Raw genomic sequence first — 240,864 nt, 5'->3', positions numbered from 1 at the left:
AACCTCTTGAATGCAGAGAGGATTCAGTCCGGGACTCTGAGAGGACCCTGGAACAAAGATTGGTAAACTAAGACCCATGGGTCAAATCTAGCCCACAACATAGTTGTTTTTTTGTTTTTGTTTTAATTTTTATTTTATTTATTCACTTCAGAGAGGAGAGACAGAGAGAGAGAGAGAGAGAGAGAGAGAGAGAGAGAAGGTGAGAGGAGCAGGAAGCATCAACTTCCATATGTGTATTGACGAGGCAAGCCTGGGGTTTCAAACTGGCGACCTCAGCATTCCAGGTCGAAGCTTTATCCACTGTGACACCACAGGTCAGGCCACCGTTTAGTTTTGTAAAAAAGTTTATTGGAACACAACTATGCGCATTCATTTACATATTGTCTATGGCTGCTTTCAAGTCACAATGGCAGCACTGAGTAGCTGTGACAGTATGTCCCGCAAAGCCTAAAGTATTTGCTATCTGTCCCTTTACAAAAAATGTTTGTAGATCCCTGCCCAAAAAGATGGTGGCACCACAAAGGTGATAGGATACAGAATTCTTGAATCAAAATACAAAAGGCTGGCCTTGGGTGGATGACTTGGTTGCTTAGAGTATTGTCCCAATGCACAGAGGTTGCTAGAGTTCAATCTCTGGTCAGAGTATATACACAACAGACTGATGTTTCTGTCCCTCTTTCTTTCTCCCTTCCTTTCTCTAAAATCAATCAATAATTTTTTTTTTTTTAATGAAAGAATGGCCTGACCAGATGGTGGCACGGTGGGTAGACCGTCGGCCTAGGATGTAGAGGACTCAGGTTCAAAATCTGAGGTTGCTGGCTTGAGTGCAGAGGGTCACTGTCTTGAGCATGGGATCACAGACATGACCCAAAGGTCGCTGGCTTAAAGCCCAAGGTCAATGACTTGAGCAAGGGGTCCCTTGTTCTCTTGGAGCTCCACTACCCCCTAGTCAAGGCACATATGAGAAAGCAATCAATGAACAACTAAGGTGCTGCAATGAAGAACTGAAGCTTCTCATCTCTCTCCCTTCCTATCTGTCTATGTCTCTCTGTCTCTCTTGCAAAAAAAAATTTTCCATTTTTTCCCAAGCACATGTTTATTACTTACCAAAACTGACCACATGCGTGGCCTTTAAGCAAGTCTCAACAAATTGCAAAGCCCTGAAATCATATGGAGTATGTTCTCTAGCTACAGTGAGATTAAACTGGACATTAATAACAAAAGGACATAGACAATTTGCATAAATTTTGGAATTAAGGTGTAAACTTTTTTTTTTTTTTGCGAGAGACAGAGAGAGGGACAGATAGGGACATACAGAGAGGAAGGTAGAGAGATGAGAAGCATCAATTATTTGTTGTGGCTTTCTCATATGTTCTTTGGTGGGGGTAGGGGGTGGGGGGTAGCTACATCCTGAATCTGTGATGCCTTGCTCAAGCCAACGACCTTGGGCTTCAAGCCAGCGAGCGACCTTTGGGCTCGAAGCAAGCTACCATGGGATCATGTCTATGATCCCACATGATTCCGCACTTAAGTTGGTGATCTTATGCTCAAGTCCGGGGCCTGAGGGTTTTGAACCTTGGTTCTTTGTGACACTCTATCCACTGCATCACTGCTTGGTCAGGCAAGGTATAACCCATGAATTAAGGAATAAATTGCTATGAACATTAAAAAATATTAATTTATTTTAGAGAGAGAGAGAGTGAGAGAAACATCAATTTGTTATTCCACTCAGTTATGCATTCATTGATGAGTCTTTTTAAAAAATTGATTTTAGAGAGACAGAGAGAGGAAGGGAGAGAGAAAGAGAGAGAAGCATTCATTTGCTCCACGTGGTTGTGCATTCATTGGTCGCTTTCTGTCTGTGCTCTGACCAGGGAGTGAACCTGTGACCTCAGTGTTCCCATACCATGGGCTAACTGAACCAACAGTTGCTTTTTTTTTTTTTTAATTGACTTTAGAGAGACAAAGAGAAAGAGAGATAGAAACATCAATCTGTTCCTGTATGTGCCCTGTCTGGGGATCAAACCAGCAACCTCTCCATATTGGGATGATGCTCTAACTAACTGAACTATTGAGCCAGGGATTTGTTAAGTCTTGCATGTACCTTGACTGGGTATTGAACCGAAAACCTTGCTGCATCTGGATGATGTTCTTGGAGCTACCTGCCAGGGCTAAAAAATATTTCAAATTAAATAATAATGAAGCCTGACCTGTGGAGGTGCAGTGGATAAAGCGTCGACCTGGAAATGCTGAGGTTGCCGGTTCAAAACCCTGGGCTTGCCTGGTCAAGGCACATATGGGAGTTGATGCTTCCTGCTCCTCCTCCCTTCTTTCTCTCTCTCTCTCTCTTCCCTCTCTATAATGAATAAATAAATTCTTTAAAAAAATGATATATAATAGCCCTGGCTGGTTGGCTCAGCGGTAGAGCGTCGGCCTAGCGTGCAGAGGACCCGGGTTTGATTCCCGGCCAGGGCACACAGGAGAAGCGCCCATTTGCTTCTCCACCCCTCCACCGTGCTTTCCTCTCTGTCTCTCTCTTCCCCTCCCGCAGCCAAGGCTCCATTGGAGCAAAGATGGCCCGGGCGCTGGGGATGGCTCTGTGGCCTCTGCCCCAGGCGCTAGAGTGGCTCTGGTCGCAACATGGCGACGCCCAGGATGGGCAGAGCATCGCCCCCTGGTGGGCAGAGCGTTGCCCCTGGTGGGCGTGCCGGGTGGATCCCGGTCGGGCGCATGCAGGAGTCTGACTGTCTCTCCCCGTTTCCAGCTTCACAAAAAATGAAAAAAAAAAAGATATATAATAATAATGAAAAATTTAGTGGGATGAAGCTGAAGCTGTGCTTCAAGTGAAATATTTCACTATAAAAATAGTATATAAATTAGAGCCTGACCACGCGGTGGCGCAGTGGATAGAGCGTCGGACTGGGATGCAGAGGACCCAGGTTCAAAACCCCGAGGTTGCCAGCTTAAGCACTGGCTCATCTGGTTTGAGCAAAAGCTCACCAGCTTGGACCCAAGGTCACTGGCTCAAGCAAGGGGTTACTCAGTCTTTTGAAGGCCCGTGGTCAAAGCACATATGAGAAAGCAATCAATGAACAACTAAGGTCTCGCAAAGAAAAACTGATGATTGATGCTTCTCATTTCTCCTTTCCTGTCTGTCTGTCCCTGTCTATTCCTCTCTCTGACTCTCTGTCCCTGTAAAACAAACAAACAAACAAAAAAATATATAAATTAGAAAAGAAGAAAGGTTAAAAATCAATTATCTCAGTATTAATCTCAATAAACTAGGGAGAATAGCAAATTAAACCCAAAGAAAGCAGAAGGAAGGAAACAGGATAAATGCATAAATAAAATAGCAATTAAACCTACAATGTAGAGAATCAAGAAATCCAAAAGTTGTCTTTTGAAATGATGAATAAAATTAATAGACTTCCAGGCCCTGGCGGTTGGCTCAGCGGTAGAGCGTCGGCCTGGCATGCAGGGGACCCGGGTTCGATTCCCGGCCAGGGCACATAGGAGAGGTGCCCATTTGCTTCTCCACCCCCCCTCTCTCTTCCCCTCCTGCAGCTGAGGCCCCATTGGAGCAAAGATGGCCCGGGCGCTGGGGATGGCTCCTTGGCCTCTGCCCCAGGCGCTAGAGTGGCTCTGGTCGCAACAGAGCGACGCCCGGGAGGGGCAGAGCATGCCCCCTGGTGGGCAGAGCTTCGCCCCTGGTGGGCGTGCCAGGTGGATCCCGGTTGGGCGCATGCGGGAGTCTGTCTGTCTCTCCCCGTTTCCAGCTTCAGAAAAAAAATAATAATAGACTTCCAAAGGGACTGTTCAAAAAAAGGTAGAGAAGGTACAAACAAGCAATAGCAGAAATTAAAAAAGGGGCCTTCTATTGATTCCACAGAAGTAAGAGATAAAATACATATTTATATGCTTTAATCTATACTTGATATGTAATAGTTTCAGACTAACAATACTAGTATTATTAATACTAAACTCATTTAAAATTTGCCTTTTGTTCTGATAATATACCTCTAATGCAGTGGTTCTCAAACTTTTTGAAGTTGGGGCGCATTTAAAATCCTACAAATAATTGTAGGTGCACTATATACAAATTTCTGAGAAATATGTTATAATAATTAAGTCAAATATTAAAGAAAAAAATATAAAGTCCAAGCATGCTCTTATGGTAATTAAATGAAATAAATACAACAAAATTAAATTTATTCTGACATTAAAAATATTTTTATGTTACATTTTTTGAGTTACGCTTTTTAGAATTCATAAGAAAGAGTGGTTAAAAAATTTAAAAAATGACAAAAAAGTTATCTTTTTATATATATAGATATATTCTTAGTAAGATTTAGTAAATTCGGCAGGTCCCAGTACAAATGTGTTAAGTTTTTTCATTCTTGTGTTTATGAGAAACATAAGCCTAATGTGTTCTAGCGATTTCTTCAATGTTTGGGCATATATTTGAAAGGCAAACTCTCCTTTCCTCATCAATATATTGAAGAATTTCTTTCTTTTTACTCTTAATTGTGTTGAGGGTAGAAAATCCTAATTCACATAAGTAGGATGTTGAAAATTGTAGTAAAATGTTCAAAGCTTTTTTAGATATTTCCACATATTCTTCTTTTATAGAAATCCAAAAGGCTTCAAGAGACAATTCCTTATGTTTAATCATCAATCCAAAACCCCCACCATACATATCATCTTAACTTTACACCAAACAAAGGATAGAAGAAATTTGTCTCCAGTCTTTACACCAAACAAAGGATAGAAGAAACTTGCCTCCAGTCTCTCCGGGAAACATGGGGGGTAGTGTAAACAATCCAGCACCACAGCTTAACAGCCTTTTGCAACCTAATCAGGCAAGTGAGATGGGGGGTTGGGCAAACTGTCAGTTTACAGCCAATTCCCCACACCTCTGTCCCTCCAAAATCTAAACTCCAAAAATCCTGTTGGTTTTTTGGTCCCCAACAGGCACATATTTCTCTGGAATACCATAGGGCACACCTGGAAATCTTCTAGGGTGCACACTTTGAGAACCACTGCTCTAATGAGTAGAGAGGGCGGAATAAATTCTAATTACTGCAATCTCTAACTACTGTACTGTTCTTGACATAATTCTTCACTGATGGATAGATCATTGGTTTCCTATACTGTTTGGGTTGAACTGTTTATTTTTTTTAAGAGGAAAATTAAGATATATTACTCTCACTATGTTTCAACTTTGTAGAGTGAATTTATGAAATATAGTGGCTTAGATGAAATATTTTGTTTAATAATAACTTCTATTTAATAAATACTTGATAAATTCATCTCTTGTTTTCATCTGAATGGGCTAGTTTCCTTTTGATTTCCTGAAAAAACTTACTTTGAGTTCAGTCAATATTTCAACAAAGTTTTTTAAAGGGATTTATTAAAGTAAATACAATATATTTATAATTTGCAAATCAGCAACAGAAAATCAGTTGGGTTCGAAAATCCTTATTCCAAAGAGCATCTACGTTATAGATGTGATCTGTGGACTACTGGAGGACCTGGGTCCTTTTCAGGAGATCTTCAAAATCAAAATGAATTTAATTGTATTAAGACATTATTTGCTTTTTTTACTGTGAGAGAGAAACATTGATTTGGCACCTTGGTATACTGGAACGATGCTCAACTTACCTATCCTGCCAGGGCCATGGAACATTACTTTTATATGATAGAACAAATGACAGGTCAATAATGGTTATCCAGACTTGAAATATAGCAGACAGTTTCTCAAGAACATGAATAAATAAAACTAACAAATAGTAAACAACTGAAAAAGTTTGTTGTCAATGACAAAATTTGACCTTTTACCAAAAATTAACATTTTGGAAAACTTGTATTCATCACTGTGAGTTTGACAGTTTCTCGACACTTAAAGACTTTCTCTGATGAGTCTGTGAAAACAACGAATATGATTTTTAGATATTGTATAATGGAATATGCCAACACTAGGAAATCTGTATAACTCAGTAACCAATGATTTTTAAGTGATCGATTCACGATGTTACAAAATTATGTGTGAGTAAAATGTCTATCTAAAAATGCAAGATAGATTAATGGATTTTTAATGTAACACAGCACCCACATTTCAATTAAGAAACTACTACTTGTCAAGTTTGGGTGTGTTGTCAAAGAAAATATTCACAATTATCTGAAAAAGCTATTAAAACAGTCCTTCCTCCTCCCCAATTGTATATCTGTATGAGGCTTGATTCTTGATTTTCTTTACATAAACAAATTATAACAAATATGAAAATAATTGAATGAAATAGATATGACTACCCTGCTGTCTTCTATCAAGCCAGGCGTTTAAAAAATTAAGGATAGTTGCAAAAACAAAGAATACTGCCATTCTTTTCACTAGTTTTATTTTTTTGTATTTGGAAAATGTGGTAATTTTTCATACAAATATGTTATTTATCCACATCAAGGGCTTATTATTTCTTTTTTTTTTTTTTTTTTTTTTTTTTTTTGTATTTTTCCGAAGCTGGAAACGGGGAGAGACAGACAGACTCCCGCATGCGCCAACCGGGATCCACCCGGCACGCCCACCAGGGGCGACGCTCTGCCCACCAGGGGATGATGCTCTGCCCATCCTGGGCGTCGCCATGTTGCGACCAGAGCCACTCTAGCGCCTGAGGCAGAGGCCACAGAGCCATCCCCAGCGCCCGGGCCATCTTTGCTCCAATGGAGCCTTGGCTGCGGGAGGGGAAGAGAGAGACAGAGAGGAAGGAGAGGGGGAGGGTGGGAGAAGCAGATGGGCGCTTCTCCTGTGTGCCCTGGCCGGGAATCGAACCCGGGACTTCTGCACACCAGGCCGACGCTCTACCACTGAGCCAAACGGCCAGGGCAAGGGCTTATTATTTCTTAACAAATTAATACATATTTAACACTTTTCTCAGTTCTAATTTCTAATATGTTAAATATCAATAGAAATAACACAAAAACAAAAACTCTCTGTGGTCTTCAATAATCTATACAAGTTTAAAGGAATCTTGGGACCAAAATGTTTAAGAACTGTGGCTCTAGCCAATTTCAACATACTCTTTGGATTTCAATTTCAATTTTATTTTTTTGGAAGCTTTTCATGGCCATCCTGATTGGATATGAGTGTCCTACATGCTCCATTAATAATACCTTATTATTAACGGCTCTTCTCAGGGCCATTATATTTTATTTTTTTATGTAACAGTTTTATTAAGATATAATTAACATATATAGTTCACCTACTTAAAACGTACAATTTTAATTTTTTTTTTTTTTATAAATTTAAAAAAAAATTTTTTTTAAATTCATTTTAGAGAGCAGAGAGAGAGGAGAGACAGAAGGGGGGAGGAGCTGGAAGCATCAACTCCCATATGTGCCTTGACCAGGCAAGCCCAGGGTTTCGAACCGGCGACCTCAGCATTTCCAGGTCGATGCTTTATCCACTGCGCCACCACAGGTCAATCCAATTTTAATTTTTTTTAGTATATTCACAGAGCTGTGCAACCATCATCACAATCTTTTTTAGAGTATTTCGATCACCCCTAAAAGAAAACCTGTGCCTCTTAGTGGTCACTCTCCATTTCCCTCCTAATCTCCCAGCCCTAGTAGAAAGCTGGAGCAGTGGCCTACTAATCTCTTTTCTGTCTCTTATAGATTTGCCTATTCTGGACATGTTATATAAACAGAATGATACTTTATGACTGCCTCCTTTCACTTAGCATGTTTTCTAGTTTTATCCACATCATATGAGTACTTGATTACTTTCCATGGCATAATGATATTCCATTGTCTTGATATACCACTTTTGTTTTTCTGTTAGTCAATTGATGGACATCTGGGTCATTTCCACTCTTGCTACTATGAGTAATGCTGCTGTGAATATTTGAGTACATTTTTTTTGTTTGTTTGTTTTTAAAACTGTGGTATATTTTTTAAAGTCTTTATTTTTATTTATTTATTTTTATTTATTCATTTTTTAGAGAAGATAAACAGAGAGAGAGAGAGAGAGAGAGAGAAAGGGGGTAGGAGCAGGAAGCATCAACTCCCATATGTGTCTTGACTGGGCAAGCCTAGGGTTTCAAACCAGTGACCTCAGCGTTCCAGGTCGACGCTTGATCCACTGCGCCACCACAGGTCAGACCTGAGTATATGTTTCTGTGTGGATATTTTTATCAATTATTTTGGGGATATATATAATTTCTAGGTGTAGAATTGCTGGGTCATGCTAACTTTATGTTTAACGGTTTGAGAAACTGCCAAAATGTTTTCCAAAGCATTTTATATTCCTACTAAGGAGTATTTGAGAGTTCCATTTTTCCATGCCTTTGTCAACACTTCTATCATTTGTCTTTTTAATGATAGATATCCCAGTGGGTTTGAAATGGTATCTCACTGTTTTTTTGTGTATGTGTGTGTTTTAGCGAGACAGAGAGAGAGAGAGAGAGAGAGAAAACATTGTTTCTCTATTTCTCTCTGTGCCCTGATGTTGTAGTAATATAATGTTATAGTAATTAAATATATAGAAATATAGAAAAAGATGGAAGATATATAAAAGTAATTAAGATATAATATTAAAAATAATTAAGGAAATTAAATAAAATTATTCCTTCTGGATAGGAATTAATATAGTGGGTGCAAATGTGATAAACAGACTCTGACTTTCGAGCAGGGCCTAGTTAGTGTGTGTGTGAAGTTATACATAGATAAGCAGTGGCTTGGTGTCATAACTTTGTATGTTAATGTAAAGAAGAACATCTTAAAAAGTGGTATGATGTAAACATTTCAGTAGATTAACATAAAAGGGGTTCCCTGCGAGTAACTCCCAAAAAGGTGGTTTGATAATCCTGTAGACTGACACCTTTTAGAAGGCGATGGCCAGAAAAGGTACTAAAGCTGACGGGCCCCCTGCTGCAGTAGTCACCCCGACTCCAATGTTGATGTTGATGTGAACTGTCTTCACGGCACTCTGACCAAAGATAGCCGAGAGGAGCACCCCGACCTGGCCTCTTTAAGCTGTACCCAGGCACGCCAAAAGGATTTGTGAGTAATAAACTGCCTGTGTGATTCTTGCAACTAACTTGTGTGTTGGTCGTGTCTTTCCTCCGGTGTCAGCACTGATAAGTAGAATCCTCATAGTTGCCGCAAGAGTAGTTTTGAAGAGGCTGCCAGCCCTGCTGATAAGCAGGAGTGTCCCACTGCACGGGGAAGTGGAATCAGGGATGCCTGATCAACGTAGAGCTTGGGCTCTCCTGGGACACCTGACTGGGGATCCAACTGGCAACCGGTGATGGAATCCGCAAACTTCGCCTATTCTGATGACATTCCAACCACCCGAGGTAGCCGAGTTATCCGGCCGGGGTTACAGCAGCCTCTTTTAAATCAGTAGTCACCAAGATTGTGTCCAATGGGATCGTTGTTTTGTTTTGTTTTTTCAAATCAAGGGCAGGGTGGGGTGGGGAGCTCGTTAACCAAAAATGTTAGTTTTAGGGTAAGAAGCGCTGATACCCAAACCAATTTATTCCGGGAGGTTGACGAGGAAGGCCAGGGGACAATAGAAGCATCTCCGCTCAGCCTTCAGAAAGGCGCAAGGTGTCGGAGAGGGAGGAGTCTGAGCTGTCAGTGCGGTCCCAAACACCGGCTGGAGAGGGGGACCTTTTCCCCTGGGGGGTGGGCTGGAGGTCGAAGCGCACGGCCTGGCCTTGGGTGGAGCACACGAGACTGTTGTTACGGTAATTCACTCCCCCGACCACCGTAAAGCAGCTCCGGAGCTCTTGCGGCGGCGGGTTTCGCCTCTCCTCTCCTCCCCAACCCCGCTCCCAGCGTGTAGCGGAAGTGACGCGAGACATAGCGGAAGTCCCTTCAGACGCGGTGTTGTGCTGTGGGGAAGAGAGGATTTGTAAACCTCGGAGCGAGGTTCTGCCGACCCGAGGCCGCTGCTGTGGGGAGACCCCGGGTGAAGCCACCATCACCATGTCTGACCAGGTACTGCGCTGGGAGCCGTCTGATGACGGTGGCCGGGGCCTTGCTGGGCAGGTCCGCCTGCCGCTAGGCTAGGGCCGGGGAGGGTTGGGGGGAGGGGAGCGCAACCTGGGGGAGGGGGCGGCCGATGGGGACTCGGCGGGCGGAGGGAGTGGACTAGGGCCCGAGGCGGCGGGGCTTTCGGGAGCGGTCCTGTCCTTCTCCGGGCTCGTTCGTCACCTTCAGTGCCCCAGCGCTTTTAGTCGCGGCCTCGCTGAAGCCGTCCCCCCCTGCGGAGCCCAGCTTCTACCTCCCTGGGAGGGGGTGTCTCTGGGGAACCCGTGTGCCTCTCTCTTTAGAGAACCGATTGCAGAAACAGGGCCCCAGGCCCCGGTTATGTAACAGGAGAGAATCTCTGCCCGGGAGGCTCCGTGGCCCTGAAAAGCGGGTAGACTTGCACTTTTTGGTTCTCCGTCTTGAGGTAGTCCCGGAGTGGGTAAGTGGGGGCGGGGAGGGAGACATTGTCGGCTGTTGCTGGGAACCTGGAAAGCTCTGCTTTCCCGTTCGGATTGCCCCTAGGGCCTGGCCGCCGCCGCTCTTTTCTGAGGCTTTTTCCATGTGGGGGTGCAGAGCTGTAGCCTCTTTTCTTGTGCTTTTCCATTTTTTACTCGTGATTGGTTGAGCAATTCTGTTGTAAGAGAGCACTCAAAATAATCAAGAAACAAAGTAGAACAAAACCGCTCCAGCACCAGAAAACGTTTCCTCTGGGCATAAACCTGAAGATGATCGATAATTTTGAGGAAAAGATAGGAAAGCTTCGTGTATATAGAACACTTGCAGAACTTTCGCAGAAAGCTGCCTGTTATGGCAAAGGGCTCCATCTCAATGTTAATATCAAGAATTTTTGGGGGGTTTACACTCAGGAGAGTCCGATTTTCCCTAGTAAGCTTTTCTTCATCTTTTCTAGTTAATAACGCTTATGGCTAGGTGTTTAATAAGTAAGGTGTTTTCTTTTTTTTGTCTTTCCGTTTTTGCTAAGACGACTTTGACATTTTAAAATTTTTTGGACCTTTTGCTGTTTAGTGATCGTTATCTAGAAAGCTCTTTTTAACTCTATAATGTACTTGAACTTGTAATTCTAACACACGTACTCCCTTTTTTTAAATGTTTTATTTTTTTAATATTTTATTCATTATAGGGGGGGAGAGAGAGAGAGAGAGAGAGAGAGAAGGGCGGAGGAGAAGAAAGCATCAACCCCCATATGTGCCTTAACCAGGCAAGCCCAGGGTTTTGAACCGGCAACCTCAGTGTTACCAGGTTGACGCTTTTTTTTTTTTTTTTTTTGGTATTTTTCTGAACCTAGAAACGGGGAGAGACGGTCAGACTCCCGCATGCGCCTGACCGGGATCCACCCGGCACGCCCACCAGGGGGCGACGCTCTGCCCACCAGGGGGCGACGCTCTGCTCCTCTGGGACACCGCTCTGCCCCAGAGCCACTCTAGCGCCTGGGGCAGAGGCCAGGGAGCCATCCCCAGCGCCCAGGCCATCTTTGCTCCAATGGAGCCTCGGCTGCGGAAGGGGAAGAGAGAGACAGAGAGGAAGGAGGGGAGGGGGTGGAGAAGCAGATGGGTGCCTCCCCTATGTGCCCTGGCCGGGAATCGAACCCGGGGGTCCCTCACGCCAGGCCAACGCTCTACCGCAGAGCCAGCCGGCCAGGGCCAGGTTGACGCTTTATCCACTGTGCCACCATAGGTCAGGCTTCCCTTGACTTTTAACCCATTTTAGTTTTGTACCTCTTGGCCATAGCAAGTGAGGCTTTTGTGGATTTGTACTGTTGTGTAAAACGTACATGTGCACTTTTTAAAACTGATTTTAGAAAGAGAGGAAGGTAGAAAGAGAGAAAGAAACATTGATTTGTTGTTCTACATACTTATGCATTCATTGGTTGATTCTTGTCAACCAATTGATTGTTGGTTCAATCCCTTGTCTGACCAGGGATTGAACCTGGCAACCTTGGTATATCTGGACTACACCCTAACCTACTGAGCTAATAGGCTAGGGCAGGGGTCAGGAACCTTTTTGGCTAAAAGAGCCATGAACGCCACATATTTTAAAATGTAATTTTGTGAGAGCCATACAACGGCCCGTGTATGTTATGCATTATCCAATAAAAATTTGGTGTTGTCTCGGAGGACAGCTGTGATTGGCTCCAGCCACCTGCAACCATGAACATGAGCGGTAGGAAATGAATGAATTGTAATACATGAGAATGTTTTATATTTTTAACGTTTTTATTATTATTATTATTATTATTATTATTAAAGATTTGTTTGTGAGCCAGATGCAGCCATCAAAAGAGCCACATCTGGCTCATGAGCCATAGGTTCCTGACCCCTGGGCTAGGGTCTATATTTACATTTTTAAAGCTTAGCTATAAGCTAGGTTAGTTTTGTGTGGATCTTATTACTAACAGTCTAGATTAATTCCCAGGTCGGTATGGGAATGGCATTATAACTCTCCTTAGACAGTTGTTTACTTGGTTGCCAGGGAGGAGACAACAGGTGTATATATTCAATTTCATCAGCTTTTTATTTTGATGCTCAGAAGTGACTAGGAGGCACATTGAAATTTACTAGTTGGGTGAAAGCAATGTAGAGAGTGAAGTATAAAGTATATTGTAGAATTTATTGCTCCAGTTTTAATTCTGGTCATTTAGGAAAAACATGAAGGAAGAGATAAAGGACCTAGGACAGGAAAGGTGGATTTAGACCAGATGGTCTTTAGATTCTTTGCCAGGGATCCTCAAGGCCAAAATCATTTTCTTTTTTATTATTTAATCATTTATTTTACAGAGGAGAGAGAGAGAGAAAGTGGGAGGATCAGGAAGCATCAACTCCCATATGTGCTTGACCAGGCAAGCCCAGGGTTCCGAACCGGTGACCTCAGTGTTCCAGGTCGACACTTTAACCACTGCGCCACCATAGGTCAGGCAAGGCCAAAATCATTTTCATAATACTAGGACATTATTTGTCTTTTTCACTCTTGATTCTTTTATGAGTGTTCAGTGGAGTTTGTTCATTGGAGCTTGCTTTTTTTGAGAGAGAGAGAATTATCAGTTTGTTGTTCCACTTATTCACTTATTTATGCATTCATTGGTTGATTCTTACACCTTCACAGGGGAATTGAACCCACAACCTTGTCATATGGGAAGGACACCCTAACCCAGGGGTCCCCAAACTTTTTACACAGGGGGCCATTTCACTGTCTCTCAAACCATTGGAGGGCCAGACTATAAAAAAGCTATGAACAAATCCCTATGCACACTGCACAGATCTTATTTTAAAGTAAAAAAAAACAAAACGGGAACAAATACAATATTTAAAATAAAGAACAAGTAAATTTAAATCAACCAACTGACCAGTATTTCAAACTATAGAAATGATCCCTGAAAGTATAGTCTTCTGACAAGTATTTCAATGGGAACTATGCTCCTCTCACTGACCACCAATGAAAGAGGTGCCCCTTCCGGAAGTGCGGCAGGGGCCGGATAAATGACCTCAGGGGGTCGCACGTGGCCCGCAGGCTGTAGTTTGGGGACTCCTGCCCTAACCCAACTCAGTTACCTGGCCAAGGTTCCAAAAGACAATATTTATTTAAAGGAAGTTCTATTTGAAAGATGTATTTTCTGAGGCAGTTCTTGGGAAGTTATTGTCTGGTGCTAAAGTATTGAAATTGAGTAATTTCAGGTTAAATTAGGTAGACATTAAAATTCACAAAGGACTTAAAATGCTGGATTCTCCACTGATTAATGAAATATCGTTATTTTTGAAATTTGAGTGAAACACTTTGTTATAATTCTAACAATTCACACATTCTCCAGTGGATTTTTGGACCATCGTTATTGAATAATCCTCTAAAACAGGTTCTAAACCCAGGGTTCATTGACCCTAAAGGTGGAAAATCCAATGAAATTGTATGGAGTTTTTTGTGAGTATTTGTGCATGTGTTCTTTTTAGGGAGAAAGGACCCAAAGCTTTCATAAGGAGTATGTGATCCCTCAAAAGGTTTAAGAACTAGCCTGAAACAACAGAAATCCAATTGGGTCCTCTCCTTTACCCTAATCTCACTTTACAGCAGTACTAATAGGCACTTACATGGAAAAGAGTTTATTATCAAACCAGTGATAGGGGTAATTTGTACAAATATTTTCCTTTTGTTCAGCTTTGTAGTGTTTCTTTTCTATACTAAAATCATCAATGGCAGTGTGGACTTCAGCTCTTCAGTTCAGGTCTGTTAATTTGTAATAATTGGATGACTGATTTGCTTCAAATCCTCATTGAATCTGTTACAACAAGATCCACTCTCCCCATCCCCACCTCAGACAAAGAGATTGATTAGGTGATTTCCTTTTATTGTTTGTCAAAGATTTGAAAGCGGTATGTAATTCTAGTTACCTGTTGGTACCTAACAAACTACAGTACCTTGAAACATAATGCCTTAAAACAACAGCCTTCTGTTTTGCTTATAAATCTGCAATTTGGTCAGAACTCTGTGAGTTGGACTCGTCATTGCTCTGAGTGTGTGGGTCCTATGCCGGGATCACAGTACTCGATTGGCTGGGTGCTGTGGTATGGCTGGGCTCTTCATGGAGTCTCAAGATCTGAGTGGTCTCATCATGTGTTTTTTTCAGCATGGAGACCCCTGGATATTCAGACTTATACCATCTCAGGGCCCACAGAGAGAGTGAGTATTCCCAGAGGACCCTGGGTAGAAACCTCAAGCCTCCCAGGACCTATCCTTGGAAGTCAGGCACATCACTAAGGCCAGCCCAAATTCAAGGGAAAGGCATCTATTTACTTATATACTGACTTTATTATTTCTTATTGGGATATAATTGACTTATATTAGTTTCAGTGGTACAATATAATGATTCAGTATGTGTGTATATTATGAAATAATTGCCATAATCTGATTAACATCCATCATCACACAATCACAAATTTTTTTCATGTGATAACTTTTAAGATCTACTTTCTTAGCAACACTTAAATACACATAATAATTCAGTGTTAGTAACTAGTCACCCAAGGAAAGACATTGAGATTTCATTTCTCAGTGGGAAAAGTGAAAAAGAATTGTAGTTCTCTGTAATCTGCCACTTGAATTGTATTTCCTCAGTTAGGCTAGCATTATTCCCTTCAGTGTTCTTTAGATCTCCCTGTTGATGTTTATTGATCTTTTTTTTTTTTGAAGGATTGTCCTTTTTATTTATTTATTTTTTATTTATTTATTTTTTTTACAGAGACAGAGAGTCAGAGAGAGGGATAGACAAGGACAGACAGACAGGAATGGAGAGATGAGAAGCATCAATCATTAGTTTTTTGTTGCGCATTGCAACACCTTAATTGTTCATTGATTGCCTTCTCATACGTGCCTTGACCACGAGCCTTTAGCAGACTGAGTAAACCCCTTGCTCGAGCCAGCGACCTTGGGGTTTTGAACCTAGGTCTTCTGCATCCCAGTCTGACGCTCTATTCACTGCGCCACTGCCCCGGTCAGGTAATGTTTATTGATCTTACTGAATGTTTGTGACAGCAGGATAATGTGATGAGCTGGGTGGTTTTTTGTTTGTTTGTTTGTTTTTTGTATTCTTCCGAAGCTGGAAACGGGGAGAGACAGTCAGACAGACTCCTGCATGCGCCCGACCGGGATCCACCCAGCACGCCCACCAGGGGGCGATGCTCTGCCCCTCCGGGGCGTCGCTCCTTACGACCAGAGCCACTCTAGCGCCTGGGGCAGAGGCCAAGGAGCCATTCCCAGCACCCGGACCATCTTTGCTCCAATGGAGCCTCACTGTGGGAAGGGGAGAGAGAGACAGAGAGGAAGGAGAGAGGGAGGGGTGGGGAAGCAGATGGGCGCTTCTCCTGTGTGCCCTGGCCGGGAATCGAACCCGGGACCCCTTGCACGCCAGGCCGACGCTCTACCATTGAGCCAAACGGCCAGGGCCGAGCTGGGTGTATTTTAAAATTTATAATTATTTATACTATTATGTCAGAATAAATATATTAAACTGGAGCTATGGCTTGAGCATGTAGTGATAATTAAACATTTCATGCTCTTAATAGGTATGATATGTTTTTTCTCTGATAGATACATGAGGTGCTGCTACTAGATGGTATAAATATAGAAGTGTAATAAATTTCAAAGAAAATGTGACCTAAACAATATTTCATAATATTTTGAAAAGGGAATATGATTGTTACATAGAGTACTCATGAAAGTTGGTTGAATAGTTCAAATTTCAATACTATAAAGCAGTCATAAACTATGTCTTGACACCCCTAGAAGTTAGCATGTTGCTATTACAGCTTTTATATGTAGTGTTAATAATTATTTACTTAATTAGTTTTTTTTTTCATTAGACTGTTCACTTTTGAGGGTCAGGAATCAGGCTTTATTTGACTTTTATTTCTGAAGTGTCCAGTACAGTGACTGGATACTTAGTAAAAGTTCTTGGAGTCATCAGATTCATTCATTTAACAAGTTTTTTTGTTTTTGTTTTGTGAGAGAGAGTTAGAGAGGGGGACAGATAGGACAGATAGACGGGAAAGGAGAGAGATGAGAAGCATCAGTTCTTCATTGCAGCACCGTAGTTGTTCATTGATTGCTTTCTCATATGTGCCTTGGCTGGGGGACTACAGCAGAGCGAATGACCCCTTGCTCAAGCCAGTGACCTTGGGCTCAAATCAGTGACCATGGGGTCATGTCTGTGATCCCATGCTCAGCTGGCAACCCCGTGCTCAAGCTGGTGAGCCTGTGCTCAAGCCAGATGAGCTTGCTCTCAAGTTAGCGACCTCGGGTTTTGAACCTGGGTCCTCTGCGTCCCAATCCGATGCTCTGTCCACTGCGCCACTGCCTAGTCTGGCATTATATAATTTTCTGATACTCTTTTGCTTTGAAAAAGTCATGTGGGCCCTGGCTGGTTATCTCAGTGGATAGAGCATTGGCCTGGCAGTGAGTGGATGTCCTGGGTTCGATACCCAATATGGGCACACATGAGAAGCGATCATCTGCTTTTCGTCCTCTCCCTCTCCTCCTTTTCTCTCCTTTCCCCTTCTCTTTCTTTTTCCCGTCTCTCTTTCTTTTCTCTTCTCACAACCAGTGGCTTGATTGGTTTGCATGTTGGTCCTGGATGCTGAGGATAGATCTGTTGATCTGGGAATTGGCCCCAGATCAGGGTTACCAGGTGGATCCTGGTCAACGTGCGTGCGGGAGTCTATTTCCCCTCTTCTCAATTAAAAAAAAATCTATATATCTGTATATACACACACATAATAAAAAAAGTCAGGTAGGTAAGTTCACACAGATCCCATTATTGGATACGTTAGTTTTACAGTTTACCATATTTCTCCATGTATAAGACTCACACTTTTTCAAAAAATTTGGGGTCTAAGAACTGGGTGCATCTTATACAATAGTTGTAGATTTTTTTACTTGCATTTTCCTCTTTTTTGTACTTATTTTTGTGCTTATTGTTGCAGACAGTGATTCGTCATCACACACAGATGAGGACAAGCTAATGGATGGGAGTTTTGACAGTGATGAGGAGTTGCATGAATTTTATGATGAATAAAACTTGAGTACAATAATTTTATGTAATACATTTCTTTTTTTCAAATTTCGGGCCCCAAAATTAAGGTGCGTCTTATACATGGGGAAACGGTACATTTTGGATAATTCTGCAACTTGACTTAGGTTTATTTAAAGATATGTTGTATTTGTTATACTTTTTAATTTTGACCATTCTTTTTGCTTTCAGTTGCCTTTACTGAGTTAGTGATAATCTGAAGGAAAAGACCTGAAGGAAGGAAGGGTGGAGTTTTGTTTGTTGAAGTTATTTTTAATTTCTAAGGCCAGTAATTTTTAAAGGTTTTACTGAAGACTAATGAGCAAAATAATACACGCATAAATGTACAGTTTACTGAATTTTCACAAAGTGATTGTCTGTGCACCTAGCACCCAGATGAAGAACCGCTGTCCTTACTACTGATACACAGATTAGTTATGCCTGTTTTTATGCATTATAGCATTAAACAAGTATGTAGAGTTATATAGTATATACTTCTGTGTCTGGCTTCCTTTGCTCAGAGTTTGGCGATTACTATGTTGTTAAATTGTATTGCTGTATTGCATTCCATTGTGTGACTACCACAGTTTACTTATCATTCTGCTTTTTTTACACATGTGAGGTAGTTTTTTAGGACCTGTTTTTTTTTTTCCTCTTTTTTTTTGTGTGGCAGAGACAGAGTCAGAGAGAGGAACAGATAGGGACAGACAGACAGGAAGGGGGAGAGATGAGAAACATCAATTCTTCCTTGCGGCTCCTTAGTTGTTCATTGATTGATTTCTCATATGTACCTTGACTGGGGGGGCTACAGCAGACTGAGTGAGCCTTGCTCAAACCAGATGAGCCTATGCTTAAGCTGGCGAGCTCAGGGTCTCGAACCTGGGTCCTCCACATCTCAGTCCAACACTCTGTCCACTGCGCCACCACCTGGTCAGGCAGGACCTGTTTTTAACATAAGCCAAATGATAACCTGTTTACAGCACCTTCTATGTCAGTTCAAATTGCTTCTGTACTAAAAACAGAAAGTCTGATATATTAGGTTAAACATGCAGCTTATTTTTCTAATGAAACAAGTCTAGACATAAGTAGTTCAGGGATGGTAAAGCAGTTCCACAATGCCTTCATACTATTTTTTTTTTTGTATTTTTCTGAAATGAGAAGCGGGGAGGCAGAGACAGACTCCCGCATGCCCTGACCAGGATCCACCCAGCAAGCCCACTAGGGGGCGATGCTCTGCCCATCTGGGGCATTGCTTTGTTGCAACCAGAGCCATTCTAGCATCTAAGGCAGAGGCCATGGAGCCATCCTCAGCACCCGGGCCAACTTTGCTCCAGTGGAGCCTTGACTGCAGGAGGGGAAAAGAGAGAGAGAGAGAAAGGATAGGGGAAAGTGTGGAGAAGCAGATGGGCGCTTCTCCTGTGTGCCTTGGCTGGGAATCAAAGCCAGACTGGCCGATGCTCTACCATTGAGCCAACCGGTCAGGGCCTCCTTTTTACTTTATCTTTCATTGATGTCTTCACTCTTATGCTTGTCTCCTTGTAGTCATACAAAAAAGTGCTTTGTTCCAGGCAAGAGAAAGGGATAGGGAAAGGGAAGGAGCAGGGAAAAGTATGCCAAAGAGTATGTACCAGCAAAAAGTATGTTATCTTATATCTCATTGGCCAGCACTGTGTCATGTGGCCATAAGAGAAACTGAGAAATACGTTTTTAGAAGGCCAAATTTAGGGTTCCCTTTGTAAGGAAGGAGAAAATGGATATTGGATAGGTAATTAACAACGTCTACCATACCTCTAAATTTGTTTGCTAGTACTCCTGGATACAGTCCAATCAATTTGTTCCAGGTTTTGCATAGGTCCATAGTCTAGGCTCCAAGAGGAGGTTTTACAAAACCAGTATGATTTTCAGTTGTAATTTTTAGTTCCTGAGAAATTGCCTCTGCATATCTAGTGTTTAAACACAATTCTAGGGTTGCATGTAAATTTCCACAAGATCCAGTATCTTGACAGCTTGACTTAAACCTTGAAGGTATAGAGCTAAATCTGGTCAGTTCCATTCTAAATCTTTATTACTCTTATTAAGTTTGAACATATCCACCACAAAAATGAAAATGCATATATATATTTTTGTGGTTTTTAGAATTGTGGTATATCTACTGAAGTGTGAAGGAGATGACTTGAAATTTTGGGGAGTATATTTTTTTAATAATGGATATAAATATTAGAATTATCCAACTTAACCTTTGTTGAGCTTTCTTCACTTTAGGAAATAAATGAAAAAAAAAACTGATGTATTATAATCAGACCTATGTATTATAATCAGACCTAGGTATTATAATGAGATCTATGTATTATAATAAGACCTATGCTTAACAGAATTTTTAGAAACTTTTTTTTTTTTTACAGAGAGAGTCAGAGACAGGGACAGACAGGAAAGGAGAGATGAGAAGCATCAATCATTAGTTTTTCTTTGCGCAGTGACACCTTAGTTGTTCATTGATTGCTTTCTCATATGTGCCTTGACTGCGGGCCTTCAGCAGACTGAGTAACCCCTTGCTCGAGCCAGCGACCTTGGGTGGTCCAAGTTGGTGAGCTTTTTGCTCAAACCAGATGAGCCTTTGCTCAAGCTGGCGCCCTCGGGGTCTCGAACCTGGGTTCTCAGCATCCCAGTCTGACACACGATCCACTGCGCCACCGCCTGGTCAGGCATTTTTTAGAAACTTTGAATGCATTTTTTAATGAAATGTCTTATGGAAAATTTTAATGTATGTATAATTAATTGTACCCATAGACCCACATCTTGCTCTATCTTACTTTGTCTACACTGCCTCATTCCACTACCTCATATTATTTTGAAACCAGTCTAAGACATCACATCATTTTATCTGTAAATATTTTAATATGTGTCTCTAAAAGAGGACTTTAAAAAAAAAACCAGGATACTGTTACCACACCTTGAAAAATGAACAGATTTGTTAATGTCATCAAAGAGTATTCTTTGTTTTCAGGTTTCTCTGAACCCTTTCTCTTTCAGAAGAATGCATACTTTTACACAGCTGGAAGGAGCAATGACAAATTGGGGGTAGTTAAATGTGATGCTCTCTCCATTTGGTTGAATTAAAAACATACTGATTGCTGGAGTGCTTTTAAGCAGAGTTCTTGTCCTTTTGACTTTGAAATTAAACTACACTTTGACATTGCACAATAAAATCCTCATGAATTTTGAACATTTGTAAATGAGGATTATTGAATCTTCTGTCCTTTCTAGGACTGTTCTCTTTTCAGATCCTTAGCTGTCTTCTCTTTCCAAGCGGTTCCATCTGTCTCAGAGAGAAGAGTGGATAGTGCTTGGTGTCTGGTAGTTTCTTTATCATTCCTGTTACCATGATTCAGTCTGTGGATGACACATATCTGAAAATGTGGAGGTTTCCAGTTCCTCTCTTTGATCTTGCGTATACATTTACTTTCCATTACCAGTTTCTTCTGCTCTGGGGCTGTGTATCCTTTCCAGCCAAACTAACTCTCCTTCTCTGGGATTCTCTTTTCTCTGATGACCTAGTGTATCAGACCCAGTGCTGAATGCTTTCACTGTTTTATAACTAGTGTGCCATACTATTCTGTATTGGCTGCTTTTTTACAGGGTAGAGAAGGAAAGGCAGCATACAAAAGACACTGAGATCACTGGCGACATACTTTGGCGTTTATTTCCCCCCCAAGACCACCTCATTTTTCATACTAGTTTGACAAGGGAAAAAAAGACAGCTTAGGAAAAGTTTGATGACTGTGTTAGGCACACAGGGCTATTAAACAAGTGGTACAGATGGCATTGCTATAGTGCTTCAGAGTTGGGATGACATCACCAAAATGGAGTGAATAGGGAAATTGGCAGCTATTTTTGGAAATTTCAAATCATAGTGTTTACATGTCCTTATGAGATTGATATGAATTATCTCTTAACCAACTGTGAATGTAAAAAATAAAAAAATGAAAGGATTTTCGTTTGGATTAGTATACAGTAGACATATGATTATTAGTAAGATTTTTGTGGTATGATACAGAAAACAGTGCTGTCAACTTAATTCGACAACATTAAACAATTGCCTAGTATTTGCCTGACACTGAAGACTATAAAGATGAAAAAACTTGGATCCTCTCTTTGTAAAGCTGTAGGAAAGACAAGACATACAAAGGGGCCACAGAAAACATTAATTTATTCAGCAAGCATATTAAATATCTTCAAAGTACCAGATACTGTGCTTAATTAGAAATACAAAGAAGAGTAAGGCATAACAATAGGAACTCCTGCTGGGAGATACAGATATATAAACGTGGTTATAAAAGGTAAAAGTAAGCAATATGGGGACATTTAGAAGAGTGACCAGGGACATAATTTTGCAGGAAAATATGCCTGAGTGGTCTTGAAAGGGGAATAGTGTAAGAAAGCATTCCAACCAGAGGGGATTAATATGTACACAGATAGTGGAGATAAGGTAGCGGGTGCCGTGTTCAAAGAATTGTGGGTAGTTCAGCATGGCTGGATCAAAGGATAGTGTTAGCAAAAGAGATAGAACCTTGGTCGGCAAACCACGGCTCTTGAGCCACATGCCGAGAGCCACATGCGGCTCTTTGGCCCCTTGAGTGTTTAGCAAAGGCCGGCTTAGGAGTACCCTAATTAAGTTAATAACAATGTACCTACCTATATAGTTCAAGTTTAAAAAATTTGGCTCTCAAAAGAAATTTCAATCATTGTACTGTTCGTATTTGGCTCTGTTGACTAATGAGTTTGCCGATCACTGAGATAGAAAGAATAAGGCTGATTGCTAGATAGGGACCAGCACATGAAGACCAATATATGTCAGTTAAGGAGTTTGAATTTAACCCTGAGGTTTCTGGGCAGACTTGGGTTGCATTTTAGAGCAGTGGGTTTGGTAGTATTTTGGAGAATTGAAGAGAGCAAGACAGTTATGTCTGCTATGCTATTGTAAATCCTATTGGAAAGCTGAGGGGTGCTGTGGTTCCTAGAAGAGTTTTTTAAATACTGGACTTCAGGCCCTGGCTGGGTAGCTCAGTTGGTTGTCCTCCCTGTACACAAGGTTTGCTCAGGGCTATTTAAGAATCAACCAATGAAAGCATGAATGGGTAAAGCAACAAATCAATCTTTCCTTCTGTATCTCTGTCCCCCTCCCTCCTTTCTCTGCTTCTCTCCCTCTCTCCTCTCACCCTCTCATCTCTCTCCCCTCCCTTTCTCTCTCTAGAAATAAATCAGTAAAATACTGGACTTTACCTAGATGATCAGTGGGGTGGATTTCTGTGATACGATTTTAAGAGAGTCTGAGGGAGGATGTATATTCCTGGTAAAGGAAACAGACCACAAAGGGCTGAAGGTGGAAAAATGCTGATGGGCATATTTGGGGAGCAGTAAATAAAAAACCCCCAAATCCTTGGGTTTGTAAAATGGTAAGAGAAAAATGAGAATTGAGTATGGTAATGGAGTAACTCAATATGGTTGCTGTGGGACTGGAAGCTATTGATACTTTTTTAATGGGGGTGGGGTAGATATTCAATAAGAGAAGCTGTACTTTAGAAAGAGAGCCCTGAAGCAGTGTGGATGATGGAGGGGAAAGAACTCTTGTCCTGAGCAGCCTCTATAGCTATCTTATATGGGAAATACTGGAGCAAAATCACCCCTATTGTGCTGATGTATTGCGCTGGGGTTGGGGGTTGGGTTCTTTGTGTTAATGCAGACAAAGCTTCTTTACTAACACTCCTTCTTCCCAGTTAAAATAGAACTCGGGGCTTTGTTGGTCTTTGTTGCTATTTGTTGCCCTTCACTGCATGGAATAAGTTGTCCTTACCCTCTGTAAATACTTAAAGAAGCAGCTGTTTACTATGAATACAAATTCATAGAAATGTGGCGTGAGACTATTTGAAGACAGTCTTCTAGTTTTCAGGTGAAATACTGTCTCACTAAAGGAGGTTATTTTGCCTGCTGCCATAATATGCAGTAGTCAGCAAATGTTGAAAGTTCTGCAGAATGAAAAACAGGCAAGGATTCACACTAATGAAGTCAATTCTGTTATGTAAGCATTTTCCTAGACTCTCTAGCCTATACTACTTCTAGTTTAATAGGATCTGTTAAATTTTGAATGTTAAAGAGCCTATTGGTGTTAAGTTACTGGCATGAGATACACAGGTAATTGCCCTGTGATTTTACTTGTAAAATACAATATCATTGGTTACCGGTATATTCTTATCAAGTATAGGTTGACAGTTTAAAGTTATTACAAATAAGAGAGTGTATATTTAAATAAGTTGGAAATTGGAGGCTAAGTGAAAATTGCCAAGCTATCTCCTTTACTAAAAATGGCTTACTTCATGGTGTAGTTGTTTGAACTAATTTGTTCTATTAACTTCATTTTCTTTTCAGTACCCCTTCATTTGAAATTACTTTATAACCTCTTCTGTCTTCCAATTCTGTTTCCTTATTTTTTTTCCTTCTTACCCTGTGTGTGCTTTTTTCTTATTCCAGTTCAATTCCCGATTTTTTTTTCAGCCAAGCCTAATCTAAAATTGGATATAAGGTTTCATATTGTCTAAAATAATAGATGATATACGTAATACTGATTTGGTTTGACTTTGGGGCCAATACTTTGCTGTTTGATTTTCCTTCCTAAATCCTTTCTAAATAGACTTTGCTTATGCTAATATTAATTTACATTTCTTAGTACAGTTTTGTAATTGGAGTAGTTAATTTCTCCTGATAGGCTGTAATTATCTTGCTGCAGGGTCTGGTTAAGAATTCATAGAGAATGAGGTTTTTTTGTCTTATTAGGACTTGACTGTAGGCTAATGATTTCCTGCTAGTTCCTCTGTCCAGCAGCCTTAGCACCACCTGGTAACTTGTTGGAAATGCAAATTATATAGCCCAACCCAAACCTGCAGAATAAACTGGTGCAGGGCCTAGCCGTCTTGACAGGTCCTTTAGGAGATTCTGATGCACAGTGAAGTTTTACAACCATTACTGTAGGATATTATAATAAAAGAGACCTCTTGATTTCTAGTGAACTGGTGTTTGGGCCAGTTTGACTTAGGACGTTTTTGCTTAATTGACTGGGCAAGAATATAAATGTTCTTTGTAGTCTCAGGTGCAGATTTTATATCTTGAGCTAAAGTAATGGGTACTCATAAATGAGTAATGAAAATAGCATATAGGAACTTCTATCTTTAAAAGTACTTTTCTTTCAGGAGGCAAAACCTTCAACCGAGGACTTGGGGGATAAGAAGGAAGGAGAATACATTAAACTCAAAGTCATTGGACAAGTGAGTTTTATTATTTTTCTTTTTTGACTCTCCTTGAATATGTGAATAATTTCTGACACAGAAAAAATGATTTAAGTAAGGCAAGTAATAAAAATGGCATTTTCATTTACTATAAATGTTGGATGTAGAAGATAATTGTTTTTTAACTGTTCTTTGAGGCAAATTTAGGTTATTTTAATTTCTCCAAATAAAATCTTTTTCTTAGTGTGCTTCAATGGCAAATACAGTGAATACTATTGAGTAATAAGACTAGGGCTCACCTTAAACAAAAGGCCTCGGCTTTTTTTGTCACCGATTCCCCTTTCCTGGCAACTCATTTCTCCAGACCTTGGCCTATATCTTTTTTTTTTTTTTTTTTTTTTTGTATTTTTTCTGAAGCTGGAAAAGGGGAGAGACAGTCAGACAGACTCCCGCATGCGCCCGACCAGGATCCACCTGGCATGCCCACCAGGGGCGATGCTCTGCTGCCTGGGGCAGAGGCCAAGGAGCCATCCCCAGCGCCTGGGCCATCTTTGCTCCAATGGAGCCTCGGCTGCGAGAGAGGAAGGAGGGGGGAGTGGAGAAGCAAATGGGCGCTTCTCCTATGTGCCCTGGCCGGGAATCGAACCCGGGTCCCCCGCATGCCAGGCCGACGCTCTACCGCTGAGCCAACCAGCCAGGGCCCCTGGCCTATATCTTATTGACCGTTTTTGAGATGTTAACTGATAATTAAGGTTAGCTGAAAATTGTCAGAAGAATGCATCTTCATAGTAGTTCTTTTTTTTTAATGTTTATTTTTAGAGAGAAAGGGGGAGAGAGAAAGAAAGGGACAGGAATATTGATATATTCCTGTATAGGCACTGACTGGGGATCGAACCAGCAACCTCTGTGCTTCTGGATGGTGCTCTAACAAACTGAGCTATCCGGTCAGGGTGATGGATGTTTTTTTAAAGGGCAAAAGGCAGAATTGGTGGGTTCTCATCATCCAAGTGTGAGAGTTCCATTCTCTCAATCATGGAATATTACTAGTCCTTCAATTTTGTGCTAGTCTGATCGGTAAAACTATTTTGTTTATTTTACATTTCTCTGATTACCAATGAGGTATAATTTTTGGTCTATGTTTATATTTTTCTATGGATTATACATTCACATTATTTTCTGTGGTTATCTTATTTTGAAAAATATTTATTCACATACATAAAATCCATTTCAAAGTGTATAATTCAGTGACTTTAGTATTTTTACAAGGCTGTTCACCCATTACCACTGTTTAAGTCCAGAACATACTCATCACCCAAAATAAAAACGCTGTACTTAGCAGTAACTCCCCACCCTCTGCTCCCCCAGCCTCTAGCAACCACTAATACACTTTGTCTTCATGTTTTTATTAAATCAAATTTATCAGTCTCTTTTTTAAAAATGGCTTTTAGGTTAAAGTCTTGCTTTATTTATTTATTTATTTTTGCATTTTTCTGAAGCTGGAAACGGGGAGAGACAGTCAGACAGACTCCCGCATGCGCGCCCGACCAGGATCCACCCGGCACGCCCACCAGGGGTGATGCTCTGCCCATCCTGGGCGTTGTCATCTTGTGACCAGAGCCGCTCTAGCGCCTGAGGCAGAGGCAACAGAGCCATCCCCAGCGCACGGGCCATCTTTGCTCCAATGGAGCCTTGGCTGCGGGAGGGGAAGAGAGAGACAGAGAGGAAGGCGCGGCGGAGGGGTGGAGAAGCAAATGGGCGCTTCTCCTGTGTGCCCTGGCCGGGAATCGAACCCGGGTCCTCTGCACGCTAGGCTGACGCTCTACCGCTGAGCCAACTGGCCAGGGCCAAAGTCTTGCTTTAGAACAAGGATTTTTCAATGTCAAGATTAGGGGGAAATTTCTCAAGAAAATTTAAATACCATCTTTTTTAATGTTAGCTCTAATTCATCTGGATGTGATTTTTTTTTTTAGTGTATGGCATTGAGGCTGTGCTATAGAAATTTTGCCTGTTCATGAAATTATCCATAGGAAGAGAATTTGTTTTTCTTTAAAATTATAGACACAAAATATTGTAAACATTCAACTTCCACTAATATGATTTGTGAATGTGATATGCAATCGTAAGGATTAGCTTTGAAATTTTACAGTATTTGTTTCTGGTTTGCCCGATAGTTTCCTTGACATTTTGGGTAAAAGAAAAGAATCTGTAGTCTTACAAATCCATTTGACTGATTCGTGTTCTTATTTATCATGTGGAGAAACCAAACTCTGGGGGTGACTTTCTGGGGCAGGTTTCAGTTTCGCAGTCTGTTGTTATCTTACCATTTGTATCTCTCTTGTAGTTTGACCACCTTCAATGACACTTCAGTTGTGGGGGATGACACTTTTTGTTTTGAGTTGCTTTGGGGGAGTTGTATAATTTTACTTCTTTTATTTTAAATATAGAATGGGCATGCAATTATGAAGGAATGCATTCCTTTAAAAATTTTTTTTTAATTTACTGTTTTTGGGTTTTTTTGACTGAGAGAAAGGAAGGGGAGAGAGAGTGAGAGCGAGGAACACTGATTTGTTGTTCCACTTATTTGTGCATTCGTTGATTGATTCTTGTATGTGTCCTGATGGGGAACCAAACCCACAACCTTGGTTTATTGGGACGATGCTCTAACCAACTGAGCTGAGCACCCATCTAGGGCAATGAAGGAATGCATTCTTTGACATATATGCTTTTACCTGCACCACCAATTTTAAAACCCAAGACAGATTGTGTTTATGTTTGTTTTATTAAATTTCTTTCAAAATGGGTATAAAGCAACCTCTTATGCATACTAAAGTATTTGATGAGAAAATACAGGTAACATGGTTTGTTTCTATTTGTGTAATTAAATAATTTGTTTCAAGTAGATCAGATAATTTACACAAAGAGGGATAATGTTTTTCTTTTATCTCCTTAGGATAGCAGTGAGATTCACTTCAAAGTGAAAATGACAACACATCTCAAGAAACTCAAAGAATCATACTGTCAAAGACAGGTTTGTATGTTATTATATTAAATAAAGTGCTTTATATGTGATTAGTTTTTCTTTATCGTTTACCAGTGTATGTGATAAAGGCAAGTAAATTTTGTTGATCACTGTGAAATTTCCATGTTTGTAACCATGAATGTTCAGCTATATGTTAGATTTACGTACTAATATTATCTCTAAGTACTAATTTTATTATCTTTATACATATTACCATAGATTACTTCTAATTGCATTATATGCTTTTATTTTTATTTTATTTTTTTTGTGTGTGTGTGTTTTACCTATGTTTCTCTTTTATTCTGTAAATTTTAGGGGGAAAATGATCTGAGTGATGTTTTGACTTAGGCATTTAACACATTTTTAGTGAATATACAAATAAATAGAAAGATCATTTCACCTAATTAGCCCAACATTTGGTAACCAGTTGACACTATGTGAATCTTTCTAGATTTTCTTTTTTTTTTTTTTTTTTTTGTATTTTTCTGAAGTTGGAAACGAGGAGGCAGACAGACTCCTGCATGTGCCCGACTGGGATCCACCTGGCATGCCCTCCAGGGAGCAATGCCCTGCCCATCTGGGGCGTCGCTCTGTTGCAACCAGAGCCATTCTAGTGCCTGAGGCAGAGGCCATAGAGCCATCCTTAGCGCCCGGGCCAACTTTGCTCCAGTGGAGCCTTGGCCGCAGGAGGGGAAGAGAGAGACAGAGAGGAAGGAGAGGGGGAGGGGTGGAGAAGCAGATGGGCGCTTCTTCTGTGTGCCCTGGCCGGGAATTGAACCCGGGACTCCTGCACACCAGGCCGACGCTCTACCACTGAACCAACCGGCCAGGGCTGTGTATGCTTTTAATATTAAGAGATTTTTCTCTTTAAAAAAATTGTAGAGAAGTCTTATTTATTAATACCAAATTCTCACAGATTCTGGCTTTAGGAGCTAGATTATTAGATCAATAACTAATTCCTTTAACCTGTTTTAGATTCAGGTTTGGATTCTATCACTGTTTGATTGTGGGACCAAGAACATGCTATTTGCTTCTTTTTCCTCATAGAATTATTACAATGCCTACTCCATGAAGATGAAATAAGATAACCTACATAAAGCTGTTAACATGACACCTAAAAATGCTCAATAAATGTCCACTAGTATTAATAAAATACATATTTAAAATAAATATAATTTGAACTAGTATACAGATGCTCTTTGACTTATGATGGGGGTTGTACCCCAATAAACTCATCATAAGTTGGAAATATCGTGTCAAAAATATATTTATTAGTACACCTAATCTCAATATTCAAAGTCATAGCTTATCCTAGCCTACCTTAAATGGGCCTAGAACACAATATTCAAAAATGCTGGCAATTGGTGAACATGCAATGCAATGTACAGATGACATATTGTAGAATTGTACAGCTGAACCGTGTAAAATTTTATTAACTAATGTTGCCCCAATAAATTCAATAAATTTTTTTTTAAATGCTGTCAACACAGTATCTTGTAGAGTAGTGGTAGTTTACCCTCCATGATCATGTTGCTGACTGGAGTTTCAGCTTGTTGCCGCGTCTCAGCATCACGAGAGAGGATTGTGCTGCACATCGCTAGCTTGGATAAAGATCACAATTCAGAATCTGAAGTACAACTCACCCTTGAAGAACACCGGTTATTTTGTATGTGACATGTATTACAGCTGTATTCTTACAATAAAGTAAGCTAGAGAAAAAATGTTATTAAGAAAATTATGAGGAAAATACATTTATAATACTGTACACATTTATTGAAAAAAATCCAGGTTCAAAACCCTGGGCTTGCCTGGTCAAGGCACATATGAAAAGCAACTACTACTCTGAGTTGATGCTTCCTGCTCCCTCTACTCTCTCTCTCCTCTCTAAAATCAATAATAAAGTATAAAATAAATAATTATTGAATCATTTATTTAATTTGAGTTTGATTAGTTTTTATATAAACCTTGTTAACCTTAACATGATATAACGTTTCCTTTTTAAAAGACCCTATAATTAAATTAAAATCAAAACATATTCTGCCATATTTCTTTTATTTAATATATCCCTGGAAATAATTTAAAATGAAATAAAGGGTAGGTCTATAGTCTTATACTTGTGTGTAGTACATATTGAAAGATAGTTTTAGTTTTTTTGGATGTTTTTGGGATGGTGTTTAAGCAGTCAGTGAAAATCTTAATACATTAGTCATTGAGCAAAACTTACACAATACCTTTGGACTAAATAAATTATTGCATTTTTTTTTCTTCTTTTCCAAGCGAAAGGATGGGAGATAGACTCCTGCATGCGCCCTAACTGGGACCCACCCAGCAACCCCTGTCTGGGGCCGATGCTGTGCCCATCCCAGGCCATGCTTGCAACCAAGCTATTTTAGCATCTGAGGTGGAGGCTCCCCGGACCCATCCTCAGCACCTGGGGTGATGTGCTCCAATCAGTTGAGCTATGGCTGCGGGAGGGGAAGAGAGAGAGTGAGAAAGAGTGTGTGTGTGTGTGTGTGCGCGCGCGGGGAGAGGAAGTGGTAGTGAAGCAGATGGTCACTTCTCCTGTGTGCTAATGCTCTACCACTGAGCCAGCTGGCCAGGACCTGTGTGGTTTGTTTGTTTTTTAAATTTTTATGCACTTTATTGGTGTACAGTACAGTTCTATAATGCATCATCTGTGTATTGCATTGTGTGTTCACCACCTCAGGTCAAGTCTCCCTCAGATGATTCCTTTTTTTTAGATGATTCTTGATTTGTACTTATTAGTGAACTTATTTCTCTTTAAACGAGTCACCTCTTCTCTTTTAGCTATTTTGTTGTATAAGTGATTAGAAAAGTATATATTTAATATCTTTTGTGATATTTACATTGCTATCTATGCCATCACAGGTTTATTATAGTTTATCTGGATAGCTCCTGTGCTTTATGAAATTTCTGTGATTTAATCTTTTTTAAAACCAGTTTGGTTTGTACACTTGGAAGGTAGTGAAGGTACACATCCAGTTTCTGATTGTAATTTTTATGTTAGCTTATAGATTTTAGAGGAAACTGTAAAATAGTTGTCAAGAGGACAGGCTTAGATCAGTTTTGGCCTTAAATTCTTGGCTAGCTGTGTGCTTTCTCCATCCCTTTGATTTCCTAGATGTAAAATAAAGATAAGGTATTGAACATTTATGATTATGTATGTAAAATACGTGGAACAAGGAAGGCTTAGTAAATAGTTGGTGCTCAATAAATTGTAATTATGATTTTAGAATTAGCTGTTTAATGGTCTGTGTATTCTGTTGAATCTTTCATGTTTGCTTTTTGTGCATCAAGGTTCTTATATTCTCTAAGATTTGTATGTGTGCGTTTATATATATATATATATATATATATATATTTATTTATTTATTTATTTGCCTTTTTTTAGGGAGTTCCAATGAATTCACTCAGGTTTCTCTTTGAAGGTCAGAGAATTGCTGATAATCACACTCCAAAAGAAGTGAGTAAAATTTCTTTTTTGAGTCAAGAAAAATTTTAAATTCTTCATTGAATGATTGGGTTCATTGATATTAAACTGCCCATTTCTTGAATATTCTCTGATTTAAGCAGTATATCATTTGTCAGAGAGAATACAATATTTTGAGTTGAACTTCCCATATATTGCCTTCAAAGGTGCCCATTAAAAGAGAGGTTGACAGTGGAATGGGTACTGAGATTGTCATAAGGTACATACTCTGCCTTTTTGAAGATGGACAGATGTTCCTCAAATTTAACAGATTTCTGGTATACTTTCATGGTGAGGGTGACCTTTATGCTTTGATTTTTACTTATGACCCATTTTGAGAACATAATACAAAAGCTTAGTATTTGGCCTGACCAGGCAGTGGCGCAGTGGATAGAGCATCAGACTGGGATGTGGTGGACCCAGGTTCGAGACCCCGAGGTCGCCAGCTTGAGCGCCAGGCTCATCTGGTTTGAGCAAAGCTCACTAGCTTGGACCCAAGGTCGCTGGCTTGAGCAAGGGGTCACTTGGTCTGCTGAAGGCCCACAGTCAGGGCACATATGAGAAAGCAGTCAATGAACAACTAAGGTGTCGCAACGAAAAACTGATAATTGGTGCTTCTCATCTCTCTACATTCCTATCTGTCCCTATCTGTCCCTCTTTCTGACTCTCTCTCTGTCTCTGTAAAAAAAAAAAAGCTTAGTATTTGGTTCTCATCTTGATTTATGTGTTTTTTTTTAAAGTTTTTAAATTTATTTTTTATTTACAGGGACAGAAAGAGAGAGTCAGAGAGAGGGATAGATAGGGACAGACAGACAGGAATGGAGAGAGATGAGAAGCATCAATCATCAGTTTTTCGTTGCAACACCTTAGTAGTTCATTGATTGCTTTCTCATATGTGCCTTGACCGCGGGCCTTCAGCAGACCGAGTAACCCCTTGCTTGAGCCAGCAACCTTGGGTCTAAGCTGGTGAGCATTTTTTATTTTGCTCAAGCCAGATGAGCCCGCGCTCAAGCTGGCGACCTCAGGGTCTTGAACCTGGGTCCTCGGCATCCTAGTCCAACGCTCTATCCACTGCACCACCACCTGGTCAGGCTTGATATATGTTTTTTAATGCTTCTGTGTCTCTGTTTTATTATGTGGATTGTTTTCTTTATGTATTGCTTTAGTTTGGTTTTATCTGACATTGTTTCATGATTAGATTCAGTTTTGCATTTTTGGTATGAGTGGCACAGGGAAGCTGTGTACTTGCGAATGTATCACACTGGGAGGTCCATAATGGACATTTGTCTTGTTATGGGTGATACTAACTTTAGTTACTGGTGGTAACTGCCAGATTTACCCATTGTAAAGTCACCATTTTTCTTTTCTTTTTTTTTCCAGAGTCAGAGAGAGGGATAGATAGGGACAGACAGGAACGGAGAGATGAGAAGCATCAATCATTAGTTTTTCGTTGCGCATTGCTACACCTTAGTTGTTCAGTGATTGCTTTCTCATATGTGCCTTCACCGTGGGCCTTCAGCAGACTGAGTAACCCCTTGCTTGAGCCAGCTACCTTGGGTCAAGCTGGTGAGCTTTTGCTCAAACCAGATGAGCCCGTGCTCAAGCTGGTGACCTCGGGGTCTCAAACCTGGGTCCTCAGCACCCCAGTCCGACGCTCTATCCACTGCGCCACCGCCTGGTCAGGCACCATTTTTCTTTGTAATTAATAATTTGTGGGGAGATACTTTGAAGCTTTGAATATTCTTCTTGAGATACTGGCCAATAATGGCCCCTTCAGGTTGGCATCTGTGTTCTTTTTGACATGTCTCTGTCTTTTTAAAAATGTTTTTATTTTGAAATAATTTTCAACTTACAGAAAAGTTGCAAGAATAGTACAAAAAATCTATCTCTTCCACCTAGATTCACTTACTAGCATTTTGCTACCTTTTATTTCCCTACCCCCATGAACACGTATGTATGTTTGTATGTATGTATACTTATCCCACGAGCCAGTTGGGAGTAGGTTGCATGTGCTATGGCCATTTACTACTTAATATTTTAGTATGTGTTTTTTAAGGACAAGTATATTTTATGTAACCACAGTACTATTGATCAAATTCAGGACACTTAATATTGTTAGAATGCTTTAATCTACAACCTAATTTTGTCATTTTTCTCAATTATGTTTTTCATAATACATATTTTCCCATCACAGGATCCAGTTCAGTATGAACATATTTTATTCAAGTGCCTCTGTAACCATCTTTATTCTTTTCTTTTTTCTTTTTTTTTTTTTTTTTTTTGTATTTTTCTGAAGCTGGAAACGGGGAGAGACAGTCAGACAGACTCCCGCATGCGCCCGACCGGGATCCACCCAGCACGCCCACCTGGGGCGATGCTCTGTCCCTCCGGGGCATCACTCTGCCGTGACCAGAGCCACTCTAGTGCCTGGGGCAGAGGCCAAGGAGCCATCCCCAGCGCCCGGGCCATCTTTGCTCCAATGGAGCCTTGGCTGCGGGAGGGGAAGAGAGAGACAGAGAGGAAGGAGGGGCTGGGGGTGGAGAAGCAAATGGGCACTTCTCTTGTGTGCCCTGGCCGGGAATCGAACCCAGGTCCCCCGCATGCCAGGCCGACGCTCTACTGCTGAGCCAACCGGCCAGGGCCATCATCTTTAATTTGGAACATTTCCTTGGCCTTCTTTGTCTTCTGTGACATTTACATTTTTGAAGAATTCAAATAAGTTATTTTCTAGAAAGTCCTAGATTTGGGTTATGTGTTTTTGGCTGGAATACTATGTAAATGGTGATGTGTTTTTCTCACAGTGTAATATCTGGAGCACATGAAGCCTTTTATGGATGATGTTAATTTTTATCACTCAATTCAACTTTCCTTTTTTTCTTTACTATGTAGTTACTTTTCTTCTTTTGACTGAATAATTTGTGGGGACATACTTTTGAATATTTTCTTTCACATCAAACTTTTCCCCCGAGGTTTTGTGTCTACCCATTTTCTTGAGTATTTCTTTACTTTATGGCACAGTAATATACGTTCCACACTCATCTTGTATTTTCCCTGTCCTAGCTTGGAATAATCGCTTAATACAGACTAGATACTAAATGCATTTTAGTGACACCTTGAAATTATCTTTTTAGAAGAACAATAGGGCAGTGGGAAAGAGTAGATTAGATATTTAGGGAGTGATTTCCTTATCATGTTGGTAAGGAATGTACATAGTTTGAGGACATGTGCTACCTTCCTTATTTACAGGTTCTCTTGTAATGTTTGGAGTGTTACTCCTTACAGTATTTAACAGGCTATCTGTGTAATTAAAATAAGTTTTAATAGCATCTTTAATAATTTAATATTCATATATGTACCATAACCACAAGATAACCATAACACTAGAGCCAATCTAATCACTTAAAAATTCTAAATCGAAGCCCTAGCCAGTTGGCTCAGCGGTAGAGCATCGGCCTAGTGTGCGGAGGACCCGGGTTCGATTCCCGGCCAGGGCACACAGGAGAAGCGCCCATTTGCTTCTCCACCCCTCTGCCGCGCCTTCCTCTCTGTCTCTCTCTTCCCCTCCCGCAGCCCAGGCTCCATTGGAGCAAAGATGGCCCGGGCGCTGGGGATGGCTCTGTGGCCTCTGCCTCAGGCGCTAGAGTGGCTCTGGTCACAACATGGCGACGCCCAGGATGGGCAGAGCATCGCCCCCTGGTGGGCAGAGCGTCGCTCCGTGGTGGGTGTGCCGGGTGGATCCCGGTCGGGCGCATGCGGGAGTCTGTCTGACTGTCTCTCCCTGTTTCCAGCTTCAGAAAAATGCAAAAAAAAAAAAATCTAAAGCTACAGAAGCCTGTGGTTTTTCTGTTTGTTTGTTTTTGTATTTTTCTTAAGTGAGAAGCAGGGAGGCAGAGAGAAAGACTCCTACATGTGCCCAACCTGGATCCACCTAGCAAGCCCACCAGGGGGCGATGCTCTGCCCATCTGGGGCATTGCTCCTTTGCAACCAGAGCCATTCTAGCACTTGAGGTGCAGGCCATGGAGCCATCCTCAGTGCCTGGACCAACTTTTGCTCCAGTGGAGCCTTGGGTGTGGGAGGGGATGAGAGAGAGAGAAAGAATGGAGAGGGGAAGGGTAGAGAAGTAGATGGGCGCTTCTCCTGTGTGCCCTGGCTGGGAATAAAACCCAGGATGTCCATATGCCAGGCCGACGCTCTACCACTGAGCCAGCCTGCCAGGGCACTTGTGTTTTATTTTTAGTTTTCTTAGCATAGTATACTTTTTTAATATTTTGTAATTCTGCAGAAAAATATCACCTATGAAATATAAAACTTTTCTTATTAGAGGAAGTTCTTGGTGTTAGACTTTAAATTTTTTATTTATTTTTATTTATTTTTTTTATGATTTTTTTTTTTTTTTTTTTTTGTATTTTTCTGAAGCTGGAAACGGGGAGAGACAGTCAGACAGACTCTCGCATGCGCCCGACTGGGATCCACCCGGCATGCCCACCAGGGGGCGATGCTCCGTCCACCAGGGGGGCAATGTTCTGCCCCTCCGGGGCGTCGCTCTGTCGCGACCAGAGCCACTCTAGTGCCTGGGGCAGAGGCCAAGGAGCCATCCCCAGCGCCCGGGCCGTCCTTGCTCCAATGGAGCCTTGGCTGCGGGAGGGGAAGAGAGAGACTGAGAGGAAGGAAGGGGTGGGGGTGGAGAAGCAAATGGGTGCTTCCCCTATGTGCCCTGGCCGGGAATCGAACCCGGGTCCCCCGCACGCCAGGCCAACGCTCTACCGCTGAGCCAACCGGCCAGGGACTCTTTATTTTTTTTAAAGTGAGAGGCAGATAGTCAGACTCCCACATGCACCCTGACTAGGATCCACCTGCAAGCAAGCCCCCTACTGGCAGTGTTCTACCCATGTGGGGCTGCTGCTTTGTTGCTTGGCAACCGAGTTATTTTAGTGCCTGAGGTGAGACCATGGAGCTATCCTCAGCACTGGGGGCCATCTTGCTCGAACCATTTGAGCCATGGCTGCAGAAGGTGGGGTGGGAGGAAAAGAACAGATTGTTGCTTCTCCTGTGTGTCCTGACTGGGAATCGAACCCAGGACTTCCTCATGCTGGGCTTTACTGCTGAGCTAACTGACCAGGGTAAAATTTTTATTTTTCATTTGCTTTTGTAGTTCAGTGGGCACAGTGCTAGTGTTTTATTTCAGTCTGCCTATTACATTGCTTCTCAATCCTGGCTGCACACAAGAATCAACATATTCATAGTTCTTGATCCTCACTGAGGATAACACCTGGGTGACTTTGTGACACCATGCCTCTTTACATACTCTTTTCTGTTTTATATAAAGAATTCTCATAGTTAGCCTGACTAATGGTGGTGCAGTGGGTAGAGTGTTGACCAGGGATGCTGATGTCTCTGGTTGGAAAGCCTGGGGTTGCTGACTTGAGTGTGGACTCATCCGGTGTGAGCATGGGCTCATAGACATGATCCCATGGTCACTGGCTTGAGCAGGGAGTGACTGGCTTGGCTGAAGTACCCTGGTAAAGGCACATATGAGAAACAATCAATGAACAACTGCAACTATGAATTGATACTTCTCTTCTCTCTCCTTTCCAGTTTCTCCATTGCTTAAAAAAAATAATTCTCATAGTTAAGAATGAAAGTAATAAAAATCAAACTACCAAAGTATACAAAATAGAAGATAAATTCTGACTTTATCTGCATTCCCATATTCAGAGCCAACTGTCATTAACATAATAGTCTTTCTTATCAGCAGTTTTGCTTTTGAGGTCAGTTACCATAGTTCCCAAATAGTAAGTGGAAAATTCCAGAAAAAATTCATAGATTTAAAATTGTGCACCATCCGATGTGAATCATCCCTTAGTCCAGTGTATACATACTATATACACCACCTGCTCGTTAGTCACTTGGTGACTGTCTCAGGTACCAGATTGCTTGGTATCCCAGTGCTTGTGTTTAAATAACCCTATTCTACTTAATAATAGTTCCAAAGCACAAGAGTAATGATACTGGCAATTCAGATATGCCAAAGAAATAAAAACAGTATGTATGTATATATATAGGAAAAAATAGTATTGTTGCAATGATAATGAACTACTCAGAGTAGCAAACCTGTCTTTTGGTTCTGTTCTTCACACGGGGCACTACTTGTCGCAGTGACAATGAACTACTTGGAAACCAGATGATATGACCTGAGGGGCCAAAGGGAGGCAGTGGCTCCAGTCAGCAGACTGAAGGACTGAAGCCCTGTCCCCAGCCTTACTCAGATATTTATTAGCCAGTACAAATAACTCAAGGAAGCAGACAGAAGTTTTCAGGGGGTGAATAAAGGACAGGGAACATTCTGACTCCTAATCTCTGTTTTGAGAGCCTAAACATTTCTCTTACTGAATCCTGCTCGTTTTTTTTTTTTTTTACAGGGACAGAGTCAGAGAGAGGGATAGACAGGGACAGACAGACAGGAACGGAGAGAGATGAGAAGCATCAATCATCAGTTTTTCATTGCAAGACCTTAGTTGTTCATTGATTGCTTTCTCATATGTGCCTTGACCACGGGCCTTCAGCAGACCAAGTGACCCCTTGCTCGAGCTGGCGACCTTGGGTCCAAGCTGGTGAGCTTTTGCTCAAACCAGATGAGCCCATACTCAAGCTGGCGACCTTGAGGTCTTGAACTTGGGTCCTCTGCATCCCAGTTCGATGCTCTATCCACTGCGCCACACCTGGTCAGGCGAATCCTGCTGTTTTGTTGTTTCCAGTACGTACTGTTTCCAGTACGGGGTCAGAGAGGCTCCTGGACTTGTCTGCTCAGGGTTTTCACCTTAGGGTGCCTTGCTGTCTCTAATTGTTTTCTTAACTCTGCATATTTTCATAGCATATTCCTACACAATATATAGAGTTTGGTACTGTTTGTGGCTTCAGGCCTCCTTGGGAGTCTTGGAACATATGCCCCCCACAGATAAGTGGTGTCTACTGTTGTGTCTGTAAGAAAAAATTCCAGAATATTTCAACGCATAGAAAGCACAATAGAAAAAAGATAATTGTGTATATACTTCAGTTAATGTTCTATAAAAGGCAGTTTAAAGGTCCAGGGATGTACTGAGAAATAATTTATCTTATAAACCTGGAGGAATCAAGAAAGAGTAGATGTACAGATAATTTTTCTGCACTGAGTGGTCACTATCAAAGTAATAGTTATATGGCAGAATTATAGATGTCAAGCAAATCACGTAGAAATGAATCCTTAGGCAATTTTCTAACTAAAGCCACATATATTTCAAAGTGATCAGGTTTTCTGAAAAAGGAGATTTTATCAAGTAACTACATCTAGAAATAAAATGCTTTTTAGAAAATGTGCCATCAAACTATTATTTAAACTATTAAATACATGTTTCATTAAATTTAAAACTTCTTTTTAAGCCCTGGCCAGGTAATTTAGTTGGCTAGAGCATCATTCCCATATCCCATTATTGTGGGTTCAGTCCCTGGTCAGGGCACATAGAAGAATCAACCAATGAATGCATAAATAAGTGGAACAAAAAATCAGTGTTTCTCTTTCTCTCACAAATCAAATAAATTTTAAAAAACTCCTTACGGTTTTTTTCAATAAACACATAAGTTTTATATAATGAATAAGTTGGGAAGTGAAATTGATTCAGCAAATAAATTACTTTATATGACAGTAAGAAGGAAAGACATTGCCTGACCAGGCAGTGGCATATTTGGATAGAGCATCGGACTGGGATGTAGAGCAGTGGTCCCCAACCCCCAGGCCATGGACTGGTACCGGTCCATGGGCCATTTGGTACTGGTCCGCAGAGAAAGAATAAATAACTTACATTATTTCCGTTTTATTTATATTTAAGTCTGAACGATGTTTTATTTTTTAAAAATGACCAGATTGTTTTATTTTTTAAAAATGACCTCTGTTACATCTGTCTAAGACTCACTCTTGACACTTGTCTCAGGCACGTGATACATTTATCCGTCCCACCCTAAAGGCCAGTCTGTGAAAATATTTTCTGACATTAAACCGGTCCATGGCCCAAAAAAGGTTGGGGACCACTGATGTAGAGGACCCAGGTTCAAAACCCCGAGGTTGTCAGCTTGAGCACAGGCTCATCAGGCTTGAGCATGGGGTCTCTGGCTAGAGCGTGGGATCATTGACATGACCCCATTGTCAGTGGCTTGAGCCCAGAGGTCACTGGGTTGAAGCCCAGGGTTGCTGGTTTGAGCCCAGAGGTCATTGGCTTGAGCAAGCATTCACTTGCTCTGCTGGAGCCCCTTGGTCAAGGCACATACATACGAGAAAGCAATCAAACAACCAAGGTGCCACAACGAAGAATTGATTCTTCTCATCTCTCTCCCTTCCTATCTGTCCCTCTTGCTTTAAAAAAAAAGAAAAAGGAAAAACATCTATATGTCTTTAGATTAAAGGAACCAGGATTCTTAATTTTAGAGCAGAGTAACTATGGATTCCTTTTCTATCCTTTTGTACTTTAAAACAGTGGCTACATATTTGCAGCCAATTTAAAAACAGTGCTTTTAATATTCTACTAAAATAGTTTTCTTTCCTCTTACAGCTGGGAATGGAAGAAGAAGATGTGATTGAAGTTTATCAGGAACAAACAGGGGGTCATTCAACGGTTTAGATATTCTTCTTTTTTTCTTCTCCCGCAATTCTTTTTTATTTTTAAAATATAGTTCTTTTGTAATGTGGTGTTCAAAGTGGAATTGAAAACTGACCCCTCATCTCTTTAAAACATCTGGTAATTTGAATTCTAGTGCCCATTATTCATTATTGTTTGTTTTCATTGTGCTGATTTTTGGTGATCAAACCTCAGACCCCTTCATATTGCCCTCTCCTTTTTACATATTATATGTGTGCACAGGGAGGCCACCTTTTTCAGGACTGTGCATTTTCAGGTTTGTGATAAATAAGGTCGACCAGTGCAAGTGTTCATAATGACTTTCAAATTGACCCTGAAGTTCTAGTGTGTGACTGCTTCGCTCCTGGACTGTGACTTTCAGTGGGAGATGGAAGTGTTGTTTAGAGAACTGAACTGTGGAAAAATGACCTTTCCTTAACTTGAAGCTACTTTTAAACTCTGAAGGTCTGGACCAAAAGAAGAGGAATACCAGGTTGGAGTCAAGGTGACAGATAAGGTGAGAGTCAAGACTAACTCCAAAGAGGCTTCACTGAAGAGAAATCATTTTAAGAGTAGAGGAAAATCTTGTCAGAAGATCCCAGAAAAGTTCTAATTTTAATTAGCAGTTAATAAAGTTATTCATGCAGAAGTGTGTGCAACAGAACACTGTTCTTTTTGATTTTATTTGTACTTTTTGGCCTGGGATATGGGTTTTAAATGGACATTGTCTGTACTAGCTTCATTAAAATAAAATATTTGTAAAAATCGTACTAATGTTCCATTTTATTTTTAATTGTATAGAAAGAGAAAAAATGGCTGAAACAAGATTTTTTGCATAATGCTGCAAATTATTTTTTGTATATAGTACAAATAAATTTTTTCTTCATTACTGTACAGTGATGATGATCATGACTTTGAAGCACTGAAAGTTACTGAAGTGCCTTTCGAATTCAGGATTTAATTAAGGCCACAGCACCTTCTTAAGTTCTCAATGTTCTGTTTTTTTTAACTTGTTATTTCTGTATGATGCATATATGATATAGTTACCTAATCACGTTGAATAAATGGGCACGCCAAAAATTCTTAGTTGATTTATATTGATAATTTCAGTTTTCCTTTAACAAAATGTTCTCTGCTTACTTAAGGTCTGGTATATTTTGTTTATATTTTCCTTTTATTTCTTCATATCTTACATATTTAAACTTGCTTAAATTAAAATATCAAATTAGTTTCTAGTAGAAACTAGAATTAACTTTTTAACTTTTTAATGAAGCATAGAACTTAGTATATCTATACATATATATAACCCAGTTTCATGTTATCACAAATATAATGTCATCTGAGCATTTGAGAAGAGCAAATAAAAACTATCTCTAATGCATTTTATTTTTTTTTAATTATTTATTTTTTACAGAGATAGTGAGTCAGAGAGAGGGATAGACAGGGACAGACAGACAGGAACAGAGAGAGATGAGAAGCATCAATCATTAGTTTTTCATTGCGCGTTGCAAACCTTAGTTGTTCATTGATTGCTTTCTCATATGTGCCTTGACCCGTGGGCCTTCAGCAGACTGAGTAACCCCTTGCTGGAGCCAGCGACCTTGGGTTCAAGCTGGTGGGATTTTGCTCAAACCAGATGAGCCTGCACTCAGGCTGGCGACCCCGGGGTCTCGAACCTGGGTACTCCGCATCCCAGTCCGATGCTCTATCCACTGCGCCACTGCCTGGTCAGGCTCTAATGCATTTTATAAACTTACAAATCCCCTAACCAGGCCAGCTGTTTTTTGTTTTTATGTTGTTTTTTTTTATGGTCAATTGATTTTTTTTTTTTTTTTTTTTCCATTTTTCATTTTTCTGAAGCTGGAAACGGGGAGAGACAGTCAGACAGACTCCCGCATGCGCCCGACCGGGATCCACCCGGCACGCCCACCAGGGGTGACGCTCTGCCCACCAGGAGGCGATGCTCTGCCCATCCTGGGCGTCGCCATGTTGCGACCAGAGCCACTCTAGCGCCTGAGGCAGAGGCCACAGAGCTATCCCCAGCGCCCGGGCCATCTTTGCTCCAATGGAGCCTTGGCTGCGGGAGGGGAAGAGAGAGACAGAGAGGAAAGCGCAGCGGAGGGGTGGAGAAGCAAATGGGCGCTTCTCCTGTGTGCCCTGGCCGGGAATCGAACCCGGGTCCTCCACACGCTAGGCCGACGCTCTACCGCTGAGCCAACCGGCCAGGGCAATGGTCAATTGATTTTAAAAAATGTTATAGTGCTTGATTTTAGAGAGAAAGGGAAAGACAGAGAGAGACATTGATTTGTTCCACTTTTTTGCATACATGGGTTGATTCTTGTCTGTGCCTTCCCTGAGAATCAAACCTGCAACCTGGGCATATCGGGATGATGCTCTGACCAACTGAGTTACCTGTTCAGGACTAACCAAGTCACCTGTTGAAAAATAATTGGCTTGCCTTATTAAATTCCTATATATTACCCATCTGAAAAACTATTTGTGTTATACATATATAGTCTAGGTAAATTAAAGGCTTTAGACCGTTGCCAGGCATTTTATTACATTATATTAAACAGTAACCAGAAATTAGGCCCATTTGTAGAAAATCCCCATTAAATTACATATTTCTAGCAGACTGAGTAGCAAACTTGATAAGCTATTTGAGCTATCCAGAATGTGTGAATATGTAGTTTGGTATTTTTGTTTGCATCTCTGAAGACTTAGCATTTAAGTGGTGGAGCTTAGCTACTGGGGAAAGAATTTTCTTTTGTTTTTAGTTCGATTCTTCCAGATGCAATGCATTCTGCTATGGTTAAATTAAAAATGTGTTTATCTGGTGTAGTAGTGATGATAAAATAGGCCTTTCACAGCAACAGTTTAATAGACTATCAGATTTGGAAGGGACCTTGAATATCAGTGTAGCCACTTGAAATGGTGCTTGACTGCAACATCCTAGATTTGTAAAAGAAGGGAGAAAATAAAGTCAGTAATGGTGATTTCTCCACAGGGATATTTGTTCCTTGAGTGTTCTTTTGTTCTTGGTTGAATTATTTGAGGTGTTCCTTTCTCATCTGATAAAGTAATATTGAAGGAATGAATGAATGAATAAATGAATGTGTATAAGTAGGGTCAACAAGTTTGAGAAAAAGTGTGACATTCAAATTTATTATGACTGATAGTGTTTAGGTCACTTTCTATTTTACATAAAACAAGCATCAAATCTAAGTTCAATAATGGAAATACAGAATCAAAATTAAGCTTGACATCTGGATTGTAGAATGCAGTTCTTGCAGAAAGCAATACCTTACAGGCATTAGTGGGAAAACTGAGGGAATCATCAGCAAATACAGTACTGAGTTTTTCAGCTGTGGTCAGTGAACTATAATGTGGGGCAAAGGAAATTTGTGGAAAAGTTCAGGTACAGATAGTGCTTTAATATTGTTTTATAAATCTTTTCTGGGGCTCTTTGATCTCCTTTAATGATCATTCTGTGATAATGTCGATACTTATTTTTTTTTTAGGTTTTATTGATTTTACAAAGAGGGGGATGAGAAGTAGTTGCTTCACTTTAGCTGTTTATTGATTGATTGTTGTATATGCTTTGACCAGGCAAGCTCAGGGTTTCGAACTGGCAATCTTAGTGTTTAGGTAGGTGCTCTATCCACTGCCCCACCACAGGCCAGATTAGATATTTATTAATATTAAATAGGTATTAAAGACAAATTATCTAATCAAGACTCTTCCTTGATAGAGGCAATGTGATTTTAAAAGTGGGGCAATTATGTGAGCAGTTCTTCAGATTATAGTTGGGAACAAAACCTTAAGATGGTTAAGCCTGACCAGGTGGTGGCACAGTGGGGTGGAGTGTCGGACTGGGACACGGAGGACCCAGGTTCAAAACCCCAAGGTTGCCAGTGCTGCAGACCAGGTTCTTAGTGAGAATAGTGCAGAATGAAGAAATTCAGAGAAAAGAAGTATGGGATCAGGAGGTCTCTGCAAACTGATAGCAAGCCAGAGCAAAGCAAAGGCCCCAGTCTGCTTTATTGTATAGTGCAGAGCCGTATGCAAATAAATCTCCAATACAAAGTCACACATCTGAGGCCTAAACAGGAGTTCCCCCACCATACATAACTGAAATCAACCAACCTCAGAACAAACAAAGGGTGAGAGGAAGGGCATGTAAATTGCCTCTAGCAATTTAAGCAAGTGAGGTGGGCAGATGGGGTGAGTAGAAACATTCAGCTTCACAGCTGAATGTTTTCCCCACATGGAGGTGTGGGGAAAGAGCTTAGCCTTTAGCTTAAGCTTTAAACTGCAAGGACTTGGTCAGGGTGCAGTCTCCCACACGCCTGCCTGAGCGCAAGCTCATCTGGTTTGAGCAAGGCTCACCAGCTTGAGCCCAAGGTCACTGGCTTGAGCATGGTGTCACTTGGTCTGCTGTAGCCCCCTGGTCAAGGCATATATGAGAAAGCAATCAATGAACAACTAAGGTGCCACAACAAAGAATTGTTGCTTCTCATCTCTCCCTTTCTGTCTGTCCCTCTCTCTGTCTCTGTCTCCAAAAAAAAAAGTTAATTTTTAGGGCTCTAGGACAGTGCTGTCTGAAAGAATTTTCTGTGATGCAACTGTTCTATATCTACTGTCCAATATGGTAGCTAGTAGCCGCATGTGGTTATTAGCTAGTGTGACTGAAGAATTGACTGTTTTAAATAGCTACATGTGGCTTTTTTTTTTTTGTATTTTTTCTGAAGTTAGAAGCAGGTTGGCAGTCAGACAGACTCCCACACGGGCCCTACTGGGATCCTCCCGGCATGCCCACCAGGGAGCATTGCTCCACTGTAATCGGAGCCATTCTAGTGCCAGAGGCAAAAGCCATGGAGCCGTCCCCAGTGCCCGAGGCCAACCTTGCTCCAGTGGAGCCTTGACTGCGGGAGGGGAAGAGACAGAGAAAGGAGAGGGTGAAGGGTGGAGAAGCAGATGGATGCTTCTCCTGTGTGCCTTGACTGGGAATCGAACCTGGGACTTCCACATGCTGGGCTGACGCTGTACCGCTGAGCCAGCCGGTCAGGGCTGATTACTTTTTTTTTTTTTTTTTTGTATTTTTCTGAAGCTGGAAGCGGGGAGAGACAGTCAGACAGACTCCCGCATGCGCCCGACCGGGATCCACCTGGCACGCCCACCAGGGGCAACGCTCTGCCCACCAGGGGGCGATGCTCTGCCCCTCCTGGGCGTCGCTCTGCCGTGACCAGAGCCACTCTAGCGCCTGGGGCAGAGGCCAAGGAGCCATCCCCAGCGCCTGGGCCATCTTTGCTCCAATGGAGCCTTGGCTGCGGGAGGGGAAGAGAGAGACAGAGAGGAAGGAGGGGGGTGGAGAAGCAAATGGGCGCTTCTCCTATGTGCCCTGGCCGGGAATCGAACCTGGGTCCCCCACACGCCAGGCCGACGCTCTACCGCTGAGCCAACCGGCCAGGGCCTGATTACCTTGTTTTAAATAGACATTAGGCCCTGATTAGTTGGCTCTGGTAGAGCCTCAGCCTGATGTGTGGATATCCTGGGTTGATTACTGATCAGGACACACAGGAGAAGTGCCCTTCTGCTTCTTTACCCTTCTTCTCCCCCTTCCCTCTCTCTCTCATATCCCCTCCTGCAGCCATGCTTGATTGGTTCCAGCTCAATGGCCTGGATGCTGAGGCTGGCTGGCTCCATGGAGTCTCCACCTCAGGTGCTAAAAATAGCTTTGTTGTGAGTGGGCAGAGCATAGGCTCCAGATGGGATTGCTGGGTGGATCCCAGTTGAGGTACATACAGGAATCTGTCTCTCTACTTCCCCTCTTCTCACTTGGAAAAAACAAACAAAAAAAAGACAAGACATTAGATTTTAGATTTCTAGGATGAAACGTGATTTTTCTTTTTAAAGGTAATATAATAAAATGCTTAGTATTGTGAATTATCTCCTCTTTGCTAATTCAGAATTATTTCTATTGCAGAATTTCCATTTTCCTGTAACTCCTTCAGACACTTTGGTTAGAATGAAATACTTGGACTAGCCTTAGACTGTGTTAAAGTGTCTTACTAACTGAAATTAAACTGAAATTCAAACAAATTTTGAAATATTGGGTCAGTTTTGGGCACCAAAGCTGGATTTATATGGTGCTAGAGAACCAAAAGGATTTAGGTGAGTGAAGAGTTTAATTGGCTTGAGTAAAGTCTTACTTTGGGGGGGGGCAGGGTTGGTGGGAGTGGAGTGAACTTCCCAGAGTGAAGTTAGGTGTGGGTTAAAATGAATCATATGAGATGGAACTAATTGGGCTCAGTATGGAACTTCATTATAGAAGGAAACTTCTTTTTCTGTCACCACTTACCAACTAACTTTTTAGTTTTCTTCTATCCTTAAGGTCTGGGTATTTGTAGGAACTGGAAGTAAGAGTAGACCCATGGTCTGGAAATACTGTGTGCCCACTGCAGGCCTCCGGCTTCCTTGTGGAGTTCTTGATGGAAATGAAGATGTTTCTTCAAAGCAGACTTTTGCCTAAGGAGATAAACCCACCCCAACCCCAATACTGATTAACCCTTTGAGTAGTTCGAACGTTTATGTATATCCTCAAGCCTCCTGACCATAGTACGATCGTACACATGTAAGGCAACATTAAAAAAAGGCAAATAAATGTATGTTCTTGTTTCCATATATTGGTTATCAAACAAACATGGTTTTAAGTTAATAAAACTGTAATTGGAACTCATTTCATTTTTTGAAAAAACAACAAAAACTCCCGGGGTCAGAGAGCATAAAAAAAACCTCACTACTTGAAGGGTTAAGCATCCTAGAAATGGTCCTTACAAGCTAGTAGAAGAATTTTGGATTTGAGTAATCATCAGACTTGGGGCTACTATCTTGCAGTTTAGTGTGCATCTTGCATCATACTCTGTTCACTTAGTGATGTATGAAGTTTAGAGTATCATGAACTTCCTGCTGAGAAAGTAAAAGGAAGGGCATAACTCAGTTCTTAAACTTATACTGCTGGAAGAGACTCCCTTATATTTAGAGGAAAGAACAGACCAGAGGAGTTAAAGTACCTGGGCCAGGGTCACAGAGGGAAGATGAAATACAGCCAGTTGGCATTAAGTTCTAAGCCTTGGAGTGAAGCTCTATCCCTCACACATCCCTTTATTACTTGGTTTTCTGCTTTGAGCTACTTGTCTTATAACATTGCTCAACTTCCCTTCATATAACTTGACAGTTTTCTTTTTGTGAAAAATTGGAACTCCAGTAGTTCGCTTCTGTTATAAATCCAGCCTTAGTGCTATGATAAGTAGAATATATAATTCTGAAATCGAATCAAGATATCACGAAGGATCCATTTTGTACTTCACATAACAGATGAGGAAAGTCCAGGAGAGGAACAACTCAAGGTTAGGTGGAAAACCTTGAAATTGGGTTCTGGCTGCATTCTTTTTCTGGTCCTCTGGAGTAATAGTTTACATTCAGTGTTTAAAGAGTCAATTAAAATCATTACTCAAGAGATTCTACTATCAGAAAGATGCAATGATTATTACTATTGTAGGAGAATAAAGGGGGGAAATGCTGTTGGCCCCTGATGACTGATTCTGTGTCTTTTCTCCTAACAAATCCCTCACTAGATCTGATTTTAGTTTACCTCTCTGACCTCTCAAAGTATTCTTTGTGCCTTGTTCACTTCATTCCAGCCATGCTGAGTTTCTTTTATTCTTCCAACATGTGGGTCTCATTCCTCTCTTTGGATCTTTGCACTTACTGTTTACCTGCTGGAATATTTTTCTCCCAAATGTTTATGTGGCTGACTCCTTGTCATTCATATTTCACCTTATATATCACCTCGTTTGAGAGGTCTTGCCCTGGTCACCCAATCTAAACTAAGCCTTTTGCAATCCTATCACAGGTTTAAAAATTTTCTGTATAGTATTTATTGCCAGCTAAATTACAAAAACATTTGTTTAGAGTCTGTTGCCATGCCCCCACCCCTAGAATGTAAATGGCATGGTAGATGAGGCATCTCTCTTGCTTACTCCTGAACTCCCAGTGTCCAGAACAATGTTTAGCACATAATAGATATCCAATAAATACTTCTTGAAAAAGGCACTGGTTTAGAATCAGGGGGTCTTAAGATTTGGTCCTGGCATTGCCTCTTAACTGACCATCTGGCCCTTAGCAAGATCCTGTTTGGGGACTCATTTTTCCCCCCATCTATAAACCAGAGGACTGAGATAATCACTAAACTCCCTTTCAGCTTCAGTACAAATTCTATAAGCCATTAAGAAATTCTGTGACATTGCAGCAAAAGAATATTTGTTTTTTAGTTCTTCCAAACTATGGTCAGGGAACTGGGTAAACTTCACGTGTCCAAGGCAGTGCAGGCACTAGCACCAGGCTGGGAAGCCCTCAACAATCCCCCTATGGTAACTTGTCCAAATACCCGGTACCTGGCTAGTTCCTGGGATTGTTCCATGGCTTCCTCCAGAACCAGGCTTGCTGCTGCTGCTTTCTTTTGCTTTCTCTCCTCTGCTTCCAGCCGAGCCTTTTCTTCTGCTTCCTGTTTCTGCCGTTGGTACTCTAGCCGTTCTTCAGCCACTTCGATCAGGTGTCTGTGTTCTTCTGCTAACTTCATTTCCAATTCTTTCTGCCTTTGCTTCTCTGCCTCTGTAGAACAGAAAAGAGGGTGCTCTCATCAGGAGTCTCTATTGGAGAAAACAGTTTTCTGATCCACCTCTCCACCTCACCAGTCTGATTCCCAGGGATTTCCCATGAGAAATGCTACAGTTTACCTGTTAGCAGGTTGCCAAATCTTTGGGGGTTACCTTGGGGTTGATTGACTTAGAGTCCAGTATCAAGCACCTACTATGTGCAGTGCCCTGTGCAATTAACACAAAACCTGTTGTGTCTGGGATTTTCCAGAGCCTAAAGTGCTCATGGGGTGGTGGTATAGATTGGTTGAGAAGGGTGGAGGGATCAGATCAGGGTCTGGAGAAACTCGGTGCTTACTCAGGTGGACTGTCCAGGCTAAAGAGTATCATCTGCTGAAGTTTCTTCCTCTTCCTCAAAAGTGAGGCTGTAGAGATTCCCAACATTGGCACCTGAAAGGCTGCCCTGATGCTATCCAGATGTTTGATTGTTTCAATCTGCTAGGGATGGAAGCTAGGAGCAGGGGCTCTGTCTCTAATTTCAGCAGCTGCCGAGCAACTTGGAAAGGGCGATGGGAGGGGCAGGGTCCCTGTTCAGGGGATTACTGAATTCCGAGCAGGAGCCAAGAGTCATTTCCACAAGTGAGCCTTATTTTGATCTATCTCAACTCACTATCGTCACATATTAATTAATTGCCTTGGGAAAAAAATAGCTTATATATTTAGAGGGTTTCACACACTAAGGGCTAGGATAGAAATAACTCCTGGGAGATTCAAATGAACACACACAGTGGGAGAAAGGTATTTCTGCCCCAGATAGAAAGGAGAGGCAGAGAGTTCCGGAATCCCCCTCACCAGCTCTCTCGGCTTCCTCCTGCTGCTTTTTTCTCTGCAGTTTCCTCTGGAACTGTTGCTGCCTGGCTGTCTCCTGGGCCGCTTGCAACTGTAGCCACTGCTTTCTCTCCCCCTCCTCCTCCTGCTGCCGTTCCTCCTCTTGTCTCTGTTTCCTTGAGCTGAGAAAACATAAGATGGTCAGGAAATGGCAGAAAAACTGGGGCATCCTTGTGAGATAAGTCAAAGGGCAATGCCCCTGATAGAGGCTTTGCAGGCCACAGGCCTGTGGAGCATCTCGCTCAGAGGAGACAAGGCCAGCTGAAAGGCAGAGGCAAGAATACAATGGGCCCGGAACTAGGAGCCTGGCTGTCTCAGCCCAGCTCTGTGCTCTGATGTAAGGCCTTAAGTTCCCAGAGCTTCCTTTTCCACTTCCCTAAAGTGGATTTTAAAACTCTCATCATGGCCCTGGCTGGTTGGCTCAGTGGTACAGCGTCGGCCAGGCATGTGGATGTCCTGGATTCAATTCTGGGTCAGGGCATGCAGGGGAAATGCCCATCTGCTTTTCTACCCTTCCCCCTCTCCTTTCTCTCTTATCTCTCCCCCTCCCACAGCCAAGGCTCCAATTGGAGCAAAGTTGGCCTGGGCACTGAGGATGGCTTCATGGCCTCCACCTCAGGCACTAGAATGGTTCCAGTATCAAGGAAGCAATGCCCCAGTTGGGCAGGACATTGCTCCCTAGTAGGCTTACCTGGTGGATCCTGGTTGGGCGCATGTGGGAGTCTATCTCTCTGCCTCCCTGCTTCTCACTTCAGGACCCCCCCCCCCACACACACAAAACTCCCGTCTCAAAAGGTTGTTATGAAGAGTAAATGGAATGAGTCAAGGCCCGTGAAAAGACCCAGTGTAGGCCCTGGCCGGTTGGTTCAGTGGTAGAGCGTCGGCCTGGCGTGCAAAAGTCCCGGGTTCGATTCCCAGCCAGGGCACACAGGAGAAGCGCCCATCTGCTTCTCCACCCCTCCCCCTCTCCTTCCTCTCTGTCTCTCTCTTCCCCTCCCGCAGCCGAGGCTCCATTGGAGCAAAGATGGCCCGGGCGCTGGGGATGGCTCCTTGGCCTCTGCCCCAGGCGCTAGAGTGGCTCTGGTCGCGGCAGAGCAACGCCCCGGAGGGGCAGAGCATCGCCCCCTGGTGGGCAGAGCATTGCCCCCTGGTGGGCGTGCCGGTGGATCCCGGTCGGGCGCATGCGGGAGTCTGTCTGACTGTCTCTCCCCGTTTCCAGCTTCAGAAAAATACAAAAAAAAAAAAAAAAAAAAATACCCAGTGTAAAGAAGACAGGGGCTCAACAAATGTTTTCTGGACTGAATCGCAGAGACCTTCCAGGAAGGACCCAATGAACATCTACCTACATGTAATGCCGGTGGCCACAGCCAGGCAGGTTCACATAGGACTCGGGCAGACCATAGAGAAACTGCAGAGCCCGAAAGCGTCCGGCCATAACTGCTTATTGGAGGCTCCCAAAGACAAGTGAGCAGATAAACAACAAAAGGGAAAGAGCTAATGAACAAAGGAAAAGCTGCTATTTGCAGTAAGGGCAAGGGAACAAGGAAAACCGCACCTCACAGTGGCGGGAAAGCAAGCTGAGAAAATGGCCGCCCAGGGGCAGCACCCATTGTCTTATATAGGCTGTGCCCACGTGCTCAAGCGAAGTGCTTGCAGCCGGTAAACTGCGAGCAAGTCTAATAGGGCTGCTCCACACTGCAGTAATCCTAATGGTCAAGACACTCTTTTTTCTTTGGCCGAGGTTATATGTAGGGTAGCCGAGGATAGAGAACAAGACATGTTGTTTTACTTCAGGGCATGAGCCTCAGAACCAAGCTTTGCCCCTACTGGGTCAACCGCTGCATTTTTCTTTTTTATTGAATTTATTGGGGTGACATTGGTTAATAAAGTTATATGGGTTCCAGGTGAACCTTGCCTTTTTCTTCTGCTTCTTGACATAACCGTGGCCTCTGTGGCTTTTCGCTGGACCCACCGGGTCTCCTCTGCGCGGCCCTGCTGCCCCTGCTCCAGCTCCGCTGCCATCTTCTGTGCCCTCTCCAGCTGCTCCTGCTGGAGCCGCCACTGCTCGTCCTGCACCCTCCGCTTCCTCTCCACCGCCAGCCGTCTGGTCTGGGCCTTCTCTGCTCGCAGTCTATCCTGGAGAGCTTGCTCCCGTTCCCTCTTAACAAGGAGGGCCTAAGGAACCAGAGAGTTCTTAGTGCAGCGGCAGCCTGGTGACCAGAGGCGAGCCCTCCTCCACCCCAGACACTGAGCCCCCCTCCACCCCGGGCACTGAGCCCTCCTCCACCCCAGACACTGAGCCCTCCCCCACCCCAGGCACTGAGCCCTCCTCCACCCCAGGCACTGAGCCCTCCTCCACCCCAGACACTGAGCCCTCCTTGCCCTCAGACGAGGTGGTCTCTAACCAGAGATGGAATCAGTGAGTGATTTCTGCACTCTGACCACAACTGCATAAACTGCTGCCACCGGCTTGGGCTTTGGGTCTGACTGACCTGGCTCCAAGTCTCTCTTACTTGCTTCAGGATTTGGAGGTCACAGCTTAATTTCTCTGATACTGCCTTTCTCTTGGGGCTATTACCAGGATTAACTGGAATAGTGAAAGTGCCAACATAATGTTTGGTACAGTATGTCTCAAGTTTTCACCCCTAGCTGCACTACAGAATCACCCAAGGAGCTTTTAAGTTATTTGAGGCCAAGCCCCTACCCAGACCAATTAAATGAAAATATTTAGGTGGGAGGCATCCGTGGTTTTAAAAAGCTTCTCTTGCCCTGACCAGGTAGCTCAACTGGTTAAGAGTGTTGTCCCAATATGCCAAGGTTGCAGGTTCGATCCCCCATCAGGGCACATACAAGAATGAACCAATGCATGTATAAGTAAGTGAAACAACCAATCAATCAGTGTCTTCCTTTCTCTCCTCTGTAAAATCAATCAGTAAAAATTAAAATAGAAACCCTTTTCTAAGACATCCATACTAAAAAATAATAATAAAACACTGTTCTAGCAAAGCAGGGCTAGGGACCACGGGTTCTAGAAAAAGGCTGTTTTACCAGGGGCAGTCAGATATGGATGTGTCAGACTCACATTTAATTCTGAACCGACCCACTTTTTCCATGAAAGTTTCTCTCAGTGTATGTGGAGGGTGTCTAGCTTTCTTTTTCTCCCTGGTGCCTCCACATCAGTCAGAAATATGCCCATGAGGGGAACCTGGGAAGGCAACTCTTCCACGTGTATCCAACTTGGGGTGAAACTTTTTCTTTGCTTTTTAATCTTTGTAGAGGCAGCATAGTACTACGGGTTGACAATAAACCTAAGAAATTCTGATAATCTATCAGGGTCAGAAAAGTTCTGCACACAGTTTGAAATCTTCATCTGCTGTGTAGAGCAGAATTCCATAATCTAGGCAGCTGGGAGGATTGAGAACTAACTATAAAGGAAATGTCCTTCTGAAATCCTTTTTGGAAGAGCATGGGCTATAAAATAAATGCATAATAATTTAAAACAATGACAAGAGTTCTGATTTTGGAGCCAAGGGACCTGGGTTTAAGTCTTGGCTCCACCACTTGATGGTTGTATAACTCTGGCAACAGACTTTTAGCTCCTTCAAGCCTCAGTTTCTAGGTCTATAAAATGGGACTAATTATATCTACGAGTGTGGTTGGAGAGATTAAATGAGATTCAGCAGGGCTGTACCATATGCAAGTTTAACCATAGTGTTTTAACTATAGGTGTTTCTGTGATGTTTAAAGATATATTTTGCATAGGCAGCATAGTACTACAGGTTGACAATAAACCTAAGAAATTCTAATAATCTAGCAGATTATCTATTTTTTTGTGGTACAAGATCTCTAAATGCAATTCAGCACCTTCATCTCAGCGGAAGAAATGGTGATCTATTCTTTTTTTTTTCTTTTTTTCTTTATTCATTTTTAGAGAGGAGAGAGAGAGAGAGAGAGAAGGGGGGAGGAGCTGGAAGCATCAACTCCCATATGTGCCTTGACCAGGCAAGCCCAGGGTTTCGAACCGGCGACCTCAGCATTTCCAGGTTGATGCGTTATCCACTGCGCCACCACAGGTCAGGCGAAATGGTGATCTATTCTAACAGCAGAGGAAAAATTGGCTGTGTTGGTCTTACTGAGAAATGTAGCTGTAAAGTATTAATTTTAGTTAATTACAGGGATTTTCAAAGGCAATTTTCCTTACACTGACTTTGTTTTTTCTCTTAAATACTTGTCATTGGAACACAGTGACTCCTACATGCCTGTAAAGGAGATGTGTGTGTAAACTGCCTGTGGCCATGGAAAAGCAGATTAGGAAGGGAGGTATTTCCACAGCCTGTGGAGGCAAGCAAGCTATGAGCTCAGGCCAAATCAAGGATATGTGCTGGACTCTGATGGCCCGAGTCCACCTTTCTCTGTAACTACGAGGCCTGTATCCCTCACAGATGGCTGCTGTGCCAACTTCCTGCTCTTTAAGGGGAGGATATATGCCCTGGAAGTTTGGAAGCCTCAGAATGCATCATTTCAGAGGGTCTTTGCCCCACCCTATGACTTTGATGAGGTCTGGCTCCTTCAAAGTCAGTAGGTACCAAAGTAGAATAAATAAAACCATTCTGTAGTAGAGCTGTTTCCGTAATGGCAGTATAATTTGGGAAGTTTTTCCTACCTCTGCACTTGCACCAGTGAGAGCAGAAATCCCTCTGGTCAAAGGGAGAACATTAGATCCTACCTCGGGAGGATCCTCATGGCTTCTCTCTTGTTCAGATTCCACGTTTCCTGTGACAGTTACAGCCTGGGTGGGTGATGATCTTCCATCTATTGAGACTTGGCTCTTCCGAACCTCGTGGCTGGGAGAAAGCCAGGGGTCCTCTCCCAGAGGAAAGCCTGAAGGAAAGAAACCTCTACCCGAGGTGTCTTCTTTTCCCTTAGAGTTAATGACATCAGGCCCACGGAGCTCTGCTGCCGTTTCCAGATTCCTTTCTTTCTGAGTCCTTTTCCTTTTGGCTCCTGTTCGTTTCCCTTTGGGAATTAGCTCTGATTTCTTTTCAGCCTTTGATTCCTCTGACTTTTCTGGGTGAAAATAATCAGGGACAGAAGTACAGCTAAGTAAACGTGATCTCTGGGCATCGTTTTCAGTAGCTTTTTAACTCCAGTGTGCAGTGGAATCACATGGGATGCAGATTTATGAGCCCCACACCTAGCGTCTGATTTGATAGGAATCTGCATTTTTTTTTTTTTTTTGTATTTTTCTGAAGCTGGAAACGGGGAGAGACAAGTCAGACAGACTCCCGCATGCGCCCGACCGGGATCCACCCAGCACGCCCACCAGGGGCGACGCTCTGCCCACCAGGGGGTGATGCTCTGCCCCTCCGGGGCGTCGCTCTGCTGCATCCGGAGCCACTCTAGCGCCTGGGGCAGAGGCCACAGAGCCATCCCCAGCGCCCGGGCCATCTTTGCTCCAATGGAGCCTTGGCTGCGGGAGGGGAAGAGAGAGACAGAGAGGAAGGAGGGGGGGGGGTGGAGAAGCAAATGGGTGCTTCTCCTATGTGCCCTGGCCGGGAATCGAACCCGGGTCCCCCGCACGCCAGGCCGACGCTCTACCGCTGAGCCAACCAGCCAGGGCCAGGAATCTGCATTTTAACAACCACTCTAAGTGTTTTCAGAAGGGTATTCCACAGACTACCCTTTGAGAAGCTCCCTTATTCTATTTGGATCAACTGTAATTCAGCAATCTTTATTTAATTTTATTTTAATTTTATTTTTTTTAGTTGAGAGGAAGGGAAATAGTGAGGCAGACTCCTGCATGCATCCCAACTGGGATCCACTCAGCAACCCCATCACGGGCTGATGCTCGAGTACCAAGCTATCTTTAGTACCTGAGGCAGATGCGCTCCAACAGAGCTATCCTCAGCACCAGAGGCCATGCTTGAACCAATTGAGCCACTGGCTGCAGGAGGGGAAAAGGGAGAAAAGCAGATGGGCGCTTCTCCTGTGTGCCCTGGCCGGGAATTGAAATTGGGATGTCCATACATCAGGCTGACACTCTATCCATTGAGCCACCATCAAGGGCCTGTAATTCAGTAATCTTGCTACTAAAAAAAGGTTCTGTTTCACACTGATCTATGATAGGACAAGATTTTCTGGAGGGGAGACCTGTGGGCACAGCTGGATGGTCTTGCCCCAGGTCTGGCTTGAGGTTGCAGTTTTATAATCTGGCAAAGTTTAAGCCTTCCTTTCCCTAAGGACTCTTCCTCAGTTCATCTCTGGGGGCCACAAGTATCATATTTCCTTCTCCCAGTCCTGCCAATGCTATCTAAGTCACTAGTTACAACAACGTGAACTTAGCAAGTGTAAAAAGCAAACCTTGAAACTAGATCTGGCCCAGAAAACTAATGTCACCCTTTCTTATATCTTTTGATCTGCTTGGAGGGTATTCTGAATCATGTGGCTAGGAAAGAACAGACATAGGTTTTATGCTAAAAAAAAAAAAAAAAAAGTCGTCTGTGGATCAGGAGTAGAGTGTCGGCCCAGCGTGTGGAAGTCCTGGGTTTGATCCCCAGTCAGGGCACACAGGAGAAGTACCTATCTGTTTCTCCACCCTTCCCCCTCTCCTTCCTCTCTATCTCTCTCTTCCCCTACAGCAGCCAAAGCTCCATTGGAGCAAAGTTGGCCCGGGCACTGAGGATGTCTCCATAGCTTCCACCTCAGGTGCTAGAATGGCTCCAGCTGCAGTGGAACAATTCCTCAAATGGGCAAAGCATCGCCCCCTAGTGGGCATGCCAGGTGGATCCCGGTCGGGCACATGCGGGAGTCTGTCTTTCTGCCTCCCTGCTTCTAACTTTGAGGGGGAAGGTCTGAAGTACAGGAATGTGAATTCTTTGAAAGGTGCAACACAGGCAATCAGGAAGAAAAATGGTATCTGGGGCAATCATTCAGAGCTGGTTGCATCCTTTCCCTTCCCACATGCTCTTCCTGCCTACGTCTCAGATTCTGATATAGTTATTAGCTCATAGAGGCAGTGGTAATAGCATGTGTTTGGAATCAAATGGAGGGTCAGGCCCTGGTTCCACCACTTTTCTGTTTGACTTGTTTGATTTTATGCAACCTTCCTCAGCTTCAACTACTACATGATACAATAATAATGCTTTAAGAAGATGTGGGGATGCATGATCTCATGTAGGCAGAGCTCCTGATAGAGTGGGTATTCAGTACATAGGTGCTAATATTATTATCATTTTCTCTCTTGGTGATCACGGGTCTCTAGGCATGTTGGTCTCCTCTGTCCCTGGTTCCTAAGATACTGACATGAAGTAAGGCTGCAACACTGTTTTAGCTGTGGTGGTCGAGGAGACTCAAAACATAGTTTGTCCCATTGGATCCACCATTAGGTGGATCCGCATTAGGTGTCTTCTGGGTTGTTCCTCCTGAGCACACTCACTCACCGACAGCAGCCTTTGTTTCCTTGTGGACTTTTCCTTGTCTCTCCGCCTTGGGCAACTTAGACTTGTCTGTCTTGGTTCTTTTCTTTCTCTTGGCATTGTCAATCAACTCCATCTCCTCCTAAAGGTGAACATTTAAGGAAAGGGACCATGATACATGTAGGAAATGGAAAAAGAAAACATCAAAGTAAGATTATGTTGAACAAGACAGAATGGCTGTGAATGGAAGCCGTGTGGGTTCCAGATGAAGCGGAGGAGGAAGTCTTAGAGAGTGTGAAGCCGGTGGGCAAAGCCGAAGATGCAGCCTTTGATTCTCAACTGCTAGGTATAATTTCATAGGAGAAGAGGAATAGAATACATTTTATGACCCGTCCCCTTTTTGATGCTAAATCATGGTCTACAGAGCTGGATCAAAGTGAAGCAGTTTTCACTTTTGATAGATTGCTGTTGCCCGATTAATGGTCAAGCAGTTTAAATCAAAGCCAGCTTTATTCACTGCTGCACCGTTTGCTAACTTTCAGGAAATCTTAAGCAGATGACTGCAGCCATGTTAGTCCTCACCTTTCTCTGTGGGTTGGGACAACATGGAGGTTCCTTCTAAGAAAGGATGGCAGAACAGGGTCATGGCTACTCACTCAGTACCTGTGATATTGTGACATAATGAGTATCCATTTGGTTTTCCATCCTCAGTCCCTGACACAAAGCTCCTAAAACCTTTATAATTTCTGGGAGCACCAAGGGACTATGTTTTGTTATTCATAATAGGCTCCTTTCAACAACATCTGAGATTACGTTAATAAGGTGACTTTTAGAAAGCCTTGAAGAAGGGGAACTTGTTGCTAGGGGAACTGACCAGGTGATTAAAAGGTTAGACCTTTCAACCCCACACCTCCAACCTCAGAGAGGGAGATGGACTATAGTTTGAGTTAATGGCCATTTGCTGATGCTGTAATCAGCTGTGCTTGTGTAATGAGCCTCCATAAAAACCCAAACCAAAGGAGTTCAGAGAGCTGGGTTGGTGCCACATCCACATGCTGGGAGGGTGGCACAGCCCAGACTCCCGGGGGATAGAGGCTCCTGCGGTGGGACCATTCTGGACTGTGCCCGATGTATATCTTCACCTGACTGTTCTTTGGTGCCCTTTATGAGAAACTCTGTAATGAATCAGTGATAGTTTTGTGAGCCATTCTAGCAAATTATCAAACTTGATCGGGAGTGAGGGTAGGAATCCCCTATTTAAAGCTTGTTGGTCAGAAGTATAGGGAATAACCTGAGACTTGTGACAGCATCTGAAGTGGGGCAGTCTGTGGGACTGAGCCCCTAACCTGGAGGGCTGTGCTAACTCTGGGTAGTTCGTGTCGAAAGTGAATTGTAGGACACCCGGTTGGTGTCCACAGAGAGGGAGAATGTCATTGTGGGAAAAACCGCCACATATTTGGTGTCAGAGGTGGTATAAGTGTAGGAAAACTGGTTTCTTTTTAGTACCTTTATAGGAATTAGAAATGGGCACCTCATCCTTCAGAAGGCTGTAGCCCAACGCTGGGGTACAGGACATAGTGAGCAGGCTCCAATTTTCTCAATTTTTTTGGGTGCCTCTGTATAGTAAGCAATCTATACACCTGTACCTGGTAGCCCTGATGGGGGCATGGCCCAGGTAGGGCCTTTGACAAAGTTTCTAGGTGTTTACACTCACATGACTGATGTTGGCTGATGTTTGCTGCTTAGACAATCTTGGTTCAGTCTTCCCTTCTCTTTCTTTTGGAAGAAGAAATGGGTCTAAAGGACCCAACCTCTCTGGGGACTTAGTTCCATGTTCGGGGAGTTGTCCGTGCAGATGGTATACATCATAATCATTGCTCCTTTCAAAAAAACCAACAGGACCAAATTAGAGAGCAAATTCTGGTGGACAAGGAAGAGGTTAAAGTGAATATTGAAAGCGTTCTCGGCCCTGGCCGGTTGGCTCAGCGGTAGAGCGTTGGCCTAGCGTGCGGAGGACCCGGGTTCGATTCCCGGCCAGGGCACACAGGAGAAGCGCCCATTTGCTTCTCCACCCCTCCGCCGCGCTTTCCTCTCTGTCTCTCTCTTCCCCTCCCGCAGCCAAGGCTCCATTGGAGCAAAGATGGCCCGGGCGCTGGGGATGGCTCTGTGGCCTCTGCCCCAGGCGCTAGAGTGGCTCTGGTCGCAACATGGCAACGCCCAGGATGGGCAGAGCATCGCCCCCTGGTGGGCAGAGCATCGCCCCTGGTGGGCGTGCCGGGTGGATCCCGGTCGGGCGCATGCAGGAGTCTGTCTTGACTGTCTCTCCCTGTTTCCAGCTTCAGAAAAATGAAAAAAAAAAAAAAAAAGAAAGCGTTCTCTGCCATGTACATACTTGGTCATTTCACACACTTGGTCAAACCTCTTTTTCTGAATAAGAAAGATTAGAAAGCTTGGTCTTCACTTTGGAGTTATCTCAGACTAAATTCTAAAATCTAGGTAGCAGGAAAAATAGTTTGCCTCTTTGGGATTGCATATTTAGGTCTTCAGTTGAATGACATAGGATTGTCTAACTGAAAATTCTTCTATCAAAGGCATAGCTGGAAAAGAAGGTGCCCTTTAAGAATGATTGTCTAAGAAGATGCAATTACCCATCCATTCCCTTTTTCCCTCTGAATTCTCTTCTTGATCAAATTCAGCTTTGAAAGGTCGTGTGCTGTGTTAATTTGATCCCTTGTAGAATTGCTGTCACTGACTTAAGGATGACTGACTTATTTTCTTTGGGTAACAAGGTCACTAGGAAATAGCCATATGGATTCAGTAACAGCAGCAGCTACACAGCTACTGTGTGCCAGACTTGGTGCTGGCATTTTATTTTATTTTAATTCATTTTAAAGAGGAGGGAGGGAGGGAGGGAGATGGAGAGAGAGAGAGAGAGAGAGAGAGAGAGAGAGTAGAGAGGAGGAAGCATCAACTCCCATATGTGCCTTGACCAGACAAGCCCAGGGTTTCAAACTGGCGACCTCGGCATTCCAGGTCAACGCTTTATCTACTGCGCCACCACAGGCCAGGAAGCGTTTTATTTTTTAGCTCCATCAGTATTGTATTTATGGTGCTGTGCTAGCACAGGGCCTTACTATGGAAGCTTGAGAAATATTTGTCAAATGAGGTAAATGGAATTTCCTGTAAATATATGAGTCTTTAAATTATTCAGTATAACTCTATAAAAACCCACAGAAGTATCCTTTGGAATTTAGCTCTAGGAAAACATTTATTTCCCCTGAGGAACAGGTATGCTTGTAAAGGAGAACCGCAAACCTGCTCATGTTGCTTTTTTTTTTCTTTCACATTCAGGAATCTCTGTATCAAGTCTTTAATCACAATGTCTATAACAACTTTTGTGGAGTGTTCGTGTTCTTTTTTTGCTTTTCCTCCTGATTAAAAATTTTTTTGATCTCTCTCTTTTTTGGTGACGGTTTGTTGTTGTAAGTGGTTTAAGTAGGAAAAGGATGAGGTAGAAAAGTTAGAAAATGGAGTTCTTCAGGTAGCTGCCTCACCATCCAAGCGCCCTCTCTCTCTTTGTTGCCTTTCTGATTCGGGAGAGATTCCCTGTACCACAAGAAAGGTGAGGGCAGGTTCTCAAGTCACTGAGGCTCATGGGAGGTCACAGTAGGTTATGGTTCCAGATGGAGGTGGAAACAAAGGAAGCACTTAATACATGTTAGCAATGAGTATTAGTATTATTAGTGTTATTTACTTTACCCAGAGCTGAGTGAATGCTGAGAGAAGAAACCTACGTTGAACTGACAGACCTCAGCTTTGTGAACATACCTGTAGATCTCAGTTAAGTGGACAAATGAGAAAGCTGCTTCCACACTGTTAGAGTTAAACTTCACTCTTTCTCTACCTACCCGAAGAGTATGGTTTACATAGGAAACACATTCCCCTACACTCCTCCCCAAGAATCTGTGTGTTTTAGGCAGTTTAATTCTGGCTCTCAGAATATGTGATCAGCTAAGACTTTTGAGGAAAACAAAAACAAAACAGAAACGAAGTGAATTAAAAACAAAGAGAGGCCCTGGCCGGTTGGCTCAGTGGTAGAGCGTCGGCCTGGCGTGCGGGGGACCCGGGTTCGATTCCCGGCCAGGGCACATAGGAGAAGCACCCATTTGCTTCTCCACCCCCCCTTCCTCTCTGTCTCTCTCTTCCCCTCCCGTAGCCAAGGCTCCATTGGAGCAAAGATGGCCCGGGCGCTGGGGATGGCTCCTTGGCCTCTGCCCCAGGTGCTAGAGTGGCTCTGGTCGCGGCAGAGCGACTCCATGGAGGGGCAGAGCATCGCCCCCTGGTGGGCAGAGCCTCGCCCCTGGTGGGCGTGCCGGGTGGATCCCAGTCGGGCGCATGTGGGAGTCTGTCTGACTGTCTCTCCCCGTTTCCAGCTTCAGAAAAATACAAACAACAACAACAACAAAAAAAAAAACAAAACAAAGAGAAACAAAATTAAAGCAGAGAAGTTCATGTCATTACAACTTGGAACACTTACACCTTTTCGATTGTGTCTGCCTCACGCCTCTGGATGTGCTCAGCCTGGGGAGTGCTAAGAGGGCCCGGGGTCACACTGCTTGGCTCTGGGTCTGTGAAAACAGAGCATCCTTCATCAGCAAAGGACACAGCCCTTTGATCCCAAATGTGGGAAAATGTCTACCTGGTAAGTAGTCAACAACATACAAATTAGAACAGTAAGGTAGTTATATCTAGGAAGTTAGCAAATACTGCAGAAAGCAGTGCTGTCACATGGCAAATGACATTAAAATTAGTAAGACCCTTTGGGAAAGTGATTGACAGTAAGTATCAAGAACTAGAAAACTGGGGCCCAAATCCTTCTGACTGAGCCTCCTTATCCCCCCAAGAAAGAACCAGAAAACTGTTTGGTCTTTGATTAGGAATCTCATTCCTGGGTATTATTATCATAAGAAAATCATTCGAAGGAAGAAATAGCTTTTTGTACCAATTTATTACACTATTATTAATAGCAAAAGATTTAAAAATAGCCCAACAATGTTAGATTGGGAGGTTTATGTATGTTTATATTCTTCTTAAACAATTTTTTAAAATTAAAAAAAATTTTTTCTAAAGTTGGAAACGGGGAGGCAGTCAGACAGACTCCCGCATGCGCCCGACCAGGATCCACCCGGCACGCCCACCAGGGGGCAATGCTCTGCCCATCTGGGGCATCGCTCTGTTGCAACCAGAGCCATTCTAGTGCCTGAGGCAGAGGCCACAGAGCCATCCTCAGCGCCTGGGCCAACTTTGCTCCAATGGAGCCTTGGCTGCGGGAGGGGAAGAGAGAGACAGAGAGGAAGGAGAGGGGGAGGGGTGGAGAAGCAGATGGGTGCTTCTCCTGTGTGCCCTGGCTGGGAATCAAACCTAGGACTCCTGCACACCAGGCTGACGCTCTACCACTGAGCCAACCAGCCAGGGCTTCTTAAACAATTTTTAAATTATGGGAGATATATTTCATTGCAGAAAAACTGGAAAACACAGAAAAACAAAAAGACCACCCTGCCCACCAACACATAATTACTACTAGAATGACTAAAATTAAAACGACTGACTATACAAGAGTTGACAAGGACATGGAGGAACGGGAACTCCCCGGCGCTGCTGGTTGGAATGTACAACCACTTAGGAAAATAGCTTGACAGTTTCTTAAAAATTAAATATTATATCATATATAACACATCATCCACCTGTTATACTCCTAGGTATTTTATCCAAGAGAAACGAAAGCATATGTTCATATAAAGACTTGTACACAAGTGTGCATAGCAGCTTTATTTGTAATAGTTGAAAACTTGAAACAGCCCATATGCCCAGCAACAGGTGAATGGAAGAACAAACGTGTATACATGCAATGCTTTACTACTTAGCAGTAAGAAGGAATGACGTATCGATACACTTAACAACATGGATGAATCTCAAAAGATTTATGTGGTGAAAGAAATAAAACAAAAAGGAGTACATATGATACCATTCACATAAAATTCTAGAAAATGTAAATTAATGTATTGTGACAGAAAGCAGATCAGAGATTGCAGATGAGGGAGGTGGGAGGGGGAGGGCATGAGGAGACATCTGGAAGTGATAAATGTTTTATCTTGTGATGGTTTTATGGGTGTGTACATATATCACAACTTATCTAATCAATCATAAAAGTTCTCACAAGAAAAATATTTTGTTTACTATGTGAGCTGATGTATGTTAAACTTATTGTGGTAATCATTTTGCAATATATACATATATCAAATCATTATGTTATATACCTTAAACTAATACAATGTTATATGTCAATTATATCTTAATAAAACTGGAAAAAACTAAAAAATATAACAATTTTAATGATTCCATGAAAGACAATTAATGGCTGAATAATTTTATGTCCTACAAAGTAATTATATAAAATTAAATAAAATCTAAGGAAAAGTAAAGTTGATTGCATTAAAATCTTTGCAGAAAAAATAAATCTCAGTATTTAACACAAAAAATGTATCTAATTGTGCAGTTTAAATAGGTACCATTTGGTATGTCAATTATCCCTTGATAAAGCTGCAAAAAGGCTAACAAAATAAATATTAATATAAATAAAGTGCCTATAGCAGTGCTGGGATCTTGTAGAAACAACAACAAAAAATACCTCATCCATGGTCACTCTATTCTCATATAAGTATTGCAGATATTTTGGCATATTTACTTTCATGCACATATATGAACTATACATTCATATTTTAATAGAATTGATAAAATAGGGTACATATAATTTTAATGTACTTTTATGTTATTAGAATTTCCTGTATCACAAATATTCTTAAAAATAATTTTTCCCTGGCTGATTGGCTCAGCTGTAGAACATCAGCCTGGTGTGTGTAAGTCCTAGGTTTGATTCCCAGTCAGGGCTCAGGAGAAGTGACCATCTGTTTCTCCACCCTTCTACCTCCCCCTTTTTTCTCTTTTTCTTCTCTCTCTCTCCTCCCTTCCTACAGTCATGACTCAAATGGTTTGAGCAATGTTGGCCCTGGGTGCTGAGGATGGCTCCATGCCTCACTTCAGGCACTGAAATAGCTTGGTTGCCGAGCAATGGAGCAGTGGCCCTAGTTGGGCAAAGCATCACCCTGTAGGGGGCTTTCCAGGTAGATTCCAGTTGGGGCACATACACGAGTCTATCTTTCTGCCTCCCTGCCTCTCAATAAAAAAAATTTTTTTTTAGGCCTGGCCTGTGGTGGCGCAGTGGATAGAGCGTTGACCTGGAAATGCTGAGGTCGCCGGTTAGAAACCCTGGGCTTGCCTGGTCAGGGCACATATGGGGGTTGATGCTTCCAGCTCCTCCCCCCTTCTCTCTCTCTGTCTCTCCCTCTCTCTCTCCTCTCTAAAAACGAATAAAGAAAAAAAAAGATTGCTTTTAAAAAAAAAAAAAATTTTTTTAATAATAGCAGCATAGGCCCTGGCTGGTTGGCTCAGTGGTAGAGTGTTGGCCTGGCGTGCTGGAGACCTGGGTTCGATTCCTGGCCAGGGCACACAGGAGGGGCACCCATCTGCTTCTCCACCCCTCCCCCTCTCCTTCCTCTCTGTCTCTCTCTTCCCCTCCCACAGCCAAGGCTCCATTGGAGCAAAGTTGGCCCAGGCGCTGAAGATGGCTCTGTGGCCTCTGCCTTAGGCGCTAGAATGGCTCTGGTTGCAACGGAGCAATGCCCTGGATGGGCAGAGCATTGCCCCCTGGTGGGCGTGCCTGGTGGATCTTGGTCAGGCGCATTCGGGAGTCTGTCTGACTGCTTCCTGGTTTCCAACTTCAGAAAAAGCCAAAAATAATAATAATAATAATAATAATAATAATAGCAGCGTAGGATTTCATCAAATGGATGTACTATAATTGACTAAAACTAAGCATGTAACTTTTGGAATTTAGTGTTTCAAATTTTTTAAAACTGTAAAGAACTTTGCATAGCATATCCTTGAAAGGAGTTGCTCTGATTATTAAAAGACTTACTTTTTGTCCACATATATGAATATTAAAGGATCTACATACAGTCTTTAAGGAACAATGTCTTCTGCCAAATTGTTCCCTGGAAAATTTGTACCAATTTACAGTCCAAGGAAATGGTCGTTCATTTCTTCATTTATCACTTGTTTATGAAATATTTATTACGTGCTGCATTGTGTTAGGTGCTAGGAATATAATGGTGAGCAGGATGGACTCACCCTGTGGTCTCAAGGAGCTTAAGGTCTAGTAGGGAAGATGAATGTTTACAACAAATAAAACAAAGCTTAAAACTAAAAAATAATAAACTTTTTGAAAGCCAGACTCCAATATTCAATCTTTGTTTTTCTCTTAGTCTCTTTGAGCAATAGATTCTTGCACAACTTAATTTATTTCTCCTCAGTTTTATTTACAGATATAATTTAAAGAAAGATTTGAAAAGAAAAAGTTTACTTATCCTACCATCATGATTGTCTTAATAATAAGTGAATCCATTCTTCTGTGTTCAAGTGTTGTCCTGGTGCCCCCACTTCCTGCCCCGCCCATACCCAAGAGCCTCTTTTCCTTTTAAAACTTTTTTATTTTTTTAAATTTTATTTAGACAATTAACTTTAACAGGGTGATATTGATCACTAAGAGTACAGGCCCTGGCCGGTTGGCTCAGCGGTAGAGCGTCGGCCTAGCGTGCGGAGGACCCGGGTTCGATTCCCGGCCAGGGCACACAGGAGAAGCGCCCATTTGCTTCTCCACCCCTCCGCCGCGCTTTCCTCTCTGTCTCTCTCTTCCCCTCCCGCAGCCAAGGCTCCATTGGAGCAGAGATGGCCCGGGCGCTGGGCATGGCTGTGTGGAGGCGCTAGAGTGGCTCTGGTCGCAATATGGCGACGCCCAGGATGGGCAGAGCATCGCCCCCTGGTGGGCAGAGCACCGCCCCTGGTGGGCGTGCCGGGTGGATCCCAGTCGGGCGCATGCGGGAGTCTGTCTGACTGTCTCTCCCTGTTTCCAGCTTCAGAAAAATGAAAAATAAATAAATAAAAAAAAAAAAAAAAAAAAAGAGTACATAGGTTTCAGGTGAACGTTTCTACAGTGCAGAGCCTCTTTTCAATTTGGGCTCCCTTCTGCCATTCCCAAACATTAGGGTGGCGTGTACTGTCTCACACGCCAACCTCCAGACTGGATTGGGGACAAACTGTTCATGCACAAGGTAGCTGAGAAAATTGAGAAGTTGATTGAGGTGATATCTTGCCATTTATTTTGTCTTGAATAATATGTAATACTAACAGAGCGTGGGAGCTCTGTTTTAAGGGGAATTCTGGGAGGGTTTCTTTCTTTAACATGGCTGGCTCAGGAAAAGCAGCCTCATTAGACATTCACTGGTCTTCACAGCTATTTTGAACTTGCGGACAGGGCCTGACAGGACCAGCAGAGGGCGCATTTGTATTGACCAAAAGCTGAGGTTCTACACTGGTGTAATTTCACCATTTTGATTAGAATTGAAACCCTATTAGTTTTGGGATGGGAACTATAGAAGGGTGATTTTTTTTTCCTCTCAAGTAAAATAACCTGATATTTAGAAAGTACTAAAATAAATCAAGATAGCATTTTGAATAATACCTACAACGTTTAACTGTTTTTAAAAAAATCTGTAAAAAATTATAAGAATGCAGAGTATAGAAATAAGACTGCATATTGATTACCCATGTAGTTACCAACTAGTTTTGTGAAATCTTAACATTTTGCTGTATTTGATTCACATTTTTCCAAAAAAATAAACATTTCTGAAATAGTCCAAGACTTCACTCTATCACATACAATACCATTTCCCTCATTCTCTTCCCTATAGATAACCATTCTCTTAGACTTGGTATTTAGCAGTTGACAGGGTTTAGGCCATGCTACTCCAAAATATGGTACCTCGGCATATGGAATATTTTAAGCTGAAGGAGCTTGAGAAACGGCAGGTGCAGAAAGGACTCTCTCACCTCCCTGTTCTTCCCTGAAGCAGGTCAGAAAACCCTCATGTGAGAGGTGCTCCCCTTTAGGAAAGGTGCATCCTTGTCTCTGAAGCCAGCTCATGCTTTCTCTGCTGTTTTATAATGGCACTTTGCCACGTCTGAGTGCATTTTTTCCTGGATTCTCTATTCTCTTCTGGTGTCCCTACGCAATATAATTTAGTTTTAAATTTTTTAAAAAATATTTTGCTGGGCAAACTCTTCTACTTTGTTTTTCTTCAAAATTGTATTGGCATATTTGGCCCCTCTGCATGAGTTTTGGGATCAACTTACCATATTCCATCAAAAATCCTACTTGGACATTTTAGAAATTGGAATTGCATTGAATTTATGGATTAATTTAGGGAGAATTGCCATCTTTATGACAGTGAATCTTCCTATGTATGAACATTTATACACCATTATATAGAAAATTATATTTGTTCAGGTCTATTTTTATTTAACTTAATATAATTTTATAATTTCTTTGTGAAACTGACATGTCCTTTTTTAGATTTATTGCTAATATATATATATATATATATATATATACTGTTACATTTAAAAATTACATTTATCCTGCCTTCCTACATAAACTGTACCACTGGGTGACTAAATAATAGAGGAGAAAAAGTTTCTTTTGGTAAAAATTTCCCCAGGAATAAGTGAAGAAAGAATGATAGAATTTCACCACCACTACTCTGCAACCTCTCATGAATTAATGGATATGTAACTTCTGGCATCATGAAGAGACAAGCAAATATTTTGTCTCCTGGTGGAGGAACACAATGTCCTCCAGGAAGTGGACTTGCCAAAAGGAAAAACCAAACCTGAATCTGATCAAGTCTCTACATCTAAATACTAACTTGAAGGAAATATAGAAGACAGAGAAACGTGAAACTACGCCTTGAGGATGCAATCAGCAAAATCTAGATTGTGGGAAACTCTACAGGCAAGTGATCCAATTTCCTAAAAATAAACTAGAAGGAAGGGGGTGAATAAATAGAGGGGAACCTATAAATTAAATGAGACTTAAAGGTCATATCAACCCTTTGCAAACAAATTCTAAAACAATTGTAACAATTATAAAACAATTAGAACGTTGAAAAAAAACTGAATATTCAATTATATTCAAGAATAGTTCTGATTCTTAGTGCAACAGTGATATTGCTACGGCTATGTCAAAAAGGCTTTTCTTGGCCCTGGCTGGTTGGCTCAGTGGAAGAGCATCGGCCCGGAGTATGGAAGTCCTGGTTCGATTCTCGACCAGGGCACACAGGAGAAGCACCCATCTGCTTCTCCACTCTACTCCCTCTCCTTTTTCTCTATCTCTCTCTCTTCGCCTCCCATAACCAAGACTCCATGGGAGCAAAGTTGGCTCAGGCGCTGGAATGGCTCCGGTTGCAGAGGAGCAATGCCCCAGGTGGGCCGATTATCGCCCCCTGGTGGGCATGCCAGGTGGAACCCGGCTGGGTGCATGCAGGAGTGTCTGTCTGCCTCCTGCCTCCCCCCTGCCGCCCCACTTCTCACTTTGGAAAAATACAAAAAAATAAAAAGGCTTTTTTTTTTTTTTACAGAGACAGCGAGAGAATCATAGAGAGGGATAGACAGGGACAGGCAGACAGGAATGGAGAGATGAGAAACATCAATCATTAGTTTTTCGTTGCGCATTGCGACACCTTACTTGTTCATTGATTGCTTTCTCATATGTGCCTTGACTGCAGGCCTTCAGCAGACCAAGTAACCCCTTGCTCGAGCCAGCACCCTGGGTCCAAGCTAGTGAGCTTTTTGCTCAAACCAGATGAGCCCGCACTCAAGCGGTCGACCTTGGGGTCTCAAACCTGGGTCCTTGGCATCCCAGTCCGATGCTCTATCCACTGCACCACCACCTGGTCGGGCAAAAGGCTTTTTTAAAATCTTTTATACTCAAATATCTATGGGTAAAATGATGAGCCTGCAATTTGTTTCAAAATAATATAGAAAGAAGGAAGGAGTTGGGGATGTAGGGGAACAACACTGGCCAGGAGATGGGAACATGGGATTCATGGTCCCATTCTGTCTACCTTTGTGTATGTTTGGGGTTTTCTATAATAACAATTATTTCAAAATTGCATTATAAGTCATGCTTTATGGTTTTCTTTGTTTTTGTTTTTTTTTGGTTTTTTTGTTGACAGAGAGAGACAGACAGAGGGAGGGATAGATAAGGACAGACAGGAAGGGAGAGAGATGAGAAGCATCAATTCTTTGTGGATTCTTAGTTATTTGATTGCTTTCTCATATGTGCCTTAACTGGGGGGCTACAGCAGAGCGAGTGACCCCTTGCCAGTGACCTTGGACTCAAGCCAGTGACCTTGGGCTTCAAGCCAGTGACCATAGGGTCATGTCTATAATCCTATGTTCAAACCAGCTACCTCGCAGTCAAGCTGGTGAGCCCGCACTCAAGCCAGATGATCCCACACTCAAGCTGGTGACCTCAGGATTTCGAATCTGGGTCTGCATCCCAGTCCAACACTCTATCCACTGCACCACTTCCTGGTCAGGTCATACTTAAAACATGTTTAAAACACTGTTTTTCCCACAATTTATTTTTTATTTATTCATGTATATATAGTAATCTTGCTGATTATTTTTGGTCTTTTAATGGTTTGTCTTTTAATAGCTCATCTGTGGAGACCTTCAGATTTTTCCATGTAAGTAATACTACTCTCTGGGAATAATGAAAATATACACATTATTTCCTCCTTTATATCCTTCTCCTCTTCCTTTCTTTTGCTTTCCCTACTATGCTGGTACAATGCTGAGACAGAAACAATGAGAGAAGACATTCTTATCCAGGTCCTGTTTCTAAAGAGAATGTTTCCAAAGCTCTGCTACTGAAGTGTGATGTTTACTGCTGGTGTTGGTCGATACTCTTTATCAAAATCAGGAAGTCCTCTTCTAGTCCTAGTTCAATAATAGGTGAGTTTTATAAATTCATTTTTATTTTTGCATCTAATGAAATGGCCCTAAGAATTTCCCCCTTTAACCTTTTGATGTGAATTACATAAACAGATTTTCAAATGTTAGAGCATCCTTTTTGGATTCTTGGGACAAACTGAATTCAATCATAAGATATCTATCTATGTATATTTATGCTTAAGGACTTATTATATAAGCTTAAGGATTTAATTGGGTAGTATTGTATCAGGAGTTTTACATCTTTGATCGTGAGATTGGTCTATAAATTTCCTTTCTTATGTTGTCCTTGTCTCTAGTTTCAACTGCTTTTTGGGTTTGATGAATTTGATCTCAAGTTAGAAATGGAAGGTTGTGGGAGACTGCAAGTGGCAAAGCCCTTTGTAGTTTGAGGCTTAGCAAAAGGCTAAGTTCTCCCACCCCACCACCTCCATATTGGCTAAGAAACTGAGTATTTGCACTCATCCCATCCCCCCACTTCACTTGCTTGCTTAAGTTGCTAGAAGCAATTTATATGCCCTTCCTCTCACCCTTTGTTTGTTCTGATGTTGGTTGATTTCACTTATGCAGGGTGGAGGGTTTCTGCACTTGGAAGAATTCTTGGGTTGTCTTAGAGATGTGTGACTTTGTATCTGAGACTTCCTTATTTGCATATAGCTATATAATAAAGCAAACTGGGGGCTGTTTTGCTCTGTTCTTGCCATCGGCCTGTAGAGGCCTCCTGATCCCATCCTATTTCTCTTTAAGTCTATTTTCTTCATTCTGCATAGTTCACACTCAGGACCTGGAATTACTAGCTGTGCTGGTTCGTGGCAGTGGCACCCAAACAAGGACCTGGGTACAAGAAAACTAAACTAAAGGCAGGCGACAGAACTCCCCAAGTGTGCACAGTGATTAAAGTTTTTGGGGAGAGTATAGTCGGGAGTAATAAATTATAGGACAGTTAGGGTAAAAAGTTAGGGAGCTTTTTGTAAGAATAGTTATGCAGCTAGAATGCTTTTTGCGATATGTTCAAGATGTGTGCCCCTGGTTCCCAGAGGAGGGAATGGTTAGTTCTGCTACAGGGGAGCAAGTAGGTAAGGTTCTAGAAAGGCAGTGGTGTGAGGAGACTATGGCAGGAGGGATGAAAGTGGCAGTTTCTCTGGCAGTTGGTGCTGTACTTTGCATCTTGGGGGCCAAGGAACTTGGGACAGTGAGGCTGCTTCTAGTTCTCTCTGGCTGCGTGGTCTGCCACTCAGCTGAAGTTGAGGTAGGGGAGAAATCTCAGCATAGTCAACCTGAACTGCCAGTTGTAGCAGCTATGGAATTTGAGAAAAGATTAGGAAAATTACAACTTTTCCTGATATTGTCTGGTTTGTCTGATTCTAGTTTCTGTTCAGTTTTTGTCTGATGTTGCCTAAAATGTGTCTGTGTTTAAGGCCTGAATTAAGTTCTTGCATGGAAAAATTGGAAATGCTGGCTTTTATATTGAAAAATAAAAGTTTCATCCCTACGTTTTTGCTTTAAAATTGGAACTTGTAAGGAGTGCTCATTTAAATTTAAATAGAATGCAATGTGGATCCTAAAGACTTGCTAATTTGGTTGGTGCTTTGAAAGGTGTGTTCAACTCAGGTATTAGGATTAATCAGAGTTATGTATTATACTTGTGTCTCTGTACTGGAATTGTCTTGTTTGTGTGTAAAGCTGTACTCAGATAGGTGAAACAAAGGAATTAAGCAAAATTAAGCAGGGCCCTGATAAGTCATTTCAATAATCTGTCTCAAGCTGCTTCAGGCAGTTGGCTACTTGTCAGGCCACATCCTGCAAAAGGGACCCTGAGGAAAGCGGGAATTTGGCTCCTTTAATGCCCTGAAATGGAACTAACAATACAAAAGCGTAAATTCAGAAGCAACATTGGCCTTCTTCTTGGCCTACTTACACAGCGGTCATTGAGCGGCAAGGCATAGGGCAAGGTAAGTCCCCCCAACAAAGCTCTAAGTTTTTTACAATAGGAAGAGAAAGGTCATACTGGACTTTTTCAGCCTTATGTGCTCCCTGGATTGCCTATTAATCTATGGGCTAAAATTTTTTTGAAAAGTATGGGAGCATTACTTGTAAAAGCATTTACTATATTTTGTCAGACTTTTAGAATTAACCTGAGGTCAGGTATTTCTTTGCAGTCCTCAGGGTCAAGGCACTGTAGAGTGTGCCCAGCAAATGCTTAAAGGTCAATTATAAAAAATAAAAAAGGGGAGTCATGCTCTCGAACTCCTGCAAATCTTCTTTATCATGCTTTTTACATTAAAAAAAGTTTTTGAATGCTTATATACAGGGCCATTCAGCGGCCCAGAAACTCTGAAATCCAATAAGGAAAGCCTTCCCTGAAGTACGATGGAGGGACCTGCTCACAGAAATCTGGCAAGGGCCAGACCCTGTTCTCTTGTGGGCTGAGGATATGTTTGTGTTTTTTCTAGGTCACTAAGGCTTCTCAGTGGATTCCTGAAAGTTTGGCAAGATGCCATGAGTCTGGAGGAGAGACTCACCCGTAAGAGCAATTATATAATGCTTATTTTACTTCTAAAATTTTTTGAACATTTTCTCCTCAAGACTTGCTGCAGCTAAGAGGCATTTTATACCAACCGAGCAATGGCTTAAGTCTCTCATGTTATACTGGGATATATTAACTGGCCCTAAGTCGCAAAATTCAATTAAATTACTAACTTGAGGGCGAGGGTATGTTCCAATTTTATCATCAACAGGTCCTCTTTGAATGCCAGCAAGGAACAAGGAACATGAAGCCTCATTATAGATGGACATCAACCCCTAGAGACCAACCTGGTTCTAGAGATCCAGAATGCCCATTAAGCTTAAGGCAAAAGCTTAATGCACTGGAAGCAGTGGTCATGGAACTTGGAAACCAGCTACAGAGTGAGAATGTGACAACAGTTCCATTGCCATGTGGACTTTCCCTGAGTGTGACTCCTGCTCCTTGTGACAGTTCTCAATGGGACTGAAGTGGGGTTGGGTTGCATCTACAGGGAATGCGGAATGGTGATGGTGTCAGCATGGACTTGCATCAACATATTTGCTGTTTTGAAAGACATTCAAAACAGCAAAGACTAAAATTATAGATCCTGCTGTATTGGCTAAAAATTTGCTTGATAATCTAAAAGGCTTTAATCCCTTTAATGTATTAGGATATTATTTGGATATCTGTTGGCATTGGCTATACTAATTTTGTGTTTATTCTGTATTTTTTCAGTCTGCCTCCGAATTAGAATCTGGGAAACTTGGAAATCAGATGAGTACAAATCTCAGCACACAAATTAAAAATTTTAAAAAGGGAGGATATGTGGGAGACTGCAAGTGGCAAAGCCCTTTGTAGTTTGAGGCTTAGCAAAAGGCTAAGTTCTCCCACCCTACCACCTCCATATTGGCTAAGAAGCTGAGTATTTGCACTCATCCCATCCCCCCACTTCACTTGCTTGCTTAAGTTGCTAGAAGCAATTTACATGCCCTTTCTCTCACCCCTTGTTTGTTCTGATGTTGGTTGATTTCACTTATGCAGGGTGGAGGGTTTCTGCACTTGGAAGAATTCTTGGGTTGCCTTGGAGATGTGTGACTTTGTATCTGAGACTTCCTTATTTGCATATGGCTATATAATAAAGCAAACCGGGGGCTGTTTTGCTCTGTTCTTGCCATCAGCCTGTAGAGGCCTCCCGATCCCATCCTATTTCTCTTTAAGTCTATTTTCTTCATTCTGCATAGTTCTCACTGAGGACCTGGAATTACTAGCTGCACTGGTTTGTGGCAGAAGGTGAAGAGAATTTTCAGGATCAAGGGGCAATGGCTGTGTTCTGGGATTCTGGGGACTTTCCTAGGGTTTCAATCTTGGGCTGAGTGGAGTGAGCCAGAAACATTCTTAAGGAGGTGCCACTTCCCACTCTGGAGGAGAATTCTGAAATACTTTCCAGGAGGAAAAATAAAGCAGTAACAGAGGTATAGGTCATCTAGGGTGCTAAGGACTAGCAGGCTATTCTGAACCCAGTACTGTGGCTCCAGACAGCAGAGTGGGGTGGTGTTCAGTGACTGAAGGCTTCACATGTAGCAATTCAGGAAGCAAGAAGCCCTGACCTACATCACCAGGAGACACATTGCAAAGGTTCCACCTTCTAGGCTGTCGACTCTGGGGCGGTGGCGCCGCCTCTACTGCTGTGCACACACTTCTGGTCTCCCTATTTTCTTCACAACTCTAAGACACTTTTTTGCACAGTTTGGGCAGTCATTGTACTTGTTTCTTTGGGACCTGTTTACTCCTGGAGCCAGGAACTGCCCCTGAGGAAAGGCCTTGAAAATGAAACTAAATTGAACTAAACACCGAGTAGAATCTTGGATAACCTTGGTTTTAATAAATAGCTGCAATTTGGTGTAATTGTCTTTACTTTTAGACCTCTGCTTCCTTTATCTTCATTTATATAAATAAAAATGTAAATGTTCGTTTGTTTGAAATCTTAAATCTCTGAAAGTTCTTCACCGATTGCTTTGAAATTTTGACACAACGTTGCATTCAAATACGCGTGTTTTTATATACCTATATACCTACTATTATATAGATGTCACACCTGTGACAGGTAAAAAACATGCTTTTTTTGAAAATCAGCGCCATCTGTTGGACGTAAAAGCAACACACGCTATACTAAATATTTTGCGATTCCATTTCAATGTTTCCGATTGCATTGTTAAATTGAATTTTCATAGATTTCTATTTATTTTCATTTTGATTTAATTATTTCATGTGACATTGCGTTGGAATTGAGCTGTGTCATTTACCATAGTGTTCATTTCATGAGTATAGTTTATTTTTTTTCTTTTTTCATTGTAAACATATTAGAAACATGTGCTTTCTCTTTTCTTTCTTTTCCATTTAACCAGACTGAGCCACAGCAACGTGTGGCCAGGTACAGCTAGTCTATAATGTATATAATAGAACTTCTAGATATTGGTATGTAATTTCCCAGATTCATGTTGGCTTAAAAAACTGCTGCCATAATTTTGTGATATTTCTGACTTTGTACCTATTTTCTAATCAGAAACACGTGGATGAAGTCATAATTTTAAAAAGCCAGCAGCTTGGAGTCATAGAAACCTGGGTTCATAGCTCAGCTGCTCCATTCACTGGCTGTTACCTTGGGCAGGTTACCCAATAATCTCTCTGAGCCTCACTTTCCTCATCTGTGAGACAGAGATAATGTACTTTACCTCATAAGGTTGCAGAGAGGATGAAATGAGATAAACTAGTATAGAACCGTGCACAGAATGCAGAGGTTGGTGAGGCTGCTTCGTTCAGATGCGGCCTACTGCCCACACCTGGATTTAGGCAAAAAAGGACATACCCAGAGGATTTACTCAGTCCTTCAAGAGCAAGCCCCATCCCATTGAGACTGATTTGGAAAGTAAAGAAATCATCATGTTACCAACTTAGAACAAGTTCCTCCTGACAAATTGCAATTTATGGCTACTAAAGTTAAAATTTTAAAGAAATAGACAAATAGCTAACCTTTTGTGAGTACTTACTCTGTATCATGCACTCTTAGAAGCACATTACACGTATTAATTCTTTTATGCCATAACCTCTCCATAAGTACTGTTAGTATCCCCATTTTACAGATGATGAAAAAAAATGCCCGGAGAAGTTCAGGAACTCACACAAGGCCACACAGAATATGGTGGAGCCAGGATTCGAACCTAGGGAATCAGACTTGATAATCATTGCTCTTGATAACTGTAAAGCTCCCTAAACAGTGCCCTCCAACCCTCCCACACTCATTATTTTCATAAGATTTTAGATCCTTTTAAACATTAGCATTCATCATTTAGGACAGGCAAATGCCTTCTTTAATTGCAGTGATATTTCGCTGCATTAGAGACTGTGTGAATGACCTTTATGGAACTCAGCTGTAGCCTGTTCCTCTGTCATGAGGCAGGTAATCTTGTTTTGACTGATTTGGTCATTGCTTAGATCTGGCCATATTCTGTGCTGCCTAAGACCCCTATTGTATTGTAGTAGGTCAAACCTTGGCGCCTTGCCAGTGTTCACATTCTGCTCATGTGATGTATGAGACGGAAGATCTGAGGACTGGAGTGCGTTTTCTCTGGCTATTGTCATTTAGTTTTGAAAGTGGAGGTGGCAGGTTACTTACGTTAGCGGAAAACTTGCTTAAAGGCTTGCCCAAACCCAGGGATTGGACTGCCATAATATTGTATTGTCTGATATCCAGGAGAAGTGAAATCTTTTAAAATGAGTATAAAAAAAATCATTTTTATCTAGAAGTCAAGTGAAAGTAATAGTAAAACATGTAAATAGAAAAAGATCAAGTTTATGGTGAAATCCCAAACCCATGACTTTGCACGTTTATCTGCAGTCAGCCCTTACGGTCTCTCTCACCCACGGGGGTCCAGATGCCATAAGGGGAGTTGTGGTGTCATTTCAGATGGGTAATTACTGTGATATCCAACTTGAGATTAATACTCATTAAAGGACTACTGTACATTAATTACTTCATTTATCCCCTCAGGCAAACTCATGAGGGCAGTACTGTTTTTAACCTCAGTTGAGGACACTGAAGCACAGCTTGGTTAAGGTGATGGTAGATCACCTCCAGAGCCCACACTCTTCCACTCAGCTGCTCAGATCACTGCTGCTAGCCTAAACAGAGCAGCTTATGTGAATTAGAGAAAGGTGCCCCAGTAGAAGGGCCAGGTGGGAAAAGGAGCCCCTTCTGAGTGCACGCACCCAGGGTTGGGTGCGTGGTTTAGGGCACAGAGCAGGATTTCAGCCTGTACTTGCTCCCTCTGCTGGACGCCTTTGTACAGCAAACTACAAGCACAATTGTGGCAGGCCTGGCTGGCATTCACTCCTTGAGAAATTCAAGTCTCTCATGTATGTTTCTACTCCTGCAAGAAGCAACAAAGATAAAGAACAGCTCTGCTACCTGGGCCTAGCCAACTGCAGCGCCACACAGTAGCACACTCAGGTATCCCCAGGGAAGAGCTTAGTGTCTCGTTCATGGTCTGGGAATATGAACTACACTAAAAAGCCCAGTTATAAACAGAATATACCCTAGAACCATCATCATTATCAAATGGAGCATCATTTTTGGAGGAAGCCACACTCAAGCAGCTCTGGCCACCTAGACCTGTGGATGGGTCTCTAAAGATGCTGTTCCTCCATCTGCTCCCCTCGAGGCGGGGAACCTCAGCTCCATCACCTACATACCCCAGCGCCTGTGCAAGCGGGAAAAACAGAGAGGTGGAACTAACAGCCTGTAGCGCCTTTTGTAATGCCCCAAAGTCTCCACTCTCTTCTGTCCATCTGCACCCAGTGGCAGGAAAGAAATTGCTCAGTAAGTTCAAGGACATAAAAGCATGTTATTATCAGTTGACTTGCGATGCACTAAGAACACATCAGAGTCAGAAGTCAACCCTTCGGTCTGTTCGGACTTCCAACCTATGACCTGACAGGAAGAGGAAGCGTCCTTCCCCATGAACATCTTTGAGCAGGGAAAACTTCATCTGACGATTATCGCAATGAGATTATAGAACCCAACCCTTGTCCTACCTTGGCTGTCTCTACCTTGGTTGTCTTGCTGATTTCCTCTGAGGGGTCCTCCTAGTTCTTCATGATAGTCCAGTTCATCTCTACTTTCCTATTCAGTTAACACACAACAAAAGTACATAAGACAACATAAGTGCAAATACTCCTGTGGTCCATGCCCTTTGGGAAAGGGGAATCTGATTTTCTTGGTTGTTTCTTCTCCTTCCTTGTCAGTATATTTTAACTTAGTTACCCAAGATGTCTGCCACCAGTGTGAACAGCCCTAAAAAGCTAGGTGTTTTAGCCACAGCATTGAGCACTGTTAGGTCCTTAGTTGTCATCTTATGGGAGGCTTGCCCCATTGCTCTGTGCAGGGCTCAATGCCTGGCATTCATAGGTGTTAACAGGAGTGGGGGTAGAGTGAGGGGGGTGACAGCAAGAAGAATGTCACCGGCAAAGGTCAAATGATGGAAGGAAGCAGGGTACCTCCAAGGACGTGAGGAAGGACCAGCGTAATGAGAGAAGAGGTTCAGAGAAGGGTGGGGAGCAGTCAGACCTCCTAGGCCTTGAAGGTAGGGACTTCGGTCTTTACTTGGGAACAAATGGAAGGCACCAAGGGTTTAAAGTAGGGGAGCAAAAGGGGGAGGTTGGCCTTTAGTGGCGTTTCCAGGATTATCACAGATTGTATTTCTCATCACATTTAATCCCTTCTTCCTTCTTTCTCTGAGTCACCCAAGCTGCTTGCAATCCTACTGGCCAGAAATCTCCGTAACAGTGGTTCTCAATCCTGGCTGCATATTAGAATTCTTCACGGAGCTTTAAAATATATGCTTCCCAGGACCTAACCCCAAACATTAAAATCAGACTTTCTGGAGCTCATTTTTAAAGCTCTTGAGTGATTCCAATATGTAGCTAGGATTGAGAATCACAAATCTTCTCCAAAGTGTTGGAAGAGCAGCTCTTTAGTAGCCAAAGAGATGTGGCAGGTAGAGTCAATGACCCAAGTAAAGCCCATGGTGTCTGATGAAGCCAGCTCTTGGCCTTTGTCACCTGGATCTCGGATTAACCCACAGCTTCATTTCAGCTATAGAGAAGGAATCTGATGCGGAAGGCCCTGGAAATCTCCTCCTGGAAGTCCCTTTAGTGACAATCAGTTTCTTACTTTATTATCAAACACCCAAGCTGCTTTGGGAAGAGACAATTAACTATGTGCTAATTTGTTTGACATTCTTTTTTCATTCAATGACTTTTAACCCTGTGTATGTCTCTCACTTGTTAACTTAGTGAGTTTGCAGCTCATGCAATACTCTGACATAAAAAAGCTAGAGCCGTTAAGTAATTTTCTTTTTGCACTTTTCATTTTGGAGACAAAGCAAATTTGGCCTAATGCAGTAAAATATTCATCCCTGCATAATTGGAAAGGTTTTAAAGAAAAATTATTATAGGAAAAACTGCCTCAGTCATATTAAACTGCTAAGTTAGAAGACTGGCATGAAGATAAATTTTTAAAAATTCCTGTTTATAAATCCTTTTGATCTAACAGGAAATTGGATTAAAAGGGAGAAATAAGCTTTCCCTTTTGATAGAATTTCGAAGTCAAGAAGGATAAAGCTTGAATCTTAACAACATGCATCTCTGAGCCTCCAGGAGCGAGAAGTAGTCTCCTCATTTCACAGATGGGAAGATGGAGGAAGTGAGTCACAGATTTGGAAAGAATCTTTGGTGAGTTCCTGTTAGAAAAAGTAATATGCTTATTTAAAAATTCTGTCTATTGCTTAGAAAAGTGTGAAAAACGCCTAACCTGTGGTGGCGCAGTGGATAAAGCGTCGACCTGGAACGCTGAGGTTCCTGGTTTGAAACCTTGGGCCTGCCTGGTCAAGGCACGTATGGGAGTTGATGCTTCCTGCTTCTCCCACCCTTCTCTCTCCCCTCTCTCTAAAGTGAATAAAGTCTTAAAAAGTAAAAAAAGAAAAGTGTAAAAAAGCTATCATTTTTACATATATGAACACACATGTGAAATAACTCATACCTAAAGTCATTCATTTCAACAGATTGGAAACAACCTAAAGGTCTCATTGATTGGGAACTTGTCAAATAAATTATAGTAATTCATACAATGGAATACTATGCAACTGTTAAAAAGCATCTCTTTATGAAGTAACAAAGAAAAAACTCCCAAGAACCCTGGCTGGGTAGGTCAGTTTGTTAGAGCATCTTCTGGATACACCAAGGTTGCAGGCTTGACCTGCAGTGAGGTTACATACAAGAATCAACCAATGAACACATAAATAAGTGGAACAACAAATTGATGTTTGCTTCTCTCTCTCTTTCCTTTCCTCTCTCTAAAATCAACCAATCAATAAAAAAGAACTCCAAGTTATATTAAGTAAAAAAAAGTAAGACTGTGAACAATGTGTGTAATTATGTTAAAATGTATATAAAGTTATCTATCTATTTGTGCATTTATCTATCTGTATTGGCTTATACATATATGCATATGACAATTCAGGAGCTATCAACAGTGGAGTCCCAGGTAGCGGGAACTGAGCAGCTGGGAGACATACCCTTTTATACTTAAATTTTATAAACCTTCTGAGTATATTTTGGATTCAAAATCTGAATTGAACTAAAACTAAACAAAATGCTATCTGTCACTTTTAATAGGCATTCCAAATGAAATAGCTAAGCTGAGTGAGTGAAACAAACTAAAAGACTGACAATTCAAATCCTAGCTCTGTTTTTCTGGCTAGGTCATTTGCTCATTCAGCTCATGAACATTTACTGAAAGTCTGTTGTGTGCCAGGCACTGTGCTAGGCATTGAGGCACCAGTCTGAAAGATCTATTTGTAAGAAGCTCACTGACTTGAAGAAAAATGACAAGTAATCTCAACTGTCACAAGGCGGTGTGATGAATGTTGGACAGAACATGACAGGCTTCTGCAGGACTTCACAAGAGGTGAAGCTAAATTAGGCCAAGGAAAGTTTGTTTACCAGTGGACCTGGTGCTAAGTCTTACAGAGAAAGGGAGGTAGGGCAGTTCCCGGCAGAGGAAACCCCGAGTGCTGGTAGGGATAGTGTGGTGTGTCTGCAGTGCCCGGAGAGTGTGAATCAGACACCGCCAGATCTTACAGATCGCAATTTGGAGCTTTAAAAATATTGCATTTGTTATATTTTTCTATTTAGAAAATAAATACATCTTTGATCCTGGGATTTAACCGGAAGGCTAATGGGGACGTGGTAAGAAATCTCAAGCAAACCAGGGATATGACTAAGCTGTAATTACAAAGAGCACTGGCAGTGTGTGGTATTGTAGAGCTGGGAGGGGTGGGGGGAGGGGATAAGGGGTGGGAATAGAAACAAACACTTTGTAAACACAAACTGCAGCACTGAAGCCAGAGGGACAGTTGGGGCATGGATTCCAAGTCCGACGGCCTGCACACAGGATACCTTTTTCATAAATCAGTTTTGTTTTTTAAAGAAGTATGGGGTCTTTTTAATACACATGAAAAGTTGTATACTCTTTCCTTTTCATCTTGAAGTTGAAACTCTCAAATGAGATACTAATTTTTTCCTATCATTAATAAAATATTGAAATTAGTCTTTTAGATGTAATTAAGCCTTTTAAGAATTCTATACAATATTTATTATCACTCCCATTTCACGGATGGAAAGACTGAGTTCAACAATAGGTCATATAGCTGGTTCACAGCCAACAGGAGCCCCATGTCTGACTCCTGCACCCCTTGCTCCTCCATTCTTCCCACAGTTCCTCATGAAAGCTTGCTGTGGGCTTAGAAATGCCATGCTCAGATGGGGTGCTGTGCATGAGGGTATAAGGTTCTCTCCAAAGACAGGTGAGAACTTAAAGTTACATGGCCTAGACCCCTGTGTGATTAAGATTAAAATGTATTAAATCTCCATTCTTCTCCCGGGTTCTGAAGCCAAAACAAAGACGTTCAATTAAATTCCCCACAGGAACAGACCTCACGAATAGCAGGTATTCTAGGGTTTTTTTGTTTTGTTTTGTTTTTACAGAGACAGAGTCAGAGGTATAGATAGGGACAGACAGACAGGAACGGAGAGAGATGGGAAGCATCAATCATCAGTTTTTTGTTGCGACACCTTAGTTGTTCATTGATTGTTTTCTCATAAGTACCTTGACTGGGGGGGGACAACACAGCAGACCGAGTAACCTCTTGCTCGAGCCAGCGACCTTGGGTCCAAGCTGGTGAGCTTTGCTCAAACCAGATAAACCCGTGCTCAAGCTGGTGACCTCGGGGTCTCTAACCTGGGTCCTCTGCATCCCAGTCCAACACTCTATCCACTGCGCCACCGCCTGGTCAGGCAGGTATTCTAGGTTTTGTGGCTTTGAATCCCAGCTCCCTCAGCTGCCAGCCTTGCCACCATTCATCATTTCATCTCACCAATCCTCAGTTTCTTCATCTGCACAGTGACAATCTCCCCACTTACCAAGAAGGGGGTGGGAAAAGTTAAATAAGGTTCATATGTGAGGGGTCTGGCTCTTAGCAAGGATAAATCAATGTTACTTTCTCCTTTATAAACTGAATCCCTTATAGATGTGAACATTCTTTGAAAATTATTTCATATAGTTTTTGCCTCACTGTTGAGAGGCACATATGGACATCCCACTATTATTACCTCTATTGTCGCCTAAAGAGGAAGTAAATCCCAGAAGCATTACAAGGTGACTCAGTCAATCCTGGGCTTCAGTATTGATAATAGTCTACTTAATCCTGGGCTACTTTCTCTTGGAAATGTAATAGACCCAATACGCTAAATTTTTCCCCCTGGAAATATTATTCAAGTGCCCTGGAATCTTTGCATTTTGAAACCAGCTTGTGATCCTCCTATAGCTCTCCTGCCAGTGGCCAAGAAAGCATGTTTAAAGGACTCTAGGCACCTGAACTTCTTTCCTGAAGGGCCCATTCCATCTCTGAACAATGTCTTAAGCCACACATTATTTCCCTGTTACTTCCACTCACTGAAATCCATGCTGTCCCTCCCCTACATGGCCACAGGACTCAGTGGCAGTGACAGTCACCCTCTGCCTACATAAGTAAAACCTCGGGCTGGCCCCAAACTGAAAGGGGTGGGGGTGGGGAGTGCTGCCCAAAGTCTCACGCCTGATTTCTACCTCGTGTTTGAGGGCACCACGTGGCAACTGTCTGTGTGATGAAGGTAAGGTGGAACTTTCCCAGTTCTTCACATCTGGCTATAACCTGCCTGCCCCTGGAGGTCCATGTCGAGTATGAGCATATTCAATTCTGTAGCTGGCATTCATTGGCATTTTTTTTTTTTTTTTCTGAAGCTGGAAACAGGGAGAGACAGTCAGACAGACTCCCGCATGCGCCCGACCGGGATCCACCCGGCACGCCCACCATGGGGCGACGCTCTGCCCACCAGGGGGCGATGCTCTGCCCATCCTGGGCGTCGCCATGTTGCGACCAGAGCCACTCTAGCGCCTGAGGCAGAGGCCACAGAGCCATCCCCAGCGCCCGGGCCATCTTTGCTCCAATGGAGCCTTGGCTGCGGGAGGGGAAGAGAGAGACAGAGAGGAAAGCGCCGCGGAGGGGTGGAGAAGCAAATGGGTGCTTCTCCTGTGTGCCCTGGCCAGGAATCAAACCCGGGTCCTCCACATGCTAGGCCGACGCTCTACCGCTGAGCCAACTGGCCAGGGCCTTCATTGGCATTATTGCTATTTTCTTCTCCACTACCTAACCCTAATAATTTATTAAAGTTCTTGGGGGGAAAAATCCCTATCTTAATTTATTCATCAATTTCCATTTCTTTTTTGAAAATAAATTTTTAAAAACATGGTTCAATATTTCTGTGAACCCAGATGTACTCTGGATCAATCACGTTTCCCCAAATCTAAGCCTGATAAGATTATTTTATAAAATGGGCTGAAAGTATTGTCTTCAATTCTATAAGGAGGTTCTTAAATTTGAGGAGTCCACATGTAGTAACTAAGAAATGCACGAAACTCTCTCATAGCAACCTGGGCCTGCCTCTGCTACAACATTGTACTGATAGCATTTGTTTCTCTGTTTATCTCCCTCTTAGATTATAGGCTCCTAGGGAGGTAAAAAATGGAGACGGCCCATCTCTGCCTTCTCTGTCTGTGCCTAACACAGTGTCTGATTTACAGAGGATGCTCAGTATATGTTATCTGAGGGGAACTGAATGATCACTGGGAGAGAAAGCTTTACATTGGCCCCACAGAATGCAGGTGGGAGTGGGAGGAAGGGCAGAGTCCTGTAGGGTCAGAAAATCTTCCATCAGCAGACTGGATGAGTACTCAGGGATGGAATTTTCTAGAAGAAGCTGTGCTGGTTGCTTAGCTAACATGGTGAGCAGAGCTTCTGATTGGGTAGGACTCAGTTGGGATCTGCAGTGAAGCTTTATAACAGATGGTTGAAAACATGGGCTCTGGAGCTGGGCTGCCTGACTTCAAATCTTGTGTCTGTTATTTATCAACTACATGACATTTGTGTCTTCTCATCTGTAAAATGAGATAGTGCTATTTACCTCTTAGATTCATTTTGTGAATTAAGTGAGTTCTTGTATGTAAAACTTACAACAGAGCCTGGTCAGTGATGTTGTAATTGTGATTATTTGCATCTCTTTTCATGCCCCTTTTCTGCCTCAGTATTTTTATCTCATCTTTTGTCCTGAAATGAGCTTCCTGCATGCACCAGGCAAAAGGAACGAAGTACCCTGTGGATGGACAGGAAATGCAGGAATGAAATGTATAGAACAGCGGTTCTCAACCTGTGGGTCGCGACCCCGGCGGGGGGGGGGGGGGTGTCGAATGACCAAAACACAGGGGTCGCCTAAAGCCATCGGGAAATACATATTTTATTTAAAAATATATTGTATAATAAATATGTATTTTCCGATGGCTTTAGGCGACCCCTGTGTTTTGGTCGTTTGATCCCCGCTGGGGTCGCGACCCACAGGTTGAGAACCGCTGGTATAGAATGAGTTGGTTTCTATAGCTCCAGATGCTGAGGACAGCCTGTGTGTCTTTCTCTGTTTGAACTCACTATTCTTTTCTATACAACCTTGCAATTTGTGTCTTTCTACAAGTCTATCCCTAAGAACCCTGGAGCTACCATGTCAACAAGAAGGTCTACCTATGGAGCGTTATTAACACTGAACATTCCCAAGAAAGGCTATCATCTTTTGGGCAAGGACTGGTCTAGTCTGTGCTCTGTGAGTCCCCTGTAGAAGCAGGCTAAATTATAATTTCTGTGAGTCTGGACAAGGGTGGATTGGAAAGTGAGCCTTAAGAATGACAATGACTTTTTCTCTATAATATAGTGTATAATGTGTGTATTATATGTATATAGTGTATGATATGTATATATAATATAGTGCAGGGGTCTCAAACTCAACTCAGCATGTGGGCCGCAGAGCAAGATCACAGCCATTCGGCGGGCCGCACTAGGTCTACAAAAGGCAACTATTACGCAACACTTTTCTCACTGCAGTTGAAAACAAAAAAAAAATCAGTACAACAGCACAATCTGGGCCGCATGTGGCCCACGGGCCGCGAGTTTGAGACCCCTGATATAGTGTGTAATAATAACATGGTGCCAAACTTGAACAAAAATACAACATAAAAGCCTTATGGACACTAAATATACAAAAAATTATTGTAAAATTCCATACTCTGAATTCTGCGGTTTCTACATGCTCCATAAATATATCCTTATCTCACTTCCATAGCAACTATCGCCTTTTAACATATTATATACATTGCCTGGAGCAGGATAAGGATCTCTTTGTTTGCTGACGATGTATCCCGAATGCCCAGAAAGTGCAGACACATAGTAGGTGGTAGATGCTCACTGTAGGTTGAATAAGTGAACAGTGACAATGATGACGACACCTCATCCCAGAAAGTACCAACCACAATTCTTCAAGCCCTAAGGGAAGAACTAAATTGTTGCAAAGAAAAAAGGCTAGTTTCATTAATATAAATATTTGGGGCTGAATTTTGTTCCTCCAAAATTCATATGTTGAAGTTCAACCTCAGTACCTCAGAATGTCACCGCATTTGGAGATAGGGTTATTAAAGAGGTAAAACGAGGTAATCAGATCGTGCCCTAATTCAATATGACTGGTGTCCTTCTAAGAAGAGATTAGAACACAGACACACACAAAGGAAAATAGTGTGAAGATTCATGGAGAAGAAAACTATCTATAAGCCAATGAGAAAGGCCTCAGAAGAAATCAAACCTGCCGACACCTTGATCTTGAACTTCTAGCCTCCGGAATTGCGAGAAAATAAATTTCTGTTATTTAAGCCACTCAATTTATGATACTTTGTTATAGTCGCTATACTAAACTAATATAATAAGTAATAATCAAGGCAATAATTTTGAATGCTTGGAGCAAATACTTTTTGTTGTCTAGAATCATTCTCTCTTATTCAGATTTTAAGACTGTTTTCTTTTTAAAGGCACTTCTTCCCTTTTCACTCTAGTCCCTGTGGCTCCAGGCTGGGCCAATCAGTGTATTCCATTCTCATGGCCATGGTGATTCATTTGGGTATGGGTGTGTGGACCAAGTTGGGTCAATGAGATGCAGTTCTAGAATGATCTAGAAAAGAGAAGCAATGGTCATCTTGCCATCATAAGGGAAGAGCCTATCTAAGAGGAAACAGAGGAAAGCAGAGCCCAGACATGCTGAGTAGAGATCTGGGGCAAATATAAATACATTACTCTTAAACAAAGCCCCACCTTGCTGAGCTGAGACTTGAGTCACCCAGAGAAAATGTAACATGAGAACTCTGGACTAGCTGAGGTGAGGAGGGTGAACCTTATGGTCTCTGAATCCCCTGCCAGTTTACAGCACTGGCTAAAAGCCACAAAGTATCTGGTTTTTTCTCTGTTTCTGTTTTTCCTAGTCACTTCTTATCAAAGGGCTGGGATTTTGTCCTTGAGGGTATGATGAAGGATCTGAGATCTTTCCATGCCAAGCCTTGCTTTGTTCCTGATCACTTTCTTTTACTCCATCACCATTTATTTCTAGTTCATTCAGCTCTGAGGCAGGCAAAGAATGGGTAGGAAGAGGACCTTAAACCAGAGAGCTGTAGGATGAAAAAGGGGATCAATTTATGGGCATTTATTAATCACCTCCCACATGCCAGTTGCTGTGTTAGGTGGGGCAAGGAGTATTGCGAAGATGGACAAACGCACCCCCACAACAGGAACTCTCAACCCTTAACTAGATAGGAAGCAGAGCTTGGGAGAATGGAAAGCAAGATCAGACATCCGGAAGAGGATTTGCAGTTGATTTCTAAATACGTGTGTAGTTCTCTGTAGTAGGAATATCAGCTCTACCAAGTTACAGTGGCAAAACAGCAACAATGATTTGAGCTACTGTTAAGATAAAATGGATTATATTTGCCTGTTTTATAAGGTAGTTCAAGTTCAGGCTTATCCTTTCTCCTCTCTGTTCCCTATCCCCCACCATCCAAACCAGACACCCAACTGGTTTGTCCTCGACAGCTGGCTGTGATTATTGTCCTAATTTGTCCTTCCTGCATCTACTACAAACTGCCTATTTTCTGTCCCTTCTGATAAAGCAGGAACACTGAGGGACTTCTGAAGCTGTTTTTGTACCATGCAGAAGTGTATTAACTGGAATGACTGTGTATGTGCCTATAAAACCCCTCGTCTTCTCAGTGTGCGATCACCTTCAGGAACGGCGTCATGTCGATGTGCAGCTTGCGCGTGTAAAATTCTTTTCTGTTTGAACATATCATTCCTTTATTTATACAACTTTGAGGCTCTCCTGTCTTCTGAACTGCTGCCTCCAAGGACTGCTGGGCTCCCTGTGAAGAGAAGCAGAAAGCCCACCTTTGATAGGAATGATATACAGTGCGACCACAGCTCGTCCAAATCCCCAAATATTTATAGAAAGTGATTTTTCATCATTGGAACACTAATAGTAACACCTATTTTTACCATAGAAGACACAGGGGACCCATGTGTACACAGAAGAATCGGAGACTGGTTATTAATTCATGCCTGGCGCTGGTGTAATGGGAGAGTGGAGAAAATCACCTATGTTCCAGGGTTGTCATCACTTTATTTAGTCCTCACAACAACTCTGTGAGGCAGGTATTATTATTCCCATTTCACAGATGAACCGGAGGCTCCAGGAGGTTAAGTAACTTGCCCAAAGCCACACAGTTGGTATGTGGCATAGCTGAAACCACCATCTTCCCATGATTCCCCTTTTTTTTTTCCTGAAGTGAGAAGTGGGGAGGCAGAGAGACAGACTGACGCATACGCTTGACCAGGATCCACCCAGCATGTCCACTAGGTGGCGATGCTCTGCCCATCTGGGGTGTTGCTCTGTTGCAACCAGAGCCATTCTAGTGCCTGAGGCGGAGGCCATGGAGCCATCCTCAGCGCCAGGGCCAACTTTGCTCCAATGGAGCCTTGGCTGTGGGAGGGAAAGAGAGAGAGATAGAGAGAAAGGAGAGGGGGAAGTGTGGAGAAGCAAATGGGGTGCTTCTTCTGTGTGCCCTGGCCGGGAATTGAACCCGGGACATCCACACGTTGGACCGATGCTCTACCACTGAGCAAACTGGCCAGGGCTCCATGATTCCTTTTTTTTTTTTTTTTGTATTTTTGTATTTTTCTGAAGCTGGAAACGGGGAGAGACAGTCAGACAGACTCCCGCATGCGCCCGACCGGGATCCACCCGGCACGCCCACCAGGGGCGACGCTCTGCCCACCAGGGGGCGATGCTCTGCCCCTCCGGGGCGTCACTCTGCTGCGACCAAAGCTACTCTAGTGCCTGGGGCAGAGGCCAAGGAGCCATCCCCAGCGCCCGGGCCATCTTTGCTCCAATGGAGCCTTGGCTGCGGGAGGGGAAGAGAGAGACAGAGAGGAAGGAGGGGGTGGGGGTGGAGAAGCAAATGGGCACTTCTCCTATGTGCCCTGGACGGGAATCAAACCCGGGTCCCCCACACGCCAGGCCGACGCTCTACCGCTGAGCCAACCGGCCAGGGCCTCCATGATTCCTTTTTTAATGACATTTTTGATACTGCTATAGCATCCATGAATAGTTATCAAATCTTTCTTGCAGCAAATAAAGTTATAGTAAGGTTCTAGTTTATTTCCAAACTTAAAATGTGTTTGCTGTGTTAGGAAGTGTGATGTGAACACATACCTCAGAGAGGGAAGGAAGAATGGGCTGTTAGAGGACTCCAGTAGGCCCTGGGGTATCATGTTTCAGAGCGCTACAAAGTTGGATCTGAAGTTGCTTTCCAGCCCATACCCCATACTGCAACATGGGTGATCGTTCCAGGGTGCAAACTGGACATCACTCCTCTGCTCAAAACCTTCAGAGGCCCTTCCCCTCAGGGTGAAGGCCAACGTGCTTAAAAGGTTTACAAGACCCTCTCCTGTCTGGCCCTGGACTATCTCTCCTGCCTCATTTAGTCATTCAACAAATATTTATTGAGTGCCTTTTCTGTGCCTGGCAGAACAGATACAGCAATGCAAGAAGCAGACAGAAGTCTCCACACTCATGAAAATTGCACATACATTCCACTGAGAGGGAGGAGATAATAAGCAAGTGGAACATAAGTTATGTCTGAGGGTGATTTGTGATACAGAGAAAAATAAAACAGAGAGCGAAGGGAGGAGTATTTGGGAATGGTGGTGGAGGCTGCAGTTTTAAGCAGGGTTGCCAACGAGGGTCCCATAAGAGAGCAATGTTTGAGCTTTGCAGAAGGTGAAGGAAGGTTCTGTGGGGCTTTCTGAGGGAAGTGTTTACCTCACTGTGGAAACAGCAAGTTTAAAGGGCTACTATCAACACTGACCTTTCAGTTCCTGGATAAGACTATCAATGTGCCTTTCCTTCCCCTGGGAATACACTCCTCCCTTCTAATTCCTCTTCATCCTTCAGATCTGGTTCATCTCTGCTCCCCATGACATCCCAGGACACTGAGCACTACTCACCATTGTCCACAATGATGCTCATGCTTGTGTAGCTACCTATCCTTCCCAGGCGACTGTGAGCTTCATGAAGGAACCAGACTGTTCTGTTCCCATGTAACAGCAGTGCCTGGTACAGGGTCTGGAAATGCATACACCCTTGATACATATTTTCTGAACAAAAGAATAACAATTGCACTGGGGACAAGCTACATGTCATGGTTCAACTCAGTTCAAATGCAGAAGGCCAATGAAGACCCCTTCACAGGAAGTATATGCTGACCTGCACAGGCCTGTCGTCATGTAGCTCTGGCTCCTCATTCCCCAAAAGGAAAGTTATTTTTCAGGGCTAATTAGCTGGGGTCACATACATTAGTGTGCCATGAGATCACCCTGGGTGTGGATTTGATCATTTCCATATTTTTGAGGAGACTAACTCTAGGATGTCTGTCTCTCTGGCTGTCGTAAACACTCCCTCCCATAACATTTCTATTACTTTCAAGTATTAATGATGAATTAACAGTTTGGTGGGTCTCTGCAAGCAGCCATCATTTCAATGAACATCCACAGCCTTTTCCTTTGTTTTGAAATGTGGCGAAAGATAAAGAGTTTTCTGGACAAATACATATCCAGTTATACATATATATATATTTTGTCATCTAAGCAATATATCTGATTAGCTTCACAGGGTGAGACAGCCCCTCCCCATTTCTAGATCAAATGAAAGCATTTCATCCAAGCTAGAATCAGACAAAGCATTTCAAGCTTTCTGGTTTCCAAAATCACACAGGAATCACTGGGCGGAATAATAGAAATCAGACAGTATTGACTTAAAAGAAATTTCTCCATTACCTCCAAGAGACAATTATGTGTTAGGCTAGAGGACAAAAGGTATAGCCAAGATCAGTTCCAATGGATGGATTACTTTAACTCCTTATGTGGGGTTCATATTGAAGAGTGGGGAGTTGTGAGATTTTGAGAAAAGCCCTGCCAAATCACTTGACCTATAAATCTTTTGATGAAACAATTCTCTTGACTGTATAGCTCATCTCTCCAATGTTTAGGGGCCATCAATTCTAGCTTAACGGAATGTATTCAGTGAAGGTTTTATAGTTACTGGAATGTGAAATACTGTTTTTGCTCATTATGTTCAAGGGTTCTAACAAATAAATGATAGTAAAAGGGGGTTTGGGAGATGGGAGAAAACAAAAGATGAAATATATAATATAAAGATGATTCTGAGAGGTAGTGAGAAGAGAAGAAAAAGATAGTTGAAACCAGGAAAGAAGGCCATGCGTTTGGGGTGGTTTTTAATTTACTCATCAAACGGGTATTTATTGAGTTATAGGCAGTCCCTGGGTTATGAATGAGATAGGTTCTATAGATTTGTTAAGTTGAATTTATATGTAAGTTGGAACAGGCACATTTACCTATTTTTCTTTTTTTTTTTTTTTTTTTTTTATTTTTCTGAAGCTGGAAACGGGAGGCAGTCAGACAGACTCCCACATGCGCCCCACTGGGATCCACCCGGTCGCGACCAGAGCCACTCTAGCGCCTGGGGCAGAGGCCAAGGAGCCATCCCCAGCGCCCGGGCCATCTTTTGCTCCAATGGAGCCTTGGCTGCGGGAGGGGAAGAGAGAGACAGAGAGGAAGGAGAGGGGGAGGGGTGGAGAAGCAGATGGGTGCTTCTCCTGTGTGCCCTGGCCGGGAATCGAACCCGGGACTTCCACACGCCAGGCCGACGCTCTACCACTGAGCCAACCGGCCAGGGCCACATTTACCTATTAAATGCAACTTAGAGAGATGTTTGTCTTAACATTGTATTTATTTTTACCTTTCTGTGCCTATAAATACTTAAACATTTTCAACGTACAGAACCTATCTTGTCTGTAACCTAGGGACTGCCTGTATATTGTATGTGTCAGACAGACAAACACATAAATAATTTTTTAGGTGGTGATTTTAGTTATCGACAAATCTATGAAGACAATGAAATGACGATAGGATGGGGACAGTGTGGGCCTTGCCATCGGATGACCAGGAAAGACCTCTCTGAGGAGCTGACATTTGAGCAGAGAGCTGGGTGACAATAAGGAGCCAGTCCTGTAAAGATCTATATCTAGCAGTCAGTGTATCTGACTATTCAGAGGTAAAACCAGGCAGGAATCCTTTGAAAAGGAAAGTAGACTTCCTGATCTTGAGGCCTGTTCTGCCCCAGCCTTCTTGGCCCCATCCCTGACCACGTGAGGCAACCCCCCCCCCCCCCTGTCTTCTGAGTCCTCATAACTGACACCTGCAGCTCTTGGGCTATTTTGAGAGCAAAGACTGCAGAAAAAGTAGTGAACAGAAGTCAAGGTCTCTAACAGTGCAAAAGGGAGAAGAAAACACAAAGTTAGACAGAAGGGAATCAAGATGGGGGAAGGAGAAGAAAGCAGAGATGCCCGGAGCTTTTTTGTTTCTTTTCTGTGCATGCTTTTGTGGGAATTATCATAAGACTGATGGGAGGGTGAAACGTTTAGCAGAAAATCAAAACCCATTCCTTCATCTGTATTAATGTCCCATAAATACTTCAATATTTTTATGTTCTGCTAAACACACCTGGAAGACTTTTTCTTCGGTAAATGAAACAATAAAGATTAATGAGTTAATTTGGTAAAGCTGATTTGAATTGCACAGAAGGTGTTGCGTAAGTTCTTGGCATTTAAAACGTTATCTGACATTTAAAGGGAGATGACTGTTAATGAATTCAAGAGCTAATCTTATACTCTGACAGATTGAGCCACGGAAAATCCAGGAGTATTATCTTGCTGTAAACATAATGTGATTCAGTTGAAAGCCAGAACAAAAGAGAGCTATCAGCTGTGTACAAATATCCATATGCACACAGACACACACACATATATATAATGTAGCCAAACTTGCAGAGGACATTGTTAAATTAAATATTGTTTTCTTTCTTACTCTTGGATTGTATCTGAGCTACAAACTCAAGGAGAAATGCTTCTCCCCAGCAACTGTTCCTCCTTTCAACTTGGTGTATTTTGCAAGGTCACTAGCATGGGTTGGCTCTACAGTCACTGGGATACCTTACCTTAAGAAGGAAAGGAGATCTAAACCCAACCAGCTAGATCTTCACCCACGGATCCCACAGAGCCACCAAAGATACGGATCTGTCCTACAGGCGCCCCTCAGGCCCTCCCCTTTACTTCTCTCACTCCTTTCTAATTGGGGTTCCCCATCTCTGTAGCTGCAGCTTCATGGCCCCAAGAAAAGCTATTGTCCCTCATTAAGGAGGCTGCAACACTCTCGCTGTCTGCCTCCCACGCAGCTCACAACTTCATTCTGCTTGAGAGCCAGGAGTCTGTGGGAACCTGTGGGCAAGCTGAGAGCCCGAGGAAGAAAACAGAAAGAAAACAGATCTTGTAGCCAAGATCTGAAATGTGCTGGGGCACACACCCCGCCATTATCTTAGTGCTTGGAGAGCAGGGGCAGGAGGCCTTTGCTGAAAGCCTATGTGGTCTATCAAGTTGTCACATCAAACCTCTGTGAACACAGGGCATTTGTCCCCCTCCTGTGAGCAAACAAAAGGAAAAGAGTTAGTCCTTCCTTTGTACCACTAGGCCCCCTACTTGGCTGAGAGTCTGTCCCATCACTTCCCTGGGTGTGTGGGGGTGGGGGTCTGAATCCCAGAGAGGATGGATAGATCTGAGAGATGTAGTTAGTTACTGGGTGTTGGGGCAGGGGTGGGGAGGAGACCTGAGATTCTGAGCTCCCCCCTGGCCACATCCCCTGCTGTGTGTATGGACCAAATACTGGAAAGAGCCAGTGGGGCCAGGAGCTATGGGCTGAAGGGCCAGGCAAGCTTCCCGGTGCTTGGCTTTCTCAGGCTGGTATTTCTTGCCCATGGCAGCCTGTGGTACTACAAGTGGGCAGTGGGAATGGGGACACAGGTGGGGCTGAGGGGGGCACGGACCTCTGCTGGGCTCCCTATGACCGAGCTGCTTGGAGGCATCTGAGTGGACTGGGGCTTCTCCTATTCTGTCAACTTGGAGGGGACCCAGCTGGTGCGAGGCTGGCCACCCTGGTCATCCCCTGGTCCCACTCTGAGACTTTGTCTCTGTCTAGGTTTCCCGGAGAAGCAGGAAGCCTCTAGTTTTCAGGAGGCCAGATGGAACACGGGGCTCTCGATTCAACAACGTGGACTGTCTGCACGGCTTCTTTATTAGGAGCAAAAGGTACCCAACCACAGTGCGGTTCCACCAGCACAAGTCTGCCCAGTGGTTCCTGTGCCGGTCACCTGGGTTCATCACACGCTTCCTGGCCACCTGACATCCTGGTCTATTTACCTTCTAAAGGCAATTTGGTGCAGGTGAAGTACTGAGTGGACAGTTTTAGGAGGGCAGCACAGGGAGGTCTGGTGAAGATATGGTTTATTTGGAAGCCAGAAAAGAGCTTTTTTGTTTCTCCCTGCCACAAATTTTGGTCTTCATCCACTTCTTTATGCCTCAACTTTATGGAAGGAGATTTTACATTCTCCCGAGTGTTTATTTAGTAAATTAGCATAATAGCTAGTAAACATTAGACTAGGAAAAGGAACACTGTACTCTCCATCCAGTCTTGGCTTTTGTGAGGGACTGACTCATTTGGTGACTTTTGCCAAGTCATTCAGTTTTCTGTGCCTCAGTTTCCCTACCTCACTGTTCTCAAGGAGTCTTTAAATAATGAAACCCAGGACACTTTAATTCCAGGGTTTTTACAATCTGGAACTGCCTTATCTGTGAATTCTAATTGATATTATTCTAGGTTTAATTAAGTGCTTTGTTGATACAACAGAATCATTGTTTATCTGGCTTAGCAGGAGCTGGAGGAGAGACATTTTAAGCCAAAATAGTGATCTCTTCTGCCCCAGGGGAGGTAGAAACTAGCTTTTTCTGTGAGGGGGCGTCTGGCTGTATTTAGGCTGGAAGCCTGCCTGTATTTGAGAGATGATGCATCCTATCTTAGATGGGGAGATGGGAGGTGCTGGGTGCAGGGTGGGAAATCTGAACAAGTCCCCAGTTCATTCTAACCCCAAACTTTACTTTAACCCCAAATTGTGGAACTTCCTTGTTATGTTGGCTCTGATGTGACTTTTCCAATTTGACAACCGAGAGATAGGGAATCTCAATTTGTAAGCTGATTACACTATAAAAAGGTCATTTAAAATCAGTTGATTTTCACTAGAAAAAGAAATGTTACCCATGGTGTTTTGATTCCCACATTGGCCCGTAAAAGCTTATCTACTCCATAATTTAGTTGGACTCAGTAGTTGAACTAGCCCTGGTAATGTGGGACAGCAGAGGCTGAAAGAAGAGCAAGAAAGGAGTCCTCTCCCTTTCCTTCCTGCCTTCTTCCCGTCCACGGGGCCCTGCTGGCCTCCACCTGGAAGTCCTCCTCAGCAGCCATGTGCTGTGGGGCCTGGCATCCTGCTGGAAAAACTACTTCCAGCTCCAAGATTTCTGGTCTCCCCTCTCCCTCTGGCCTGTAGCTTGCTCCTTTAGGTTCAGGAAGGAAAACGATTTCAAAAAAGGTTTACAGTGAGATATGAGAAACCCAAAGGAATCTCTAATACAGTGGTGGGATTCAAGTAATTTAACAACCGGGTCTCTGCCCTAATAACTGTTTTTTGTTTTTTTGGTATTTTTCCAAAGTTAGAAGCTGGGAGGCAGTTGGACAGACTCCCGCATGTGCCCAACTGGGATCCACCCGGCATGCCCACTATAGGCATGCCACTTTATACTCAGCCCCTTTGGGGCGTTGCTCTGTTGCCGCTGGAGCCATTCTAGCATCCGAGGTGCAGGCCATGGAGCCATCCTCAGTGCCCGGGCCAACTTTGCTCCAATGGAGCCTTGGCTGTGGGAGGGGAAGAGAGAGATAGAGAGAAAGGAGAGGGGGAGGGGTGGAGAAGCAGATGGGTGCTTCTCCTGTGTGCTCTGGCCAGGAATCGAACCCGGATCTCCACATGCCGGGCTGAGGCTCTACTGCTGAGTCAACTGGCTAGGGCCAATGACTGTTTTAAGTATAAAAAACTGATATATTGAGGTCGCTGGTTCAAAAAACTGATATACTGAAAGGTACTTTATTATTACATCTTTTAATACTTAAATAAGAACAATAAAAGCATAAGCAAATGGCAAAATAACCTAGAGCTGTTTTCTCTGAACATATGTACCCTGATTTATCAATGTTACCCCATTAAAATTAATTTAAAAAATCAATAAATAACTAAAAAAAAAAGAACAATAAAAGAGATATACAAAACTAGATTGTTATAAGAAAGGGTTTTAAGATATTAATGAAAAATACTAAATAATACCTGACAAAAAACAATGAAACTGGTATTTAACATATTTCCATATTGCTTCTTGATTAGTGTCCTTACTTGCAATTTTTTTCACCTGTGGACGGATGAACTTTACTATGGGCACTTAGAATACATTGTTGTGCAGATGAACATTAAAAAGAGTAAGGAATGGTCAATTTGTGATTTCCACATTGGTTGGCTGCCCAGGGGCCCACCTTAGAGAAAACCCTGATTACAAGTGCCATTTTAACAACTGGTTCACCGAACTCAACAAAAAATTAGGTACCGGTTCTACTGAACCAGTGCGAACAAGCTGAATCCCACCACTGCTCTAACAGGTAGAATTGTAAGCAGTGAAACAAAATTCCAGACAGCTTGGAGGATATTGGGGTTGGAGGTAGGGCTTAGAGCAGGGGTCCCCAAACTTTTTACACAGGGGGCCAGTTCACTGTCCCTCAGACCATTGGAGGGCTGGACTATAAAAAAAAAACTATGAACAAATCCTTATGCACACTGCACATATCTTATTTTAAAGTAAAAAAACAAAATGGGAACAAATACAATATTTAAAATAAAGAACAAGTAAATTTAAATCAACAAACTGACCAGTATTTCAATGGGAACTATGCTCCTCTCACTGACCACCAATGAAAGGGGCGCCCCTTCCAGAAGTGCGGCGGGGGCCGGATAAATGGCCTCAGGGGGCAGCATGTGGCCTGCGGGGCCGTAGTTTGGGGACCCCTGGCTTAGAGGAAACAATTGATAGATTGGCTTGTAGTCCTGCCTTCAAGCTTCTCTTTTTCCAACTCTGAACTCTTAGATTGTTTGTATACAAGCTCCGAGTTCTGTTTTATAATGGCTTTCAAGTCAGAGGGTGGGGAAATAGAATAATTGTTATTATATTTTATTGGGACTGCATAGTGACAGGCATTGTGCTAATCCCTTTTCATATGTTGTTTCATCTAATCCTTGTCATGACTCCATGAGGGAAATATTATTATCCTTTACAGATGAGGAAATTGAGCCTCAGAGTGGTTAAATAACCTGCCTGCAACTATAGGGGCAGAGCAGGAGAAGCTGGGGTCTCAATGAAGCTTTATGGGTTTCCCAAACCAGTAGGCCATTTTTTTTTAGTGCAGGCCATGTGTTGAATGGGCTCTGTCTGTCAGGACCTCTGTTTCCTCATAGGCAAAAATGGGGATAATAACTGTATCTACCTTATAGGAATGATGTAAAGGTTAAGGGAAATAATCCTAAAGTCTTCACATAGTTATTCTTTAAAGTATTGGCTGTTATTACCCTTTAAAACAGGGGTATCAACCTTTTTATACCTACCGCCCACTTTTGTAGCTCTGTTAGTAGTAAAATTTTCTAACCGCCCACCGGTTCCACAGTAATGGTGACTTATAAAGTAGGGAAGTAACTTTACTTTATAAAATTTATAAAGCAGAGTTACAGCAAGTTAAAGCATATAATAATAATAACTTACCAAGTACTTTATGTCGGATTTTTGCTAAGTTTGGCAGAATAAATCTTTAGACAACAACTTACTAGAGTTAAATCTATCTTTTTATTTATCCTTTGGTTGCTCCGCTACCACCCACCATGAAAGCTGGAACACCCCCTAGTGGGCAGTAGGGGCCAGTTGACTACCACTGCTTTAAAAAGCCTCTCTGAAGACAATGGGGAGGTAACTGTTGAAGCTTATGATAGGTACATGGAGATTCATTATACTGTTCTCTCTACTTTTGCATGTATTTGCAATTTTCTATAATTAAAATGCAAAGAAAGAAAATAAAAAATTAACTAGGCACATATTATATGTCTGGTTGGAACTAGCAGCTAACAAATCAATAAACACAGACTTACTGAAATAAATAATAGTCTAAGTAAATACTCAACAAATAAAAGCCTTCGTTTTATAATTAAAAACAAAACCCTCTCTGTAAATTATCCTTAAATTGTCAATGAAGTGTTTAGGCTGACAAAGTAATCCTGTGGGTAAGGTTAACCCAAAAGATGAAGTTTTCTTAGATCTTCAAAAAAAACCTATGCATTTACAACCAACGCTATTTTTAAAACCAGGGGGAGAGGAAGGGGGAGGGAGAGGGAAGGATCCTGGGATCCGGGAAAAGGCTGTGCCAGACCGTCAGTAATGAGAAATACGTCAGGGTGGAGAGTAAAGCATCCTTCTCTAAATGGGCAAACACAGACAGTTAATTCTAAGGATCAGCACTAGGCCCAATCTTATCAGCCTCAAAAAGCGCTCCAAGAAGGATGCCTAATGACATCTTCAATCTGCACACAACCCAAAGTGTTTCCAGAGAGTGAAATACCAAATTGCAGCAACCAACAGCAGGAAGTATCTGGAGATTGTGTGATTATTAGAGAAATGTCAGCTGAACGTTCATATCATTATATCCTACACCTCCCCCTACTATAGCTACCATGTGCCAGGAACTGTGCTAAATCCTAAACACATGGGCTACAAAGGTGACTGGGCAGTTTAGAAAAAAGTACGTCTTTAAAGAGTAATAGCTTGTTCCTTTAGATAACAGTAAAAAATTCAGCTGAAGGTCAGGTATAGCTCAGGATACTGAAACAAAAGGTTATCTTTGTACCTTTGTACAAAAACTTAGTGTGTCTACAGGTGTGTGTATGTTTTTTCTTTGTCCTGAAGGAAGAAGGCTGAAAGGCGATATGAACACCATCTGTGAAACCCACAAGGAAACAGATGGGGTAAACACAGGTTTATTCAACCTAAATTCCAGTGTGCTAGAATTACAGGCTACTCTTTGAAATCTGAAAGAGGTAAATTTAGGAAACATAAGATCAAATATGAATTTATACTGTTGTAAACTCATAAAACCTGAGGTCAAGAGATAACCTGGGTCGAAATAGAAGTGGCTTTGTGAAATGGGGAAAAAGGGACATAAATCCAGTCTAACAGGATTTTTAGGACGCTACCAAAGTTCCAATCCTTACAAAGAAATAAAATGAAACCTAAGATAAAGCATGTGAGAAAGGATGTTTGCCTTCCCTAACAGAGAGAAAACTGGCAATGTGAAAACGTGACATGGTTTCTTTCTTATTTTAAACAGAGATGCAACAATTCTTGGGAAATATAATTAGGGTTTGAGCATGTTCTTTGATTTTTTTTTTTTTTTGTATTTTTCTGAAGTTGGAAACGGGGAGGCAGTCAAACAGACTCCCACATACGCCTGACAGGGATCCACCTGGCATGCCCACCAGGGGGTGATGTTCCGCCCATCTGGGTCATTGCTCTGTTGCAACCAGAGCCATTCTAGTGCCTGAGGCAGAGGCCATAGAGCCATCCTCAGTGCCTGGGCCAACTTTGCTCCAATGGAGCCTTGGCTGCGGGAGGGGGAGAGACAGAGAGGAAGGAGAGGGGGAGGGGTGGAGAAGCAGATGGGCGCCTCTCCTGTGTTCCCTGGCCGGGAATCCAACCCCGAACTCCTGCATGCCAGGCCGATGCTCTACCACTGAGCCAACCGGCCAGGGCTTGTTCTTTGATATTCTTTACTGAAAACCTCTCTGCCCTGATACCTCTACAAACCAGTGGGCTCAGGGTTCCTCTTGTCACAGCATTACAGATGGATCTGAATGGACAATAGAGTTTCATACTTTGAAATCCAAACTTTTCAGAAAAAAGGCAAGTTCATCATTGTTCCCTATGGTTTAGGATCAGAGGGATGGAATGCTGAAAAGGATGAGATCCTTAAAAGGAAAATTCTGATAGTCCTATCCAATAATCTAATAAAAATCTAATTAATGTTAAATAACCTTAACTAACAGTGGCTAAAAAATAATGGTGCTATGGTGTTGACCCTTGTTTAAAATGTTTTCTGTGACCCTCTAAATTGATTAAAGCCAGACTTAAGACGAGGTATCCTCATGATCTATTTTTTCTTCTTACAGGGAGAATTTTGGGAAGGGAAGGGGGGGTGGGGGAGGGGGAGGAGAAGGGAAGGGAGGAGGGGGGGGAAGGGAAGGGAAAGGAGGAAGGAAAGAAAACTAGGAAGACAAAATAAAAAAAAACTCAACACATCCCTAATTTCAAATGAGCATGACTACATTTTTTTGCATGCATTATTTGCAAGTTTTTCCCTACCCCTGCCATATATATATATATATATATATATATATATATATATATATATACTGCAGCAGTCATAGTTGACATCACTTTGATTTTCCACTTTTAAAGGTGGGTAGGGTATGTTACGGGTGTTTAGTGGGCAGAGGCTAGGGATGCTGCTCAATAACCCACAATGCACAGGAAAACTCTGCACAACAAAGAATATCTGGCCCCCAATGTCAGTGGTGTTGAGGCTGAGAAACCCTCTGTTATACCATTAGTAGTAAATTACAATTTCTAGTCTGAACAAATATCATTTTTTAAATACCTGAATTAACCCCCTCCCGAAGGGATATATCACAATTAACTTATCATCTCCCTGATGTTGGACTATTGAGGCTGTTTCCAAATTTTCTCTATTATAGATAATGCTGCAATAGACATCTTCACACTTTCTTTTCTGCTGAATTATTTCCATAAGATAAATTCTCAGAATTCAGAAACACTGGTCAATGGGTGTAGGAAAATGGCTAGGAATTAGACTGTTGTCCTGAGACAAGTCCTTGGTGCGGACTTTGGAATGCCAAGTCCTGCGAGGGCAGAACCCTACCCCGGCAAGCAATACTATGATTGTTTATAGCAAGGGTCCCAAACTACAGCCAGTGAACCACATGCGGCCCCCTGAGGCCATTTATCCGGCCCTCGCCGCACTTCCTGAACAGGTGCCTCTTTCATTGGTGGTCAGTGAGAGGAGCACTGTTGGGCAAATAAAATATTTTATGCTCACTTTGTTAAAGATGGCGCTGCCCATGTGGAAGCCATCACCCAGGTGATATTAATGTGTGTTGGGGGCGGGCTGTGGGCAGGCAGGATCCTTGTAGCCTGGGGCTTGGTTTTAGGACTAAGCCTTTCCCACCCTTTTTGATGTGGGGTGGTACAATCCAATTATGCCTCAGATAAGTGACTTTGTATCAGAGACTTCCTTATTTTGTATATTGGATTAAAGGTTTTGATTTCTACACTATAAAATGGGGGCAGAACAGGTGCTTGCTCTCTCGGTTCCTGGGATTATTAGCATTAGAGGAGAGAGCAGAGCAGAGAGCAGAGGGAGGCCACGTGGAGGAGGCCAGGAGAAGCAGCTAAGATGGCGGAGTGTTGAGTGAGTGAGAGGCCAGTTTGTGCAGAGTTTGTGCAGGAAGAAGGAAGGATATGGGAAACAGAGGTGAATAAGTCTGGTGAGCTAGAAACCTTTGATTCTAGGAAACTCGGATAAGTCAGTAGCTTTGTGAGTACTGAATGTGAGTGGGTTTTGGAGCCCAATGTGTGTTTTTACTTGCCCGCCGGGTGCAAGCTAGGATTAAAGATGATGGCCCACCAGTTTTGGGCTCCGTTGTTTCTTTACCGACTGTCTGAATCCAATGCGAACCTGCATGGGCCAGGCTGCTGTGATGGTAGCCTTGGCTTCTGGCTTTACAAGCACATTGACCATCTCATTAGCCAAAAGCAGGCCCATAGTTCCCATTGAAATACTGGTCAGTTTGTTTATTTAAATTTACTTGTTCTTTATTTTAAATATTGTATTTGTTCTCATTTTGTTTTTTTTACTTTAAAATCCCTATGCAGTGTGCATAGGGATTTGTTCATAGTTTTTTTTATAGTCTGGCCCTCCAACGGTCTGAGGGACAGTGAACTGGCTCCCTGTGTAAAAAGTTTGGGGAGCCCTGGCCGGTTGGCTCAGTGGTAGAGCGTCGGCCTAGCGTGCGGAGGACCCGGTTCGATTCCCGGCCAGGGCACACAGGAGAAGCGCCCATTTGCTTCTCCATCCCTCCGCCGCACTTTCCTCTCTGTCTCTCTCTTCCCCTCCCGCAGCCAAGGCTCCATTGGAGCAAAGATGGCCCGGGCGCTGGGGATGGCTCTGTGGCCTCTGCCTCAGGCGCTAGAGTGGCTCTGGTCGCAACATGGCGACGCCCAGGATGGGCAGAGCATCGCCCCCTGGTGGGCAGAGCTTCGCCCCTGGTGGGCGTGCCGGGTGGATCCCGGTCGGGCGCATGCGGGAGTCTGTCTGCCTGTCTCTCCCTGTTTCCAGCTTCAGAAAAATGAAAAAAAAAAAAAAAGTTTGGGGATCCCTGGTTTATAGGAAGCAGCTGATCCCGATAGCCGTTTTCCTACATGCCTGGGGGGCATCGGTTGGTCATCTTTCTCTGCACCTGAATCCATTGTCGACTAATCTGACCCAGGCTCTGCAAATTTGCTTGAGGAGCAAGGAGACCAATAAATACAATATAATGAGGCTGCAGAGATCTAGGTTGTCAGTCCTAGAGGCTGAGAGTCCCCTGTACCCATCTTTTCTCTATGTTGTGTCTTGTGTGTTTCTTCTTAAGTCCTGCAGTGCCTTCCTTTCGTGCACACCCATTGCTGAGCTGGTCGCAGCAAATGGATATGAATATTTTTTTGATGTTTCACGAGTCATATTGCCCTTTCGCTTTACAAATGGATTGAAACAAATTACAACCCACCAGATGTGTGCAAGTTTTAACAAAACCTTGGCAGTACTGGGTGTTACCATTTTAAAAAGTGAGAGGAGACACTCATCTTAAATAAAAAATTGTATCTCCATTTTGCCTCATTTTGCATTTAAATTGCTGCTCGGGAGGACTATCTGTCCACATTTGCTTTTTGTCACTATTATTGTCTTTTGCTTATTTCTTTAACTGGTTCTCAATGTTTTTCTTTTAAAATTGCATGTGGTCTTTAAGGAGTGTAAATAATAATGCTGTTTTAGTAAATGGAATTATTTTTAAACTTCTTAAAAAAAAGTTTTACTTTCATCACCCCCAGCATAGGTATGTTAATGTTTCCTCCAAGAATTTTCATTTACAATTTAAATACTCTTTTTAGGTGCTTGTCACCTCACCCAACCTGCAGCCTCTATTCAGAGAGGCCCTGGGGAAGAGGCAAAGCTCTCGCGATTGATGTCAGCTACCCAGGTAAGAACAGGACCTGGTCTCTGACAGTATCCCAGGAACAAATTTCCCTTAATCAAATGAAAGGCCTTAGGAGGAGCCACAAGGCAGAAAGGAAAGTAAATGTGAAGGAGAATATCACATTCTGTGAGGAGTTTGAAGGACCCGCATTTTAAAAGGGCACCATACCTTTAGGACTTCAGAACCGGCAATGCTCCATATGCAGCTATTAATATGCAAAAAATGCCTTATAAATACTTGATTCTGTTCACAGTGGGGAGGCAGTTCATTTGAAAGGGGAAATGGGAGCTTGGAGTTGAAATATGTCTGCTTGTCTTCTTTTCCTTTTTTCATTGCTCTTTTCATCTCCACATTTCCCCTTGTAGTCCCCCCCCCCCCCTTCTATCCTCTACTTAAACCCCGCCTCCAACTCTTAGGAAATGCTTGATGTCAGTTGCTACTCTCATTTTTATTAATGGATTTACCTCGGAGGCCCCGAATTTCGGCCAGGTGTGGACGGGGTGTCTCGGGAGCTAGTCCCATAATTTGCCATCTTGGGTATTGGAGGCCGAAGCCCTACCTTCCTGCCACCTTCCACAGCGCAGATAGGAAACGCACAGCAGAGGTGTTTAAATCCAACCAGTAGGGGGCGTCCGGAGGCAGCCTCCGGAACCGGGTATATCCATGAACCCGGTCACGTCTGCAAAGCATGTCCTGGTTTTCTCTCTTACCCACCCCTCAGAAATTATTTTCCAAATCTAGCTCTGTGACTTCTCCTTAAAGCATGGCGATGCCAAAATATTACACCTTTGGGTCTTCTTCTTCCCTCGCAGCTAGCACAGTGATAAAAAACAAGTGAAAGCATTTTATGTGGCTGAACTCCTAATATGGTCAGACCCCAATGAAAGGAGAGAGAGGGTGAGTCAGTGGGGGATTAACGGAAAGGAAGGAAGAACAGAAACTGCTGATGCTGATAAAGATCAATTTTGTGTGATATCCTAGCCTGCTGCAGAGTGGGAAGGAGACAGAGAAAGGAATCCACCCGATTGGCCAGTGGCCCGTCAAGGTACGTAACTGAAATTTGCTGGGCAGAAATTTGTTTCTAAATCCTTTCCAGATGCTCTACAGTAAACTCGAAACTGGTCATTTACATGGAATAGGTTGAGGAAGTAGTTAAAACTGAAGTCAGTGATTAATAAATGGCCATTAGCCTCAAGAAGTAAGGGGTGGGAGAGGCAAGGAAGATGCCTCCTTTTCCCCTCCCTACCTCCATTTTCTCTGTTTAGGGGCTGGTGGGGCTCCCTAGGCATTTTTTAAAATGGCTTTCATTTTGGGGGCTACTGCTAAAGGAAAGCAGACTACTGTGACTCGGACAAACCGACTGGTTCTGGCGAGAGGAACCCGCCTCCATTTACAAAGGAGGCACGTGAATTCTCAGAGCGAGCTGGTTTGCCACAGCCTGGGGGGCACAGGTTAAGGCCCTCCGTCTGTCCTGTGTTCCTCTTTCGGACTGCAAGGTTACCAGTTCAATGTAGGACTTAATTTGACACGACTGAGTCACTCTTTCCTGGCAGGTGATGTTCTCCTGAAATGCAGCGACGGGGCTGTGTGAATTTGGAGTGTATTTAGAGTGTGTGAGGTATTTGTAAGGCCTTTGGGGCTGTAGAATTATCAAAATAAAGCATATTATATACAATATTTTCCATAGTTACAGACTCTTTTTTTTTTGTATTTTTTGTATTTTTCCGAAGCTGGAAACAGGGAGAGACAGTCAGACAGACTCCCGCATGCGCCCGACCGGGATCCACCCGGCATGCCCACCAGGGGCGACACTCTGCCCACCAGGGGGCGATGCTCTGCCCACCCCGGGGCGTAGCTCTGTCGTGACCAGAGCCACTCTAGCGCCTGGGGCAGAGGCCAAGGAGCCATCCCCAGCGCCCGGGCCATCTTTGCTCCAATGGAGCCTTGGCTGCAGGAGGGGAAGAGAGAGACAGAGAGGAAGGAGGGGTAGGGGGTGGAGAAGCAAATGGGCGCTTCTCCTATGTGCCCTGGCCGGGAATCAAACCCGGGTCCCCCGCACGCCAGGCCGACGCTCTACCGCTGAGCCAACCGGCCAGGGCAGTTACAGACTCTTAAAAAAAGGAAAGCTTCTAGATCCCTTATAAAGAAAGTCTTCAAAGTGGGAATATTTAAAAAAAAAAAAAAAAAAGCAAACATTGGTTCTGTGCTTCCTCAGTAGCGGGCATGGACGGTTCAGCTGTGTTTTACCCCAGAGGAGCCTGACCCAGGCCGGGGTTTCTAACAGTGCGAGTTCAGGTCCTTCCACGGAACCCAGCTAGTCACACAGATGAAAACAAAACTACCTTTATTATTATTGTTTTTTAATGAGTGTGAGGGAAGAGGAGAAAGCCAGGCTGTGGCAGGAAGTCAGAGATAAGAGAAATAGAGATCCAGCCCCCTGGCTCCCGCGGCTGTCACTCCGCAGCCGGAGGCCTGAGGGGCCCCGAGCTGTGCTGTTCCTGCTGCGGGTTCACCCAGCGCAGGGGCGGCTGGAGGAACTCCCCTCAGTTTCCTCTCCAGAGAGAATTGGAAGACAGTCCCAGCCTCAGAGCTTCAGATGGAGGAACAAAATTATAAATACTTGTGATCACATGCCTTTGAATCATTAATAGGTATTCCTAACCCATCCAGATGAAGCATTTTTCTTTCTTTAAGGTATCCTTGTATTCTTTTTTTCTTGATAGCTATTTTTTCCTCCCCATTAGGAATGAGAATTGGAGTAGAAAAAACGGGTCCATTGCACAAAATCTTAGTAGCCTCGATGGAGGATACCTTTCTGTGTTCCTTGTTCCCTTTTTGACTTTTCAGAAATGAGGGAAAAGCCTATTCAGCTTATTCATGAACATGAAGAGCCAGACAAAACATTCCAAGTCTATGAGTTCAGGAACCTCTGTGATTTCATGGTTCATTTGTCTCAATTATTGATGAGGCAAATGAGGCCCAGAGAGGTGAAGAATCTCAGAGGGTTACACAGCAAGCCAGGGCAAGAACTTGAAAGTTCTGACTCCTTATCTTGCTCATTTAAAGTCAATACTGTACCTGTTTCTCTGGCTCTTGGGTCAAAGGTGAGGCTTCATTAAGATTCATGTGAAGATTGGTTCCAGATTCAGTGTTTGCTGTGGCAGAAATGAGAAAAGAATCAAAGCTGTCAGGTCTAGGTCTCATGACTTTTTATGCATACATACATACACACTTAGTTCATATGTGTAAGATTATGCATACACCTATTGCATTCATATTTACTCACCAAATACCCCTAACCTCTATCGGCAGAGTTTAAACACCATATTACCTATAGTGTTAAGACTTTATATTCAAATTTTTATTTTCTTGTTTTGATGGATGTTTAAAAGAACAAAATTAAATTCTTTGTGCTACTAAGACTCAGATAAAGCTGAAATTAAAAAGGAAATATTGATGGAAAAATCTGCTGATGCTGTCAAATATAAATTTTGTATGATCGTACTTCACAGAAGCAGAAAAATGCTTCTGCAACCTTTCAGATCGAGAGATCAGAGACTTCCCTTCTCCCTGATAATGTGGAGGGGCAACAGGTGAGGTGGAAACATGATGCCTAAGTGGGGCTGATGGGAAGGGACTAATGGAAATCACAGGGCTCACTTTGAGCAGGTGCCGCACACACACTGACAAGGTGTTGCTGTGTAATTGTAGGGCCAGTGGCTGTGGCTGTGGCTGTGGCTGTAGCCACGCAGATTCCCATTGGATTCGGGCAGATGGTAAAGGAACTGTGGAGCCAGAAGATGGTGGGCCATTCGGTTTATTAGAGTCTCCTAACGGCAGATGAGCAAACAGGCAGGGAAGACCACTTCCCTCTCACTCAGGGCTCCCAAGCCCCTCACAGGCCCCCACCAGCCTCAGCACTCCCCAGCCAAATTGGCCAGGTCAAAATCTCAGGGCTCCCAAGCCCCTAAACTCTCTCTCTCTTTCTGCACTCTTCAGCAAAACAAGCTGGGGGGAAAAAACCCTTCTCTGGCAAACAATAGCAATAACTGCAGCTCCCACAGTAGCAGGCAGTCCGCAATTTGCAATCTGCCGCCCTGAGGGCACGCACCCGCAGTCTTCCATAGACTAGACACACAAGGCACTGCCCCAATACAAGTGAGCAAACCTAAAAGAAAAACACTTGTTTACCCAACAGTAATGCACTTGCCTCTCATCGGTGGTTGTGATGTCTCTGCTCTCTACAGGTGTGGAAACTGAGGCTCAGAAGATAAAGTGACCTACCCAAGGTTGTTTAACAAATGAAGTTTTGAGTAAGAATTTGAGCCCAGGACTGCCTGCCTCAAACCCCAAGCTGCAAAAGGATAGGATTTATTTTGTGGGGTTTTTTTTCCTCCCTAAAAGTAAATTTAATGTTTATAAAGGAATGTTTATTTGAGGAACAGACTTAGCCAGGCACATGGCTCTCTGACAAAGGGTTTTTAGCCTCTTATGTGGGACCAGTGTTCAACAAAAAGTTCTTTTCACGCTTGCTACTCAGAAGTAGCTCTCTAAAGAGTCTGTGGCCATATGTGACTCTGCCTCTTTGTCTCTTTGACCTGGAGCTTCTAGTCATTCCTTGTGGGCTGACCTTTCCTTTTCTGTTGTTTCTCAGCTGTCCTCTTCTGTCTTGTTTGAAAATGGCTTCTGCACAGATTTAAAACATTTTACAATTGAAAACAGCTGGGGAAACTGAGGCCCAGGGAGTGGTTTCGTGTGATTGGCTCAAGGCCATACCTTGAAATAGCACAAGACCGGATCTCCTGATTTAGTATCTTGTACTTTCCTCTCCACATCACACTGCCTCCTGTTAGCCTCACTTGAGCTTGCCACATCCCAGCTGCTTGGCCTCTGGACAAATCCAGCCCAGCAGAATTGTGTTGTGATGAGGTTCACTTCACTGTGGCTTGAGAGGAACCATGGGTCTCTTAGAAATAAAACTTATAAATTCTAACGCATAAGGAAAGTTCTTGCAACACCAGGAGAATGAATCAGTCAGCCAGAGTTCAAGAAATGTAAACACATTTTTAGATAGGAGGCTGAAAAATCGCTTAAAACTTCTCCATCTCGTGGGTCAAGACCCTGGTAATTTACTGAGGTCCAAACTGTCAAGGAGGAGACACAACTTAAACTGCATTCCTAGGAGATAAAGCAATGGGGGTGGTAAAACCTCCTCTCTGAACAATGTGGGAAGATCTATCCCTGTTATCAAGCTGAAGAAACTGACTAACCCATTGACCAACGCAGACAGCTGGCTGTGAACACAGACCGGTTCTTTTTCATCGTTCTGGAGGTGGTGTGCACAATCACAGATACAGGCTGCACAACTTCCAGGCCCGCCTGAAGCTGGGAAACTCGGGGTCTTTCTGTGATGAACATTTCTGCCACTAAAGAGATAAACAGAAAACATTCCTTTCCTGGCTGCCCACCATCAGGCCTGAGTAGATTTTCAAATGTTAGCATTAATCTAACCACAGGCTTTTAGCAAGGAGATAGCCTTCCCACCAGATAACCAGGCAGTTTCAGAGATGACCCTTACTAGATGGGGTCTCATCCTAAGTCTTTTTCTGCCTTCTCAAATCATGGGATCCTTCACCAAACACTCAAAGCTTGAACAGCAGGAAGGAGCATCTGATTCTAGTCTGGAATAAGATGCCTTAAAATTTGCTTCTATTTAAACTTATATTGACTGTTTAATTGCCAAACTGTTGTTCATTGCTTTAGATAAAAATGTTTCACAACGCTTATTTCCCTCTGGTGAGACCCATCTGGTATCAGAATGGAGACAGAACTTCAAAAAGTCACCTTATCAGGCAAAGTGGGCTACCTGACTCTTTCCATAGATGTGTGTCAAAGCTTGGGAAAGAATTTCAGACCCATAGGCTCCTAAGTGGCCAAACATTCTTTGGCCACAAGGGCCATTGCTTTGGAGATGCTGGAGGAGGAGCCTTTTAAAATATGTTTAGGGTCTTTTCCCACACATACCATTTTTGAGGTATAAGTAGCCTTTGATCATTAGTATGCTGTCATGGAACTTCCTCCACAACTTGAAGTGATTCATCATTGACGAGGGGATCTATTCATTGTCAAACAGATCTCAGAAAGCACCTTTGCCTTCTCATAGTTTTACATAGGGACTTGCAGCAGAAACCAATAGGAAGAGGCCTAAAAGTCAACCTTTGTACTTTCATGGTTTTGTATTTTTGGTCAGAAATGGAAGAGGCAAAGGCAAATTCCAGATTATTTAAAAAAGAATTCTTCCCAGTATAAACTAAACCATAAAAGGAACGATAATTCTGGCTCCTTTATATAGCCTTGCTGACCTTTCTTTAAGAATGAGATCTAAAAATACTTATTTTATATGATACCACTCAAGATGCCTATGACCAACAGAGTATTTATTGTGTTATAATAAATCTCAAGTCTGCTTGCTTAATGTAGGAGACCAAAACCCAAAACGGCCTTTTGGTATTATCATTACCAAATTCTTAGGATAAGATTTAAGACCTTGGTAATGCTATACATTTTCTTTTTAAATATTCCCGGATGAGGAGGGTGAGATGGGCACACTGAATAGTTAGTTGCTCAAGACCTGAGAAAGCCTCCGGGCTAAAGACATACCCTAGGGACCTCTATTCAAGGGAGGTGAAGTAGAGGCATCTAGAAGGTATGAGTCAGTCTGAATTTAAACATGGAAATGCCTAGTAAATACAAGGGCAATATTTTTCTTCCAGTTTGGAATAACAGTTCTTTTACTTATGTCTTTTAGACCAAGGCTAGCTCAGTCTCAAAGGTCTGGCTTTAGTTTTGGGAACACCAGCTTCTCTCCAAAGTTCATAAATTATTTTTAATGAGAGGTCCAATGTTACATGGCAGTTTACCAAGCCCAAAATGGAAGTCAAGATAGATGAAGGAATTTAAATTCGATTTGTGCAACAACAACAAAAAAATCAGCTACACGAGAAACCCTCCAATCAAGGTACATTCTAAGATTAGTAAAGATATCTGGTGGAAGACTGTGTGGAAGAAGGGAATTCAAGAAGTTGAAGGTAGAGAAACATACAAAGTGGCCAATCCATTCAATTCATGTGGTGGTCTTAATTCTGCAGAAAATATTGTTCTTGGTTAGAGGCTCTCAAACAAGTATAGACATCTGGTCCCCCAGCCTCTAGTTTTACCCCCTTTAATTCATTCTTTACATGGCTGGAAGAATCATTTCTCTAAAATAAAAATTGATTATGTAAATTCCTGTGTAAATAGGATCTCACAGCCTTTGGGATAAATTCCTTAGTTGCTGTCTATGGCCCCTTATAATTTAGCTCTTGCCTATCCCTCAGCTGCATTTCTCACCACTCCCTCTCTTCCATGTGTCCTGGGCTTCAGGCATTACAAGATGCTCACATTTCTCCATGCTGTCATTTTTTCCTAACTCTCATATGGTCTCTTTCCCTGGAGCCTCCTTTCCCTTTCTTCACTTGCCTAGTTTCTACATATTGTATTTTTTGCTCCATAAGACACACTTTTCCCCCCTAAAAGTGGAGGGGAAAATGCCCATGTGTCTTATGGAGCGAATGTTCATTTTTTTAGCTGCTGCAGGACACTGTGCCGGTAAACATATAGAATGAGCACCAGTGGGAGTGTAATCATACCTGCCACAGTGGCATGCGGAACCCTGGCATCTGTCTGAGCATCTTAAATTCTGACACTAGTGATGATGAGTTCCTGGGGTTCCCGGACAACTAGAAGAGTGTTTGAACATTAGAGTCTCTTCTCATTTTTTAATAACAGTGCTAATTGTTAATATTGCTGTTGAGTTTACATTGTTGAAATATTATTGTGGTATATTTTATTAAATATTTTAACACACCATTTGGTTCAGGATTTTTTTTCTTATTTTCCTCCTTAAAACCCTAGGTGCATCTTATGGAGGGAAAAATAAGGTATATCTTTAGAAACTCAGTGTGAGTGTCCTTTCCTTCCAAAAACCTTCTCAACTTCCAGGTTTAGGTAGCCTGTGCTCATTCATAGCTCTAAGCATATTCCACTACTTTAAGGCATGGATTTTTTTTATATATATATAAATAAAATTTTATTTTAATGGGGTGACATCAATAAATCAGGGTATAAGGCATGGATTTTTGCCTCTTAACTGTATTCTTGTGCTTAGCACTGTATTTGGCATTAGGAGATGGTCAATTAGTGTCTGTTGAGTGAATGTATGGATGAATGAATAAGCAATCTTTAAGTGCTCTGTAAAACAGACTCCCTAACTCTTTCTATTGGACATGTTCCGATGTTGATGTCTTCATTAATTTTCAAATGAGGAATTATAAAGAACTAAGACAGTGGCAAATGAAAATCCTTAGGCCACAGGGAAATGCATGAAAGAAATAAGAGAGGAACTAGGAGGAGCCTGGCTGGTGGTTCCAAACCCTGAGATTGCTGGTTTAAGTGCAGGCTTGTCAGCTTGAGCGCAGGTTGCTGGCTTGGGCATTGGGTCATTACATGATCCCAAGATTACTGGCTTGAAGCCCAACGTCACTGGCTTGGCTTGAGCACCCTCCCCCCCATCAAGGCACATATAGGAAGCAATCAATGAACAACTAAAGTAAAGCAACTACAAGTTGATGCTTCTCATTCTCTCCCTTCCTTTTCCCACCCCCCCCAAATCAATAAATAAAAAAATTTTTTAAAAAGAGAAACTAGGCCTGACCTGTGGTGGCTCAGTGGATAAAGCGTCAACCTGGAAATGCTGAGGTCGACGGTTCGAAACCCTGGGCTTGCCTGGTCAAGGCACATATGGGAGTTGATGCTTCCAGCTCCTCCCCCTTCTCTCTCTCTGTCTCTCTCTCTCTCCTCTCTGTCCCTCTCTCCCCCTCTCTCTCTCCTCTCTAAAAATGAATAAATAAATAAAAAAAGAGAGAGAGAGAAACTAGGAGGAAAAAGCCCTTAGTAAAAGCCCCATGCTTCTTTATGGTCTTCTTGATGAAAGGATAACAAATATTTGAAGGGTGTTAAAATAGAAAACAGTATTTATGGATTATGGATTATTAGTAAATGAAAATGATCATTTTTTGATCACTTGACAGAACAAAAATTAATATAGTGAACTCTTTTACAGATTGAGAAATATAAATGATACATATACACACACAGACATCTGGAAATCCATACCAGCCTTAAAATGCATTGTGCGAAGTACTACTTCACTGCTGGAGCAAGCTTTGATCCTTGTGCATATCATGTATTAAGTGCACAGTAGATCTTGACGACTTTGGGAGGGACACATCCTGAGAATTTCAAGAATCCTTAGATTTGTGAATACCCCTAGTATATCATATTCCCACTAAAACTAAAGTAGAAATGAAAAAAGAAGGGGCGTTCTTTAGACTTTTCCTGAGCCTATAAATAAATGAGTCTATAAACAAAGGATTAGAGTGATTTATAAAAACCATTTTTGGCAGAGAACCATCAAATTATTAGACCATTTGACTTTCTCTTACTTCCATCACCAGCCCTAGCAGTTGGCCTTCCCTCAAGAGCTATTAAAAAATAAACATTTATTTATATATAAAAAAATCAATGTTCTTTTTTTTTAAAAAAATATAAGAACTATTGCAGATGTTACAATGAATATAGACCACAACACTGAGATGTGGATGCTGGATGGTGGGTAGGTGCTCTTTGAACTTGATTCCAGGGGATATTATTTTCAGAGTAGTGTTATATCAATTTTCCTAAAAACAAAAGGGGAATATGAAACACAAAGAGCTGTAAGAGTTTTTTTGTTAAATTCATTGAGCAAGTCAAGGGAAAAAGTAAATTTCCTATATTCTAAGCCAGGGGTTGGGAACCTATGGCTCGCAAGCCAGATGTGGCTCTTTTGATGGCTGCATCTGGCTCGCAGACAAATCTTTAATAAAAAAATAACATGGCCCTGGCCGGTTGGCTCAGTGGTAGAGCGTCGGCCTAGCGTGCGGAGGACCCGGGTTCGATTCCCGGCCAGGGCACATAGGAGAAGCGCCCATTTGCTTCTCCACCCCTCTGCCGCGCCTTCCTCTCTGTCTCTCTCTTCCCCTCCCGCAGCCAAGGCTCCATTGGAGCAAAGATGGCCCGGGCGCTGGGGATGGCTCTGTGGCCTCTGCCCCAGGCGCTAGAGTGGCTCTGGTTGCAACATGGCGACGCCCAGGATGGGCAGAGCATTGCCCCCTGGTGGGCAGAGTGTCGCCCCCTGGTGGGCGTGCCGGGTGGATCCCGGTCGGGCGCATGCGGGAATCTGTCTCTCCCTGTTTCCAGCTTCAGAAAAATGCAAAAAAAAAAAAAAAAAAAAAAATTACATTAAAAATATAAAACATTCTCATGCATTACAATTTATTCATTTCCTACCGCTCATGTTCATGGTTGCTGGTGGCTGGAGCCAATCACAGCTGTCCTCCGGGACAACACCAAATTTTTATTGGATAATGTGTAACGTACACGGGTCGTTGTATGGCTCTCACGGAATTACATTTTAAAATATGTGGCGTTCATGGCTCTCTCAGCCAAAAATGTTCCCGACCCCTGTTCTAAGCCCTGAAAGAGGTACTCTGTGCTTATAAGGGCAGTCCCTTTGGAATGTGCTTTTCTGCAAAGACTATGGTCTGCATGATGGTGAGACTCCCAAGTAAACCTTTAAAAAGCTTGTTTAACTCATACTATACCTGAACTCTTTTATTAGTCAAATACATATGAAACACCTGTAGTTGGGTGTGCCAGGAGCATTCCACCAGGCACTTGTGGTACTTGTGGATCCCTGCCCTTAAAAAGCTTGCAGTCTGATGGAGAGAAAAGCTCAATAGGTAGACAGTTCTGTAAGAGAGATGCTGCAATGGTGTAAGCATCAGGTGCCGTTTGAGCAGGTGGAAGCACAGAAGAACCACCTGGAGTGAGGTCGACTGGTGAGCTAAATTGGGAACTGAATGATTAGTAGGAGCTAACCAAGAAAAAGGGTAAAAGTTGGGGATAACAGAATGTAGAATGGTGGTTGCCAGGGAGTTGGGGTGGGGTTGGGGGAGAATGGCAATTGTTATTTCATGGATATAGTTTCAATTTTGAAAGTTGAAAATAGTTTTGTTGTACAACAATGCAAACGTATTTAACGTTACTGAACTGTACCCTTAAAAATGGTTAAGTCGGCAAATTTTATTTTATGTGTATTTTACCACACTTTTAAAAAATGTCAGAATAGGAGGAGATAAGAAATTGTGCTCCAGGCAGAGGAAACGGTATTTTCATAAGCTTGGAAATAAGAAAGATTTGCGTTAGCATGAGGTCTTTAGTTACTAGGAATAGAGAAGAGAAGGAATAAGTTTTCCTTCCTGTTCCTGGATATAGAGTTTGCAATGGGGCAATTCTGAAATGGCTTGTCTTTGGCACCCTACCATTTCCCTTTTTGTACTTTTCTCCTTCTTCTGCCTCCTTCCCTGCCATGGAGACAATAACTACTCGAGACCACAGGGAGTGCACCAAGGGACTAGGGGTGACCGCCTCACAATCCCCTAAACAGTTTTCATGAGAAGGGCCGGACCCCCAGTCCCTACGGGTATTTACTGATACACACAAATAGAAGCAGGGACAAGAATGTGGCAATCAGGAAGGGGAACTTCTTTAGAGCAGACAAAAGGGCAAGAGAAGTAGCTCACTTCTGAGATATCTACCCCGCTTATTGATGAATCAGAATTGCTGATTCTATCCCTATGGTGTGCTGTGTTCAGCACTTATTGTGTTCAGTACCTTCTATCAGTGATGCCACTGTGGCTTTTGCCTCAGGGTACTGAACTGTGTCCCTATTCTATGTTTCTATTTAGGGCCTCTACACTTCCCCATATGGCTAATACTCTTGTTAATCCAAGCCCTCTGGGGCATTGTGCAAGTCAGACATGTATCAACCCTTAAAACTCTACTCACCTTAAATTTAACCACCTGTGTTTCCACCTCTATCAGAAAGTTTAGTTCTCATCTAGGTTGCAAGAGGACAGCATCCAATTAAATACATTTTTACTTAAGTGTGAATGACTATTAGCTTTTCAGTATCAGTATTTTTAAGGGGAAAACTTCTGAATCCAAAGTGAATCTATTATTAGTGAGACTTAAATAGTAGAATAGTAGAAGTGAAATGATAACATTATGACCATATTAGGAAGAATATTTTTGGTCTGGAGAGCTACCCTGTAAACAGGCCTATCTTGCTTGGAAATCTGTCTCAAGACTTTGGTTCTCCCAAACAACTTCATTTCTTTTTCAGCTCCTTTTCTTATCCCATATCTCTAAAAGTTGCAAATCATTTTCAGTGTTACCCACAAATGGGTGTCTGATGCTGGTTAAGGAGAATTGGCAGGAGAAAAGAAAACAGAAGCCATTTGTTTGTATGGGTCATTTTAAATCAGGAACTTTTTAAATTCTCCCATATTGTCAGATGGAAATGTGCCTATTTAGATCGACATCATCACTAACCATATATAGTGGTAAAAATGCAGGTTCTTATGGTTCAAATCTCAGCTTCACCACTTAGCTGTGACCTTGGGCAAGTTACTTAATCTCTCTGGGCCACACTATCCTAGATGAAAAGTGAAGATAATAGCATTTATCTTATATCATTGTTGTGAGGATGAAGTGAAATAATGAATGTAAGGCCCTCAGCACAATGTCCAGCATGTCAAAGATAGATAACAATGGTAGCTGTCATCATCATCATCATCATCATCATCATCAGCTTTTGCTGGAAGGCTCCTATCTAAGAGCTGCTTTGGCCCATTTCCAATCAATGAGTGAGAATGAGCAGAATAGACACTGAAACTCTTCTCACCATGATCAGCATGTCCACCCAAGGAGAATGGCAGGAAGGGTAATTCAGAATGCCAGGCTCCTAAGTAGTTCTCTGCTTACAGATTTTGAGATTGACAAGCATGTGATTTTGCCTTTTTTTTTTTTTTTTTTCTTTTTTCCAGTTTTGCGGTCTCTGGCAAAAACAATTCCCTTCACCGAGCTCTGGCTCGGCTCTCCATCTATGGCCTTGCTTCCTGTTACTTTAGCAGATCTCTCACACAGGATTCATTGCTGCCTGCCCCCAAGTAAGCGGCAAGGAAGACCACACACATGTTCCTATTAATCCAAGACTATTTTTAGGAGAGAGGGAAAGTCTCTACATAATCATCCCTTCTGCCTGGTCTGAAGCCGAAGCAGCAATGGCTGTGCGTGGAGGATGAGCTACAAAGTCAACCTACACTTCTAGTTTTTGCTTATTTCTCTATGGGGGGTACAAAGTATAAAAGGAAGCTTGGAAGAGGCAGATCTGGCCTCAGTCCTTCATTTAAAATATAAGCCTCAGTGTCTTTTCCTCTCAGATAGTTGCCAGCTTGTGGTTGTGCAAGCTGAGCTGGGCACAGCTCTAAGAGTCAGTGTCCCCCTTATTATAATGTGACTTGTGCAGCATATGACATAGAACCCACAGAACATCGCTGCACGTTCTCCCTCCTGGGCCAGCTAAGTCTCCCTCCAGGTCCACAAGCACCTGGTTCAACCCAACTTCTCCCCTAATATTTACACTCTGACTACAGCATGCAGGGCTGCCCCTGAGTAACTCATGAGGAAACCATGTTTCTCAGAGTCTCCAACAAGGGAACCCTCTGTCCTACTTATTGCTATATTTGGGGAGAAACTCTGGGTCTAGAGGTCTAGTTATGAAGTAATATGTATGTGGGTCACATGTGAGATGAGAAGTATAGGTGACTTTGTGAGGGAAAGCTAAATTTTTAGGAGATGTTGAATACTAAACCCTTCCTTTTCCGGTGTGATATTTGAACTGACAGATTTATGGGCTGAAAAACAATAAGGGTTTTACCTGAGAGTGTGAAATAGTTTTGAAAAAAGCTATTTTCCTTTCAACAACACAGGGGAGAACACCAGGTGGATGGCTTGATATGTAAGCCTTGTAATGATTTGGATAGTTTTGAAAATTCATAGATGCTATCATGGAAAGAAAGTTGACTTTGTACTTAAAAAGCATTGAAGCCTGACCTGTGGTGGCACAGTGGATAAAGTGTCGACCTGAAATGCTGAAGTCCCCGGTTAGAAACCCTGGGCTTGCCTGGTCAAGGCACATATGGGAATGGAGGCTTCCTACTCCTCCCTCCTCTCTCTCTTTCTCTCTCTCTCTCTCCCCCCCTTTCTAAAATGAATAAACAAAATCTTTTTAAAAAGCATTGAAGGAAATAATATTTTTATTTAAGATGTTTAAATGTGAAACCCTGCAGGGACCATGATGCTAAATTTCTGAGAGGGGAATTTTTGGCAAAACAAGTACATGAAACAGTTAACGCTTGACACATGCTGTGAGGAGGTGCCCAGATTTGAGCAGCATCTGTGTCACAGGGCTGGTGCATGCCGCACCAGCGGTGGGATGACAGACATGCGTGAGGAGCCCCAGCCTCCAGCTGTAGCAGAATACAAGGGTTGGACCATGGGAGACATGAGGGATTCAGGCCCATCTGATTACAGCCAAAGAGACAGACAGGCTTTTGCACACCCCGGGTGAATTTCTTCTGTGATCTCTTAGAGTCACTGTAGGTGAGAATTATTCTCCTACCTGTCCTTGTCAGTCAAAATGAAAATTAGTTAAAACAATGTAGTTTTAATGGCCATAAAGGATTACGATGACAGACCAGAAGAAGATAGTTCATGGGAGGGAACAGATAGTAAAGAGGTCAGCTGAGTGGAGTGGAAATGGAAGAAAGGTTTAGGAAATTTGGTGTGTGTGTGTGTGTGTATGTGTGTGTGTGTGAAAGAGAGAGAGAGAGAGAAACTGCAAGAGACAGAGAGGTGTGAGGTAGCTATAGGGAAAAATGGTCCAGGTCAGGAGATCATAGAAAATTCAAACTGGAAAAGACTTTTAGACCGGACTGTCCATCTAACTACCCACTAAAACTAATATCCAAATACATGCATGTATGTATGTATTTCTGTTTCATTGTCTCATTACTGATACTAACTATACTAGAGAGCCTGCCAAAAATGAATGTTTGGATTGATTGGTTTGCTGAAGTGTGGCGGGTTTGGAAAAGCCTGCTCCTTGGTGCTTTTCCATGTCGGTGTGCATGCATGCAGCCACACGCCTGCATGGAACTTAGGCTGAGCGCGGCAGCATGGGATTCTGAGAACCAACACTAGAGAGAGGAAAAAGCCATAATTAGTGTTAATTGTTGACCTTACAGTTCAAGAATGGATGCTCTGGAGAATGGGAAATGAGAACAAACATTAATTATTGAGAAAGGGACCTTGGAGACAGACACTCTGGATTAAAAGGAGAGAGATAAATTGCATAATGAATGTTAATTTTCCCTCAAAGAATTGAGTGCTCAGTGGTTGGAAGGGGAAAAGAGGCTAAAGCAATCATGAAAGAGAAACCTCAGTGTGTGTTGGGGTGAGAGGGCACAGGAGGGTTATACTAACACTCTCTCCATCACGGCTTCTGCCTTGCCCTCTGCCTCACTCACGGCTCCCAAGAAACTTGCTATCAGGGTTTTCCTTAGAACTCTTATTACCAGTTTTCAGCGGGGAAGCTCAACTACTTCCCCGGGAGCACATAAGCCAGAAACCAGCCACATTGCATTACTGACAGGCTTAGAGGTGCATAACACTGGAATTCATTTTTTATGAGTGCTGGTGGGAGTTTGACTTAAAACGAGGGAGGAGGCCAGAGCTGAGTGCCACGTGGGAGAGAGAGGATGTGCCCTGTGGGAGTGACTGGGGCTCCCGGGCCTTAATTGTTGTTTTATCTTAATTAACATACACGACATATACACATACGTGCTCTCCCCAAAGTCATCCTCTTAACTGAAAGTGAAAACAGAAAAAAGGTAATTTGAGTAGAAAATTAGAGATGAGAATTGTAGCCAGTTTTGTCGGGAGGCTCTCCACACAGGCTAGTCCCTAGCTGCTCCGATCTCGAGTGCTGGTTGAGATCCCTACATCCAGTGGGTGGCCCTGGCCATCTTCCTTTTTTGCAGGGTCTCCTACGACTGTCCACTGTCCTCATCAGCTGTTGCCTGGGTGATTCTTTTTTTTTTTTTTTTTTAAGATTTTATTGATTCATTTCTAGAGAGGAGAGAGAGAAGGGGGGAGGAGCAGGAAGCATCAACTCCCATATATGCCTTGACCAGGCAAGCCCAGGGTTTTGAACTGGCAACCTCAGCATTCCAGGTTGACCCTTTACCCACTGCATCACCACAGGTCAGGCTGGGTGATCCTGCAGTAGTCTGAGTGCTTGACCTTTTCTCTTGCCTGTTCCTTCATGCTGGCACGCATGTTGGGTTGTATGACGTCCCTCCTCAAACACCTATGATTGCTTGTTGCCTGAAACAGTCAGCATTGCAGCTCCACGCTGGCCCAGGAGGCCTTGCCTGGCCTGGTGCTGGCCTGTTTTTCAGCCCCGTCTCCCCACTGAGAAGCCCTTCCATTGCCCCTCCCCCAGGGTTCCTCTTCATCCCACATCATCCCATATGAATGCTCTACCTTCCTATCTCTTTGCCTTTGTTCATGCTGCTCCCTTAGCTGCTATGCCTTTCTCTCTTTGCTTATCCACTTCTACTTATTCTCAAAAGTCAGTGCAGATGAGATTCTCTGCAAAAACTCGTTCTAGTCCCCTCGGTTAGACTTAACTGCTCCTTCCTTGAACGCCCCTGACTTGTGTGATTTAGGCATCTGTTACAGCAGTCATTTTATCCTGCCTTGTGGAAAAGTTAGTTGCTTGAGAATCTTCTCACACGGACTGTGAGGTCCTTGAGGGCAACAGCCACAGGGCTATGTCGAGCCTTGGGGTGTGGGGTGAGGAGGTGTGGGGTGCCCCTGAGAATGAATCGCAGCACTGCCGCTTACCAGGGGGTCATCAGTGCGTGCCAGGGTGTTAACCACCTTGTGTGTCCATTTCCTCACAATGCTGTGTGAAGGAAAGTCCTCCCTTTATAGGATTTGGGGGGTGATGGGATGAGATGACAGGTGGCACAGTGCCTGAGAGTGCTCACTTTCCATATCAATAGCCTCCCTGTCTCCTGTATGTGGTAGGTGGTCAGTACATTTTATCAAAGGAGTTGAACACACGTGTAAAGGGTCTTCCCTCTTTTAAGCCCATGATGTTTCAAATTGGAATTTTTTTTACAAAGTGTACTTCAAGTATGGTCTGGTTTGATTGTCACAAAGCAATGTGAACTAGGACGGCAGATACTACTATAGTTGCATGATATGAGTTAAGGAATATGGTAAGCTGCTATAACAAAGAGACTCCAACAGAAAAAGATTTATATCTCTTTCACTAAGAGTCCAGATGGAGGCGGGCAGGCCAGGGTGGCTGTGCTGCATGATGTTATCCAGGCACTGTGGTTCCTTATATCTTATGGCTCCATCATTTCATGGAGAATTGCCCTCTTCCATGTGGTTGAAAGCTATTTAACCACCACAACCAAGTCTAAGGGGAAAGAGAAGGAAGAGGGCAAACAGTTTCCTTTCAAGGAAATGACCTGGAAGTTTCACATGTTACTTCCAGTCACATTTCATTAGTTAAAACAGTCACATGGCCATATCTGTTTGGCTGGGAGACATAATTTCTAGCTGGACTGCTATGTGTTCAGCAAAATGTTAGAGTGGGGTATTCTATTAATAAAAGGAGCAGTGGAAGAATGGAAACTGGGGAAGAGTGGGGTATTCTATCAATAAAAGGAGTAGTGGGCCCTGGCCAGTTGGCTCAGTGGTAGAGCGTCGGCCTGGTGTGCGGAAGTCCCGGGTTCGATTCCTGGCCAGAGCACACAGGAGAGGCACCCATCTGCTTCTCCACCCCTCCCCATCTCCTTCCTCTCTGTCTCTCTCTTCCCCTCTTGCAGCCAAGGCTCCATTGGAGCAAAAGATGGCCCGAGCGCTGGGGATGGCTCCTTGGCCTCTGCCCCAGGTGCTAGAGTGGCTCTGGTCACGACAGAGCTACGCCCCGGGGTAGGCAGAGCATCGCCCCCTGGTGGGCGTGCCAGGTGGATCCCAGTCGGCGCATGCGGGAGTCTGTCTGACTGCCTCCCCATTTCCAGCTTCAGAAAAATACAAAAAAAAAAAAAGTTAAAAAAAATACAAAAAAAAAATAAAAGGAGTAGTGGAAGAATGGAGACTGGGGAACAGTGAGTCTCTGCTACTCATGGTTTCAATCACTATCTATGGGCAATGTTCTGGGAATACCTACTATGTTCTCTGAGATATTCAGAAGTAGGTGAGGGGACCTACCCACAGGAATTTTAACTTTAGGAGAAGAAAGAAGAGTAAGAAAGATCAAGGAAGTGAGGGAGTGCCTGGTGAGGACCTAAGGAAGTATCAATGTGGCTGCAGTGGTCAGGTAAAACATCACCATAAAAGTGAGACTGCAGCTATTTCTTGAAGCCTGGAAACCTGGATAAGAGGGACTAGATGCAGTGTGATATTGTGGGGAAAACTTTGATCTGAGTGGGTGCAGGAAGATCTGGGTTTGAGCCTCAGATTTGCCACATAGAGGCTGTGTGACTTTGAGCAAATCACCATACCTCTCTGGGCCTCAGTTTCCTTACCCATTAAATGAGAAGGTTTTCAAACTGTGCTCTTATAGCTCCAGTGGCTCTCGATATACTGCCCCTTGCCCCCAAGAACCATCTTAGGAGGGGAAGAATTAGCTGGACGGTGGAGAAGTGTGGAGGACACAGATCCTTTCCACTTCAACCAGGAAGCTGTGCTCTTATCTGTTTTGTCTATTGGTGTCCTCGGCAAATCTGATAAAATGCTTCCTCTGACTAAACACTGATGAAGGTGATGCCTACATTCCCTCTCAACTCTAGTGTTTTCTGAAACCGGACAAGTGCATGGGAGGTAGAATTCATTGCTTCACAGGTTCTATAAAAAACATAAATGCTATCATATGCAAAAAATAAAATATAAGAGAAATTAAATATTCTTTAACACAATTGATTTTTTCTTTAAAAAAGAAGTTCTAGCAGATTCAGAGAAAACCATGATTTTTGACATTTTTTTTCTTTAAAAGAAAAAAAGTGGTAATAGCACCAAATTTTCAGCTAAACGTGAGGTAGGGAAATCTTTGTGCTTATAGGAATCAGGAGAGGTTTTTGTCAAAGGAAAGGAGACCCCCTAGTATTTTTTGGTGGCTCTCAGTTGGTAGCTGTTGGAACACCTTCCAGTGTGGGCTGCTGGGACCACACTGGTTTACTGTGGTGAAGGAAGAACCCTGCCTCACTCTGAAGTTGGTCACAAACATAGCTTTGACACCCTGCCCTGTGATACATGTGACAGACTAACTAACCCCATGTTGAGCCTCATGGGAACATCCCATTATTTCTTCAAGGAGAGTATATTGGTCAAGGCTAAATGCAGAACAAAAACCACCAGACATTTTGAGAAGAAATAATGTGACTATAGAGAACTTGGTGCTTACAAAGACACCGCAGCAACTGCCTCTTGACATGGTCAGTATTCACCGGCTCACTTGCTGGCGTAGGTAGCCAAAAGCTTCTATGCCTCGGCCTCATTTCTGCCCTCCAAATCTCATGCAAGTGCATCTATTTGGTCTAACCTAATTTGAATCCAGCCCTTTAACTGCAAAGATAAAGTGGAAAATGTAATTTTTAGCCTTCTAGACTCCGCAGTATAAGAAGGAAATGCTGGATGCCAAGCAACTATATCCAGCTATGTTTTCCTTTATTTTAATATTTGGCCTGAGATCGTGGGAACTGCTAATATCCATCAACATTATTGCTTATGGATTATTAACAAACACCAATTGGGCAAAATAGCGTTATTGCCACACAGGCTTCCTCCTACCTTCCTTTATTTCTTCTCACCAATACATAGATGGATTGTGGATCCCCTGATTCAGAACTGATATTAGTTTGGAAAGTGAAAATAAGAAGAGTCATGAATGATTGAATGGCTGAGATCCTGCTGCAGGATTTAGACAACAGAACTGCCCTCCTGAGTTTCCTTTAGAAAGGTGCTTATTTAGTAACATAGAGCATCGCAGCTGGAAGTAGCCTTGAAATAATCAGTTTTGTATTTTCAAAAGTGTGTTCCCAAAACCATTTAGATCCACATGGTGTTTTGCTAAGAAAGAAAGAAAGAAAGAAAGAAAGAAAGAAAGAAAGAAAGAAAGAGAAAGAAAGAAAGAAAGAAAGAAAGAAAGAAAGAAAGAAAGAAAGAAAGAAAGAAAGAAAGTATTCATTGGTCAAATAACTTTGAGAGTGCCTGACCTGTGGTGGTGCAGAGGATAAAGCATCAACCTGGAACTCTTAGGTCGCCAGTTCGAAACACTGGGCTTACCTGGTCAAGGCACATATGGGAGTTGATGCTTCCTGTTCCTCCCCCCCTTCTCTCTCTCTCTCTCTGTCTCTCTCTTCTCTCTAAAATGAATAAATAAAATCTAAAAACAAAACAAAATAAAAACAAATAAGTTTGAGAAACACTGCCTATTCTCATCTAGAAGAGCCATAATTCAAGTGAGCATACTGGAGGCTCTATGAAGTCCTACGGTAAGGGATCTGCTTAAATTTGTCCCCTGTTTTTCCAAACATTTGGCCTCAAAACTTTTTGTTATTTTATGCACTTCCTGTTAACCTTGGAGGAATTGGAGTTCTATGATACATATGCTGGGAGAATGGATCTAATCCTAACTCCTCTTTTTAATATATATATGAGGAAGCTGAGTTCTAAAGCAGTGGAATTAGTTGCCCATGATCACAGAAATCGTGCTCATAGAACACTTTGAAAACTTAGTCTAGAGTTCCTTCTTCTTCCTCATGCTGCCTCAAAAACAGTTGTCCTTTAAATCTCAAGCGTCTTCACACAGGCAATAGCTTCTGGGAGAAAGCTACCCTAGAAAAAATCATTGTCAACCGTCCCACCAACAGTGACGGATCTCTTTACCCATGGGTCCCCACAACCAACATTATCACAAATGACAAATGGGCAGAACAAAGACAAAGTCAACCACTTAGCATATGTTTGCCCTCAAATAATCAGTGTTTTGAGACCAGCTGGGATATTCTTGGACCCTTTATCTTTTTGTTTACCAAATTGCAGACCATCAGGAAATGACACCAAATATATTATCTATTACTGAAAACAGATTACTCCCAAATCTAGTGACTTAAAACAACAAACCTTTATTATATCTCACACAGTTTCTGTGGGAATCTGGGAGTGGATTAGGTGTGTGATTCTGGTATAAAATCTCTCATGAAGCTGCAGTCACAATGTCAGGGATGCAGTCATTGGAAGGTCTCCCTGGTGCGGGAGTATCTCCTTTTAAGATAGCTCACTCTCAAGCCTGGAGAGTTCATTCTGGCTATTGACTTTAGTTTAAGAGGGTTTAGTTCCATGCCGTGTGGACCTCTCCATTAGACTGCTTGAGCAGCCTCAGGACAGACATGGTGTTGGTTTTCCCCAGAATGAGTAATCCAAGAGGGAAAGCATGGAGGAAGTGCCTTTTATGACCCAGTCTCAGAAGTCACACACTGTCACATCTGTTATGTTCTATATTTACTAGAAGTTAAGCCTGTGTCCAGCCCACACTGAAGAGGAAGAGAATTAGGCTCTCCCTTTTGAAGGAACAAGTGTCAGAGGATTTGTAGACATATGTGGGTGGGCAAAAGTAGGTTAATAATAATATATAATACAATAATTAATAAATATAAACATACTTTTGTGTACTCACAACTGTAAGCCTACTTTTGCCCACCCCTGTATTTTAAAACCACAAGAGTTGCAAGAGAAGAATGCCAATTAAGTTACTGAAAACAAGTCACATTTTAGAAGTGAAAATCCATTTAGGAGAAGAACAAGTGCTAATTGGAAATTCTGAAAGAGATTAGAAAGTTAAATTTACATGGGACCTGAAGTCTTAAATCATTGGTGCAGATATTCTTGAACTTCTTGCAGTAAAACACTGAATAAAAGAACTTTTGAAAGAAAACTTCAATTGCTGCCACTACAATTAGGAGAATAGATGGAAGGATTTGAATCAAGAAAAAGCAATTTAGAGATCATAGTCAATGTTTTGACTTGCATACTTCCAAGTTAATGTTTCCTTTCTGAAGCAGTTGAATTTTCTAAGTGTTGCGATAACCTAACATGAGGAAGAGGATCAAGTTCCATCTATAGTCTTCACATATTTTTTTTCTTTTTCTGAAGGTTTATATTCATTTCTCTATTCTGTCTGAAAGCAAGATATCATGATCTAATTGCTTAAGAATTTATTTCCAAATAGATGTTGACAAAGCCTGAAAATCTCAGAAAGATGAGACAGACCATCTTCATTCCTTTACTGAAGATATTTTAATTTAAAAAAATCTTAACTATGATTCCCCCCAAAACTTTCCTTTATGGCACCTGGGGTATTCAGTCAATCAACAAGCATGTTTTGAACATATGATAGAAATAAAAGGTTTTCAAGGACTCATACATTTGGGAGCTAAAGTGAAAACAGATGAGGATAAGTACAAGGATCACAAACGTGGGATTGAGAGAGAGGAATGATCCAGGCCACATCCAGGCAGTTCTAGGAGATAAGGTGGATTTATTAAGGAAAATTTCCCAGAAAAGAAAAACCTTTCCCTGGAACTTAAATATATTCTCAATATTTGAGGGAATTTGGACAGAGGAGGAGATAAGAAAAGGAAGACTGAATGTTTGGGCCACTAAAGAGAATGGGAAAGGGGGAGTGTAAATATAGTGGGAGATGAAGTTGGACGGGTAGGGCGTTGATGGTGAGCAAGATGGGTTTGAACAAACTGAGCTGCAAAGAGTTTGATGTGATTGGAGCAAATCTTTTGCAAGAGTTAAAATTTTTTTTCCAGTATACAGCCTCTCTTTATTTTTTTTCTTTATTCATTTTAGACAGGAGAGGGAGAGACAGAGAGAGAGGAGAGACAGAGAGAGAGAAGGGGGAGGAGCTGGAAGCATCAACTCCCATATGTGCCTTGACCAGGCAAGCCCAGGGTTTCGAACCGGCAACCTCAGCATTTCCAGGTCGACGCTTTATCCACTGCGCCACCACAGGTCTAGCCTCTCAAAATAAAGCCATGTGCCTGACCTGTGGTGGCACAGTGGATAGTGTCGACCTGGAATGTTGAGGTCGCTGGTTCGAAACCCTAGGTTTGCCCTGTCAAAGCACATACGACAAGCAAGCAATGAACAGCTAAAGTGAAGCAACTATGAGTTGATACTTCTCATTCTGCCCTCCTCCCAATCAGTAAATAAAATCTTTAAAAAAAAACCCCACAAAAACCCGAAAGCAATGTTAAAACAAGACAAAACAACAAACCTCTTCCCTTAATAGAGACTCTCAGAAAAGTAGATCTGTTCTATGGATCCTTATAGGGAGATATGGGTTGAAGTTCCTGCCTCTGCTTCCAGGGCACCATCCAATCACCATTAACTCACTAACTGTATGTGGAGGAAAGGCTAGAGAGAGGCAGTGACTGACTGACTTGACTGACTGACTGATGATTGATTGATTCAGCAAGCTCACAGTGAATGCTTTTAGGTTTGAGAGGACAATTAGAACTATATTGTTCATTGGACTGGGACAAGAGGGCAGACAATTCTCCATTTATTCAGCATAAGTTTAATTTCTCTGTCTTTGTGTAGAAAAATTATTGAAAGATTTTTAATCAACATTTATTGTGATCCTGCTACGTATGTGTCAGGCACTGTGCTAGGGGTCGGGGATACCGAAATGACTGAAACATTATATTGACGATGTGACACAGAACTTAAATATTTTTTTATATTTATTTATTCATTTGAGAGAGGAAAGAGGGAGGGAGAGAGGGTGGGGAGAGAGACAAGGGAGGAGGAGCAGGAAGCATCAACTCCCATATGTGCCTTGACCAGGCAAGCCCAGGGTTTTGAACTGGCGACCTCAGCATTCCAGGTTGACATTTTATCTACTGCGCCACCACAGGTCAGGCCCAAACTTAAATATTTACCTTAAATCTTTCCTCTTATGCTTCTGACTTCTGCCTAGCAAAAGGGGAGCTATTTCTCCTAGAACAGAGTGTACAAATGTGCAGCAGGTGAATAGAATCGTATTTGCTTTCCAGCTGTTGCACCAGCTGTGTCACAATGATAGTGGCCTCCACCTGTCTGACTCCTGCTTCTGCCAAGTCAGAACCAAGTTATTTTTATACTCCTACCATGGTACACCCCAAGTGGTGATAGAAGTTCTTTAACACTGAATTTGGGAACAAATGCAGTCTAGTTTCTGGAAACCATGTACAAGGTAGCTAGTTCAACAAAAACAGATACAATATGAAAAATGCAGAAAACAGTCAAGGAACTTTTCAGCTGCTGCCAGTGGAGGAGTCTATCCTCTCATTGCAGACTAGATGAAGAACCTTGGACCCAGGGAGAGACTGACCCAAAGTTATCTGATAACAAAGAGGACAAGCTAGAGCTACTCAAATCTCTTGGCTCCGAATCCAAACTCTTTTTATTAAGCCAGCTGTGATGTAACCCACCAAACAAGTGCAGACTTTCATCTCCCATAGCAAGAGGCCTCCTGGCTGTACGATTCATATGTATACATCCTGATGGTTCCTGGGTGGTTGACACTCATCACCCTCTGACTTCATTTTTTCCCCCTCTTTGCAAAATGGCTGCTGCCCAGAGCCAGCATCTCTTTTCCAAAAAGTTAACGTGCCAGAAGGGATTTTGGAAACTGCCTTGATATCTGTCAGATGACTCACAGCAATGAACCAACACACATAACAAGGATACCTGATTGGATTACCAATTAGCCACCTCCACCTTTGGGGGTGCTTGGAAAGAAGAGAAAAGGTGTTGAGGCAAATACCCAAAGGGCTTTATCATTCTCATCAGGGCATCAACATGGCCCATTAGACCTCCTCCAAGCCGTTTCACAGGAACTTCTCTCTCCAGATGCTCTAGCAAGAGTGAACTTGTTATGCAAACACTGGGTTATTATGTCTGAGCTACAGAAGCACTTCTGTGTCAGCGAGAGGGGAAAACTGGCTGACTTGTGTCTGTTTTTAATGATGTCTCTGCTGCTGGAAAGTTTTGGAAGCGGCAGGTAAAATCTTTCCCTATGAAAATGAGACCGAGCGGAGAATGTATCATCTTACCCTCACCCGACAGAAGCTTCTCTCTTTGAGTCGACCCTGGGAGGGATAGGCAGATGCTTTCTTCATCTGGACCCAGCAAGAAGTATCCCAGTGAGGCATCTTCAGACTCTTCTTGAAAAGAAGCACAAGTGTGGGCAGTGTTAGCACCCGTGCAGGGAGGGAGGCTGAACCTGGACTGTGCTCCCTGGATCTCCGGTGGGAAGTGCCGGTGTGCTCAGGGGCTTGCCAGAGTACAAGTTTAGCCCTATTCCTGGAACTTGGCTGAGCAGGACCCTTGTTTAGTCTCTGTCCTCTGGAGGGCACGGGGGATGAACAGAGTGGGGCTGCCGCTAGCTTATACCATGATTTCGTGAGAGTCTGGAACAGGTGGTCCCTCTGGGCTGGAGAAGGGGGCACCTTGTGTGAAGGAAAGGGACCCCCTTCCTGTAGGCGTGTGTAGCTCAGCCCCTGAACACAGGGTTTGGTGATTCCGGCCTCTGCCGTCCCTCTCCTCTGCAGTGCTCAGCATGTACAGCCATGCCCCTGGACCCAGTGCTGGGATGCCTAGTGACACCTTGGGGCTCACGCCAAGGTAGAAAGGAAACTGTACTGCCCTCAGTTGCTTAGAAAAATTGAAGGTGTTTGTGTACTCTCACCTTCTCCATCTCTAAGGCAAAAGGATCAGGAGTTGACCACCAGCGAGGTAGATGTTTACAAGTACACACACACACACACACACACACACAGAGGTATGGCATGCATATATGAAAACACAGACACATACTTACACAGAGATGTGCATACACATGTATATATGCACACCCATGAGGCAAACACACATACACACATGTATAGCCATACACATGCAGGCAGACAAACATGTATGGACATGAAATATACATTTCAATGCATGTACCTTGTTTTCAGACATGCATACATACCTGCATAATCACACACATGCATATACAGGTGTGCATGAATGCACACAAGCATACACATGTATATACATATGAATATTAGCATGTGCTCTCATATACAACTTCACTTACACATACCCAATCTACACACTTGAGGTTTCAGGCTGCACGCCTGTCATAGTCATGGCTCTGATATCCATTCTAATCAGATTCTTCCTTTCTAAGGATGTCTGAGTGAGTGAGAGAGAAGGGGCGGTGAACTGTCCTGGATTCTACAATCTCCTAGGGATGCCCTTGGTGCTGTCATGGGGTAACGAACATTTGGTTCCTTTGAAACAAAACTAAGAAAGCCATGTAAAAGGGGAGGGGATTATAAAAGAAAGATTCTGTCTCTGAAATGGTTTATAAGTAACAATGATATCTTTGGGGAAAAGGGAGAGAGAATTGGGGAGAGAGAGAGAAGCGATGTCATTTTTAACCATTTTAGCCTTAAACAGTGAAGCTGTAAACACAATGAGGTTGTGTTGGATTGTAGATCTATGTATTTAATTAATGATTACAAGACTTCAAGTATATACTCTTGGAAGAGATGTGGAAAGAGATTGATTAAAATAGTGTGGCGTCCATGTCTGAGTGAGCTCGAGATGAAAATGAGGAAAATGAAAGATGTGGTATCTGAGTCTTCTCGTTGGCTCTCAGTCCCCACGGGCCTCTCTGAGTATTTCTCCCAGCCCTGAGTGTGATTCTGCTGTTCACAGATACATTTTCCACATTGTCTGACGCCTGGACACACACCATCTCCTTTATCTGGTGCTCAATCAGAGAAAGCAGCCCCAGGCTCCGAAGAGGGAGGTATAGCTGGCTGGGCTGCAGTTTCTAGAAAATGGTTTGTCTGTCTCCAGCACGGTACCTCCCAGTGGGAATTTCGGGGGCAATTTGGACTCTAAGCAATTTTAGCTTTATGAGCTGCTTTTAGATCAAAGCCCTTGTGGAAACTGTTACTATACTGTCTTTGCATTATTGCTCTTGTATAAGCATCTTAGTCTCCTAGATTTCAGCTCTTAAGGGTAAGAACTAAGTCATAGAGGGTGTGGCCTTGCCCGACCTTACCCTTCAATAGAAATCAAGAGTCCTTCTGTCTCTGTTGACAGGCCTCAGGCTCTGCCCTGGGCTGGAGGATGGCTTCTCTTAGGGGCTCTTTCCATTGGCAGTGTCACCAGGCACCCTGGCCTGGGAGGGGTGTGAGATGGTGCTGAGTCTCGCTGATGAGCACATGGAGCTATGTCATCACATGCTGCTGCCAGGCATGAGGAAAGCACATAACAGCGTGGCAGCGCGTGTTGGTGCAGTGAACCCTCACAACATGTACTGACTCTTTAGGAATACGTGAACATTAATCCCACTGACAGTTTGGAAACACTGCTGATTTCCCCTTTTCAGTGGGGGTGGTTTTCAGGCAGCTTATAGCATGGTTGTCTCATGGCCCTGAAAGATGATTCAAATGAACCTGAAGCCACAGACAATCCAAGGTGGGGGCATCCGGGCACCCCTGGAGTGATTACCTTGTCCTTCTGCTGGGAGCGTGCCTCGGGACCATCTCACGTTTGGGGGGCAGGTGGGGCTGCTGTGGCCTGATGTCCAGAGGCTATCCAGGTCCCTCTGGCCCTCTGGACTTTTTCTTTCTTCAATCAGGGACAGTGGTAGGGTCACATTCTGTCGTGGGGCATCATCATCTTCAAAAGCAAAAGGAGAAAAAGCACAAGAGAGCTTTTGAATCAGCAAGAAGGAGAAGCAACTTCTTTATTTTTATTTTTTGACAGAGACAGAGAGTCAGAGAGAGGAACTGATAGGGACAGACAGACAGGAAGGGAGAGAAATGAGAAGCATCAACTCTTCATTGCAGCACCTTAGTTGTTCATTGATTGCTTTCTCAGATGTGCCTTGACTGGGAGGCTACAGCAGAGTGAGTGACCCCTTTCTCAAGCCAACGACCTTAGGCTCAAGCCAGTGACCTTGGACTTTAAGCCAGTGACTGTGGGGTCATGTCTATGATCCCATGCTCAAGCCAATGATCCTGTGCTCAAGCTGGCGACATCTAGGTTTCAAACCTGGATCCTCCACGTCCCAGTCCAATGCTCTATCTACTGCGTCACCACCTGGTCAGGCTTCTTTTCTAAGTTGGTTGATGGCTCCTAGTGTGTAGAATGGCTTATTCCACTTATTCTCAAATTTGTCCCTCTTTTCAGCCCCACTAAGTAGTAGAGACCAGGTAACTCCTTTGGTCAAGGTGAAATTCCTCTTGGCTAGAACAGTGCCTTTCTTCAGTTGGGGGGATCTCTAAGAACTGGGAGGAGCTAAGTGGTGGTGGTTGTTATTCTCATTCTGTTGATGGGCTCCAGTCTTGCACCTGAAGATTCTAATGCTGAACCCAAGCTTTAGAACTCATTGGTTCATTGGCTACAGAGTTCCAATCACAAAGTAATTTCCCTAAGCAGAAGCAAAAATCACATGGCTCCTCAAAGTACAAAGTAGCACTCTCCCAATGGTAGTCAGAGGGTGGTGGGGTTGATGACAATGCCCCACCTCTATTCTCTCTTTCTCAAAACTAGCAGGGACTGCTCAGGGAGGTGAAACCCAGAAATCTAAGTCACCTTGTCTTAATCTCATCCAGAGAGAGTGGTCTTTGTTTCATGTTCAGTTATTACATACTGTTTGAGGGTCATTCTGTAAGGCAACTAGCCTATCATTAAAAAAAAATATCATTGTTAATGGGCTTGGAAGAAAACCCCAATGTCTGGATGAGAATGCAGCTGGCTGACTTGATTTTGGCCTTGTGAGACTCTGAGCAAGAACCCAGGTATACCATGCCCAAACTTCTGACTTACAGAGCTATGAGCTAATAAATGGTCTTGTTTTAAGTCATTACAAAAAAAAAAAAGTGAATGTCATGAAAAACAAGACTGAGGAAGTGTTCTTAATTAAATTATTTTTCTAAAGAGAAGTGACAACTAAATACAATGCATGGCTCTGGCCAGTTGGCTCAGTGGTAGAGCGTCCACCCAGCGTGTGGAAGTCCGTGGTTCGATTCCCAGTCAGGGCACACAGGAGAAGCACCCATTTAAGGCTCCATTGGAGCAAAGTTGGCCTGGGCACTGAGGACAGCTCCATAGCCTCCGCCTCAGGTGCTAGAATGGCTCCAGCTGCAATGGAGCAATGCCCCAGATGGGCAGAGCATTGCCCCCTTCTCCCCCCCCACCCCCGTGGGTATGCCAGGTGGATTCCAGTCAGGCACATGCAGGAGTCTGTCGGACAGCCTCCCTGCTTCTAACTTTGGGAAAAAAAAATAGAATGCATGATCCTGAGTTGAATCTTGGATTGATTGGGGAAAAAACTATAAGAAACACTATTGGTATAATTAGAGAAATTTAAATGTGGACTATGTATTAAAAAATAGTATGGTATGTTAATTTTTTTGACTGTGATAATTGTATTGTGATTATCAGGGAATATGTGCTTGCTCTTAGGAGATATGTGTTGATAAGGGATAAAATGTACCAAGTTTACAACTTACTTTCAGATGCTTCAACAATAAAATATGTATGTGTATGTGCATAAATAAAACTTGGCTTTATTTTTATGATATTAGGGGTGAAATAATCCAGGGCTAAGTGAGTAAATGGGTATGTGCAATCTCTGAGGCAACGGGACAGTCCCACTTACTAGCTGTAAACACCCTTGCCCAAGGACCTCTGTGTGAGAGAGACTGACATTAAATCTTGCTTCCTTGGCCCTGGCCAGTTGGCTCAGCGGTAGAGCATCGGCCTGGCGTGCGGGGGACCTGGGTTCGATTCCTGGCCAGGGCACATAAGAGAAGCACCCATTTGCTTCTCCACCCCTCTCCCTTCCTCTCTGCCTCTCTCTTCCCCTCCCGCAGCCAAGGCTCCATTGGAGCAAAGATGGCCCGGGCGCTGGGGATGGCTCCTTGGCCTCTGCCCCAGGCACTAGAGTGGCTCTGGTCATGGCAGAGCGACGTCCCGGAGGGGCAGAGCATCGCCCCCTGGTGGGCAGAGCGTAGCCCCTGGTGGGCGTGCCGGGTGGATCCCGGTCAGGCGCATGCGGGAGTCTGTCTGACTATCTCTCCCCATTTCCAGCTTCAGAAAAATACAAAAAAAAAAAATCTTGCTTCCTGGACTCTTCCATTATGCATCTACTATTAGGTTGGGTCATATACTGAACTAACTCCCAACAAGGTACAGGGGATTTCTTAAGCTAGCTTCCCTCTAGAAGGGCGGCAGAGGATGGACAAGCTCGAGATACTTGGTCTCTGGTGGACATGGCAGCTCAATACACATGGAGGGCAGTGTGAGGTGAGTCATACCAAAGACAAAATTCACCAATGTTGCCATTGATTTCAGTTGCTCAGGCTGTGCACCTGATGTTGTGGCCCATAGGTGGAAAACTCCTTTCTTACCTGTTTGCAGATAGAGAACCTTGTCTATATTTGATTTTTTTAAAAGGGAACTCTATAGTCTTTAGGATGATTAACTCTCACTTAACAGATACTAAACAAGCCCCTGCCCCAATAATTAAAGGAAGTTCTCAACACCCATATATCTCAGGAATGTCCTGGCCTGGGTCTACTGTTTTGTTCTGAGAGGCAGCACAGAGTAAAGAGCACAGATTCTGGCACCAGAGGCCTGAGCTCTGATCTCAGCTGGGCCACTTATAGTTGTGTGACCTCAAACAAATGACTTGTCTTACAGGGCTCTAGTCTTCTCATCTGTGAAATGAAGGTAGGGTTGTTTTAAGGAGAAAACGAGATGCCATGTGTTAAAAATTAAGGATGGTGCCTGGCACAGAGGAAGAACTCCTTAAATATTAATGTTCACCCTCTGCTTCTTCTGATTGGCACTAGTCAGAGATCGCCTAACACTTGTGATACTATCATCTTGCACTTGCTCTTTGGAAAGGTGGTTCAGTTTTCTGCAAGTGGGGAGCTTTCTAAATATGGCCTATTACTTGCAACCTATCCAACACACACAAAAACATACTCATGTGTATAGTTCCAAATGTCCATATGATGTATTCAAAGAGTGGAGTGAAGATTTTTATTGATATTATGGACTTTTTAATGAGTAAATAGATATTCCTAAACAGATTGGAAATGAAATCTTATTGGTTAAAAACATAGGCTAAACTATAGAGCATGTGAAAAATTTTTAATCAGTTTGGTGCTGATTTACATCTGCAACCAGAAAATATTAGGAGGGGGATGATTAATGAGTAACTAAGGAGCTAGACACTAAGCTGGTTTTACTGCAGCACATTGGTTAAGGCAGCTGCTGCCTGAAAAAAAGCCATCTTCAAGTGGCCAGTGAGGAGCTCACTGCCATTCCAGCCTCCTTTTCCATGGCTGAGAAGCCTTGTGCATCTTGCTTTGCTTCCCTTCAGGGTGAGAGGCCTGTGAGATGCTGGAGAGTGGGAGAAGCTACCTTGAGGCGAGAGTGTGTCTTTTCCTGTGTCCACTGGGAGATGCATTGTTAACTCCCTCAGCCCTTCCAAGGACGTGTGCTTCAGGGGAGGCTTCCAGAAAGGAACGGCCTCTTCTTCTGTTTCTGGTCCTGACTTGGCGTGTAGAGCACCTGGGAGACAAGGAGAAAGCCAAGTTGTAGTAAATGTCTATGGTTTTGCCAGTTGACTTTTTGGGGGCACCCATCTCTTCCCTGATTGTACCATGTGGTTTGGATGGAACTGGGTCTATTATCTGAACTCATGGATGAGTATGGGGCTGAAGCCTGGCTAATAGAGCACCTCATCACCTTAGCCATTGTGATTGGGTCCAGAGTGGGCATGTAACTCAATCAGAGGCAATTCTAGTACTTTTGCAAGAGCTTTTAGAGGCATAGAGGTTTGGCATCAACAAATAGGAGGTCAGCATGGCATTGCAGGAAGCCATCTTTACTACCACATAGGGACATCCTGCTTGAGAGGAAAGTCTAACAGAGCTGAGACATTAGACAAATAGTGCCCAGATGACAACTGCTGTGACCTGGATCCAACTGGGCCTCGAGTTTGCCCATCCTGGTACTACCCAATTACATGAGCTAACACATTTCTGTTTTGCTTAAGATAGTATGAGTTCGGTTTCTGAAGCTTGTTACTGAAGGAGTTCTCACTGACATAGAAAAACAGTATGAACTCAATGGATTCACTTTCTCTGTACTTTATTTACGTCTATTTCATCTGGCAGTGTGTTGGCAAGCTTAGTGTATCTAATAGCTTTAAGAATCTGGTTCTTGATTGTGCACTGGGTCTTCTTTCGTGTTTTTGCTTCCAAAATAACCAAGAAAAGAAGGAACTATGGTTGTGCTAAAAAAAAAAAAAGCCACAGCCGATCACAGCCACTCCCGTGAAGGAGAGGTGGAAACCACAACAACAGCCCCAGTGGGCAGGCACTGGCAACGCCCATACTTGAACGCCCTAAGCAGTAACAGCAGAGGGGGTGGTGGGCCTGCAGACAGACCACACCTAGGGAACACAGAGGCCACACCCAGTGGACTCCAGTGGCCAAAACCTTCTTTTACACAGACAAAATGAGAAGGCAGAGAAATGCAACACAAATGAATCAAGAGAAATCCCCAGAAAAGGACCTGAATGAGTCAGATATAACCAAATTACCACATGCAGAGTTTAAAATAACAATTGCTAGGATGCTCAAATATATTAGAACAACAATAGATGGTCATTACGAACACCTAAATAAAGAGATAGCAAATATAAAAAAGGACATTGAAATAATAAAAAAGAATCAGTCAGAAATGACAAATACAATATCAGAAATTAAGAACACAATGGAAGGAATTAAAAGCAGGATGATGAAGCTGAGACTTGAATCAGCGAGTTAGAGGACAAGATAAATAAAGGCATGGAAGCAGAGCAGAAAAAAGAAAAGAGACTAAAAAAGTCTGAGGAAACTCTAAGAGAGCACTGTGACAACATGAAGAGAAATAACATCCGCATCATAGGGGTTCCTGAAGAAGAAGAAGAGAAAGAACAAGGGATAGAGACTTTGTTCAAACATATCATAGCTAAAAACTTACCTCAATTAAGGCAGGAAAACATCACCCAAGTTCAAGAAGCACAGAGAACTCCATTAAAGAGAAACCCAAAGAAATCTACACTGAGACACATCATGATTAAAATACCAAAGCTAAGTGATAAAGAGAAAATATTAAAGCTGCTAGAGAAAAAAAGACTATCACCTACAAAGGAGCCCCCATAAGGATGACTTCTGACTTCTCAACAGAAACACTTGAGGCCAGAAGGGAATGGCAAGAAATATTCAAAGTAATGCAGAACAAGGGCCTACAACCAAGACTACTTTATCCAGCAAGGCTATCATTTAAAATTGAAGGAGAAATAAAAAGCTTTCCAGATGAAAAAAAAAAAAATCAAGGAATTCCCTACAACCAAACTAAGGCTGCAAGAAATGCTAAGGGGCTTGTTGTAAACAGATCAAAGGAGAAAAAGAATATAGCAAAAGAGGAATACAGTTTTAAAGAATAAAATGGCAATAAACAATTACATATCAATAACAACCTTAAATGCAAATGGATTAAACGATCCAATCAAAAGACATAAGGTAACTGTGTGGATAAGAAAACAGGACCCATACTTATGCTGTCTACAAGAGACACACCTTAAAACAAAAGATGCACATAGACTGAAAATAAAAGGATGGAAAGAAATATTTCATGCAAATGGAAATGAAAAAAAAGCTGGGGTAGCAATACTTATATCAGACAAAATAGACTTTAAAACAAAGACTATAGTAAGAGATAAAGAAGGTCACTACATAATGATAAAGAAAGCAATCTAACAGGAAGATATAACTGTTATAAATATCTACGCACCTAACGACTTCTGACTTTTCTGATGTTTGAAAAAAAGAGAAAGGACTCAAATAAATAAAATTAGAAATGAGAGTGGAGAAATAACAACTGACACAACAGAAATACAAAATATTGTAAGAAAATACTATGAAGAACTATATGCCAAAAAACTAGACAATATATAGGAGCACCTAAATATATAAAGCAGACTTTGATGGATTTAAAGGATGAGATCAACAGCAATACTATAATAGTAGGGGATTTCAATACCCCACTAACATCACTAGATAGATCCTCAAGAAAGAAAATTAACAAAGAAACAGTAGGCTTAAAGGACATACTAGATCAATTCGATTTAATAGATATCTTCAGAACCTTTCATCCTAAAGCAGCAGAATATACATTCTTTTCAAGTGCTCATGGTACATTCTCTAGGATAGACCACATGTTAGGGCACAAAAGTGGTCTCAACAAATTTAAAAAGATTGAAATCATATCGAGCACTTTCTCTGATCACAATGGCATGAAACTAGAAATCAACCACAACAGAAAAACTGAAAAATATTCAAACACTACTTAATGAAAGGCTCAATAAATATTTTAAAAATTGAGTTGACTATAGTCAGGAGAGACCTACTACTAGATTTTATCCTTTTTTTTTCTCCTTTTAAAAAAGGTTCTCTGAAGGGGATGACCCTGGGGAGGCTCAGCCATGGTTTAGGAGAGGGTTGCCTTAGCAGGACCCACATCCCAGTCCTTCTTGGCTGGCCCGAGTTCCCTTGAGAGTACCCCTCACAGGGGACCTACCTCTTCCATGCGCTTTCTCTTTAGAGGGGTGTTGGGTGTGGAAATGAATCTCCACTGGGAAGATGAGGAGCTCTGCTGGGGGCTCAGTGGCTTTACTTTGACTCCTCAGAGGGTTGAGGACTCTGGGTCGTTTTTCTGTGATAGGAGGTAACTTCAAAGACTTTGAAGCCTGGAGAAAATTTAAAAACAAAACAAAAACCAATATGGCAGGCATTCAAACCCTGCTTCCTGCAGGGGACAAATGGCATTGTATCTATATCTTATTGTATCACTAGCACCAAGAGCTGCTGGGTGTAGCTTCAGTCCTCATGGCTGAGAAGCAAAGCTAACTAACCCTGGATCCGGGTATCTGACAAAGTGGGAACTCAGCTCTGCCCACGTTAATCGAGCCTCTGATTCTTCAGACAAATATAAATGTGATCAATTCAAGAACCTTCAAGAGGAAATATGGTCCTTCTCTTGTAGCTAGGGAAATGGAGCCAGACTGAAATGACAGAGCTGAAATTTCTATGTATGGAGAGGGAGAAATCTCGGCATAATGTCTTTATGGAAGATCATCAAGGTGCAGAACAGTGACTATGCAACCTTTTAGGTAAGAAAGAACAAGAAAGAGGAATACACATTTGTGTTTGCTTACCTTACGCAGCCTCTCTAAGCCTCAATTTCTTCCTCTGCAAAATGGGATTAATTGTACTATGTACCTCAAAAGATTGCCGTGAGAATTGAATGTGGTAATGATATGTTGTTACAGTAGTGTTCAGAACCAGGTTTATTTCTATATGTCTTTGACAGTAGACTCTTCTCTCATTAGGGTTTAATACCCAATCTCTCCATAGCAGAATACCTGTGTACCTCTGCACTTCTGCAATATGAGCACAGCTAAAAAGAAACACTGTATGTCAGAATCAACCACAACTTTAGCCCAGTTTTTGTGTCCAAAAAAAAATCCCAAATGTGGTGTGTGTGTGTGTGTATGTGTGTGTACACAGAGACACCAGGTTGGTACTCAGAGCTTCCTGTTTCCAATTATTCAGAAGTTGTCAAAAATTTCTCCTTTTAGTTTGCAGCTTTTAGTATGTGAACTTGGCTCTGTGAAATGTATATGCGTGCTGGGTTTCAGGGAGTTCAATTTCACAGGAGGAAAAATAAAAACATTCCTCACTTTTTTAAAGCTCAAAAAAAGGGAAACGATCAGAAACACACGTAGGCATCCTACACGTTTAGAGTTGAATGAGGAAGGAAATTGAATCAAATATGTGCAGAGTAATATTTATAATTTTGAGACAGTAAGAAAATGATTAACCAAATGTGTGCACATGGATCGTTATGTTCCTGGAGACGTCCACTGCCCAGGTGCCAGCCGCCCACCAACTGCCCTTTTCTGAATACTGACCTTGTACGTTTTGTGTGACAAAGGTTCGCATTGAGAAATCCATGTGGAAACTCAAATGATTTTGTGAGGTATTGCTGACAAGCCAAGCCTTAATTTCTTTATTCTAATTAAAATTTTACAGAGTTTTAATATAGTGGAAAATATTGCTTTCCTCTGCTAAATCATATACATGAGTTGATGAAAGGGACTCCTGCCCTCTGAGCCAGGTTCAGTTCTGGGGTGTGAGACTGGGGGCTCCCTTTAGGCCTGCGGGGGGCTCCCCTTAGGTCTGCAGGGACTCTGGCAGATCCCTGGTCCAGAGGAACCTGGAAAGACAGATGTCCTTCTTGGGTGGTGGGAAAGGTTAAGATCAGCTTAGACACTTGAACTCTGAGAAAATCCTGAACAGGCTGAAAACAGCCTCCCTCATTGGCATCAGAATTACCTGGAGTGCCCATGGCTTCTGCAGAGCCATTTCAGAGGTCATGGGCCTCCACCATTAGCTAACATTGCTGTAGTTCCCAGGTGGGCGCAAGATACTTCCACCAAAACATACCATCTTCTTTCTTCCTTACATTAGCCCTATGGGGTTGTTGTTATTAGCCATGCACACAGTTGAGGTCCCTGGAGCTCAGAGGGGTGAGCAGCCTGCTTAAGCTCACACAGCTGCTTTAGGGCAGAGCATTCTGGAGCCCGTGCTGGTTCCCACCCAGCACAGGTGCTTCCGCACTACCCAAGACCCACACAGAATTGCAAGGCAGGACCAGGGCAGAGACAGTTAAGAATGTCTCTAAGGAAGAAGGTGTACTCGACTCCTGCAGGGGTCAACAAACCTGCAACATTTACCCTGCATTTTCTAATGTGGCAGACCCTCAAGTAAGCAAAGCCATTGCTGGACTCAAGATCTCCAGCATTTTCAGTTTGAAGTGGATCGATTACTTACAAATTCAAATTCTGTCCTTACCTGTTTACAGATAACCCTCAGACTCTTAATAGAACAAAGGATTCTATTGCCAGTAGAGAACGTAGTAACATCATATGTTTTAAGATAGAATTGGGGGCAGCTAAAATGCCTTGGACTTCATGTTTTCAACATTTAGTAAATTACTACAGCTTTATTCCAGCTCCACAATGGTAAGCCAGTTCTCTGTTTGAGACATCCCTTTGAGTCACCTCGTTCCTAAGTGCATGCATGCACAGGTACACACACACACACACACACACACACACACACACACACACACCTTTTTCTTCTTCATGTCCCCAGCTGTGTTTTTATCGGAGTCAGTGGCAGATGTTACAGGAGGAAAAAGGCATCTTTCAGCAGGAGGATCCTGTAATAAGTGGCTGCTTCTGCCCCTGTGCAGTTCAATAGTTCCTTGTTTGTCTGTAGAAACAGGATGGTAATGAGAAGTTATTAGTTGCAGGTATGGGGCAGGGGGACAGTTGACTTTCAACATTTATCATTTTGGGGTTAATAGGAAGAGAGGCAAAGAGAGTTCTGGGGCACTGAGACAGCCACGGCTTTGGATGAAGCTGGTGTGGGGAACTCTAATATCGTTATCTGCCTGGGTTCTTGCTGGCTGAGTGAGGTGATGGAGAGAATGATGATCATAATAATGACAATAGATACACTGGGAAACAAAATTTTTGTTGCATCCACAAAAACACTTGTTCTTACCTAATTCGAGTGTGCTGATCTCAAATCTGACATTAGTTTTTCTCTGTAAGCTACAGTTTTTTTTGCAATTCAAGATTTTAGGTTTTCATCTTATTGTAAAATTTTCAACATTTAGTTTAAAATAATGAAGTAGAATGTCTTCTCGGGCATCATCTTTGTGAAAATATAATAATTTATATAATGCAGTAAATACACTAATACACAAAAATATGATTGCATTAGAATTTGTCTTTTCAAAATAGAACATATTAAAGCACTTATTTTAATCATAAAATCTGTGCAAAACTTATTTAAATTCTATTCAGGCAAAAATTTGCATTTGTAGCTCTTGCATTTGTGTACTTGTTGAGGACAATCTCGTTTGATGCTCCAGCAGTAGTCTGCTCATCACTAACAGCTCCAAGATTTTCGGGAAACTTATCAAGGTGACTGTTCAGGAAGTGAATCTTTTTATTTTTTATTTATTTTATTTTTTTATTTTTTATTTTTCTGAAGCTGGAAACAGGGAGGCAGTCAGACAGACTCCTGCATGTGCCTGACTGGGATCTACCCAGCACGCCCACCAGGGGGCGATGCTCTGCCCATCTGGGGTGTCGCTCTGTTGCGACCAGAGCCACTCTAGCGCCTGGGGCAGAGGCCAAGGAGCCATCCCCAGCGCCCGGGCCATCTTTTGCTCCAGTGGAGCCTCAGCTGCAGGAGGGGAAGAGAGAGACAGAGGGGAAGGAGAGGGGGAGGGGTGGAGAAGCAGATGGGCGCCTCTCCTGTGTGCCCTGGCTGGGAATCGAACCCGGGACTTCCGCACGCCAGGCTGACGCTCTACCACTGAGCCAACCGGCCAGGGCAGGAAGTGAATCTTAACGCTCATGTTACATCCAATGTCGTGGAAAGCTAACAGCATAGTTTTCCACGACAGTTCATGTCGTGGAAAACTATGAACCAGAAGGTCATAGTTTTCTGCTTTTTTGTTGCCAAGGAAGTTCTTTGTAACTGCCACAAAAGACTGCCATGCTGCTTTCTCCTCCTTATTCATCTTCCTGGCAAATTCTTCGTCACGTATGAGGGTTCGAATTTGAGGTCCATCGAATATACCTGCTTTATCTTTTCGAAAGCCAAGGCAGGAAAAGCAGAAAGAATATGTTGAAAGCCTTCACTTTCTCTATTGTAAGCCTGAACAAACTGCTTCATTAAGCCAAGTTTGATGTGAAGTGGGGGGAAAATGATCCTGTCTCGATTAACTACAGGTTCATTCACAATATTTTGCATCCCTACTTCCAGAGCTTCACGTTTTGGCCACTCCTTCTGTTCTAGTGTTTCTCCTGAGCTTGGCTGTCCCACAAACACAGAAATCAAGGATACTTTGTGAAACCTCTCTGTTGTCCTAGCAAGAAATTTATCATTTTAAGATCCACACAAATGATCCAGTTATGCTCCTCATACTTCAGAAAGTTGAGGATAATTTTTATGTCATTATAATCTTCTCGCAGATGAGTTGAATAACCAATTGGAACCGCTGAAAATGGGCAATATATGCACGTGTCACAAATGATGAAATATTGTGCCTTTGACGTTGAAGTGTGTAACAGCCACATATATAACAAAAGGTGTCAGGACTATTCTTACATTTACGCCTACTTGAAGAAGCCATGATTTAATCTTAAAACAAATTAAGAGGGTGTTTTTTATCAGATAATATTTTTTTTAATTTTTTTTAAACTTTATTTATTTATTCATTTTAAAGAGGAGAGAGAGAGAAGGGAGGAGCAGAAAGCATCAACTCCCATATGTGCCTTGACCAGGCAAACCCAGGGTTTTGAACCAGCGACCTCAGCATTCCAGGTCGAAGCTTTATCCACTGCGCCACCACAGGTCAGGCCAGATAATAATTTTTTACATTTAAAAATAACTACAATTATGTAAAAGTGATGTTTGTAAAACATTAATTGCCTTGTGGTTATGTTCAATCCAAGAGTCGTTCCCCTTTAACTTCAATTTAAAAACCAATGCATGCCATTAATTATAACAAAAAGAAATTAAAATTGCATAAAAACTAGAGCATGCACCAAAAACCAAATTTCAGATTTGGAATCAGCAATGCAGAAATATTTAGAAACAGTTCTAAAACCTCATGCAACAGAAAATGAAAAAAAAAAAAGTTCCCCAGTGATATATTTTGAGTGCTAAATATGGGACGAGAATTATGCAAAGTATTTTACATGCATTAACTCAATCCCTACAGTAGGCTTATGAAAATATTATCATTATCCCCCTTCTACAGATGAGGAAATAGCCTCAGCAAGATTAAATAATGGGCCCAAGATTATAACTGGAAAAGTGGGGTAATTTGAACCCAGGCAGACTGATTGCCGAATGTGTGCAATTGAGTACCAGGCAAAGAGGAGCCTGTCAGTCTCATTCCCACCTACAGCTGAACTTTAGCTGTTATTTTCTAAAGTGAGTGGTGTGAGGAAGTGACACTCAGCCTGCCTCAGTGTTCTCAAATGAACTCTGCATGATTAGGTTTACCCAGATTAACAAGCAAGACATCTGGCTTCTTACCTTTGAGACCTGCCTTGCTATTGGGGAGGGCGTTGCCATAGAACGTAATGTGGGATTTGTCACTCAGGAGCCAAGAATGATCAATGTGGGCATGCCCCAAGGCCCTCCTGGAGGTTTGCTGTGTTTTTTCATTGAGGTTTTCCTTTGAAGCGTGTGTATGATGGAGGTTCTCTATTGACGTGTCCTAGGGAATGACAGATACATTTCTGTCAATAGGCTTTGTAGAGGAACAGGTTCCTTTAATAGTCAGACCTTGTGGCTAGACTTGTGGTTCCAAGGATGACATCTTCTTTGCAGCTTGGGAAAAAAAAACATGGCTACAACAGCAAGATCTGTAATGCTGTTTATTACAATAAAACATTTTATTATTGATGAGAGAAGGAATGACATTTAACTATGCCTGACATACCGTGCTTTCTTTTTTTTTTTTTTGTAGTGTTAAAAAGCTTTAGTGCAAAAGAATGTCTGTCTTTCTGCATCAGTGAGTAGTAGTGCTCCTCAGAATTTCCTAATAACACAAAGGCAAGTCCATACATCTATTTAAAGGAATAGAAAGTGGACTATTAGATCACCCTTAGTTGGGGCTTCTACTGGCTTTTTATTGTATGCTGTTCACTAATATGAGTCAGGTGGACTTTTGTGAGAGAATAGTATTTGGTAGCTAGGACCTCTGTGGGGCATTTCTTCCTAAGTGGAACACACAACAGACAAGGGAGTAGGAGTGGTAATACAGGGAAGCTACTCTTTCCATTTCAGAAGAAGTAGATGAAACCCACGTATGCATTCAAGAAGCCCATGGGATACTCTAGCTGTGGGTAGTGGCTAATGTGGTCATCCAGAATCTACACTGTGGACCACAGCAGCATTTTCCTGTACAGCTCCAAAAATTCCAGATAGGGATTCACCAGATCCAGAGGCCCTTAGGTAAAATGAATGAGAATAGTTACAGAGGCAAGAGCTCCCATTCAGCATCTTCTAAACTTCTTCCACTGGTTGATGTGCTGTGAGAGACCATTGATAACTGAGTTCCCATTGCTGTATATCCCTGTCCATATGTCATGTAGCTAGCTTACCCCCAGGGGGTTGGGCATATGGCCCAAAGACTGCAGTGAGGCCTCAAGACAATACAAAGAAGTTCATCAGTCGTGTGAGAATTGGTGATAACATGCCTTCATCTTTGAGAAACTTTTGGAGAAAGAGAAGACAATGAGTCTCAGGAAATAAACCTCTATCTGACAGAGACTATGGCAAGCCAACCAGATCAATTCTGCTTGAATCTATAGAGCCGCTCCTGAGCAATGATGTCTCTATAATCATGAGACAAAAGACTGACCCTATGATTCTCCCCAGATGCCACAAAAGACACTCTACGATGCTGGTCTGGTCAAATATGGAATAATGATGTGGTCTCGGTTTGTCGCTAAAGCCAGAGCCTAAGACATCAAGGGCAATCTCTCAATGAAACCTCGGCATCAGATTATCCCAAATCTTGTAACCATCATAGCTGGCGTTAGAAAGCCATGTAAAAGCATAACTATCTCTGGACTTCCAACCACACCCACGGAGTCCTGATGAAAGATGTGTAGTCCCTTGTAGGTAAAAAATTTGCCTGATGACTTCCGTGAATGAAGAGCAGGGGAAAGCTGGTGGGGTGGCAGGAGGTGCAGATAGGCCACCAGTGGGGGAATGGCTGGTGGCCCCAGCTGCATCCACCACTTCCTCATCCTGATTCGGGGGAGACCTGCACTACAAGACTCCATGTTGGGGGAACCAGTTGTGCACACCTAGGATGCAAAATAAATAAACAAATAAAATAAAAATAAAAATAAAATGCTAGTATCTTTGACTTTATCTACCATAAAATGCCTTCCCCCCCTCCCATTATGTGGTACTTCTGTTCTCCCCCTTTCCTGTTCTCATTGGCATATGATCTCCTTTTAAGTCAAACAAGTTTATTCAAGATAGAAGCATGTGGTCTGTGTTGCTCTGAACCACTGTCATCTTGTACAACACACATGCGCACATTCACGCGCACACACACACACACACACATAGAGGCCTTAGAGTTCAGAAAGCATTTTTACATTTTAATAACACATTTCATTCTTATAGTAACTTTGTGAGATATGTATGGTAATAGCTCCATTTTACAGAATAGGCAATTTAGGCTCAATGTTAATTAAGTTTCTTGGACAAGTTTACCACAATTAGTAAGATGTAGGTCTCAAACCAACACTTTCAATTCTAAGGTGAAGAGCTTTTTAAATTTTTTTTTGAGATGACAGTTTAATAGATGGGCCAAATAGTCTAGGGAAGATCTGTGATTCAAAAGTTCAGAAAGCCATGAGTTAAAGTTAAACTGGCTGCTTTACCTATAGAACTTCTCAAAAATGGTCCATATTCAAGTGTGCACTTGACTCTCCACGAGGAGAAGATGGTATGCAGCATTTCCTAAATGCGTTTGGCCATGAAATCCTTTTCAGTTTTCATGTATCAATAGTATCTGAAAATGCTAGGGTTCTACAGGTGACACTTTGGGAAACAGCAGTCAATAGGCTCAATATATACTTCTCTTCTCTGGAGGACCCCGAGAAATGGTGAAGGGACAGAGCATCCCTTCTGAAGTCAAGAACAATGACTGAGGGGAGGCCATTAGAAATGCTACCTCCATCTGGGTTTTATCTTTCTGCCAGTGCTGCTTCCTGAGTGGTGACAAGTGAGCAGCCTGATTGCTGTGGTTCTGGTTACAGAGCCCTGGTCCACCAGCCCCAGCTTCCCATTCATCCAGGCCCTGCTGACCTGCAAAGGTGAGCAATGGGTCAATTTGTAACACTGGAGATAGACATGGTCCTGTTAGCTGCCTCTCTTCTTGCTTTTCTGGGCGAAAGTGTCGATCAAGGTCCTTATTCCTCTTCTCTCCTTATTTCTGTATTTCTGCTGGTACTTCCATGGAAGTAGAAACCAGGTCAGAGGAACAGGATTGCCTTTCCCAGGAGGCTTAGGGTTGAATCATTCTCTCTTGGACTCAGTTTTCTCATCTGTAAATTGGGGATACTAACTTCTTACCCTTGCTTCTTTGCAGAGTTGTATGGAGCTCAAGTCAGATAATGAATGTGACAGCCCTTTGTAAACAGTGAGGGACCCTTGGAAAACAGTGGTGTGATTATGGCAGGGTGATTATATTCTGTTGTCATTGAGACAACTATCTACTCGTTGTTTACTTGTGGAAAAACCTCTTCTGAAAGCACTGTGGTGGGACCCTCAGGAAGAATCTGAGTCAACAGATGACTCCAGCATAGTTAACGAATCTTTCATCAATGGTTTAAGGGTCCTCAGCTGTTTTCATCACTTGCTCAAGGCAGGTTTATTACTGAAACAGTCTGGCAAACCTTGTTTACAAGGAGCTGCTTTCGCAACACCTCCATTCAGCATGCAGCTTGGTAGAACAATGTGGGGTTGTCTTTCAACCAGGGCCTCTGGAAGCCTTCAGAATCTCTGTGTGTGTTGGAATGCTGGACTTCTGGAGGCTTCCAGCCAGCCTCACCTTCCCTCTACCTTCCCCGACCTTCGTTATTCTGTAAGTCATTTCCATCCTTGGTGTCGTTGGATCCAGAGCCAAATGCCCACTTGTGGGGCTTTTCCCTCCCTCCAGCTCTCCTTCCTCTGGCCACTGGCTCCCAAGGCCACTTTGGGCTGAGCTGATGCCAAGAGTGTTGGTGGAACAGACACAGACTCAGGCTTGGGTTCAGCGGGTTCTACTCAAGTTTTAGTGGTCCAGGGAAGCCTCAGGAGCCCTGGGGATCCCTCAATCTGACGAGTTCCAGGGCCACATTAGACCTGCCCCCAAGGAGGCCTTGACTCTTTCCAGGGTGTGGCACTGAAGACCACTTTGTGTGTTCTGCAACGATCCTTTGGGGTTAAACCAGGCTTTAAGTCCATCCTTCCTGGTCAGATTCACCTGGAACCAAATTTCTGAGGGTAGAGGAAGTAAAACTCTGGCTGAATGGCTACACCCAAATGGCAGACAGTCTAAGGTGGTGCAGGGGACATTGTGGGTCAGGGGCTATAGGAAGGCACCCTTCCCTTTGGTTGTATACCAGGTGATTTTGATCATACGACTCGATCTATGTAAGGGAAACCAAGATTCTTCTCAGTGAACATCAGCTCTGGCTCATTTGTTTGTGCTTAATAGAAACAGTTTTGTAAGTAGAGTATTAGAAGGTTCAGTTGGTAAAGGAGAACACAAAATTTAGTCTCTATATTTCAAATATGGATTCATATTACCTAAATAACATGAATGGCAGTAGCAATTTAGAGCTCTTAGAAAGTTTTCTTTTTAACCTCTGTCTTCTCCTGTGATTTTTTCACAACAACTCAGAGAGGGTGGAATGCAAGAACCATTACTCTCATTTTGCAGATGAGCAAACTAAGGATGCGGGGGCTGTAAGTGACTTGGCCAACATCACATTGTTGGGGGTTCAAGGAATTGCATCCAGGACTTTTGCTACTTTTTCTTTCTTTTTCTTTTTTTTGTATTTTTCTGAAGCTGGAAACGGGAAGGCAGTCAGACAGACTCCCGCACGCGCCTGACCGGGATCCACCTGGCACACCCATCAGGGGGCGATGCTCTGCCCCGCTCTGTCGTGACTAGAGCCACTCTAGTGCCTGGGGCAGAGGCTAAGGAGCCATCCCCAGCGCCCGGGCCATCTTTTGCTCCAATGGAGCCTCGGCTGCAGGAGGGGAAGAGAGAGACAGAGAGGAAGGAGAGGGGGAGGGGTGGAGAAGCAGATGGGCGCTTCTCCTGTGTGCCCTGGCTGGGAATCGAACCCGGGACTTCCGCATGCCAGGCCAACGCTCTATCACTGAGCAAACCGGCCAGGGCCTTTTGCTACCTTTTCAAATAGAGTGTCTGGCAAAGAGAAGGAGGCCAAGGGGAGATGAAGTTAAAACCAATAAAACCAGTCAAGGTTCAAGTTACAGACTTTGAACTGTTCTTATTTATCAAAAAACTGACTTTTGGTCCTGTGATTATGGGCAACTGAGCATTACAATTAGTTAATAATTGTACTTTAAGAAATACAAGCTAGGGAAGTCTATAATTAATATTTCTTGAGCACTTACTATCTGCCAGCTACTGCATAATCTCCTTTAACTCCTACATCTAATCCTGTGAGGTAAAGGTAGGAGTGGTCATCTCTATTTTATAAATGAAGAAAGCTGAGAACCAGAGAGGTCACATGGCTTGCAATCTGGTGCTAATTGCCACCATATCACTTTATATTGCTTATTCTATATTGCCTCTTTGTTTTCTGCCTGATTGGGATAGCTCCTTAGTATATGGCATCAGTTAGACAAGTCACTTGATCTCTTAATATACAATGGTGATCCCCCCAAAATGGAAATATTGCAGTCCACTGTCAAGTATTTTTAAATCTGAGGACATCAAAGTCTAGAATACTGAGGTCAGTAGGATTTTTGACGACAAAGTGGCTTAAGGCAGTGGCAAGGTGGGGATCCATCTGGGGAAGCACACAGGTTTCCAAACCAGGAGCATTAGCGGGGTGAGTTGGCGACTCCCAAGACATGGATTACCCAGAAAGTTGATCTCTTCATTGCACCTAAATTGACTGGTTTCAAGGATGTCGACCCATATTAACAAAGCGCATAGAGACTGCAGTATAGACAGTGGTCAGCAAACCACAGCTCACGAGCCACATGAGGCTCTTTGGCTCCTTGAGTGTGGCTCTTCCACAAAATACCATGTGTGGGCGCTACCTCGATAAGGAATGTACCTACCTATATAGTTTAAGTTTAAAAAATTTGGCTCTCAAATAAATTTCAATTGTTGCGCTGTTGATACTTGGCTCTGTTGACTAATAAGTTTGCGGACCACTGGACTAGGATATTAGTTTACAAAGAGAAACACAATGACCTGACCAGCATATATCCTATAGATGAATTACAGGGGGGATCAGGTTATGACCAAATTTTCCGGTGCTGGAGAGACTCAAGGGAGGTGTATAGAAGGAGTATTTAATGGCACCAGGCTCTGAGAACCTGCCATTTTCTTCTCTACTAATTTGATAGACTAGATTCTCTACTTATCCTGACCAGATCCTTTTCCAAAGACAGGCTTGGTTAGATACTACCATTGTTTATGGAAATTTTCTTTTTCTTTCTTTTCCTTTTTTTATTTAATTTATTGTGTTTACATAGATTCTAGTGTCACCTCAAATGCCCCCCCCATATTCCCCTCAACAACTCCCTCCCCCCTTCCCTTCAGGTTTCTCTCATCCTATCATCCCATTTCCCTCTGTCCTCTTTTCCTCTGGTCCCTTTGATCTCTCCTCTGTCTCAATTCCGTTCCTCAGTTCACACTGTTTCTTGGATTCCTCAAATGAGTGAGGTCATATCATATTTTTCTTTCTCTGCTTGGCTTATTTCACTTAATGTAATAGTTTCCAGGTCCATCCATGTGGTTGCAAAAGGTAATATTTCCTTTTTTTTCATGGCCCCATAGTATTCCATTGTGTATATGTACCACTGCTTTTTTTTTTTTTTTTTTTTCCTTTTTTTTTCCTTTTTTTTCATTTTTCTGAAGCTGGAAACAGGGAGAGACAGTCAGACAGACTCCCGCATGCGCCCGACCGGGATCCACCCGGCACGCCCACCAGGGGCAACGCTCTGCCCACCAGGGGGCGATGCTCTGCCCATCCTGGGGGTGGCCATGTTGCGACCAGAGCCACTCTAGCGCCTGGGGCAGAGGCCACAGAGCCATCCCCAGCGCCCGGGCCATCTTTGCTCCAATGGAGCCTTGGCTGCGGAAGGGGAAGAGAGAGACAGAGAGGAAAGCGCGGCGGGGGGGTGGAGAAGCAAATGGGCGCTTCTCCTGTGTGCCCTGGCCGGAATCGAACCCGGGTCCTCCGCACGCTAGGCCGACGCTCTACCGCTGAGCCAACCGGCCAGGGCCACCACTGCTTTTTAATCCATTCATCCACTGACGGACACTTGGGCTGTTTCCAGATCTTTGCTATTCTGAACAACGCTGCCATAAACATTTCTTTTTTTGAGTCAGTGATATAGTGTTCTTGGGATATATTCCTAAAAGTGGGATGGCTGGGTCAAAAAGCAGTTCCATTTTTAATTTTTTGAGGAATCTCCATACTGTTTTCCACAGTGGCTGCACCAGTCTGCATTCCCACCAGCAGTGCAGGAGGGTTCCCTTTTCTCCACATCCTCTCCAGCACTTATTCTGTGTTGTTTTGTTGATGAGCACCATACTGACTGGTGTGAGGTGATATCTCATTGTGGTTTGTTTTTTTTTTCTCAACACATTTCTTTTTTTTTTCTTTTTTTAAATAAATTTTTATTAATGTTAATGGGATGACATTAATAAATCAGGGTACATATATTCAAAGAAAACATGTCTAGGTTATCTTGTCATTAAATTATGTTGCATACCCCTCGCCCAGAGTCAGATTGTCCTCCGTCACCCTCTATCTAGTTTTGTCTGTGCCCCTCCCCCTCCCCCTAACTCTCTCCCTCCCTCCCTCCTGCGTCCTCCCTCCCCCCACCCCTGGTAACCACCACACTCTTGTCCATGTCTCTTAGTCTCGTTTTTATGTTCCACCAATGTATGAAATCATGTAGTTCTTGTTTTTTTCTGATTTACTTGTTTCACTTCGTATAATGTTATCAAGATCCCACCATTTTGCTGTAAATGATCTGATGTCATTTCTTCATTGTAGTTTTAATTTGCATTTCTCTAATGATTAGTGATGTTGAGCATTTTTTCATATGCCTATTGGCCATCTGTATATCCTCTTTGAAGAAGTTTCTATTCATTTCTTTTGTCCATTTTTTTTTTTTTTTTTTGCATTTTTCTGAAGCTGGAAACAGGGAGAGACAGTCAGACAGACTCCCGCATGCGCCCGACCGGGATCCACCCGGCACGCCCACCATGGGGCAATGCTCTGCCCACCAGGGGGCGATGCTCTGCCCATCCTGGGCATCGCCATGTTGCGACCAGAGCCACTCTAGCGCCTGAGGCAGAGGCCACAGAGCCATCCCCAGCGCCCGGGCCATCTTTGCTCCAATGGAGCCTTGGCTGCTGGAGGGGAAGAGAGAGACAGAGAGGAAAGCGCGGCGGAGGGGTGGAGAAGCAAATGGGCGCTTCTCCTGTGTGCCCTGGCCGGGAATCAAACCCGGGTCCTCTGCACGCTAGGCCGACGCTCTACTGCTGAGCGAACCGGCCAGGGCACCCCCCCCCCTTTTTTTATGTGATGAATCACATTGATTGATTTACAAATATTGTACCAGCCTTACATCCCCAGAATAAATCCCAGTTGATCATAATATATGATTTTTTTCATGTATTGCTGGATCCGGTTTGCTAATATTTTGTTGAGGATTTTATCATCTAAATTCATCAGGCATATTGGCCTATAATTTTCTTTGTGTTGTCTTTGCCTGGTTTTGGAATCAGAATTATGCTTGCTTCATAAAAGAAGCTTGGAAGTGTTTCTTCCTCTTGAATTTTTGAAATAGCTTGAGAAGCATAGGAGTTAGTTCTCCTTTGAATATTTGGTAAAATTCACCTGTGAAGCCATCTGGCCCAGGGCTTTTGTTTGTTGGAAGTTTTTTGATAACTGTTTTGATCTCATTTGTTGTAATCAGTCTGTTTAGATTTCCTGATTTTTCCAGATTGATTTTTGAAAGATTATATGTTTCAAGGAATTTGTCCATTTTACCTAGGTTGTTTATTTTTTTGGCATACAGTTCTTCATAGTATTTTCTTACAATATTTTGTATTTCTGTTGTGTCAGTTGTTATTTCTCCACTCTCATTTCTAATTTTATTTATTTGAGTCCTCTCTCTTTTTTTCTTGGTGAGTCTGGTTAAAGGTTCATCAATCTTGTTTACTTTTTCAAAGAACCAGCTCTTGGTTTCATTGATTTTCTGTATTGTTTCTTTAGCCTCTATGTCATTTATTTCTGCTCTGATTTTTATTATTTCCTTCCTTCTACTAGCTCTGGGCTTTACTTGCTGTTCTTTTTCTAGTTATTTTATATGCAGGGCTAAGTTTTTTATTTGAGCTTTTTCTAGCTTCTTAAAGTATGCTTGTAGTGCTATGAACTTCCCTCTCAGAACTGCTTTTGCTGTGTCCCATAAATTTTGAATTGTTATATGCTCATTATCATTTGTTTCTAGAAATTTTAAATTTTCTTCTTTGATCTCATTGTTAACCCATTTTTTGTTTAATAACATGCTATTTAGTTTCTATGTGTTTGAGTATTTTTCAGTTTTTATGTTGTGGTTAATTTCTAGTTTCATGCCATTGTGATCAGAGAAAGTGCTTGTTATGATTTCAATATTCTTAAATTTGTTGAGACTGCTTTTGTGCCCTAACATGTGGTCTATCCTAGAGAATGTACCATGAGCACTTGAAAAGAATGTATATTCTTCTGCTTTAGAGTAAAAGGTTCTGAAGTATCTGTTAAATCCAGTTGATCTAGTGTGTTCTTTAAGTCTGGTGTTTCTTTGTTAATTTTCTTTCTTGAGGATCTATCTAGTGATGTTAGTGGGGTATTGAAATCCCTGAATATTATAGTATTGCTGTTGATCTTGCCCTTAATATCCAACAAAGTCTGCTTTATATATGTAGGCGCTCCTATATTAGGTGCGTTGATATTTATAATGATTATATCTTCCTGTTGGATTGCTCCCTTTATCATTATGTAGTGACCTTCTTAATCCCTTTCTATATAGTCTTTGTTTTAAAGTCCATTTGTCTGATATAACTATTGCTACCCCAGCTTTGTTTTCATTTCCATTTGCATAAAATATTTTTTCCATCCTTTTACCTTCAGTCTATGTGTATCTTTGGTTTTGAGGTGTGTCTCTTGTGGACAGCATATGAATGGGTTCTGTTTTTTTATCCATGCAGCTACCCTATGTCTTTTGATTGGGTCATTTAACCCATTTACATTTAAGGTTATTATTGATTTGTAGTTGTTTATTGCCATTTTATTTTTTAAAGCTATATTCCTCTTTTACTATATTCTTTTTCCTTTTTGTTCTATTTACAACAGGCCCCTTAACATTTCTTGCAGCATTGGTTTGGCTGTGATGAATTCCTTGAGGTTTTTTTTTTTTTTTGTCTGGGAAGCTTTTTATTTTTCCTTCAATTTTAAATGATAGCATTGCTGGATAAAGAAGTCTTGATTGTAGGCTCTTGTTCTGCATTACTTTGAATATTTCTTGCCATTCCTTTCTTGCCTCAAGTGTTTCTGTTGAGAAGTTGGATGTCATCCTTATGGGAGCTCATCTCAGGTGATAGCCTTTTTTTCTCTAGCAGCTTTTAATATATTATCTTTATTTCTTATCTTTGGCATTTTAATTATGATGTGTCTTGGTGTAGATTTCTTTGGGTTTCTCTTTAATGGAGTTCTCTGTGCTTCTTGAACTTGGGTGATGTTTTCCTGCCTTAATTGAGGTAAGTTTTCAGCTATGATATGTATGAACAAAGTCTCTATCCCTTGTTCTTTCTCTTCTTCTTCAGGAACCCCCATGATGCAGATGTTGTTTCTCTTTAGGTTGTCCCAGAACTCTCTTAGAGTTTCCTCGGATTTTTTCACCTTTTCTTTTTGTTGCTCCGCTTCCGTGTTTTCATTTATCTTGTCTTCTAAATTGCTGATTCGATCCTCTGCTTCATCCAGCCTGCTTTTAATTGCTTCTTGTGTAGTGTTATTTCTGATATTGTATTTGTCATTTCTGACTGGTTCTTCTTTATTATTTCAATGTCCTTTTTGATGCTTGTTATCTCTTTATTTATGTGTTCATTGTGTCCATCCATTGTTGTTCTAAGATCTTTCAGCACTCTAATAATCATTATTTTAAACTCTGCATCCAGTAATTTGCTTATTTTCATCTCACTCATTTCATTTTCTGGAGGTTTCTGTTGTTGGTTCATTTGGATTGCACTTCTCTGTCTTTCCATTTTGTCTGTGTATACCCTCCTCATTTGGGTGTGTTGTTTGTAGAGATGGCTAAGTCGAGGGTTGGTGTTGTCTGCCTCCAATTTTCAGTTGTGTTATTTCTAGGTCTTCTTGGGCTAATATCAACTGTTGTTTGTAATCCCCTGTTGGATTTAGCTTTTCTAGTAGAGCCTGGAAATTTTCTTTTTAATTTCAGAAAAATTAAGTTTATGTTAGGCTGTTAGTCTTTCCTTTGTCTTTTCTCAAAAATTCTGGTGCTAATCAAGGCCTTATTCTCTGTTAGTGTTACCCAATAATTATCTTTTCCCATCTCCCTTAGTAAAGGCAACTTCTGGTTCCTTTAATGCTTCAAGTTCTCAAGAATAATATTAACAATTAAAATCTCCATAAAACTGAGCAGCTTACAGACACTCACAATAATTTTCAGTTTAGCAATGAAGTTGGTCTTATTACGTTCCTTAAAAAGATGAGCAAACAGAAACTCAAAGAGGTTAAATGATTTGCTCAAGGTATACATCTAGTAAGAGAGAGAACAGCCATTGCAATTGAGATTTCTGGCTCCAAAGCCTGTATTTTTTTCTTATGAGCTGGCCACAAAACTGGATTATAGAATGTTAAAGTGGAATAAACCTAAGAAATCATCTAAAATCTAGAGTCTAAACATGCATTGTCCAATATAGTTGCCATTAGCAATGTGTGACTATTTAGATGTAAATTAGTTGAAAGTAAAGAAAATTTAAAAACTCAGTTTCACAGATGTGTTACCTACATTTCAAGTGCTCAATAGTCACATGCAGCCAATGGCTACTATACTGGACAACATATACAGAACATTCCATCTTTGCAGAAAGTACTGTTGGACAGTGCTGGTCTAAAATAATGCCCTCATTTTTCAGATGAGGACAATGATACCCAAAATCTCTAGACCTTATTTTGGAAACTCCATTTTAAAGTGTCAAAAATCCAAATATTTAAGATTTGGTCATAAAATCAACATGTACCTTCTTCAAAACATTTTCCTTGTGAATCCAAAATGGAGTGAAGACAAGCAAGATATGGTATTTGGGGGTACACCTGAGAGATCCTATTGTGGCCTCAGGTTCTTTGATGCATTAAGGTGACTTCCTTGGAGCAGCACACAATATTTGCTGAATCCCGAATAGTAGGTCAAGAGTTATTGGTAGAAATGATGGTCACCCATTTAGAGATTGTAGAGATAACAACACTAGTCTTGGCTTTGGACATTATCCAATAAGAAAGACAATTAGAAGATGTGAGGGATTAAAAAAATTAGATAGAGCCCATAAAGGGTCCTCTCGGCTATGTTGGGCACTTCTGGCCCCGCACCACATGTGTAATTCTGCCTCTCCATCACTCACTCCCAACAACTGGGTCTCCCTGGTGGAAAGAACATGACTGCTTCTTTGTGGTTTGGTAAAAGGCTCCTGCTGCCTCAGGAGGAAAACCCAAAGATTTCTCATAGGTATATCCTGCTATCTTCTAGAGACCCCATGATTCTCAATCTAGTCATTGTGCAAGTATTTATTGAGGGCTTACTAGTGGTCCCACCCCTTTGCTAGGCAGCAGGGTAGATAGAGAAGAACCAGCCATGGGCCATTTTTAAAGGCATTAATAGTTTGTTGGTGAGACTCATCTCTCCTGTGCTCAACTGTCTGTGATGTAAGGTAGAAAATGAGGAGCTCAATGTTGGCTGAAGATGTCAGAGAAGCCTTTGTAGAAGATGCAGGCCTGAAGGTTGGGAGGGGGGGTTACTATCAGGGTGAGAGGATGGGACCAGAGAACATACTAGCACCACAAAGGTGGTGAGCTCTGAGATGTGAGGGGCGGGAGTGGCACAGGCCTTTGGGCCAGTGATCCCATACCACAGTATTGCCATTGCCTTCCAGCTTGAAGGTTTCACCCTCAAGCAGGACTTTGGTGAGAAACTATGGCAAGGGGCCCAAGAATGGGTCTTTTCTTAAACTGCACATTGTAGACATGTGACTTGCATGGAGGAGAGTCTGAATGATGTGAAGAAGACCTCTCATCCTTGAAGATGTTGGGCCTAGGCTACAGAGCAGCAGCCTGCTCTGCCCTCTGCCCCACCCAATGATAAACACATCCTTGGTTAAGAGGTTCTTTCTAACTAGTGTTAAATAAATGGAACTGCCTGTAATTGTGGGCCTGCTATGAAAGTAAAACCAATTGTTAGTCAAGCTCACAACTCTCATTTTTTTCCAGGTCATCACTTATTGGGGAGAGAGTTTTATCTCCCCCCAAGGCAAACCTATTAAGGAAGAAAAAAATCACTGTTCCTCTAGTCCTGTCTGTTGGTGCTGAAGAAATGGCAGAGAGCAAATGGGCGCTGGCAGATTTTCCTGCTCACCTCTCTTATCCCAATAGGCTTACCAAATCAACTCTGAGACATCCACTTAAAACTGAATGTCAGATAAACTATGAATACTTTTTAGTAGAAATATGTACGAAATATTGCAAGTTTAACTCAGTGTGTACATGTGCATGCTCCAAATGTGACCACTCTCTCTCATCCCCAACCATTTCCTATTTTCATTTTAAGCCTTTTTTTTTTTTTTACAGAGAGAGTCAAAAAGATGGATAGACAGGGACAGACAGACAGGAACGAAGAGAGATGAGAAGCATCAATCATTAGTTCTTCGTTGTGCGTTGCAATACTTAATTGTTCATTGATTGCTTTCTCATACATGCCTTGACCACAGGCCTTCAGCAGACCAAGTAACCCCTTGCTCAAGTCAGCGACCTTGGGCTCAAGCTGGTGAGCTTTTTGCTCAAACCAGATGAGCCCTCGCTTAAGCTGGTGACCTCGGGGTCTCGAACCTTGGTCTTCCGCATCCCAGTCTGATGCTCTATCCACTGCGCCACCGCCTGGTCAGGCTAAGCCTTTTTTATAGAGTGCTTTTGGGGTCTCTGTTCAGCAGAAGGGTGTCCATCTCACTCCTTAGTGATTGTGCTGGAGAGCTGCCATCTCTAAAAGGAGGAGGCTTAACGCTTCCGCTTTCTGGAGGATCTAAGATCACCTCAGAAGGGGAACTAAGAAATGTTGGGAAGAATGTGGAGCCAGAAGTGTGGGGATGATCTAGCTGGTCCCAGCTCTGCTTTTGGCTAAATAACCTTGGCTAGACTGCTTTGCTCCCTGGGCCTCTTTTTCCTCACCTTGGAGAAGATAAGGATCCAACTGAGGGGTCTGACGGCTCTGAGTGGGGAAGGTTGGGAAGAAAGTTCTACTGGAGATGTGGCACTTAAGGCTGCGAGAGGAGCTAGAGTGAGGTGCGGGCAAGCCTTCCCTTCTTCCCCACATTTCTGTCCCTCTGGGGTTGTGGGGAAGAACAAAGGCGAAGGATCTGAGAGAGGCTTGTGCACTACTGAGCTCGAGCACCTTTGCTTTAACACAAATTGGGCCTGAAATTCAGGGGTTTGAAGCCTTGATGGAAAACACTCTCTCACATCAGACTGTGGGGTTGGGCACCTCAGGGTGCACCTCCTCCCATTTCCCCACTGACCTGCACATTGGAGCCTGGAAATGGGAGGCCATGTTCGCAAGAAACCTGGGAGGATGTGGCTCTCTGCTTGGTTTCAGAAGGAGAGGTTTGGTTACCAGACTCTCTCCTGCTCCCTCTATGGGGACACCAGTCAGGAAACAGCATGGCTACTGAGCCCTGAGACTCCCATTGATAAAAGCTGGTTAGTACAATCCTCATCAGTAATTCGGGAAACTCCTGGAAGGTGCTGGAAAGCACCAGAAACAGATGCCTCAGCCAACAGACATAAACCAAGAACCCACAGAGAAAAGCTCTAAGAGGCCCCTGCAGATTTGCAGTTGGAAGGAGCAGGAGAAATGAGAAATACCAGACCCCATCTTGAGATAGAGTATCAGAAAAGGATAAAGAGCCTCAAAGGAAACACATGACTTAGTTCAGCCTGTGAAAATCATTTCAGTGGCCCTGTGCAGCAGTGGGAAAGCCAGCTTGACCAATCAGCACATCGTCACTTAATGTTTGTAATATGACTAATGGGATAGACGCACGATGTCCATGTTCACGGGGAGCCTGGCATTTTAAAAGTATCTGGCCCTGCTGACTTTCCTTTCAGCCAGGGAGAATTTTCTGGGAACCCACCTGCCAAATTCAGTCCCCCTGTGCAAGACATCATGGGGAGCAAATGTGAATAGTAACATCTTACACTTGGCTAAGGATTTATATTATACAAAGAAGTTTCACATTATAATCCTTTAATGTAGACAAGTTAATATGATAACCACTTAACTGATACAGACACTCTCTAAGGATGACCAGCTAAGCACAAGAATAGCAAACATGTGATGCATGTGCTGACATCCCTTCCCATCCCCCTTGTTCGTGGCAGACATAAGCAATTAATTATGACATTCTTGACAGATGAACTGATTGCGATCTGAGAATCCCTCTCTTTTAAATTTTTTTTTTAAATTGAGCCATCATTTATACAGAGTTTAAGTGTTCAGTTTAATAAAAGCTGACAATTGTATACACCTTTGTAACTTATAAAACATTTTTATCACCCCACAAAGTCTCTCATGCCACTTTCTGGTCGATGTCACCCCACCCACCAGATAATTATTATTCTCAGGTTAGGTCAGTAAGCCACTGGCCTGAGTTTCCTTGCCATATCCTGCCAGGACTTACCAAGAAAGGTTTATGGTTTTAAAAGAGAAAAAGAAAAATATGATGAAACTATAAAACCTTCTTGATGAGGGAAAGGAAGTTTGGGTCTTTGTTCTGCTGAGCGAAGCTGTGGTCTGCTCCCATGCTGATGTATTCAGGACATGCAAATGTCACAGATGTGTAGCCCACAGCTGTGGCTAAAGATTCAGGACCACCAGAGAGACTTTTCAGATACAGAGAGGGCTGGGAAGCCAAGTCCATAAGATTAGAGAATATCTCCACTAGGGAGAGAGAAACAGGTATCCAGAGCATTCATCCGTCCATCCATCCGTCCATCCATCCGTCCATCCATCCACCCACCCATCCATCCACCCATCCATCCATCCATCCATCCATCCATCCATCCATCCACCCACCCATCCATCCATCCATCCATCCATCCATCCATCCATCCATCCATCCATCCATTCCTCAAAGACCTATAATGCGCCAAGCACTATGCCAAGCACTGGAGGAAAAGGGATGAATAAGACAGATTGATGATTCATAAATAACTTGAGTAACACATGAAAGAAAGCATGGTTTATTCAACTGGCTTTACACTCTAGAAATTTGTAAATTAAATAAATGTTTGGAATCCAAACACAGAGCATCAACTGGTCCTTGATGTCTGGACAGTTTATGTGGCAGGTACTTCAAGCACAAAAAGAGACTGAAAAATTCAGCCCCACATAAATTTCGAGGTTTTTCTCAGAGGACAAGAAAGAGAAAATTGTAGGGAGAGCAGTGAAAGCAAAATGACTTAAGTTCTTTCGCTCACTTCATTTTTTCCATTGGTCATGCAATGACTGTTTGTTAAGCATCTTCTATGTGCCAGGCACTGTGTCAAGCCCTAGCATTATATTGCCATTAGATCCAAGGCCTTTTTGGGGTGAATTAAAACTTCATTTCCTCCCTGTAAGTCTTTGTTTCAAATAACTTTTCTGTGGATGCAGCAAGACCAAGTCTCCTTCAAGATGCTATGTCCCCTGTGCAGATGGCATGATGCTTTGGATGAGAGCCCCTTGTTTTTCTCATAAATGGGTATTTCTGAAGCACCAGGTTGGCTCTGGAATTTTATTGGATGGCTTGATCAATGCTAGCGGGAGCTGCCAAAGAGGGTTAGAGAGTCCTTTGTCCTAGAATTTGGGGTATCACTTTTGCTTAGTTGTTGAAAGCTACTCTTGGCCTCTGTATTTGTTTCCTATTGCTGCTATCACAAACCAACACACCCTTCATGGCTTTACACAATAAAAATTTATTATCTTACAGTTCTGGAGGTCAGAGTTTAAAGTGGGTCTCACTGGGTTAAAATCAGAGTGTTGACAGAGCTGTGTTCTTTCTAGAGGCTCTAGGGAAGAATTTGCTCCTTTGCTTTTTCCAGCTTTTAGAGGCCACCTGCATTCTTTGGCTTGTGACCCCTTCCTCCATCTTCAAAGTCAGCAACTTTGGGCTGAGTCCTCTTTATACTGCCATGGCTCTTCCTTTCAAATTCATCTTCTATTTATACAGATTCTTGTGATAACACTGAGCCTAACCAGATAAGCCAGGATAATCTTCCTGTTTTAAGGCCACCTGACTAGCAACCTTAATCTTCCTTTGCCATTTCACCTAATATATCTATTGGTTCGAGGGATTAATACATAGACATCTTTTTTTTGGGGGGGGGCATTATTCTACTTACCATACTTTTTAAAAGTTTTTATCCCTTTTTTTTTTTAAGATTTTATTTTTATTCATTTTAGAGAGAGGAGGGAGAGAAAGAAAGAAAGGGGGAGGAGCAGGAAGCATTAACTCCCATATGTGCCTTGACCAGGCAAGCCCAGGGTTTTGAACCGGTGACCTCAGTGTTCCAGGTCAACACTTTACCCATTGCGCCACCACAGGTCAGAAGTTTTTTTTTCTAGTTTTTTTGTTTCTCTTAGTAGTTTTTCAAATTACATCTGTGAAATTGGTTGATAAATTTCACATCTCATTGGATAACTAAAGCACTGAGAGGAGAGAAGCTCCCAAGAAGACCAGTCAGAGTTAAATCATCAGTCACTCATTTCCAACATGTAGAATAATATGTTAAGTAGAAAAAAGCAAGACAGAAGAGAGAATGTGCAGTACCATTACATTCCATAAATGTATGGAATATACAGTATCATAAAAGCTTATTTTATAGATGTTTAATCATGGTGGAAAGATTGGAGATAATAGTTAAAATTCTAATAACAGTGGTATCAGGGTGTGGGGCATAAGATTTTTTTGTATAAAATCAAAATTTCAGTAATGTGGTTGGATTATATTTATAAATGAAAAATATGTTAAAAATTATTTTATTGTAGCCACCATCTTCTCATACATATTTTTATATTCCTTCCCCAACATTATCTTCAACCACTCACCACCCATCCAAAAGTTACTCTAAAACATAAAAGGAGACAGAAGGGAGCTGGGAAGGGAATTTCTGGAACAGGGAAATAAACGGCAGCAGGAGGCTGGCTGCGGATGGTTTCAGACCGCCCGGGCCTGCCTTGGCTTTGCCAGTCAACCTCAGCTTCTGGTTTCTTCTCAACTGAATAATTAGTGTGTGCGAAGTGGCCTCTTATCCATGCTCCTCCAAGAGTGCTTCCTTTAATGAGAGACTTGCTCCTGCTGGCCACCTTCCTGGTGCCCAGCAGGCCTCCGTATGCAGAGGACGCCCCTGCACCTGTCCCCAGCCCTGAGCTGGCTGTCATGTCCACCCACCCTGGTGCTGGGAGGCCAGGGTTTCCAGAGGATGGGAGGACTGGCTGCAGGCTGGTCTCCCACCCAGCAGGTGTGGGGTGGCAAGGTGCCAGAGTCCCCAGGAAGCCAAGAAAAGCCCAGACAGCCAGCTGCCATCTTGCCCCAGAGGGTAGCCAGCTTTTGTGTGCAGGACTTGACAGGAGGTGAAGAGAGAACTCCAGAAATCCTAGGACTGGCGGGCAAAGCCCTCCACTATTTGACCCCACCCACTTCTCTCGGTACGTTGCCAGCTAAGTGCTGCACCTGTCCCGTGACCCTGACTGTCCTCTGCTTGCTTTCCCCTCCTGACCTTCACTCACCTATGCCTAGAAGCTCCCTCTCCACTTATTTTTACCACAAGATTCAACTCAAATTCTACGTCCTCCAAGATACCACTCTAGATTTTCATAGTGAGAAGCAATCACACCCTACCTTCTTTACACTTTGACAGCATGTCAGTAAGTTATAGTCTGGCTCCTCTTACAGGCTGCCTTATATCAAGTATCTCAGGGCCACAAATCTGCCTCCTTGACCAGATTGCACACCCTTGCTGAGAGGAGGGGATGGCCTCCCCCTGCCACACCTTGGCAACTAATATGTTCATCCAACAACTTTTGATTAAGCATCTGCCATGTATCAGGCAGTGTTGTAGGCACTGACTAGTCAATAATTACTCAAGATGTTAGCTCAGTTGAACGGAAATTCCAAAAATGTCTGTACTTGCCTGCCGACCACTTGTGCCTCAACCTGCCCTCCCCAGTCAGAAGCCCTTCTCTCAGGAGGAGTGCAGTTGGTGTCTCCTGCCCCTTAGTCAGGCTTGCTGGAGTCACCGTGCTCAGCCAAAGGCCAAGGCTTAGAACAGGGGCTGACCGTTCATTGTTGTTGCACCTGTGCAGGTGTGACTGGAGCTAGCCTTGGGGCTGCCAGGTGAGTGCAAGGGGCGTAGAGAAGGGGGCAGGGGGGGAGGGGAGAGATGTGTGGCCACTTGCAGCTGTGCTAGGAAAGCCCTCTCCAACAGCAGCCGGACTTTAATCAGCCTTGTGTGAATACTGCCACTCTCAGCCAGTCCTTTTCTCTGTAGGTTTAATTTCTGAGATTCTGTGCAAATGATACTCTCTGTCCCATGCGTCTCTGGTGACCATGTGTTTCTGGATATCAGGCCATTAAGAAGAGAATCATGAATGGTCTGAATTTTCCTATAGTTGCAATGTTGTACCAGGGCTTGTTTCTGACCAAACTATTTTGTATCAAAGATTTGGCCAGCCATATGTCTGTCATAAAAGCAAAGATGCAACAATTAGAATTGAAAACAGCAAAAATTAAGTTCATTTTTTTTAGGAGTTTGATCTGCCTGGGTTTAAATTCTGGCTTCATCATTCACTATGTGACTTCTAGGAAATTAGTTGACTCATTTGTGCCTCAGTTTATCTGTCAAATGAAGGTGATAAAAGTACATACCCTACAGAAAAAAGATGAAGTTGCACCCTTACCCACACCACATAAAATATTAGCTCAAAATGGATTAAAGCTACAACTATAAAAGTCTTATAAGAGTCATGCCATTGGATCTGGTAATGATTTCTTGAATATGACATCAAACTAACAGGGAATAAAAGAAAAAATAGATAAACTGGACTTTATGAAAATGTAAAACTTTTGTTCATCAAAGGACACTATCAATAGAATGAAAATGCAATCTACAGAATGGGATTTTCAAATTCTATATCTGATAAGAGATCAATATCCAGAATAAAGAATTACATTGAAAAATCAAACAACCTGATTTTAAAAATGAGCAAAAGACTTAAACAATTCTTCAAAGAAGATATAAAAATGGCCAATAAGCCCATGAAAAGATGATGCATGTCACTTATCATTAGGGAAATGCAAATCAAAACCACAATGAGTACCACTTCACCCATTAAGATGGCTATTATTCAAAAAACAGAATCAAAATAACAAGTGTTGGTAAAGATGTGGAGAAAAGGGAACCCCTGTGCAATGTTGGGATTATAAATTGGTGCAATCACAACGGAAAACAGTATGGTGGTTCTTCAAAAAATTAAAAATCGAGCTGCCATATGATCCAACAATTCCACGTCTGGGTATATACTCGAAAGAATTGAAAGCAGGGACATGAGCAAATTTGTATACCCATATTTATAGCAGCATTATCACCACAGCCAAAATGTGGAACAATCTACATGTGCATTCACGGATAAATGGATAAACAAAATGTGGCATAAACATGTAGTGTACTATGAGTGAGCTTTAAAAAGAAAGGAGATTTTTTTTTTTTTTCATTTTTTCTGAAGCTGGAAACAGGGAGAGACAGGCAGACAGACTCCCGCATGCGCCCGACCGGGATCCACCCGGCACGCCCACCAGGGGCGACGCTCTGCCCACCAGGGGGCGATAATCTGCCCATCCTGGGCGTCGCCATGTTGCGACCAGAGCCACTCTAGCGCCTGGGGCAGAGGCCACAGAGCTATCCCCAGCGCCCGGGCCATCTTTGCTCCATTGGAGCCTTGGCTGCGGGAGAGGAAGAGAGAGACAAAGAGGAAAGCGCGGTGGAGGGGTGGAGAAGCAAATGTGCGCTTCTCCTGTGTGCCCTGGCCGGGAATCGAACCCGGGTCCTCCGCACGCTAGGCCGACGCTCTACCGCTGAGCCAACCGGCCAGGGCCTAAAGAAAGGAGATTTTGATCCATGCTATAACATGAATGAACCTTGAAGAAACTATGCTAAGTGAAATAAGCTACTCACAGAATACTGAAAGGATACCTACTATGTGATCCCACTCATATGAGGTAGGTATAGTAGTCAAATTCATAGAGGCAAAAAGTAGCATAATGATTTTCAGTGGCTGGCGGGGAGGGAAAAATAGGGAATTAATGTTTAATGGGTTTAGAGATTTAGTTTTACAAGATGAAAACGTTTTGGAGATGGATAGTGGTAATAGTTGTCAACAAGGTGAATGTACTCACTGCCACTGAACTGTATACTTGAAATGATTAAAATGATAAATTGTATGATATAGTTTACGACAATAAAAAAATAACATAAAACCTAGAGAAACAGGAGTCTACTAAATCACATACATCAGTGGTCCCCAACCTTTTTTGGGCCACGGACCGGTTTAATGTCAGAAAATATTTTCACGGACCGGTCTTTAGGGTGGGACAGATAAATGTATCATGTGACCGAGACAAGCGTCAAGAGTGAGTCTTAGATAGATGTAACAGAAGGAATCTGGTCATTTTTTACAAATAAAACATTGTTCAGACTTAAATATAAATAAAACGGAAATAATGTAAGTTATTTATTCTTTCTCTGTGGACCGGTACCAAATGGGCCACGGACTGGTACTGTGGACTGGGGGTTGGGGGACCACTGACATATATGACTTATTATGAACATGTTACATACGAACCAGGTGGGCTTTAATGGTAATCTGATTTACTTTCCTAGAATTGTAAAGGATTTTAAGGGATATGTTGGAAGACCCAGATCCCTTTTTTAAAATGCAGTTAAAGCAGGGTATATGCATCCTTTCTCTGGGGCATGTGGCATCTTCAACAGGCCCTTTAGGGGTTAAGAGTCAGTTGTCTGGACTCAAATCCTAACTTCACAACTTAGAGGTGTAATTTGAGGCAAATTAATTATCTTCAAGCCCCAATTCTTCCTCCCCAAACATGGAGGTAATGCTAGCACTCAGCTCATAGACTTGTGCAGACTGAGGTTCTAGAGATAAAATGCCTGGCATACCCAAAGCACTCAGTAAGTGTTAGCTCTATTGACAGCACCTTTGACCTCATTGTCATGGTTGACACATGAGTCTTTCTTGATCTTTTTAAATTCTATGTTTATTAAAGGCTCCAAGTATAACTGCTCAGAAGCTGCTCAAATGAGGGATTCTGGGCAAAAAATATTGTCAAGCCAATCTTTCCCCTTCGTTACTCTGGTTTCTACTTGACACTTAGTTCATGGCCATCAGAGCACTAATCACTTCTTAGGGATACTGTCAACCAAGCAGCAGGTTATTGATCAGTACTTGCAAAGGGATCTTTGTCCTGCTGATCTTTGGCTGAAAGGATAATTTAGTCTTCTTCTTACTTTTCCTTATTGTTCTACTTTGTGTGACGAGCCATTATGTTTAGGATGGAAAGATAAACTTTACTCAAAAACATATTTCTCACAATATTAATTGATAAAATAGGTACCTTCATGGATGGGACATTGACTGAAAACACCAACTAGAGTAAAGTTCCTTGAATACTGAGATATGGGGAGAAAATGAACCAGCATAGAATGAGGAGGGATGTATTCACTGGAACAAGGTTTACAATACTCTTGTTTGTAATCACATTTATAAGGGCAGAAGCAAAATAATCTTGGTTGAAATCAGCTCTAGTACTCTAAATCCCATTTATCCCTCAATGGGATAGAGGCATGGGATGCTCTGTGAATTGAACTTTTAAAACAAATGATTTTTATACAGTATTTAATCAATGATCCACTGTTGGAAGCCAAAGAATTAAAAGCCTTAAAAAAAATGGTTTTAGCTTTGGGAATGTTTGAACACTAGGTCCTTTTGTTAAAAGCAAAACAAACAATATATCTGTATGTATATAGAAGTGTGAGAACTCTGACATCTAATCTTTTGACTTAGTGTTGACCTTTGCACATTAAGAAGTTGGATCATCCAGAGAGTTAAAGAGTAGGTGTATGTTGAGCTATAAAACCCAGACATATGGCCACATATATGTCATTAGATCCATGTATAGAACTGGAGGTGATGTGAGATGCTTTAAATTTTTAATTGCACCTCTCTGTGACAGCCTCAATTCTCACAGGTCTGAACAAAGCCTACGTTTTGTAGGTTTCCTTATGGTTAAGCCAGTATACATTCTTCTGTAGGCAGTAGTGCCTTACCCATTAATTGTCACCCCTTATTTTCTCCCTTTCCATTCAGGCTCTTTTACTTTGATTATGGTGTTTTTAACTCTTGAGCTATGCTGTTTGGACAAAGAAATACTGACCCTATGGAACAGATGGTGTGGTTATTGGTGGGTTCAATTTACAGCAGTTTCTAGTCCATTTTCCATCCTGATCCCACCTGGCTCTTCAGGGTCAATCTTGCTCTCTCTTTCACTGTCTACCTCCTTCAAAGCCATCAATTTTAATCTCATTTTAAAAATTCCCCAGGTCCTGGTTGGTTTGCTCTGTGGTAGAGCATCAACCTGGTGTGTGGATGTCCCAGGTTCCATTCCCAGTCAGGGCACACAGGAGAAGTGACTATTTGCTTCTCCACTCCTTCCATTACCCTTTCTCTTTCTCCCTTTCACTTTTCCCCTCCCACAGCCATGACTCTATTGGTTAAAGTGCATCCTACACAGTCGTTGAGAATGGTTCCATGGAGCCTCTGCTTCAGGTGCTAAAATAACTTGGTTGAGAGCATGGCCTCAGATGGGCAGAGCATTGGCCCCAGACGAGGGCTGCTGGGTAGATCCCGGTCAGGGTGCATGTGGGAGTCTGTCTCTCTATCTCCCCTCCTCTCACTTGGAAAAGAAGAAAAAAATTTTTTTGACTTAAAAAAAATAATACTTGGTAAAAAAGATATTATAGATAAAAATGTGATTTATAATCCTACTTGCAACAGTTAAATTTTGATGTGTATCCTCTACTTGTAAAACTAATTTTTTAAATTTGGGATTATATCATATTAGAGAGGGTATGTTTTCCATATTGCTTAGTCTCAAATTCTCGTGCAATTATCTACCTTGTGTAATCTTAAATGAATTATTCAAATTTTCTGTGCTTCAATTGCCTCACCTCTAAAATGGGATAATAGTAGCACATACCACCAATATTCATAGAAAGCATACATGAATTATTCATGGAAAGCACTTAGAACAGTGGCAGGGACATAGTAAATACTCAAAAATGTTAATAAACATTGGTATTCTTATTATACAAATATTATTTTGTAACCTGTTTTAAGAAAATACACTGTATTTTCTTGTGCTATTCATGAGTAATACATACTTTATTGCCTGACCCTATTATGTGTTTATACCATAATTTATTTAATCAAGGTTTCATTGCCCTGGCTGGTTGGCTCAGCGGTAGAGCGTCGCCTGGCGTGCGGGGGACCAGGGTTTGATTCCCGGCCAGGGCACATAGGAGAAGCACCCATTTGCTTCTCCACCCCCCACCCCCCACCCCTCCTTCCTCTCTGTCTCTCTCTTCCCCTCCTGCAGCCGAGGCTCCATTGGAGCAAAGATGGCCCGGGCGCTGGGGATGGCTCCTTGGCCTCTGCCCCAGGCGCTAGAGTGGCTCTGGTCACGGCAGAGCGACGCCCCGGAGGGGCAGAGCATCGCCCCCTGGTGGGCAGAGCCTCGCCCCTGGTGGGCGTGCCGGGTGGATCCCGGTCGGGCGCATGCGGGAGTCTGTCTGACTGTCTCTCCCCATTTCCAGCTTCAGAAAAATACAAAAAAAAAAAAAAAAAGGTTCCATTGTTGGACATTTATTATTTTCAATATTTTGTATCGTAATAAATACCCCTGCAGTAAACATTCTTGTGCATAAATCTCTGGGCACATTTCTGATTATTTCCTAAGGCAAATTTCTAAAAGTAGAATGATGGAATCAGAGTATCAGCCCTTTTTCAGGCTTTGGCCAAAATGCCCTCCAGATACGTCATGTGAATTAGACAGCTCATTTCCCCATGGCCTTCCCAGCAACCGATGTTATGATTTAAAAACTTTCTTGCCAGTCTATAGTTTTCATAGTCAGAGAGTGCTCTGTAGTTTCCGAAGTGCTCCTCTTCTGAGATTTTCATTTTTTGAAAAACCCCAAACCCCTTTTGAGTTACTTCTCCTCTTACTTTAATCTTTATGTCTTTTTTTTTTTTTTTTTTTTGCATTTTTCCGAAGCTGGAAACTGGGAGGCAGTCAGACTCCCGCATGCACCCGACCGGGGATCCACCCAGCATGCACACCAAGGGGCGATGCTCTGCCCCTCTGGGGCGTCGCTCTGTTGCATCCAGAGCCACTCTAGTGCCTGAGACAGAGGCCAGAGAACCATCCTCAGTGCCCGGGCCATCTTTGCTCCAATGGAGCCTCGGCTGCAAGAGGGGAAGAGAGAGACAGAGAGGAAGGAGAGGGGGAGAGGTGGAGAAGCAAATGGGCGCGTCTCCTGTGTGCCCTGCCTGGGAATTGAACCTGGGACTCCTGCACGCCAGGCTGACACACTACCACTGAGTCAACCAGCCAGGGCTAATCTTTATGTCTTTATCATAACTTCCTGCCCTGTGACTATTCCTAACCATTTTTTCTCTAATTTCTTCACACCATTTCTTTTACCCATTTAGAGTTAGTCTACAGTGTTCTGTTTTGTTCAGGTATGTGTTATAAATCTAGTAGATAAATACAACAGGAAGACAGAAACTTTTTTTTTTCAGTGAGCCCAATCTAACTAAAAATGAAGCAGTCTCCCAAAAGACTCATCTCCTTTATAAAGTAATAAGATCCCTGTTGCCCAAAATATTTCAGCCATATAGACAAGCGTCTGAAAGCTATGGAAGGAATTCTTCTCTGGGCAGTAAGTTAACCTACATGTCAGTGTTAACCAGGAAAACAGAAACCCCTCTAAGTGTTTAATCCTAGAAGGAATTTGATTCGGGGAATTGGTTACACAGGTGATTAAAAACCAAAAAGATGCCCTGGCCGGTTGGCTCAGCGGTAGAGCGTCGGCCTAGCGTGCGGAGGACCCGGGTTCGATTCCCGGCCAGGGCACATAGGAGAAGCGCCCATTTGCTTCTCCACCCCTCCACCGTGCCTTCCTCTCTGTCTCTCTCTTCCCCTCCCACAGCCAAGGCTCCATTGGAGCAAAAGATGGCCCGGGCGCTGGGGATGGCTCTGTGGCCTCTGCCCCAGGCGCTAGAGTGGCTCTGGTCGCAATATGGCGACACCCAAGAGGGTCGCAACATGGCGACGCCCAGGATGGGCAGAGCATCGCCCCCTGGTGGGCAGAGCCGGGTGGATCCCGGTCGGGCGCATGCGGGAGTCTGTCTGACTGTCTCTCCCTGTTTCCAGCTTCAGAAAAATGAAAAAAAATTAAAAAAAAATAAAATAAAAAAAACCCAAAAAGATGATGAGGTAACATTAGTTGATGAAATTAGTAACATTAGGAAGTCAGCACCAACCTTAGACTAAAAGACAGAAGGAAGAGCTGGTAGGGCCACTGGGGGAACCTGGAGCCACAGGAGGCCTGTCTGTTGGGAGCTGGATTGCAGAGGTGATGTAGTTGCTTCTCACCACTACAGGTAGACTGGGAGGGGAGAAATATCCTGGATTTTCTCTTCCCCCTCTCCAATCTTCCAATGTCTTCCATTGGCAAGTTCAGTGAAAAGCCAGTTGACACAGATGTTCATGTGCAGTCTGTGGTCAGCCCCACTGTGCTGCAGAGTGGGGTGAGGGTAAGGCAAAGTAAGGGTGGAAAGTGGATGTGAGTGCAAACAAGCGAAGGCCAGACACAGTGACTTCTGGAAGCTCTTCGAAACCCAGAGACAATAGGGCAAATTGCAAAGCATGTTCGCCCCGGAGAGGTAGGCAGTGCTGGGTTTGAATACGGGCTTTGCCATTTATTAGCTCGGAGACCTTGGCTAAGTAACTTAAATTGGAGTTAAGTTAATGGAGGTCTGAGTATCTCAGTTTCCTCATCTACCCAAGGGAGCAAGAAGAACTATATCTCATAGAGCCATTGTAAAGATTAAATAAAATAGCTATAAAATAATAGTAAGCATTCAACAACAATTGATTTCCTGTCTTTCAAGAACTTTTGCTTGTAATAACTATATATGATATCAGATAGGTATTAAATTTATTGGGCAATCACCTTGTAAGTTATATAAATGTCTTGTCCACCTGAACCTAATATAATATAGTACATCAACTGCAATTTAAAAATAAAAACTTATTTTTAAAAGAGAAAAAAGTTATGATTTTAAGGCAAAGGGCATTTGGTCAAGGTCGTTAAGAAATATTGAAATATATACTGAAAGAAGGAAAGGGGGCAGAGGACCCTTTCCTCTTAGATGTTATGACTAGGGTGGGATAGATAGGTGATACATTGCTCAATAATGATACTGAGAGATTATCTAAGAGACATTAAAAGTATCATGCATAATGTATTTATTCATTCCACAAACATTTATGAGTCCTCACTGTTTTCTGGAAATGATTTAGATATGGTCCTTACACTCAAGGAGATGGCAACAGGTGGGCAAAGAGATAAATCGAAGTGCATGATGGTATGGGATATTTACAGAGGAGGGAGCAATGGGATGATTTACAGAGGAGGGAGCAATGGGATGTCTTTGCCTAAGGAAGTAGGAGAATGCTTCAGTAAGGAGATTACATTTGAGTTGTGTTTTAAAGGGTGAGCAGTTTTTTAGCTTATGTAAAAGTGTAAAGTCAAGAAAGGTTGCCCTGGCTGGTTGGCTCAATGGTAGAGTGTTGGCCTGGCATGTGGATGTTCCAGGTTTGATTCCTCGTCAGGGCACACAGGAGAAGCGCCCATCTGTTTCTCCACCTCTCTCCCTCTTGATTCTCTCTCTTCTCCTCCTGCAGCCATGGCTCGATTGGAGCAAGTTGGCCCCAGGGCACTGAGGATGGCCATGGCCTCTGCTAGGAAGCGCTCAGTTGATGAGCAATGGAGCAAGGGCCCAGGTGGGCAAAGCATTGCCCCCTAGTCGGCTTGCTGGGTGGATTCTAGTTGGGGTGCATGCAGAAGTTTGTCTCTGCCTCTTCTCTTCTCACTGGAAAGAAAGAAAGGAAGAAAGAAAGAAGAAGGAAGGAAGGAAGGAAGGAAGGAAGGAAGGAAGGAAGGAAGGAAGGAAGGAAGGAAGATAGGAAGGAAGGAAGGAAGGAAGGAAGATAGGAAGGGAAAGAAAGAGAGAGAGAGAAAGGAAAGGAAAGGAAAGAAAAGGAAAGAAAAGAATAAAGGAAAGGAAAGAAGAGAAACGGAAAGAAAAGGAAAGGAAAGAAAAGGAAAGAAAAGGAAAGGAAGAAAAGGTTGTCTGCTGTTTGGGGAATGGTGAGCTATGCACATGGATGTGGACTTGAGGGGTCTATTCAAGAAACAACTGGCAGATGCGGCTAAAAATGGAAGAGAAAGTCAGCAAGGAAAGGGCCTGGGGTAAGAAGCTAATGACTTTTTCTGTGGGACATGAGAAGCCAGCAGAAATTTTAAACTAAGGAGTAACCCATCATCTATAACTTAGAATTTCATAAAGTGACATGTTTTCCCAGCCTCTCTCATGGCCTCAGTCAAAAGGCTGAGGCATGCAGTTATATGAAGCAGGGGCTGTGCGTCCATCTCATGAGACATTAGAAAGTATAAATCAGGAAAATGAGCACAGGGGTTTTCCCTTAATATTAAATTCAGAATGGAAAAGTCATTAACTTATCCTGCAGACGCTGAAGGGCTCAAGGTAAATATTTAAAGTGTTCTCTCTCTCATTTCTACAAAGCCAGGAACATCAGAGGAGTGATGCTGCTGCTTGTGGCTATGAGGCAGGATTTCAAGGATTCTGATGAAACATCTGCTGGCTTGGATCTGTCTGAATGCTGAAAAGGACTTTGTGTTACTCTAACGGAAAGGAAAACACAAAATGATGATAATATAATCCTTTACGCTCTCAGAGCCCTTTCGCTTACATTATCTCATTTAAGCCTCGTGACAGTTGTGTGTGGCAGATAGGGCCAGAGTACAGTCTCGTTATAAAGGTGGAGAAATGGAGGCTGAGAGTTTCCTACCTTCCTTAGGATCTGAGAAGTTACACCCAAAGCTACAAATGGATTTCTAGACACACAGGCCAGCGCCTTCTCCGACCTACCATAGTGCTCCACCTACCTGTCTCCTGTCACGTGTCAGGATGGTTTCTTTGAGGTTCTGAAGTGTGAGCAGTTTAAGATCCAGCCTTTTCCTGTGCACTGTGGAGCGGTAGGGACCTTTTCTCCTCTCTTCGGGTGTTCGTGCTGATATGGCTAAACCTTCTGAGTAGAGGATCAGGGCACCCTTTCTAGTGCTGAAAGTTTTAGGGAGAAAGAGTTTCCATGTGTGCTGCTTGGGGTTGCCTTTATCCTGTGGTTTGCTGACCAGGACATAATCTTCTGGAGACTTCCAATTCAAGTAATCCTGCAATGGAGAGAAACCACCTTGATTGATTCATTGTAGACAGCACTTCTATAACGAATGGTGCTTGTGCAAGATATTGGACTGTTTTTATTTGTTTGTTTGTTTGTTTTTTAGTGACTGGTTTTTTCTGAGTTGCTTACATGATACACAGAGCACAGTTACTCTCTGAGCAACTAATTCTGCTCTCCACATCTCAGAATTAGTAGAACCAAGGGCATGACTTTGTTTTACCCCACACAACTTTCAGGAGAACCACTCATGCCTAGGTTAGAGGCCTGTTAAAGTTTCCTGGCATGCAAGTAAGTAATCAGAATTATCAAGGGCAGTAGATAACTTTGAAATTAGAGCTGGGCTAGCTGGCAGTTTAAAGAGGAGAAAGCCATTCCAACCCATCACTCCCCTTGTACACAGGGAGTTTCAGTACATTCCAGATGCAATGTAACTTTAATGTGTCCATTTAGGAGCCTGTAAAATAGTTACATGTGTTGTAAGTAAGTAAATGCCATTGGCCACAGAGGTCCTTTGAAACTCTATAGTCTTTTAATACAGCAAAGGCCAAATATCATGACAAACTATCATGTCAATGGAAATCTCTGTGTGATCCAAAATTTTTCAAAATACCCCAATGGATTAAAAAAGAATTCTTGGCAGAATTAAATGAAGTAAAATTGCAGTATAACAAGGGAATTTTTGCCACTGCTTTAAAATGTTCTAAAATGAAAAAAAATTTTTTTTGCCTATATTAAATATGAGTCCTGTGGGTTGAATTCCAGAAAGTTCAAGGAAGTCATTGAAATGACAAGAACACACACACAGCATTTCAACCACAGAGCACAACTTCTAAAAACCAAATAGCCACCAACTTGTCTAGAACCTAGGTGGAAATTCTGGTCTTGAACCAAACCATCTGAATTCCAGACAACGAGCAATCTCCTTCAGTCTAAAGCAAAGGAGGCTGTAGGTCAGCATGCAGGGGAAGGAAGAGGGTCGCCATGGCAACCTCGATGTGTCAGGCCTTACTATCTTGAGTTTCACCAAGGAGGGAAGATGTACCACTGAATCCCACCACCTCACTAACCAAAAAAACCCAAACACACATGGCTCAGCTCCAAATGGAAAAATAGAGCATCCCCCCAACCCCCAATATGCCTTTCTTCAGCTGTAAAACTCACCTCTGGTTCAAAATAGACTTCTAACTTCTGTTTGTTCTGGACCAGCTTCCCATGTCCCCGGCTCAGGAGAGAGAGCGTGAACATGCTTCCCCTCCGACCACCCTTCTCAAGGGCAGTTCATCTCCGTTTTGAAGGCTGAAAACTGGTCACACCTCAAGATTTCCTGAACTCAGCAGGGAGCCCAAGAAGACCACAAACACTGGGCCTTTTATTAAATACACTTTCCCCTCATACAGCAGCTTCTTAGTAACAACCAGCCACACAGTTTAGACAGTGTGTGTCTTTGTCGGGAGAAAAAATAAACCGCAAACCCAAACTCCTCAAGCCTTGGACTGTCTGCTCTCTGGGCAGCCTCTCTCGCCTTCGCCTAGGCCCTTGTTCCCTGGTCCCGTTGCTCTGCTACCAGCTCTGGGCCACAGCCATCCTTCCCACAGCAGCAGAGGTTGTTTCTTGGTTGCTATAGTGACACAGGGAAGTGAAGTCCCTTAAGCCAGCCCAGATAAGGCGGAGACTACGAAGGGCAGTGGTCATACACTGGGAGGGGGGGAGGGTCAAGTGGACGCGGAAGGGACCTGGGTCAGATTTCAAGTCCTGATTGTGGGGGTGGGAGGGGCATGGTGAGGTACTGTTTCTGTTATAACAGTACTCATACTGCTTTTAGAATGCCTTCTTCCGTCTCCTGATAGGAGAGCCTTTCCCTGTCAACTCACCATGAACAGAGTCAGAGAATTTATCAAGGTCACCTAAAGTGATCTGTGACGTTTCCCTTGGCTGAGCTCCAGCATCCTCTCCATTGGACATGAAGCCTTTATGGTAGTTGCTGCTTTGCATGAGTGGGTGTGAGATACTGGGGATCTCCAGATTCCTTTGCATACCTGGTTCTTACCTGGGTGAATCGATCTTCAGAGTGGGGTTCTTGGGAGATGTCGGTGGGGGGCATTGGGTTGTCACTACCGGCATTTAGCAAGCAGGGGCCTGGGAGGCCAAATGTTTTGTGGTGTGTGGGACTGTCCTGCATAATGAATTGTCCTCCACTGAATACTAGTAACAGCCTTTTTGAAAAACACTGTTATGGACTGGGCTGATTGGTTCTTCTTCATGCAGACACTGTGATGAGGACAGGAGGAAGGGCTGGGGGCGGGGGTGTCAGGGAACAAAAAGATGCTTTGCTGGTGATCTGTGGCCCTGCTCTCGCCCAGAAAAGCCACCTGCCCTGTCATCTGTCAGATAAAACTCCATGGCCATCTTGTGGGAGTATCCCTGCTGACAAGAACACACGAAGAAGTATAACAGGCAACAGGCCCACTTACCTTCTGGAGCTCCCTCTGTGGTCCTGCTTTCTCAGGAAGCAGGCTCAAGTCTCAGGAGGAAGAAAGAGAGTTCATGCTGTATATAATTAAATTGAGTTTATCATGGGGAATCAAAACAGTGAATGTGGAGACTAAAAACTGAATTTAGTCAAAACCACAATAAATACCATTTCAACACCCATTAGAATGGCTATTATGCGGATGAATCTTCAAGATATATAGTAAGTGTTATAAGCCAGTCACAAAGGGACACATTTTGTTTGATTATAATTATATGAAGTACTTAGAGTAGTCAAGTTCATGGAGACCAAAAGTAGAATGTTCTTTGCCAGGGGATATGGGAGGAGGGACTGGAAAGTTAGTGTTTAACAGGTACAGAGTTTCAGTTTGGGAAGATAAATAAGTTCTGGAGATGGATGGTGGTGATAATTATACAACATTGTGAATGTACTTAATGTCAACCAGTGCATTTAAAAATGATTAACATGCCCTGGCCGGTTGGCTCAGCGGTAGAGCGTCGGCCTAGCGTGCGGAGGACCCGGGTTCGATTCCCGGCCAGGGCACACAGGAGAAGCGCCCATTTGCTTCTCCACCCCTCCGCTGCGCTTTCCTCCCTGTCTCTCTCTTCCCCTCCCGCAGCCGAGGCTCCATTGGAGCAAAGATGGCCCGGGCGCTGGGGATGGCTCTGTGGCCTCTGCCTCAGGCGCTAGAGTGGCTCTGGTCGCAACATGGCGACGCCCAGGATGGGCAGAGCATCGCCCCCTGGTGGGCAGAGCGTCGCCCCATGGTGGGCGTGCCGGGTGGATCCCGGTCGGGCGCATGCGGAAGTCTGTCTGACTGTCTCTCCCTGTTTCCAGCTTCAGAAAAATGAAAAAAAAAAAAAAAAGATTAACATGATAAATTTTATGTTATGCATATTTTACCACAATTAAAATCTAAAAAAAAAAAGATAACAAAGTAAACAAACAAAGAAAACTTGTAGTAAGCACTTTATAATCTGAAAGTCAATTGGTCACCATTATTGTGAAGTGTCCTCCTCACAGCAGATAAGACAAAAGCCTACAACATGAGAGTTCCAAATAGTTTATAGGAGTCTTACGCTGCAGTTGCCTCCTCCCTTCCCCTTCCTTGCCCCTTCAACTTTACTGAGAGATTAATTACTATGTGTATTGAGACATGGTTCCTGTTCTCAAGAAGCTCCCAGTAGGGTGAGAAGACAGGTGTGTGTAAACTGGTACCTGAAAGCTGGTGTGAGGCTGTAATAATGGAGGTGGAGATAAGTAGGTGCTCTGGGGAAAGGGTCAGGGTGTGTGTGTGTGTGTGTGTGTGTGTGTGTGTGTGTGTGTGTGTAGGGAAGATGGATGGTGATGGGCCTCACAGAAGGCTGTGACGATGAGCACTATTGGAGCTGAGCTTTAATGGACAGTAGTGTGTGGCAAGGAGGGAAGATGAAAGAGGATATTGCAGGAGGAAAGAAAATTCTGAGATCTCTGGGGAAGGAACCACTTCTCTGGTGTAGCCACAGCCTTGGGTCAGGTTTACATAGATGAAGCTGGAGAGGCAGGTCAATTGGCCAAGGCCATGGAGGCCACGTATATTCTGCTAACGTGCTTTGGACTTTATTCTTCAGGTAGTTTTTTTAAAGTCAGGAGGGGGAAAGTGATGTAACTCTCTCTGGGTTTTAGAAGGATAACTCTGAGAACAGTATAAAGGACGGATAGAATGAGGCACGTTTATCTTATGAACTCCTGGGTGGACTTTCAGAACCTTGCTATCCAGGCCAACTTTCCCTTGGATTTGAATGAATTTGTCAGATAGATCAGGAATAATCAATCACCTGCTAAATGACCTTTGAGTGAGATGTAGAAGGGAAAACTTTATCTCAGCTGCAATGAAATATAAATGTTGCCATTTTGAAAATGCCATTGCTCATGGAAGAGAGTAGGTAGCACAAGAGGGAAGCGAGAGAGTCGCTGGGACACAAGGGGAAACACTGGCGTCAGCCACAGACTTTCTCCAAGTGTCTTCAGGGGAAATTCATCCTCTGAGCACACCTGGCTTGGAAATGTGAACGCATCCATAAATGGTGAAACAAGACCCCAGGAAGTGACCTTCCTGAGTCTCAGTTGAGTGAGAAATACCCAGATTCCCATCTCGCCTTCCCAACACCATGGCAAGACTACCAGGCCTCTGGGGCTGTATCTACGAGCAGCTAGACCACAGCCCAAAGCAGGCCTCTTCTAAACTGTCATGTTTACATCCATACTGTTTAATATGGACAATGGACAGATGTACATATCAATTAATAGACATTTAAAAGCATTTACTCAGCCCCCACAGCAGTTTATGGAAAGTGCATTTAGAAAGCAATCGAGGTTATTGCTATTCTAAAGTGCTTGGGGATCCCAGATGAAAGGCCCTTGTAACTGGAGAGTATTTATAACTCAAGAAGAAACCCACCACACCCATGTTATACAACACCAACACCATCTCCTGGCATGCCTGACCTGTCAGCCCATGCAGCCTGTCTGTTTAAATTACACTGTAAATTCTATAGGGTGGAGACTTTGTTTTTATGATTTGTAAAGCATCATGAACAACCTTGACATTCTAAATAAATAGAAACCACATGAAAAAAGAAAAGAAATGTTTCTGTGCCCTCATCCCACTGCATAGTCAATGGCCATGTCCCCACTGCATTTAAGAATTTGTCCCTTGCTCCGAACTGCTTGGGGTAAATGGATGCTACTCTGGGAAAGTGGCTCGTGGGATAGTGTCAGGATTCTCACCCCTCTTTTAAAGGGCAGTGTGATAGTATTTTCTAGGAATTGTATTTACCTGCAGGGGAGATCTACCAGAAGTATCATTGGTATTGTCCTTATTAGAGGAAATCACCACACAGAGAGAGTTTATGACTTGCTCAAGGCCTCTGAGCAAACCCAAGGTGAAATGGGACTTTGTCCAAATTTGGTCCTAATCCCAGCCTACTGGTCATCCCACTTCTGCATCAGAATAGCAGCATCTATTCATGAGAAGCTACACCATGGCTAATACCCTGCAGTAAAAAAACTACTGTGACTGAAGCCACCACAGCACCCTCTTCAGCCAGGAAGCCAGGACTGGACAATGGATATGTGTCTGGCTTCTGGGCAGCTTGAAACACTGCTATGTCCTCACCCTTGCTCTCCTTGCAAATTTACCTTGTACTTTACCTTGCAAATCTAGTTGCAAGGAAGTCTAGGAAATCACATTTTTAGCTTTCTAACCTCCTGATAGAGCCATCTATGATTATCTCCCATAAGCACCAAAAACGAATTGGATGAGAAAGTCAAAACAAAGAATTTTTAAAAACATGGGCATGTATATAACAATCAACATCACTTTGCATTATTAAGACACTTTCCATTTGCTTGTGTTTTATACCCCCAAATAGACTGTAAGTCTGTGGAATAGGGACTAGATGTTATAATTCTTAGCACTGCCCATAGCACTCCTTGCATAACATAACATAACAGCTGAATAAATATTTGTTGCTTTCTTTTTAACATGCCTAGATTAATGTGTACTGATCTTGAGCCAGTATATAAGATATATGAAAAAGAAGAGAATTATGTCAAAGCCTGTTTTAGTAGCCAGTAAGTAGTTTGCTTATAGTACAAAGCTTAGAGTCACAGGTTAAAGACTCTGATTAATGCAAATTTGGTTTTCAAAGACTGAAAGGGCACCAAGAGAATTAGCGTGGAAGATAACAGCCTTTTACACTTGCTGGATGCTTCCAGACTTGCTGAGGATGCGTTACTTGGCTTGTTCAGAGACTAGGGCTCACTTCTCATGTGGTCAGGTCGGGTTTGAAAGAAAATGCAAAGATAATAAAGAATACTCTAGAATCATAGCAAGGGAGAAAGTGTCACTGATGGCTCTCTCTGCTTCCTTTCTCTCTTTAAGTATAAGTTATGACCACATGGCCTGCCTAGTTCAGGAGGGAGGAGACTAGAGATCTATTTATTTTAGATCTTTCTGAAGGGTTGCTTTTGGAGTCTAAACCAGTGTTTTTCAACCAGTGTGCCGCGGCACACTAGTGTGCTGTGAGACATGGTCAGGTGTGCCATGGGGAAATTAAACATGGGTCCCCAAACTACGGCCCGCGTGCCGGATACGGCCCACGGAGGCTATTTATCCGGCCTGCCGCCAGCTGCCTCCATCCGAACATAAACATTCCCCTCACAATCCCTCTAGCTATCAGCGACAGGAAGAGTGGAGGCACAGGGAACGCTCACTGACCAATCACCCTCTAGGATTCATCCCGACCACTAGTGATGAACCAATAGTAGGCTGCTCTTATCCACACCCAGGAAGGTCCCCGCTCGGGCTGCCGCACACTTGTCATTGTGTGGCCGCACTGAGTAGTTGAAGCTGCTACCCCTCCCCATGGTCCCGATTTCTAATCCTGGTCAGGACTGGAGGTAAATGTTGCCAACACTAGATGAAGCCTCAGCCTCAGCTGGTTATGTCTATCCTGATGGTGTATATAGATATTTGACCTTTTTCTTTTTAAAAGAGGCCCCCCCCAGAGGGTGATATACAATGCATCACAATGTTATCTATATTGTATATAGCCTCCTGAAGGGTCATCTTCTTAAAGAGCTCAGTCTATACACACCATCAAAACAGACAGAACCAAGGCCCCTGCACCCAGCTGACCATGGGATTTGAACCCACAACCTCAGGGAGAACTCTAGTATTTATCAGAATCCTTACCTAGAAAGCAAACTTCTCAATCTGACAGTAGAGATGCTCTGAGGACTTATGATGTTACACAAGTATCCAACATTTTCTAAAATTGATTTTGTCCAGTCTCTATATAGAGAGAGTATTTGCCAAATTGATTTGAACCCACAACCTTGATGAAAGCTCCAGTATCTATTAGCGCTCCCGTTTTCAACCACATATCTATGTGAGCTGAGCTTCTCAAGCTTGACTGCGATAAAAACTAAAAACAGAGAGAGACTGAGAACTGTTGAGGAAGAGCTTCGTGTGTGTCTTTCCACCATTTCTGCCAGGATATCCCTTTTGTGTTCATCGAAACAGGCCCAGGTTTCACACTAAGTGAGTATAAATACATTTAGAAACTATATTATTAACTATATGTATAATATGTACTGTGTTAGAGTGTCATTTTGTGTCATTTTGCTAGGTGTGTGCCCCAGGTGTAAATGTAAAAAATGTGCCGCGGCTCAAAAAAAGGTTGAAAATCACTGGTCTAAACTACTTAGTTTTGCTTTGGCTCAGGGCTTCATTTTATTAATAGAAGTGCTCATAGTAATCACAAGCTTTTAAATTCATGGTGGGGAGAGAGTAAGATTGGAGAAGAAATAAAATCACACATTCTTGATTCTTTTGTAACACGAGGAAAATCAATCACCAGCCTTGCTAGCAGCTCAGTCACTGGGGGAAAGGGTCACAAACCTTCATGGAAACCAACCTGTGGACGGTGACAAGAACAGGGTGATTTTCATTCTCAGAACAGATCACCTTTATGTCATGAATATGGTTGTGAATTAAGTTTTTTCTTTTGACTTTCACTAAATATTGTCATAATAATGTTTATTTAAATAACAAATAAAATTATTTACATAAGGTCCTAGAGGCAGTGCCTGGCATATAGCACATGCTTCATAAGTAGAAATTATGGTTTGTCAAGTAATTCCATTGCATAATTCATAATACACATGGACTCTCCCCATTATTAACACACAGTAGAGAAGTTTTGCTGTACAGAACGATCCTCTGAAAGCCATTTCCTCACTCTAGGGACTCTCATGTGTGGTAGACAATAAGTTGCTGGGCTGCACCTGGCTTCCAGTTCACTCTTTAAATTCTCTGATGAGCCTGACCAGGTGGTGGCGCTGGTGGATAGAGTGTCAACCAGCCAGGTTCAAAACCCTAAGGTCGCGGCTTGAGTATGGGCTCACCAGCTTGAACACGAGGTTGCTAACTTGAACGTGGGATCATAGACACGATCCCATGGTTGCTGGCTCGAGCCCAAAGGTCACTGGCTTGAAGTCCAAGGTTGCTGGCTTAAGCTCAAGGTCGCCGGCTTGAGCAAGGGGTCACTGGCTTGGCTATAGCCCCCTAGTCAAGGCACATATGAGAAAGCAATCAATGAAAACTAATATGCCGCAACGAAGAATTTTTTCTCATCTTTTTCCCTTCCTCTTTGTCCCTATTTGTCCTTCTCTCTGTCTCTGTCCCTCACTTCGTCTCTTTCTCTCTGTCTCTATCACTAATAACAAACACACAAACAAACAAAAAAACATAAAACTTTCTCATGAGAGCCCTGTTGTTTAGAGTGTCATCCCCACATGCCAAAGTTGTGGGTTTGGTTCCTGGTCAAAAATCAACCAATGATGGCATGAATAAGTGGAACAACAAATCAGTGTCTCTCTCTCTTTCTCCTCTCTCCAGTGTGTGTAGGTATGTTTATGTTTCTCCCATCCTCTCTCTCTCTCTAAAAAATAAATAAGTAAAATATTCTTGATTTAAATTCTATGACGAGAAGAATTTTTATACTTTCTAATTACCACAGAGTAAAAATAGTGAGCTGTCTTCTAATCATTTTAGCAAAATGTTAATTTGATGTACAAAACACATCTTTTCAGGGACGTATATATTGCATAACCCAAGATATACACAAATTCTCTTCCTACTATTTACCCACAACAGTGAGGCTTTTATGTACAAATTGATATCCTACCCTCTGCCCAGGAGGTGAGCAGCCCCAGCCCAGGAGATGGAGCAGCCAAGCCGAGGAAGGGGAAAGAGAGTTAGGCAGCCTGGATTCTGAAAGAAACTTCTCTCGAGGCCCATGAATTGCTAGAGCTCATCTTGTGAACCCAGGAGCCCCTAACTCATAGGTGACCTCCCTGCCTGTTATCCAACCATTATAGTTCCCTTTGGGAAAGGCTTCAGGTCTTCCTGAGAACTTAGTTAAGATGCGAGAGGAAGATGTAAGGTGAGATAGAGGACAGTATCCCTTGGGAGGCAGGTCAGGAGGCAGACCCCAGCACCTTTTCCTGTTCCCCCTTTGCTCAGAGAGCCAGCCAGTGCCCACACTCCTCCAGAAACAGTCTTAAAATGGGGCAAGGGCTGTCAACCTCTGGCAGACCCCAGGAGGCTCTGTAGGTATACATTTGAGGAAGAAGGGAATTCGTTTTTTCTTATCTAACAGAGCAAATCCACTTTGGGCAGCCAAGTCCCTTCACCAGAGGCCAAAGGCTAGATAAAGCTGCACTACAAGTTGAGAGGCATCAACTACACTTCTCACAAAAATTAGGGGATATTTCAAAATGAATATGAAGTGTTGAAATATCCCCTAATTTTTGTGAGCAGTGTATAGTATAACAGGTGTGATCAGAAACGAGCAGTGCCCTCCGAAGACCCTCATGCTCCTAGCCAGCACTCGTACATGCCCAACTCGCATGCCAACCCACTGAAGCAGGTGTCCCTGGGGAGTTGTCAGTCAAACAGGGAGAACATCTTTGAAATGCTCCATTCCAATTGGAGATACTGAAACGAGGAGCAGCTTTGCAGATTTTATGATAATCCTTCTCTTGATTCACTATCTAGACATAGGTGCACAAAGGGTTAACAGACCCCAGGACTCAGCTGCCAAGTACACTCAAATGCTCAGTCCAGCTCTCCCAGATTGTATTCTATGCTGCTGGAGTGGCCTGTTCATGGCATCTGGTTCCCTGGCAACAGCTTTCATTGGCTCAATCAAAGCCCTTTCTTCTTAAGAAAGCTCCTACTGAGACACCCACCACCACCACTAATCACCATCTTAACTCAGGGTTTAGGATGCAGCTGGTATGAAAAACAGCATTTGTGGGTGTGAGCCAATAAAGCAATGGACTGCACTGAATACACCTGCCTTGCGTGATCCTTGCACTGGTTTTTTACAGGACCAGTTGGAAATTACCTGCTTTTCCAATGGGATAGAGAGAAAGGCTGGGCCAAAAAGTTTCCCAGAGCTGGATTTCTTTGTTCGGCAGAAATCCATCAGCCTCTGTGATTCATGACTGTTTCCGGGGCTGATCTGTGATACAACTGTGGGCTCTGTGCTCTGACAAGGGGCGTTGCTAAGCTGAGGGAGCTCAGACAAGGAAATCCATATTGTGGAAGACTTGTCCCCAGTCAGCCACAAGCTGGGCAAAGAAGCCTGTCTCCGCTGGAACCGGGGAGTCTGGCGACTGCTCCACCCTGCCCCGAGAAGTCTCGGCAGCTCCAGATTTGCTATGAATAGCAGGAAATCATAGCTTTTCACACAGCTTTTGGGATAAAAATGTTGATTAGATTCTCTAATAAAAATGGGCATTTTTAGGTGAATGCTGTAGTCTTATTGAAAATAAATAACATGAAAGCAACAAAGTGGAGATGAGGAAGAAGGCAAGCTGTTCTCACTTCTGGTTCACTCATATCAATCTATTTAACTCATTTTATCTTTTTTTCAAGTCAAATTTTATCTCACACTTTAATACTCACCGAAATCTAAACAGGTAGCATCATTCAGGAACTAAAAGTGCTGAGAATTCACAGTAATATTTATAAAAGATGTCAACTTATGGCCTGACCATCCACCCTGACCTTCCGGTTCCGTAAGAGAAAACAGGCTTCCTGGCCATAGCGTTGAGATGCAATGGTGCAGTTGACAATTCAGAGACGGTTAGGGTTTGTGGCTGCTCTGCTTGGACGAGTGAAGGGCCTCGCCTGTGCGGTGTGTGTGTGTATGAATGGCTCTCTGTGTCTGATCTACCAGCCTGTCAGCAATTTAGCATGGTAAGGGTTCTCAGAGGTGCTACCTCACATCGTGTTATAAGTTATGGAGGGCACTTAACAAAAACAACATACATTTGAGAGCTATTTTGGGAGCAGGCTTGTTCTATTTCTCATGAGAGAAGTAATGGGAGAATTCTTAACCTCTGAGCCCTAGTTTCCTCATCCAGAAAATGGGGATAATAGTGCTGATCACATGAGGCTATCAGGAGGACCTGGAGAAATGATGTTTCTGAGACCCATGCTCACAGATTCTGATTAAGTTATTCTGAAGTAGGGTCCTAGCCAGAGGCGGATTTAATGGTGGGCGCACTGGGCGTGTGCCCTGGGCCTCGAATTCTGAAGGACCCCGCAAAACCCCAACTTTACACTTTTTTCTAATGTAAGGGGCTCAAAGTTTTCTTCTGCGCCCGGGGCCTCAACTGACCTTAATCCACCTCTGACCCTGGCACTGATAATTTTTAGAAGCTCCCTAGGTGATTCTAATGTTCCCCCAGCAGTGATAACCACAGATGCAGCAGATGGAGGCTTTCTATGATTATATTTTAGGCTGAAGAATTCCTTGAATTTCAGGAGTTCTTGAGAATGGAGATGATGAAGATGTAATATTTATAGAAACAAAATTCTTACTTCTTCAGATCTATGAGTTACATAGATTGGAATGGAGATGTAGCCCAGTATGGTAGAAGCATTCTCTTCCCTTTGAACTCTTTCAAGATGGGTCTCAATCAAATAGTTTTTCCATTAAAAAAAGGAAATAAATTACTGAGCACCTTCTGTATAAATATTTGTTGTTTATTTATTTGGTTTTTTAGAGAGACAAGGAAAGGAGTGAGATGAGAAGCATTGATTCTTCATTGCGGCACTTTAGTTGTTCATTGATTGCTTTCTCATATGTACATTGACTGGGGGGGGGGGGTTTCAGGAGAGCCAGTGACCCCTTGCTCAAGCCAGTGACCTTGGGGTCATTTCTATGATCCCATCCTCAAGCCGGCAACCCCACGCTCAAGCTGGTGAGCCCATGCTCAAGCCGGCAACCTTGGGGTTCGAACCCAAGTCTTCAGTGTCCCAGGCTGATGCTTCATCCACTGTGCCACTACCTGGTCAGGCAATATATGGATGTTTTGATAAGAGACAGTATAATAGGGAGAAAGAGGTAAATAGTATAATGCTCAGGGAGCTCAAGCCTAGTAAGGAAAAATAAATGAGCCTGAATGTGGGCTTGGTGTGAATAAATAGTAATACCCTGAGCTGCTTTTTCCTGGGGGAGCCATGTTGATGTGACACAGAAAATTTCAAGATACTCTATAATGGAGGACACATTTCCAGCTTGGATCTAAGCAGGAAGGGATTTTTATCCTTCCCAAGAAAGGACAGCACCCTCTGAGTAAAGAGCAAGAGAACAAAAACATAGAACCCTTGTTGTTAAACTTTATAAAGTACCACACTGCCACACTGCCATTTTCGTTAGTTAGCAGAACAGACAGCAAGTATTTGTAGGGCTTTTTAAATTTTTTGATTGACAGGCAGGGAGAGAGACACAGGAACATCCAACTGTTCCCGTATGTTCCCTGATCGGGGAGTCAAACTGGCAATCTCCATGCTCCAGGACGACACTCCAGCCAACCAAGCCATCCCATCAGGGCTTAATCTTTATTGATTTTTTTTTTTTTTTTTTAAGAGAGACAGAGAGAGGAAGGGAAAGAGGGGGAGGGGGAAGGAAAGCAGTCATTTGTTGTCCCACTCAGTCATACATCATTGGTTGCTCCCTGTGTGTTTCCTGACTGTGGATCGAACCCGCAATCTTGTTGTTTCCAGACAACACTCTTGACCAGGGGTCCCCAAACTACGGCCCCGCAGGCTGCATGCGGCCCCCTGAGGCCATTTATCTGGCCCCCCCGCCGCACTTCCGGAAGGAGCACCTCTTTCATTGGTGGTCAGTGAGAGGAGCACATTGACCATCTCATTAGCCAAAAGCAGGCCCATAGTTCCCATTGAAATACTGGTCAGTTTGTTGATTTAAATTTACTTGTTCTTTATTTTAAATATTATATTTGTTCCCGTTTTGTTTTTCTACTTTAAAATAAGATATGTGCAGTGTGCATAGGGATTTGTTCATAGTTTTTTTTATAGTCCGGCCCTCCAACGGTCTGAGGGACAGTGAACTGGCCCCCTGTGTAAAAAGTTTGGGGACCCCTGCTCTTGACTGACTGAATCAACTAGTCAGGGATTGTAGGGCATATTTTAAAAAAGAAAAGCTTTTAAATACATCAGTTGAAAGATATTTGGTACTTAAAAACCTGTGTATAGAGTAAATAAATATGTAAAGAAAAACAGAACTTTTTGTCATTGGTAACAGGTAGGGTGGTCCAAAGCAATATGGAACACCAGGTCTAGAGAACCTGCAAGAAGGTTCCAAACTGATCCCCAAACGGTTCTTTTGGATACACTATTATAAATTTTCATTAATTCTTTAAGATGGAGAAAAGAGACTGGTATTAGAACCCCTGTATACTCCTTGGAGATAATTCCAAGTAAAACATAGCATAGTGATGGCAAATAGGTTTTCTATTATATACCAAATCCAATCCAATTGGTAGTGGCTGCTTAGAACACTTGATTGGGAATAATTCTGCAGAGTCCTGGCTTAGCAAAAAAGAGTTTCATGGCTGATTAGTTATGTCATCCATAAGTGAGGGAGAATGAATTGTGATGCATATTGTGAGCTTTGCCAACTCAATGTTGTAAACTGTACAGAATTCTCATTACAGGGTGTGGGTTTAATCATAACAGATTCTTTTGGCATCAACTTAAAGTCATTTTATTATATTTTATTAACCATTTATTATTATAGAAACCTTAGTTCCTCAAATTTAAGATGCCATAAATTTTAAGATACACCCATTGTTTAATAACAGGTTTTAAGGGGAAAAGCCACTACCATTAATATGAACACAAAAACGAGATTTATCAACATATGCTTTTTCAGTACACTATTCAATGCTTCAAAATACACCTCTTCTAAATTCAGCCTATGGATGCTTCTGAATCATTTGTGATCACTAGAAGTTGTGCATAGCATTATGGGGATTCTCTGCTTTTTATCACCTGGCCTTGTGATTTTGACCTTCTTAGCAAATGTAGACTTAGGCAGTCTAACTGTTAGTCATATTGTAGAATACCAGGGTTTCATTTGTGTTTCCTGTTTGGTTAAACTCTTAGTTTTATCTTATTTTAATTTCTTTTTATTTATTCATTTTTAGAGAGGAGAGAGAGAGGCAGAGGAGAGAGAGAGAGGCAGAGGAGAGAGAGAGAGAGAGAAGAGGGGAGGAGCTGGAAGCATCAACTCCCATATGTGCCTTGACCAGGGTTTCGAACCGGCGACCTCAGCATTTCCAGGTCGAGGCTTTATCCACTGCGCCACCACAGGTCAGGCAGTTTTATCTTATTTTAATTAAATTATTCCTTTCTAGAAGGTGAACAGCTTCTCTTTTGAAAGTCATCCAGGAGGTTCTGAAAGATATTGGGCACCGGAGGGTGACTCTGCTACGAATGAGTTGAGCACACCAACCTCCTTTAACTTTAAAAATTCTGCTAGTTCTCCTGAGCTCTCTGCCAATTTTTATTGTATGTAATTACGATGCCTGTTGTGTAGTCTGGCAATCCTCTTCCTGTGTTCTCTGAAGTGCTTGGCTGGTTGGTTTTTTGTGTTTTTTTTGCTAAAAATCATGAAAGTGTAGTCATGCCTTCAGCAATAAATATTTGTTTCACTTACTGTAAATGTGCCTCGCTAAGTTCTCCCATGGGCAGACAATAACAACTCTATCTCAACTTACTCTCCTGCCAGCAGGGGCACGTTTCTTTTGACATAAGTTTTAAGTGACATCACAATTTTAGAAATGTTAAGATGTGAACAAATAAAAGTCTGAGAAGAAAGGGAATAAAGCAGATATCTGGATGAGATAAACTCTGAGTATCCAAGTCAAGATTTCAGTGCCTAGAGTAAGCAAATAAGACCAGCAGCCTCCCCTTCCCTTTGTCCCCTTACAGAATTGTGTCTCACCAGGCTCAGTTGTATCTGGGTGTGCTTATATAACACACACAATATGAAATAGCAAGTATTACAAGGAAGTAATATAAAATATAAAGTATTGTGTTAAGAGGGGGGTGAAGAAAATGCTATGGGAGTTCAGAGGGATAGAGAGCTTCTGCTTGTATCAATCAAGGTAGGGGAGGAGGTGGCATTCAAGTGGACACTGAAGAAACAGGTACATTGGTGTCCATGAAAAAGCACCTCTCAGATCTCCAACTGTGAGGAGCACCGTTGACCGAGGGCCCCAATTGCATACTCTGAAATCCATCCCTGCATTTGCACTGAGGCTGAGCTTCCCACAGACTGCTCCTACCCAATAGCAGTGTGACGGAAATATCACAGAAAGCAGCTTGTTCTTGAGAGACACTGTGAACACAGGACGTCTCTGGTGGATGACTTTGGCTCAAGGACTCCCTAGCATCCTTACTGAGCACTTTTAGAAATGCATAACAGCCCTGGCCGGTTGGCTCAGCGGTAGAGCGTCGGCCTAGCGTGCGGAGGACCCGGGTTCGATTCCCGGCCAGGGCACACAGGAGAAGAGCCCATTTGCTTCTCCACCCCTCCGCCGCGCCTTCCTCCCTGTCTCTCTCTTCCCCTCCCGCAGCCAAGGCTCCATTGGAGCAAAGATGGCCCGGGCGCTGGGGATGGCTCTGTGGCCTCTGCCTCAGGCGCTAGAGTGGCTCTGGTCACAACATGGCGACGTCCAGGATGGGCAGAGCATCGCCCCCTGGTGGGCAGAGCGTCGCCCCTGGTGGGCGTGCCGGGTGGATCCCGGTCGGGCGCATGCGGGAGTCTGTCTGACTGTCTCTCCCTGTTTCCAGCTTCAGAAAAATGAAAAAAAAAAAAAATGCAGTAACAGTCTAAGATCCTTCCACTTAAACTCCTTCTTCCCTCTCTCTGTTATAGGGTGAGACTTGTCCCTCCTCTGACAGCTCTCCTGGTTCCTTTCTTATTTTCCCTCACAAGTGTTTTCCTAATAAATCCCTCACGTATGTGATCCTGTCTTGGTGTCTGATTCTTGGAGGACCCATATAGACACCCAGTCCCTGTGGAGGTGCCAGGTAGCTGTCCTCAATATATTCCCCATCTACTGTTTCAGTTGCTTTGTTATTTCTCATTTCTTTCCCAATTACCACTATGTTTTAGAAGTTGCTACTATTGAATATTCTCCAGGGAAGAAATATTTTAGGCAGTAAGAAGTGTCTATAGGAAAATCCAGAGGAGAAAAGAAAGCAGACCTAGAGGCCCTGGCCAGATAACCCAGTTGGTTAGAGCATTGGCCCAAAGCACAGAGGTTGCCGGTTTGATCCCCGGTCAGGGCACATACAGGAAGAAATTGATGTTCCTCTCTCTCTCTCTCCCTTAAATCAAAAAAATTAAAATTAAGCCTGACCAGCAGTGGTGCAGTAGATAGAGCATTGGACTGGGATGAGGTTGGAAACCCTGAGGTTGCTGGCTTGAGTGCAGGCTCACCAGCTTGATCAAGGGGTCAATGGCTTGAGTATGGGATTGTAGACATGACCCTATGGTCACTGGCTTGAGCCCAAAGGTTGCTGGCTTGAGCAAGGGGTCACTTGCTCTGCTGTAGCCCTCCCCCCGTCAAGGCACATATGAGAAAGCAATCAATGAACAAGTAGGGAGCTGCAACAAAAAATTGATGCTTCTCATCTCTCTCCCTCCTGTCTGTCTGTCCCTCTCTCTGTCTCTGTCAAACAAACAAATGAACAGAAAAACAACAACAACAAAAAAGAAAGCACACCTGGAGGATGACTAGAAAGACATCCTAATTTTTCCTTACTATGCTAATTATTTCTTTAAAAATAGTTTATTTGTTTTTAAGTGAAAATGGTTAACTATTATTATGATGACATTGAGCTACATTTCAGGAACAAGCAGACTCAGGGACCTGAATGGCATTAGGATTCTATCGCTGCCTCTCATTTCTGAGGCCATCAGACAGCCACCAATGGGTCCTGGACTGACATCCTAAGCCCAGGGACCCAAAGGGAGACTGACTTCTTTTCAATTCCAGTTTTACATCTCAGGGGAAAGCTGAATTCAGCCCAGCTTCGGTCAGATACCTATCCTCACGACAATCAACTGTGTTCTGGGGGGCTGGGCTGGGGAAGGACCATGATTAGTTCATATTCTACCAATGCAGTGGGGTTCGTGGTCACCATGTGCATGCTGGATATTCTCAGAAGAAGGAAGGAGATTTGTTGTTATAATTATGTGTGAAGAGTTGGTAATCTGTTAGGCCTTCAGGATCAAACCAGGCTTTGAAATCCCCATTTCCTCTTTTAGGACCCCAGTCTCTATCTTCTTTCTTACCTAAATTCCCTATAAAGAAAATTATGTATTTTTAATCTAGAGTTTAGGGTGATGAAGGACTGCAGAACAATCTCTGCTTTCAAGTGGGTTATGGATTATTTTTATTTTGCACCTTATTAAATTCCTATGGGATGTACTCATTTTTAGCAAGCAACTGGCAACACTGCTTTTGGACATTTGAGAGCACAGTTAAGAAAAAGATCTAATACTCCCTTCTCCCTTTTCACTGAAGCTTTTTGGGCTGACTTCATGTCAGAATGTTAATGCTGTCTCCAAATTCTCCCTGTTGGCTTCTGAAGTCACAGCTTTTGGTGACCTTAGTGCTTTTTAATAGTTTAGAGCAGTGGTAGTCAACCTGGTCCCTACCGCCCACTAGTGGGCATTTCCACTTTCATGGTGGGCGGTAGCAGAGCAACCAAAGTATAAATAAAAAGATAGATTTAACTATAGTAAGTTGTTTTATAAAGATTTATTCTGCCAAACAGTGAAAATTTGACATAAAGTACCTGGTAAGTAATTATTATTATATGCTTTAACTTGCTGTAACTCTGCTTTATAAATTTTATAAAGTAAAGTTACTTCCCTACTTTATAAATCACCATTACTGTGGAACTGGTGGGCAGTTAGAAAATTTTACTACTAACAGAGATACAGAAGTGGGCGGTAGGTATAAAAAGGTTGACTGCCCCTGGTTTAGAGCATAGTGAAGGTAAGATTTTGGAAATGCCCTCCATTATCTTGATGGCCAAGCTCAAAGCTGGCCTCCTTATCTGGCCCCTGGCACAGCTCTGATGTCTGATGCCTGTTGAGGCTGCCTTTGAAAGTTGACATTTTATTGGGATAAACTCAAGTCCCAATGGCAGACTTGGGTTGCAATGGAAAGGAGATTCCAAAGCTGCCCCTGGAATGTGAACTTTTCCTGGAAACTTTCCATGCTGCCTCTTAGAGAACAGCAGGCATCAACGTATTCACACCAGGAGTCAATTAAAGAAACCCAAATTATTGCCATTCCAATAAACAACGATCTCTCTTCCTTTTCAAATAAACTTGTTAGGATGGCCTAAAAGCCAGGCCTAATTACACGATCAGATAGCATAAAACTGATTAGAAGCTTTTTGTCTACTTTAACTAATTTTCTCCTGCAATCAGTTATTTTTAGTAAATCTTAAATTTGTATTCAAACAATTTTAATGTATATTTTTTCTAAAACCTAATGGAGTTCTCTTTCATTCATCCTTCCTGTTTTTTGATGAGGCATGAATGTTCTTAGGACACAGTATTTAGATAAGGGAAGAGCTAGAAACCACACCTTTATAATTTAGCTCGTGATATAAATACATGTATCACAGGCACAAACACATAGGACATACATCATAAGTTGGGGGGTGGTCATCTAAGATGATTCTGAGTAACTGCTGAAAAGGGGGAAAAGAGATAAGGGGCGGGAGTAAAACAGTGAGAATATTAGCAGTCGACCATAACTAGAGCTTTCAAACTTGTATAAAATAGTTCCTTTCAAGGGCACTCATTCTTATCAATTATCTTTCTCCTGCTCCTCTGCTTTCCCTATCTCTCTCACACAGTAAAGATGATTTTCTCTTCTCAAAGTGCATCTCAGCCTGACCAGGTGGTGGCGAAATGGATAGAACATCAGGCCTGGGATGCGGAAAACCCAGGTTTGAAACCCTGAGGTCCCCAGCTTGAGCACAGGCTCATCTGGCTTGAGTGCCGGCCGGATCATAGACATGACCTCATGGTTGCTGGCTTAAGCCCAAAGGTCACTGGCTTGAAATCCAAGGTTGTTGGTTTGAGTAAGGGGTTAATCACTCTGCTGGAGCCCCCCCTATTAAGGCACATTTAAGAAAGCAATCAGCCTGACCAGGTGGTGGCGCAGTGGATAGAGCGTCGGAGTGGGATGCGGAAGGACCCAGGTTTGAGACCCCGAGGTCACCAGCGCGGGCTCATCTGGCTTGAGCAAAGAGCTCACCAGCTTAAACCCAAGGCCCCTGGCTCGAGCAGGGGGTTACTCGGTCTGCTGAAGGCCCGCGGTCAAGGCGCATGTGAGAAAGCAATCAATGAACAACTGAGAAGTCGCAACACGCAACGAGAAACTGATGATTGATGCTGCTCATCTCTCTCTGTTCCTGTCTGTCTGTCCCTGTCTATCTCTACCTCTGTAAAAAAAAAAAAGAAAGAAAATGAAAAAAAGCAATCAATGAACAACTAAGGTGCTGCAACAAAGAATTGATGCTCTTCATCTCTCTCCTTTCCTGTCTGTCCATATGTCTGTCTCTCTCTCTCTTGCCTGCTAGCTAAAAAAAAAAAAGTGCATCTGTCCATCCAAACGTCATGAGATCCGTAATCCTAATGTTTTAAATACTGATCTTATAGGTAGCAGAATGTATGTCATTCACCTAACAATATCTGGTATGTAATAAGAAGGGAGGAGGAGGGAGGATGGAAGGAGAGAAGATGTAACGAACTCTTTGAGAAGTCATCCTTCTAGTTGAAAAGTACGATTAATACAATTTGATGAGGTGTAGTTTGACCAAATGCTGAGAACACCGGCTAGTGTCGTATGTCAGGTACCCTTAGTTTATGTGCAAAAGGAATGGGTAATTGTGGGTGAACTCTTTTTCCTTTGTACTGGGATTTCTTAGGGGTCTGAGTTAAGATGCTATGTCATCTTCATGCTAATGAAAATTACTGCTGTCATTTTAGGTTTCTCTCAGTTCACTGTATCCTTGTCAATTCTGATGATGAAAAAGGCTCCCTTGAAGTTTTTTAAAAACAAATTCCCATAGAACTCAAAACAATTGCTCCCCCTTTTTAGCCTTGTTTTTGGGAGGACAGCAAATGTTAGTTTGAATCACTTAAGTTTGATTACAATTTAATAATTGTAGAAATTACTCTTTTCTTTTTGTTACTTTTAGTAAGTTCTGAACCAGTGTATTTTTCTCCTTTTTTTTCAAATTGGCTAAGAACAGCAGAAGTAATGGGGGAAATTCTATGTAATCATTCCTAAGAGGTAATAAAAAATCACAACCACCAAACATGAAATAACATTTATTTTTCTATTGAAAAATTGAATACTCTACATTGATGTTATACACATAGGAAAGAAAGAATTCCCTAAAGATAATTGCTTTAATATGCATGTACAAAGACTTGGGGCCCACTGCTAGTAAAGAACGGAGCCTTTAATCAGATGTAGTCAAACACTCTGTTTGCATTGCTCAAGGGGAGGTGATAGGGTCCACTTATCAGAGAGTCCCCAACACCAGTCAACAGGAGACCTCCCACACTCTTTGCTTTAGAGAAAAAACCTAATTTGGCCAAACAGTAGATAAGGAAGAGGACTCACCACTGACTAGGTCACTGCTGGCTGGGTTGAAGTTTGATAATGTCTAATAATATCTCGTGTTTACATAGGAACCTTTTCCTGGGGCAAAGTGCTTTACTGTCACTATCTCATTAACCTGTCTTCTGACCCTAAAAGCATCCACATTTTAACTGGGACTGGGGTTGAACAGAAGAGACAAAGAATGAATGAATTAAATGGCAAAGCTGGATTTGGAATTCAGGAGTCTACATTTCCAGTTCAGGTTGCTTCCTGGTAGTCCATCATCATTCTTCGATGAGCCACTGAAGCCCATTCCAAAAAATGGGGCCCCATGTTTTGACATGGCTTTATTTAAAAAGAAGAAATAACTCTGTTGCCCTTTTTTGTGGTCTGTCTCCAAAGAATTAGTGAAAAATCCTAGTCTACCTGTATCTTTTTTCTTTTTCTGAAATGAGAAGCAGGAGGCAGAAAGACAGACTCCTGCATGCTGGGATTCGCCCAGCATGCCCACTAGGGGGTGATGTTCTGCCCATCTGAGGCATTGCTCCATTGCAACTGGAGCCATTTTAGTGCCTGAGGCAGAGGCTGCGGAGCCATCCTCAGCACCTGGGCCAACTTGCGCCAATGGAGCCTTGGCTGCGGGAGGGGAAGAGAGAGAAAGGAGAGAGGGAAGGGTGGAGAAGCAGATGGGCACTTCTCCTGTGTGCCCTAACTGGGAATCGAACCCGGGATGTCCACACACCAGGCCGATGCTCTACTGCTGAGCTAGCCAGCCAGGGCTTACCTGTATCTTCTAATTCAGGAGCTCTTAATCTTGGTTCAATGGGCTTGGGAAGGTAGGAAGAAATTGGTTGCAATCTTGGGAATATATGATCATACTTGCATTTTTCCTGGGGACTGGACCCATAGTTTTTATCAAATTTCCAAAAGGATTTATGCTTTCTTGAAAAGAACCTCTGGATTCTTAGTTTTGTTCTCAAGTTGTAGAGAATGAGGTATTATGTGGCAAAACTATAATAGTATTTAGATTTCCAAATATATGTTTAAAGCTCTAATCTAGTTATGGGTCATGAGGCAGGAGAAATGGATTTAGGCTGACAACCTATATATCATATTTCTAAAGTTACTAATACTTTATTTGGCTCCAAATAATTTTCCACATGTGATCCATTCATTAATTTTATTCATTTATCTAACAGACAATCACTGAGGGTACAATTTTCCTAGGACTGCTTGAACAAATTACTGTAAACTAGGTGGCTTAAAACAAGAGAAATTTATTCTCTCCCAGTTCTGAAGGCTGTAAGTCTGAAATAAGATGTCAACGAGACCATGTTCTCTCTGAAGGCTCCAGGGGAGGAAACTCCCATGCCTCTTCTAGCTTCTGGTGGCTGCTAGCAATCCTTGGAGGTTTTATGGTTTTTTTGTTTTGTTTTGTTTTTGCCTTCCAGACATACAACTCCAATCTCTGCCTCTGTCGTCACATGGCATTATCCCTCTGTGTCTTTCTTCCATTTTTTTTTTTCATAAGGACAACAGTCTTGTTAAATTAAGGGCCCACCTTACTCCAGTATGACCTTACCTTAACTTCACTAACTACATCGGACCCTATTTCCAAATAAGATCAGGTTCTGATGTTCTGGGAAGGATGTGAATTTGGGGGATACTCTAACCAGCCCACTACACTGAACATCGCTTTGTATTGGATGTTATGCCAAGCACTAGAAATTAAATGTAACACAAATCACTGCTTAGGCACTAATACTACTTAATGATCTTCTTTGATTTCTTTTCTTTTTCTTTTTAGTCCAGCAATATCCCTTCTTCTTGAGATTCCTTCCGTTGTCCCAGGGTGATGTAGGCGTGTCCCAGGGTGATGATCTAGATATCTATGCCTTCACTCTGATTTTCTTCTGGATCCACATTCCTGTCAATTTTTGCAGAGAGCAAGAGAGCTGCAGTGCATCCAAGAAGGGGCTCAATTATCTTTCAGTCGTTGAAATAGCTACCAATTCTTCCTTTCATTAAAAAATGAATTCCTGTAATACATGTGTATGTAAGGCAACTGTAAATGGATCAGAGTAGGAATGGTGGGAGATGAGGCTGCAGAGCTAGATAGAGATTATGGGAGGCCATGTATGCCATGCTTAGGATTTTAAGCAAGGAAGAGACACAGACATAGTTGGAAATACCGTGCTTCCCTCTGGCACAGGTTGGGGACAAGTTGGAAGCAAAATGGAGGCAGGGAGACCAGTTAGGGAGCTATTATAGTGATGTAAGCAAGAGATGGTGACCATGGGGAGAAACTAGAATCCAGGCTAGCCTGCGGATTGTAAGGGTTGAGGGAGAGGACAGAGCCAAGGATAAATTGCAGTTGCTGGCAGAGTAAAATACATAGCAACAGCTGTTGGATCTCAAACCATTGCCCTTGTCCCACAGTACAAGATGCTTCTTACACAGGGCTGCAGGGGAAGGCAGTAAAGCAAGCCAGACCCTGACAATGGCAGGGGGAGCATGATTTCCCTTGTACCTGCCCCCTTCTCAAACCCTGAGGCAAGTCCTATAGAGGGAGCCACAAAAACTGACTCTCTGATAAAAAGGTGCCTGTTTTGCCTTATTCTTCCAACAATGCTGAAAGGTAGGCTTTTAAACATTCATGCTCACTTATTCAGGATACCCCAGTGAGGAAAAGGGATATTTCAGGCTGAGGGTGACAGAGCCTAAGTTGGCCGTGAGACAGTCTTGTGTCCCTTGACCATCTATCTTAGCACCATGCACTCAACAACTGAGCTGAATTTATTTCCCTAGACTGGAAAAACAGTGGTAACTTTTCTCATGTTTGGAGGGAGTCATTAACTCATCTTTTCCAAACAACTTCCAAACTCCTTAGGGAATCAATTATTATCTCTCAAATCCTTCATCTTCAGGGGGGATTTGAAGACTGGACACGGTGAACACTTGGGAAACACATGAAGTGAGTCATCTGGACTTGGATGTTGACATTCTGGAGTCACTTTACCCTGGGGGGAGTTCTCATCGAGCTCCCCTACAACCCCGTTTATGTAAAAACTCAATGAGGTGAGCTAAATCCAGATCCACTTTGGCTCCATAAGTCTATCAGCTTCCCCACTGGTGGCCATGATTCTCCCATGATACTCTGAGAAGTGAGGTGAAGTCATTAAACATAGATCATGGAAAAGCAGGGTCTAATTCCCTGCTAACAAGTAACACATGGCTTAGAATAAATGTATTTCATCTCCCCCCCCCCAATTAATCACATTTTAGTGATATTCCAAAGAAACAGCCAATTCTATAGATACCCACAATTCAGTAGTCAGGGTTGGAAAACAGCAGGAAGAGGGATGCATTACAGCATGGGGCTCAAGGGGTCTTGGGTGAGTTCCTTAACCTCTTGGTGTCCCAGCTTTCTCTTGTCTTTAAAATGAGGATAATAGGTGGGATCTAATGAACAAAATGAACTAACAAGGAAAATAGAGACAGACTCATACATAGAGAGCAGGCTGACAGCTGTCAAGGGATGTGGCTGGATGAGGGAGGTGGAGGGATAGAGAAAAAAAAATCCCCAAAACACTTATGGACATGGACAACAGTGTGGTGATTGCCAGGAGGAGGGGAAACGGAGAGGAGTGTGTGTGTGGTGGGGGGTAAATGGTGATGGACAAAGACTTGACTTGAGGGGGTGAATACACAGTGTGCTGTACAGTGATGGGTTGTGGACTTGGGAAGCTGAAACCCATATGATTATATTAACTACTGTCACCCTAATAAATTCAGTGTAAAACGTTAAGAGATCATATATCAGTATAAAATAAAAAAGCAAAGGAGATGAAGGAATCTTAAAAAATAAATTATAGGCCCTGGCGGTTGGCTCAGTGGTAGAGCGGTGGCCTGGCGTGCAGAAGTCCCAGGTTCAATTCCCTGCCAGGGCACACAGGAGAAGCACCCATCTGCTTCTCCACCCCTCCCCCTCTCCTTCCTCTCTGTCTCTCTCTTCCCCTCCCGCAGCGAGGCTCATGGCCCGGGCGCTGGGGATGGCTCCTTGGCCTCTGCCACAGGTGCTGGAGTGGCTCTGGTCACGACAGAGCGACGCCCCGGAGGGGCAGAGCATCACTCCCTGGTGGGCAGAGCGTTGCCCCCTGGTGGGCGTGCCGGGTGGATCCTGGTCAGGCGCATGCGGGAGTCTGACTGTCTCTCCCCGTTTCCAGCTTCAGAAAAATACAATAAATAAATAAATAAAGTATATAAAAATAACAGAAAGTTGGGATAATAGTTTCTATCTCAGAGAGTTGTTGAGAAAATCAGATAAGACATGTAGAGTGCGTATTACACTGTACGTATGTGTCTGGTACATCAAAACCCTCAATTAATGTTACTGCTTATTATAACTCTCGGATACAGGGAATGAGAGTAATGATGGAAAGTCAAAGGAATGATTGAATCAAGGTGTCGGTGGTGCAGAAGCAGGGCTGTGTTCAGAATTTTTTCTGGCTATCTTGCTCTCTCTCAATCTCTCTCTCTCTCTTTCCTGGGTTTTCCCTTTGATCTTTTTTTTTTTTTAAAACACATTTCATCTTTATGTTTCCTTTTTCTTGGTGCGGAGTGACAGGTAAGAAAGATCTCTAGGTTAAAAGAAGTGTCCCTGAGGAAAATGAGGCTAGCTCCATTCTGATTTTCTTGAAGGCTGATCCTACGCAAATAACACTGGGTTGAATTCTTTTATTCTCTTAAGCAAATAGCCAGGATTAAGAGACACAACAATGTTTACTTACACACTCAGTAACTGTTTTGGAGGTGGAGCCTGTTGAGTATTTCTATTCATAAGCAGGGTCTGAACCTGGTGTTCTCAAGAGCAGAAAATTGTGTTTTATAATTTAACAATAAGAAAAGGCAAGTTAGGTAGCATTCTGATTGGACAGCAGAGATTGTGTTTAGGGTTTTTTTCAGTAGCCACTTCAACTGCTCAGGCAGATTTGAACAATCTTGATACAGCACAAAGCAGTTATAAATGTAAGAGTGGTGGAGTGCTCTGAATGGAGACTCAGTAAACATTTTATACAACTTGTAGACCAAAAACCACCGGGTAAATGAAGGAATTGTGCATCGCCTTCCTCTCATCAAAGTTAAACGAACTGAATTTCCTTGCTGTTTCATGTAACTCTTCCAGTGAAATAGATTCCCACATAAAATAAAATGAGCCCACTTTTGTAAGGGGAGCTCCCCTAAAGTGGATCCTGAATGAAAAACTGAAAAGCTTAATCTTTAGCATTCATTTTGTCAGCCACTTGTGCTAACGGTAGAATAAAACTTCTTTGTGACTTGAGAGGTTGGTTTGGTTAGAAACATTTGTTCTCGTTTTCTAGGGCTCTTGTGACTTTATCCAGCCATTTGGCTTTTGAAGAATGCTTCAAGAAGCACTGGCAAACGCATGCTGTGCTGGAAGCTGGAGGGACTAATGGCAAATTAATATGGCATTGACTTTTCTTTTTTAAAATTTTTTTAATGTTTATTTTATTGATTTACAGAGAGAGGAAAAGAGAGAGACAGACAGAGACGACAGGAACATTGATCTGTTCTTGTACATGCCCTGACCGGGGATCGAACTGACAACTTCTGTGCTTCAGCACGATGCTCTAGCTAATCGAGCTATCTTGTCAGGGCGACTTGTTCTTTAACGAAGTGCGCTATTGTCCCTAGCTGGTTGGCTCAGTGGTAGAGCGTCGGCCTGGTGTGTAGGAGTCCCGGGTTCGATTCCTGGCCAGGGCACATAGGAGAAGCGCCCATCTGCTTCTCCACCCTTCCCCCTCTCCTTCCTCTCTGTCTCTCTCTTCCCCTCCCACAGCCGAGGCTCCACTGTAGCAAAATTTGCCCGGGTGCTGAGGATGGCTCCGTGGCCTCTGCCTCAGGCGCTAGAATGGCTCTGATTGCGGCAGAGTGACGCCCCAGATGGGCAGAGCATCGCCCCCTGGTGGGCATGCCGGGTGGATCCCGGTCAGGTGCATGCGGGAGTCTGTCTGACTGCCTCCCTGTTTCCTGCTTCGGAAAAATACAAAAAAATAAAAATAAAAAACAAACAAAAAAAACAAAGTGCGCTATTTACAAACTTACTTCCTTAGAAATGCTTAGTACAAGTGGTGATGAAAATGGCAACAGATCATCCTTAGAATGAACTTTTTTCTGCTAAAAATTCAATGGTCTCCTTTAAGGCTAGTCTTGATCTTTGTGCAAGGGTGTCACAAGACATCCATTTGACATTCATGTCAACCCTTCTGCATTGAGACCCAGAAGATCACAATGAAAATTGCAACTATAACTATGGTATTTCAGTGTTGATCTTGAAGGACTGAGGTAGAGAGGGGAAGTAGGTGTAAGATACAGTTTTTTAATAACAGATTAAATAAAAATGATCTTACCTTAACATTCAGATTGTCCCTCTTTAAATCGGATTCTTTTTAGATTGTCAAAGTCCAGTTTGAATTCTCATACACACAAGACCCCTTTTATTTAAAATAATTGGCACAATGTGCACACACACACACACCTCTGCTACCACCACTAACAACCACCATTCACTTCTTTTATGCACGACTTGGTTTTCTGTGAGAATCTATCCTTTCTACAAAACCTAAGGCTCAACTAGGCCGGTAAGCTAAAGAATGGACTCTAGATACCCACCATCTCTAACTGACAGACTTAATTAGCAAATCATCAGATAGCTGTACTGGGTAACAACTCTTGTTTCTTATTTAGCAGTTTCTGTGACTGGACCTTCCCCCTCTTGGAAATCCAGTGATCTTGCCCGCAAACGTCATAAGCTTGCAGACATGTGGAAGGGAAAGTGCAGTGGGCTCAGAGGGCATGGTGCTGTTTCACCTTGACTCAGCATCAGGAGAGAGGAGATGTCCCATTTTTTTCTCTGCCAATGCACTGGGTCTGTTGTTGCTGTAACTCATGAAATTATTTTTATCTTTTCATTTAATTTTTTTTATGAACAGCAACAAAAAGTGTGTGGCCATCAGAACTCACACTTTCTGGAGCCAGGGGTGGAAGGTAAGAAAAAATTTAACTTAGTTCTCTGGGGGTTTTTTCCACTCTTTTTCCAAAATTGCTTCCTATTTGTTGAAGAGCACTTCAATGGGAAGTAGTCATAAAATATTTCCCATTCTACATCCTTCAAGTCCAGATAGATTCTCTGTGCCTCAGTTGCTTCTTCTGGAAACTGGGGATAATAAATGGACACTTAAGGATGGGATGCTTGCACAAGTTCTCTTTTGAGCTCATGCCCAACTCTAATGCTCAAAATGATTTCAGAATTCCCTATCAAGAGTCTGTAAAATGAGAATAATTTCCACCTCATAATGTTGTCGGATGGATTGAATGAATGTTAAGTGCTTAACACAGAACTTGCACATAGTAAGCCCTTATTAAATGAAGCTATGATATTATTTCAATACGCTAATACTGATATCAATTTAATGCCACTGAAGGTGAAATCAGAGAAAAAGAGAACAGATTCTATGAATTGTTTTAAGTCCACTTTGGAGTCCTTTTGGTCTCTTCTAGGATTTCCTGATCCTTGTAGACTGTTATTCATCATCCACATATGCATATATAAAAATATACCACCTATAAATAGCCTCCTGCCTTTTCAGTGAAATTAAAGATGGGAGAGTTGGAAGAGAATTTCCCAGTATAATTACAGGGTTCAAACCTACAGCTGTCATACTCTTACAGCTCTACCCAGAGAATTTCTAATATCACCATTTTCTATCAAGCACATTAAAAAAATTGTAATTTTTTCTCCAATGGTAACATGATATCAACTGGACATTTATTTCTTGCCGAGATTTCTCACATACTTACTTTAAAAGATTAGGTGTTGCATGCAGTTATTGTGTAGACTAATTTCATTTTATAAACTGCAGAAATTTTTCACAAGTGTTTCTGCTCCTTATCTAGGGATTAACACCAAACTCCTGCCAATGTTTTTCTTAACCTTTACACGTGCCTTTTCACAAACACTCTCCTGCACATATTTTTTGCTTAGATGTGCCTCCTTAAAAATCCCTGAGCTTCTAAAATTCTTAAAATCAACTACATAAGGACACACCACACAATGTGAAAGGAATTAAACTGAGCACTTTAATCTTTGCTTACAAAAAAAGCAGGTAGTAATTTATTCATACGGTCTTTGTTCCCTCACTAAAGACCAATGTGCTTCAATCTTCGAGCCCCGAAGGACCATGCAGTGCTGAGAAGAGGAAAGAGACACATTTATAGGAGTAGTCACGCAGCTCAGCTCGCAGCAGAAGGGTCTAAGTGCCCTCAGCAGTTAATTTGTGAGCAAAAAACCCTGTTGGGAGCCTTCCACCTACTCTAAAAGCAAACATTCCTAACAGGCGGTATTAAGTGTGGTGTTAAAAACGGCATGCTTTAACCTAAAAGGTGTCATTTTATGAGCAAAAACTGGATAAACCTAAAGAGACTTGAAGTCTATTTTTTTTTCCTTCCCTGATGCCCAGATCTTCATAGGTTAAGATGACCTCACACCCATTGTGATGTTCAAAACCCAGGAGGGTCTTCAAGCTGCTCTGCACAGAGGGCAGCAGCATGGCTTCCTCCTCCTGGTGAGGCCCGTCTGTCACTGGTTTTCCTTCTGTGTGTTTGTAAAACACACCAGCCATGTGTGTGAGCCTGTTAATTAAAACAAAAACAGAACTGTTTCTGTTGCGCTTTAGAAGTACAGAAACTTCGAGCAGAAGAAGGGAAGGAAAACAGCAGCAGCCAATCTGCTGCTGGCTCTCCCCGGCTGGCTGCCGGTAGAACGAGGCAACTGTATTATGAAAAGCCAGGAAACAAGCACCTGAATTAAAAAAGAGAGGCAGGTGGTGGTGGTGGCGGTGGGGAGCTAGCAAGGCTTGGAATTGGAAGTATTTAGAATGCCTTTATCATTTCCCCGAGGGACTGTTTAATATCAAAGTGCCTGGATAGCGAAGGCTTCTCGGTCTGATTCCAAAGTTAGCCTCTCCCACAAGAGGAAAGAATAGCTTCAGTGACTTCTGAGGCCACCCTGGGAGCAGGCATGGAGTCTATTCCTGCCAGAGCTGCTGAGTCACTGCCACCTTCACTGCCACCTCGGGGAACCACTTGACCTCTGGTTCAGTTGACCTAGAAGGTAGAAGGAAGCTTATAGCTGAGAAATGCTCCATGTGTAAGGCCCCTATTATCTGGAATTGTCTATTGGCTTTCCCAGCCACCTGAACCCAAGGGACTTAAGTATTAACAATTTAGATAAGGTTCATCAGGATACAAAAACACCAATCAGTTTTTTGGGGAAAAAAAATCTTCCCAAGGAAAGCAAACCAAAAATATATTCTAGTTCTTTTTCAAATGCATACTTCACCTCTGAAGGGTAGTAAAAACATGGATCAGATAGCCTCTTTAAAAGAGGTGCTTATTCTGTACCTTCAGTAAGCTATCCAAGGCAGGATGTGAGAAGGCTTACGGGAATGTGTGGTAGGTGGTGTGGAGGGAGGCAGGAAGCAGCAACAACAGAAAAAAATTAAGGGACAGTTAAGGCATTCATTTCCCTGTACACTGTATTTTAAAAGGAAAGGAAGAAAGACCTCAATAATATATCACCTCTTCCTCTTTGAGAGGCCCATCGATGTTGCCCCTCCATACCTTGTTTCCATAACAGTTGAGCTCTCTGGCCTCATGATACATAGGCACTGTAAACTAAACAAACGTTCACTTCGTATTTTTAAAAAATTTATTTGTGATCTGTACATGTGATAAAGTGGGGCTTCCTTGTAGACATTTAAAGGCAAAACAAAACAAAAATCAAAAGTAGAAATGTATAAATACAATATATATTTTCTTACAAAAATGGGAGATTTACAAAATGTACATACTGCACTCGTCTCTATTTTACAAATTTCACATGCAAGAGATAGAACACAAAAGATGCTGGAAAACCGCGTGGTGAGAGTTCTAAAAAGACAGTTTGGGAGGTGTAAGAAACATAAGGTCAATGTTAACTTTAATATAAAAAGCAGCTCCATTGAAATGAACATTATATAAAATAACTTGTATTTCTGACAGTACCTTCTATGATTTAAAACTAGTTAAAACAGCATTTTAAAAACTGTTTTGAGAAATAGGACAGTGTCGCAAGATTGGAGGGTGGTGTCAAAGGTGGAATAAAGTTACTCCCATGATTCTCTGTTCAGTTTTAGACTATTATGCAAAAGAATCAGAGTCCTTTTATAGAAAAAAAGGTACATGATTTAAGATTAATAAATTTAAGTCATCCAGCACATTTCAAAGAACTCCAGAATTACTTTGAAGTTTACCTTCTTTTAATGACCTTCCCTAAAAAGGGGCCCATGATTTGAACTGTCCTCTTCATTTACTACCATTTCTGTAGGTCACCCTCCCCACCCAGCCACACAAAGATAGGGTCAGCGTACACACGATGTTTTATAAATGGATTTATGGGACTATGAACACAGGACAAAATGGTTTTTTTAATACTTTTTAAATTTAACTTTCTTGTATTATGAGGCTGAAGACTTTAAGCTCTTTCTTTTATCTGGAAGGATTCAAATTGGAGAAAAAGAAAACCTAAATGCAGGTTTATAGGAAAAAAATAAAATAAAGGGAGCGATTTCCCTGAATATTTTAACAGAGCCTATTGGATCATGTGTTCTGAATTAAGTTTACATAAAACAACAAAACCCCTTTACATTTCGTTTAGCCAGTCAGAACCTCTGACCCAATGGGGGTATGGAAGCACACTGCCTTTCACTTTTCCTTAAGAAGGAATGTTTATCTCAACCAAATCAACACCCAAAGAGAAACCTCAGATTGGCGCTACTTTGCCTATAAAAGTTGCTGTCTTCACAGTTATGCCTTTACACACAGACACTTTTGTTTCCTCTTTTGTCTCTTACAACAAAGACAAGGGGGAAAATGCATTCCTGTTTTGAAAAGCAACAAGTCATCACTTCGTTTCAGGACATTAAACTGAATAAAACACCTTTCTTTCTTTCTCCTGCCTTCCCCAGAAAATAAAAAAAAGTAGCAGAAATACCTACTACTTATCTCCTTTGCATCATCTAAAGATAATATCTTAATTTCTTTTGCATCCTCACATTAGGATTCCAGGAGGCAGGCCTCCCAAGACTTCCAAATGCTTATTTTACAGGACTTGAAAGGAGTGAAGTGTGTGTGTGTGTGTGTGTGTGTGTGTGTGTGTGTGTGTGTTGGGGGGGGACTAGGCGGGAGGGGGCAGGGGAGGAGAGACTGTAATGTCTGACCCTGAAAATTAACCCATCTGGGCTCCAGTTTGGCCCCAGTGAAAAGAGATTATGGTTTGACCACCACTTGACAAGGGCACCGCAGGGAGTCCTCCCTTTTTCCAACAAAGCAGCCACGGCAGACAGAGCTGTACCTTTCACCCGGGCCTCACAGGAGTGAGGACAGGCCACTTGTTTTGCAGCAGGGGAATCGTTCACAGTCCCAGTTCAGCCAGGGCTGGGAGGAACTCACAGCAATCTCTGCTGGTCTCAATCTTCTGGATAGGCCCAGGTCGGCTGTACCACACATGACAAACATCATCATTAGTATCATCATCATTATCCTGCAAGTCTTTGCCAGAAGTCTTTTCTTTCAAACCGTCTTTCCACTCAGGTCTCCTTTCCAAGCCCACCCCTTGTCCCACAACTACATAAGTGTTTTCACTTCCAAGTCACTTCTCACTGGAGGAGGAAGATTACAGAAACAGGCCCCTCACTCAAAAATTCTTTCCCTACCTCTCCTTTCCCTCTATTAGGGAGTGGGGGAAGGGAGGGAGAGGGTGGGGCCGGGGCTCATACCGCAGTCTCCCCTTTACTGCTGTGACTGAGTCTGTGATAGAAACGGCGCCACGACTGCAGGGTCTTGCCGGACCAGATCCAGAAGCCGGTGGTGATGCCCACGATCATGGTCATCAGATACTTGATCATGAAGACTGTGAAGTCGGGGCTCATGGGCGGGAAGTGGCTGGGTGGGCAGGGTACTGCGTAGCTCTTGCAGGTCTGCAGGAGCCAGGTACGCTCCCAGTGTTCGCGGAAGGCCTGCTCGTAGAAGTAACAGGCGAGGACGATGGTAGCGGGTACCGTATAAAGCACGCTGAAGACGCCAATGCGGACCATTAGCTTCTCCAGCTTCTCAGTTTTGGTGCCGTCGTGCTTCATGATGGTGCGGATACGGAAAAGCGACACGAAGCCGGCCAGCAGGAAGGACGTGCCGATGAAGAGGTAGACGAACAGGGGCGCCAGCACGAAGCCCCGCAGCGCGTCCACGCTGGACAGGCCCACATAGCACACTCCGCTGAGCAGGTCCCCGTCAACCTGGCCCATGGCCAGGATGGTGATGGTCTTGACCGCGGGTACTGCCCACGCTGCCAGGTGGAAATACTGCGAGTTGGCTTCAATGGCCTCGTGGCCCCACTTCATGCCGGCTGCCAGAAACCAAGTGAGCGACAAGATGACCCACCAGATAGAACTGGCCATGCCAAAGAAGTAGAGGACCATGAAGAGGATGGTGCAGCCCTCCTTCTTAGTGCCCTGCGCCACCGTGCGGTAGCCGTCGTCTGAGAACCGCTCCACGCAAACGGCGCGGTCCTCCAGCAGGAAGCCGGCCACGTGTGCGACGGCCACCATGAAGTAGCAGCCCGACAGGAAGATGATGGGCCGTTCTGGGTAGCTGAAGCGCCGCATGTCCACTAGATAGGTGAGCACAGTGAAGAGCGTGGAAGCACAGCAAAGCACCGACCACACGCCCACCCAGAGGCGAGCAAAGCGCCTCTCCTCCTCCTTAAAATACATGAGGCCGTTGGCGCGGCCAGGCTCGCACGGGGCACCGCAGTCGCGCTCGCCCAGGAAGCGGTAGCCCAGGTAGGGAGGGACCTTGAGCTGTCGGGGGCACGAAAAGTGAAAGGCAGAACGGCCCCTGCCGTCAGCGGCCCCCGGGGGCAGCGCGGTAAAGGGCAAGTCGGGCATGTAGGGAGCGGTGGGGTGGGCGGTGGGGCCGCCACCCGGGCCCCCGGAGCCGTCGGACGTGTTCTGGCCCACGCAGATCTCGCCAGCGCCGTGCACCGGGAAGTTCTCGCAACGCAGCCGCTCTGGCCACTGGAAACCGAACTTGTTCATGAGTGCTTCGCAGCCCTGGCGGGCACGCTCGCACAGAGAACGGCACGGCGGGATGGCCTTATCCAGCACGGTGCACACTGGTGCGTACATGGAGCACAGGAAGAAGCGAAGCTCGGGAGAACACTGCACCTTCACAAGCGGGTAGAACTGGTGCACCTCAAGGCCCGCGTCCTCTTGATTGGTGTGGCCCAGCAGGTTGGGCAGGATGGTCTGGTTATAGGCAATGTCCGTGCACAGCGGGATGGAGATGAGCTGGCAGAAGCCGTGGTCCGGCACCGATATGCCCTTCTCGCCGTGGTATGGCTGCGCCCGGGTGCTCCCGGGCAGCGCGCCCAGCAGCGCAAGCACCAGGGTGCATAGGCTCACAGGAGAGCGCGGCTTGGCCGCGTCGGCACCCCGCATCGCCGGCAGCGGGTGCAGCGGCGCTCTCAGCTGGAGGAGCGCGACGAAATAGCCGAGAGAAGCTTGGATCCCAGGAGGCGCCACCGCGCCCGGCGCATGAGAGTCCTCCCGGCGCCGGGGCCAGGCCGTGGGCGGCGGGGAGCCGAAGGCGCTGCAGCTGGGGTGCCTGCGCCACGGGGGCGCCTCCGCCGCCTCCGCCCAGCAGTCGCGCCGCGGCCGGGGGCCCAAACTTGTCGGCTTGGGCCGGGGGCGCCGCCTTCTCCTGCCGCGACGTAACGGTGCGGCTTTTTCTGCGGCGAGGAGCAACAAGCGTCTCTAGTTACTACCTTTGAAAGTTTGCCCAAGTATCTCGACTCACAACGCACACCAACGCGCGCGCCCCCTACTCCAACTCCAGCCCCCGCAGACGAGACCGGGCGCCGGCGCCGCCGCCTTGCTAGCGAGGCCGCCGCCTCGGCGGTGCTGCTCCGCCTCCTCGCCTTGAGGCTCCGCTCGCCGCCTCCTCCTCCTTCGCCTCCTTCTCCACTCCCGCTTCTTCCTCAGCCCCAAAAGCTCGGCCCCAAGTTTCAGCCAAACGGCTGATTCTCGCTCTGAATCCAATCGGTGCCTTGGAACCAAGAGCTCAGTGAGTTATTTTTTGAAATCCAGTTACACTGCGTCCGAAGCTGCGAAGTCCTGGAGCCCACGGCCTGGGCCTGGCCTCTCCAGCCCCGCGTAGCCGTGGCCCGTGAGTCCCAGTGCCCGCTGCAGCCGCCGCCGCCGCCGCCCGCGGGGAGGGAGCGCAGAGTAATGCTTCGGCGCCGAGCAACTCGACAGAAGAAGCGTCGGGCTCGCAAGGTTCCGGGCCGCCCCGCCCCCTCCCCTCCCCCCATTCACAAACCACTCCGGGGGCGGGCCTGGAGGTACAGGGGTGCCCAATGGAAGCCTTTGTTTTTTGTGTGGCTGCCTCCGGATTGGGTGGAAGTCGGAAGGGGCAGGCGAGGGAACCTGAGAGGCGGTGTCTGCAGCGCTCTGGGCGGATTCCTGAGGGCAGGGGCAGGGGGCTGGGAGAGAAAAGTTAAGAAAAACTTTTACCCTGAATTTGGTCGGGGGTGAGGGGTGGGGGGTGAGGGGTACACTCACCAGAAAGGGAGTTTGCTTGAAAGATTTGTTCTTCTTCCGTGTACACTAAAATACACATCCCTGAACGGCATATCGGAATTGACTTTTGCAGGGAGAAGCTGAGATAACGTAGCAACTGACATGACTCGGAGTCAGGTTAGCCCTGCTTGGTCTGAAAATGCTGGGTTTCGCCAGGATTCTAAATGTAAGGTTCAGTATGGGGCGAAAGGGGGTGCACTTGTAGATCGCTTTTCTCTCCCAGACCCAAACAGACCACGTGAGGCCTCGATCTTCGCTCACCCCTACTCTGGGTTGTAAAAAGGAGGAGGGGCCGCGTCCAAGGAGAAATCGGAGTCGGGCGGAGGGGGCCGACTTAGGCGGGAGGAGGGGCAGAACCTTTCATACTGGAGCGGAGGGTTTGGGGCACCCCGGCCCCAGGCCGCCTCGCCCGCGCGCACGGACCAAAGTATAGGGATCTGGTGTAGTGTTAGTGAGATTATAAGAAAACTAAGTTTTGGGGGGTGAATGGTTATAAAAGTAACCTGAGACCGAGTGCCCAGGAACACTGTACAGTTTTAAATGAGTCTTCGATTGCCCTGTTTTCCTTAGTTCTGGGATGTGTGGTCATCAGGGATCCCATCTTCCTTGCAGAAGCAATAATTTGATCCTCTGTTTGGAATCTGGGTAGAAAAGTTTTATGCGGTTTAGAAACCAGGGCATTTGCTAATTAAAGAGTTTTCAAAACACAAAGGGAGGTTATCCTTGTTCTCCGGTAGTCTTTTCTGATTGGCAAGCGTTCTTTTGTTCCGTCAAATCTTTGCCCTGCTTAAGGCATAGGGCGCTCGCGCGCTCTCTCGGGTTACTCCCAGCGAGGTCAGAAGTGACCGCGGTTGGGGGTGGGGGCGCCTCTCCTCTCTCGCTGGACATCAAGGAGTATCAGGAATTCTTATGCAGGAAAGTGAAATATTGAGAAAGGGAAAATCTGCCTCGTTCTCTGTCACATGCAAAAGCACATACGCGCACACACAGTCACAGAGCAATTCTATGCTTTAAAAAACGTTACTCCTGACCGAGCCCTTCCTTCTGCCAGTCTCAGTTCCAAGCGCTGGAGCCCAGAGGGGTTTCTGATAAGGTTTCGTGTTTGCAGAAGTTGCTGTCTCTGCTGCCCCCGGTGAGCCTCTTCTCCAACAAGGAAAAAACAAAACAAATCAAAACAAAACTGATTTTGAAATCTAAAACAATTAATTGGGTTCCTTCCCTTCCATGGGAGACTTTGGCTTCCTTAGCTTTTCGTTAATTTTCTATTACTGAAATTTATTGGGCAGCTTTCCTTCCTCTTAACAGTTTTTTGTCGCTTCTTCTATTAATGGGCCTGGAGGGCTGAATCATTTGGACACTTACATTCTCCATCAGTACCTCAACAGGAGTCCTCCTCATTTTCTTGCAAAGCATCCGTTTCCCCCTCACATCCGCGACCGTATTTTAAAATATCTTAGGGGGGTTTCTGCCTCAAGGTAATAGAAGGATTAATGATACTTACTTTAAAAATACGGTATTTCATTCCTTCCTTGTATTGTTTAAGGGTTCTTTTTTTTTTTTTCTTTCTAAATTATTATTCTTATTACCTAACATCGGGGAGCATTGATGTTGTGCTGAAAGATGTTTAAAGACAATGCTGCTGCTTTGCTTTGTCATTTAGAGTGTGTATGGTAGGGGGTTGAAAATCCCTTTTTCTCTCCGGGAGCTTCAGGATAGCCTCCTTTTCTAAATAAAATTTTCATGCTTATTCATCAGGCCCCTGATCTAAGTCATCTTTGCTTACTGAGGGAGAAACTGCAAGCACTGTCATCAAATAAAATGAAAAGCGACAGGATAAAATACTGTGTCTCAAACACAACTAAAAATCAGTTTAGTTGATGAGCTTCTACTCATATTATAGAACCAGACAGCTCCCTGATGTTAGGTAATAGGGATAATTATTTAGAAAGAGAAAAAGAGAGCCCTTAAAGAATACAAAAGACAAATGAAATATTTAAAAAACAATCTACACATAAGATGCAGAAAACCCAGCCCAGATGGAAAATATCACAGGTAGAAGTCCTCTTGCTCTGTCCCAGGAAGACAAGTATAAAAAAAACAGGGAAGCAAACCACAGTTTATTGGACAGTGTTTTGTTTTTTTAAATACTTTTAAAAACCCACTCCAAAATTACTCTGGAAAATCAGAATTGACTGTTTGTGAAGGGTGGGGTAGCTTTTCATGCCTTGTCTCATACAGAATACTGTGATTTCAAGACGATAAGTTAGATCAGGAAAGTAAGTTAATAATATAGACGGCTAAATAGTCTGTTTTAGGCTCTATGAGAAATGTAACATTGGTTCACATTCTGTTACACACGCACAGAATTCAGGATCAATTTAATTTAATTTTTCAAGCAACACCTTCCACACCCAACTCCCAAAGCCACTTTAACTGGTATCTTCTCTGGTGAGCTAAGGGTGGAAAATTTTGTAACTGTCTGCTGCAAAACTTCTAATTGTTCCTGCCCTTTAAAACAACAAAGGCTTTTATTTCTTCACATCATAGTAATATAGTCCCACAGAGAAGTGATGCTATTCATTGGTCCCAGTTATTTAAATGCTACTTATTTTGGCCAAATCCCAGGATTATCTAGTTGAATTACATTCTGATGTCAGGCCAGATTTGAAAATGGCCACCTTCGTGGTGCCACAATCCTATGGTTGTAGTGAAACTCCAGCTGCAAGAATTACTCATGCAAGACCAGAAAGGGCAGCTTGCAGCGTAGCATCTACTTCCCTTTCTGGCCTCTCTTTTACCAGACAATTTGTGAGTTCATAACATAAAGGACTTGGAATTTCCTGTTGCCAGGTTGCCATTGACTTACTTCTTTTCAATTTAGTTTGGGGTGTTGGATCATTCTCCAAATGAGAGCAGTCTTATCCCTACAGCAGATTTTCAAGTGTTGTGAATATTAGAGATATCTAGACTGAATAAGAAGAAGCCATATTAAAGTCTTGTTAGGTGTGCTAGGCCTCACCCAATGGAGGTGATTTATATCACGAAAATGTTTGACCATTTTCTTTGTTGCTTGAGGGTTGTATTAGTTATCTATTTCGTATATCAAATTACCCCCAAATTTAGCAGCTTAGAACAATAAATGTTAATATGTTACAGTCTCAGTGTGTCAGAAATCTGGGTGTAGTTAGTGGGTCCTCTGACTTAGGGGTCTCTCACAAGACTGCAATCAGGGTGTTAGTTGAGACTATAGTCACCTCAAGGTTTGAGTGGAGAAGAATCCCCATCCAAACTCACTTGTGTGGCTATTAGCAGGTCTCAGGGTATTTATTTCCAACTCATCACATGGCTGTTGGCAGGCCTCAGGTTCTCACTAACTGTTGGCCAAAGACTTCAGTTCCTTGCAATGTGGGCCTCTCATAGGGCCACTTAAGACATGGCACCTTGTTCCCCTAGAGCAGCGGTTCTCAACCTGTGGGTTGCGACCCCAGCGGGGGGTCGAAAGACAAAAAATCAGGGGTCGCCTAAAGCCATCGGAAATACATATTTTATTTAAAAATGTATTGTATAATAAATATGTATTTTCCAATGGCTTTAGGCAACCCCTGTGTTTTGGTCGTTGGACCCCGCCGGGGTCTCAACCCACAGGTTGAGAACCGCTGCCCTAGAGCAAGTGCCAAGAGATAGAATGAGGGAGAGAGCATACATACAAAAGATGGCAATAAAGATGGAAGTCATAGCCCTGGCCGGTTGGCTCAGCAGTAGAGCGTCGGCCTAGCGTGCGGAGGACCCGGGTTCGATTCCCGGCCAGGGCACACAGGAGAAGCGCCCATTTGCTTCTCCACCCCTCCGCCGCGCTTTCCTCTCTGTCTCTCTCTTCCCCTCCCGCAGCCAAGGCTCCATTGGAGCAAAGATGGCCCGGGCGCTGGGGATGGCTCTGTGGCCTCTGCCTCAGGCGCTAGAGTGGCTCTGGTCGCAACATGGCGACGCCCAGGATGGGCAGAGCATCGCCCCCTGGTGGGCAGAGCATCGCCCCTGGTGGGCGTGCCGGGTGGATCCCGGTCGGGCGCATGCGGGAGTCTGTTTGACTGTCTCTCCCTGTTTCCAGCTTCAGAAAAATGAAAAAAAAAAAAAAAAGATGGAAGTCATAGTCTTTCTGCAAGCTAATCTTAGAAATTACATCCTGTCATTTTTATCATATTCTATTCATTAGAAGCAAATCACTAGGTCTACCCACATTCAAGGGGCCTCAGGGGCATGAAAACCCATTGGAGAATGAGGATCACTGGGAGCCAAGTTAGAGATTATTTACCATGAGGGTTATTCATTCACTCTGCAAGTACTAAGGAGATGAGGCCAGAGAGAGAAACAACTCTTGGGTCTCTGTTCTTTGGGAGTCCAGAGAAAGAGTCCCAAATAAAAACATATGTTACCTGGTTACGATGCTACTTGCCACTGTTAGGGTCAGAACAGAACCCTAATTCTGGCCAACTGTTTTTTTCAAACAGATGCCATTGACTAGAGGGAGAAAGAATGCAGAGAAGTTAATTAATTGAAGACTACAAGAAACCCTGGGGAAAAACCTCCAAGAGCAGAGGGTGGGCCATTTTGGGGAGTGAAATCTAGACTCAAAGGACAGAGCATTGGAACTATAACCTGTAGAAAGAGACTTTGGCTATTTGGGTTATGAGGTAAGAACAATGTTGGTAAGTGCTCCCCATGCCTTTAATGCCAGTTTGTAGGGTACTGATGTGTAGGAAGGGGGACAGAGGTAGTACAGACCTATTTAGTTCTAATTTTCACAATCGATTTTCTGTCCTGCCTCAGGCAAGTCACTAAACCTCCTTTGTTCCCCCAGGGTATTGTGAGAATTTATAAGATAATATTTACAAAATGCTTTGTGGTCTACGGGCAAAAACAGCATCAGGGCAGAATCCTGGTTTGGTTATATGGATGCAAATCATAGAGATAAAATAAAAGACCCCTATTCCCCCTTCCTCTTTCTCTAAAAATAAATAAATATCTTTTAAAAGCCATTCCAAAAGTTAGAGAAGCCCCAGAATTTCTAGGCTTGGGATATTAAGCCCATATTGGTTATGCCTTCCTGAATGTTATACCTATTCAAGTTTCAAACTCACTTGGTAATGCCCACTAATCTTTCTACTTTTCCAGGAAACACTTTAATTCCCATTGCTGAAACTGCACCAGTGGGATCTAGACTAGGATATGTGGCACTCTGTTCTTGCCCATCAGAACAGTTGGGAAACTTGGCAGTGTATCAGGCCCATCCCATCAGAGAATGTTGGCAGGCCATGTCAGTCAGCAGAGAGTTAGCCAGAGAAGCTGCAGAGACAAGACGATTGTAATGAAAAGCCCCAAGGAACCTTCTAGAAGAGTGAAGCGGGAGCTGGAGCAGTCGATCCCAAATCTGGATGGTCATCAGAATCACCTGAGGTGTTAAAAAGTGCTTTTTTTAATTTTTAAAAGCCTGGGCCCCACCTCAGATACGTTGAGTCAGAATCCCTGGCGTTGGACTTTGGGATTTAATGTTTAGAAGCTCAGGGGGTGATTTTTTTTAGTTAGTCAGATTTGAGAACTGATGACCCAGACCTGTGTTCCAAAGCATCATAGAATGTTTTTAGCCTTGCATAAAGCCCTTAATCTAGAGTATCGTCCCAAGTTGTAGAGGTTGCCAGTTCGATTCCTGGTCAGGGCCCATACAGGGACAGCCCGACGTTCCTGTCTCTCTCACTCCCTTCCCCTCTCTCTAAAATCAATATATATATGGATAGTTAGATATATAGATATAGTGTTTTTTTTAAAGGAGAAGACAATAAGACCAGATTACAAGTGCTGTTTCTTAGCTCCTTCCCTTGAAATCCTACCATGTCGCTAGTAAAGCCACCTGCCTGTCCCTGGCAGCTAGAGGGAATCTCACTAACAATAGTGTCAGGGCCTGGAAAAGGGTGAAAACATAGGTGTCTTCTGGCTTTCTTCTGGTGGATGGGCCCACAGTTGTGGAAGGCTGACCTCCAAGGATTTGCACCGGCCTTGGAGAAGCATCTGTTCAGGGCTGACTAACAAGGCTCAGCCTTGCAGGCACCTGTCTCTTACTTGTATGTATTTTAGTGCTTACCTTACTCCCACCTGTTCAACTGAAAGGTCTTTGAGAGTAGGATCTGTGCCTTGTTTTTCTCCTGTGCCTTTCACAAGGTAGATGTTTGACTTGTTCAATCAAATTGTGCAATTAGACCAGGTGGTGGCGCAGTGGCTAGAGCATTGAACTGGGGCGCAGAGGACCCAGGTTTGAAACCCCAAGGTCCCTGGCTTGAGTGTGGGTTCACCAGCTTGAGCATGGGGTTGCTGGCTTGAGTGTGGGATCATAGACATGACCCCATGGTTGCTGGCTTGAGCCCAAAGGTTGCTGGCTTAAAACCCAAGGTTGCTGGCTTGAGTCCAAGGTTGCTGACTTGAGCAAGGGGTCACTCGCTTTGCTGGAGCCCCCCAGTCAAGACACATATGGAAAAGCAATCAATGAACAACTTAAGGTGCCTCAACAAAGAATTGATGCTTCTCTTCTCTCTCCTTTTCTGTCTGTCTCTCTCTCTGACTCTCTCTCTGTCTCTGTCAAAAAATCAACAAAAGAACCCAAACAACTGTGCAAGTCATCAGTCAGATGAAGTCCAATGAAAAAAGAAACCATAAATTGCAAAAAACACAGGGCGGTGAACGACTAGCTAGGAACAAAAAACCTGGGAATCACAATAGACCACAGCTAAACGTGTCAATGGTGCCCTGCTATTAAGTTGAATGTAAATTTGGAATTTATGAAATAAATTAAGTGGCATGAAGGAACTGGCAGGAAGAATAACTGAAGTAAGTGGAAAAGGTCTTTCTCAAAGAGGGTGTGGGTGTGGGTGCTGGTAGAAGGATTTCATTTTTTAAAAATCTACTTTATAAAACTACTTCTGGCCCCCTCCCCTGGAGAATCTGCTTAAAAGCTCCCCAGTGTGCATTAATGTGCAGCCAGGATCCAAAATAGCTGATGAGAAGACAAGGTGAAAATATTTGGTTGTTTCACTTGGAAAAATACATGAAGTCATTTAATTGTCTTCCCCAGTATATGAAAGTTTATTTTGAGATAGATGTGGTGCATTTCTCTCTCCTGAGGATCAAACAGAGGAAAGGCATCAGTTACAGGCAGGGAAATGAGAAGAATTTTCAGGGTCTCAGTTCAGCAATGAACCCCTGGCTTCAGGCAAGTCAGTTAACCTCTCTGAGCCTGTTTTTCCATCTCTAAAGCTAGGACTTTACCTTGGCCAGGACTTCCCAGAGTCGGGGCTCTTTCCTGTGTTCTGTGGAAGTTACCCACAAAGCCAAGCAGATCTCTTTCCAGTTCTTGACGGCTGGTCAGTTGAAGCTCACCACCTTGTCCCACCGGTGCCCAGAAGGACACAGTTACTCTGAGTGTGCCCTTAAGGGCCACTTACTCATCACTTTTCTTCCCTCACACATTTCCACTTAGTCCCCTTTCCTTCTCCCTCTCTCTACCTCCTTTTTATTGTAAAATAGCACTTTAAGCCCTCGAGCCAGGCTCTTCAATTAGGTGTATGTAGGCAAAGTGGTTTGACTCCACTAGATTAAAAACTGTGAATGGGAGAGAACACAAACCTCAAAACATTTGCCTTTCAAAGCCAGAAGAGGGGGGAGAGAGAAACTGTTATGGGCTCTTGAATTTGCCAGATGTCAGTTTAAAGGGGCCTAAAGAATTCCTAAGCCTTTGTTTACCAAACCCTCCCTCCCCTTGGTAAGAACCTCACTGAAACTGGGGCCTGTGGCTACCTTGCAGGAGAGGCCACAGAACGGCCAAAGCTGGGTGGGAAGGGGTGGTGGTGGTGGTGGGGAGCAGTCATTGAATTTTATTTTTTCTTCCTAATTATCTGGGGCTGTCCTAGGAGAAATCTGTTCTCTTTGCGTTAGGAAATGAACTCTTAATCTCCACAAATGAGGGCAATCAACCCATTTACTAAATAAACACAGATCATTGCAGACTGGCTGCCCCTCTTTTGTGATTTAATTTGAGAATGGCCTCACCTGAGGGAGGAGCTGAGGCGTGGCTGCCGGAGCAACCTGGCGGGGTCCCTCACGGAGGTGGGAGGTGGCGGGGGCACTACAAGGAGGTGGCGGATTGAAGTGGTGATTAAGAGGCAGGAGGGAGCTGGGTTAAGACTAGAGAGGGTTTCGAGATTTCCTTTTCATTAGTCAATCGAAGTCTCTCCCCGGCTTAAGTCTGACCTCCTGAATTTATTTGGGGCCTTCTGTTGTATGGTGTTAAATTTGGCTGTGGAAGTGTGAAGCTGGGTAAAGCAACTTTTATTAGAATGACGGCTATCAGAAGTCTCTGGGAGGGGGACAGAGAAGCCCTTTATTTCTTAGCTACCTCATTGCTATGTTGAGGAATCTCTCCTTGTTCTAGTTCCCTTCCTCAGTCACCAGTTACTGTGTTTTTAAGTAGTCACAGAAGTTTATTCAAATCCTGGGTAGTTACACTACAGTGGATGGAGTGCTAGCGGGTGCTCAATACAATACACGATTGAATGCATGCACAAATGAATGAATAAGGTACATCTTCAATTGAAAAGGATGAAATACGTAAAATCACACGGGCTCTATTTATTTTTTTAAAAAATGTATTCAGAGATTACCATGTGCCAGGCACTGCACGAAGTGGTGGGAATATACTATGTCTTTGCCATCAAGGAACTTAGTATTTCTTTTTAAAATTACTTTTTATTTAAATTTAGCTATCTATTTATTTTTGAGGAAGAGAGAGATAGAGATATTGATTTGTTGTTCCACCCATTTATACATTCATTGGTTGATTCTTGTGCCCCAACCAGGGATTGAACCCACAACCTTGGTGTATTGAGGCGATGCTCTAATGTACTGAGCTACCCAGCCAGGGCAGGAACTTACAGTCTTGATGAACAAATGAATTTGGATTCCTGTGGTGATCATTAGTTTATCTCCAAATTATAATGGGAGTTTGGCACTGGGCTAGGAGCCAGCTCATCCTGTGATTTAAAGAGGAGGGGCTGAGTTGGAGAATGATTTGGGGATTTATTTTTTAGAAAGGACATCAGAGGTCAGTAATTCTTTACCTTCATTTTACAGGTGAGGAAGCCAATGCAGAGATGTTGGACTGGATTATCTAAGGGTTCACAGTAAGAACTGGAACCGGAATCCACACTTTTGGGTTCCTGGTCCTGTGCTTTGTCCAAGAGCTTTGCACAAAATCGCCCAACTTTATTTATGTATCTATCTATCTATTTATTTATTTGTTTCTTTCTGCTTCCTGCTCAGCTCACACTGGAAACAGCTTGTGTGAGCTCCAGAGGGAGAGATCAGAGTGATGGCTAAGTGAGGGCTACAGGATGGCTTGTGCCTGGGAGACCCACAGAATCCTAGTGAGTGTAGCTGCTCTTCTCATGGACCACAGCCTGAACTGACCCCCCACAGCTGTGCTCTGTCAGGAGGGAACTGGAAGGGGGGGTTGCTGGGCCAGCTGGACCCCAGAGGCAGGGGGAGGGACTTGAGGCTGCTCCTGCTGGCTGTTTGAGCTGAGGACAGAGGACTGTTGGCCTGTTCCTGTGGCCTCCAACAGACTTGTGAAGAACAGCTACCAAAATGGAGGAGTTTTGAAAACAGTCCCGAAGGCCAGGGAGAGGAAACATTTGAAGAAGAGATAAACAAAAGAGGTGACAGACTTCTCACTTTACCAAAAGGGGCTTTGGTTTACCTGTGAAACTTGACTCTTCCTCTTCCTCTAGTCTGAAATTTATAAAGCTGGTCCACAGCTCCCAGAGATGATCAATTATTTTAAGGCCTCAGTTCTGAGGACCATAATGGTCTTGCTGTGTCTTAGCACTCAGGGTTGATGATATCCTGACTTAAACTGCAGTTGAACAGTTAAGAGAAAGCCAGTGGACAGACTCCAGGGCCTGGTATTAGTCATATCATTACTATTTGTATTAACAGCTAACATTTATTGAGTGTTAACCATGGCCAGGCATTGTGCTAAGAACTTAACATACGCTCTTTGAATCTTTATCCTCATAACCGACTTTGGAATGGCCATTATGTAAGGGAGCCATTTTATTGATGGGATAACCATGGCATAGAGAAGTCCAAAATCACACCGACACCAAGAAAAGAATAGGACTTTGAACCTAGTTCTTGCTTTGAAGGGAAAACAAACAAACAGAAAACCAAATCTGTGGTAAGGAAAGAAGAGAAGGGAAGAAGTTGAGTCTGCTCCTAAGAGTAAGAGACACCTGAGTATGTCTGGCCTGGAGAAAGCTCCCAGAGAGCAGACAGCGTGAGCTCATGTTTTTTGTGGAAGCCTTTAGCAGGATACATTTCTCTCTACCTTCTCTGTAGCCAGCTGTCCAAGAGGACATCACAAGACCAGAGCATTCATGAGATACTGGATCACTGTGGATAGGATGCTGGGCCTCTCCTACTCACCATCTCACAGTTCTCACTCTGCTAGAAAGAGTGATAAAGTAGTTTTTCCACTAACTATTTTGAAAGCTCTTATTTTTGTTATAGCGGGACTTCCTTTTCTCTGGAGATATACAGAGTGTCCATAAAGTCATGATGCACTTTTGACCGGTCACAGGAAAGCAACAAAAGATGATAGAAATGTGAAATCTGCACCAAATAAAAGGAAAACCATCCCAGTTTCTGTAGGATGATGTGGCAGCATGTGCGCATGCGCAGATGATGACATAACACCGTGTATACAGCGGAGGAGCCCACGGCCATCCCAGTTGAGATGTGGACAGTACAGAGGAAAGTTCAATGTGTTCTGTGGCTCGCTAAATTCAAATTCATGACCAAAGTGCAACGTGAATATCGGCGTGTTTATAACGAAGCGCCACCACATAGGAATAACATTACTCGGTGGGATAAGCAGTTGAAGGAAACCGGCAGTTTGGTGGAGAAACCCCGTTCTGGTAGGCCATCAGTCAGTGACAAGTCTGTAGAGGCTATACGGGATAGCTACCTAAGGAGCCCTAAAAAATCTGTGTGTGAGCCCACATCGATCTGCACTGAATAGGTATGAAACTGGGAGAGTTTTCCTTTTATTGGTGCAGATTTCACATTTCTATTGTCTTTTGTTGCTTTCCTGTGACCGGTCAAAAGTGCACCATGACTTTACGGACACACTGTAGTTTGAATCTGGATTTGAATCCTTGTTCAGCAGCTTGTTAGTTATGTGACTTTGGAAAAGCTACTCACCTTCTCAGGGACTCAGTTTCCTCATCTGTAAAGTGATAACCAAACTAGCACCTGCCTCATGGGATTGTGAAGATCAAATAAGATGATGAAAGTGAACTTAGTACCTGGCATGTTGTAAATGTTTAATAAAGGGTAATTATTGTTGTCTTTTAATGGTTTAAAGAGACAATTTAGTCTAGGCAGAGGGGGGCCAAAGTATCTGGTTTCTCAGAAGGCTGCCAGCATCCTCTATGCTCAGTTGAGAATCAAAATTAAGAATCACAGAATTGGCAGGACTGGGAGAAAGTCATGTTTCTATCTAAATATTGAATATTTCCAATGAATTAATAAGCTGAAGAGATAGATATTTGAAAGTTGCTACAGACCACAGGAGCTACTAAAGAGAAAGTTTTCTTTCCCAAACCCATAGGAAGAGATATTTTGGGCATCCCATGTTTAATTCTACCCTCGTCCTTTTTAGGCATAGAGCCTTCAGAACCGAGAATGGTGCTAAGTACAAAAGAAAGAAAAAAAATTTTTTTCATTCCTAGGCAATATGCACATCAAGCTTATCAACATGATCACAATCTTTAGAGAGGCTGAACTTCTAATGGAAAACGGAGAAAATTTAAGGGGTACATTTTCCACCATGCTTTATATTATTGCCTTGCCCATTTCATTTGGAATACAGACTGATTCAGAATGCCCCATAGAGCAGTTTACCGTATTTCCCCATGTATAAGACGCATCTTAATTTTGGGACCTGAATTTTGAAAAAAAAAAAAATTACATAAAGTTATTGAACTCGTTTTATTCAACATAAAATTCATACAACTCATCACTGTCAAAGCTCCCATCCACTAGCTTGTCCTCATCTGTGTCTGATGACGAATCGCTGTCTTCCACAATGAGTGCAAAAACAAGCGCAAAGAAGCAGGAAATGCAAGTAAACAATCTTTAACCCCTGTATAAGACGTACCCAGTTTTTAGACCCCAAATTTTTTGAAAAAAGGTGCATCTAATATATGAGGAAATACAGTACCTTTATGGAACCCAGGGAACACTGCCCATTTTCACAGGAAGTGCAAGGGTCAAAAGTAGTTTTATTTGCTACATGGCAAGCCCCTAACAGGCATCATCTGCATCTAGGCCAATTATTCGTATTTCTCAAGAGGCTTTGCACCAGGTGAGTGCTTAATAAATATTTGTTGAGTAAATGCATTGTTGTTTCCGGTCATTCTTAACCCTACACAGTTCAATTGTTTGTTTAAAAGAATTTTCTTCATCACAATTTCCGAAAGCCTAAATACTAATGTTTGTGTTAATGTATGTATGTAAAATAACATTAGTTACAAAATGCTGTTTTATATTGTAGTTAGTGAAAAATGCTTCAATTATTATGACTTCTATAAAAACAGTAAGAGCTTAGCATATCCAAAGGCTGAGAACGCTGTCTTACTGTCGTGGAGACAGTAATTACTCCGAGACCAGATGGAGTGCACCGAAGGACATGGGGAGACCGCCTCACAGTCCCCTAAGCAGGTTTCATGAGAACAGCCGACCGGACCCCCAGTCCCTACGGGTATTTACTGATACACACAAATAGAAGCAGGGACAGGAATGTGGCAATCGGGAAGGGGAACTTCTTTAGAGCAGACAAAAGGGCAAGGGAAGTATCACTTTGAGATACCTACCCCGCTTATTGATGAATCAGAATTGCTGATTCTATCCCTATGGTGTGCTGTGTTCAGCATGTACTTTGTTCAGTACTTTCCATCAGTTCTGCCACTGTGGCTCTTGCCTCAGAGCACTGAACTGTGTCCCTGTTCTATGTTCCTATTCAGAACCTCTACATCTTACTGTTTAAAAAGCACAGATTCTTTTGACAAACATTACAAACAAACAAGCAAACAAGAAAACCAACCCTCACAATTGCCAAGAAAGTCTAATGTGTTTTTATCTGCACTTTTAAGAGAGGCTAACTTAACTTACCTAAGATCAGACAGTTAGTAAGTTTTAGGGCTGGGATTTGAACCCAGGCGGTTGGACTTGAGAACTGGAGGCCTTGCTTGATCACACTGACAAATCTCAGGTATGTGTCATGGGCCATTGGGCAGCTCTGGCCTAGAGATCTCACCTCTGCCTGAACTCCTGGGAGAGAGGGGTTTCTTTAAAGGGGTCACATTCCATTTTTCAGACAGATTTAATTGTTAGAAAGCCCTTCATGATATTGAACCGAAATCTGCCTCTCCAAGGCTTCTATTGATCTTCGTAGTACAAATTTAATCTCTCTTCTATACAAAGGCTCCTCAGAGAAGTATGTACCACCCTTCTCCCATGCCTCCTTCTCCGGTAGATTGTCTGTGGGAACACTAGAAATAGGCCCTCTCAAGATTCCTGACCCCAAAGCAACCAAAGCTGAGGGGAGGTTGGATGGGGCTTTTGTTGAAGGCAGACTGTAAATCGAGTGCTGTAAATAGCTCTGAGGCAATGTTTAGAATGGTGGGCCAGGAATTCCCTAGGAAGCTTGTAAGGATGGCTCACCATCCCTGAATTATACCCTTCTCTGTAACACAGACATTGCCATAAGATGTAATTGGTCCTGAAAGTGGTGAGCACGGTGAAATAGCAATGACTCGAACCCTCTGATTTGTAGTTGACTCTATTCCAACCTAGATGAGGCTCAGTGGGAAAGGGAACCAGATGAACAAACTTAGTGAGGATGAGACCGAAAAAGACATCATAATGGGGAGAGGCCTGAGTGGGAAAGTAAAGTCGTTTCTGCAGTGAGAGTGATCATGTGGTGCCTGATGGGTCTGAAACGGCAGCAAACCCTTGCTAAGTGCAAGAGAGCCAGATATGTCTGTTCTCTCCATTCACTACATTGTAGAAATAAAAATGCATGAGTTATGTGTTTGGGGTGGCTATAGCCAATAGGAATGAATGAGAAGCACCTTTGGCAGCCACTTTTAGAGGCTCTCTCACCCCTGCCCTTGGCTAGACTATAATACCTGATGAACGAATAGCTCATCCTCGTGTAACCACATGGGTGAATACCTCAAAACGGTCAGCAAAGATCAGAGAGCCCCAGAGATTGGTTGAATCCAAATCCTGATCAGACCAGTGATCCTTTGGAGAAGCAGCAAAGATGGACAACAAAAATGCATGTGTTCATGCATCCATCCAAGGTCATGGCTGCCAGGCCCCATGCCTGACCCTCCTCCTACAGTGGTAAACAAGATCAGCACAGTCCCGGCATCATGCCATGTAAGCTTACTGGGCACCCATCATATACAAGTCTGTGTGCTAGACTGAATTGGTATGCAGGCTCTGAATGTCCTACCCTATTTTTAAAGTTTTTAGGGAGGAGATGTGGAAGGTGAAAATCTTTGCTATTAGAATAGTGATGGCTCTGGGCTCAGGAAGGCTGGATGTTGGGACTGCCCACCCTGGCTATCTTCTCAGAGTTATGAAGTCTGCAGCCACAGAGGGCTCCTCAGAAGAGGAGTACTCACAGGACCGCAGACCCCTCCCCTGCCTGCTTCTCCATCTGTCTTGCTATTGGAGACAAATTCCCCTTTGTTTAAATTTGGATGTTGTTCTTCCTAATGGAGAGGAGTAAAAGTCTAGCAATGCCGGCTTCCCTTGGCCTCTCAAGCCAAGCCTTTGAGCAGACAGGCATTCCTCATCCTCAGTCTCTCAGCATCTCCCCAGAGATTAACAGAACATGACACCAGGCCCATCAAGATAAGGATCCTTATGGCCGCAATGGCTTCCCTTTCTTCCCTCAGCCTGTCTTTATTGCCGTGTGCATTACCCTCACTTCCAGCAGGGAGAGTTTTTAAGTGTGGGGCTAAGGCAAGCCCTTTCTGCAGGCAGCTCCCCGCAAGGCTTGTGTGAGGGCTCCAGGGGCAGAGATGCATTTCCCTTTAATAAGCTTCTCACACTACATTAAAGATAAAAGGAGAAGGGAAATATTTATATTCTGACAAAGCAGCTCTTCCCTTCAGGCTCTTGTTTTATTTATTAACTTGCTCTGTCCCTCTCTGTCTTTCTCTCTGTTTCAGGGGCTAGGCATTTCCTCTCCTTCTCCCCTTTAGTCATTAATTTTGCGGGTGAGTGGCAGTGACAGGGGAACTTTAGAATCCTTGTCAAAGAGATGAGAATTATATGTGGGCCCCATTCCCAGGTGACACCAACAGCTGTTCCTCTGCCCTCTCGGGAGCTGCTCCCTATTACCACCCTTACTACCTAGCACCCGGCCGGACGGCAGACTGCATCACGCTGGTTAAGTTATGTCATTTCAAATGAAGCTGTGTCAGTCCAGCGAATTGTTCCGATACGGCGACCTAGAAGTATGACTGCATACACCTGGCATTGCTTTGACCTTTTGTATATTATCCATTTTCTTCTCTCACAGGGGTAATTCCTTAAGGATGCTGATTTCCTTCAGCTAATCTGCCCAAAGCCAATAAAACACAGGTATGCTGTTTTTTTTTTCCTTTTTAGTTCAATTTATTAGGGTGACATTGGTTAATAAAATTATGTAGGTTTCAGGTGTACAGTTCTATAATACATCATCTGTGTTTATTGTATAGCGTATTCACCACCCCAAGTCAACTCTCCTTCCATCCTCCTCTATACCTTCTTCTACCTCCTCCCACCCTCCTTCCCCCCTGGTAATCACTATTCTGTTGTCACTATATTTACAAGTTTTGTTTGTTTGTTTGTTTGTTTTTTGCTTAATCTCTTTACCTTTTCATCTAGCCCCACACCCTCCTCCCCTCTAGCAGCTGCCAATCTGTTCTCTGTATCTACGAGTCTGTTTCTATTTTTTTTTGTTAGTTTATTTTGTTCATTAGATTCCACATATAAGTGAAATTATATATTTGTCTTTCTCTGGCTGGTTTATTTCATTTAGCATAGTGATCTCTAGGTCCATCCATGCTATTGCAAAGGATAAGATTTCCTTCCTTTTTATGGCCAAGTAGTATTCCACTGTGAAAATGTACCATTGCTTTTTTAAAAATTAATTAATTTATTTTTATTTATTCATTTTAGGGAGGACAGAGAGAGGGATAGAGAGAGAGAAAGAAAGGGAAGAGGGGGAAGAGCAGGAAGCATCAACTCCCATATGGGCCTTGACCAGGCAGACCCAGGGTTTCAAACTGGCAACCTCAGTGTTACAGGTCGACGCTTCATCCACTTCGCCACCACAGGTCAGGCTCACCATTGCTTTTTTTATCCACTCATCTACTAATGAACACTTGGGTTGCTTCTAAATCTTGGGTATTGTAAATAATACTGCAATGAACATAGAGATGCATATATTCTTTCAAAAAAAATTTTTTATAAATAAATTTTTATTTTAATGGGGTGGCATCAATAAATCAGTGTACATATATTCAAAGAAAACATGTCCAGGTTATCTTGTCCTTTAATCTGTTGCATACCCATCACCCAAAGTCAGATTGTCCTCTATCACCTTCTATCTAGTTTTCTTTGTGCTCCTTCCCCTCCCCCTCCCCTCTCCCTCCTTCCCTCCCCCCGCCCCCCCCCCCGTAACCACCACACTATTGTCCATGTCTCTTAGTCTCGTTTTTATGTCCCACCAATGTATGGAATCCTGCAGTTCTTGGTTTTTCTGATTTACTTATTTCACTCCGTATAATGTTATCAAGATCCCACCATTTTGTTGTAAATGATCCGGTGTCATAATTTTTTATGGCTGAATAGTATACCATGGTGTATATGTGTCACATATTCTTTATATAGTCTTCTATTCTTTTTTTTTTTTTTACAGTGATTAAAGCCTTTAAGCAAACTCTTGGCCAATACAGCAAGAATCCATAAAAGAGTAGTGTCTTTAACATGTTCACCAAGTCCAAGTTGGCCCCAACACCATGCCAAATCCCTGAAAAATGCAACCCAATCCCAGTTCAGTCTGTTATGAGCTATCACAAGGAGCAGGAGTCCAGGAAAAGTCCACACCCAGGAAAAGTACGCATGGCACTGGAATTGTTGTCACAATTCTATACTTTGCAGCTCACGTCCAAGTCCCAATGACCACTGCTTCTAGCTGGTAATGATTCAGGTAGACTGGAAAAGCCATCTGCAGCATGTGTGGATATGGAGCTTCTGTTCTCCTCTGCCTGGAGAGATGAGACCAGGTTGCTTTTCCCTGTGGCTTGGTAAAGAGAACCTTGGGATACACTAAGCTGGGTGGCAAAGGTAGATTCATAATAGAAGTTGGCAAAAGGGGGAAAGAGAGCTCTAAATTAGGAGTAGGTCCCAGCCCGAAATATGAGTGGGGCGTTGAGGTAGAAGGAATAAAGGAAACACTATATATTAAACAAAGCAGCAGAAAATAGAACTATCAACACCCACAACAGAGATCTTTGAGGGAAGAATAAAAAACCTGACTATTCAGGCAAGACATAGTTAAGTGGCCCTTGTGCAAATGAGATCAGTTTACCTGCTTCTTGGAAGAAATACCCTAGGCTCGTCCACAGTGTCGTAGATGGGGCCAATGGCCCTGGGCACCTTCAGCCTTCCGTGGCAAACCCCAGCATTCTGGGCAAGGTTAGGTCATAGGTGGCTGGAGCAGGGCTGGAAGAGACTGAACTCTCCCTTAGAGGAGCGAGGTATTCTTTCAAATTTAATGTTTTGGTTTCTTTGGATATTGCCCCAGAAGTGGAATTGCTGGGTCATAAGGCAGTTCTATTTTTAATTTCTTGAGGTAACTCCATACTGTTTTCCACAGTGGCGGTACCAATCTGCATTCCCACCAACAGTGCAGGAGGGTTCCTTTTTCTCCATAGCCTTGCCAACACTTGTTGTTTGTTGATTTACTGATGATAGCCATTCTAACAGGTGTGAGGTGATATCTCACTGTGGTTGTAATTTGCACTTCTCTGATGATTAGTGACGTTAAGTATCTTTTCATATGTCTATTGGCCATCTGTATGTCCTTTTTGGAGAAGTGTCAATTCAGGTCCTTTGCCATTTTTTAATTGGATTGTTGTGTGTGTGTGTGTGTGTGTGTGTGTATTATGTTTTATAAATAGTTTATAAAATTTGGATATTAACCCCTTATCAGATGTGTCATTAGCAAATATGTTCTCCTATTCAGTGGATTGTCTTTTTACTTTGTTGATGGTTTCCTTTGCTGTGCAAAAACTTTTTAGCTTGATTTAGTCCCATTTGTTTATTTTTCTTTTGTTTCCCTTGCCCGAGGCAATATATCAGAAAAGATATTACTACAAGAAATGTCCAAGATTTTACTGCCCTTGTTCTAGGATTTTTATGGTTTCAAGTCTAACATTTAAGTCTTTAATCCATTTTGAGTTTATTTTTGTGTATGGTGTAAGAAGGTGATCTAGTTTCATTTTTTTGCATGTTTTCTTTTTAGTTTTCCCAACACTATCTATTTACTGATTAGAGTACCTTTGCCCCAGTGTTTTTTGTTTTGTTTTGTTTTTGCCTCCTTTGTCAAATATTAATTGACCATAAAGTTGTGGGTTTATTTCTGGGCTCTCTATTCTGTTCCATATATGTTTTTATGCCAGTACTATGCTGGTTTGATTACTATGACCTTGTAGTATAGTTTGATATCAGGTAGCGTGATTCCTTCAACTTTTTCTTTCTCAAGATTGCTGTGACTATTCAGGGTCTTTTGTGGTTCCATATACATTTTTGGAATATTTGTCCTAGTTCTGTGAAATATGCCTTTGGTATATATATTTATTTATTTTTATTTTTTTATTTTTTTCATTCTTTGAAAGAGAAGAAGGTGGGGAGAAAAAGAGAGAGAGAGATTTGTTGTTTCACTTATTTGTGCATTCATTGGTTGATGTGCCCTGACAGGGGATTGAACCTGCAACTATGTTGTATTGGGACAATGCTCTAACCAACTGAGCTACCTGGCCAGGGCCCACCATTGTTCTCTTGATAGAAATTTCATGGAATCTTTAGATTGTTTGGGTAGTAGAGATATTTTAATAATGTTGATTTTTTTTTCTATCCATGAACATGGTATATACTGTCACTTATATCTTCTTCAATTTCTTTTTTCAGTGCCTTATAATTTTCTGAGTACCAGTCTTCTCCATTCTTGGTTAAATTTATTCTTAGGTGTTTTGAGGGGTTTTTTTTGAAGCAATTGAATATAGGATTGTTTTTTTAGTTTCCCTTTCTGACAGTTCATTATTGGTGTATAAAATACAACTGATCAGAGATGATGTCAGAGTAATGGCGGGGTAGGAAGCGATACCGATAAATCTCCCCCAAAACTCAACAAGATCTTCAACCAGAAACAGAAAAACCTATACTTGGAGCTTCCAGATGTTTCACAATACACCCAAAGGTATGATTGAGTGAAAAATTGGCTAAATATATAACCAAACCCCGAAGGAAATAGGGAGTAAGAAATGCTCCTCCTTCCTCACTAACCTAAACAGAAAGGCTTTCTCTGGTAACTGTGAATATAGAAACTGAGGCAGGCAAAGGGGGTGAATAAATCCAGGCCGCCGCAGCACAAACGGCCGAACCAGGCTGTGGCATAGAGATCCAAGCCGAGGAAAATCTGATCCTGTGGCAACCCGGGCAATATAAGCTAACACTCGCGCCGAACCCAAAGAAAGAAAGACAAGCGGAGCAGCCATTTTACCCGGTCTCCTGGTCAGTGCGCAGTTAGTGGGCAAGAATTTCTTCCTGGGAAAGCCACGCACGGGAGGGAGCAAGAACTAATTCCAACGGTGGAGATTTTCCATGCTGGAGGGTGTTTCACTCAAAGGGAACCGCGGCCGGCCTCATATCCTGGTGTGCGCGCGCAGATAAGGAGTGAGCAATTCCTCCGAGTGCCTCGGCAGTGCGCGCCCGTGTTATCGCACAGAGGGGCAGAGTCAGGGGCCTTTGTGTGGGCCAAAGCGGAATCTCGAGCCGCCCCAGCGCCTTGCAAAAGCCGCGCACGGGGTCGGAGTGAGACTCAATTCCAACGCTACAACTTTTCCCTGCGGTTGGGGGTTTCACTCAGATCGTGAGACTGCTGGCCGGATATCCTGGTCGCAGACAGTGAGTGAGAGTTTCCTCCAAGCGCCCCGGAAGTGGGCGCCCGCTTGTGTTACCAGACAGAGTGGCAGAGCCAGAGGTCTTTGAGTGGGCAGAAAGCCCGCCTGATTATGCTAGCAGCTCTGACTGACTGAGCCTTACCCAGAGCCCTGTGCTGAGTGGAAATAGAGTGGGGAGTTGCCAGCTCTTTGAGCCTCCTACTATCCAGGCAGAGGCAGCAGCAACCCCATAGCTGGATTATCAGGCTACTAATTAAGGAAGGAAAGACTAGGAGAAAGGCTCCAGGAACACGGACTCTCTCACTGTCGGAGCCTATAAATGCTATTGAGCTTCGACTGCCAACGAGACTAAAGCACAATACATGACATTGCCATAGAGTCTTATCAACTGCAAACCTCTACCTGAGCGTGCCAAAGGGGTAGAACCCGGGGTACAGAGTCACCGACCAGGAAGAGGGAGAGAAAAGAAAAAGCAAGAAGATAACCTCTCAAAATCAAGAATAATCTGCAGACTTTATAACCTATCCCATTTTATTATATTTGTTCGTTTGTTTCTCTTATCTTCATTCTTGATACTTTTTTTTCCTCCTCCAATTTGGCCGATTAACTCTCTGCCGGTCTTACTCTCTCCTCTCCTTGAACTACACTACCCATAAGTGTTACATCTCCCATTATCTTTTCTCTTCTCTTCCTTTCTCTCTATGAGGGTTGCACTCCAAAACCCTTAACTCTCTCTCTCTCTCTCTCTCCTTTCTTTTTTCTTCTTTTAGTGGTTACCTCTTTTTTTCTCTCTCTTTCTTTTCTTCCTCTATATTAGTTTCTTCTTTTCTCCTTTACATCTCCTCTCATTCAAACCTCAATAACAAACAAATTATCTTATCTGGGACTCAAACCTATGTTTGTGGCATTTTGGGGGGTTTTTACTTCACCTTTTTAACTCACTAGCAGTGCTCTCATCCCTGGCTCTCCATATTATCTAGTTCTTGTTCCACTAAATACAATAGTAATTTTTTAATTTGTCCCCCCATTTTTCCGTTTTCCTCTTATTCCTCTCATCATAACTCTTAGACAACCAACACCTAAAAGCAAATCATTTCATTCTTGACCCAAATTTTTTCCTTATTTGCTTTTTGTGGGTCCATACGCTCTTTTTTTTTTTTTTTTTTTTTTTTTTTTTTTTTTTTTTTTTTTTTTTTTTTTTTTTTTCCCCCTCTATTACTTTTCCCCAATTCAGGCCCTCCATCACAGGCATTGTTTGTTATAATTCACAGTCCACCACAAGATTTTCTCAAAAAAGAGGGGAGAGGAGAGGAGAGGAAAAAAGGAGGGGGGGAATAATTTCCTTTTTTTTAATTTTTGTTTTATTTTTCTTTATTTCATTATTAATTTTTTTTTTTTAAAAAACAACTCTTTTCGATTTTTTATTTTTTTATTGTTATTTTTTTAACTTTTTATTCTTTATTAAATCTCATTAATACTATCAACAAAACCACCCTCAGATGCCATTAAGGAAGAGAAAATCAAATATCATGGATACAAAAGAAAGAGAGGTAACACAGCTAGATGAGGAAAAATCTATGGAGAAAAAATTTAATATATTGGAAACCTTGGAGCTAAATGACAGAGAATTCAAGATAGAAATCCTAAAAATCCTCCGAGATATACAAGAAAACACAGGCAATTTAGGGAGCTCAGAAAACAACTCAATGAACACAAAGAATATATGTCCAAGGAAATTGAAACTATAAAAACAAATCAAACAGAGATGAAAAACTCAATTCACGAGCTGAAAAATGAAATAACAAGCTTAGCTAATAGAACAGGTCAGATAGAAGAGAGGATTAGTGAAATAGAAGACAAGCAACTTGAGGCACAACAGAGAGAAGAAGAAAGAGACTCAAAAATTACAAAAAATGAGATAGCCCTACAAGAATTATCTGACTCCATCAAAAAGAATAACATAAGAATAATAGGTATATCAGAGGGAGAAGAGAGAGAAAATGGAATGGAGAACATACTCAAACAAATAATGGATGAGAACTTCCCAAGCCTGTGGAAAGAACTAAAGCCTCAAGTTCAAGAAGCAAACAGAACTCCGAGTTTTCTTAACCCCAACAAACCTACTCCAAGGCATATCATAATGAAATTGACACAAACCAACAGCAAAGAAAAAATTCTCAAGGCAGCCAGGGAAAAGAAGAATACAACATATAAAGGAAGGCCCATTAGATTATCATCAGATTTCTCAGCAGAAACTCTATAAGCTAGAAGAGAGTGGACCCCAATATTTAAAGTCCTGAAAGAGAGGAACTTTCAGCCACGAATACTATACCCATCAAAGCTATCCTTCAAATACGAAGGAGAAATAAAAACATTCACAGATACAGAAAAGATGAGGGAATTTATCATCAGAAAACCCCCACTCCAGGAATTACTAAAGGGGGTTCTCCAATCAGATACAAAGAACAAAAAAAAACAGAGCCACAAGTAAAAGCTCCAAGAAGAACACAATAAAACCAAATTTAAACTGTGACAACAACAAAAAGAAAGAGGGGGAGAAGATGGAGATTAACAGTAGCAAAGGACGATGGAGTGCAAAAGTACTCACAAAATAGTTCGCTACAATGAACAGGGTAGGGACCCTTTTCCTTACTCAAAGGTAACCACCATTGAAAAAACCACCACAGAAGCACATGAGATAAAAAAGATAGCAACAGAGGAAAGATGTATGGAATACAACCAAATAAAAACAAAAGATAGAAAAACGAAAGAGAAGGATCAAACAAGACACAAAACTAACAGAAAGCAAGATATAAAATGGCAATAGGGAACTCACAAGTATCAATAATTACACTAAATGTAAATGGATTAAACTCACCAATAAAAAGGCACAGAGTAGCAGAATGGATTAAAAAAGAAAATCCAACTGTATGCTGCCTACAGGAAACTCATCTAAGTAACAAGGATAAAAACAAATTCAAAGTGAAAGGCTGGAAAACAATACTGCAAGCAAATAACATCCAAAAAAAAGCAGGTGTAGCAATACTCATATCGGATAATGCTGACTACAAGACAGGAAAAGTACTCAGAGATAAAAATGGCCATTTCATAATGGCTAAGGGGACACTGAATCAAGAAGACATAACAATTCTTAATATATATGCACCAAACCAAGGAGCACCAAAATATATAAGACAGCTACTTATTGACCTTAAAACAAAAACTGACAAAAATACAATCATACTTGGAGACCTCAATACACCGCTGACGGCTCTAGATCGGTCATCCAAACAGAGAATCAACAAAGACATAGTGGCCTTAAACAAAACACTAGAGCACCTGGATATGATAGACATCTACAGGACATTTCATCCCAAAGTGACTGAGTATACATTCTTCTCCAGTGTACATGGATCATTCTCAAGAATTGACCATATGTTGGGCCACAAAAACAACATCAGCAAATTCAGAAAAATGGAAGTTGTACCAAGCATATTTTCTGATCATAAAGCCTTGAAACTAGAATTCAACTGCAAAAAAGAGGAAAAAAATCCCACAAAAATATGGAAACTAAACAACATACTTTTAAAAAATGAATGGGTCAAAGAAGAAATAAGTGCAGAGATCAAAAGATATATACAGACTAATGAAAATGACAATACGACATATCAGAATCTATGGGATGCAGCAAAAGCAGTGATAAGAGGGAAGTTCATATCACTTCAGGCATATATGAACAAACAAGAGAGAGCCCAAGTGAACCACTTAACTTCCCACCTTAAGGAACTAGAAAAAGAAGAACAAAGACAACCCAAAACCAGCCGAAGAAAGGAGATAATAAAAATCAGAGCAGAAATAAATAGAGAACAGAAAAACTATAGAAAAAATTAATAGAACAAGGAGCTGGTTCTTTGAAAAGATCAACAAAATTGACAAACCCTTGGCAAGACTTACCAAGGAAAAAAGAGAAAGAACTCATATAAACAAAATCCAAAATGAAAGAGGGGAAATCACCACGGACACTGTAGGTATACAAAGAATTATTGTAGAATACTATGAAAAACTTTATGCCACTAAATTCAACAACCTAGAAGAAATGGATAAATTCCTAGAAAAATACAACCTTCCTAGACTGAGTCAAGAAGAAGCAGAAAGCCTAAACAGACCTATCAGTAGAGAAGAAATAGAAAAAACCATTAAAAACCTCCCCAAAAATAAAAGTCCAGGCCCTGACGGCTATACCAGCGAATTTTATCAGACTTGGTTCCTATTCTACTTGGTTCCTATTCTACTCAAAGTCTTCCAAAAAATTGAAGAAGAAGCAATACTTCCAAACACATTTTATGAGGCCAACATAACCCTCATACCAAAACCAGGCAAGGATGGCACAAAAAAAGAAAACTACAGACCAATATCTCTAATGAATACAGATGCTAAAATACTAAACAAAATACTGGCATATCGAATACAACAACATATTAAAAAAATAATACATCATGATCAAGTGGGATTCATCCCAGAATCTCAAGGATGGTTCAACATACGTAACACAGTTAATGTAATACACCATATCAACAAAACAAAGAACAAAAACCACATGATCTTATCAATAGACGCAGAAAAGGCTTTCGATAAAATACAACACAATTTTATGTTTAAGACTCTCAACAAAATGGGTATAGAAGGAAAATATCTCAACATGATAAAGGCCATATATGATAAACCATCAGCTAACATCATATTAAATGGCACTAAACTGAAGGCTTTCCCCCTTAAATCAGGAACAAGACAGGGTTGTCCACTCTCTCCACTCTTATTTAATGTGGTACTAGAGGTTCTAGCCAGAGCAATCAGACAAGACAAAGAAATAAAAGGCATCCATATCGGAAAAGAAGAAGTAAAGGTATCACTTTTTGCAGATGATATGATCCTATACATCGAAAACCCCAAAGAATCCACAAAAAGACTACTAGAAACAATAAGCCAATACAGTAAGGTCGCAGGATACAAAATTAAATACAGAAGTCAATAGCCTTTCTATATGCCAACAATGAAACAACTGAGAAGGAACTCAAAAGAATAATCCCCTTCACGATTGCAACAAAAAAAATAAAATACTTAGGAATAAACATAACAAAGAATGTAAAGGACTTATATAATGAAAACTATAAACTATTGTTAAGGGAAATTGAAAAAGATATAATGAGATGGAAGAATATACCTTGTTCTTGGCTAGGAAGAATAAATATAATCAAGATGGCTATATTACCCAAAGCAATATACAAATTTAATGCAATTCCCATCAAACTTCCAATGACATTTTTTAAAGAAATAGAGCAAAAAATCATCAGATTTATATGGAACTATAAAAAACCCCGAATAGCCAAAGCAATCCTAAAGAAAAAGAATGAAGCTGGGGGCATAACAATACCTGACTTCAAACTCTATTATAGGGCCACGACAATCAAAACAGCATGGTATTGGCAGAAAAATAGACACTCAGACCAATGGAACAGAATAGAAAGTCCAGAAATAAAACCACATATATATAGTCAAATAATTTTTGATAAAGGGGCCAACAACACACAATGGAGAAAAGAAAGCCTCTTCAATAAATGGTGCTGGGAAAACTGGACAGCCACATGCAAAAGAATGAAACTGGACTACAGTCTCTCCCCCTGTATAAAAATTAACTCAAAATGGATCAAAGATCTAAACATAAGACCTGAAACAATTAAGTACATAGAAGAAGACATAGGTACTCAACTCATGGACCTGGGTTTTAAAGAGCATTTTATGAATTTGACTCCAATGGCAAGAGAAGTGAAGGCAAAAATTAATGAATGGGACTACATCAGACTAAGAAGTTTTTGCTCAGCAAGAGAAACTGATAACAAAATAAACAGAAATCCAACTAAATGGGAAATGATATTTTCAAACAACAGCTCAGATAAGGGCTTAATATCCAAAATATACAAAGAACTCATAAAACTCAACAACAAACAAACAAACAATCCAATAAAAAAATGGGAAGAGGATTTGAATAGACACTTCTCCCAGGAAGAAATACAAATGGCCAACAGATATATGAAAAGATGCTCATCTTCTTTAGCTATTAGAGAAATGCAAATCAAAACGGCAATGAGATACCACCTCACACCTTTTCGATTAGCTGTTATTAGCAAGTCAGGTAATAGCAAATGTTGGAGAGGCTGTGGAGAAAAAGGAACCCTCATCCACTGTTGGTGGGAATGTAAAGTAGTACAACCATTATGGAAGAAAGTATGGTGGTTCCTCAAAAAACTGAAAATAGAACTACCTTATGACCCAGCAATTCCTCTACTGGGTATATATCCCCAAAACTCAGAAACATTGATACGTAAAGACACATGCAGCCCCATGTTTATTGCAGCATTGTTCACAGTGGCCAGGACATGGAAACAACCAAAAAGCCCATCAATAGATGACTGGATAAAGAAGATGTGGCACATGTACACTATGGAATACTACTCAGCCATAAGAAATGATGACATCAGAACATTTACAGCAAAATGGTGGGATCTTGATAACATGATACGGAGCGAAATAAGTAAATCAGAAAAAAACAGGAACTGTATTATTCCATACATAGGTGGGACATAATAGTGAAACTAAGAGACATTGATAAGAGTGTGGTGGTTACGGGGGGGAGGGGGGAATGGGGGAGGGAAAGGGGGAGGGGGAGGGGCACAGAGAGAACAAGATAGAGGGTGACGGAGGACAATCTGACTTTGGGTGGTGGGTATGCAGCATTATTGAACGACAAGATAACCTGGACTTGTTATCTTTTAATATATGTATTTATTGATGTCACCCCATTAAAAAAATAAAATTATAAAAAAAAAAATACAACTGATTTCTGGATATTTATTTTGTGTCCTGCTACTTTATTGAGTTCATTTATCAGTTCTAGTAGTTTTTTCTGGTAGAATTTTTAGAATTCTTTATATACAGTATCATGTAATCTGCAAATAATGACAGTTTTACTTCTTCCTTTCCAATTTGAATGCCTTTTATTTCTTCTTCTTGTCCGATTGCTGTGGCTAAGACTTCCAAGGCTATATTGAATAAGAGTGGTGAAAGCAAACATTTCTGTCTTGTTCCTGATCTTAAGGGAAATGCTTTTAGTTTTTGCCCATTGAATATGATATTGGCTGTGGGTTTGTAATATATGGCCTTTATTATGTTGAGGTATGCTCCCCCTGAATCACTTTGGAGAAATTTTTTTTTTAATCACAAATAGGTATTGGATTTTATCAGATGCTTTTTCTACATCTATTGATATGATCATATGGTTTTATTATTCATTTTGTTTATGTGGTATGTTATGTTTATTGATTTTCAAATATTATATAGCCTTGCATTCCTAGAATAAATCCAATTTGATCATGGTGTATGGTCTTTCTAATGTGTTATTAGATCTGGTTTGCTAATATCTTTTGAGAATTTTAGCATCTATGTTTGTCAGAGATATTTGCCTATAGTTTTCTTTTTTCTTTTTTTGTAGTGTCTTTATCTGGTTTTATAATTAGAATAATGCTGGCCTGGTGGGAAAAGCTTGAGAGTCTTGCCTACTCTTGAATTTTTTGGAATAGTTTGAGAAAGATAGATATTAGTTCTTCTTTGTGTGGTAAAATTTACCTGTGAAGCTATCTGGTCCAGGATTTTTATTTGTTGGGAGTTCTTTGATTATTACTTCAGTTTCTAATTGTAATCTGCCCAGATTCTCTGATTCTTTCTGATTCAGTTTTGGAAGATTGTATATTTCTAGGAATTTATTTATTTCATCCAGATTGTTCAGTTTGTTGGCATAATGTTGTTCATAATATTTTCTTACAATCCTTTGTACAGGGGGCCCTTGGGTTATGACAGATTCGACATACGACTTTTCAAGTTTACGGTGCTCACTCCCATAAAAACAAAAAAATTGAGACGTGTTTCGGCTTATGCCGTTAGCGCTGTACTTACAGACTAAGTGATCCTCTGCTGAAGACCTCATTCACCTGGAGAAGCATCTGATTGAAGAGGAAGAGATAGAAACCCCAGAACCCAAGAGATTTACTACCAAGGGTTTGGCAGAAGGTTTTTCTATGGAAGAGGATGGGTTGGCAAAATTACAGGCTGAGGACCCCAGTGATGACAGATTCAGTAAGGTCTACAGAGCTGTTATGGATACCTTGCAATGCTATGGGCAGATTTTGGAAGAAGTCATCAACCTTTCAGATGAGCCTGGAGCAATTCTTTAAGAAGGTAGAGAGGCCTGCAACAGATCCTGTACCCTCTACATCAGCTGCTTCTTGTGATGAAACACCTGTAGTACAGGTAGAATCATCTCCAGCGTCTCCTGCACGTTCCTTAAGCAATCCTGATTCACCTGACCCAGTATCTCCAGCACCTTCTGCAGGTTCTCCTCCCTTTCCAGCTTCCTCCTCCCAATAGGTCACTCTCTCCCATCTTGAAATGCCCCTTCCAGTGTGCAAGCCAGCCACAGGAATAAAGGTAAGGAATTTTTTTTACACTCGTTATTTTGGTTACTACAGTACAGTGTACAGTACAGTATATTTATGTCCTTTTCCCTTTTCTGTGGCTTAGTTATGTTTTTATGTTCTCGATTATGATTTTACAACTGTGTTAGGATAGGTAAGTGACTTAGGCTAGGGTGTTTTGACTTACACTAAAATTCAGGTTACGTTACTGTCGTAGGATCAGAACTGTGTCGTAACTCGAGGACCCCTCTGTATTTCTTTGGTATCAGTTGATACTTCTGTATCATTTCTATTTTATTTATTTGAGTCCTCTTTCTTTTTTTTTTTTTTTTTTTTTTATGAGTCTGGTTAAAGGTCTGTCCATCTTTTTTATCTTTTCAAAGAACCAGCTCTTGGTTTCATTGATCTTTTGTACTGTTTTTTAGACTCTATTTATTTCTGCCTTGATCTTTATTACTTCCTTTCTTCTGTTCACTTTGGGCTTTGTTTGTTGATCTTTTTCTTGTTAGATTTTTATTTGTGATATTCTTGTTTCTTGAGGTAGGCCTATAGTGCTATAAATTTTCCTCTTAGGACTGATTTCACTGTGTCCCATAGATTTTTGGGTTGTATTGTTCTCATTTTCATTTATTTCAAGAGGTTATTCCTTGATCTCATTGTTAACCTATTCATTGTTTAGTAACATATTATTTAGGATCCATGTCTTTGTATGTTTTTCAATTTTTTTCTGGTGGTTGATTTCTAGTTTCATACCATTATGTTCAGAGACAATGCTTGATATGATGTCAATCTTTTTAAATTCATTGAGGCTTGCTTTATATCCTAACATATGGTCTATCCTAGAAGATGTTTCATGTGCACTCGAAAAGAATGTATATTTTGCTGCTTTGGGTGAAATGCTCTGAAGATATCAATTATCCATCTGATCTGGTGTGTCATTTAAGGTCACCATTTCCTTGTTAAATTTCTGTTTGGAAGATCTATCCATCAATGTCAATGGGGTGATAAAATCTAGTACTATGATTGTATTACTGTTTATCTCTTTATGTTCATCGAAATTTGATTTACATATTTAGGTGCTCCTATGTTGGGTGCTCCTATGTTGGGTGACAGAGACAAAGAGAGAGGGACAGACAGACAGACAGGAAGGGAGAGAGATGAGAAGCATCAATTCTTTGTTGCGGCTCCTTTGTCTCCTTAGTTGTTGTTCATTGATTGCTTTCTCATATGTGCCTTGACCAGTGGGCTACAGCAGACCAAGTGACCCCTTGCTCAAGCCAGCAACCTTGGGCTCAAACCAGTGAGTATAGGGTCATGTCTATGATCCCACGCTCAAGCCAATGACCCTGCACTCAAGCTGGTGAGCCTGTGCTTAAACCAGATGAGCCTGTGCTCATGCCAGTGACCTTGGGATTTCTAAACTGGGTCCTCTTGTGTCTCAATCCAATGCTCTATACACTGCCACTGCCTGGTCAGGTGAGGCTTTACAATTTATTTAAAGTTGATTTTAGGGAGAGAGAAAGAGAGAAACATTGACATGCTGCGTCACCCATCCATGCATCCACTGGTTGCATGTGCCTCAATAGGGATTGAACCTGTAACCCTGATGCATCAGGATGATGTTCCAACCAGCCAAACAGGGCCTGTAATTGAGTCTTGAAGTGTTGACCCATTCATACATGGGATCAGCCTTCTGGGTGGCTAACTATGAGTCTCAAGCTTGACCACAGCATGCAAGCTACTGTGCAGGTGCTGACCACAAAGCAAAGTTTGCCTCAGTAGGATCTCATGCTTGCTGAGCTTTTCTCTTGGACATGCCACTTGGAAGCTTATTATACTTTGCTCTGATGTTTTCTGAAGCTGACCACTGAGTGTATTGGTTCTGGGCCTCTTAGAAGGATTCTGCAGGGCATTGTCTCATGCTGCCTGTGACTGGCCCAGAGCCACGTTTTTGAAGTTACAAACCATCCACAGTTTGTGGCTGACTTTGCTGGGCCTGGGTGCACATGGCCAGCTTTTACAAGCACTGGGCCCCAGGGCAGGTCAGCAAAAGTCTTAAGGCACCTCAAGATCTTCCTCCACCTGCCTATCCTTGCCTGCTGCCTGTTAGGCTTAGTCCCTGAAAGATGCTCTGGTGATACTTGAGTTGTATGAAGTAGGTTCTCAGCGAGTCACCAGGTAGGGGTGAGTGGTGTTCACCAGATTGATACAGGATCAAACTCAGTGCCATTGCTGGGTCGGAGGCCACTCAGCCAATGTCTCAGGGTATACCAAGTCTAGCTGCCACCCCCTGGGTACTTGTACACCTTTATGTTGTGGTGTGGTCTCAGGGAATTGTCAGCATCAGGCCAGCAGTGTGTTGGGTTTTTTTTATTATACACACACACACACACACACACACACGTATATATATACACACACACATATATACATATATATACACACATATATCAATATATATATTTATATTTATTTATTTTTTGTGAGAGATAGTAAGAGAGAGGGACAGACAGAAAGAGAGAGGAATGAGAAGCATCAACTCATAGTTCTGGCACCTTAGTCATTCATTGATTGCTTTCTCATATATGCCTTGACTGGGGGGCTACAGCAGACTGAGTGGTCCCTCACTCAAGCCAGCAACCTCAGGCTCAAGCCAGTGACCTTGGGCTTCAAACCAGGAACCTTTGGGCTCAGGCCAGTGACCTCAGGGTTTCAAACCTGGATCCTCAGCATCCAGGTTGATGCTCTATTCACTGTGCCACCACCTGGTCAGGCCAGACCAGGCCAGCAGTGTTTATCATGGCCAAACAGACCAAAATTTGGCTGTGTGAAGGCAGGGCTCTGCTCTGGTCGGGCATACAAGGGAAAAATGGCCCCTGTTCTAAAGCCATACAACTCAGTCTGTCCCAGAGTCTGTCAAGAGGAGCCGGAGCTCAGCCAGGTGGGGCTGCTAGGAGTCTGGAGGATGGGGCTAGTGAATCTCTATGAGGGAGTGATGCTGGTCAGGCTTTTGTAAAGGTGGAGGATGTGGCCCCCATCCCAGTGCCACACAACTAAGTTGGCCTGGATTTTGCCCTGACCTCAGCAGGGTGGAACCATTAAAGTTGGG

The 240,864-nt window shown here is 42.8% G+C and overlaps 3 protein-coding genes across 5 annotated transcripts; 1 reads left to right on the top strand and 2 right to left on the bottom strand.

Annotated features, from left to right (window-relative positions):
* The first annotated feature begins 9,841 nt into the window (after window positions 1–9,841).
* Window positions 9,842–40,801, top strand: SUMO1 (small ubiquitin like modifier 1). The gene is made up of 5 exons (XM_066232620.1): window positions 9,842–9,996; window positions 24,841–24,915; window positions 27,827–27,904; window positions 31,308–31,379; window positions 39,966–40,801. The coding sequence occupies exons 1-5, from the start codon at window positions 9,985–9,987 to the stop codon at window positions 40,032–40,034; spliced, it is 306 nt and encodes a 101-aa protein (XP_066088717.1). The 5' UTR covers window positions 9,842–9,984; the 3' UTR covers window positions 40,035–40,801.
* Window positions 40,802–45,510: 4,709 nt separating this feature from the next.
* Window positions 45,511–174,544, bottom strand: KIAA2012 (KIAA2012 ortholog). Of its 3 annotated transcripts, none has more exons than XM_066232896.1 (19): window positions 174,218–174,544; window positions 172,761–173,045; window positions 143,377–143,560; window positions 140,384–140,526; window positions 137,768–137,936; window positions 134,561–134,710; window positions 130,631–130,801; window positions 128,173–128,283; window positions 106,022–106,098; window positions 87,261–87,398; window positions 77,558–77,645; window positions 61,529–61,619; window positions 58,706–58,871; window positions 57,016–57,133; window positions 54,303–54,643; window positions 51,549–51,751; window positions 49,541–49,698; window positions 48,488–48,704; window positions 45,511–46,559 (listed from the first exon to the last, which is right to left on the bottom strand). In XM_066232896.1, exons 1-19 carry the CDS (start codon window positions 174,299–174,301, stop codon window positions 46,421–46,423), a joined length of 3,033 nt encoding a protein of 1,010 aa, XP_066088993.1. In that variant the 5' UTR covers window positions 174,302–174,544; the 3' UTR covers window positions 45,511–46,420. The 3 variants fall into 3 exon arrangements, with proteins under 3 accessions (XP_066088993.1, XP_066088994.1, XP_066088995.1); XM_066232897.1 differs by having other exon boundaries at window positions 128,179–128,283; XM_066232898.1 differs by lacking the exon at window positions 128,173–128,283.
* Window positions 174,545–205,185: 30,641 nt separating this feature from the next.
* On the bottom strand, window positions 205,186–208,558 carry FZD7 (frizzled class receptor 7). The gene is made up of 2 exons (XM_066279731.1): window positions 206,024–208,558; window positions 205,186–205,741 (listed from the first exon to the last, which is right to left on the bottom strand). The coding sequence occupies exons 1-2, from the start codon at window positions 207,740–207,742 to the stop codon at window positions 205,715–205,717; spliced, it is 1,746 nt and encodes a 581-aa protein (XP_066135828.1). The 5' UTR covers window positions 207,743–208,558; the 3' UTR covers window positions 205,186–205,714.
* Window positions 208,559–240,864: the final 32,306 nt, after the last annotated feature.

Source organism: Saccopteryx bilineata, chromosome 5 (genome assembly GCF_036850765.1).
Source record: "Saccopteryx bilineata isolate mSacBil1 chromosome 5, mSacBil1_pri_phased_curated, whole genome shotgun sequence".
Taxonomy (NCBI): Eukaryota; Metazoa; Chordata; class Mammalia; order Chiroptera; family Emballonuridae; genus Saccopteryx; species Saccopteryx bilineata.
This window is presented reverse-complemented; position numbering and strand designations above follow the sequence as displayed.

Excerpts from the sequence above, each read along its gene's own strand:
- FZD7 (XM_066279731.1), bottom strand. The coding sequence starts at position 207,742 with ATGCGGGGTGCCGACGCGGCCAAGCCGCGCTCTCCTGTGAGCCTATGC. Across the intron at positions 205,742-206,023 it reads GCAGTAAAGGGGAGACTGCG|CCGACCTGGGCCTATCCAGA; the intron begins GTATGAGCCCCG and ends TGTGTGGTACAG.
- SUMO1 (XM_066232620.1), top strand. Across the intron at positions 24,916-27,826 it reads AACTCAAAGTCATTGGACAA|GATAGCAGTGAGATTCACTT; the intron begins GTGAGTTTTATT and ends TTATCTCCTTAG. Across the intron at positions 27,905-31,307 it reads AATCATACTGTCAAAGACAG|GGAGTTCCAATGAATTCACT; the intron begins GTTTGTATGTTA and ends GCCTTTTTTTAG.
- KIAA2012 (XM_066232896.1), bottom strand. The coding sequence starts at position 174,301 with ATGTTCACGCTCTCTCTCCTGAGCCGGGGACATGGGAAGCTGGTCCAG. Across the intron at positions 173,046-174,217 it reads AAGTCTATTTTGAACCAGAG|GATTACTTGAATTGGAAGTC; the intron begins GTGAGTTTTACA and ends TCTCCATTGCAG. Across the intron at positions 130,802-134,560 it reads AGACACACTCTCGCCTCAAG|ATGATGATGCCCCACGACAG; the intron begins GTAGCTTCTCCC and ends TTGCTTTTGAAG.